Here is a 241,365-nt window from a genome sequence, read left to right on the forward strand (position 1 = left end):
GTATTGTTCAAAATAATAGCAGTACAATGTGACTAACCAGAATAATCAAGGTTTTTAGTATATTTTTTATTGCTACGTGGCAAACAAGTTACCAGTAGGTTCAGTAGATTGTCAGAAAACAAACAAGACCCAGCATTCATGATATGCACGCTCTTAAGGCTGTGCCATTGGGCAATTAGTTGAAAGGGGTGTGTTCAAAAAAATAGCAGTGTCTACCTTTGACTGTACAAACTCAAAACTATTTTGTACAAACATTTTTTTTTTCTGGGATTTAGCAATCCTGTGAATCACTAAACTAATATTTAGTTGTATGACCACAGTTTTTTAAAACTGCTTGACATCTGTGTGGCATGGAGTCAACCAACTTGTGGCACCTCTCAGCTGTTATTCCACTCCATGATTCTTTAACAACATTCCACAATTCATTCACATTTCTTGGTTTTGCTTCAGAAACAGCATTTTTGATATCACCCCACAAGTTCTCAATTGGATTAAGGTCTGGAGATTGGGCTGGCCACTCCATAACATTAATTTTGTTGGTTTGGAACCAAGACTTTGCCCGTTTACTAGTGTGTTTTGGGTCATTGTCTTGTTGAAACAACCATTTCAAGGGCATGTCCTCTTCAGCATAGGGCAACATGACCTCTTCAAGTATTTTAACATATGCAAACTGATCCATGATCCCTGGTATGCGATAAATAGGCCCAACACCATAGTAGGAGAAACATGCCCATATCATGATGCTTGCACCTCCATGCTTCACTGTCTTCACTGTGTACTGTGGCTTGAATTCAGAGTTTGGGGGTCGTCTCACAAACTGCCTGTGGCCCTTGCACCCAAAAAGAACAATTTTACTCTCATCAGTCCACAAAATGTTCCTCCATTTCTCTTTAGGCCAGTTGATGTGTTCTTTGGCAAATTGTAACCGCTTCTGCACATGCCTTTTTTTTAACAGAGGGACTTTGCGGGGGATTCTTGAAAATAGATTAGCTTCACACAGACGTCTTCTAACTGTCACAGTACTTACAGGTAACTCCAGACTGTCTTTGATCATCCTGGAGGTGATCATTGGCTGAGCCTTTGCCATTCTGGTTATTCTTCTATCCATTTTGATGGTTGTCTTCCGTTTTCTTCCACGTCTCTCTGGTTTTGCTCTCCATTTTAAGGCATTGGAGATCATTTTAGCTGAACAGCCTATTATTTTTTGCACCTCTTTATAGGTTTTCCCCTCTCTAATCAACTTTTTAATCAAAGTACGCTGTTCTTCTGAACAATGTCTTGAACGACCCATTTTCCTCAGCTTTCAAATGCATGTTCAACAAGTGTTGGCTTCATCCTTAAATAGGGGCCACCTGATTCACACCTGTTTCTTCACAAAATTGATGACCTCAGTGATTGAATGCCACACTGCTATTTTTTTGAACACACCCCTTTCAACTAATTCAACTAATTGCCCAATTGCACAGCCTTAAGAGCGTGCATATCATGAATGCTGGGTCTCATTTGTTTTCTGAAAATCTACTGAACCAACTGGTAACTTGTTTGCCACGTAGCAATAAAAAAATATACGAAAAACCTTGATTATTCTGGTTAGTCACATTGTACTGCTATTATTTTGAACAATACTGTATGTTATCATGCTAAGGAGCTGACTGAAAGCTCCAAAAAATATGAGTTCACATATCACACCTAAACGCCTGGAAAACCCCAAACTGACTCAAATGTATCGCGAACCCGCTTTGAACTCCCAAACTGACTCAAATGATTTGCGATCCCACTCCGAACTCCCGAACTGACTCAAATGATTCGCGAACCTGCTACGAGCTCTCGAACTAATTTAATTGATCCGCAAAGTCGCTCCGAACTCCCGAACTGACTCAAATGATTCACGCTCTGAACTGCCAAACTGACTCAAATGATACGCAAATCCGCTTTGAACTCCCGAACTGACTCAAATGATTCGCGAACCCGCTAAGAATTCCCGAACTGACTCAAATGATTCACAAACCCGCTACGAACTCTCGAACTGATTCAAATGATCCACGAACCAGTGATGCGCAGGCTGATCCAAAATGAGAGGGTGCCTGTGGTCACCCAAGGTTGCGAGTCATCCCAAAAATTTTTTTATGATATTCCGATTGCAGTCAGTCTGGTCGTTTGAAATAAAGATGCCAATTAAACCTTTGTAATAATATATTACTAGACACAATTTTGAAATACATAGGCCTAAACTTTATTGGCTGAATAACTGGCTCAAAGATGATGCATGAGCTCAGTCTGCAGGTGGAGGCGGCAAGAGAAAAGGTGAAGACGCTGTTTTTGGTAAAACATGATTTTGACAACTTCATTAAGTTTTGTTTTATAGAAAACTTTTTTTTAACCCTCTGGAGTCGCTTAACGCATATACGCCTTATGAGTGATTTTCTCCTGATAACCCCGAAAATAACTTAAATTACACTTTCAGTTTTGAGCAATACATCAATCGAATCTGTAAAGGGTCTGCTTTTTTTTAATACAGACATAATAACAACAGAACTTTGTGCACTTATAAAATAAAGATGACAAAAAGGTGTGCTGTCTGCAGCCGTTGTCTGCACTGATCTTCATTTACAAACACGTCATTAAAATGAACTGTAACTCCGTGAATACTCAACAAAGAGACATGAGAGAGATATCTATAGAAAGCTTGACATGTCTGCTTTTAAACTAAACAAGTACCACCGAAATATCCTGTAATAATTTATAAAGTAATCCATATGAAAACAATGCAATGTCTGTTTTTCACGTCTCCCTTCATTATATCTAATGTGACCACGCCCCCGTGCTGAACGCTCTATTCAGATTCAAACTGAAGAGCGCGACTTGAATACGCCCATAACAGAATAAAACGCAGCCAGACTGTTCTTCAAGTTCTTTTATTTTACTGTTTGCTTCGCAATGAGAGGAATAAGACATAATTAATCCCGAGAAGATGTGTGGTTGAGGATTTGAGATTTGGATTTCCTCAGAAAAAAAGGATGCTTTATTCAGCAGAGATCATAAACATGAGTAAGTCTCTTTTTATTTATGTATATTTGTACTAGTTTTCACATAATGTCTTGACATTTTACTAGTTAGACTTTTTCCAAAGACCTTTTTCAAAATATAATTCCTGACTAAATGTATAACCAAGTGAAACATTATGACGTTTCAGTAACAATATACAGTACAATACTATTCAAAAGCTTGATGTAAATAATATAAATGTAACAAATAAATGTAACTGTAACAAATGTAATAATGCTGTTCTTTCAATTTATCCCCCCAATAAACCTGAAAAAAATATTATCAGCTCTTTTCAACATTAATAATAATAATAATGATAATGATGATAATAATAACAATAAATGTTTTTTTTTTTTTTTTGTAGAAAATCTGATTAAGATAAAGATTTTCGTTTTGTATAAATTGTATCTTAATTTTGATCAATGTTTTATCAATCAATTGCCCGTATTTTATAAATTAGAAGTAAATATATAGCAGACAATGTAAAGAGGCCCCTGCACGATCACTTGCATGTGAACTGTTGCAGCAATACAGTAAACACCAGTTTATTACTAAACAATTAAATGTCTCCTTGCATATTTTCGAATCAGGCCATTCTGGTTTGAGCTTATTGCCGATTTTTTGTTATAATTATTGACACAATTTGAATATATTAAGGATTTTTTGTTTAAATTTTTTTCTCTTTTTTTTTTTTTCTTTTGCCTAGTTCTTATGTCTTTGGCCCAATGAATATGATGAGCATTTACTACATTTAAAAATTCGGGTCAGGAAGCAGGTCAGGTACAATATTTTCTTTTCCTTTTTTTGCGGTCTGAGTTGCGGTTGGGTTAGTTGACAATGTCGGTTGGGTGCGGGTTATTAGTACATTGAGTCACTGCAGCGAACCAGCATTGAACTCCCAAACTGATTCAAATTATTCATGCTCCGTACTCCTAGCTAACTTAAATGATTAAAATGATTAAATGAACTCCTGCACTGATTCAAATGATTCACGCTCCCAACTCCCGAACTGACTCAAATGATTCACGCTCCGAACTGCCAAACTGACTCAAATGATTCGCGAACCCACTCTGAACTCCCAAACTGACACAAATGATTCGCGATCCCCAAACTGACTCAAATGATTCGTGATCCCGCTCCGAGCTCCCGAACAGACTCAAATGATTCGCGAACCCGCTCCGAACTCCCAAACTGATTCAAATGATTCACGCTCCCAACTCCCGAACTGACTCAAATGATTCGCGAACCCGCTCCGAACTCCCGAACTGATTCAAATGATTCACGCTCCCAACTCCCGAACTGACTCAAATGATTCGCGATCCCGCTCCGAACTCCCAAACTGACTCAAATGATTCGCGATCCCCAAAACTGACTCAAATGATTCGCGATCCCGCTCCGAACTCCCGAGCCGATTCAAATGATTCACGCTCCCAACTCCCGAACTGACTCAAATGATTCGCGATCCTGCTCCGAACTCCCAAACTGACTCAAATGATTCGCGATCCCCAAACTGACTCAAATGATTCGCGATCCCACATCAAACACCCGAACTGATTCAAATGATTCACGCTCCCAACTTTGTGGTTAATCTTGCAGATCATGCAATCTTCCTCTCCCTCCAGTTTGGCAACATAAAGATTCCTCCTTTGAACTCCCACCTCTTCTGTGGGTTTTATTGTTCTGGGTCTGAATTTGGGCTCCTGGGGTCTCAAAAAATAAACATTTTCAATCTCCAAGGTGAACGTTATGACAACACCGGTGTTGTGCTAGTTATTAAGAAATAGTAACTAGTTACAGTTACTAGTTACTTAATTCAAAAAGTAACTCAGTTACTTTGTTGATTAGTTTTAGTTACTTTTTTAAAGAACTTTCTTTAATGTTCCCATTAATGCACTTTTATGCATTATGGTCTATACAAACACAAAGTAAAACAGAAAGTAATTTTTAAACACTGTTTTGATTAAGTCAGACCAGCACAAACTGAATATTGTATATCACAAGGATTTCTGAAATAAATAACAAAACACCTGAATAATATATAATCTAGTATATATAATAATATATATAATATAGTCAACATTTGACTAAAAAGTTTTTGTCTTTATGCTCAACTAAAGTGAAATAATGAGCATATTTCCATTTTGAGAAACTCGTGTTGCTCTCGCCTTGACTAGACATGACTGCTTGAATAAACGGAAACACGCCCACAGTGCGTCTTCGTGTTTACAGTGGTTGCTTCCACCAATCCTATATGGTAACAGTAACGGAGTTAATTTATTTAAAAAGTAATGCGTTACAGTATTAGTCACTGTCAAAAGTAACTTCATTACAGTAACGCGTTACTGCCCAACACTGCATTTCAGCAAACATTAATTCCTCTTATTTTTCAACTTTCTAGCAACTTTTAACCATTCAATATCCTGTTACAGCCAGAAATATGTCACAGTATGAAGTAAAATAGTTGAGAATGCATTTTCTGGTTGACCAGCTTTTCCAAACTTTATTCTTTAAGGTAATACTTATCTACAAACTGCAAAGTAACGTACCAGCAGTTGAAAAATATAATTTCTTCTGGCTTTTATTGTTAGTAACAGTGATGAAATGCTTTTACCTGGTGAACTTCAGTCATGTCTGGGTCAAATGTTTACCCACACGAGTGCATTTGGCCCGTCAGTAAGGATGTGCGTCTATGCGTAGGCTACAGCGTAGGTTCGACACAGAAGTATAAATCAGCCTTAAGGCTTCGGTCATGAATATGAAAGGATATTTTTTGTTGCAGGACTTTCAGAAGGAGAGATGATGCTTTTACGTGACCAAATGAGAAATCCGAGCCTGAACATTCTGTGTGCAAAGCCAAAGATGGATAGATGAATCTTTTCTTTATTGACACAGTGAGGGCACATTAATATTTTCCTAGCATCTTATTTGTGAAACTTTGTCATTCTTTTCTGGAGTTGCTCAGCCTCATGAAGCTTTTTCATTGGAATCTGGAGGATTGAAACTCCTAGATAAGTGGTTTTCAAAGGTGTCTGGTCCTGACGCAGAAATGCAACCTGGTTTATTTAAGAAATTAATGCAGTCATAAGCTCAGTGTTAATGTATAAATAAACCAGTGTAAATCTCTTCTTAACCACATGGCAGCACTCAGACTGAATTCTTTACATTGTGGGCCTTTAACAGATGCTTGTTTTCATAGATGAAAACAAGCTGGAAATAGACTAAACGCCTCTTTAATAAAAGATCCTTGAAGCTAAAATGGTATTCGCATCACATTGTACTTCAGTAATGTGACCTTTTTGAATGAAACAGATTATTCAATATGAATAACATGTAGGATGGCCTTTTTATTTTATTTCCTTATTTTATTTTATTGTTATATTTTATTGTTTTTATTTTTAAATTATTTAATTGTTTTAATTTTACATTTTATTAATGTCTTATTTGTTATTTTTTTTTATTTTGGAGTAATGTACTGATAAATCATTTACAGTAAGATAAGTAAATGCATGCCATGTTAGCTTAAAAATGGCAGTAAAAGTTGTTTTAAGATAAGGTGATTGTAGTTCCAGTCTTAAAAAGAACCCAGCCACCCCATGAAAAGAGCTTTCCTGGAGCATTTCAGCCCTTGGTAGTGCAACTGAAGCAAACAATCATCTATGGGTGGTAAGGCAATTCAATTGAATTCAATTCAAGTTTATTTGTATAGCGCTTTTTACAATACAAATCGTTTCAAAGCAACTTTACAGAAAATTATGTTTCTACAATATTTAGTAGTAGCTTATGGTGGTGACTGTCAGATTGTGCACGTTTGACAGGATTTTTAGAAAAAAATTAATACAAGACATAGTCAGCTAGACGATGAACATTATTAATATTATTCATTAATAATTATTATATGATGCAGTCACACATGTAGCAATAATTACTGTCAAAAGATCTCTGTGATAAAGATGTGTACAGGCACAAGTCAGGAGATGGATACAAAAAAAAAAAATTCAAAGGCTTTTATCAATGCCTAGAAGCACAGTGAAGTCTATTATTAAGAAGTGGAAGATATTTAGTACAACACAGACCCTCCCTGGATCAGGATGTCAGTCCAAACTGGATGAAAGAGCCGGAGGCAACTGGTCAGAGAGACGACCAAGAGGCAGACAGTTACTCTGAAACAGTTACAGGAATTTATGACAAAGAGTCATTGTGTGCATGTGACAACAATATCACACATTCACCATTAATATGGCTTGTTTGGGAGGGTTGCTAGAAAAAAGTCACTCCTCAAAGAGCACATGTAGTCATGACTGAGCTTTGCCAAAACGCACCTTGAAGATTCTGAGGCAGATGAGTCTGAAGCTGAATTATTTGGCCTCAACACAACAAACTATGTGTCTGGCAGAAATCCAATACAGTCACCATCCAAATAACAGCATTCCTGCAGTAAAGCATGGAGGAGGTAATGTCCTGTTATGAGGTGTTTCTCTGCAGCAGGGACTGGAGCACTTGTCAGGATAGATCTGCTGCCCTGTGCCAGGAAGTTGTCAATGGGACGAAGGTTTATTTTCCAACATGACAATGACCCAAAGCACACAGTAAAACTGACACACAGTGGTTGAAGGAGAAAAAGGTGAATGTCATTGCATGACCTAGTCAGAACACAGACTTAAACCCCACTGAAGATCTGTGTAATGATTTGGAGACTGTGGTCCACACACGATGACTAATCAAATTTAACTGAACTTGAGCCATTCTGAAAAATAGTGGGCAAATATTGATATTAATAGATATATTATACAAATATTATTAATACTAAGTCTAGATGTGCAGGTTTAGTAGAGACATATCCCAAAACACTAAAAACTGTAATTAAAGCAAAAGGTAGTTCAACAAAATACTGACACAAGGGTCTGATCCTTTTTTTTTTTTTTTTTTTTTACTCACTGATTTTTTTTTTCTGACATGTTAGTGTTATATCTTTCACTTGGATGTTATAAGTAGCACTAAGTAAATACAGCTGGATAAAACAAAAACTCTTTATGTCCGCATTTCAGGCTGCAAAGCAACAAAATTGTGATTTATTTTAAAGAGGGTGATTATTTTCTAAACACACTGTATATTATTGATTCTTCTGCTGTATGAAGGAGGAGATGCTGGGATGCTCCGATCCCACTGATGTAGCAACACAGTATCCAGCAGAGGCTGAACTCCAGACTGTTGTCTCACAGATCTTCAGTCTGTCCATGCTGACAATGGAGCCCTTCTTCAGCTTTGAAGACTTTGGCAGATGCTCCAAAAAAAAGGGGGAAAACATTCCTGTTCTTTTTTTTCTCTCTCCTCTCTCTTCTTATTTTGCAGATTTTATTTATCCTCATGGAATAGAGCAAAAGTTTGGAACACAAGGTATATTTTTGAAAAAGGTGTGTGTGTTTATACGTGAATATATTTTTTACATCTTGTGGCCTTAAGAAAGCAAGACACTACAGGCATAAATCAGACTCAATTTCTTCATTAGCATGTGCTTTATAACTCTAAAATTAAAAAAAAGGAAAATTAAAGAAACTTATATTTAGTATTTTTGTATGGCTGCATATATAAATTGCCTGTATTTAATCAAAATTATTTTCAGCCATTATTTTGGAACAGAAAACTCCTCTAAGAATGACATCAATTGTTTTTTATCAACAATTTTATTATACAATTTGTACATTCTGATATTAAATTATTTGTGTAAAAATTGGCAAACATCATGAAAAAAAAAAATCAATACTAACAATGAGAGTAACAATTTTAAAAACAAGAAGACGTTTTTTTGTATCTCTGAAAAGTCCAAATTTTCTCTTAAATTTACTTGAGGACATAAAACTGTCATTTACAACCTTATTAATTCACAAAAATCAAACATCCACATTAATAAATTGCTGAGTCCCAGGATGTTAAATGCACAGTAGAAAGAGAGCACAGGAACTGATTGGAGAAAGGAATCAGAGAATTTCTCTACACTGATTTTTCAGCATAAGCACCAAGGCCCAATGTGCTCTAACCTCTTGGCCACGTCTCTGACGTTAAAGATCAGTAAAGAGTACCAAAAGAGGCCAGCCAGATCTGATCCTCCTTGACCCCAATTTGCCGCACCTGCAGAAAGCCAAACGCTGGGAGTTTACGGCTGTTTAATTGGAGGGAAAACAACCCTGTGAACTGCTGGCAGCCGCCTACATTCAGATCTGTTACAAATTACCACTAAATAGAGGAACCTTTTTTTCATTTTCCCCACACATGTGCTTACAACCCCGCGATGACATCATGGTACTCTAGCCGTGCAGACGGTGGTGGAAGCGAAACCGCACCGAAATTGAGTTGCCTGAGCTAATTTGGAGAAAAGTAAAAGGCTGTTCTCTGGTTACTTTAAGCAGCACATTTGATATGAAACGGGAAGCTTTGAAGGAGAGGCCTGTCGGCGGCAGTCTCTTATTCTCTGGGCACATACACACAGACACACATAAGTGTGTGTTTGTCTCAGCAGAAGCAACAGGAGGCTTTCTCACCTACTCTGGCACGAGTCTGGCTGCTTTCCCGTGTGTGTCTGAGTTTGTTTTTCTGGGATTCTGAAGGGGGTTTGCTGATGTTTTTCAGTATGTGGTTGATGATGCTGTTTTGGGCATTTAAGAGCCTTGTCTAACCATATAATCTGAGACAGATATTAGCTGTCAGGCTAAACAAATGTTAGTGGTTTTCAAACCTGTGAAATTTGTTGACTAATTTTGTTGTAATACTATGTTCTTAAAGGGATAGTGTAATCAAAAATCATATACTCACCTGTATGACATTCCAAAGCTGTAATGCTTAATTTATTTCAAAACATGAATATGTGATTCTCTCAGCTGTCGATAGGAGTCACTTACAGGCTCAAAAAAGATGCAAAAGTGTCCTAAAAGTAGCCTAGTCCATATGCCTTGAATGAATTCGGGTGGAAGAAAATTTGTGCATGTAATATCGACTGTGACATTCATTAACGTTTTTGTTTTGGTGTTGCACAAAACAAGTTATTTGTAAAATGTCTGAGGTCCAAAAAACTAACTGGACCCATTGGAGATTCATTGAATAAACAACAACAACAAGAAAATAATCCTTCCACACAGTAGTATGAATAATTTACAGATTTGGAACAACATGAAGGTGAATAAATCATGAGAGAATTTTCATTTTAGGGTGAACTATTCCTTTAAGCAAGTATAATATTATGCGCTGTCTGTTGTGTAATATTGAAGTTCACTCTGGGAATTTGGGTTTCTCCACACAGGCCATCAACAGTAATTGAACATCATTAGTGTTTAGTCACATATTCAGCCCTGCGGTTCAGTTGCTGTACTGTTTTAAATACAGAAAGGTCATACGGTAGTTTAACACAATTTAGCAATAGCATTTGTGGCTCCGACCGAGATTACACGTAGCTATCCCATGATTCCTCATTAACGTTACTGAATTCTCTCTCAAACAGCGCTTGTGGGAGTTTCATGTGGAGGTTTAAGGATGTTGTATACAGATTTATAAATCCTTTTTTAGGTCGTACCTTAAACACTAAGCTCTGCCGTGCGGGTTTGTCAGGGATATGTTGAAGTATAAGCGAGCAGGCGATAAAAATGCCTCAGTGCCCACGTCCTGGCTTGTGTTGCCTTTTTTGGCACAAATTCTTCTGTAAATTGACATCGGCATCTCTCTGAAAACAGGATGTGGGGAGCGAGTTAAGCAGCAGACAGATGACCAGCACTGGCCCGGCTCCTGTTACCCTGTTTTCTCCTCTGTCACAGTGTTGCCAACTTCTTTCAATGGAAAGTACCTTAATCCTGACTGAAAAGTCGCTAAATGTCGCTAGATGACGTCACACGCTAATTAGCATATTCATGACGTAAGTGCGTCATATTATCTTGCCCTTTCTGTGCTCATGTAATGCATTTTAAGGCAGCTAAAATTTTCAATACAAGTTTTTAATTATTACATTTTAATGTTTCTGTTGTCCGACAACGGAATTAATATTATAATGAATGAAACGCGGTCCATTAAGACTACATAACCAGCTCTCAAATCCTATTTATGACAATGTCTAATGAAATCACATACACATAAGATTAAGATAATGATTGTACTGTGATTTCGGCTATACTTGTATGTAAAATAGAGTTAGAAGCAACAGAATATATTTTTTAACTGAAAGTGCTGCTCCTCTCTGCTCGCCGAACATAACAGATGCACAGAGAGAGAGGCGTGTGTGCACGCTGGGAGAGGGAGAGGGAGAGAGATAGAGAGAGAGCTCGTGCGGTAGTGTCGGAGAGTCTCAGAGACTAAATAAGGTCTGTCAAAAAAAAGTCGCTAGATTTGTCGCTAGTCGCTTTTTTGGAAAAAACTCGCTATGGGGGTCTGAAAAGTCGCTAAATCTAGCGACAAAGTCGCTAAGTTGGCAACACTGCTCTGTCAGCCTGCTGCTTCACTTATGACGCTCGGCCTCGGCCCGCCTGCAGGGACTGATCTGAAATCAGCGTGTCTGTCTGTAAGCCTCAGTTTTAAACTAAGCTTGATTGATTAAAAAGAGAATCGAAACAAACAAAACAATTAATCTGAATATTTGCGGGTAAAATATATATGATATTATTTTATCATTTAGCTTGATAAAAGTTGTCTTAATAAATGTGTCTGAATTCATCCCGTTGTCAGAAAGGAATGTGTTTGGTTTTAAATTAACTTCTGTGTGAGTTGTTTCATGCATCACTAGACAATAACCCTTCCAGTCCATTCCGTTCGCATAGATTCCAGTTTAAATGACTGGATTTCGCTTGCGACAATTCGCTGAACAGTTGTAAATGCCTTTAATAACCTATATGATGCACCAATAATCAAATGGAATATTTACCTATAAAAAGTTAATATGGCTATAGGGAAATATTGTTTATTTAGATCATTTAATTTAGCTTAAGTTTTTATATGCATCCTATTTACTTAGGCCTAGTAAAGTTTCACTTAATATTACAGTAGGTACATCTGGGTTTGGCATTTGAACAAATATTATGGCCTTTTCATGCTAAACATGAATCTTTGCACACAAAAAATATAACGTTTCAATTTTTCCTCAGATCCCTCTCTCCAAGATGATCAGCATTCTCCCATGCCTCCGTTCACCTCAAGTCATCTTCCGTTGTTGCGAGACCCCCTGATTTATTCCCCCCAAAACCTTCCTGCTCCGGCCCGGGGCTAATCCCCACCCCAGCTGTGGGGTCCCGCCTGGGTCATAAATCTGAGCCCCTAAATCCTTACCTGGACAGTGTTCAGAAAGTGCATTCCCTGCAGGAAGCTGGGGGTGTTTGTTGCTGAGATGAGGAGGACGGAGCAACGTGATCCTTAAGCTAGCCTAAGTGGTTTGCACCAGCGCAAATCCATGCATTTCTCCATTGCACACTACATCACTCGCATTCAGATGGGAAACATTAGGAAACTGTTCCTTAGCGCTCTTTTTTTTTTCATTTTCTGGGCTTCTTGATCAAGACAATGAAACAATATTATCATATAAAAATGCATGTGGGGAATTGGCCTTGTCCCACAGGGTTAAGCAGTATTCCTTCATCCTGCAAGGTTGTGATTATTAATGTACTATGTGATGTTTTCGGAAGCGTTTTTACATCTGTTTGTATGTTTTCCTGCTGTAGTTACTCAACAAATAGATTGCGGTCTACATGTAAAAAAAACAAAATTGTGTAGAAACAGTTTTCACTTGGTAATTGCTAGTTAATTTCATAATTACAAAGAAACAGCAAGTAACATTTAAACACATTTAAATGTGTTTATTTAATTTTTAAATAGAATAGAAAGAGTATTTTTCTAATAAAATGTAGTCTAATAACATTAAACAACTTGCACATAATTAAACACGTCCTATATCTTTTATTATTGGCGTCAAAAGTTATGCACCCAATGCCATTTTTATTCACGCAATGCCAAGGTTATGGGTTCGATTCCCAGCCAGACAATGCATAAACTGATGAACTCTGTACTTTGAGTGAAAGGAAAGTCTCTTTGGCTAATATGGCTGCCAAATGCATAAATTTAAAGTCAAAAACCATTAACAAAACTATACAAAGTTCAAGAAAATATGACCCAGACTACATTAAATACAACTTCACTTCCAATAAGGGTTCAAATGGTTTGTGTCGACCACATTGTGTTCTGTCTAGTGAATAATTGGCAGCTGAGAGCATGAAACTATTGAAATTCTAGAGACATTTTAAAACCAAAATGGTCTATTCAGTATGTCATGTTAATATTTTTGCATAATTTTGCATATTATTGTTGTTCATGCTAATATTAAAACATTAGTATTTGATTTTAAGGCATTTCATTTTTTTCATATGATTAATTAGTTAGCCTATACTGTTTTTGGACTCTATGCTGATCTGCGTCCTGAAAAAGATAGTTGGTGTCTCTTACAGGCGGAAAGACTGTTGCGTCAGTCACAGATTACAGCCTGAGGGAGCTGAGGCGGGCCGTTGAAAATGAACCATGGTGTTTGTTGGACCGCAGCTCTCTGGCCGGTAAGAAAATAAGTTAATGGGTGCTTTGAGCTTCGAAGCAGGGGATGGTCATACCCCCTACAGGCAGCAGCACTAGTCTGAGGAGAAGACGGTTGGCAAGGCTGTCTGTTGTACAGTAGGCTACAATAGCCACATTTAATTTCGGATGGTCTGTACAATTATTCGGTTTTTAGAGGGGGAGGAAGTGACTGCATTAAAAGCTACTGAATGTAGTCTTTTTTTTTTTTTTTTTTTTTTTTTTTTTTGCGACTTTGAAGCCCCCTACAGTTAAGAGAGTGGAATTCATTGTCGTAATTACAGCGGATAGCTGTACACGTGCATTTGAAGTAAAGCAATCCCTCTTGTCACGGAATTTCGTCCCTGCTACTTCCAAAACAAATGTTTGTGGAAAATTCAAGAAATAAATAGCACCCCTCTGCCTTAGAAGAAAGTTGTTGTACCATTGGAAGGATTTTGAAAGTGATATTTCAAGGTAAAAAAGAAACAATACGATTGCTTTAAATGGCGGGAAATAAATCAGCTACATTCCGAGTAAAGAATACATATAACGGTAATATTTGTCAGGAATTAAATGGTAACACTTTTCATTAACTAAAATTGGACAATATATTGGTTACAGTATTTATTCATCTTTATTAACGTTGGTTAATAAAAATTTAACCGTTCATGTTAGCTCAGGTACATTAAATACACCTTCTGATGTTAATTAGTAAATGTTATTATATTATAGCATGATTCACTGAAGAAGCCTTGCTCCTGAAATGTTTAATTGTTCTCTGCTACAAAATTAAAATAAAGTTGTGCAGTGAACTTTATTTTTTCATGATTTAGTATTAGGTCAATTAATATTAACTAAGATTGTTCATTGTTAACAAATTTTGACAAATGGAACCTTATAGTATAGTGTAACCCATTGGTGTTAGTAGCTTAAATTTTTTTTTTTTTTTTTTTTTTTTTTTTTTAAATTAGTTAAGCTAAACAGAAAACATTTAAAAACTAAACTATCTTAAAGACAAAAGCCCCTAAACTTATGCCGAAATGTAAATTAAAATGAAAAATATAAAAATTTCATAACATTATTAAATACTATAATAGTATATTAATAATATTAAAATAACACTTAATAGTTCAATAACATTTAATAGAAGTTAATAGGTTTTTAGTAGTTGTCACTCCTGAAAATAACAAAACTTAGTGTGTAGGCTGTCAATAAGTTTGCACATATAGCCAATGTTCTGAGTTCCACATCATCATCAACAACATCCTATTGCACAGTGAGGAAATAATAACCCAATTAGATCATGACTTGGAGTGTCTTCGGTGGATAGAACATCTGTGAAGTCCTTCTGCGACCGCACAGGATCTTTAGATTAGAGTTTATCCCTTCAGCTGAGTGGATATAACTGCGTAATAACAGGCCCTCCTTACTGCTTATTAGACAATTAGTCTAAAATTAGTCACAACTCGAGAATTCATCTGCAGACTTCTCCATTCATTCAGTTTATCCCTTCGTCATAGGTCATCATTGAATGTGTATGTTTTCCTTAGGAACAATGTGAGGTGCTTCCAGATTCCAGCCCCCATTTCTCCTAAAACAAACACAATACATGCGTTCTTCATTACAGATGTGCTGGTGATAAGTTCACTCATATCATTGTATAACAATGTCTGTATGAAACAACAATAAAAATAAAAAAATTGTGCAAATGCACTTGCAATGGAAATCCAAGATGAGTTTGTTTCTTAGGACTTGGAGAAATATAGCATTACATCACATGCTCACTACTGCAGTGAATGGGTGCCATCAGAATGAGAGTCCAAACAGCTGATAAAAACATCACAATAATCTACAAGTAATCCACATGACTCCAGTCGGTCAAAAGCTGCATGTTTGTAAGAAACAAGGTGTTTTTAATATTTAAGATGATTTAGAAGTAAACATGAATTTTACTAGAAAGACTGTAATGTTGTTTTTAACGTTTAAAGAAACCAGAAACACATTTTGCCATTTAAAATGCACAATAAATAAAACAAGTCACAATTAATAGCATGTTTCCCATCTTCTAGTGCAACTGAAGGAACAGCCAAACCTCACTCTCTCACACTCCTGCTCCCACAGCTCAAAAGCTGAGAACAATCAATTTGGAAAAAAAAAATGAGCCAGCAAAATCTTAACAATTATATCAATTTACTGCGGTTGTAAACTTTAGTGGAAATGTAAAACCTGATGTATGTCTGAACCAAATACAATTCATATTGAATGCAATCAATCTGACCACCTTAAGAGAGTCATGAGGCTTTGCTGAAATGAGTCGTGGCCTCCAGAGAGCTCTTAAAATCGAATATCACACTTAAGGTGGTCCGGTTCAAGGCAGCGTGCTAAATGGGAGGCAGATGCTTGTGCGTGAGCTCTGGCTCATTCCTGTTGAGTGCTTTTGGATACAAATATGAATTCAAATCTGTCAGTGTACATCAGTCACGGTGTACATCATCTCTTGCTGAAGCAGAAGATGTTGAGATGTTTGCAGATTCACTTCCTTCAGGCTCTTGAGGACTGCATATTTTGAAAAAAATAATAAATAGTGAATGTCACAAATAAAAAATAAAAATAAATAAATCATACTTCACCCCAAAATAAATAAAATAAAATAGATTTTAGGACTGTTAAGGTTTTTTTTTTTTTTTTTTTTTGCATTGTGACATTTAATTGACCATTTAGCTTATTTAACCTTCTAATTTGAATTACTGTAATGCATCTATTTTAAAACGATTTTAGATTAAAACAATCATGCTGAACAAATACTTTTCTATTTAATCATCTGTGTAATATATTATATCTGAATTATACATTTTTGCATTAATATTGTATATATATATATATATATATATATATATATATATATATATATATATATATATATATATATATATATATATAAACAAAACCTATTATTTTAAAAAAAATATATATTTTATATTAAATTATATTCTTATCTTAATATTATTATTATTTAAACTGCATGAAAAGGGTCTAATCTGGTCATATCTTGCAATCGTAAACAGCTGTGTGATTTCAGGTTTTCTGGATATAAGTAGAAAATTCCTGAGCCAAGTTACACAACCGTAAACGTATATCATTTTAAATTTACATAATTATGAATTATATATAATTATATATATCATATGTTGTTAAACTTAATATATTACTATGGTTTCAATATAACAGTAGGCCTATATTGTTATTAATGTTTATTAATTAATAATGTGTTTTGATTGACCGAATGATTGATATTTGCATAAGAAATTGAGTGGGAATGAAAAAAAAAAGTGTTCAGATATTTATATATCAAATAGGAGTTTACATGTTTGTTTTGTTTAAGTTTTCACCTTAAATATACTTTTTTCAAAAAAAAAATAATAATAAATTAAAAAACGTGAAAGTTCACCGAGGTCAGACGCGATGTGACTGACCAGTCATTCTTGGCCGGTCCCGCTTTTGACTGACTGCATTCGAATGTGGTATGTTCCGAGACTGAAAGGAATACCGGGCTGACGGCGGCCTCTCGATCCCGCTGAAGGATCAGGTACCGTTTAACAGCAGAAGCGCGAAAGCCACAGATTCCACAACGCCACTCAGCGTGTCACGGCGAGAGCGCGTGGAGGTCGGCAACGGCACTTCTGGGCTCCATCATTGAATTTCTCTCATGTTTGCCCCCTGCTGACACTCCCAGTGCTGCTGACGCCCCTCGATCCATCTTCATCGGCCGGCGGAGCGCCGTGACCCTCCGATGGGGCGGCCCAGGTAGCGCAACATCACAGGTCTTTAAAAAGCAATTCGTGGGAAAAATGGGCAAAAACTTTCACATTGACAACGCGCTATACTGTGATGTGCACTAATGCACATGTGGTTTTGATTTCTCTGTCCCACGTTAATAGCAAAGGTCAACCTGAAGTAATAACTTTAGTCTATGTGATCAAATGAAAACGGTCAAATTTATGACATTTTTTCTTGAACAGTGAAATTCACCTCCAAACTAGTTATTTTTAATATATTTATATTACAATATTTTATATTATCACAAAAGAATTAAGTATTCTAAAGTATTCTAATCTAAATATTTAAAATATTTTAAATGCTATTATGAAAAATATACAGTACTGTTCACAAATGTGATATGTTCTTTAATATTTTTGTCTCTTATGCTCAATAAAGCTGCATTTATTTGATCAACAACAATTTAAAATAACTGTTTTCTTTATGAATATATTTTCAATTGTAATTTATTCCTGTGATGCAAAGCTGAATGTTCAGCAGCCATTACGCCATTCTTCAGTGTCACGTGATCCTTCAATAATTAGAGCCTATTAATATACTGATTTGCATGTGGAGAAACATTTCAGTAGTGCTGAATCTTTAGTAATTATTATAAATGTCACTTTTGATAATTTAAATGCATCCTTGCTAAATAAAAGTACTAACTTCTTTCAAAAACTTTTGAATGGTAGTGCAGAGTAATCAACATCATGTCACAAAAGCTGTTGATACAGACTTCTTCTGAACCCGACATGTTCCTTAAAGAGACGAGCAAAAATGAATGACCTTTTGGACTTTTAACTGCGGTATTCAAGGTTGCAATGAAAATATTATTGTTCTGTAATTGACAGAAGTATGAAGGCCAAACAAAAGGAGAACTTGACTGTGCAGGAAAGACTGTGGTTTATACCACTGTACTAAACATTTCACAATCAAATTTGATTTACACACTGGCCCGTTTTGATGAGATGATTGGGGACAAGAGGAAGTGTGCATACACCTCTTTTTCCCTCAAAGTGTTCACTGCACTCCTGAGATACTCAATTGTGGTTTACAGCTGTTTAAACACAAAGATATTCTCACTGTGGTCAGTGTATGGAACCCAATTAGGCAGTAAAGTTGAACTGTATAGGGGAATAAAAACTAGAGGAGGATCCAAGTCAGTGAACTGAGGAGCCTGCTGCAGTTGCCAGATGTCACCATGAAGTGGAGCCATTTGGCATTGAATGTTATTCTGGTGGGATACAGGAGCTTAATTTCCCGCTCCAAACACTGGTGTTACCCTGATTTATAGGCAACAGTGTTTATGAAATGAAACGTGTCAGTTTTAGGTTAAAACTCATGAGAAGGTGAGGGAGAATTCGCAAATAAATCACCCGTCACCATGTATGGAACATGCAATGAATTTGGAAATCTTTTTTTGTCCAATAACAAATTCTGCTTCTTGGGTGAACCAGCTTCATTGAGCTTTACTGGAAGACTAGAGAATATTGTTTGTATTGACTTCAAGCAAACAATTGTTTGCATTCTGGTTTCAACCATAGACTGTATAAAAACATTACTTTAAGATATAAATTTAAAAATGTCCCTTTATAGGCAAAGTGTTGGGGTTATGTCAAGATAAAACTTTTTTTTTATTTTACTTTTTTTATTTTTTTATAAAACAGAATGCAGTATTGGAAAATCTAATTCATTTTACTGAATCAGTTCATTGTATAGTTAATCTTAATGTTTTTTTTGTTTGTTTGTTTGTTTTTTCGCACTAGAAAAAATATGGCTTTGATTGGTTTAGTTATACTAAATATCATTAATAAATATAATAAGTATTAAAAAATATATTGCCGTATTGCATAAGACAGTTAGCGGACGTTAGAGATTGTGGTTTATAAAGTTTTTAAATATGGATATTTTTTCTAACACAAATGCATCGCTTCACTTCAGAAGGCCATTATTAACCCGCCGGAGCCATGTGGAGTAATTTTTATGATGGATGGATGTATTTTTGGGGCTTTAAAATCTCGACCCCCCCATTCACTGTGATTATAAAGCTTGGAAGAGCCAGGACATTTTTTAATATAATTATTAATATATATTTTATATGCCTGAGAGAAAAAAAGTTCTACACACCTAAGATGGCTTGAGGGTGAGTAAATCATGGGGTAAATTTTGTGGTGAACTATCCCTTTAAATTACTAGTAGCTTGGTGAACCAGTTTAAAAGATCTTGAATGTGGTTTTTCAAACTTTAAATGACTAGTATCCACTATCTTGTGATCTATAGCATCTCCAACACAGCTTATAACTCATGTAATCAGGGCAAAGTGTGTCACCTTTTCTCAGTTGCTTGCATTCACACCATTTATGGACCACAACCTCATGGCTTTAAAGCAGTTGAGTCTGGTCTAAAGCATGGTTTGACCTCAAATTGCTGTTCTCTTTCATATTTTTGTGGTTTTAAGATATAAAATTTGAACTGTTCTGTTGAAGTTGGAAAGAACCATCTCAAAATGTGGACCACAGTGATGTGATGATAACCCCAGTGGACATTTATTTAAGCGCTAGTGTTATTTTGACTGATTTTCAGTAATTTGTTATTCTTCCTGGTTTGCGCTGGCCTGCTGTAGAATCTGTTTTCAGTGGCGTACACCCATCTGCTTTCTCTGGGCTTCCTGGTTAATTCTTTTACCACCTGCTCAACATCTCACTTTAATACCGCCAGCCTACATGGGGCTCAGCAGAGGGCCTCATCAAACCTGGATCTCCATTTAAAAACTCACCAGCCTGTCAGAAGAATTAATATTGCCTCGGCCACCTGTGGGTTTACAGATAAATGACTTTTAATAACACTCTGCCAGTGATGTAGATTATTTTCATTCATATTCTTATGCCATTTCTCATCTTTAATATATATATATATATATATATATATATATATATATATATATATATATATATATATATATATATATATATATATATATATTAAATGTTTCTCATTAAAAACATTTATTTTCATTCAGAAATGTAATAACAAACTTTATTTTATTTAGTAAGTGCAACAATTACCTTACTTCCGGCTGAAAGGACTCTTCTGCATCAAAAATAGAGAATACTAACGCTAACTGACTCGAACGATTTTTGTGCGTCATATTTCTCAAAGTCAAGTACATTTTATTTGTATAAAACCTTTCACAACATCTTGTTAAAGCAGCTCTACAGAATATATGACCTTGACACCGGAGACTAGGAAATCCAACGTACGACGGAAGGTTTTTCTCCATTTAAAAGTCAGTTAAGACTTTTAAAGACTGTATTTTATCCACATGGAGGCAGCAAATTACAGTTTTAAACAGATATGTCCAAAACCGCCTCATCTGTTATTACAGCCTTTTACATTAACTTAAAGTAACATTCTATATTGTAAAACTTGTAAACACAATTTAAGATGCTGGGTTCTTTGTTTTGGAGCTGGTTTGTAGCTGCTTCCTGATTTAAGGTGGTTGAAAATCCAAACTAGACCAGCAACAAACCACTTCAGGTTTGTATGGTTTGTATGTATACATGGTCTCTTATCCAAGATGAGTTACCAGGTCTCCACCTGCTAGTGATATGTGCAACTACATAAACCAGCTTGAACCAGATAGAAACCAACTATATTTTTCCATAATAACCATGTTTGTGCATTTAGAATCTAATATTTTCTGTGCATCATGATCCTCAGGGATTCGTTCTCATCCAGAGCCTTTTATTCAGTGATGCTAGACATTTAACTTGACAAAGTCTCTGTTTGTGGAAGTAACGTTTTGTTTATTGGCTTTGATTCTTGTTTCTCTCTCCAGACCCTCTTGAGATTCATTTTCCTTCTTTTCAGATTCTTGTTTGTCCTTTTCCATTTGTTCCTGCTCTTTGGCATTCAGTTCCTTCAGTTTTTCCTCCACGTCTTTGGGAATCTCCACCTCCCATCAAATTCTCCATTCCTTCCTCCGGCTCGTCTCCAATCAAAACCTTAATCAAAGACACACAAAATTGCACATGAAACCCTAATGGACCTCAGTATGTTCCGTCAGAGTCGCATATTGAGAGAAAAGTGGTAATGACACAGGATGGGAACTAATGAGATGCCAGACAGCACTTCACTTTTACTGTCATTCCCAAGTAGCAATTTCGGGAACCAGACAACATGGAAAAATTTCAGTAACTTGAGTTGTAGCTGTTAAAGTCGTGTTAGTCAAAACTGCTGCATTATGAAAATCGCCCATTAATCTTGGATAAATATTAGCCTCGTTCTGTGCTTGGCATATTAGCTGTTTTATTGATGCTAATTAAAATGGTTGGGTTGAGGCAAACAGCCGAATCGCTGCTTTCGGCCTGGAGTTCAAAAGGGATCTCCCAGACGTTATGGAGAATATCATGCTGTAATAGGAGACCCTGTGACATCTTTTCCACGGGGCTGTACCCAAATATACTCCTGCCACGCTGCAAGGAACAGGCCTTTTCCACCAAATTAGTGTCTCTTGCTTTTTTTTTTTGACCAAACTCATAAATCCTGGTTTTGGAGAACTGGAACTGATCTGCCCACTGTCTGGGGTCTTCCAAAGCACAACAATCCACATCTACAGAAAACGATGCATGTGACGATCTTGCAAAAGTGATGCAGTAGAGATGCAATCATATACTGTAATTGGACAGAACTGCATTTATTTGAATTGGAACCTAATAAGTTAATAATGTGATATACTAAGCATAAACAACACACAGTAGCAAAAAATACTGGATAAAATAGTCTTGTAATATGAATATGTCTGTTATCTTGAATTAGTTTTCTTCACTAAGCTCACTGCAGTGTTTTCTGGGACTGCTTTATACATGGGATACATGCATTGCTGCCTTAAATATTCTCAGAGGAATTTTGACTATACCTGGATGAGTTTCTCACAGGCTTAAATCACAAGTGGATCTTTCACTCATTTGTGAAACTCTCTAATGATGGGATACACTTTCTTGTTTTTTATAATCTGTTAGCCCATTTAAGTAGATGTAAGTTGAAAATGAACAGATCATTAAAGGGGGGGGGTGAAATGCTCGTTTTCACTCAATATCCTGTTAATCTTGAGTACCTATAGAGTAGTACTGCATCCTTCATAACTCCAAAAAGTCTTTATTTTTATTATATTTATAAGAGAAAGATAGTCTGTACCGATTTTTCCCAGAAAAACACGACCGGCTGGAGGCGTGACGTGTGGGCGGAGCTAAAGAATCACGAGCGCCAGTAGGCTTTTGAGTTGAGAGCATGTGGAAGCTGTGACACAGATCCAGAGGCTGAAATTTAACAAGAGCAGCATCAGCAAAGGGCGTCTCTAAATGGTATGTACTGAAACTGTATATATTTGCTTAGCGGTTTTGGAAAATGACTAAGTTCCACTTTATGTCGTCTTTTTTTTTTTTAAGCTGTACATGTGGAAAGTGCAGTTTGATGACAACATCGCATGTTGTTTACTTGATGTGCTTACGCACCGATAGCTAAGTTAACAACACAGAGATATTTGAAGCAGTTTTACTCACCGCCTGCGGTTCCAACACACGATTGTGACCCTTTTTCGTTGGGACTGCATTATCATTAAGAAATAAACGATGTGCAAATCCGGCGTCAAACTGGGCCTTGTTTGTAAAACAAGCATCTTCGAAATGCAGGGAACAAACACAAACACTTGCACAACTCCGTTGATGCTCTGTAAAAATAAACTCCATCCAGTGGTCCCTTAATGCTGTTTCTCTTTCGGTAATCTGTGCAGGGTTGTCTTGCCCTGGCAACCAAAAACACACTCCTTTTGTGACTTTTCGCGAAGCTCTCGCTCTGATCAGTGAATTGCTCTGCTATACGGGAGCGCGCGCTCTTCCGGCAGAAGTGCCTTAGGACCCATATAAGGAAATTCCGCTCCATCTAACGTCACACAGAGCCATACTCGAAAAAAACTTTCCGAAACTTGTGACAAACCTGAAGAGGTTTTTTTGGAACAGAAATACTCCTTCAAACGTACAACTTAATTTTTGAAACTTTGTCCATGTTTAGCATGGGAATCCAACTCTTTAACAGTGTAAAAAACTCAGTATGCATGAAATAGCATTTCACCCCCCCTTTAAGAAAATAGCCAAGCCAACATAAAGGATGAAAAATATATAATGTTTAAAAAAATGTTGTTGTTTTTTTAAAGAAATTAAAGTGCCTTAAGTTAATTTAATGCAGCAGTAACAACATTTATAATGTTGCATACGATTTATATTTCAAATAAATGCTGCTTTCTATTAATAAAAGTATCCTGAAAAAAGTATCACAGTTTCCACAGAAATATTAAGTAGTATTTAACATTGATAATAGCAAGAAATATTTATTGACTAGCAGATCAGCATATTAGAATGATTTCTGAAGGAACATGTGACACTGAAAATTCAGCTTGGCTTCACAGGAATAAATTACATTTAAAAGAAATTCACATAGAAAACTGTTAACTGAAATTGTAATAATATTTTACAATAGAACCATTTTTAGTTGCTTTTTTAATCAAATAAATGCAGCTTTGATGAGCAAAGGAGGCATCTTTTAAAGCATTTAAAAATCTTACAGCCCCAAACATTTGAATGGCTGTCAATTACTTCTGTACAGGAAAATTATAGATTTAATAGATAAAATATTTGAAATGTTGTTCTTATGAGCATTAAGGTTTCTAAGAGCATCTTGCCGATATAAGGATCATCTTCTCTATTTTTATCTTCTGGCAAGTATTGCAAGTCCACTGGCAAACCTGTAAATGTAAATAAAAATCAGTAATAGTTACATGAATGCTTATGTAAAAGATGAAGTATGTAATTGTTTACTTTTAAAATAATGGCTTTTAAAACATTTTCAGAAGGAAACGTGGTGCTTGCTGTCAATCCTATCACTTAGAAATATCTGTCATTCGGGGTTTGTTCAAATCTCAAACCTTTTAGTAAAAGAAATAGTAAATATCATGCTTGCCAAATATACTCTTATTAAAATAGAATGGAGTTTGTTTGGGCTATAGTTATACAGACTATGAAAGGATTTCAGAAAGATCTTATAAGGTCATTTGTTAACTAGGAAGTTTTCTCTCCTTTTTTGGTCAGAAAGGTATGAGGAATACGTGGAAAATATGGTGTAGCCTATATAAACTTTTCAAACAGCTTTTATGAAACTGCATACTTAAACAAAGATTCTAGCTTTGCAAATTCACAACTTCCTGCTGTAATGATGGTATTTCCATTTTGCACATTCCATTTCCTTATCCTTACACGTTGTGGCAAATACAATAAACATTCAACCTGTGTATCATCAAAATGAGTAAACAGCGCCACCTGCTGGACAAAAGATAGAAAAGTAATGTTTTTTTTGTTTCTACATTACAAACAAAAATCATTTGGAGCTCTGGGATCTGGAGAGCATAAAACCTCAAGATGATTGAAAAAGCATCACCCACATTCTCTTCCTCTGAGAGCTCTTCTGGTCCAGCCAATGGTAATAAAGGGTATGATAAAATAAAATATCCACCACATTACAGAGTAAACACTCATGATGAGCTACATGGACAAAATGAGAATTAAGAGCATTTTTAATTTGTCTTTGACTGATTTTTGCATTGGCTGTAGTCATTTATCAGATATTATTACCATAGATCACTGATGAATAACTCTTACTATAGTCAAAGCAGCAGTTTTGGAGTGTTCCCACCACCCCTCCTGAACTATTGTAATAATGTGGAGTTTTTTGACCCGTACAATAATAATACCTTTTTTTACACATGTACTATAGTAATATTATATAATTATTATACCCACATAATACTTATGATAATACCTTATTTTTGGAGGTGTACCATGGTTATATATATATATATATATTTTTTACTAGTACCATAATATCACGTTTTGTTTTGTTTTGTTTTTACCCATATGCTAATAATACCATGTTTTTTGTGACCTGTAACATTATAATACCATATTGAATATTTACTATGGTAGTATCATGATTATTTATTTATTTTTATCCATAAAAAAAATAATATCATCTTTTTGAAGCTATGGTATCCATGTTTTGTTAAAGGATGTTAATAATGCTTATGAGGTCTTTCTGAATATATTTGTAACCCTTTATAATAAAAATTGTCCTTTAAAGTAAAGTAAATAAGTTTGATTAAAAAAAAAAAACATGAATAACCAGTGGGTTACAGAAGGCCTGTAAAAAGAAAAGGAAACTATACCGTGATTTTATTAAATACAAGTCTAGTAACCATGAAATTAAATATAAAAGATATAAGAATAAGTTAATAACTATAATGCAAAAGGCCAAAAAAGATTATTATGAAAACAAATTATTTGAATATAAGACTAATATTAAAGAAACTTGGAAAAAATTAAATAAGGTTATGAAGCCAAATTCTCAGAGTAAACATTTACCTGAGTATTTTGAGCACAAAGGAAAGGTTATTAATAATGGAAAAGATATTGCAAATGAGTTTCCTTTCTTTGTCAATGTTGGACCTAATATTGCAAATATACTTGAAAACTCCAAGCATGTAGATTGGTGTAATGGTGCGACAGGAGGTGGTAGAATCTTACAGTCAATGTTAATGAATTCACTGAAACTGAAATCTTAGATATTGTGGGAAAGTACAAAGCTAAAACTTCTTGTGATGGTGATGGAATAGACATGAGTATTGTAAAAAAAAAAAAAAAAAACATAGATTGCATACTTCAACCTCTAACTTATATTTTCAATCTTTCTTTTAGTTCTGGGCCCGTATTAATAAAGATTCTTAATGCAAAAGCAACATTCAAACCGCCACTTAAATAGGACAGCAATCACTGTAATTAGAAAGAGTGGAACAATTTTTATCATTCTAAGCCAATCAAATACCTTATAGGAAATTACAAGCATGGTCAATAAAAAAAGGATTTATATACACACATATAATGTGTGTGTGTGTGTGTGTGTGAGAGAGAAGGGTCAAATAGGATAAATTACGAATGTAAATTCAAAGTGAGAATTAGAATAGAGCCTATACTTAAAATCAACCCTCCATCCTAGTACATCCCTGCATCTTATTCAATCCTATTCCATTATCATTTATAGCACAATTGTTTATACACTTATGTTTTTGCCTACAATATTTTTTTGTTTTTTTTGTTGTTGTTGTCTGTGTGTTGGTGTCTCTGTGTACTGGAAGCTTATGTCACTAAAACAAATTCCTTGTATGTGCAAGCATACTTGGCAATAAAGCTCTTTCTGATTCTGATTTTTTTCCTTTTTGGACAACCAACCAATCACAGTCTTTAAAAGATTGTGTCATACATAGCAACGGGGTCAACCCCGCCTCCTCACTAAGATGAAAGTTTTTGTCTTTTCCTTACTCAGAGTTGCTCTCAGTTCGGTCCCGAATCGCCTTTAAGCTAAGACTCCTACGTAAAAGTTTTTAAGCTAAATTAAGAGTTTTCTGAGAGGATTCTTAGAATCTTTAGGAATTCGGGCCCGGACCTCGAAATGTAAAACTGCTGTATGTGGAATTCTCCAAGGTTCTGTAGTTGGCCCTAAACTTTTTATATTATTTATTAATGATATATTTGAGGCTTCCAAAGACATGCATTTTTGGAAGAACTGAAATTATATGATTTTTGGAAATAAGGGAAAACATGAATGTACTAATTTAGTTGTTCAGGATGTAAATATTGAATGTGTTTCAGAAATTAAATTTTGGGGGGTTATCCTACACAGCAAACTTAGCTGGAAGCCATTGAGTCCGAGAGCTCTCAGTCCCTCCATTGAAGCTGTGTGTACGGTCTACTGTCCATGTCCAGAAAGGTAAGAAAAACATCATCAAAGTAGTCCATGTGACATCAGAGGGTCGGTTAGAATAGTTTGAAGCATCGAAAATATGTTTTGGACCAAAAATAGCAAAAACTATGACTTTATTCATCAATGTCTTCTCTATAGCAAGAACTACTTGCACAGAATCCATATGAATATTAATTGTCATTCTAGATTTCCGAACAATATGTCTTAGTAAGATTTATTTAAAATATATATATTTAGAGAGATATAGAGAGAGAGAATTAAGTTCTTTCAGTCCAGTAAGTGTTCATCTTGAAATGTTATTAGAAATATACAAATTATTCTTGTTTACTTTGATTTCACAGCAAAAATACGTTTTTACAATTATACTAAAAGGCCTTTTACTTGCTAAAAAGTATAAATGATCAATCAGACAACAGAAGACTTGTAGTAGTTCTTAGTTTTGATCATGTTGGTATTTTAGAGGCCTTAGAAATGTTTGTGAATTAAATATGATTCATTAGGCTTTACATGGTTAAACTTTGGCGTTTTATTAGAGAATTCATTCAGCTTGTAATGTTTATACAGTATATCAGAACAGACGATCTGCGTCTGACTAGTTGAACAAGTATAATTTTAAGTTTTTCACATTTTCATATGAAACCAGGTGTTTTTCATTTGTGTAATGGTTGTCTCCTGCTCAGGAGTTTATATTCACCGATATCGTGTGGTCCTGTTATAGGCTGGTAAGCGTGTGAGAAAGACTCTTCATGTGCCTCTCATAGAGCTGCTGTAGAAAGAAGAAAGTCTTGGCAAGAAACGACAGAAAGTAGGATTCCTCAGATAGCTTCCTTGTTGTTTTTGGACCTTTTTTGTTTCTTTTTTTAAATAAATGAGCAACAATTTAACACACCTCTTAATACACCTCTAAAGTTGTTTTTCACGTCCTGCTTTCATTTCAACTATCCCGTCTAATGTGAGGTTATGTAACATTGCTGTTTTTGTTTTCATTTTTCCAGCTGTCGTTTTAATGACAGAACTCAGACTAGCTTTCAAACTGGTGTGTTTAACAGATGACTGAATGATAATTCTGCTCTCAATTTAGATGTTTTACTGTAAACCTTTTGAGCAGTTTGAGAGAACTTTTAGCATTTAAAGGTTTTTTTAATACCTGAATTTTATAGATGAATAGAACAGAATACTCAGAATAAAGGAAGTTATATAAAGGAATACATATCCATAATCCATAAAGGAATACTTCACAAATGTATTTTTTTAAATATATATATATATATATATATATATATATATATATATATATATATATATATATATATATATATATATATATATATATATTTATATTTATATTTATATGTAGTAAATATCAAGCTGTATATATATATATATACTGTATATAGCTTGATATTTACTCACCCTCAGGTCGTTCTAAAGTTAAAGTGACATGACATACAGCCAAGTATGGTGACCCATACTCAGAATTTGTGCTCTGCATTTAACCCATCCAAAGTGCACACACACACACAGAGCAGTGGGCAGCCATTTATGCTGCGGCACCAAGGGAGCAGTTGTGGGTTCAGTGCCTTGCTCAAGGTTGTGGTATTGCCAGCCCGAGACTCAAACCCACGACCCTAGAGTTAGGAGCCAAACTCTACCACTAGGCCACAACTTCCCTAAGAGTGTAGTTTGGAGAAATGTAGATTAAATTCCATCACTTGCTCACCAGCGGATCCTCTGGAGTGAATGGGTGCTCAGAGTGAGCGTCCAAACAGCTGATAAAAACATCACAATAATCCACAAGTACACATCTACACCTCTAAAGTCCATCAATTAATGCATTTTGAAGCAAAAGGCTGTATGTTTGTAATACATTAATCCATCTTTAAGATGTTTGAACTTAAAGCTGTTGCATCCAGCTAAGATAGAAGTCTGTAATATTCCTTTCTCCAGGGAAAAAGACCATTCTCTGTTGTCATCTCACATCACATCAAAATCCAAAATCCAAAACATGGATTGTATTGCTTGTAAAATTTATTGAGGTGTCTTTTTTTTAATGGAGAAAGCTTTCATAGATATACAGTAGGACTAATTTTAGCAACAGTCTGGAGTTAAAAATGTCTTTATGGATTTATTTCTTACAAACACGCAGCTTTTCGCTTCACAAGATGTTAATTGATAGAGTTGTGTGGATTACATGTGTATTATTGTGATGTTGGTTCTTATCAGCAGTTTGGACTTTCATTCTCATGGCACCCATTCACTGCAGAAGATCCATTGGTGAGAAAGTGATGTAATGCTTAATTTCTCCAAATCTGTTCAGATGAAAAAACTACATCTACATCTTGAATGACCTGAGGATGAGTACATTTTCAGCAAATTTTAGTTTTTGGGTTAACTATTCCTTTAAAAGTTGTTGCGTGTTGGTGAATTCTTTTGATTTCTTTATTTTGTCCTATAAGGACATTTGATTTAATAACACAGATTAGTTAAAACAATATGTGGGGTACATTTTTGAATATTGATAGACTTGTGTAAGTTCATGTGCTGTATATGCTGTGATTTTTTTCCTGGGATGGTGTTGTGCTCACACTAGTGTCCAGCAGGACGTCTCGTCTGCCACGTGTCGTCTGAAGAAGATCCAGCTGCTGTGAGCCAAATGGATTTATTCCATCCCATAATAGCTTTGCTTCTTCCTGTGGCATGTTGAATCCAAAACAAACAGTTGCTATCATTGCGCAGATAACAATATCATACACGAGAAGAATGCATAATGGGAAATGTGTCCTGAGGAGACCCTACATTTTCCAGGACTCTTAATGTGCAATGAGCAATTTGAAAATCTACTCTCCAGTTTGAGTTAGTAAATTAATTCTAAATGTGCATCCAGGTTTATAATCTGCTATATAAATCATAGGAGCTTTTAAAGGGATAGTCCACCCAAAAATGAACGTTGTTGGTAACCAAAGCTTCGGTTCCCATTGACTTCCATTTAATTCACAAACAATACAGTGAAAGTTAACGATTAACGGTTTGGTTACCAGTATTCTTCAATTTATCTTCTTTTATGTTCCACAGAAGAAAGTCAGACATACAGGTTTGAAATGATATGCGCATGAGTAAATAATGACAGAAATTGTTTTTTTTTTTTGGGGGGGGGGTGAACTATTCCTTGTAAATTCCTTTTTTTAAGATGTAATTCATATTTTGGAATTATAAAAAAAGAAAAAAAAAGAACAAATTGTCCAGATATAAATTTGACAACATGCCATAATCTGATATTCACATCTTGAGAACATTATTAAACTTTTTAGTTAAATTCTACTTTTATTACACAGTAGTTGAGTCTTGTTTTAATGTATGTTATTGTGGTTTCATTGTGTTCACATTTTAAAGCCATTACAATAATTTGATATTTGAATTTGCAAAATGTATTCTGTGTGAAACCAGCTCATGGTCTGTATGTTATGTAACATTTCTAGCCGAGAGCTTTAAGCATGAGGATTGTTGAGGCAAGTGTGTGTGTGTGTGTGAGGTGTATGAGGACGTCACTCCTCCGCTCTGCTCAGGATGAAAAACGAACGCAGCAGGTTCTTATTACAGCAGTTTTCCTCTGTGAGCTGAGCTGAGAAGCAGAGATCTCTCCTCGTTCTCCAGACGTCACCATGAGACTCAGAGACGGCTGTCTTCTGCTGGGAGTCCTGCTGCTCCTCACACACACCTCACACCAGCAGAACAATCCCAGAAAGAAACCCAGCGCTAAAAAAGGTGAGGCAGGATGGTTTTTGTCTTGAGTTTCATCATTTATTTAAGTTCAAAGCAGCTTTGTGTGAATTCTAGAATTCTAGTTGAGAAAGTTCAGTTGCAGAGCATCATTGTTGATGTTTGTAGAATAGTAAACTCAGTTTACTCAGTAAGCAGTCATATGTTTAATACTTTTTTTACATTTTAAACTAATTTTCAATTTCAATCAATTTAATACAATTTATTCTCAACCTGCACGTTATATAATAATCAAAAATGAATGTATACACTGTAAAATATTTCTGCCAGGACTTTTTATTTTTTGGTAATATTTCTGTTAACCATAAAACACAAGGCAATTAAGTAAATACAGGTAAATTGACTGTATATAATAATGACCATAATAATAAATATGGAAATGATTTAATATTAATACAGTACATTGTGCCGTTTTTACAGATATATTGCATTAACAAAACAAATGAGTTATTGTAATGCATCCATATTTTATTATTTTATCATTCTCAGTAAACAGTGTTCTCAAGTGATTCTCATTACAAGTAATATTTTAATCAGTATAAATTACAACATCTGAAAACGTCTCATTTACTTCATCCTAAGATCTATTCTCTACATGTGTGACTCAGATACTCAAGCCAGCGCTGCTTTGGAGGACCTACAACAGCAGATCAAAGACATTGTGGTGGAACTGAATCTTCTAAAGGAGCAGCAGGCCCTGCAGACTGGTGAGAACTTCACTCATCACGCCTTAAATCCACCTGACCATCCAAAGACATGCTCTGCATTAGTCAAGCTTTGAACAATATATATTCTAGTTTATTTGACTCCAGATTTTGTATGGCCCTTGTTTGGAATAGAGTTTCTTCCTTACATAAGACACATGGCCTCCATGTGTCGCTTTTGACGCTTTTTACAGCTTTTGTTTTCCCTGGAGAACATTGAGTCAGATGTTGTCCAGTGTTTTATGTATGAGGAAATATTAAGACAATATGTGTAATATTTCATACGACTTCAATATTCTAATCAAACACAGGCCGAACATTACTCTAAGTTCTTCACATTTTCACTTTTTTATTATGTATAATTTTTCCCTTAAATAAAAATAAAAGATTTCTTGCTCCAAAAACAATCATAATAAAGTTTTGATGATCATTTTCAAACTACTTTCTGACTTTCTTAAAATTAAACTATTGTACTATTTTGCTATTGTACTATACTATACTGTACTGTACTATACCATATTGTGAGAATATATGTAAATGTCCTCTGTTGTGATTGGCTGCTTTGTGCATATGGGCAGGGCCGAACACGTTGTACAAATTATGTACAGTAATGAGTTTATTATTTTCTAAGAAAGGTCTGGGAAAAAAAAACGTTTTCCAAAAATATTCTGACTAACAATTTAACTAAAACTAAAACCATAAAAAAATGGTATTGAAATAAAATAAAATATAAAAAAATGTACATTTTATTTCAGCATTTTGATGCAATTTAATGCTTTGATTAAATCATTTAGTTTAATGTTCACTAACATAACTAAAACTGAAACAAAATTACATTTTACTTCAAGAAAGCTAAACAAGCGTCTTTATTCTCCACTAGTCTGTCTGAGGGGCACGAAAATCCCTGGTAAGTGTTTTCTGGTGGACTCTGTGAAGAAGGGCTACCACGCGGCCAGTGAAGACTGCATCGCCAAGGGAGGAATCCTCAGCACTCCGCTGTCTTCTGATGAAAACGCGCAACTCTACGATTACGTGCGCCAGAGCATCGGGCCAGACGCTGAAATCTGGCTGGGTATCAATGACATGCAGACAGAGGGCGTGTGGTTGGACCAGGCCGGCTCAAATATTCGCTACAAGAACTGGAAGCTCCCGCAGCCCGACGGCAGCAGCGCGGAGAACTGCGCCGTACTCTCCGGCGCTTCCGGCGGGAAGTGGCTGGACGAGAAATGTCGCGAGGAGAGAGCGTCCGTCTGCGAGTTCAACATCGTCTGAGATCATCGCGTTGGCTTGACCTTAGCTGTCCTTTTCATTGCACAATGCTGCTTGCATTCTCTTTGCTCCGCAATTGTATATTTTTCTTTTGAGGAGAACAAAGATTGTCATTTAACTCAATTAAAATATTCAGATGCCATAATCAAAAACTAAAAGCTGTAATAAAAGTCAAAGTCTAGTTCATTTCTGGACAGTTTTCATAAGATCTAGCCAAAAACACAAACTAAACAAACCCATTAAAGATGCAGTTCACACAAAAATGAACATTTACTGACCCTCAGGCCATCCAAACATCACAACAATGCACAAACAATCCACACTGGACTCCAATCCATCAATTAAAGTGTTGTGAAGGGAAAAGCTGCGTGTTTGTAAGAAGCAAATCCATCATTAAGGTGTTTTAACTTCACACTGTTGCTTCTGGCTAAAATATATAATCCATAATAATGCCTCCTATTTTGAAAAAGTCAAACAACATATTTGTTTAGAGCTGTTTTCGACTGTTTACACTTAAAAATAACATAAAATGCTGCTTAATCTGTTTTTATTTCTCTCCTGATTCAGACAAGATTACTTTTTCACTAAAGAAAGCAATATTATGGATAAATTACTCTTTATCCATTTTATTATTATTATTTTTATTTTATTTTTTTTACTTTCCAATAGATTTATTGATGGACTGGATAGATGTATATTACTTATTATGTAATGGATCATTGTGATGTTTTTATCAGCTGTTTGGACTCTCATTCTGACGGCACCCATTCACTGCAGAGGATCCATTGATGAGCAAGTGATGCTACATTTCTCCAAATCTTTTCTGATGAAGAAGCAAACTCATCTTTATCTTGGATGGCTTGAGGGTGAATAAATGTTATGCAGTTTATAATTTTTATAATTACATTGTAACAAGGACACCTTAAAACCCTGAATTTTTTTTTTTTTTTTTACAAAGAAGTCTGATAAGTCCAGATAACATCCAGTTGAATGATAATTATCTCAGATTGCTAGTTTAGTTACTTGTTTATTTTCTAAAAACTAAATGTCTAGCCTGATATAACCTGAACATATATTTATATCTCAATAAAGTGTTTATCAAAAATATGCTTTGTATTTATATGTATTGATTTCTGCAGAATTGAAATGCTCATTATTTATTTTATTTATTTATTTATTTCAGGTTTATTTAACAGGGACAATGCACACTAATAATACATAATTAAATGTACAGTGTGCCAGAATTAGCCCAAAGGCTACTTTACATCTGCTGTCCCTGGACAGACCTTAAGATGTCACACCTAAAAAAAAAAATTAAACAGAAAATGTAAATATTACATACATGATAGAGCCAGCCAACCTCATCGGCATAGCACAAGAAACAAACACAAACAAACAGACAGGACAGAGAAGACAGGATAGCAGCAAGACTTCATGTCAAATATAATGTTGACAGTCCTGATTACCTGTTAGACACTTCTTTAAGTTGATTTTAAAAGAAGCGTACATTTAAAATTCCTAATGTGAATTGGAATAAGGTTCCATTCACGACCTGCCCTGACTGAGAAAGCTGTTTGACCAAGTGCACTCTAGATTTACTTTTAGATTTACTAAAAAACATACATACAGTTTTTGATACATTTAGTTGAAGGGAGTTGTGATTTAACCATTCTGTAATCTTTTGCATTGAGTTTGATAGCAGATCAGCAGCTTGTGCTGCACTGTTAGCATGTACAAAGATTACTGTGTCATCTGCATAAATTAGGATGTTGGCATTAGGACAAATAATTTGGCAAGTCATTTACATACAAAGAAAATAAAAGTGGACCCAAAATAGAGCCCTGTGGGACACCTGCAGACAAGGCAATAACATATGATTGATGATTCCTAACTCTGACAAACTGTGTCCGATGTGTTAAATAAGATTCTACCCATTTAATAGTGCATATATTGAAATTACTTCATGATTAATTACATGTTCATCTATGTTTGTCCAATTTGCTCTGTGATCAAAGCGGAATCATGTCTCATCACTTTGTGCCAAATTTCATGAGAGAAGTGTGAAACAAATTAAAAATCATATTTCTCATGGCAAAATTGCAAAGAATTAGGTCTTTCACCTGTATTTTACTCCATTAAATAAAGGTAAATATAATTAACAAGTTTTGATAACGTTAATAATGATGAACACAATGTTAACGTAGCCTACTGTGATGATATGCCGACTGCACACATACACACTCTTGGGATTCCACAACTTCCCTTGATCATCCTCACAACTTATTGCTTGTAGCAATTTTGTAATCATTTCCGGCTCTGTATGTTTATTAGGAAGGATGTAGAACTCCAATTCATAATTTGTTAGTTTATTGGAGGTACAGAAAATGACACAGCAACTCTTCGGCGTGATTGTTCCGTGTATTTCAATTGGCGCCAAGGTAATGTTTTCCCCCACGGGCTAAATTCACATCATCTGATGGGGCGTTCTCAGACCAACCGTCTATATGTATTTTACAAAACTTTTCTGGAATTAGGGTTGTACTTTACCTAAGGATGCACAATATAAGTTATCGGCTAATATGAAAGGTTCATCATTATCAGTCACTCTCATGTCTGTCTATTTTTACATTTAGATGGCATCTGCTATCATCTATCACTGACTTATGGGCATAAAACAGTTGTAGTAATATCAAAATGAATTTCCATTCTTCAAACAGTACATTATAATGCTGCGATGCTTAGCTTTAGTTTTAGACTTTAATGGTTGATTTATAGTTTTTAATTTTTTATGTAGACAAGACAGAATACTTAATCTCAAAAATTTATTGACTATGAAATAAAAAATATATATTTATTAGTATCAAACCATTGGAGAAAATGTGAAAAAACTACATCTGGTTATCTTCATTCCTAATATATTCTGAACAGAGAGGAACATCTATTAAAATGCTTGAGAATTTATTTTAGGAATACATGAAGTAAATGTACAGAATTTATTAACAAACACATATGAAACATGTAGCCTGGAGAAAATCACTGTTAAAACACACAAAAAAAATCCAACAGAGAAAGTCACAGAACACTTGCACCAAGGGATTCGGCTCTCAAACAGCTCCAACAAGAGCATTATTTCTGTACATTCAGAATAAAAGCCTATAAAAAAAAAAAACCTTTCAAACCCAATTTTTAATCAAATATACATGCAAGATACATACGACCACTAGAGCAGTGAGAGAGAGCATGTCCTTTATGCATTAGTTCAAAGCTTTAGAAAAAAACAAAAAAACACATCGTCTTTGTGTGCACACATGCACAGGCTAGCAGCCAATGGCTTTTCTGCTCTCTCTCAATAAAATCTGACACAATTTTTAGCAATCAGCAATTTAATTAGATCCTCATTCTCACATGGCTTCATCATATTCTTGCTCAGGATATGAATCCGAGTCTGAATCCATTTGCGGTTGTAGTCTGGATTCATCAGCAGACAGACGAATGGCATTTATATCCCCGGCACCCTTGAAAGTGTTCAGCGTATTATCCATCATCCTACGATCTTCGAATCTTAAGCTTCCCTGCGATATGAGCGGCGTGCGAGGCCTTGGGAGGTTAAAGGTGGTGGCTGGGTCTAGGAAAGGCTGAAATACATCTCCTTCTCTTCTGTCCAGCGAATATTCAGCAGATGAGTCCGTAGCTGCTGGGATGGAGTCCGTGGGGCCGGTGAACGAACGGTACCCATCCACCTGATGTCCATTGCTCCAGGCTCCACTGTCAACCTCTGCAGGCTGGTTCTTATCCAGATGTCCGTACATGGTGGAGTCGTCGATAGAGGCATATACATGGGATTCATTGTCTGCTCTGGATTTCGGGAAGGTGGCATTTCCTGGGAGGACATTTTTCCCTCGGGGTATAAAGATGGAGGATCTGTTGGCATTTGATTTGTTTTTCCGTCTGAAAAAGAAGAAAATGGTTTTACTGTGCTATCTATGTGTATGATGCAGTTTACATTTTAAAGCTGTAGTAGGTAACTTTTGTAAAAATATATTTTTTACATATTTGTTAAACCTGTCATTATGTCCTGACAGTAGAATATGAGAAAGATAATATGTGAAAAAATCAAGCTCCTCTGGCTCCTCCCAGTGGTCCTATTGCCATTTGCAGAAATACATCGCTCCCGTTAAGAAACAACCAATCAGAGCTGCGGTCCGTAACTTTGTTTGTGTTCAAAATGTAGAAAAATTTATATAATAAGCGAGTACACCATGAATCCATTTTCCAAACCGTGTTTTTAGCTTGTCCTGAATCACTAGGGTGCACCTATAATAAGTGTTTATTTTCGGACTATTTTAGATTGCTTCGGGGGTACCGCGGCGGAGTAACCCCGTACCTTTGTGATTCTTCAAAGACATAAACAGAGAGAAGTAGTTCCGGCTACGATGTTCTTCCGCAAGACGCAAGCAGTTCTGTTTATTAACCGCTAGAGCGTCAAAAGTTACCTACTTTAAATATGTTATATTTTACATTTTATTTTATTGCTATTTTATTGCCTGATTTAGGGCTGCTGCTACTTGGAACAGCCACAATTATCCATTTGTTGCAGATAAAAAACATTTATGCCCAACATTATTCACACATTATTCAGGATGATGCATAAAAGTTTGACAACAAATACCAAAGAAAATTCAGACTTACTTTCGAATGACGCACACAACTATAAGTGCGATGATTATCAACAACAACAGCACCCCGAATACAGCCAAGATAATGCCCAGGAACTTCTCTGTACAGAGATCAAAACAGTAGGAATGATCATCTTTTATTTTTAATACTCGTAAACTAACACAACAATGTAGACTGTGAGCAATAAAATAGTGAAAGACAAAATCTGAAATGAAAGCCTTTTTCTTACTGGATTCCTTCTGCAGACTGATCTTTGAGAGCACAGCGAAGCGGCCGCTCTTGGGCTCGCAGTTGGACATGTTCAGGTAGAAGCTCTGCTGCTGGATGATGGGGCTGGGGAAGCTCTGATCTTCTCTCCAGGTCTGTGTTTGGCCTTGAGAGTCCAGTGGTCCGACTGTGACCTCGGTGTGACCCGAGTCACATGTGGGTTTGACAATATTGGAGAACATCAGCTCGGCCGTGTACTCTTGGGGAATGTAGATGATCCATGAAACAGATGAGGAAGAATTCATGCCGTCGGGCCAGTTTGGTGTCGCAAGGTATGCGGGTCCCGAAATGAGAGGATATACAGTGTAGATTACATTTTCTGTGAAGAAAACAGAAAAAGCCACTGAAATGAAGCTGTCAGCTCTCAGTTGGGTAAAAACGTTGTTCAGAACTTTCTATTCATCAAAAGCATCTTGAATAATATAAAATGTCTCATTGTTTTCAAAATAATAATAAGAAAAGATTTCTGAAGGATCGTCTGACACTGAAAACTGGAGTATTGACCCTGGAAATTCAGCTTTACATCAGATAAATAAATTACATTTTAAAATATATTCAAACAGAAAGCCAGTATTTGAAATTATAATAATATTGTAAAATTTTACTGTTTTTACTGTATTTTTTTATCAGATAAATGTAGCCTTGGTGAGCATAAGATACTTTCTAAAACCTCAACAATAAATAAAACAATCATATTTATTCCAAACTTTTAACTAATATTGTAATTACCTGTGATCTCTGGACTAGTGCCGAATTTTAAGAAAGGCTCTTTCTCTTGGCTCAGGTCTTTTGTATTATTAGGGGTTACAGTAATGGAAACATTCCCTTTGATTTGGATTTTTTGGACAGCGCCTTCAGCTGCAGAGCAAAACAGGCCAATGTTGGAGCCCTCGGTCTCAGAGATGACCAGCGAGACTCTCTCATTACACTGCTTGTCTGGTACAGACTGGTGCAGGCTTCCTTTTGGAGACATGAGATCCACAGTGCCTTGATCCTGCACACGGAGCAGCCAGGTGAACTGATGGAGGGGGACAGGAAGACTAGAGTCCAGAGCGGGAATAGTGAGGAGCGTCCCACTGATGTCACGGGCAGACACACTCGGACAGTCTAGAATTAAAACGAGGAAAGCAAAGAAAGATGAACAAATCAAAATAACGTGGTGAATGAATCTCAAAATTGTTCTTTCAAGATTGTTATTTAAAGACTATATAAATCACATCTGCAAAAGCATCAAAGGCTGCCGTGCATGAACACTGATAGTTTCACTACTTTTACTTTTAAGCTGAAGTGCTAAAATGACTAAAACTAAAATATATATATATAAAAAACTAGTGACATTTCACATTTCTTTTAAACTTTTTCTTTTAAAATGAAAATGGAAAATAGAAAAATAAAACGGATTCAAAATATTCATTATTATTAAACTATATATAGTTTACTAATTACATTAAAATAACACTGGTGACATCCCACTAATATCTTCAAAAGGGAATTTATAGAATATGATCAAATATACAAACTAAAACACTTATAACATTTGAAACTTCATCTAACTTCAAGGCTTTGTATATGTATATATATATATATAATATTCACATTCAAATTGCAATTCTACATCCTGTTTGATATCGAATGAAATATGAAACACAAGTCACATTGCAGTACATAAAAATACAAAAATAGTCAGAAGAGCTGTCAGCACAACAGTTTCAATGTCTTAGGGCCGTTTCATAGTCAACGCATCTGTACGCATACGCGTCCCTGAGGCTACGCATCGTTACGCTTCGGCCGCCATTATGCGTACTGGCGTAGCCAAATGTGTCGTCCTAGTTTTTGATAAGCGACGCGCCGATTCACGCAATACTATGCGTTGTCGGTGGGGGCGACATTGCAAGTATTGTACATTAATTCAAGTATATTGTGTTTACAGAAGAAGAAGGTTTGAATACAATGGCGGGGGAAGAGGAAAAATTATGCGAACTTATACGTATTCATCCACATTCATACGATAGTTCATCAGCAACAGAATACACTCCTCTTCAGTTGCCATTGTGATCTGGATATCACTTGACCCGACTCTACTACCCCCTGTTGCGTGAGTGGTGTATTGCATACACGCATCACCCGTGACGCTTGCGTTCACTGTTTAGACTATGAAAGGGAGGGCGTCGCTCGCGTTGCTTGCTCGCGTTTCTCGCGTTGACTATGAAACGGCCCTAAGAAAGAGAATAGAGAAGTCTGTCTGATTTAATCAATCTGATGAGTCAAAGCCTGATTTAACAAGTATTTTTCCATGTCTAAGGGCCGTTTCATAGTCAACGCATCTGTACGCATACGCGTCCCCGAGGCTACGCATCGTTATGCTTCGGCCGCCATTATGCGTCGGTGCGTAGCCAAATGTGTCGTCCTAGTTTTTGATTCGCGACGCGCCGATGCACGCAATACTATGCGTTGTCAGCTGGGGCGACATTGCAAGTATTGTACATTAATTCAAGTATATTGTGTTTACAGAAGAAGAAGGTTTGAATACAATGGCGGGCGAAGAGGAAAAATTCTGCGAACTTATACGTATTCATCCACATTTATCTTTGCGTTGCCTTTGTTGCCGCCGATGTAAAATCAGAAACAGAATACACTCCTCTTAAGTTGCCATTGTGATCTGAATATCACGCGAACCGACTCTACTTATATCACCCGACTCTACTACCCCCTGTTGCGTGAGCGGTGTATTGCATACACGCATCGCCGGTGATGCTTGCGTCCACTGTTTAGATTATGAAAGGGAGTGCGTCGCTCGCGTTGCTTGCTCGCGTTTCTCGCGTTGACTATGAAACGGCCCCTAAAGCATTTCATTTTCATTGTTATAGTTACCTATGACTTTGGTGGCTGTCAGCTGCAGATCCTGGACGGGGCAGTCGAGGAAGGACAGGTCAGCTTTGGTGCCTGCAGGAACCACTATTTTCTCCTGCATCACAGAGTTCAGGCTCATTTCACAGTACGACTCTGGGTTTTTATTTTCTATTTGCAGGCTCAATCCCTCCTCATTCCGGAGATCCACAGTGCAAACATCTGAATGGTAAAGGAAGATTAACAGCCTGTTATTTATCAGCAACTCGGGTACAAAGCTCTAAAACAATATGATTTCAGACACAAAATCTATAGTAAATGCTTAATTTCTCCTTACATGGAGTTCCACTCCTGAACACCTCCACATTGAAGTTCAAGGAAAGCCCAGGAACTTTCTCCCCTCTCTTTGCATCACAATTGGTCAAAGTCAGGCTGAAATCTCCCTGTTTATTAGTCGGCTGAATGTCAGTTGGAGCCATTGTGAATGAAGTCTTGTCTCCCAGTGCATAATCACACATAACGGTGTTCTTTTGGCATTCTGGTGCAGTGTATTGTCGAAAGTAAACAGTAAAATTGTTCATAGGCTGAACAGCAAAGTTCCACTTAATTTTGTCTACATTGTAGTAGCCTGTGGGGTAATTTGGTGTGAAGAAATCAGCAGATGACGGTCCTCTGGACAGCTTGACGTCCACCTCAACTAGTGCTGGAGATGCAAAGATCGAGAAATAAAATTAGATAAGAAACTAAACACTTCTTGTTTCAAATCACTACTGCTAACCTGTTGCTGCTGGTCCCATGGACACTTTGAAGTTAGATGGGTTCAGGTCTGTCCCTTTGGGAACCTCCAGAGTCACTCGACCTCTGTACAAGACCTGGATACGGCTGATGGTACCGTTCCCACAGAACGAGCCGATGGTGGCTGGTCCTGCGCGCTGGTATGTGATGATGGTGTAGGTGTGTTTGTCTGGACAGGATTCTGAAGGCTTGATCTGTCTCATTCCTGGAGATGGGAATTCCAGCTGAAACATCCTTCCTGCCTGAACCTTCAGATCCCAGGTGAAGGTTCTGCTGAACTCCAGGAATCTTGTCGAATCCGGATGCACTGCAATGATGCTACAGCCTGATGTTGAGCAATCTGTGTAGAGATTTAAGTGTTTTAGAATGTGATTTGTATCAAATGGACAGTTCAGACTCTGCATGTTGTTACTGACCGATCTGTTGGTTGACCTCCACGGTAAAAATGTCCCCCGGCTGAGAGCAGTTGAAAGTCACGTTGGTGGGCCGAGCTTCAGTAAGTTTGAGGATGGAGTTACAGGTTTGAGAAAGATCTTCATCCTTACATGCACTACAGTCCAGACCCTGTCCTTCCTTCTTGCTGAAAGTTACGATGGTGCCAGAGTCAGGAGTCACCTCCATTTTATAACACTCTGCAAAAAAAGGGAATAAATAAACAGAATTAATTAATTGGTAGAAAAAAATATATGTATGTATATTAGTGGTGGGCCGTTATCGCCGTTAACGTGCTGCGTTAACGCGAGACTCTTATCGGGCGATAAAAAAATATCGCCGTTAATCTATTCTCAAAGTTGGGTTGAGAGCTGGGTCTATACTAAGCAAGCTATGATGACTTTCACCTTGATATTTTATATAACCGACTGGATGAGGCCAGCCTAACGGACAGCGACACTGAACCGAGCTCTCTTCTGCGAAGTTCTCCTCAAAGTCCCTCTTGCACCGGAACGAACAAATACAAATCGCAGTTTGAAACAAACAAAAAGATGTGAAACAGCCCGATTCAGTACTCGCGGTGTTCTGGTGTTCAGGGCTCACGCAGAGAAAGGCGTCTCGAGACGCTAAAAATAACATTTTAAAATATGTCAAAATATCAACCTTGGAAATTAAGCTCGAAAAAACTGTCAGTTATTTCTTAAGTGAAAGTAAACAGTTGAGGAAAAATGGGATGTGTATTATATTGGATGCGTTCATGGTCTCTTAAAGTGACCGCGCCTAATTTAGCTACTGGCTGCTGTAATGTTAATCCAAGAAAATGAAAATGAAAATCACTCACTGCTCTTGACTACTTTGTAGTTTTAACAGTCAAACCAAAAATTATTCAGACACCAGATATATTTTTTATATATATAGCAAAACTGTAATAATGTGAGAAATGTTGAAGGTGTCTGAATAAATGTAGGTGTATATTTCATTTTTACATTGAAGACACCTACAAACTTGAAAAAACCTTAAACATTGTGTAAATAGCACAAATAAATAAAAATAAACGAACATACAAATTATACAATTTCAAACAGGGCCCACTGGTACAACTTTCACTGGGTCCCCACTTGTGCAATGTGGAATTAGTTTACAGCTTTTTCAAGCAGTTTGTGATGCATTTTGGAAACAGGAGATGTACATTTCTAATGCACCATCTAGCTTGATAAACCCCTTCTCAAAGATTTACTGTTTGTCAATTTTATTTGGGTAACACATATTCTGAATGCCATCGGCACAATTCGAATGAGCCATTTTAATCTAAATTAATCTAGATTAATTTCAAGATCACAGTGAGATTAATCTAGATTAAAAAAAATAATCTATGCCCACCTCTAATGTACATACATATACATATATATATATATATATATATATATATATATATTTTTATATATTTATATTTTTTTATATAATTATTGTAATTAAAATTCACTATTTTAATGTATGATTTAAATGCAATGGAGATGAACACTTTATTTTTTTTTCAGAAATAATGTAATCTTTATCTTTCAAACTTTGAAGGAATTTTAGTTGTGGCTATACATGCTAGTAGAACGGTATTTTACAAAATAACCAAGGCACTTCAAAACCACTTTATTTTGTGGAAAACACGAATGATCAAAAATTAGTTGATAAAAAATGAACAGCAATGATTGTGGCAAGAAAAAAAGATTACAACTCAAATTTCTGAAGGTTACAGCAGTCAAAAATGATTCGGAAGTGTAGATGCCTCTGCTTTGAATGACTTCAGCACATCTGTGGCACTAGTCTCTCACACTGCTCTGGTGTGATCTTGGTCCACTCTTCCACAGTTCGGGGATTTTGGTAGTTTTGTTAGCCATAACTTGGTCAGCAAGGATTTTCCAGAGATTTTCAGTTGGGTTTAGATCAGGACTCTGGGCTGGCCGTTTCATTATTTCAGTGTTTTCAGCTTCATGGAACTGCTTTACCTGTTTTGCTGTGTGACAGGGGGGCATTGTCTTGCATGAAAATATCTGACTGACTGGGTGATGAACACAGGGAAAAAAATGTATGTAGGAGGTTCTGATCAACATTTGCATTAAATTTGAACCAGTTCTCCTCTCTCTGTACAACATACTGTACAAGCAATTCCAGCTGCAGTGCTGAACCCATTCCCCATTGAGGGTCATCCCTTTGGCCTTCATCTGGACAACCTGCTGTCAAAGAGTTTCATTAACTTTCGAATGGCTCACCATCTTGCAAAGTCAGTGAAAACTGGAAAGTTAGTTGTCAGAGAATTATCACCAGGTGCCAGATTAACACCAATAACTGGGAGTTATCTGAAAGTGTTATTTAATTTTGATCGGAGTTCTTCTTCAAATATCTCATTTAGGTTTTTTATATGATGCTTCAGAATAGAAATTTTGTTATTAATAAATGTGCTATATTATAATGAATTCTATAAATTATAATAAATGCTTAAGTTAATATAATTAAAATGATATTGAAATGCATTAAATATATATTAAATGTAATAAAGTGTTACAACATAATTTAAATTAAAAATGAAATCTAAAAATAATATTTTCTTTTTATATATTTTATTATAAATTCATATATATACATATACATATGTGTGTGTGTTTTGCTATTGCTTTTTTTTTTTTTTTTTTTTTTGCTATTTTGCTATGACCTTCCATTCATTTTCTTGTTGTTGTTTTTCTCTCTCGTTCTCATTTATATTTACTTTTTGTTTATTGGATTCATTTTTGCTTTTTATGAACAGGCCCTTATTTGGACTTATTCTATAGACCCCTTAAAAGTGGGGTGGGCGGGGCTTAGCTGGAGGCAAAAAGAGGTGCGGACGCAATGTTGACAAGCGTAAACTAGCACGTTTTAGGAGAGATTTATTAAACATGGATATATACAGTCACTGACTCTGCGGGACCGTGACAGCTATTTTTGTAAATTAACTCTCACGGATGGAAGCAGGCTACCTGACCCGTATGCCATACGGCCATATGAATTACTTTTGGGTGGTTTGGGGAATTTTGTCAAGGCTTATTTTCTAATGTAACCTATCGCTGGGCTAACTAAGATTACCAATGTGTATTATTTTAAGAGACCATTCCAAGGACGGCACACACATCTATCGCTATATGTTTGTTTAACATAGTGCGCTGAAGGTTGGCGACTTTTCACCTATAAAACAGAAACTTGCTGATTTACTAGATAAAACCAACACACCAGTTCATATGCATAGATTATTTTTCCTGATATGAAGTGTGCACTGCAAACACGAGCATTATTTATGATCATCTCCGTCCAGTCTGTACGCCGTATTGCATTCAACCACAATTGTCTTCTTGATTTCTGTGAAGGAATGTCTGCCGGGATCCGGTAAAACCTTAGTTTTGAAACAAAAGTGCTGTTCCTTCTATTCTGGCAGCCAAAAACACAATGAAAAGACATTTTAAAGTCAAAACCTCAAACTTTTAGCACACCTGCTATGAGTTATACCTTATGTTTTGCCTCCAGCTAGAGCGGTGACATCACAGTGACGTAGGCGATTAAGGGGTCTATTAGAAAAATTATGCAATAAAATTTACAATCAAGCATTTAACTCTGTTCTTGGACACAGACTTGCCCTAGGAAATAAGAGGAGCCAAAGGAACAGCTTGGATGAAGCAGAGAGCTGTCACCCACATGAAACCAGAAAAAAACAAACACAAAGAAATGATTCACCCAAGGTAAAAGATTGAACAGGAAGAGTCCATGAGTGAACATATCCACACATTACACTACACGTCAAGCATTCTGGGATCCTCCCTGATTTCATTAACAACAAAAAAAAAAGAGCACCTTAATAACTGAAAGAATTGCTGACATTGCAGAAGGTTTGGCACATGATAGAATGTAAATATGCATCACACTACCTATTAGAAATTAGGCTTAAAAGATGTTGGTTGTTCCACTCAATAAATAGCTTGTTGGCCTAACTTAACAAAATGATGCCATGTATTTCCACACAGTTGAACTGATTTATTAGAATGCAAATTAGGTTAATTGTCCTGATGAGTAAAATTCATGCTAATTTAAAGAGATCACACCAATTGAATTTGACATTTTCTGTGAATGTTCCCTAAACATAATTCACTCTTGTTGATCCAACTAGTGCTGTTGCTGCTGTGTGGGTTTTCTACATTTTCAGTTGTGTTGCATATGCTTATGTAAACTGAGCAAACTAAAATCATTTTTTGAGTACTTCATTCAAACACAGGTCAAATGCTTCAAGATCTCTAACCTTGATCACAAGACACTCACAAGTTTAGACATGCAACCACGCAGAAGAGAAACGTAGGCACGGTCTCATATTACTGCAAAAGAATTGCTACAACATCCGCAAATATTTACTCGTGTTTGTGACGACAACACACCTCTGTCTCCAGCATCTAGCCTGAACACAGGTCAAACTGAATCCATCAATCAAATTAACATCTTGTAAACCAAACAAAGCTTGTGAGCAAGTGATATTATGCTACATTTCTCCATATCCGATTCTGATGATGAAAAACTCACCTTTTTCTTGGATGACTGAGACTAAGTCAATTTTGAGCAAACGAGGAAACTATTCCTTTAACCAAGTTACTTGTTTAACTTAACTGTTAAAGTTTGATGTACATTTTTCAGATTTAGCCATCTGTGTGACATAGAATAAACACAACTTCATCATGATCTGATACTTTTAATCAAATAAAATGCACAATATGTTTAAGAAACACTTTAGAAAGAGGCCAAATCTGTTGCCTAAACTTTCAAATAACCCATTAAACTAGACTCCAGAATGCAGTGGAATTTATAATTTCATTAAATGTGTAATTCTCTCCAATATCTGCTCAGGACAAATCAACAAATCACACTCTTGGCTCATTTTAATAATTAAAAAATTGCAGCTTTTAAATGCAACACTCTGAAGGTCACTTTAAAAGCTGTGAAAATGAAAGTCAATGTCAATAGAAAAGCAAACACTGACATTTCTCACACATGCATTTCACTATAGAGAAAACAGTGAAAGTCTTTAGTTTTTTCCTCCTTGCCCAAGAGCATGTTACAGTAAACCGCCCTCCATTTGTACAGTAACAGATTGTTAGTCAATAATTAACAAGTTGTTTTTCACACCATCTGTCAGATATGCAAATGACAGTGCTCATTTTTATACTAGGCCATGAGGGAGGCCAGATTCAGATCTGCTGGGAAGAACTACACAAATATTACTCATTTATATGCATTAGTATAAACAACTTGTAATAAATACCCATCATGCATTTCCCTGGTTCAATTAAATGAAATGTCTCGATATAAAATTAATTTAAAACAAACTCTCAGTAGCTCAAACGGTCAAATCATTATACCTGATCACTTTTAAACTTTTAATGTCATATATATATATATATATATATATATATATATATATATATATATATATATATATGAATGAAAAATGTCAGTAGCGAGTTAAAAATGGGGTGGTGCTGCTTTATAGACTCACCTGAGATCTTCTGAATCTGCAGTAAAATCAATCCAATGAACACTGGAAACACACACGAGCCCATCGTTCTCCTTCAGAGGTTCCTGAACTTTCCAAAATAATATGTGTGTGTGTGTGTGTGTGTTTTAAAAATCGTTGTTTGATTTAAATCCGTGATTCGTGCATGGTGGATTGTGTTTTTTTTTTTGACGGCACAAGCGCTTCCTGATTCTGATACCTGTGCTCACAGAAGGGCGTGTGCGCGCGCAAGCTACCTGTCCGAACTTGCTTTCAGGATCTGGAAAAATGCGATTGCATTATTCAAGAAAAAAAATCGAACTGACATTAAGCGAAGAGATTCGGACAGATCCGCCAAAAAGTTTACTTAACCTTAAAAATACGCACAAATCAGGAAATAATAAATTAACAATTTATTTTCAGTTTTTCAGACACCAAATTCAGTCGATTTAACGTCTGTGATAGTTCACGTTTACAAGATAAACTAACATGAGTTTATTTTTTTTCAGTCAAGGATGATTCAGCCCTTCATGAGGACAACGCGTAATATTCATGAGCCAAGAGGTCCCCTCTATTGGAAGGTTATCGACAGAACGTCATCACAACTATTAATATGCATGAGGCATTCCTTCACTGTGGTAGGATGTCATTTCGCTTTCTAGATGTAGTTTAAGTGTTTATAAACAAAAATTGTCATTTGACTGTTGTTAAACCAAACTTTAAGTAAGAATGCATTATTTTATTATTATTTATAACTGTTTTAAACACCTTTTGTTGTCTTAAAACGTGTTTTTTTTTTCTGAAAAGATTATAATTATGTGTCTGAGAAATATTTTTGTTTTTTATGTTGTTATATTTATTAATAATAATTTTAATGCAATTATTATTAATAATGCAATGCATTATATTGTGTAAATATGTCCAGGAAAAATGTCTAAAATAAATTTGACCTAATAGTCATGCAAATGTTTCTCACATATTGTGCTTTCAAATAATGAGTCCACACTTGTCTGAAGACAACAGCATTCCAATTATTTCAAAACAGCCCAGAGGCATACACAGCACTTAAATAAGGCAAAAGGCACCAGGCATGAACAGATATCTAAACCATCCAACAGGTATCACAAGAGACAACACTTTAATAATATTTCTTGTTTTGTTTTCCCATTTCTGATTTAATGCATCTCCATTGACATTCCATTAAAATATGTGACTGTTGGAAATGAATTATTGAAATGCATTTATTTTAAATAGTGTGTAGTGTGTCATCTATGATTGATCATCAAAGTATTCAAACAGAAAATCGTCCCATTAAATGACCCCTGTGGTTACAGATTTTAAGGAGCCTGTAAATTAGTTTCTCACACAATAAAATCTTTTCAAAAAGCAAAACACTATGCGCCATTATGTCATTTTCTAAAAGGAAGATATGTTTCTGAAAGGCATAAATAATTAATTAACAATCTGTTTAATGCTGTTTTGCACCATAGACAAAACTGCATTCAGTAGCCATCACTCCATCAATCAGCAGAAACCAGTGGAGAAATTCGACTTCAGGCAGTGGATGTTGTAATGCAGATTTTCTGGCCTGTTTGAAATCAGAGAAAAATTGCAAAAGATAACATAAGTGTCATTGCACTTTTTTTTAAATTTTTTAATTTTTTTGCATCATGGAGTTTGAGCCCAGTGGAAATATTTAATATCCTTTTTCCAAATCGAAATCAGTTTTTTTGTTGTTGTTGTCTCAGAAGAGTATGATTATCCCATAAAAGTTGTATTTTTGGGCTTGTAGTTTTTTCAAAATGTGTCTTTAGTTTTAAGATAAAACTAATAAACTAATGATAATACTAATAATTTATAATATTTTATGATATATATAGTTGAGACTTATTTCAATTGTTGAAATAATTTAGCAAAAATATGTTGTAAGAGTATATATGAGTATATATGAGTATATATATACCCTGGACCACAAAACCAGTCTTAAGTCGCTGGGGTATATTTGTAGCAATAGCCAAAAATACACTGTATGGGTCAAAATTATATCGATTTTTCTTTTATGCCAAAAATCATTAGGATATTGAGTAAAGATCATGTTTCATGAAGATATTTTGTAAATTTCCTAAATATAAATATATCAAAACTAAATTTTTTTTATTAGTAATATGCATTGCTTAGAATTCAATTAGACAAGGCGATTTTCTCAGTATTTAGATTTTTTTTGCACCCTCAGATTCCAAATATTTAAATAGCTGTATCTCGGCCAAATAATGTCCTATCATAACAAACCATTCATAAATGGGAAGTTTATTTATTCATCTTTAAGATGATGTATTAATCTCAATTTCAAAAAAATGGATCTTTATGACTGGTTTTGTGGTCAATGTGTATTCTGCATTAGATGTAAGTTAATTATAGATAGAAATTTCTCTCTCTCTCTATAAATATATATACTATATATATAGTTTTAAAGAAAGTGCTGTGCTGTCACTGTCACTAAATATTATAATCAAGACTTGATATATCATCATCATCAGCAGCAGCAGTTTATCAAACTGAACAATTGTTTATAATAGAATATGAGATGTTTGCATGCTTAAAATTTGCTGTAATGTCTCTTAAAAAGCGTATGTAAAAAGTCTAATAAGTACTGAATAAATATTTTAATATGTAATTTCTTTATAACCAGTCAGATGAACTAAAGAATCAGAGAATTTAAATCTGATATAGACCCTTTTTGAAGGAAAAGGCAGCATTTAATCAGTTTATTTCTTTTCGACATTTATTGTACTAAAAGTTTCCTGTGAAAACTTCCACTAGAGGGAACTCTCTACCACAAACCAAACGAACATTTCCAGAGACTGGCCTCTTATGAAATTTACCGCTGTAAAATGAATAGAACCATTAAAGCCATAAACATTTGCTGATTGTGTTAATATCGCCAGATGGTTTTAATCATTACAAGTGATCATGTTTTTGAACATTCAATATAAGATCTTTGAAAAACCTGCTTGTACTATTTTCGTTTGTGTCTCTGGACCAGTTGGACTACTTTCTGTGTAGGTTCAGGTTTCATTACAATCAAACATGTAGTTCTAAATGTGCATATTTCTAACATCTGTCAATCATCAGGCTGGACCCCTGCCCCATGACACTGATTGGTCACTTCTTTAGAGTTGCATCGTCCGCAATGTACTTTTAAGTCAAGGCAGAGGTGAGACAGGACAAAGCTGAAGTGTGGAGCATGATAATTTTTCATTGTGCATGTGCGTCCATATTCCCCTTTATATTTTCTTAATTTAAATACCTCTTTCATCACAAGATTAAAAATGTGAATACTTTTCACAAAAAAAATGTATATGGACTTCAAATTTCTAATGGGCTTTTTACAGAAGCCACGTTTAGTTTCTTTTAAGTTTGTTTTCCATAATGGTGAAAATAAAACTGCAGACTATGGTTTTGTGTCTTTGTCATTGTAACAATAAACAGATCATTCTAAACATTTTGTAAAAATAGAAAAGACGAAAACGGGTCTTATGGACTATGACCTATGTGCTGACAAAGGAGTTTGGCTAAATTATGCTCACATTCAGAGAAAACTAAATGTGGAAATTAATAAACAATCAATCTTTGATAAAAAATAAAAATAAAGAATTCAGTTCAAGTGGTGGCATATTAGCCTAAAGGTTTTGACCTTCGTAAGCAAGCATTGTTCATCTGGTTTCCAAAATTCTTCCAGATTAAAGGAATAGTCCAGCTTTATGAAAATTCACTCACCCTCAACCATTCAAGACATGGATTTTTTTTTTTTTTTTATCGGAACAGATAAGGAGAAATGTTGCATTACATCAGTTGCCCACAAACTCCTCTGCACTGAATGGGTGCCGTCAGAATAACAGTCCAAACAGATTATTAAAACATCACAATAATCCACAAGTAAACCACCTGACTCCAGTCCATCTATTCATGTCTTGTGAAGTAAAAAGTGGACATCATGAACACATTTTAACCTTAAACCTTCACTTCCATTATCTATAATAACTTTTCCACAATTGAAAAAGTTCATCCCCTGTTGTCCTCTCATGTCAAAAAAATGGATTTGATTCTTACAATTTACATTTTTGTGTGAATAATTATTTTTAAGGTGTAGTCATTGTAGTTCAATGAAATTTTGTGGGCAAAAAAAAAAGTCTATCAATACACCGATGCATGAAGCACTACTCACACAGAAGTCACTTTCCAACCAAGCAGCTTTCTATTGGTCAGTGAGATGAGTTTGCATGGGTTCCTAATAAAAATGGATTTTGCATGCAGAATTTTAATGTGCAAGGTGCAACAGTGTGACCATATTTGAAGGCAAAATTTTGACAAAATTGTGCAGGAAAAATTGTTTATTGTCAATACTGTAGCAATGCACAAAGCACCACTCACACAGACGTCACCTTCAAGCCAAGCAGCTTTCTCTTGGCCAATGTGATGAATTCAAGAGAGCATTTGGAGCCCGATGTGAAATCGACACAAAATTCTCAATTGCATGGATGCCCAATGAAACTGGATTTTGCATGCAAAATTTGGCTGAGCATCTATAAATGTGACTGCACCTTTACCTTCTGTCTCTTTCACAAAACCACCAGAACACCATTATTAGTACATACATTTATTGTGATTAATATATTGATACATAATCTCTCAGGGATCTTCAAGGGGATTAATATTTCATTGAGCTTGCACACGGGCATCAAACACTTGGAAGACCAGGAATGTGCAGTTGGCCCCAGAAGGTGTCCAAGTCCTTCGGCTCCACGATCCCACAGTTTGCAGAGAGCATAAGACCTTCACAGCAAGATGCCTGCTCTGACAACAGACGCGCACAGTCGGGTCAAATGTTCGGGCATGTTTTCAGCTGGCCAAAATAGGAAACTGCTTAAACTTCAAGTCAGAATACTGCTAAAAAGGGCAATCAATTTTCAGTTTTTCCAACAACTTATGAGTTGATGTGCCTCTTTTGAGGCTCTTTGTGAATATTGCAGTAACAGGCGTTCTCATGATCACTGACTGCTGTCATCCTAAAGCCCTTGAGACTGGCTCTGGTTGCACTAGTCATTTCACCACCCTCGAATGCCCAGGTCACCTTATATACAGTTCCTAGGTTATCGCTGATGAGAAGAGCCAGTCTCAAGAGACCGGTTACCTGACGAAAACTTCACATTCACATAAGATTAGAGTTAATGTTGTGTACATATAGAAATGTATTTATTGGAACACATTTACATGGATAATGTACAATTGAGATAATACTTCAAGGAAAGAAGTGCAAACCATTTTACTGTCACAAGTAACAGCAATAGGGGAACTAGTTATGTACACGGTACACTAACAAAGGTATAAATATATAATTGCTGTATGTATTTATATATGTATATATACTCCTTCAGATGGCTTCCTAAAAGACAAACACTTTTCTCCTGGCATAACTACAGCACTTCAAGACCGAACGAAGGACTTGCAGGAAAGCATATTGATGTAAAAGGGCACCCCACGTGAATTTGCATGTTACTCCACCTTTGTACAGCAACACGGTACTGAATATTATATTAAGTAGTGGCATTTGATTACATAGAGCCTGTGTGAGCGCACAGACAGAGATACATAATGGGGGTTTTGAGGTTTGATATGTAAAATGCTTGAAATAGATGCAATGCTACAGGTGAAGAAGGTACAAGGACTGAAAATTCATGGGAAGGTCTGGACCTGTATTTTTCTTGGAAAGTTCTACAACATTATGGAAAAGCCATTAGCACCCCTCCTTATCCTCAATACTTGAGGAGCTCAGGCTGCAAATGGGTAAAGAAACTCTCACTGGGACACCAGCGAAGAGCACCCACCCATGCTGACCATTTCCAGAAATGAAGGACAGTGCCTCTATCAGGGCTTCTTAGGAGCCAAGTGGAGAGTGTTAAACCAGTTATGGGGGTCTAGTGATGTGGCCTCATATTCCCGCCTTACTGTGCACAGAGTCCGTGAGGTGGGGATCGGGGGTGTTATTCAAAGGCCCATATTTCAATGTCCTGCACATAGAAGTCCTCCGTTTTCGAGAGCATCGGATTTCCAAAGGTCTTACACGAGTGAGTTCTGCCATGATAGAGGTCGCCATCCAACCACAGCCCGAATTCACCCCTAAAAGTAGAAAAATAAAAATGAAGTTATACACTATATGTCACTGATAAATTAAGCAGCCAACTTATTATCTTACATACCCTCCACCGCCAAAAGCTAAGGAGTCCATATCTCCTTTGACGAAGAACATATTGTCACCAGTCCATTTGAAGACCTAGAAATGTTCAAGTGTTAACATATATATTCACACAAACACACAAAAATATATTTTTAATTAAATATAATATACAAAATCCATATTATATTTAAAATATATAGTGTATTGCTCCATCTACGACCTATATGTGTACTTAATCAATTCAAATATTCCCCACCTCAAATTCTGGACAGAAGGTGAAAACGAACGTCTCTCCGGTACCATAGAAGCTGTCACTGACTTTCAATGGCTCTGAAGCGAGGGCTCCAAACAGCTTCAGAAAATAAGCCAAAGATTGTTTGAATATTTGATGAATTTCATGCTTTTAAACTGCTTTAGAAGTCGATGCAATCTTCACAATTGACGTGTGCACATTTTGAAAACAATCTGTGTAAAACCACACACTTCAGCTAAAGCCCAGAAGCTCAAGCTCATACCTGTCCATCACTGTCCTTGATCACCATCAGGACCGGAGACTCCTGGCCCTGCATGGCACGGTACAGGCTCTTGATGCTCATGCCGTGTTTGGATGTGCTGAATGCCAGAGACCAGGGATAGCCGATCGTCCTAGGGGGGAGGTGTTTGGCCAGCTGAGGATTGGGGTTACAGGCCAGAAGTGAGTAAGGAAAGGCCCCAAAAGATCAGGACAGTACAGAAAGGGCACTTGGAAGTAACTTCAAGCAAATGTATAATAAAAACAAAGACCTCTGGGAGTCAATTATACAATTGAAATGCCACAGGTAGATAATGAAAATGCCACGAGAGTCCCATGAGAGCTAGCCAAAAGATGAAGTGCATCAGAGTTAAATATGATAAGGTCAACATATAGATATGGACCCAAAATAAACTATAACTTGCCTTCTCGATCTGATCAGGTTGCAGCAGGACACTGGGCTCGTTCAGACTGGGCCTGAATGATTCGGGTTCTGGGTCACTCTTCAGCATGTGTTTGGAGTTCACCTCTTCCTTGGTTGTGATCTGATTGAAAAAAGAAAGAAGAGCTGATAAACATGATCTTACCATTTAATTCTCCCTAAATAAATGTAACATTCTCTTACATTGAGAGCACAAATATCTGGATGAGTTGTTCTATCAATCTTATCATAATTGTTTGTTCTATCGTTCGTTCATTTATTGTTCTATTGTTTATCATATCAGATAACATAATCGGAGCCTTCTAAATATATGCCATGTATACAGTACTCTCAAAGTAAGAGAACATCAGCAAAACTCTGAAATAGTCTCATGCCCCTCCACAGAGAACTGCTCAATACCGGAGAAAGCCACAATACAGGACGTGAGGAGTGAAGCTTACAGAGACACACATTTATCAGTCAGACAAATCAGGCTTTAAATCTGGTAATGTGTGCTTCTACATCGGTACAACCCAACTGATGTAGACAGAGAAAGATGGATGGATGGATGGATGGAGGCCAGGGAGGTTTGGCTGGCAGGAAAATGTACTAAGGGGTTTTATTTCAGGAACTTATCTCTCAAGTTAAGGAATAAAAAGTATAACCGTAGTTAAGTACAGGAATAAAGGTTAGCAAGAAAACAGGGTAGTTTGCCAACGGCAATGCAAACCAAGGCAAATATCCAAGGATCACACGTTAAGAATTCAACATCCACAAACATCAGATTTAGAGCGGTTAACTTATTTATTTATTTATTTATGCTCAGAAAAGCCTAACACTCTTGGATGTTTGCACTGTGTTCATGTTTGCAGGGAATAGGGTTAGTGAGACCTCACCAACACACTTTCAGGAACGTTTTTTCCTTTAAAGTCAACATGAAATTACATTCATAAACCATTTCACTTATGCAGTATAAAGCATTTCAGACTAAAACATGATATTTGACAAGGGAAAAATGCATAAAAGTTTGAAACAAGTATTAAATAAGTTCAATAACAATTAGACTGCAGTACCTACAATAGGTACCATCTAACAATGCCTACATAATTTACATTAACACTCTCTGCCTTGTTAACATCAGGCAAAAAGAACATATTCTTACTCTTATAATATATGTATGTATCTATATATGTATATATATATATATATATGTATTTATATATATATATATATATATATATATATATATATATATATATATATATATATATATATATATATATATATAACCACAAATAACAATAAAAACAGCGAGCAAAAACTATGTAATATATTTATTACATTATACTTATTTCTAATATAAATTATAGTAAATAATTAGAAAATTAAATTAATAAAAAAAAAACTAATTGGAATAACTTGCAGCTGTCAATATAGAATGATTTATTAATCCAAAAGCAAGCAATAAAAACTAAAATGTATAACTACTATAATATAGCATAATATATAGCAAATTATTAAAAAATATTAAATTTTTATTAAAATGTTAAAAACAAAACAAATAGTTGGAACTACATGCAGTGTAGATTCATGCACAGTAAAATCAGGTAAGTGTATTAATAAAGCAAACAGGTTTAATATTAATTTCATGTTGACTTTAAGAGTGTGATGATTGCTGTCTGAAGAGTACGAGTACCTAAATGTTCTCTAGGGGACAGCTTGAGACTAATTACTATGATAATTGCTTCATTCACTGCTTCCTCTTATTCAAGCCTTCTAAAACCCATCCTATCATCCAGATGGAAGTGCCAGTTAACATATATCCAGTTTCAGTATCATTGAGGAAATTCTATCAGCCTTTAAGTGTCATTTCCTATAAAAAATGGCTGTATGTCAACTCAGGGCCAGTTATATTATTCCACACTCCACATAAAGACCAGTGCAATCTGCTGTTCAAGAGGAACAAATGATGTAAAACAGCCTGTAATGCATTCAGATCAAATAGTTGAACATATTTGGTCGGATTAATATGTTGACACTCTGATTCTTTTATACAGTATCCTAATTGTTGGGTTTAATATTAAAGTTAATGCTCCTTGATCAACAGACTTGTCGTGGGCTTTGTGATGGTTTCCGTGTGGAGTTGAGCATGTGGCACCTGAAGACGTTTGCAGAGCGAGCGCAGGTCCTCACTGTTTAGCGCATCTATCCGCCGGTAGTACTCAGTCACAGAAACTACCTAATGCACAGACAGAATAGTGATGTTGCATGAGAAACTGCCTGGCATACAAAAATTAGTATGTGAGGGGAGAGAAGTTATCTGGTGTGCTCCTCTGCAGCTTAAACCGATCAACTTGGAGATGGAGAAAGGAACAAGTTAGTAAGTTCAAGTCATTTATTAATTTTTTGCGCAACCTAAAATAAAAACTGTAATAAATAAAAACTAATTGACTAATTGAAATACCACTTGACCCATGTGTTTCCACAGACAGCTGCATCTGAAGTGCGGTCAGCTTAATCGAACAAGATCAAACAGCACTGTCTCAGAGACAGATCACATGCATCTGCAACAACCTCCCAAGACCAATATGTCATGTCTCCAAACAACATAAAACAGCATTTTCAATATTGAAGCACTGAACAGTTGGGACTGTGGGTCAGCTGTCCTGTCTCCCTAATGCATATCTAAATCAGGGAGTAATATAAAAAAAGTTGAGTTTTGTATACAGTATTCAACTGTATTATTAATATAAATATGCTAGGCTACTATAAAATAGGCTAAAATAAAAATAAAACTGACTGCAGAATTTACTCTCATGTCTAAATTACATCAACTTCCAAGCCTATAAAGCAACAGCTGCTTGCAGTGACTGCACTATTCAGTGTGCATGCCAAGCTCACTCAAGCACAACTTGTCACATACAGACATTATTTTTTTTCTTCACCAGGCCAAAGCTGTATTTAGGTGTCAGCTGACATCCCTCCTTAATTCTTCTGGAGAAAAACATTACTTCTGCAGAAAGCCCCAAGACAATAACTATCTGGAAGACATTATAAATAAAAATGAACATTTATATAGCATAGAAGAAATTTTCTTGAGAGCCAGCAATTTTTTTTATTTATTATTAAAAAATAAGAATAAACTATTAAAATAAAAAGGTTAAAATAACAGTAGAAATGTTACAAATATCCAAAAAAGCAAGCAAAAAAAAAAAAAAAATTATAAGGTTTTACATTTTTTATTAAATATGTAAATTCCTGCCAAATAAGAAACATATTGTTAAAGATAATACAAATATATTAATATATCTTACCTTAATAGTATTTCATTGTTATATAACATTAATATTGTCATTATGATATTGGTCACCGGTGTCTTCTACCAGTAGACAAACCAAATACACAAAAATGTATTTCTGGATCCCAAGAAGATATAAATAATTCTAAACTATTGGGCAATTAACTATAATGTTTTTTATCTTCTTCATTGAGTGTTTACAGTAATTATCCTTGACTATTAAACAATAAAAAGCATAATTTACATTTATCAGTCTTGCTCACTGGAGTCTTTTAGTGGTTTATGAGGGATGATGAAATGATTGGGTCCATTTGCAGATGAACACTCAATTCTGTAGCAGCCAAGTCAAACACACATTACAATGAAGGACATTACATACCAGTTCATCACGTCCTTTGAAGGAAAAAGATCTCATTATGAAAATAAGACACTGCAACAAGACATTCCATGGACATTGACAATGACTGGCAACAGGAACAAGCATGCATTCATATTAAAATGTTAGTTTGTGCATAAACATGGTTGAAGCTGCTGAAGTAGACATGAAATCTGAAAGAAACAGACACACATATGCTCCAGAGCTGCTGTGAATAACAAGCTCATGGGTTCAGGAGAGAACATAAACATCACGTAAGCATATTCATGATCACATGTCTATGACAACACAATCGCAAACGAGACATCAGCATAATTATCAAAGCAAACAATACATGCATTTCAATTAAAAACATGCATGAGTTGACCTAAGTATTACTATTCATGACAATCAAATAAATCACATTATAAATCATTAAAATAATTTAAATATCAAAATGCATTAATGCATTATATATATTGTAGGCTTTATGTTTTTAGTTTTTGGTTAGCAGGTTAAGGCTTGTTATCTTACATTGGTTGTTGTTCATACCTCCCAGTCTTTGAATGTGATATCAGGTACTGGTTTGTCATGCTCCCCGCTTTCAGCATCCTGGCTCTTTTTAACCACTACAAACCTAGGCTCTCGCGTTAGTCCACCCAACCCTTCTCCATACACTTCAGGGGTCCACTGGACAAAGAACGCATACAAGTGGTCTGATCTAAAGGAAACAAACATAAAAAAACAGCCAAGATTCACTCTTAAGAAATAACTGGAGCTCCACAAGTCCAGCTTTTCATGTACATAGGCATCCTACTACTGTTTATAATCACAATTAATAAAAAGGGTTCCCATACTTATGATCAATGAATTTCCTTAAATTTTCCAATAATTTGCAATTACTAGATAAGGATTTTTAGACTGATTTATTGAAAGAGAATAGCCCTCACAAAGAACTTATATTTTGGGGTTATGCTTGGTTCCAAAATATCCCAAGTCACTACAGAGACATTTCTATGATTTGTTAAAATGTTTAATAGATTTCCATAGCCTTCTCGGGTTTGGAAATACAGTACTAATTACAATTTTAATTACATTATCATTTTAGTTTAATTTGAAAATATTTTTTTAAATACAGTTTTATTTTAAATTAAATGTTCAAAGGTTTTCCATTAACTCTGAAATTAACACCTGAAATGTTCAAATAATAAAAAAAGTAATTAAATAAATAAATAAATAAATGGTTGGGGGAAATATTATAATCTTAATAATTGCCATCTCATTCAGTTCATTTAAATCCTGTTATTTCTTCTAAATATTCTTTAGCATTAAAGACTGTGATAATATTAGATGTTAAAATGCAAATATCTTAAATCCAAAAAGCATTTATAGAAAAGTCATAGAAATTTCTATTCTATTATTTCTAAATTTGTAGTTTTGCTTTTGATTTTATTTGTCTGAAAATACACTGTAAAAAAAAAGTAGAAATAAACTATTACTCAGAAATTGGTAGTAAACTTCACAAATAATTTTAAAGAAACAGCAAGTGACACAATGAATAAAACTTTTGAAGCAGAAAAACTGAAATGTTATTTTCTTGCAGAAAATACTCCAGTTATATTTGTTGTTTTTATTTTACCTTGTATAAGAACCCGGCGTATGGCATACATTATAATACAAATGTTTAGTATAAAAAATTAAATACATAAAACAGGGTCCATTTTTATACTGACATCTAAATCATCCACAATGTCCGTCGTCATATATACAACTTCAAAGATTGCTCTGTTCAATTTATATTGGTCTATGTCAACAGCAATTTGTAGGTGATTACAGCATGTTGACAGTGTCCTGTAGGTTTGCTGGCAAATGGCACTGAAGTTGAGAGCTCATTACAAAGAAGTGCAACCATAAACACACACATACAGACAGGCACAATCTAGGACTATATACACACAATGACCTGGTCATGGAGAGATTTGGATGCGATCCAGGCAACATCTTACAGGCTATGAGAAGCACGCATGTAGGCAAGCACAAACTAACATGGTTGATGTTCTTTTGTGGTTCAGAAATGACAAAGTAGACCATTGTCGTAGCTCAAAATGATCATGCAACTGGCCACCAAACTGGGTCAGACAACAGTAGAGCAGTTATCTGTGCTGCCCTTCCCATAACCATCTCTCTTAATCTGACTGTGTTCAATAGAGAAGTAACAGATTCTGTGACAGATTACCAGTGTTGGAGAGTAGCTAGCTACAAGAAGTGACGCAACTAGCTTAACAACATTTTTCAGTAGCTTTACAGTAGCGACGCTACCTTTAAAACAGTGTAGCTTTTCCTGAGCTCCCTGCCCGGGCCACAAAGACCATTTATGGAAACCCCAGCTGCAAAAATTGCTCGCTCATGGTTGAGGTCAAACGTATACACTATACAGCCAATCAGAAAAGAGGTCAGTTACATGGGTGTCTTACAAATAAAGCGCCAAAAAATAAAAACTATTTAATTATTAGGATCAGAGAGAAGGTGAAAAAATATCAATTCAAAACTAAATACAAAATATATATATATAATAATGAATAAATACATTTGATAAAAAATATATATAAAAATAAACATTTATTGACACTTTTTGTAGTATTTTCTAAAAATAAAAATATTACACTTTTGTTTCAAAGTTTAGGTTTGTTAAGTTATTTATTTGAATGTTTTTGAAAGTCTCTTATGCTTTATTTGATCAAAAAATCTTTACAAGTCAGTAATATTGTGAAATTTTATTACAATTTAAAATAACATTTCATACCTTAAAATTTTATTTATTCCTGTTATGATAAAAGCTGAATTTTCAGCATCATTACTCCAGTCTTCAATGTCACATGATCCTTCAGAAATCATTCATATATGGTGATTTGCTGCTCAAGAAGCATCTATTATTATTATTCAAGTTGAAAACAGTTGTGTTGCTTAATATTTTTGTAGAATCATTGATATGTTTGTTTTTTTCAGGATTCTTTGATGAATTGAACGTGAAAAGGAACAGCATTTATTTGAAATTACTTTAAAAGTCTTTACTGTAACTTTTGATCAATATAAACTATACTTGCTGATCAAAAGTATCAATTTCTTAAAATAAAAAAATTAAATCATACTGAAACCAAATTTTCAACAGTAGTGTAAAAATACATAAATTATTATATATTTAAAATAAATGTGATTATAGATTGCCATTCTTAGCAGAGAAAATATTTTAGTAATTTTTAAACCTAAGATCAAACAATGTTCAATCCAGTCAAATTAAAACAGTATTTATTTATGTCCATAAAACAAACATGCAGGACACATTGCGCCAAAAGTATTTGTACAGATCCCTAAACTTGCATATAAGAAATAATCTTGGCAAGCATCAAAGGAAGTAAAAATTAGCAGTACAGGAAACAGACATTTAAAGCGTAGCACTGACCTCTCAGAAGGAACGGCGAACCAGTACTCGTGCTTCCTGTCTCTTTGGGCATACTGCTGCATGGAGGCACTGGCGTAGGAAAGAAAGGTCTTCCGCATGGCCCTTCCAACCCGCAGGCACAGGAACTTGTGTGAATTGGACTTCTGCTTGCCTTTGGGTCCTGGCACAACTGGGACAGGTAACAAACAAGACAAAGTCTGCACCTGTTTCTCATAGTAATCTCAGCATGTTAAATTAAAACACGAATCTTGCATCCTATTTCTACTAATCTATATTTTAGCATATGTATGTATGCTGGATGCAACACATGCTTAATAAGCTGATGAGCTCAGTGAGCTGGTGTTGTTAGTGTGCTGCAAAAAAAAAAAAAAATAAAGTAAAATAAATCTGTGGATCTACAGCCAATCCAACATGACTAACTGAAAATGTGGCTTTCAGTTTATTTTTAGGGCCACATCCTTATTAGATTGCATCAGTGATACAACAGGATCATATGTAGGCTGACACCTCAGTATATTTGTATGTTCTGTTAAGTCATCAAGGATTGGATATCTTTTATATAAGCAATACCCTTGGGAAATAAGCTTAAAGTCAACATGAAACATATTTCCAGTCCATTTGACTTGCATTTTTTATTTTCAGTTCCGAGTGAACCACAATATTACAAAGAAAAGATTGATGGATGGGATATTTTTTTTATTCTTTCGCCACCCAGTTCTGATGAGTTTTTTCACCATCAATAGCATCTTGATGCATCCACATGGTGATGCTACTTATTTATTTATTTAAATTGTAACATTCCACAATATTACTACTTTTATGAGTATGATCATTTTTTAGTTTTTCAACAAAGAAGGTAAAAAATTTAAAATAAAACTTACAGACCCTGAACTTTTTATTAACTATTGTATATTCAATGTTAAAATTAAGTTTTTTTTTTTATTACATTTTTATTAAGTGACTATATATATATATATATATTAGGGGTGTCACGATTCTCCAAATCCTCGATTCGATTGCATTTTCGATTCTAAGCTCACGGTTCGATTCGATTCTCGATTTTTACATTTATTCTTTTTAAAGCACAGATTGTCATTTTTCAAACTAGACTTTTATGCAATATAATATCTGACCTTTGTTTGCAATGTACCACACTACATTGTCAAATTTAAAACTTTTATTAACAACATAATGTAACAATAACTTATATCTTTAGTCAATTGAAAACTTAAAATAAACTGCCATCCAGTTTCTCTTTTGTAAGTGTAGTCTTCTTCACAAAAGATATTACGATGTATCTATTTAAAAGATTAAAGATAAAACACTTGTTAAACACTTCACTGTCATTCATTTAGATTTAGATTTATATATATGTATGTGTGTGTGTGTGTGTGTGTGTGTGTGTGCATCATTGCAGTCTGTGAAATATGTGTATCTCTTATTACTAAGACTGCAATCACTAGCAATCAGAAGAATTCCAGTTAATCAAGTATCTACAAAAGATATACTCTATAAACAGTGCATTAAATTACATTAAAGACAAAAATAAATTAAACAAGCAAAAGAAATGATTACTCGCATGTATCTGGTCCACTGATGAAGTCATGGGTCAAGTCAAGTGAATTATTACTCATTTTCTAACAGGCGTCGAATACTGACTTTAGGAAAAGGGGAATAACCAATGACATTTGAGATAACAACTAAAACAGCAAGCCCCGCCCCACGACTGACAAAAATAAAATTGTTCGCGCGAGCAGAGGTGAGATGATCGAGCGCGAGGATGTGGGGAATGAGCATGCGCGCGCGAGGGTTTGAAATGAGCTCGCGGGCTCCTGTTTCTTCGCATCCGATTCAGTTTTCCTCTCGCGGAAGCCATATAGCGTGCGCGCCAGCATCAGTTGTATGCTCGGTTATTTTTGTCATTGATTTGCCGTCATACAACATGGGGGCGTGGCAGCATCGACGATTCCATTTTTTAATTAGATTAAAAAAAACTTAATTTCGATCGATTTCGATTGACATCCCTAATATATATATATATATATATATATATATATATATATATATATATATATATATATATATATATATATATGCCCCTACAAAATTTGGACATGCATTTTTAGATGACAGAAATAACTTTGGGGAGGATAATATGAACTGATGAATCAGGTGAAATTTCATATTGATGTTATCAAGTGTGATAACAGTAGGTTACCTTCCTCTGTACTCTGTTCCTCATCTGCTCCAATCACTTTAGCTGGTGTGAAGTCATTGGCCATCCCTTGTTCTCCTTCCTTCATATCATTGGTTGTTTGCATAGTCTGAGCTTCCATGCTCTTTTGTTTCTCATGGGCTTTTGCAAAATCCTCAACAGCCACAGTGTCTGAACAAAGTGACTCAGATGTGGTGCGTGATTTGGCCTGATACGCAGGCTGGTCCAATTTTTTGCTCTCCAGAACGTTCTCAGACACCACCTTACTGGATAAATCTGTAGTATTAAGACTCTGTTCAATGCCACTATCCCTCCATCCTGTTCCCTCAGTTTCTGCATCGTGAACATCTTCTTTTACATCCTTTTTGTTGAGCAATGAAGGTTCTTCAGTGGCTGTTGTGGACTGGTTGATGGTTAGAACTGATTCCGAAGATGCACCAGAGGACTTTATCTGCTGCAGCTCGTCGGAAGATGTTGCAAGGGCATCATCACGGACTGGAGAGAGTTCGGACTCTGTAAAAACATCTTCGGACAGAGAAGCTTCTGTGCTGCGAGGGGCCGTACTGGTGCTGTCGTTGCCCGTCTCACGGATTCTGTGTGCTGCATTGGCTGCATTGAGACGTGGCGCCCGCTTCAGATGGCTGACCTCAGTAACAGAAGGCTCTAGCTCCAGATCTCTGGGATGACAAAACAACATATGGATAAGAATTATGTGCCATTATAAAATTCATGCATTTCCATGTTAAGATGATGACCCAAACAGTTTCTAGTCCGCATTGACTTCCACAGTATTTATTTTTTATACTGTGGGGGATCATCAACAGTTTGGTTACCAACATTCTAAAAAATAATCTATTCTTTCTGAACAACTAGGGTTTAGCTGTTTTTAGAACAACTTTAGGGTGAGCAAATGACAAAATGTTAATTTTTGTAATAGTTCATCCAAAAATGAAAATTATGTAATTAATAACTCACCCTCATGTCATTCCAAACCCGCAAGACCTCTGTTTTCATCTTCGGAACACAGTTTAAGATATTTTAGATTTAGTCCGAGAGCTCTCAGTCCCTCCATTGAAGCTGTGTGTACCGTATAATGTCCATGTCCAGAAAGGTAAGAAAAACATCTTCAAAGTAGTCCATGTGACATCAGACGTTCAGTTAGAATTTGTTGAAGCATCAAAAATACGTTTTGGTCCAAAAATTTTTGTTATGGACAGAAAGCTCTCGGACTAAATCTAAAATATCTTAAACTGTGTTCCGAAGATGAACGGAGGTGTTACGGGTTTGGAACGACATGAGGGTGAGTCATCAATTACATCATTTTCATTTTTGGATGAATGAACAATTTAAGTATTTCAGGTTATCAAGAAACTTACACTGGCACAAGCTCTCGGACCCTGATGTCGGTGATTTCCCTGCACATGGCAGCAGACTGCACCTCCTCCAGCGGGCACATGATCCCGTACTCCTCACATCCTCGCTCCTGCACCAGCCGGTCTGACTTATGAGGGTCAAACATGATGTTGTTTGGGGTGACCAACAGAACACCACTGACTACACCCTGAAAGAAAAAGAACAGACAAGGTAGATGGCATCGAAACATCAGTGGACTATACACTACTCGAACATAGTCAGACTTGATTAGCACAGCAAAGACAGAACATATTGTTCTTGTTATTGTACATTGATTATTCTGGCCACCAAACGCCCACTTAGGCAGGAAGAGATCGACATGAACTGCAACCAGCTTTTGTTTTTGTTTTTCTTGAACACTACAATAAAAGATCAGCATGGAAATGTGGTTTATATGAGAAACTGCTCAGAAAAGACTGTCCTAATTTGTGAAAATGTGTTTAGACTTTGTGATCATAATTTTCATCCATCCAAATGTAACAATATATTCCACAAAGATAAATCTGAAAATTAGGTAAAATATTTACATTTAATCATTTAGCAATGTTAATGTTCTTTTTTTACACAGAAATTTCTCTCCCTTGAAACTTACCTTGCCATCCGAGATGTATTTGCAGTTCATTTTAATGAACTTTTCTGTAAGCGCCTCTTCCTCCTCGGAGGTGGATGAAACCACTCTGGCTGGCCGAGGGGGGCCATGGCCTGGGCCGGAGGTGCTGTGCCTCCGACGGACATCACCTGAAACCTGTTGGGATGAAGCCTGAGTGAGAAACTGCTCAATCAGTGGTAGCCCTCGCCACATGACACTGAATGCAGCCCAACCCTGGGCTTATGATACATCCTCTAACACTCACACCCACACACAAACATGGTCACACACACACACACACAGTCATCATAACAAGGAGGCTTAGAAATAACAACCCATTAAGGCATAAGGTAGATCCCTTGAGGGCTCTCTGCTGTAAGAAAGCTTACAGGCGGAAACCAAGGAGACCGAGGCAGGTTTCCTAACATGATGCAGCACAGGTTGATATACTGTCAGCAATTGTGTGTGTAAGAGCTCATTATAGGACAAGGAAAAGGAAAGTCACTGCTCTTGACACTAAAACTTGGTGCTGACACGCCAATACAAATCTAATGATTATAAAAAGTTGCTTTCAGCTTTACAAAATGCATGGCAGCAGAATCCTGAGCTGAAATGTGAACAAGCTGGAACTCCTGGATTTGAGTTACAGCAAAATCACATTTCCAGATACTGAGCACATGGTTGACTCCTCACTCGATGCATTCCAACTTCTCACACAAAGATACACTGAGACCACTTATACTTGACAGACAAACATCACATGATCATTTAATACTAATCAAAGAAAACCAGGTTGTTTACTGGAAGTGATCAAGCAAGTGATGCTGAGAATAATTTTAGTCTACTATCTACAAATATAAAAAAAATAAAAGATGCTCACCCTGTATGTAAACGTCAACAGATGGGTGATGACTAGCATGTTTTGAATATTTTTTTTTTATTATGTCTCAAGTTATTTCTAACCTGTATGACTTTTTTATGATATGGAATGTGAAAGATATGTTTTAAAGTATAGTGTAAATATTTATTCACACTATTCATTATTTATTCACAATTTCATTTTCGGGTGAAATGTTACTGTAAGATTGAGCCAAATGTAGTTAAAATGTTTTGGATAAGTATTTTATTTAATTACTTTATGTATGTAAAAAAAAAAAAAAAAAATTAAGAAATGATACCATTATTCACCAAGGATCCATTCAAATAACCAAAATTGACAGTAAAGATGTCACAAAAGATTTCCATTTCAAATATTTAATTTGAACTTTCTATACAAAGGGTACAAAATTAAAATAAATAAATCATGGTTTACACAAAAATATTTAGTAACACAACAATTTCAACTTTGATGATTATAATAATAATAATATTAGAAATAATTCTTCTTGAGCACCAAATGGGCATTTTCGAATGATTTCTCAAAGATCATGTGATCATTTCAGCAATGATGCTGAAAAATTACATTGTAAAATATATTAAAATAGAAAAACTTTATTTTAAATTATAGTAATATTCCACTATTTTATTTATTTTATGAAAATGCAACCTTGGTGAGCATAAGAGACTTCGTCAAAAACATTACTCCAGACGTATGAACAGTAGTGTAATACTAAGGCAACAAGAATGTAGCAAGCTGTGTTTAACTGCATGACATGTTTTTCCCAGCACATTCAAATTACATGTCTACAGTCCGTAGACAGGTATATAAATGTATGGCTGCTGGGACTGACTGTACAGTTTAGATGCACTCCACTGTGTATGTATGTAATCAAAATGCTGAAATGAATAAGAGAAGCATGAATATTGCATGAACGTTTCTGGTTTCCATGTAATGTGATGGTACTGTAACAAAGTCAATACTCCAGCCTATTAAAATTACAGGGATATGTGTGTGCATTCTTATTCGTGAGATGAATGTTGATACCTGAATACATCTGAAGTTTGTACAAGTGTGTGCAAGGGTGCATGTGCATGCTTTATCCATTGATGACTCATAAAGAAATACAAGCGCGTACCCCTGAATCTCTGGCAATGGGCAGCATGACCAGTAAATCTATGACCATATGGAGCTGGAACTACACACAGGGGCACAGACTAATCCAACAGAGGTGACACAATCAATTTGGCAACCTCAAAATTGCAGTCCAGGAAACAAATAAGACCTTTAAAACACAAGGACTGATGAGCTCACAAGTAGCCATGGTGAGCTTTCACAGATTTCTTCTTATAAATTCTTTCTTTCTTATATATCAGCCACTATCACAAACTAGGGACAAACATAGATGAGAGTTTGCATGCATAAATGCAGTTTGTATGAATACAACAATTACTTGAATCTCTGGTCTGGCCTCATAAAGAGTAACAGCTGTACCCAAAAGGAAATCCATCACCACCCCATTGTGGACACAAAACAATTTGAAACTAAAGAAATAGTTCATCCAAAAATTTTAATTAAATTATAATTTACCCAACTTTATGACATTCCAAATAAGTAAAGGAGGACAAAAGGAGAAATGTTGAAGAATTTGACTTTTAATTTAATTTTTTTTTTTATTCATTTATAATTAATGGGGACTAAAGCTTCAGACAAACACAAATATATATAGTAAACTTGTGCATTACAATATTCTATACGAAGAGCAAAAAAGAGGAAAAAGAAATAAGCCTAACACAAAAATTAAAATAAGGCAAAATAAAACAAAATGAGAGCAAATAAAACAAAGACAAAACAATACAAAAAAATAAGGCAAAATAAAACAAAATGAGACAAAAAAAAAACAAACAAGATACAAAACTAAAATAAATAAATAAATAACGCAAGACAAAATAAGAACTAAAATAAAAAAGACAAACCAACAAATGAGGCAAAAAGAGACAGAAAAAAAACATTATTCTAAAATAAGACAAAAGGGGATATAATGATTTTATAATATTTATAACATTGTGTAAAAAAATCCAAGCAGGTCTGGATGCATAGGTATTTGGACACTGATTAGAATCTTTTGACCAATTTAATGGGACAAGTTCAGCTCAGCGACTACAAATTAAAAAGCTGGTTAAAATAAATGGAAAATAAGTGAATACATGTAAAAATGCAAGCTATGCAAAGAGAACCACTCTTGCACTTCACATGGTCTACTGAATAAATGAAGACATAGATTGAATTATTGTGAAATCTCGTTCCGAGCCGTTTAACTTAATGACTTGCTGTTTTTTGAGCTGAATAAGTCTTCATATTACTCAACGGCCCTTAATGAAACCCAACTTATTACATGGATTATTGAAATTTTCCATCCCTGTTCCACAACTTGTAAAAATATGCTTACACATCACAATGAGCTAAAAGATTACAGAACTTTTTGGACTTCACAATGAAAAGCTTAATGAAAATTATGCATGCTCAGTAGTCAAAAAGCATATGCTGTACACATTATACCACAGTTCTTCTGGCTTGAGTAACAACAGGAAATGATCAGACTTTGGCATCCAAAACCCATATTTTAATTTAAAACAATGATAAAGGACAAGAATAACCCTGTTCTCTTGCTATATATGATCCCCCTGGAAGCTTTGGATGAAGATTGAGATAACACTTACTGTGGTGGCCTTCTCCAGATCAGCCTCTGAAGAGGTGGGAGAGAGGGGGCTGATGGGACTGAGTGAGGGAGAGCTCTCCGCACTGGAGATGTATTCCGGATCAGGGACATACAGCACCTAAAGAGCAAGACACACAGGCGAAAAAAAATTCCATTTATATTTCTGGGAAATATTTCAGTGATTCCCAGCTGCATATTTAACATTTACATTGATAAATTCTACATGGTTAAAATTTTTACAATTTTCATGTAAGATCTAGTTAATATAATTAATAGAACTACATTTCTTTAAGATAAAATCTCATCACTTCTAAACTCCCAAGGGAAACATTTCATAAATGGGCTGACTGACTGACAGATCTGTAGTTTTTGGATCAATTGAATTAAATAATATATTGGGATGATAAAGAAGTAAAGACTAAGCAGAATGAAACAGTCTCTATGCAAGATTTTCCTTTGAGCAGAAAAACATCATTCGATTTTTACACGTTTTAATTCTCAAAAAAGGATAAACACTGACCTATGATAAATATTGCTGCTATAAACACAACAGTTTAATATATTTGTAATGCCTCATTAAAAAGTTTATGCAAAAGACTGGCTTGCTTTTTATAGCACCTACTTTGGCCTAAGCTTGGTTATATTTCTCTGCTTTCCTCACACATCTTAACGAACAACTGTTGTGCACTGTAGGAATAAAATAGCTCTAAATGAATTGCTCAAACACACATCCTGAAAAGCATAAACCAAGCCGTATAACGTGTTTGATGTCCAACAAAACAAAATGACAAATGAAAGCAGAGAGTGTGAACTGGAGCTATTTACTGAGCAAACGGAACTTATATTCTTCTACAAAAGCTTTTCCAGAGGACTTTTTCCTTATTATAATGGACCCAGTTCTTACCCTGAGGATCACGGTATCTCTGCTCACTAATGTTAAACTGTGGAGGCACCATCATGAATTGGCTACTTATGAATGCATTTAACAATTCAGAGGGGCCATATTTTTTGTCACCTTATCCTTTATTACACTAAACTCTGGGAAAAGCAATTGACTGGAAGGGAGTTCAGCTGGACATAAAGACCATCTGCTCTGAAGATTAAAACACCATACAGTACCTTGCCAGGGACCACAGCGCGAGAGAAGAGTTTGTTGAGTTGGACGAGCTCATTGGGAGTCGTGTCAAACTTCAACGCGATGCTGTTGAGTGTGTCCCGGGACTCCACCTAGAGTTGAGGCACACAAAAGAAAAGTTAGATAATGTTTCGCTAGCTAAAAACAAAAAGTTCTAAAATGAAGACATCAGCTTTTAAGTAACAGGGCTGACAAAGTCTTTGAATCTGTTGAAACAGCAAAACAAGGCCCTTGTGTAAACCAACCAATGCATTTTTATGAGCTGTTCACCTGTAACAGAAGGCATCATCTAAAATTACGTAACCATATACAATACTGTGAAAAGCTGCAAAGATTGCACGTTAAAATTGCAAAATTTACTGTAAAAGACAATATAAACACAAACCTCTTCAGTAAATGTTTTAAATTTGAGATGTTTAGTAATCTTTGGCTTTTGACCTCCAAAGATGTTTTAGTGGATGAAACACATTATATAAATGTCTCTACTGGATGATAAAGAAAAGAAAAGAAAAGAAAAGAAAAGAAAAGAAAAGAAAAGAAAAGAAAAGAAAAGAAATCATTTTTCATTTGTAATAAATTAAATAAAACATAATACAATTTTGTAAAAAAAAAAAAATGTAAATGACATTTTAAAATCTAAATTGGTGTGTTGAAAAAAAATAAAGCAGAATAAAATAACCAATAGTCTCTGAATATAGGAAAACAAGGCCCTGAAAACCAACCAATATATTTTCACAGATGTCCACCTGTACCATAAAATGACAATATAATGAAAATATAGTGCTTTTGTTTTTATAATTGCTACATTCATCCAGTGTTTCATAATAATATGTAATCATATGTATCATATAGAAAAAACAATACAATAAAAATGTAACTGTCAAGTCCAAACCCATGCTAAATCCCCCTTTTGTGTGATTTTGTCCAATTAAGCCTAAACTAAACAGTGTTTATATAATCAAGAACTCTCTTGGTGTTAAAGCCAATATCTTTCAAACATCACATTGTTTGATTGTGTGGAGCCAGATCAGCCTAAAAAATAATTCATTTACAAAACAAAATTCATAAATGCACAGCACAATTTACATTTACCAAATACGATTCGTAAATTCAGAACATAAGTAAAAGCATAAATATTTCCCCAAATGAATCTTACCTAAACAAATTGAATGTATATATCAAGTTCTAGAATTAATTTCCACCACACATTTATGAATGATGTTACATGTATTTATGGATCGTTGTATCTGCATTTGCCAATCGCCACACGTGCTAAAACTGCTTTGAATCTGTGTGATGTGTTTTTGAGACCTTCCTGACAGGTTAAGATTCATAAATATCTTTTTCTGGAGGATGTTCCGTTCAGCCAATCATGGTGAGCTTTTAATCCAATCAAAATGCTCCTTACTGAACAGACTCAAGAAGCTCAACGCTACACTTGTACTGTGTTTTGCTCCATGACTCGGTCCTTGATGTACAGAAATTTAATAGGTACTCTTTTTTTTTCACCACCCGGTGCTTGCTGTCTTACACAAGGTTGCACATACCCTGTTTATTCAGATCAATCTTTACAATTTGTAATGTTATTAAATAAGTGTTAAATGTCCAGATATTTCATTTAATAACAACAATTATTTAATGGGTTTTGTTGTTGTAGTTAATAGTAGTAGTATCAGGTTCGCAGTAACTTTCGATCAGGCATTAAAAACAGCTATTTTTTTAACAGCTACATTTATTTAGGTAAGATGCATTTGTGTGAAAATTTACTTGTGTATTTATCAATTGTGTTTGGAATTTACGAATCAGATTTTGTAAATTGTGCTGTGCATTTATGAATTTTGTTTTGTAAATGTATCATTTATCATATACAATATCTGATGACTGTCAACTTCACAAATTGCATTGAGGTATTTCTAAATCTAAAGCACACAGAGAGATGTATTGAGCCACCAGAAAATCTTTAAATACACCAAAAACCAACCACATTAAATAAAAACAAATCCATCTTTAAGCCGCAAAGGATGTTTGGCACATAATTTGATGAAACATTATGTAAACATTTATAGAAATTTAACCGTGAACACTGCATTCAGTGAAATGAGTCATTATTTTGAGACAAATTACAATTACATTTACATTTAGACATTTAGCACCCGCATTCATCCAATGCGACTAACAAATGAGGACAATGGAAGCACATTCAGAATGCATGACGCATACATGTGTTTACTGCAATGGTGACAAAGAGGATTTCATCTTCTTGTGGCTTGTTGCAGTTGCAAGATGTGACATGCATACATTTTGATAAATCCCCGGGTGGCAGGATCTCAGTTCACCAGATCACTCTGTCACCTGATCCAAATCATTGATTCTCATTGGGTATCGCTTACAGTCCAACAGCCGGCCATGAATAATTGAGGGTCATCTCACTGTCTGCATTCAATTTATCCTTCAGAGGGACCCTTCACTGACTTTACTGACTCAGCCTCACACATGTCTGCATATTATTATATAAATATAATTATACTTACGGTATACATTTAAATAATAAAATATAAATAAATACATTATCATGTAAGTTAGGAATAATTAGATTTTTTATGCCTTTGAACCTACAACTAAAAAAAATTTAAGCCAGTTTTTTCTATCTTCTGCTGTAATGTGTAGGAAATATCCTATACTAAATACATTTTTTATTTTATGAATTTTTTGGTGAAAATAAGACTTTGCGACCGACTGACCGACTGACCGACAGACAGACAGACAAACAGACGGCAGACAGACAGATGGATCCCACTTCCAATATTGGTTATGGAATAGTACATGGATCTCATCACAACCTTGGCAATGAAGTACAGTTGTTGTGTAGCTGTAAGAGCATTGATTGATTAAGCCCATCAATCTCTGTGATCACAGGGCCACAAATCACTTTGATTGGTTAGTGCGGATATTAGGGTGTGGAATTACAGAGGGGAAAGTGTATGGTTTCACAACACTGACAATAAGAAAGAGAAATGTGGGAGCTTGGTTACAAAGCACCAACAACACTAACTACAAAAAACCTTTGGGAAATTCTTTTTAATGCCTTCGTGGCAAACACACTCAACTCCTCTTAAAACTTTAATAGTATTTAATAGTATTTAATAGTATTTAAATAACACTAAAATAACATTGTCCTGATATTATCTAATTCTAATATTAGATTAATGCTATAATAAAGAGAAAAAATATATATTAAATTTATGCATTTAGCAGAACAAATATATATAAACTACATGTACAAATGAAAGTACAAAATGAAAAAATAACAAATAAAAAACAAAATGTATTAAAAAAATAAAATAACAAATATGCTGTATATATACACACAGACTTTCTAAACAAAGCTCTATTCCACACAGTTAAAGATTTAGCTAAAAGGTAGCCAGCTGACAGAAGCACAGCTCAGCCACCACCTCGTCCCCGTCTCCCTCTCCCAGCATCTCCACTGTTACCATGGAGAAAATCACTACCTGATTTGAGGTCATCTCAAGAGCATATAAAGCTCTCTCTCTCTTTCTTTCCCTCTTTCTCAAATCGATTAAGTCATTTTATTACACATTTACATATTTTCCTTTCAAAATACCTTGCTTCACTCCTGCAGAAAGACAGCAGGTACACTACCACTTATAACAGCAATTAAAGTCATTCTGGCAGCAGATAATAAAAGCCATGCTGCGTGAATGAATCACACCTGATGTGCATGCTCACATTTCCATTCCTAACATAATTACATACATGCGGCTGTGTGTACACACATTCATCCTTAGTCAAGCACACATTCACACGCTGGTGCATTATGTAAACAGAGCCACCTGGATCAGGCTAACAACATTTACTACTCACCACATACTCCATGGTGCCTTTGGGCCTCTGGAAGGATATCCTCCGCACATCTTTCCTCTCCAGCGCACACTTTTTCTGCCCGGTGTCTGAAAGTATACAAGGGAGAGCACGGGTTAAGCTAGTCATGGTCCTCCTCTCTCTTCTCATCTTCTCTGCACTCCGCTCAGTCAGTTCCCCCCCACCCTTGTGTTTGTTCGTCCGTTAGCACCAGCAGCGGAGCGAGAGAGAGAGGGCGCTTGATAGTCGCCTGCCTGCCCTGCACACAGGGGAGTGGCTCTCGCTGACGCAGCCATGGAGGTCACTGTGTGCATGGATACACCACTCCAGCGAGCTCTACTGGGACTTCAAACTCGGCCTGTTGGTCTAAGTATCCTAGTGACAACAAAATGCTATTAAGCAGTGGATATGTTTTGTGTTAATGGGTGATAAATGTAATTTTTATCAGCATACTTAGTGGGGATCTATGCAGTGTGCCAGCTGATGCTATATTTGAACGTCAGTGAGTTTAATAGTACAGCAGATTTGATTCTGATATTTGGACATAGCAAACAAAATAAGCTACATTTGGGTGATTTATGTTTGGATGATTCAAATCTGCACTTAACAATAAAAAAAAATAATGTGGGGATATTTTTTAAACTTCTTAAAATCACAACATTGTAGTTCCTCATTATTTCTCAATATAATGTATTAAAATGTAAAATAATTAAATATGCAAATGTAATCAAATAAAATATGGACATCCCTAGTCCAAATATAACTTTCAACTAAAAATCAATAAATTATTATTTAAAAAAAAACATGAATTATTACATTTCATATTGTTTTAATATATTAAACTCTAACAAATGACAATTTTGTATTGTAAATAAATTTCAATCCAGCTGTAATTTGATAATATCTTTTAAGAGAGTTCATTTTCTAAAACTCCACAGGGCTGAAAGTGGCCAGTGTTGAAGAAATACTACACAAAAGAAGGCTCATTAATGGACCCTTTTCACATTTCCAGGTTTCTCAGCAGCAGAGGTCGTTAAAGTTTGGTTAACTTGAAGAGCAGTGAATGGGAGAGAACCACAAATATATTTTTTGTATTCCCATTTGCTCAAATAGAAAAAGGGAAAAAAATTTAGAGAGACTGATAACGGCAATCAGAAGAGAAAACAATGTCAAGTTTACCATCCCACCGATGCTGCATTAGAAACACCAACTGTTTTTTTAATAATTTGATGCAAAGATGATATAATACAAAGAATAGTGTTATAAATGTATGCATAAAAAACTTTTTTTGAATTACGATGCTGGTGACCATTAAACGCGTCATCACAGTCTTCAAAAGAACAGCTTTTTTACATTATAAATGTACTCACTGTCACTTTTAATTAATTTATTGCATCCTTACAGAAAAAAAAAACTTTTTTAAATGACCCAATAATACCAAAACTGTAATTACAGCCGACACAAACAGCCCACAACCACTGGCCTAAAGGACAACTGACAGCAAATCAGTCCAGACATCCACCGTACTATCTCAGGACAACATATCACTGCTCTCAGCCTCTCATCATCTTGGCACCTCCGGCCATGAAAGGATATTTTTAGAAGCAGGAACCCACCGGTGGCGGAAATGGCTCCCTGACTGATACCCATGAGCAGATGCCTTCACAGACGCTCAAAGATGGGGTGAGTGGTCTTTGGGTGAGAATGTTTAGTTTAAGTTCCATTTTTTTAAGTGTATAAACTCAATCTCATTAAAAGTCTTTCCAAGGGATGATATACTTTCTGACTGGTCAGCCTCAACTGGTTCTTCATTATTTAAAGATTAAAGGAAGCCGGAGTGCCAATTAAAGTCATTTTCCCTGTGTAAGTGTATGCCTGATGTAAAGACAGCTTACCAGGAGTGTTTGAAATGAAGTGTCTGCACACTTCGACACAAATAAGACTCCAGGGAATCCTCTGTCAAAGTACCTGAGGCTGGGAGGTGCTGAGGATACAGCTTTTGCATTAAGCACGACACATGCAGGCCAATTTATTCTGTGGTGTCCCTTTTGTCCCATAAATGTCCCATCATAATTAAACTGCAAGAGTCAGCAGTTTAAGCCGAGCTTTAAAGGGACAAGATATTTAAAAATGGGATTTTACTTGTTCTTTTGAAATAAATGAGTTCAATGCACCATTTGGACACTAAACTTCCTTTCAAGACCTCCTAGATGAATACTAAAAGCTGTGGCAAAGTTATTTTTCATTCTTTGCTTAGAACGAAAAGGGGTAAAAAGTATTTTGAAATACCAATGCAGCTTTGTTTGTGAACACCCATTCATTTTGATTGATATGTAAATATGTGCTGGGCACTTTCCACTCAATAACTAAACAAAACCAACAAAAATGACAAAGGTGAGAAAGCAGCACTTAAGAAAGCATTTGATAATAGCAATGCATGCATGAGCTCTGCAATTCACAATCTATTCAGGTCTGACACAACGTGCCGAGGAGCAGCGAACTGAGTGAGTGAAGCTGATAGCACATTGAATGAGATAACTAATGCTGTAATCTAACATTAGATTAAACTTGCGCAAATGTGTAAAGTCATAAAACAACAAATTATAAAAAATGTAATTGATTTAAATTTAAATAATTCAATTCAAGCCTATAATAATGAATTATAATAATTATTAAAATTATAAAATAAGCCTACAGCCTAATGGTGTGCTAATATAATGTCTATAGTCTAGCATGGCAAACATCTATATTAAGATATCAACTGGCTCGTCCATATGTTTGCATATAGGCTATCATGCACTCCAGACTGCTTCCATCTAGTCAAACATGTCCATCATCATCGCATTTATTGATAGGCTAGAAAATAAACATGAATGTTGTTGAGCAATCACACAAATTTTGTTGTCAAAATGTAGGCCTAGTGTAGATCATAATCAGACATTCAAATAATATATGCAGCCCATTGAAACGTGTTATCTATAAATATAGTATTTTTTGCTTATGTGACCTGCTATATTTAAGCTACATTATTGACATACATTATAAGAGACATTTTATTATTTCACCTAGGTGATTCCCCAAGAGCAGTGGATATTACTCTGAAGCTTACCAAAATGATAGCAAAGGAATTGCAACCTCTATAGTTGAGGATGAGGGTTTTAGGGATTTTGTTCATACCCTCGATCCATGCTACAAGATTACAAGTAGGAAAAGTTTAACGGTGGGGAACATATCAGCATTGTATGAAGAGTGCCGCTCAAAAGTGAAACAATCTCTGGATGGTACAAACAGTGCTGTAATTACAACAGACATGTGGACATCAAGAACCACAGAGGCTTACTTAACTGTCTCATGCCATATTATTGATGAAAACTGGCAAATGCAAGCATATGTCTTGGAGACCTGTAGTTTTTCAGGACAACACACCACTGACAACATTTGTTCTGAATTGAAAACTGACATTAATAAAAAAATATTGCCTAAAGAATTGATCATTCATTCACCTAAGAAATAATGACATACTGCTCTCCCCTACACATAAGTATTTTTTTAAGGTAAAAAGTATCGTAAGGTAAAAAGAAATGAACCAAAGAAGAATTCCATCTCAAAGAATTCCATCTCAAAGAAGGCGGAGCCTCAGACCACACCTAGCTATTCCATTAATTGCTATGGACCAATGGTAATTTCAAGGTGTTTACCAGCTAAAGTGAACTTCTACAGAATTTCACACTGCAATTTGATAAATTCTATATAAAAAAAAATGTACTTGAATGAATTTAACTATTAGGCCTACTCATAGGAAAGTAATTGGTCTCACTATAATAAGATAATTAATGGCTTTTATTTTACCAATATAAATCACTTCAGGCTGACAAATGTTTATCTAGAGGGAGGATATGGTCATCTTAATAAAAATTCTTACTCTTTAAGGCAGAGTAAAATAAAAATTCTGAAAACAGATTTATGTCTGCATATGCACTCAGGATTGCAGCATTTGTTCTCTTGCAGTGTGATTTGCCAGAGACGAAAGCAGAGAGAGAGAGAGGGCTTGAAAAGTGTTTAGGTCAGCTGTGAGAAACACCAGCTCAGCAGTCTACCGTCTCCTCCCATCACCTGTCACATTACAGAGAGCCAGAGCAGGACTCCCAAGTCATTACATGGATTTATAATCTGCTGTCAATCAGAGTGCCTGTCACTCCCTTCACTCCCCGGCCATGGGGTTGCACGAGTTACCCAAATCAGCTCGTTCTTGAGTGGCTATACAACTTTGAATTGCTTTAGTAGTACAGATTAATTATTTCTAAAAAGTAATAGAGATAAATCATGAAAAAGCTTAATATTAGTCAAATCATCCTTGCAGCCTCACTTTGCTTCCACAATAAATCTGTGATATATGCCATATAATCTGTCTGAGCTTTGTTTTTGTTTTTTGCTTTTTTATATATATTATTTTATATTTTTTAATAATAATAAAAATGTAAATAATAATAACACATTAAAACAATATAATTAATACTTATTATGGGGAACATTATTTTAATTTACAACATCTTAATTATTTTGCATTGTTTAAATTTCTGTAATTTGTTACCTATAGTGTATATAATGCAAGTTTAAAACACCCTCTGCTGGCTGATGTCAGTAATAATATATATATATATATATATATATATATATATATATATATATATTTTTTTTTTTTTTTTTTTTTTTTTTGACCCATTATTTTTGTTTAATGTTGACTTACAGGCACTGGTCAAGCTTTCACAATATCATCCAGAAAGAAAACAAATGCAATATTTTATGTGACATTTACTGCAGATTGAGTATGGTGAAGTAACACTTGACATTTCCATCCAGTCTAGTTTTGTTTTTCTACAAGAGTTCTGGATCTATTTATCACTTGAGAAGATTAGTTTTTGAGTGCGTGTATGTGTGCGTGTTTGTGAGGGAGCCACATACGAGGCAATTCTGAGTGGTGTGGTTCAATCTCCAATACACGCACACAGCTATAAAAGGCTTTAAAAGCCAAGAATGCCACACTGTGCTTTTTTTTCTTTAACCCCTGATGGTTCTGAAAAACACAGATAGCTTCCAGGACATCAAATATACTTCATGTTTACTGAACAACCAGATCCATTAGATGCAGGACCAACATTTAAGAACATGTACACATTTGTAAAGTTTCTGTGACCCATATATAAGTTACACTGATAAAACGTTTATAAAAAGCAGTTATATACACTTAGATTTGATACTGCTTTGGATGGCGAACAAATCACCATGATTAACAGCCTAATTAGTTTGACTTAGGGCATCTTGTTAACTAGACCGGCAGAGATCTGATCAAAGGGCTTTGATTAAAACCTTTCTCAACAGAGAGTTAACTGGGAGAGACACCAGACAGCAGAACTGCATCATCAGTCCCACGAGACTGAACAGAAACCTCGGGCTGGTGTCGACCCTGCACTGCAGCTAACAATGAGAAACATTAGCCGTAACGGAAGCAATGCTGGGATCTCACAAAATACCTCCAGTATCTGTCCTTTGGGAAAAATCTTGCTGAAGTAATTACTGCATGCTCACAAGATTAACCAAGCTTATGGTGGGGCTGTCTGGGTATAAAACAACACAAAATGAACATTTACATGCTCACCTGAGGGTAAGAGTGCATTTATTCACTTAAAATGCTTCTAAAATGGGCTTTTTGAGGAGGTTTGTTGCATCATGGCTCTTTGTAGTGGTGCTCAAGAGATCAGAAGCTGTTTGAAAAGAGCAAGACTAATGGAAATTCACTACTGTAAATGTTCGTGGTATTTCGGTGCATTATTTATGGTGAGCAACCTTGCAAAAACATTGTTCTGCTAACAACTTTCAAACTGTTTAGTCTAGAGTGTCTTCTAAGCTTAACATGACCCAGGAAACCAAAAGCATGGTGGTTTTAATTTGGAGCCCAACTAGATTGTCCACCATTTTGGAAATTAGACAGAAATAATGCCAAACAACTACCCAAATTTACACTTCTCCTCAAAAGTTTTGGGGTCAGTAAGACTGCAGAAATAACACTTATTCAGCAAAAATACATTAATTTGATCAAAAGGGTCAGTAAAGGTATTTATAATGTTACAAACAGCTATGATTTCACATAAATTCTATTATTTTGACCTTTTTATTTATCGAAGAATCTTAAAAAAAAAAGATTGTATTATGGTTTCCACAAAATAAATGTTTTTCAGCAAATCAGCATATTAGAATGATTTCTGAAGATGTGACACTGAAGACTGGAATAACGATGCTGAAAATTCAGCTTTGCATCACAGGAATAAATTACAATTTAAATTATATTAATATAGAAAACATTTTTTATTGTAATATTTCACAATATTACTGTTTTTGCTGTATTTTGAACAAACAGTTAAAAAAATGAAGACCTAGTATAAGAAACAACAATATTAAAGAATCTGACTGACCCCAAACTTTTGAATGGTAGGTTATATATTTGGTTATATCATTAAGATGCTTCAGTCAGGGTAAAAGTGTGTTCATTATGGTTTCAGCAAGAATTCTCTGTCTGAGACTACAGCAATTCCTGCAACTTAAGATTAATTACTGTGTGTGTGTGTGTGGAGGTCCACAGAGTGATGAGATCCTCTTTTCTCCTCCGATTACACAGTATCAAAGGTATCAGTTTTCCTCTTGCCAGAGAGCCAGTTCCTGTACCAACACTAGATTAAGCATAACTAATAAGTCTCACTGGACTATTCCTTTCTGTGGTAAAGCAAGTTACAGTTGTATAGATGGGGATCTTCCTCTAATATGCTTTCTAATGCAGCATTGCAAGTTCAGTAAGTATTTCTACAGCCTAAAATCATTAAGTATTTATAAGTACCGTAGATGAAAACAATAAACAAATAGATTGTGTGATTAATACTGAAATAATAAAAATACAAAAGAAATACTGAAATAATAACCTAAGATAGGCTGTTTTGCTCAGGAAGCCACAGGAACAGACTGAAACACAGCTAAACTGGCAGAAAGGTTAGTGAAGAAGAACTCACGCACCTATGGTATACCCTCGCTTGAGCTCTCCACGACGCGGACTACGAGTCTTTTGGATGAAAGCGGTATTGATTCCCTTTTCTTCACTTATGGCTGTTCTGGCCACATTCTGTATGAGGGGTGATGCCAGCAGGTCTTTGACGAGAGAACCAGCATAACCCTCGTTAGGGATGTCCACTGACTGGGACTTTTTCTTCAACCTAGAACAAAGGAAGGGAAAAAATAAAGACAATAAATCTTTTTATTCAAATTTTATGAATACATTTTAAAAGAAATCAAATCTGATTGATTGACTGATCACAAACACTACCATTGAAAACTTTAGCTAGGATGCATCACATTGATCAAAAGTGACAGTAAAGAGACAGTAAAAAATGCAGTAAAGGACGAAGCCTACCACAACTGGCTACAGACAGCATAAGTGATGCAGACAGACAGGCAGCCCTGTCCAAATGAACTGACCTAGATCCAGAACTCACTCATTCACCCCAGCAATGAGCTCAAGACACACAACTCCAGGACAACAGAAAGCAAAATACTGCGAAGACCATTTCATAGGTCTTTTTAGGAATTAACAAATCATGCCTAGTGTCTCCTGCTTATGTCTATAGCTCAGCACACTCAGACATCGATATTGAAAGCATCATGGTAATGTCAGTATAGACACTGACAAACTAAAGCAGGTCGCTAAAGGATATTGCTGTTGTCACTGGTAAATGGGGGTTTCATTATCATGGTTAGATCAGGCTTCATTCTCACGTCTAGATCACCTGATTTATTGTCACATAGGGAGTCATTAAGACGCCATAAATCTGGGCTGAACTTATCAGCTAATGGACTCACTCTCATTTACAACAGGCAATTGTCACGGTAGATGTGAAACTGCTCACCAGAAGCCTTCTACATGTCAACAGCATGCTTTGTGTAAGAGTTTATCAACAACACCATCTGCAGAACTGCTTACTATAACTGGCTATGGTTGGAGAACTTCCAAAACTAACAAAAGAAACCTTACCTTACTTAAAAAAAAACTAAAAAAAAATTATTGGCTTTAAACTAAAAGGATACTTTCAGGATTTCCACCATTGGATTTCCATGACTTTTTTAGAATAAAATTAGATTTTTCACCATTTTATGTCAATTGCATCCACTAAAAACTTGTGAGGTGAAGTCACAATTTTTTACATTTCCTAAAATTTCCCAGCTAATGCATGATCATAAGAATGCTGTTACTTGTGAAATTAATGCAATTTTCTTTATTATTATTATTATTATTATTATTATTATTATTATTTTAGTTCACTATTTATCACAAAACAAGAAGTAAACGCAATCATGCACAATGAAAGAACTGGTGTAAAAACTCAGAAATTGCTAGTAAATTAACTATGATCTATGTTTAGGGTCTCATTCATGAAACAAATCTGAGCAAAATCCTTGAAAAACACTTATTGTATGTAAACTGTTGCACTGTTGCTTTTGACACTAGGTTAATAAGAACATCTCTAAATAAATCATAAAACACATATTAAGCTCATTGAATAAAACAGTGTAGGTTGTAAGTGATAAAAGTTTGAGTGTTTGGTTCACTGGACAATTCCTCCTCAAGTATTTGAAACTGCTTCAACAACGAAACGAGTCAAAGAAGAAAAGAAAAAAGAAACAAAAGAAAAGAAAAAAGAACGCTGTTAAGAGACAAAAAGATGAATGCATTAAAACTAGCAGTTATCATTCATAATACTTCTGCATCAGCATGGAACGTTTAGCAAGGGGAAAGAGAGTATTAACTGAGATTATGACATATTTTAAGCTGCTCAAACTCCTGCTGACAAAAACTCCTTAAATATTACATAACAGCAGCAGGTGGTAGATCGATGCCCTGTGGGCACTGATCTTATTAGGAAGTAAAATATTAACTAACCTTTATCTGAGCATTACTGTTCTGATTTATATATTACCTAAATGTCTTGTTATATTTTCAGCCAAATGCAAGTCGAAGTTGAGAGCCTATCAAGGCATTTCAAGATTTTTCAATTTTTCAATTTTCCCCATTCAAAAAAATTTAAGAGACTTACATGCAAACATATAAAAGCAAGGTCTCTGTATTGAATTGGTTATGTTGCTATGCAACATGTCAACAAAAATGGTTAAACCCAGCAGTGAGCTTGTTATTGCATGTGTCTGATCATAATATGAACAATATTAAATATTCACATTCTGTCCCTTTGTCGAACAGATTTTCTGACATCAAAGTCTGGAACTGGGTCATTGTTGAATATGTTGTACAAAAACAAACACTAACAAGAAAAAAGCAGAGGTGGAAATCCACAAATAAAGTCTAAAATAGCAGAAGAAATAAAGATTTCTGGAACAAACTGTTTATGCAGCAAATTAATTTGCATGACTTGACTGGACTTGGCTTTTTTTAGATATACTTTATCATGACTTAGCTTTAGCCATCAATTTAGCAATTTAGCAATTAAACGGGGCTGTAACACTGCTGTAGTAAACCAGTATTTGTTTCTTAAAGTGGTTACAGATTACACTTATGCTTTTGACAGCATCACACTGCAGGGGAAAAACATAACTAACTGCCAAAAATAAAATAAAATAAAATACTTCAAGAACTTCAAGAGGGGGAAAGAAATTCAGTGAGGATAATTTTTATAGTTCCTACATCTTTTCCTACATCTCATCTGAGATTGAAACTGGATTTTAATTTTTAATAGCATAAAATAAAAAATGAAATGCTATTTGACAACCAAAACAAATGTAAAAATACTAATTAAAAGGATTTCTATTTTAGTTTTATTTCTGGTTTGGCCCACAATTTGTATCAGTCACTCGTAATAAAATCTCATCCTAATGCTAAAACAATTATCTGATTATTCAATCATATTTACATACCAGAAAGCAGAGCTCAAAATATGCACAATTTAACAAGGCAACCAGAACGACATTCGGGATTTTCTATTAAAAGCCAGCAGAGACACTGTTAGACAGAAACCAATCAATTTTGCTGAGAGGTTGTTCTGTTCAACTGGTCAAACAGAATTCAGATTACTATAAATTTGCCTTTCAGTTAAAATAAATTATTTATTATTCAATGAGTGGTATTTCTCTGGAGATTTGGATGCAATATTAAATCATTTCATATGCTGCAATCAAATACATATTCTTTGCATAAGTTTCTCAGCAATGCCAAGCTAATTTCAATATGACTATAAACTGCAGTTTCATCTGATGCCCCCCCCCCCATCCCTCTCAAAACATCATCCAAGGTCTCCAATCTTATTACGCAAGCACTTGAGTTTCTAGTACAGGCTGCATAATCCACTCTAAGAAAAGTACTCTGTGTTCCTTCATGCTCTCATAAACACTCTTGTTATTGCAAAGTTTCCTGCCTTTCTGCAAAAGACAGACAAGTCAAACTAAATTAAGGTGGGAGATAGTTTAACTCTACAGATGATCTTAAAGGACGAATCAGTACAGAAATAAAAAGATTTGTTAACAATTAAGGAAGGCCTAAAGGCAAGTTCTCAGTTACAGTAATTTTTCATAGTTACACTGGTATGTAAGTTACCAATACAGGCATTTCAATGCAATATTTTCTTCTTCCACTTTCTTCTACTGATCTTTTGCTCAAGGAAAGCATGTCTTCCTCTTTCAGGAGATCTTTTAAACTTTTTCTAGGAAGTGCAGTGAGTGAGTTAAAGCGCATTTACAGAACAGTCACTCTGAATTAGCAGAGTGCTCATTGTTTGTGCGGTTTAAGCTCTGTGGTTAGGGGCCTCTGCACAGCCACAAACTGCATGCATGGGTGATTATGTTTATAGGATATGCACTATATAGGGCTATACATCAAAAACATGCTCTATACTATTGCCTTTAAAAAAAAAATGTGTCCTCTTGCATAATTCAGATGGGACTGCATGTTTCATTTATCCCACAAGAAGTGCTTTTCACCTTAAAACACTATCTGTGGAGAACGCATAGCATCACACACTTCTGGTAAAAGTCTTTTCTATAAAACTTACTGTTCAAGCCTCTACAGAGCCTTTTATGCTCATTAATAATGTACGATAATATCCAAAATACAATAAAAAAAAAATATTGTGAAATATTTTTTTCAAATTAAATATAATTTTAAAAAGTAATTTATTCTTGTGACGGTGAAGCTGAATTTTTAGTAGCCATTACTCCAGACTTCAGTGCCTTATGATCCCTTCAGAAACATTTCTTTGAATGATGGTGTATCTAATTCTGTACTTCTGTTTTTTTTAACTGTACTTTTTTACCTTAGTATTAAGAGAGAGATACTGACGAGGAAACAACCAGTGTTTTTAGTATCACTGGGATACTATGAATGAATGAATATGAATTTGTCTTCATGTATTTTCTGTTTCCATTTTAAATGAGTTTTATTAATTTTGTTGTGCATTTTTGTCATTTTTATTAGTTCTTATTTTAAATATATATGTCCAAAACACATGTGCTCTTTAATATTAAATTATTAAATTAAATAATCAATCTTCAGCATGTTTTCTGTTTCACAGTTGCTTTTCCCCCTGAACTAAACACCTGTAACCAAATACAGTAGTAACAGATGGTTTTGTTCTGTTCTAAAGCAGTGTTTCAGGATGTTTGGAGGTCCTTTGAGGTTTTGTGTTATTTTTACCTGCAGCAGTACTGCATGACAGTATGTCTTCAGTAAATCAGGTAAAGCTGAAACATCTCTCAGCTTTATTTAGATTAGTGATTAGTTAACCCTGCTGCCACTGCGATCCTGGTTCACCTTAAAGCTGTTAACCAATACCTTTCTTTTCTAGCCTCACGTGTAGTTACTCCGTTAGCCGGGACAAATCCAGAGATGAACCATTTGAAGAATTCTCCCATTAGGAGAACCATTCAAAATGAACATTTCTATTTTTATCTCCATCTCATGTCTATTCTCATCAAATCACCATTTTGAGTCTTTAATATAATCAACTGGAAGCTATAAAAGTGAACTAGATTTTTTTTCTCCAAGCAATTCATCACAGTTTTTTGCAGAGATAACAGATACTGCTGCAGGTAAAAATAACTCTAAACCTCAAAAGACCTTCCAAACATCCTGAAACACTGCTGAAAAAGGCATAAATGCATTCTGACTGGCACAAAGGAAGAAATATCTAACATTATATAAAGAGAAAACAGGCTATTTAACAATCCCATTAGAGCAGGTCTGGAAGCCTTGAGAAGAATATTTCATCCTCAGAATACTGGAATGGAAAGTACATATGCAGGAATCCAGATTACGGCATCCATCAAGTGGGGTGACAGCTGTGTGGTGGGGTGGGGTGTGGAGGAAGAGGTTTGTAAGAGTGATTAAAGAGGATTATGTAATCCTCTTGAGATTTTTACGCTTGAACCTCCTAATGATGCATTACAGGGCTAAAGCAAAAATTCAAGTGCCTTACTTGTGCTTCAACAATACCTCATGATCAGCCTGCATTTATTTAAATCCAAATAGATTATCATCATAAAATACACTTTAAGAAAACTCACCAAACTGCTCTGCCTCGCACTCCATCTCTTAACACAGCACAATCTACTTTCAAGTGTGCTTTCATCTACAATTCTTAAACTTAAAATCACGCAGTCACATTGATTTATGTTCAGTCAATAATTTTATGATGAAAATGTTTTGAATGGAGGTTAAACAAATATTTATATTGTTATTTTTGGTCCATACATCAAAGAGAAAGACTGTAAAACAAATAAATGTGTGCAAACAAGTTTAACAAAATTATCTTTATTTTTGTATGTCATTTCAACCACATTAGACTGTGTCCACCAGAGCATTTTTAGCCAGCTGAAAACGCCCAGCCATGGGCTCTTGAGAGTGCTTTAAATGTGCAGTGTTTAGCAAGACCCACCAAGAATTAATTAAATGTCCCAATATTTTTCATATTAATGACATCATCTGGTACAGAAGACCAGCAATATTTGGCTCTCCATTGTTGTTCAGTAATTGTATAAGTAGAATGTGAAAGTTGGTGATATTTGTCCTTCCTTTACTGTGTAAAAAGTGGCATTGATGAGCACTGCTCATTAAGAGACCAGAAAAAAATAGCAAGCTCTCTGGCAAGTCACATGGCTAGCTAGCATATTTAAATAAGTGGCGCTCCCATTGAAAATAAGTAAAAAAAAATGCTAGCAGAAGGGGGAAAAAATTTTGGGGGACACACTGCATTATTCCTCTTTGGCATTTGTATTCAAAATAACCTGCAAATGCATGATGCTTCTTTTTACCCAATAATCAGAAAGCTAGTTTTCTCAAGAAAACAAATGGTTGGCAAGTTGTTGCTATGCAACTGTTAATGTGTTCTGGACATTTTTAGAATGTTGCTATGTAGTTGCTAGGGTGCTTACCAGTATTTTGGCATCTAGTTCTGGTACCTTATTCATCCAAATCAATTGGCTCTTTGCCCATTTTAGGCAAAACTCATAAATCCAATTGCATCAAAGTAATAGTACACTTCGCAATATACATTATGTGAGGTTTCATTCATGCACATAGTCACACACTAATGTGGTACTTAGGTTTAAGGCTCGTTCACACAAAGAATGATTACTATACAGACAACTATTACATTGACTTTTAATCACTGAGCAGACCCTTTTCTCTAAATCGACTCTAAATCGACGAATGAGAACAATAGAAGAGATCATACAATCAAGAGGGCAACAGTATACAAGTGATAGTCTCAGTTAGTCTAGCACAGTACACATAGCAAGGTTTTTCTTTTTTTCTACAATAGCTATTAGTTCTATTACAATAAATATTTGCACAATAATTTTCTGTTTATTTAAAGGGGGGGGGGTGAAATGCTCGTTTTCACTCAATATCCTGTTAATCTTGAGTACCTATAGAGTAGTACAGCATCCTTCATAACTCCAAAAAGTCTTTAGTTTTATTATATTCATAAGAGAAAGATAGTCTGAACCGATTTTTCCCGGAAAAACACGACCGGCTGGAGGCGTGACGTGTGGGCGGAGCTAAAGAATCACGAGCGCCAGTAGGCTTTTACGTTGAGAGCGTCTGGAAGCTGTGACACCATGAGGACAAAACCAACCAAAACAAACCACGGCTAACAGTCAGATTCAGCGTATATTTATGATCCAGAATCAGATCCAGAGGCTGAAATTTAACAAGAGCAGCATCAGCAATGACATCTCTATGTGGTATGTACTGAAACTTTATATATTTGCTTAGTGGTTTTGGAAAATGACTAAGTTCCACTTTGTCGTCTTTTTTTTTTTAAGCTGTACATGTGGAAAGTGCAGTTTGATGACAACATCGCATGTTGTTTACTTGATGTGCTTACACGCCAATAGCTAAGTTAATAACACAGAGATATTTTAAGCAGTTTTATTCACCGCATGCGGTTCCAACACACGATCGTGACCCTTTTTCATTGTGACTGCATTATCCTTAAGAAATAAACGATGTGCAAATCCGGCGTCAAACTGGGCCTTGTTTGTAAAAAAAATTTTTTGGTAATCTGTGCAGGGTTGTCTTGCCCTGGCAACCAAAAACACACTCCTTTTGTGACATTTCGCGACGCTCTCACTCTGATCAGCGAATGTCTGTTGTGCTCTCAGTGCTCTGCTATACGGGAGCGCGCGCTCTTCCGGCAGAAGTGCCCTAAGGACCCATATAAGAAAACGTCACACAGAGCCATACTCGAAAAAAACTTTCCGAAACTTGTGACTAACCGGAAGGAGTATTTTTGGAACAGAAGTACTCCTTCAAACGTACAACTTAATTTTTGAAACTTTGTCCATGTTTAGCATGGAAATCCAACTCTTTAACAGTGTAAAAAACTCAGTATGCATGAAATAGCATTTCACCCACTTTAAATGCTTAGGACTTTAGTGTTTTGAAGATATATTTAGCCCTGTACATACATATACATAATAGTCATGTATGCTTGTTCCAAAAACCAGCACTGATAACAGAGATAAACAAAAATATGCATGTAAAAACACTGTAAACCACTGACCTCTTTGTGCTGAACATTCTGGGTCCTTGTTATCCTGTGTTGGATATATGACACAATGACAGCGATAGGCCAGCTCTATGGAGTGGACCTGTAGGTGGAGAGTAAGGTTACAGGGTTAGGTTCAATCACCATCTTATGGTATCAGTTTTAAAAAAAAATCCAAGAAAAAATAACCTCATCTCTGTAAGGAGTGTGACCTGTATGGCTGAGAAAATTACAGCTGACCATCAACAGACTTGAGCAAAATCTGAGGCAGCTCTGTACTTTCAACAGACAAGGTTTGTTTTCTGCCCACTATAATTACCAACCAGATGGTGTTTACCAAGGAATTAGCTTATAGATTTCTTGTCTACAATCTAAGGTTACGTTATTTAACCAAAGTGCAGAAGAAGACATGTAAATTAATATTCACTCTTATAAAAACCGTTCCAAAAGGGGGGTTTTGCAGAAATGCCATAGAAGAACCATTTTTGGTTCGCCAATAAACCTTTACATGAACGGTTCTTAAAAGAACCATATTTGTCTTGTAAATAACATTTTACATTGTAAAAAACATTTTCCACTATAAATAAACTTTTGTGCAGTGGAAAGTTTCCATGGATGTTAAACGTTCTTATTAAAACCATTGATACACAACCTTTATTTTGAGAGTGTTGTCCACTTTGGCTGATAACACTAGAGCTAACTTTGTCCTAACTCAATTATATTTTCAATAAGAAACCAAGAATCAGCTTTAATAGACCTGCCCTGAAGGGTATTAAAATGCTAATTTCTATAAATCCTGTTTTTAATCTCTCTCTCTCTCTCTCTCTCTCTCTCTCCATTTAAATGCATAACAATGAATATATTAATATTCTTAAAATATTTGCAGGCAGCTGCTATAGCACAGGTCTAATTTCAAGACCAGCAAAGACGGGCACTAGCTAGGGTCACAAAACTAATTGTGATTGTCAAAATCTTTGTTAGCTAATGAGATCAGTGGTGAGATAAGACATATGTCAACCAGGCAGAGTGTATCAATAATGTACGAATACAACCTGTGTAAGACGTAGACTGGTAAACCCTCTGCTTTTCTATTAGCCTAAACGTCAACCTTCCTCAACTACAAAGCATAGGTAAAAATCATTGATATATCCAAGATTTTAATACATCAACCTGAAAGAGAAGCGTTCAATATCTGGGATGGGATTAGATTGGGAGAGCATGAAAGCAGCGGCCTGTACACAATGAACAGCAGGATAAGAATGGCTTCTGGTCTTTATATTGATAAAATAAAATAAAATGGGTATTGGGGACATTAACTGAGGATAATAATGGTTAACTTTATGAATGGAGATGGATTTTCCTTAATTAGTGATGACCTTCTGGCCATTTGGTTTCATTACAGTAAGACGCTGCACCGAAATGACAACGGTAATCGTTGCGCCTGGGATAAAAACAGAACCAGTGCACTGTAATCAAATTGTCCATAACCATGACTAAACACTTAGGATCTCAGGCTAATGCATATAAAATGAATTCACTGTATTACCCTGTATGCCTGAAGTCCATTATGGTTTGATTTCTGTCGAGATGGTTTATAGGGGAGTCAAATTTTTGGAAAATGTATGAACTTTGTGACACTGAAAAATCATTATTGAACTGAACTGTATCAGCATTGGACCTAAATGTGATTTGACAATGTATACAAAAAGTACACACCTTTGCATTGGACTAATCTCTAGTCACTAATGAGCATCATTAATAAGAATCTGGTCCATATAGCACACAACTTCAGGGACATACCAAAGTGCGGCACGCTAGATTGGAGGGGACGTGGCCTCTTGGAGAAAATAACAAACAGGCATTACTTAAAGAGTTGAAACCAATCACTCCATTAATGGCAATCATTATTTTTCTTCTTATCCACAGTACTGTTTAGACAAAGGTGGATTAAAAACAAAGCTCTCTCTTTGGTCATTTAAGACCGTATGCTGGGTTTCTTCTAGGAGAGTAGAAGTACTCAATACTTATTATAGAAACATAAGCAAACTCACAGCATATGGATTATTTGCTAGCAGACCAAGTCTTTTTGCTGCACCAATATAATATAGGGAAGAGTGGGATAAACTGTGCCACTTTAACTTCTCTAGGTATGAAGAAATGATATTGAGGTAAACTAACATGCTAACTGAAATGAATCACATTTCATATGCAGTCTTATTTTGCCACACAAATTCATATCAAATTCAATATCACTTGTGACAATAATTGATGATAACATTTCTAGCAACCACATTAACTTAACCTCTGACACAACAATAAATACTTAGTGTAATCATTTAAATATTAAAGAATTTACATGGTTTTGTTTTGACAGACTAATAATTCACCAACATGTATGAAAAATATTTGAATATATCTGAATACTTAAGAGGTGACAAAATGAATGTAGAAATGTTATTTTGACATGTTAAAAATGTTTTTAATCATAAAAATGCTTTATAACTTTCCTAATGTGCATGTATCAAATCACACGCAGGTGTATATGATGGCCACTTTCTAAATACAAATGGTGAAAATAAAACAATAATGAGTTTGCTAGATTAAATGGACAAAACTCTTACTTTTCTGATTATATAGGTTATGTTTTTAATTTTATTTTAATTCTATGGATAATTCTATGGAATATTTCCACAAATTTCCAGTCTAAATTGACAACTGATTTCAGCACTGGACAGCGACAATGATCCACAACACACAGACATTTACCAAGACTACAATTATATCCATCCACAAATCACATGATTTTCTTTCTCAGTCTTTTACAGATGCTTTTAACAGATGTTTAGATAATCTAAACCATCTGGTCTACATTAAAATCTACTATGGCATCCTAAGAGACAAACATGAGTCACTAAAAGCTCTTGTTGGAATACATGATGGCATTATTGAAGTGCAGCAGCCATGACCATGGAAGCACAATAAGCATCTTTATGTAATAAGGCGTATTTACAGCAAAACATGCACCCAGAACTCATCCACAGCTCTGTGCAAACTGCTCTTCGGTCATTTCAGTGGATCTTTAAAGCGTGTGTCTGAGCCAGGCAAACAGGCCGTCATCCCTTTGGTAATTTATAGACAGCAGCTATCCATAGATATAATTCACTGGGTTTTTCCATGGCAGCTTTCCATGAGTGTCCACCTGGATGTGAAAGCCCTGCTACTCTGAGATCAATCAGTGAGAACATACCAACAGTGATACAGCATCCACAAACTGCTGCTTAATTAAATAATATAATTCTGAGCCACTTTAACTAAAACAGAAAGCATTGTGATGATGTCAGACGATAAAACTAGTACTTTGAGATATATATATATATATATATATATATATATATATATATATAGATATATATATATATATATATATATATATATACACACACCATGGTATTAAGATGATAAAATGGCTTTATATACATTCCATGCAAGATTCAAGGTCATATTGTGTTTAGAACTGCAGAAAGAAAAAGCTTGCATGTTTTCTTCTTATTAAAAAATGACAGTTTTTTGGTTTGTTTGTTTTGTTTTAACACAGTGATCTTTATCTGGAAACTGAATAATCAGTGTTAATATCACATCGAGTCTTCCACAAAGACACAAACAATCAATAAATAAATAACGGATGTGAACTACGTTACTTTCTGGGTTCCTTATTAACTCGACAATAAATACTCGCATAATAAACAAAACATTAATATAAAACGACATAGTAAAATAAAAAACTTAGTCACTATTGTCACAATTTTCCTCAGAATGTCCTTCCAAAAGTCCGTTATCTTTTTAGACGGTTTGAGCTGTCATTAGAAAAAAGTCAAGTTCAAGTTAAATTTCCTTTTATGGGAATCCGGTTGTTTAAAATCCAGACACAACAGCTTATTCGTATACTAAATAACAAAACAGTCGTTTGAAATTAATTCGCGCTTACCTTAAGACAGTTAACGCGTCAGCATATCCAGGTAACTTAATGTTAAATTCATGTAGCGTTTATGACTATCATACACTCTATCCCAGCATTAGCGTTCTGAGCGCGCTATTAATCACCCGGAACATACCATCACGACCTGAGAAATAGGGGTGTGGGTGCAACCAAAAAGAGACCTGGCATGAGCACAGGGATGTGAAGGCTAAATACGTCACGGATATTTTCCAAGAATCGACAGACAATATGGAAACATTACATATACATGATATTCAAGAATAAATTAACAGAAAAGGCCAGGAATTATTTCAAAAGGTCCCAGATTTTCAAGCATATGTGCAACAACAACAACAACAACAATTATTATTATTATTTACATTTTATTTCATTTGATTTCAATTTGATTCTGACCAAATCATTTTTAACAAAACTACATAGAATTCAGACTGTTATTATGAAAAGCGACTCAAGTTCAATAACCAGGCTATTGTTTATTTACTGTTTTCAGCAGCAGAAGGCTGCAAATATCCTAACTATTTAAACTACTTCTGCATGGTTGTGTCCTTTAATCCTGTAAATATTGTTTTTTCCTCTGTTTTTATTATGGTGGCGGTGTCATGAGCATTTCTTGGTGTTAACGAATGCTACTTAAGCTGTTTGACCTCAATATAGACACACTTTCTAACAGATTACTGAATGCTTCTGCCGTTTTTTATATTTCTATAAGTGACTCTTCCAGTAATAGTTTTATGACCCGATTATTGCATGTTATACTGTTCTAATATATTATTTCTTATGATTAAGCTGTTTTTGAGTTATGCATTAGTTAAGCATATGTTATATGTATATTGTATATATATTAGCCTACAAATTAATATCATGACTATTTCTATTATTTTCATTATAGTATCACTCTTTAAGCAAAAAAAAAAAACCTCTCTCTAACATTATTAGCACTGTTGCATGTCAATCATGATTTGTCAGTGGTAAAGTTAGTCCATAATATGATCAAACATTACTGTTTCGAATGTCAGAAATTGTCTCTCTGCCATTTGAGTTTTTCTTAAAAGGTTATTGTTCTTATGGTGGACAAGATCTTAGCTCTAAAGCAGTGTTATTTTAGTGTCATTGTGGTACTATTTTTAATTCGTTTTTATATATCCTTTTGAATTTTAGTTCAAGTTTAAGTAATCGTGTTGTGTTTTTGTCATTTAAAAAAAAAGTATACATATATTTTAGTTAACTATAGTAACCCTTCATTGAAGATGCATTATGTTGCATTGTTTTCCATTAAAATTTGATTTAAAAAATGTACTCACCCTCAGGCCATCCAAGATTGTTGAATGAGATTGAGAATGAGATTGTTCCTACATCAAAACAGATTTTGGGAAATTTAGCATTACATCTCTTCTCACCAATGGATCCACTGCAGTGAATGGGTGCCATCAGAATGAGAGTCCAAACAGCTGATAAAAAACATCACAATAATCTACAAGTAATCCACACCACTCCAGTCCATCAATTAACATATTGTATGTTTGTGAGACACAAATCTTCAAAACTTCACACTTTTCCAGTAAAAAGTCCTTTTGTCCTCTCACATCAAAATCCACAAACCTATTTGTTTAGAACTGTTTTGGACTGTTTGATCTGTGCATACTTCTCTCCTGATTCAGACAAGATGCCTTTTCCAATGGAGAAAGTAATATTATGGATAGAGGACTTTTATTTTCGCCAGAAAGAAAAAGATTGAAGTTAAAAATCTCTTAATGATGAATCTGTTTCTTATAAACACACAGCTTTTTGCTTCATAAGACGTTCATTGATGGACTAGAGCGGTGTGGATCACTTGTTGGATCATTGTGATGGTTTTTGTGGACTCTTGATCTGACGGCACCCATTCACCGCAGAGGATCCATTGGTGAGCAAGTGATGTAATGCTGAATTTTCCAAATCTTGGATGATCTGAGGGTGCATATATTTTCAACAAATTTTGATGTTTGGGTGAACTATCCCTCCTTTTAAGTGATGTGTGTATTCCCTTAGTTCCTGGCACAAACATAACCATGAATGTTTGTATTTAATTAAGGCAAGAAGAGACATTGATGAGGAGCTGTTAAATGAGTACAGCTTCAGTGTGGATCAGTTGATGGAGCTGGCCGGTCTGAGCTGTGCCACAGCTGTGTCAAAGGTACATCTGATACTCCATTACCATGCAGAAAGAACCAAATACAGCTATATGGTGCATTATACACATTAAAATCAGTTGTTTGCTCCATAGGGCTATCCTCTGCAATCACTGCTCAAGAGTCCACCTAGGGTTCTGGTGATCTGTGGACCAGGAAACAATGGTGAAGATGGGTCGGTTTGTGCTAGACATCTCAAACTGTTTGTGAGTTCATTTTATAGCTGAAAATAACCTTGCTGCACATATTTAAAATCTCTCCTTCATTAAACCTAATATTTTATGAAGGTTCATTGACTTTATTTATATTGCATGTGAATCTCCCAGGGATATGAACCTTTTGTATTGTACCCAAAGCACCCTTACAAACTGCTGTTCCAGAAACCTACCATCCAGTGTGAGAAGATGGATATATCCTTCCTGACAGAGATGCCTGAGGTACAACACAAACCCCAGAAATCAATACCACATCTTTTACACTGTAGGGGGGCCAGATATTGTATCCCTCATAACGAAGGTTTCTTCTTTTCATTAATATATGATTAAATAATGTGCAAAATGCCCTCCGTGTACTAGCTGTTCATAGTTGCACACCCATCTGACAGCTTAATATTATGTATTTTTTATATTTATATTTATATTTTTGTATATGTACACCATGGTTCAACAGTTTGGGGTCAATAGAAGTTTTATTTTTTTTAAGAAATCAACTTTCTTATCCAACATGGATGCGTTAAATTGCTCAAGTGTGACTTTAAAGATTTACCCACAGAAATATGAAGCACCACAACTGTTTTCAACGTTGATAATAATAAGAAATGTTTCTTGAGCACCAAATCAGCATATTATAATGATTTCTGAAGGATCTTGTGACACTGAAGATTGGAGAAATGATGCTGAACACTTAGGCTTTGCATCACAGGAATAAGTTACATTTTAAAATATATTAAAATAGAAAACATTTATTTGAAATTGTTATATTTCACAATATTGTTTTTGACTTTCAGAAACATTAAAGTGCCCCTATTATGGGTAATGAAAGGTTCATATTTTAGTTTTGGGTGTCACAAACAACAGGTTGACATGCATGTAAGGTCAAAAAAACATTATCATTGTATTATAATATGCATTTATTTTTACCTTACTTGCTCAATGACTCCAAAACGATTCACTCATCGGTTCATTTTTCCAAACCCCTCATTTGCATGACCCTAATCTGCAGTGATTGGTCCAATTGGTCTTGTGAGTGTGTTGTTGTGTTTACAGCATTACCAGAGAAACCGCTGATTCTGCTCCTCATGCTGTCTTTAGGTTGATGTGATTGATGAAGAGTATAATTTGGTTGTGGACGCCATCTTTGGATTCAGCTTTAAGGGTTCACTGCGAGAGCCATTTGGCGACATCCTCTCCCAACTAAAGAAAATCACTGTGCCCATTGCTAGCATTGACATACCTTAAGAACACACACACATCACAATGTGCAAGAAAGAATCTCTTATTGAATTGCAATATAAGCATTCAGTAGAAAATAATGTTTTAGGAGTTATGCATTAGCATTTATGAGCCAAGAGCATTTTTGTATTGTTTAAAATGCATGGTAACAGTAAGTCAACTAGTTTATCTTGTGACAAAGTATGTGTCATTTCTTCCACTCTTTAGGTTGGGATGTGGAGAACGGCTGTCCTGATGGGATTCAGCCTGACATGCTCATCTCCCTCACAGCCCCTGAGAAAGCAGCCAATCACTTCACAGGACGCTACCACTTCCTGGGAGGACGATTCGTTGCTCCTGCACTTGAGAAGTTCCAGCTGAATCTGCCTCTATACCCAGACACTGACTGTGTGTATCAGCTGAACTGAGCATTAGGCCCTTTATGACTTTTTTGCGTCACTAATCAACAAAACAAAAAAACACCATGTGTTATAAATGATTTACTACTCTGAATACTTCTTCCACTTTCATGTAATGAGCAGATATAGAATTGTATCAGCATCATCAGCATCAGTTACAAATTCAGAAACTCCTTATTGCAAAGCATTGTTACAAATGTTTCAAAGGAATCACTCTAATTAGTTAGGTATAAATTTATATTAAAAAAAAAATTTGTAACAATATTAAACTATATTTAAATTTATATTAAAAATGGTAATTAAAATAAATAAATAAAATATATATTTTATTAAAGTTTTTGATGGTTATGGATTTAATGATTAAGCCTGAATAATTACTGCATTATTGGTTAGTGTTTAAATATATTAATGTTGGAAATGGAAATGTATAACCTTTTTAGATGGCATAAAATTAAATAAATAAATAAATAAAGCTATAGTTGTATGTGAATTAATATTTTTATAGACCAACAAGTCGGCACACACTTGGGCAGATGTGTAGAGCAAAGAACTGAAGTCCCACACGTTGATGTAGCTTTCATAAAATTCCCTATATTTATTAAAACAGCACCTTTTTGTGCCCGAATAAGGTCTTAAGACTAAATATTGCTGTTTCAGTTAATATACTGAATTTTGCAAGTGGCATTTTGCAAGTTTCTATAATGAATATTAAATTATTTGCTTGCATGAAAGAACTAAGATCTCACCCTTTTGGAAAATAAATGAAGAAAATTTTTATGCAAATATATAAACAATCCATAAACCATAGATTCCTTCCATGAGAAATCTTGTGAGTCTTGTAAAGAGTGAGGAGTTTATATTTTTATCTATAATTTATAGAACCGAAGTCTGTACTGAAATAGAAATTTTGTTAATTTCACACCATATAAATAGCTTTATAATACAGCACAACCGTTTGTGTTTCATCCAAAGTAATTTACATTCATGTCATAATTATCTTAATCTTACATTTTCAGTTCCAATTGTTTACATCTTTTAAAAGTAAAAAACAAGCAACAAAACAATAATGCTAAAAAACGCTGGTCCCCTCTTTATTTTGCTCACTGATAAGACTTCCAGTGAGGGTCAAGAATGAAGAAATGCCTCCGTGCAGGGTACGATGGGATCCATGGCACAGGTAAATGTCTTTGTTTTGCTCTTGATGCCTTTGTCTGGATGTTTATTCATCTGTTCAGGAGCTTTTACAGCAGGACCGTCTCTCCTCATTAAACTCTCTGGAGGGGCCCAGAGCTTGACCCAGAGTCACTGCGCTGATCGAACCTCTGGTGACCTCTTTACTAGCAACCTTCTTGTGTATTTCTGATGGAGGAAACATAAATGAACATTGTCTTCATGCTTTTAAAGTCAGATAAAGTCAAGAATATTTACTTGTCCTATCTACTAGTGGCCAAAATTTTGGAATAATTAGTATTTTTTTTAATGATTTTGAAAGACGTCTCTTATGCTCAATAGGGCTCCATTTATTTGATAATGTTGTGAGATATTATAACTATTTCTATTTGAATATATTTTAAAATGTAATTTATTCCTGTAAATTCAGCAATCATTACTCCAGTCTTCAGAGTCACATGATCCGTCAGAAATCATTCTAATATGCCGATTTGCTTCTCAAATATTTATGATGCTTACTAAATATCATAAGCCATCTTAATTAATCCAAACTTTTGGCTGCCAGTGTAAATCTCAAAAAATGATGTTATATAATCAGTAACTAGAAGTGAAAAGAAAACTCACCTGTTAGAACTTCAAGAAAGGCAGATTCAACATTAGTTGACTCTAATGTGGAGGTCTCCATAAAAAGCAAACCTTTGGACTCTGTTTTATCATAAATAAAAAAACAATACTTTTAAAAATTAATGGTTAATCATTTAACATAACATATAACATGAGTATGTCTTAAAGGCAAAGCTAATTCAAAAACGAAAATTCTTACACTCATGTTGTTCTAATCTAAACCTTTCTGTTTTCTGCAAACAAAAAAGGAAATATATTGAAGAATCTAAACAATATTAGATCCCACTGACTTTAATTGTATATATATGTATATATATATATATTGTTTTTTGTGTTCTGCAGAAAGAAGAAAGTCACAAAGGTTTGGAACAACATAAGGGTGAGTAAATGATGACACAATTTTGGATAACTTTCTCTTTAAGGGTTAAAATGTCTGAAACAAAGAGTTATGAAATGCATTGACACCTGCAAAGACCTTAGCCTCCTCTGTTGGCACAGTGCGTACATTTCCCAGGTCACTTTTATTTCCCACAAGCATGACTACTATATGAGGATCAGCGTGGTCATACAGTTCCTTCAGCCATCGCTCGACGTTCTCATACGTCAGGTGTTTGGTGATGTCATAAACCAGCAGCGCACCCACGGCTCCCCTGTAATACCTACAAGAGACAAAAACCACTCATTACATATGCAGAAACGGGGTGGATATTGGCTCAAATCGTGCTTTGTGATCTAATATTTTGTTTAGAGTGATGAGAAAGGTCCTTTTTTAATAATCATAACCTATCATTACTCATTACTTTTCACAGGTATTCAATTACAATAACATTTAAAAGGTTGGGGTCAGTACATTTTTAAGAAGTTAATACTTTTATTCAGCAAGAATGTATTAAACTGATTAAAAGTGACAGTAAAGAAATGTACAATATAATAAAAATGTAATTTCAAATAAATTTTGAACTTTCTATTCAGACATATACTTATAACTGTTTTTACTTTTGTACTGTTATATTTTTAATTATTGCCCAGGTAAAATAAAAAGGAGTGGTTCTGGGTGTGATGCTAAATCAGTCACTACAAATTCCACAGCCAGCATTATCTTAAATAAGGATTCATACATAGAACATACATAGATCAGATATATCCTTGTGGACAAATATTTGGAGCTAAGGAAATGAGTGACTTACGCTGAGGTAATCGCCCTGTAGCGCTCTAGACCTGCAGTGTCCCAGATCTGGGCCTTGATGGTAATGCTATCCACTTGAATGGAGCGAGTGCTGAATTCCACCCCAATGGTTGTACGGCTGTCATGATTGAACTCGTTTTTGGTAAATCTTGACAGTAGGTTGCTCTTTCCAACCCCTGATTCCCCAATTAAAACCACTGAAAGACAACAAAAACCTTGTAGCTCACATTCATTAACTGACTTTTTCTTCTAATTCACAAAATTAATCAAATGCATGCCTCTAATAGAAACATAGGAAAAGAGGGTGACAAGACAAAATGACATGCTAAAGATTATTATCATCATCAACCAGACCGTAAAAACTGTCTGGGATAAAAATGCTCTCCAGTCGAATGACTAAAACTTACCTTTGAAGACAAAGTTGTAGGCTAAATCTGTCCCCATGTTCAACCCTAGCAGTTATGTCTCAGTCTGTATTTAGTGCTTACGTGTTACTAGATCAAAATCCACTGGGAGGAGAAAAGCAGATGGTCAAGTTTCTGAAAAGGTTTATCGATCCATTCTTATGCAGGTCTTAAGGCAGATTCTACACGGCTAGACTCTTCTTTGAGACAGTTTGGGCGGAGGAGCAGGTGAAACAGGTAGAACCACTGACACACACTGGGAGTGACTTCACACTCTTGCACAAAACTGTTAAATCACAATTCTTTTTGTCAATACAACAGTACATGCATCCAGTTTGACATACAGCTGAGTCATAAAACTAGCTGTCCTGCATCAACAAACCTGTCACATTCACAACTGACAGGTGCAGTTACTGTAAACATAAAATAAAGAGGGTTCACTTAATATGCCATGACATATAAGCAAGGATGTCCTATCTGAATACGAAAGCTTTGAATGAAAATGCAGATTTACTTTATTTTGATGAAAATGTACCTGTGTGGGCTCATGTTAGACTGGTACATCACACCTCTGCTGTCCATGCAGCATTTGCATGTCAGTATTTTTGCATATTGTTGGGTATCTACAACTCATTTTTATAATAAACTGCATGTTTGATTTTAAGGACTGTTTCGTTACTTTTGTATGATAAACAACGTGTCACTGTGTGTATTGGGTTGACACAGACGTCCTGTCAGTGTACAAACTAGGTTCTGAAACACTGTTTTACCACTGCTCTAATTCATTGCTTTAGCAATATTAAGAGAAAAGTAATTTCACTACACAAAAAAAGAGCAAAGAACTAAACAGCCACAAACCGTGACGGTTCATCCTCCTGTCCTGCGAGCGGCAGCACTGCGCCCATGAGGCGCTGACGTGTTGTATTGAATCGCGAATCTCTACAGAAGAAAACGAATCACTTCCGTTAGCACGCGCCGGGTTCAACATGGCGGCGGGCCCGATTTCAGAACGAAATCAAGGTAAATTTGATAAAAATAAATTCGTATGAATACTTTAATGCATTGTATTTAAGACAATTAACGTATCGTAACGTAACGTAACGTATAACTATGGAAAGATTTAAGATTTTCATATATATTCTCGATTAGCCTTCCATTCTTTCAAAAATGCTTGCTAAAACCAAATAACAAAGACCAGTTTTGGGTTTTATTTAGATTGAGTGTGTCAAAGTAATATAATATATGTGTATACACATAAAGCAAAATGTGTATTTTATTTTATACTTGCCTTATCTTTGTGTCCATTATCTCCATTGCAGTAGTTTTCATGTTTATTTCTTTATGATTTCAGATGCCACTGTATATGTGGGAGGTCTTGATGAGAAGGTCTCTGAACCTTTGTTATGGGAGCTTTTCCTGCAAGCTGGTCCTGTTGTAAACACACACATGCCTAAAGACAGGGTGACAGGACAGCATCAGGGTGAGTTCACTTATTTCTGAGCCTTTAGAGATAGAGAAAAAAACATTTTTCTTGATTTTCAGTTTATATCTCTCTCTATTCTGCAGGTTATGGCTTTGTGGAGTTCCTCAGCGAAGAGGATGCAGACTACGCTATAAAGATCATGAATATGATCAAGCTTTACGGCAAACCCATCCGAGTCAACAAGGCTTCAGCACACAACAAGAACCTCGACGTCGGCGCCAACATTTTCATCGGCAACTTAGACCCTGAAATCGACGAGAAACTGCTTTATGACACTTTCAGCGCTTTTGGCGTGATCCTTCAGACGCCAAAGATCATGCGAGATCCGGACACTGGTAACTCAAAGGGTTACGCTTTCATCAACTATGCCAGTTTTGATGCCTCCGACGCAGCTATCGAGGCCATGAACGGCCAGTATCTCTGCAACCGGCCCATCACTGTTTCATACGCCTTTAAGAAAGACTCAAAAGGCGAGAGGCACGGCTCGGCTGCAGAGCGCCTCCTGGCCGCCCAGAATCCACTTTCACAGGCCGATCGTCCCCATCAGCTTTTCGCAGACGCTCCACCAGCTCCCACCCTTTCTACACCGGTCCTGACCGCCCTCGGAGCAGGGATTCCTATTCCAGGTTAGTTGAAGGGATAGTAGACCAAAAATGAAAATTGTTTCATTTAATTATTCTCATGTTGTTCCAAACCCATAAGACTTTGGTTCGTCTGTGAAACACACAGTTTTTATGAAACCTGAGAGGTTTTGGCCTGTCACTGAAAGTCAAGTCACCTTTATTTATATAGTGCTTGATACAATACAGATTGTTTCAAAGCAGCTTCACGATACAACCCTCTATGCACACCTTGGCAATATAATCGCCATTGGCTAGTAAACATTTTAGTTTATTCGCCAGACTGATATACTATTTTACACACACACACATATGATTCCAGTTAGCTTATATTTGTAAAATGGCACAACTTCTTAAATCTTAGCTTCTTAACCAGTCAGTCAAGCATTATATAATGGTATTAAGAACTATTTAATGATAGAGCAACTTTAGTGATTAGAACAAAACTTGATAACCATGTATGAATGCATATTTGCCATTTTAACTGAACTTAAGACTGGTGGTGATGCTTAAGATATTTTTGGTCATTGAGGGTTTCTGTAAAAATAAAAAAAAGTAATACAAAATATTAATTATTATTAAAAGATAATACTACTACTAACTTTGCACTATGGATTGATGAGCTGCTGGATTTGTGAATAGTAATCATGTTGTCTGCGTTTGGTCGAACTGATTTGCTAAAAATCAAAACAGGGATGGTAATAGATCAGCGCCAGCCAATGAAATTGCCATTTGCGCATTAGCTCCGCGCGCTACCGGAGAAACCGGCATATCTTCTGCTTGTTCGAAAAAGTTGAATAATTCCAAATGAACTCCATTTTGACAGGAGAAGACAACAAAGAATATAGTTTACATGTAGCGTGGTACTCTCGCTCTCTCTCTTTTCATGTGTGAGAGAGAGCACTATCAACAAAACGACAGCGAGTAGTGCGCCTTCACACAGAGTTTACAGTTCATCAAATACAGATACATTGAGATGAACTGAAAAGTTCAGATCGCTTGATGGTTGCGGTATTGAACAGAAAAAGGACAATCAATGATGCACAATACTTCAAATGAGACCAGTTATTCTGTAAAAGAGCTCTAAAAAGACAATAGTGTCAATAGTGTTGCTTCAGTTCAATAACAGTCTAATGTTAGTAGAAAAGAAGCTTTACACAAGGCAGTTTTGAGCCAATTTAATGTTGATTCAGTTTAGTGCTGTAACGCCGTCGATGCTGAAACATTTGTCAGTTATGAAACAAATTTGTTTCATCTGTAAATTAGCTATGATTGAATGATTGTTTCGATCATTGTTTAGCTTCAAAGCCTAATTCAAATCTGGTCATAATATAAAGTGATCATAGCTTTTGTGAAGACTTGGAATAAACAGCTTGATTCCTTTTATGAAGCATTTAAATAAACGTTTTGGGTCTTTTATGTTTTGATTAACCTTTCAATGGAGGGACAGAAACCTCACAGGTTTTATGAAAAATATCTTAATATCTTCAGTCTTGTGGGTTTGGAATGACATGAGGGTGATTAAACAATAACAGAATTTTCATTTTTTGTTTAAACTAGCCCTTTAATGTAAGTATCTTGGAACAAATATGTTTCCTCTTATTACAGCTACAATAATAATAAAAATAAATATGTGTGTGATTTATTGCTCTTGCAGGAATGCCACCTCCTGGTGCTTTTCCACCTGTTCCTCCTCCTGGCACAATGCCTCATGGGATGCCACCCAATATGCCCATGCTTCCTGCACCAGGTACTCCTGCATCACAGGCTGGCGGCGGAGGACACCCGCCGGGACCACCGCCCTTCCATCACGCAGGAATGAATCCACCAGGAATGCCTCCCATGCCGATGCCTCCATCAGGACCTCCAGGAATGGGGCATCCTCCACCTGGCCCGCCTGGATCTTCACAACCAAGAGCGCCACCTCCACCCGGCATGCCTCCTCCACCCATGGGTGTCCCTCCCAGAGGACCGTTCGGTCCCCCAATGGGTACGTGTGTGAAAAAGTGCCTCGTATCGCTTTTAAATGTAATCTCTTAAGCAATAATTCTTGTCCTTTTTTACAGGTCCACCAATGCATCCAGGTATGAGGGGACCTCCTCCGCCAATGCCACCTCCAGGTTATGGCGCTGGCCCACCCAGACCCCCGCCCTTCGGCTTTCAGAGAGGGCCTCCCTTGCCGCCACATCCTCCTGCACCACTGAGGGGTCCAGTGAGAGCACCAATGCCTCCCTAAACCCTAATGTGAAGACCTTTTTGAAAGCTTTGTCATTTTTAATTTACATCCTGTACTTTGATAGATGGATCTCCTATTTCTTTGAATACTGATTTCTTAATTTTGGTCAATGTATCTATTCAGAATAAACATTTTTATATAACTGTGTCATTTTATTTCTTTTTTTAGATTTGAAGTACTGTTTTAAGTACAGTGAAAGTGGCATGACATACAGCCAAGTATGGTAACCCATACTCGGAGTTCATGCTCTGCATTTAACCCATCCAAAGTGCACACACACAGCAGTGAACACACACACACACACACACACACACACACACTGTGAATACACACCCGGAGCAGTGGACAGCCATTTATGCTGCAGGACCCGGGGAACAGTTGGGGGTTCAGTGCCTTGCTCAAGGGCATCTCAGTCGTGGTATTGCCTGCCTGAGCAACCTTTGGATTATGAGTCCAAATCTCCAACCATTACGCCATGACTTCTGAACTTTCTATTAAACAATGAATCCTGAAACTGTGTCAGGGTTTCCACAAAAATGTTAAGCAGCACAACTGTTTTCAGAAAACAGCACAAAATCAGAAAGGTTTCTGAAGGACCATGTGTCAGTGAAGATGGGAGTAATGATGCTGAAAATTCAGCTCTGCGTCACAGAAATAAATGACTTTTTTAAATATATTAACTTGGAAAGATTTACTTTAAATTGTATTATTACACAAAGTCACAGTTTTATTGTATTTGATCAAATAAACAAAACCTTGGTGAGCAGAAGAGACTTCAGATCAACATTAACATGAAAAGAAATCGGATTCTGTCTTGAGAAATCACACTCATTTAATGTCATGATGTGCACAATTTTCTTTTACTGGGTTGTTTGTAACCTGAGCAACAGAAAATGTGCACAGAAGCCACAAATTGATCATTATAATATTTTTAATCAAAAATAAGTCAAAAGCTTTATACATCACTTAAGCACATAACACAAGTGGGGGGAAACACTAAGCTCAAGATTTTGCATTTACACCACTGTAGCTCCATAAACTGTAGTGCCAGTATATTACTGTGTGAGGATGGTTTTGTCTAAAAAGAGAAACATTCATCATTTTATGAATGGTTAAAAAGGGCAAATAATTACATAATTCCTTTGCGAGAAGTTTATGCATCTCAGCTGCTTAAAACTGACCATTTCTGCTGAAGTTACTACATTTACATCCTTGACAAACATCACTTACTACCACTATATTCTGTTTTATAGACAACATTGGATTACATTAAAATCTTGACATCTATTGAAGATATCAGTAGGTCAGATACTCATGCACCTCAGAAACCACTCAGTTTTTCATAACTCAGGGAGGGCACAATTATGCATTTTAACATACGAAACCCTGACACTGAATTTAACTTTTTACATTTGTGAAAGATTTTTTCTCTGTCACTTTGCACAAGGGCTCTCAACTTAAAATTCAAAGTAATTAAACTTACACAGGCAGAGATAGAGAAAAAAACGAAAAGAAAATATGATACACAAGGAATGTGAGTTAAATGTTAAATGAATGGGAATTATGCTTTATACCCACTGAAACAAATACCATATATGCAATAATTAATGTAGAATCGTTAATGAGTGAAACTAAACATGTCCAAAGGCACTTTTAATTAACCTATAGACTTTTAAATCACCCTACAGGGGAAAAAAAATAAATAATTGACTACAAATTCATGAAATTGTTGCATTATTTTACATCCAATGCATAGAACACGACACTGCTGCATTCTGAGATGAAGTTTCATGGTTTAATTTCAGAAGCAATGAAACTAATAGTCTGAATAAGGCAGCTACATTTCTAGGGGATCTCAAAAAACATACAGTTTGCAAAGTTTCATCCTGAGTGATACTGTTTTGAAGAACCCCATCTAGGACAAATCAGGGGTGACCACTTTTAAGGACACTACAGATACAGACTCCCAGACACAATCATTTTCCCTGGTCGCGCGCGCGTGTGTGAGTGTGTGCATATGATGCACATTGTGGTTGTTTCTTTGTGAACTTTCATTTGAAGCAAGAAACATTAACCTGAACCGAACAAGGAAATAAATTACAAAAAGGACTTAACTGCAAAAAAATCTAAACGAACCAAAGCAAAACCGTGCTGATGCACTCTTTGGTTGCTTGAGCACTGAGTCCACGCTCTTTTATGAAATGACCTCCGTGTGACCTGCCGTGGCTTCCACTAAAGTGATCTGCTCATCCGCAGAGTCGATCTCTTCTGTTTTGATGACTACGCCACCATCTGAAAACATGACTACTTCCTCTTCTGCCTCCGTTGTTTCTTCAAAACTAACCTCTTCCTGCACAAACACGACTTGCTCCTGGTCCAGGGCTGTTGTGCCGTTGGTCTGTCCGTTTTCCATGGCTTCCAGTTTCATGCGGTACCCCTCTGCTTCCTGCTCTTTGCAGAGCAACTGCTGACGATAGGACTGCGCTTTTCTGTTGGCTTCCTGTAACTGCCACTGGAGATGCTCCTGGAGATTAAAGAAAGATGATGAAGATCAAGATGGAGTGGGGTGATTTTGTTTTCTACATCTGGAGGTTTTGCTCTAAGGGTGTTTTTTTACATTTAGTTACACTCACTGTTTCACTGGTCTCTGCATTATTGGATGAAACTTCGATTTTCCTTTTACGGGCCGGAGGTTCAGAGTCATCTACCACTTCCTCTGTGATTTGATTGGCTGGAACTGCCAATACTAATAAAAATAAAAAAAAGAGGAACACCTTTAATTAAAGGAAGTACAAGACTACAGTGAATATATACTGCATCTGAAAAAAAGGTAAGAAAAAATTAACACATTAAAAATAAAGAAATGAATACCTTTATTTAGCATGGATGCATTTATTTGATCAAAAGTGACTGCAAATTACTTTTATATTGTTACAAAAAAAAGGGTTTCAAATGCTGTTCTTTTATACTTTATAATAATGAAGGAATCCTTAAAAAATGATTTATTTTTTTATTTTGAATAATAATAAATATGTATTTGATACATTGTGTATAGACTGGAGTAAGGGCAGCTTTACCATCACAGGAATTAATTACATTTGAAAATATATTCAAATAAAAAATAGTTATTTGAAATAAATTAATGCAGCTTTGAAGAGTATACAATGTCATTTTAGACATTGTATACTCACAATAAAAAAAAGAAAATCTAATATTGTATTTTTTTTCCTCTGTAAATATTAACTTTATTCTTAAAATATGAAGACTTTATTCTTGTATTGTTATGACTTTATTCTGGTAATTTTGACTATTTAAAAAAAAAAAAAAAAAAAAAAAAGAGTTTAATCTCACATTGCTATTACTTTATTCTCAGAAATTGTATTTTATTCTAAAATTATTTTGACTTTATTCTCGTAATCTTGATTTAGATAGATAGATAGCACTAAATTGCTGTCATAAGATGACATTTTTAATTTAGGAAACATTTACAGACCCCAAATTAGAATCTAAAACTGTAACATTGAGAAGTTCTCTCCAAAATCTAAAATAAGAAAAGTTAGTCATACCTTGTCGTCCATCCTGCATTGTGACAAAGAACGGCTGGCCGAGTCCATTTGTCTGCAGATTTCCATGTTGGTCTGTTAATATGGTTATGACCCTCTGACCTGATTCATTCACCACTTGCTGGATACTCGAGTCCAACGCACTGACAGCAATGGCCTCCTCTGTGTCACCTAACCATAAAGGGAAAAACAGAAACCAAAAAGCAACTGTTGGTTTAATGACTATTTAAGAACAGAAAATACTCATCAGTGTTCATACTGCTTCATTCCATTCTGTACTTATTTTCAAGTCAACTTATCATACCCGAGTTGGTTTTGATCAAGTCACTGAGGTTGACGACTCCCCCTTGGATGTTTGGGACGCCCTGAATGATGAACTGTGGGGTGGAGCTGCCGTTCATGATTGACGCTTCGGCATTCCTGTTCACCTGATTCTGCATTCCCTCCTGAAACACACAAAGAGGATCAGTCATCTTTAACATTTCCTAAACCATTCTCTAATATTTTTCAGTTTTCCATGAACATGACAAACCTGTAGCAGTTGCACAAGTTCAGCGTGCTGTATGTCGACAGCGATATCAAAAGCTGATTTGTCAAACTTGCTGAGGGCATGTACGTCAGCGCCATGTTTGACCAACAGCTCTGCGACGTTGTGATGGCCGTGCTGGGCTGCCCAGTGAAGAGCCGTCATCTTCAACATGTCTTTGGCATTGATATCGGCACCACTCTGAAACATTTAAGAGACTTGTATCAGTCTCCTCAGTGGACAAACTGAGATTATTTTCAGCACATTATAAAAAGCATTACAAAAGACGAGCATTGTCTTACCCTGATTAATAAATCCACAATGACCTCATGGCCCTCTGTGGCTGCCATGTGCAGAGGGGTCCTGTCTACTTTGGTTCGGGCATCTCTGCTGACACCCGCCCTCAGGAGCACTTCCGCAGTAGAGTAATGACCATGCTGGGCTGCTAAATGTAATGGAGATGTTCCAAGCTGCAAAAAAAAAAAAAAAAAGTTAAGAGTCAACCAAATGAAAACACCCCAAATTAATTAGTAGGCTTGTGTATGTGTACACAGGGATTGCAACTGCACATAATTCTACTGATTCCTGCCGCAAACATTTCAGCGTGAACAGATAACGGAACGTATCATTTGCACATGCTTTTGAGTCTCAATTCAAGTGCTCAATTCAGTACTCTGTGAGACCTTTTTCTGCGAGCTCACACCCAAAGCGTGCGCACATAGAGCCGCATTTGAGAGCACGTGAATACAGAATGAAGATGTGTTGCACCTTATTGCACATAAATGGCCAAATGCATACAAAATCGTGTCAAAGTAGCCGTCTTGATGAGTATTCACCTATAACAGGCAATTTATACTAAACATTGTTGGTATACTGATACTAAGTGAATGTAAACAGTTGAGAAACAGAACTTACAGTTAGATCTGTCTTAAAGAGACAGCAACCCAAATAAACCTGCGGTTGTCTGTCATTAATGTTCATTTATACATTGAATACTAAGCAGTGTTATTTTAAAGTTAAACAGATTATGCAGTTTCTTTGGTATTTCTGTACCTTAATATTACTGTTATATCTGAAAAACTTAAAGCACAGTTAATTTTAGTTGTATCTTATTATTGTATTCGTTTTGTGCCATTGCTAGTCATTTAGTCATTATTATTACTGACTGTTTACTTTTCAGAGAAATTCAATTCAGAGTTTGAAATCAAAATTATTTTACGTATCTTCCTCACAATATAAATATGAATCAACATCATTATAAATTGTAAAACACAAATACACTGGGTAACGAAATATTTAGGTTGGATGACTGTAGTAAAAAAATACCCTAACTCTCCCCTAAAATTTAAAAAATCACCCCCGTAAAAGCCACCTAAAGGGGGAATTCCTCCAATTTTCCAAAACAAAGTTCAGGCACCGAGTATGTATCTTTGCAGCTAAATTTTAGCTGGGAATATGACTTTTCCAGGCTTGAAAAAACAAAAAAAACGAACAACAACTCAGATATTTCAAAGTTTTCTAAATATCATATGCATTAATGGAGGCCATAAAAATGTAGCAAATGTAATAGGATCGGTCTACATTGTACAAGCACAGAATTTGGATGGGGAGGGGAGAGATCGATTTTCATTAAAGGACATTCTATTATCTGTACAATGTCAATGCAACAAATATGGTATAATTCCCTTCATATTCTACATGAAGGTTTTATGAAGGTAAATAAGATTTTTTAAATATGTTGATTTGTTCTCTAAATGTAAGTGTCTAGTAGCAACACTTCAACATTTGAAAATACAACTTCTAATAGATCTCAGTTACAACTACCTGCAGGTAGTTTTTGTAGTAATGCCTTGTAAAGCACTGCCATTGTAAACTGCCACATGCAAACAATGTCAACAACCATTTTCTCTTGTCTCTTGTGAAGTCTTAAGCCTATAGGTATATTAACTCATAAAATTATTAATAACATGACCCACCCAGTCTGTAGTGAACGGAGCTCCGTTGGCCATCAGCGTCCTGACCTCATCATCATGACCGTTCCGAGCTGCTTCTAGAAGACGCTTTCCCAAATCCACCAACGACATCTAGGCAAAGACAGACATTATTATACATGTGTATATATTTACATTTAATCATTTAGCAGGTGCTTTTATCCAAAGCGACTTACAAATGAGAACAACAGAAGCAACCCGACCAACAAGATAACAACAACAGTATACAAGTGCCATGACAAGTCTCAGTTAGTCTAGTATAGAACAGGTAGCCAGGGTTTTTTTCCCCAAGAATATGATAGACAAGATAAGAAAAGGTGTTAGTATTAGATGGTTATATGTGTGTGTGTGTGTATGCCACAATGGGATTATTATATGAAGATGATGTCTGTGCATTAATTTAAGACTGGGTTAAATTGATCTGCCATTGACCAATAATATGCGTAAAGCCACAACTTCATTTCAAATTATGTAGATTGACCAAATATAAATTTGACTTGTAATGTGAGATGTGTAGCAAATTAATAGAGTACAGTTATCAAAAAATAATAATAGTGACCTATATTTTCAGAGACAGATTTCATTCACATTTCAAAATCTAACAATGTCGTCTTTAAAAACTCCCAACTCCGACTAACCTATTTGCAATCGGTCCAGAATCTATCGTGCACAGATTTCGACGTGCCGTTTGCGTTTATTTTTCACAGGATGTTTAAAAACACATAAACTAGAGCAGTAAACAGCAGAGCAATGTATTTGTAAGTAAACAAGCTGATATTCAAAAAAAGTGACTAAATGAACAACAGCTTTCCTGCCCATATCATTAGAAAATTAGTTAAGGAAACCGACAGAAATAACAGAGAGCGTATGAATCTTATCAAAACAAATCCTTAAGAACTCATACATAAAAACACATGAAATGCATCAGTGGGTGGACATCTAACGGTGGTTTTAAAGCTCGTATTTTACATGTTAAACTCGTGTGCCATGTGGAGTCAAATCTAGAGCCGAGCTGATACGCACATCCTCCATCTGCGCCACAAACAAACTGATGAGATCTGGGTATAGTGAACTTACCTTTATACCCTGTCTGTTGGACATATATTGGGTGATATTAAAGCACTATATAGTTCTCTCCGCTGTATTTCTAAACTGGCTGAACAACATAAACATGTCTGTGCGTTTAAAGCGCATTCAGATATGGCGGCTGCTTTAACCCCGGAAATAAAAGCGAGCCGTTCAGACCCAGTGGAGGTGTCTCAAAACCTAGTATGCTGCCTAAACAAACAGCATGCTTTGGCCTACTAGATGCGGTTTAACCGCATAAATCTAGCACGAGCCTATGATGCTCAAGATCCTGACTATAGTCCGCTCACTTGGTTTTGAGACACAACCTACTATTCAACTGTACTATAGATTAAAAAATAATAAAAATATATATTGTTCGTGTATATAATACATGGGTTTTATGTTTAGGTCTACTTTTTCCGCCATTGCTTATATATAAGTTACATATTAGCCTTCCATAAAATATGAAGTTGAGATTAAGAAGTGTATAATTGTATAATTTGCACTGTGTAATATAATTGTACAAATAAGAGATGTATAATGTGCTGGTAATAATTTTTTTGCTGTTTCTGACTATTAATGTATAGAAATTTAAATAGAAGTCTTTATCTTGACTTTGATGCAAATGGATAGCTTTCCTTGACATAATTATTACTGCAAACTCTTTTCTGCAGTTTTCTGGTTTCTTACGCTGCTATATCTTACAGTTGTGTTCCAAAACACCTGTGCTAACACGCAAAACCACAGGAAAAACTAAAAAAGAAGAAAAAATATATAGATATCTTGCTCAAAATCTACTTCAAGTTTGAGTTGCAAAGTTAGTACTAAAAAAAAAGCATTTGCACAGTTTGCAAAGAAGAAAAGAAAAGTGTTTGAATATGCGTCTCAATGTAAGTCTCTCAATTCCTCTCATTGGTCAACGTTCAAAAATGTTCTCTTTTTTTAGTTATAAAATGATAAATGAAACATGAATACAGATGCATTTTTATTCATTTAGCAGCAAGCTCACTTTAATTGGCGTATGACATTTGTCATCAAACATTACGGGGGGGTGGGGGGGGGGCAGTGCATTTAAACATGGACAAATCGATTCAATACTTTTAAGTGAGACTCCAGTTTAAACTACCGTAAAAATTACTGTATGAATTAATATTACAAATAATGTGACAATAATATTATACAGTTTTAGATTTCTTATTTGTTTTGAATCCCCTTGCCTTGAAGTGAATTTGGTGGATTAGAATCTGGAAATCTTATTTGATGGCCAACTGAGCAGTCACATTTATAGTTTACAGGGCAATAATATACCAACACATCCATATTCAGTAATGCCCTACTGATTAATCAAACAAGAACTCTGTTATCACAGTTTACTGACATGGTTTAACAAGAAAGGCAGGATATATGACTCTTGTATTCATTAATATCAGATCGAAGTAGATAATCGGTGTAACCACTGTAGCTTTAAACACAGATTTTGATTGGGAACTGAGAATTGTGTCGCAGAGTCTTATAACAGCAGGCAGAAATCCAAGGTATCGATACTAGGGATGGGCTCTTTCCAGTAGTTGAAGGAGGAGTACTTTAATAGCTCTAAATCCTCTTCTTCCTCCTGTCCCAGGGGTTTTTGGGAGCTCTTGGTTGACTTCCATTCTTTGGACTTGGCATTAGAAATGCCAATGTCTTCCAGCTCTGACAGGTCCAGCAATGGGATGGGCTGCCTCCAAAACAGGAAGGAGTTGAACTGGCTGCTGGTTGTGTCTAGCATTTTGATCTGTACATTAAGAAGAGTTTTGAAAGATCAGCACTGCACCGTTGACAAGCAGATATCTATTTGAATCATAAATTAAATAATAAAGGTGATATCTGAACTAACTTGTTTCACAGAATACATTGCTTTCTATTTAGAAACCCAAGTGATCCCACTCCTGATGAGCTATTTTCAGTCACCTGCTATTTTCAGGGAAACTTGAGCAATTTGTGAGCAATCTGTAAAACAACTTTCATATGCAGGCCAAAGGCGAAAATATAATATAAAATAATAAATAGAATGACTATATTAAGTATAAACTAATATTTCAATTATATAATGTATTACTTGTTATTATAAAATGTATTATTATTTAAAAAAATAATAAGTTATAACAATTTAATGCAAACAATTTACATGTAAAAATAAGTTTCACACCTACACGTCAAAGGAGAAATATAGTATAAATGTACTACTGGTAAAAACAACAACTTATCAAAATGATGAAGAAATAATAAAACAGTGATAACAAAAAACTTAAATATCATGTTCAAAAATGTCTATATGATCATCTAATTATATTAATATACTACAATGAGATGAATGATTTAAGATCTTACAGGTGCAAGATTTATGACCTGACAATAGAATGTAAGCAGCTCACATGTGCAAATAACTTTAATATCCGTGTTAAAGGAAGGCTGTAATAATAATAATATATAATGTAATAATAAAACTGTTGTGGCAACAAAAACAGTAAATATGCAGAAGAATGAACGACATGATGGTGTCCACACTTCTGCCATCTAATTATATATTAATATATTATAATTAGATGCGAGATTTAATACCTTAGGAATAAGAACAAAGCAGCATAATCTTTTCGCTACAAAGAAGAGATCATTTGGAAGCTGCAGTTTTAAAAACACATGAAAGCTAATGATTAGGATGAAGCCACTTTAATTGTACACGATCCCGTCGCGTCGTTAGGTGATTTAGATGTGATCACACATTACACAATGCAGCGGCTGTACACGCCCAAATTTGAGAGACAATCGGTGGATGAGGTCCTTAAATTAAATGACCATCAGAAATAACATGCAAGGTTTTTCTTTTTCGTTTTTCTTTTCAGTAGGAGCAGTAGCATCTCACGTGCACATCTATTAAAAGAGAGCCCCAAAAATAGTGATGGCGCATCTCATGACAAAGCATTTCAGGGATGCTTCAGTACAGTAGTAAGAAGAGAGAGCGCAAGAGCAAATCAGGGTAAGAACGGATTACAAGCAACTAACCTTAATAAATAGGGCTGAAGCAAAAACATTTACTTGTAAAAGATGTTATCTTATTTTTAGCTGACAAATGAGATCATATTAATTTAGTCAGACTGGACATCATGCATATGTGATGGAACACCAAAATAATTTGTAATGCAAGGAATTAAAACAAAAATATTGCTCAAACAAGTGGGGGACAAAAAGAAAAGAAAAAAAAATCATACCCTTAGTATGTAATCAGGTTCTCTCTCTTTGAATTCCAAGCTGGTTTGCAGTAAGAATAGAAGATGCTCTCTATTTGGTCTCGATCTTATCGCCGGCTGCTCAGCATGGACCAGCCGCACCCAACATCACCAGAGATTTATATTAGTCCCGCCCACCTTCTGTGCGTGACTGAAGGGGATCAGGTGCATAATTAGCGTAAAGTGGGCGTGGCTGATCTGCTGTTCTAATAAAAAGCAAAAACTAGTTACTGCATTTATGGGTGTATGTTAGTAGTTTTGTGGTCCGCGTTTGCATTTGTTAACGACCAATTGTTTTTGCATGTGGAGTCGTCTGTTGTGTGATGTTAGTGCTGCTTGTTGATTGGCTGAGTTTACCGTCCATCAGGTAGATTGACCCATCTTTCCAATGCACGCAATACGGAAATTTATTGATAATTTCAGCATAATAAAAAGCACAGTTTTAGAATGTGAATATTTACTTTCATTTAGTGAACACCAGAGACGCAGACTGTAAATCTTTCAATATATTAATATTAAAATCACGATAGACATTTACAGTGTGCAAACAGATATTTACAGTAATACAAAAACATAATCAATGCAGTTTAAGAGGTAGAGTTAAACATTTACTAAATGTAGTACATCGTTGTACCCTACAGTGTGCTAGCTGCAAAGCAGTCAGTGAAATAAAAAATAAGGGTATTATGGTACTTCTGAAATCTAAAAGGTTATGGAATAAAGTGTGTTTATTGGTGTGTTTTACAAGATTACTCAATTGCATTGCAGGTATCGTTATATATCGGGAAAGAAAAAAAAGATCTTTTATTATTTACTCACCACTCGAACATGCACTTCCATCCTCCCACCACGAGATGCCACTAGATAACTGATAATAATTAAAATCCCATACATTTATGGCTTTAATATATTAAAAAATATTTTACCGCAACATTGTTGTCATTATGACCTAACATGACACTTTGCCAAGTATAAAAAATATCGTAGTGATATAGTTATAAAGAGTAAATGAGCTTCCGACTTGACGTCACTGTTTACAAACACAGGCACCGGAAGTGAGACAGGCAAAAACAAGATTACGGAAAGAGTCTGGAGTGACGTGCGCTGTACATAGACAGTAAAAGAAAGGCGCTGTATCAGCCGGACGGGTAGAGAGAAGAAACTGTAGATTTCAGTCAGACGCCTTCACTGGATTACTGTATTTTACAATCTATGTTTTAGAGGTAAAGAAGAAGGTTTTTAAAGACCCGGAGAAAGGACGAGATGGTAAATTTGTGCTGCTGCTGTTGTAAGTAATGTGGAGTAAACTACTTAAGTTACTCTTATCAAGATTGTAAGCATGCATTAATATGTTAATGAGTTCTCAGACTGTACTAAGTTGAAGTTGTTGTTTTTTTTGCTAATAGATTGGGAAATAAATACCTTGTTGTTCTGAAAACACACAATCCTTGTGTAGACAGTTTTTTATTAACAAACTCATCTGCAGTGTTTTTTGTTAAAAAAAATAACAATCGCTCAATTTCACTTTTCAGTTTAGTAAGTGAATCTTATCTAAATTTCTTTCTGTTTGTTTTAGAGTTTGGGAAATTCTAAATATGAGGTCATAAAAACCTTCTTAACCTTCAGAGCATCACCCTTCAGTGATCAGGTGAAAACGAACCCTAAGGGTTTTCCAGCATTTCTAATTATTATGCATGAAATAGTTTTGCCGAACAAATTATTGTAACTCTGAAGCTCGTATTTTTGCACATGTAGAGTTTGTGAATGCTGACATGCTTTATGTGCATCCACAGAAAGCCTCCCTGTGACTCAGCGGTTCCCAGTTTTAGGCAACTCAAAAACAACACGACTAGGCAGAGGTGTGCTGAAAAACGTCCACTTTAACCGTTTCCTCCTCTGCATACCGGTGATGGATGTGGCGTGAAAGCAAGAAAGTACCAAGGTTTTAACTTAAGAAGAAATCGATGTAATTATCTAGCTTTTGGTGTAAGCGATTGCTTTTAAAAGACTGACACGGACAGAAACGTGGGTCCAAAAACTAAAACAAAGAAATATGAAGTAAGCAAAAATAACATTCTGGAGAAAAGAACAGTCACTACCAGATTTTTTTAATTCATTTTTTTATCGGCTTTCCACCCAAGTTTAATTGGCTCTGTTAATTATAAGCACTTAATCTCACCTGTCAAGTCATGGCAGATTCCTGCCCAGACACCGTTGATGGTGAGATTATAGGCATTTCTGAGGGACAGCAGTTAAACACAACCAAAAAAGAGGACTTTGATGCTGCTAAACCACAGGATAAAAAAGTCAGCCAAAAAGAGGGTGTCAGCAACGCTGAGGAACCCTCCAGGAGTAGTTCACACCTTATAAAAGATGACATTAACACATGCAAAAATCCTCTAACAACCACAGCTTCTCTTGAAGATGGAGTTAACGCAACTCTGTCTTCTACCAGTAAAAGCCAAGACAAAACCGCTGAATCTGAGATCATCAATAGCCAATCCTACACGCCCAGCCAATCAGAGGTGACGCCCAGTTTCTCTGTGGCCAGTCTGGAGTTCTCCGAGGAGACTAATGGGATTCCTCCTGATAGACCTTTGATTTCATCCAAATCTGCTGAGGATGGCAACCAAGTCCCCTCTCAAGGGAGCAGAGGGGCCTGTGAAGGGGCTACAAGGGCATCAGAGCCTAGCATGCCGGCATATTATTTTGTCAAGTGGATTACCTGGAAAGAGAAGAAGACTGCTATTATCACACAGAGCGAGAACGGGCCCTGCCCCCTGATTGCCATCATGAACATCCTGTTGTTGCGGTGGAAGGTAAGCCTTGCAGCATTACCTGCTTGTCATAGTACAAACACATGGTTAAAAACAAGTACATCATGTGTGGTGTTTACTAATGCAAGCACACATCACTTAAACTGTTTGAACAAACCCAAATAAATATTAAACTTCTGCTTATAACTTGCACACTGTTTGCTTTAATGATGTGAAAGAAACTTTTTTAAAGTCATCTGACAAAATTACTGAACAAAAAACAAGACAAGCAACCCTGAAGACTGGAATAACCATGTTGAAAATTCAGCTACATTTTGATTTTAAAATATATTAAAATATAAAGTAGTTATTTTAAATTGTAATAATATTTCACAATAATACTGTTTTGTTGTATTTTTTATAAAATGGCCTTGGTGAGGCTTACTTAAAAACATTACAAAATCTTACCGACCCCAGACTTTTGAACTGTAGTGCATATACAAATATAGAAAATCCATTGTAATCAATAATGGCAGTATTTAGCTGAATAAACTGACTTTTCAGTGACCTAGTAATAGACTCGTGACTCTTCTTATCTGTTCCTGTGTGTTACTGTATAAACACGATTTCAGCTTTTGGTAAAACACTGATAACACATTCAGGAAAATAGAAGACAAAAAATGTAGAGGAGGGTGTGCCATGACTAAAAGCAGTTTGTGAATTTCATGTGGGTGTACTTTAGGTAATTACATGTGTGTAAAATACGAATCGTATGAACTCTTATGTCTATTCTTCAGGTGAAGTTACCGGCTCAGACGGAAGTGATCACCACTGAAGAGCTGATGGCTCACCTTGGTACGATGTTTTCCAGCACTGGACATGCTGTATCTGTTTCAATATGTTATATCAAATTATATTAAAACACAAAGAGTCACAGCACATCTTTCCTGGTAATGGACTCTGATAAGTTAAGGAGCTCTAGTGATGTACCACAGTCAACTTTATGGTTGGAAACAGATGGCTAGTGTGACTTGAGAAGAAGTTGTAGTTTCAGTGTCACTAATGGCACCCCAATCACAGATTATACCTATGTCCCTGCTCTTTGTTTAAGTAGTAAATTAGAAGATGCTTTTAGGGTTAAGGTTAAGCACCTTGCTCAAGGACACAATGGCAATACTTTCGGACACCTCGATGGGTTTGAATCATTACTAGTCCAGATGTTTAAAGTAATAGTTCACCCAAAGATGAGAATTCACTTAAAGTGCTTAAGTCTGATTCTATTCTTGTTCCAGGTGAATGTGTGCTGTCCATCAAACCGCGGGAGAGAGCAGAGGGGATGGAGCTCAATTTCCAGCAGGTAGATTGTGTGGGAGAACAAGTGTAACAGGCTCAGCTCTGCACAGATCTTCAGCATGTGTCTAGTAAATATTATTAAGATGTTAAGCAGAGAGCTGTTTTGGAAACCTCTGAACTAAAAGACATATACAATCAGATATTGTGAATGGGCATTCAATCTATGAATGAAAGCTTGTGAGCCCCAACAATTCCAACAATTAACGTGTGTTTGTGCTTATGGTTGCACAAATGAAAGCCTCCTTTTGTTCATGTGCTGTTGCTGTTTGTTTTTGCTCATGATTGAAAATTAGATGGATTCAATAGAAGAACAAAAGCTCATGCAAGATATATTTACATTTTTATATAATTATCATTTTTATTATTTAAATGGCTTGTGTGTACGCAGATAATATAAATGAAATATGTATACATGATTTATTTTGGAATATTTTAGATTATATATTTTTTCTGAACATAGACATAGACATGGCTTGTGTTGAGAACTGGAAATAGATATAATCAAGGATTATTAAAACATAAAAAAATAAGAAATTAGTTACTTTTATTCAGCAAGGATGTCATTAATTTGTCAACAGTGATAAATGCATTAATATTTCTACAAAATATTTCAAATAAAAGCTTTTCTTTTGAAATATCTATTCATCAAATAATCCATAAAAATTATGATAGTTTCCACAAAAGTTGTAAGCAGCACAACTGTTTTGTATATTAACAATAGAAAATGTTTCTTGACCACCAAATCAGCATGTTATAATGGTTTCTGAAGAAACTGACCCCAAAAATATAAACTGTAACGCATTTATTAATTTATGGCATTTTTAAAATGCAGTCTACATGATTTCAGCTTAATAGGTTAGCTTTGTTTTGTGGTAAATATTGCTCCACTTGACCCAGAAATCTCAAGATCTCACATGCCGAGGTCAGTAACATAACCGTGATAATTGACCCTGAAAGAGCACCATGTACTGGTGTGCTGTTTACCTCAGAAGCCTTTATATTATGCAGTATTTTTCATTCCCTTCACAGAACATGAGCGACGCGATGGCTGTGCTGCCGAAGTTTTCCACGGGCCTCGACGTTAATGTGCGTTTCACAGGTGTGTCCGATTTCGAGTACACGCCTGAATGCATCGTCTTTGATCTGCTTGACATCCCGCTCTACCACGGCTGGCTTGTTGACCCACAGGTACGTCAGCAGAAAATGGCTCTAATGTATGAATTCGGTAAATCCAAACAACGGTATAAGTGCTCTATTCTTCTCCAGAGTCCTGAGGTGGTGTCTGCAGTGGGCAAACTCAGCTACAACCAACTGGTGGAGAAGATCATAGAGTTCAAGCACTCGACAGATAGCAGTCAAGTCAGCGAAGGTACATTTGATGTTATTTCTTATACATGAATGGCTCAGATATTGTGTGGGCTCCATTGTATTAAAGCTGAAGGTAAGTCTTAATGTCTGTTTGTTGACAGGTTTGATAGCAGAGCAGTTTTTGGAGTCCACAGCAACCCAGCTGTCGTATCACGGCCTGTGTGAGCTCAACACGACAGCCAAGGAGGGCGAACTGTCTGGGTTTTTCAGGAACAACCACTTCAGCACTATGATAAAGCACAAGGTGTTTATCAGTCTTCCCACACCAACACTCTCCATAGCAGCTAAGCTGATTATAACAACCCCAGCGACGTCAAGAGGCTTTAAACCCACCAAAAAACGATTTTAACATTTTATGCCTCAAAAATATTTAAAAAATATTTTTTTCTGTCCGTTGCTGATTTATAGAGCCCCTCTATTCAAAACTTTGAGTCTAATATACTAACAAAATCAGGGCCGGCCCTGACCAATTTGCTGCCCTAGGCAAGATTTTACTTGGCGCCCCATGCATCACAGCCCATTTCACCCTGTCATTGTGTTCATGATTTAGCATATATACACACACACACACATTACAGCAGGACTGTTTCCAACACTCATAATAAATCATCATATTAGAATGATTTCTAAATGATCATGTGATAGACTGGATGTCACATGTGACACTGAAGAATGGAGTAATGATGCTGAAAAAAATTTGCATCACAGAAATAAATGATAATTTAAAGTATAATAAATTGAAAACAAATTATTTTAAATTGAAATAATATATCACAATATTACATTTTTTCTGTATTTTTGATCAAATAAATGCAGGCTTGATGAGCAGAAGAAACTTCTTTCAAAAACATTAAAAATAGCAATGTTTCCAAACTTTTGGCCTGTACTGTATCCCCCCAAAACTGCACAACTGTAGAGTAAAACATTAATAAAAAAAAGTGATCTTAAAAGAAAAGAAAAGAAAAATGCGTCTTAAAACTGACATGATTGTACAAAATCACAGTCTGGGGACTCAGAACTCAGAACAACTGCTAACATTAAGTTTAAGGTAAAAATAACTGCCATGAAATTATAGTATCTTACTCCTATGCAATAAATTGTTCTTTCACTACATCTCTTTACCTCTGTCTTTATCCTCTTCTCTTCTTTTTGGCACTGTATCTATCGCAGACTATGCTCATTTATAATGTGTCATGTATATTCGGCCTTCCGTCACAATCAGGAAACTTTCACCGTGTCTAGAACTGGCGCGAGCTGCCAGGCCCGTTTCTACGAGCTGTGTGTTAACAAAAGCAGTGCTGTGTACATTGGATGCGGCGTCAGGCACGCTACACAACAAATTACCAACAACTGATCGTCGCGCGCTCTGTTTCTGACGCACTTCAAGCACTCGATGGGCGGGGGAAGATCGAAGAGCCGGACTTTTTTTTTTTTTTGCTTTATTTGGTAGTATTTCGAATTAATGGTTTTTAAATAGTAGCCTATTATAAAAAAAAATATGTAAAAAAAAAAATAATAATAATTCACTCGTTCACTCATTCTGTTGCCCCTATGAGTGGCGCCCTTAGCATTTGCCTCCGCCTATGCCGCGGGCCGGCCCTGAACAAAATGAATCTTCTGATATTTGTACTGGACAATTTTTAAGTGCATATTTAATTAGATAATGCCTTATTTGCATATTTAAACATAACATGTTAGAAAACTGTTACTATATGGATTTCTTTCAGCTGCGGGACACAAAAGAAGATATTTTGGACAATGCTGGCAACTAAACTGCAACAATTGACTTTCATAGTGCAAAAAAATAAACAAAATAAGTTGGAAGTCAATGGCTACCGTCAACTGTTACCAACATTCTTCAACATCTTATTTCAGGGTCACCTTTACCTGCTGGTCACAGATCAGGGTTTCCTGCAGGAGGAGAGCGTAGTGTGGGAGAGTCTCCATAATGTGGAGGGCGATGGGAATTTCTGTGACTCGGACTTCAGATTGTGTCACCCTTCCCAGAAACCCACAGGAGCCAGCCAGCCCTCTGCACAACAGCAGCAAATGCAGATCGACCAGGTGATTAAGATTTGCCTTTCTTTTTGCTATCATGTAGGTATAAAAGTACCCAATAATATCAAAGCCTAACATGTAGCACCTCCTTGAGATCCCAGTGCAAAAAAGAATGCTACATTATTTCACTCAGAAGTAGAATTGCATTGAGAATTAGTTTTATGTTGACATACACACCAACACTGGCTTGAGATTGACTCAGTGAATGTTTGAATGTGTTATCCAGGACTACCTGGTGGCGATGTCTCTGCAGCAGCGGCAGGGTGACGCTCCTGGACCCATGAGTGATCTTGAGCTGGCCAGACAGCTACAGCAGGAGGAGTACCAGCAGCCACAAACACAACAGCACCAGGTACTTCCTGTCTGCCCTTCAGAAGGGAATTCTTTTGCATGAAACTTTAGGGAAGCATTCTTTGATATTAAACTGGCCTTATTCATGAAACCCTGGCAGAATGAGTGTCTGAGTGAGTGTAAATTGTTGCATTCAGTGCAGTGGTTTACATAAGAGTAGATTCATGAATGATTTAAACATACTTGTCTCAAAGTACACTCCTGTTCAAAGATTGTTTAAATAAGTCTCTTATGTTTACCAAGGCTGCATTTATTTGATCAATACATGGAAAAATAAATGTGAAATAAATGTTTTTTAATATTTTAAAATGCCATTAATTCCTGTGATGGCTTCAGAGTCAGATGATTCTTCAGAAATTGTTCTTATATTATAAAAAATCTTATGAAAGCTTATGAAGCCTAAAACCCATTCACCCCCCCCCCCCCCCAAAAAAAAAGATTCTGTCGTCATTTACTCATCTTCATGTTGTTACAAACTTGTATTAGTTTTTATGACATTTTAAAGGATTTTCTATGAACTATCATGATGTGGTAACTTAAGTTGACTTAAAACTTAAATGAATTTTTATTTTATGATTCAGACTTTTTTTCTCACAAGTTTATATCTTATTTTGTCTTTTGTTCCTGCAATTATGAGAAAAGATATAGAGAAAAAACTATTAAAAAATAATTGTGAGATAAAAAGTTGCCCTGTGGCAGAAACGTAAAACGAATTAGATGTAAACTCAGAATTCTTAAAAAAAAAAAAAAAAAGGCAAATTAATAGAATATAATTAATAGAATATAATAGAATATATTGCATATGCCCTTTTTTAAACTTTTACCCGCTCTGTTAAAGGTTTCTGCAGTAGTGAAATTGATCTCTAAATGTGTACTTTCTTCATATCCCTGCAGATGCGAGGTCAGGCCGCGTCTCAGCACGGAGGACAGAGGCGCCGGGAAAAGAAGGACGACTCAGATTGCTGTATTCTTTAAGCCAGACTCTCAAAGCCAGTTCAGCTTCAGTTACCATTACTGAAACAAAAGACTTCCTGTGGTCCCAATGCCAAGCCTGCCTTTACAGTACAGTTGATCCCCTTGTTCTTGCCTTTCCTTTATCCTTGTGGTTGGAACTGTTGCTCATCGTTTGTGTACTGGATCAAATAAATGTAGCAGTTGTTTCTAAGCATTAATGAGAATTTGTTTGAGTGCTACTGTGGAGCTCCTAACTATGCCATTAAAGATTGAAGACTGTAATGGTAAGTTATCAGGTATTGTAATAAGAATTTAATATTACACTGAAATACTACTGTCTCAAGTTGATCTGTACATAGTTACTGGTCATTGGCTTTTCATTCAGTGATGCACAGTATACTATTTACACAGGACTGTGCTTTGATTGCCTCAGCACACTGTGGAGCTCCCTGGACCCTGTAAGCTGAGCTAATAAAAGCCACCTATGTGTTAACAGGAAATGCGTGACCATTGATTTATGAAATGTCTGGAATAAAGAGACTTAAGTGCAGCATTTTTTGGAGCGGTTGTTAAAATCATTTGGCAAACATACATGGTTTAGTATTACACATAGCCTACAGTGGGCTCCAAAAGTCTGAAAGCACTTGTGAAAATCTTTTCTAAAGGGAACATTTAAAAAAGTTTGGGTCATTAAAAAAAAAAAAAAAAAGAAAGAAATGAATACTTCTATTTAACAAGGATGCATTAAAATTCATTAGTGGGAATGGAGACATTCGTTACAAAGGATTGTTTTTAAATAATTCAATTCAAATAATCCTACAAAAATGGTTTCTACAAAAAAAAACAATACTATTGAAAAATGCAAGTTAGATTTAAGTCCCTTTCAGCCACTTAAATACATGTATAATTGAATAAATGTGAACATGGAGGAAGTGGTTACAACACTTGATATAAAGAAACATCATATTGTTTATTAGTGCTGATTTATGAAGATGTGCTCACAGTCAGAGATCATTTCTTTTTATATATATATATATATATATATATATATGGAAGATGTCCAATTGTACAGTTTTAACATGAAATACAAAAAGCATACATTTTCAAAAAGAGGATTGTAAGTACAAAAACAAATAACATACGAGGTGCTCCATTTCATCTTTTTCTCCCCTGTGTGCTTTCCGTTAAGAAAATTAAAGTGCAAGACAAACACCAGGGTTCAGATGTTTTTGAAAGAAACGGCGCAACTCCAAACGAATATCAGATGCTTTGTAACAACTCTTTAAAACATATTCAATACACAAACCATGCATGGACTGACTAAAAAAAGGTGATAATCAGATCATAACATTAGACGTGTTAGATGTCTAGGATAAAAATGGCATAGTACTGACACGCACAACCAATGAACACTTAAGCAAATTCCAACAATTCTACATGACTCAGTGAGAAGTGAATGTGCTAGACATGTTTGCGCTAGGTTTATTTGGAGTTTGTCACAATGAAACATGAGAATTACCAACACTGATGGGTAATTATTACAACACACGCTCGGCATCTCGAGGCACTCGTGAGATCAGCGTGTCATTTTGGTTTTTTCTTTTTTTGAGAAACTTTACCAAAGAGTTTAAACAAATAATCCACTCAATGCTTCAGAACAAAATAACAACCTCATAAATAATGCAAAGAAATTGGATATTTACAGAGCACAGTGGTTTGTATGAGGCACTATGTAGTACTGAACATGTTACATTTCTATTTCTGTGGTGTGAAATTGTACTTGCAACAACAAAAACAACATTGTCAGTGGACAGAGGATATGAATAATATATCCATAAACAGATATAAATGATCATATGTCATTGTCCATGTTTATTTCCCATGAAATAAGCTGCTTTCAATCACTTTACAAGTACTCTGCTGTCCCAGATCTGTCAAATCTGATCATTCACTGCTTTATAATTACACAGTTTGTTAGATTCATATTAATCTAACGTCCCACTGTTCAGTCATTCTTTAAAATATTGCAAACTAGAACACTCTAAACAAATTACTTCGTAAACTATTTGCTGTTCATTAATGTAAATTACAAGTTTTCTTGTTAACGTGTTTTTTTTAAATTGGAAGTCTGATATTTTATTTCACAGGATACTAAATTGCTGTTGTCTGGATATTAGGATATAATATTAGTATTCAAATCTCAAGACTGCAAATGAGGCAGAATATTAGACTAGTGCACTGCCTTCATAGGAAATGTTCAGTCAGGAATGAAAATTTGCTGAAAATGTACTCACTCTGAGGCCATTCAGTATGTTTCCAAGTTTGTTTTTTCTTCAGATTTGGAGATATTTACCCCAACATCACTTGCTCAGCAACGGATCCTCTGTAGTGAATGGGTGCCGTCAGAATGAGAGTACAAACAGCTGAGAGAAACATCGCAATAATCCACACCCCTCCAATACTAAATTTCTCCAAAAATGTTCAGATGAAAAACAAACTGATCAACATCTTGGGTGGCCGGAGGATGAATACATTTTTATATTTCAATTAACTATTCCTTTAAGAGGGAAAAAATATATAATATACAAAAATGATCAAAAAGCAACATCACACTGTACAAAATAAAAGCTCCTGTAATTCAAAGAAAAAACAAATCCATTCGTTTTGGTTAGAATCAAACTTTAAACCTTGAGTAAATTAAGCAGCCATGTTAATTCAGAATTAAACATGACATATACAGCACATTCATTACACAAACCTAAATGCAATTTATGCTAATGCTAGCAGGTTGTCTGATTTGCAACCTTTGTACCAGAATGCAAAGCTGCATTAAGTGCAGTCAGATTGCTGATTGGTGAAATCACTGCGATGTGAATCACAATCATTTGTGTAGTCAGTTAAACCCGTTCAGCTTTTTTAAAGCACCATTATCCATAGTAAAATTATCACTAGTCATTTCCCATCTCACATATATTACTACAATATCTGAATAAATAGTAACATCTGCCTCCAAATCTTTTATTCATAATTGGAGTGGCTTTGTTTTACATTAAGTGCCTATTAAACCTCTATTAACCACAAACAGCCTTCATTGAGCTTGAACCTTAAAGGAGATATTTTTTCTCCCAATTCATAGCCTTTCAATACCTTCAAATGTAATAAAGCGCATTAAATAATATTCATAAAACTGCTACAGTAGAAATTTTTCGAATTAAACTAAATTTCCCCCCTCACATTTATGGCTAAGATCAAGTGTAATATCTGAAAACAACTAGTAAAAAAATACAGCAATCCAAGGCTATAAAAATAGAGTAAAATTCTCCTTTAAGATATGATAATCTAGACAAAAAGATGCTGTTGTGGCTCAAGATTTGTACAATTTGAATAAATAAATAATTAGTCCATATTTCAGTTTAAATTTAAATAATATAATCAAATTTCAGAAATTTTAATATCTTCTATTTTTTTTTACATGCCTTTAGGGTGACAGAGCACACTTTACTAGTAACTAATAATAATAATATTCCATAGTATCAATATAGTGACGATGGCTATACATTTGGAAAATAAAACGTTTTAAATTAGTTCTGGTACACTTTACCTATGAAGATATCCTTCTGGGCTCACAGATCAACTATTTACATCTGTTAAGTGCTAAATTACGTTGTTGTAAGAGAACGACTGGACAGAGCTGAACGCAGGGGGCGGGGCTTTGAGAAGAATCCCGAAATCACAGCCTCATTTGCATACTTTGTTTTTGCATTCACCTACGCTATGCACCATCTGAACCAGTAGTGTCTTCTCGACCTTCACAAAAGCAACTGGATGTAGTAATTTTGAAGTTTTGTTAATTGTGACGTTTAAAGAAAACTGAACTATTAACCCAATCAATGGGTGAGGGAGGGACTTTTTTTTAGAACCCTGAAGTCGCAAACCCGTAAAACCACTCTTTGTCATCTGAACAGCTAGAAAACACACTCAAATGTCTCAATTCATATTTACACACACAAACATGCAAAGATGGTTAGAGCAAAAAAGACCAACTGCCCTCTTATGTCACAGAGTATGGCAATAAACACCGACAGATGGTAAGCAGTTCATTGGTAACTATGGTGATTTCTCTTCTTTTTTCTTTTTTTTTTTTTAGAAGTCCTTTTGTTTTATGACTGAGCTGGACCAGACTGGACTGTTATTAGTGAGTATATCTGTTTTTCAATTTCAAATGCTCTTAAAGTTCACTCTTTCTTGTTAAAACTTTTGTTTTAGGCCACTTTAATTTATAATCTCTTCAAAAGCACTCCTGAAATCTTCAGGAATTTTTCGTATTAATAATATGAAAATATGAGTGTAGTTGCTGTTTGAAGGCAACAATGACAGGTCGTCATTTCTTCTAGTTCTATCTTTTTACACAGAAAGCAGACAAACCCAATCAAGCTCAGCCAAGATGGTACACCTCAGTTTGACTACAAACTAGTATGCCATTCACAGAAGCACTGGAAAAGCATTGCGCATTTAGAAGTCTCGGAGAAAGGAGACAGTTGCTGTGCTGCTGTTACGGGGCATCTGGTTTTGGAGTTTCTCCAAACAAGGAGCCGAAGGAGCTGGGAATACCTGCTGAGTTTGGCATGGAATCGACCTGTGGCTCCACAGGAGTCAGGGTAATTTCCACTTCTCCTCTGTCCTCTAATAACGTTGCCGGTGGGAGGTATGGAAGAGTGGACTGTGGCACTTCTTGGGGAGCCGGCCTTCCTTCTCTGGATAACGGCGCACGCTGGATGACCATCCTGCGGCTCAGCTCGTAACCCGGTTGGTTTGGCCCTTGCATGAGCAGGATGGACTGCTGCTTCTCAGGTTCTGCTGCAGGTTGACATTGCACCACTACACCTCTATGCTCAGCATCTGTCACTTCCTGGATGGTGGGAAGTTGGCTTAGCATCAATCCTTGCTGGTCCTGGAACACAATTTCCACCAACTGTGAAGGAGCGGCTGGCGCACAGGAAGGCAGGGCTTTTTGGATTACTCCTCTCGTGAGCAAAGCTGGATTTGAGGTTGGGGCTGACAGTACCTGCTGTGCCATGTCTTCAGGTCTTTGCTTTCTGGGTCGTCCTCTTTTGCGTTTCTGAGTAACACCAGCAGCTGACACTGCGGTGGAGGGGTCAGGGCCCCTCTTAGGAGCTGCCGGTCGTGCTCTCTGGACGACTGGAGTTGGAGCAGCAGAAGTGTTGACCGTGACTGATGTTTTCTCATGCTCTGGGTAAGAGAGACTCATACCCGATGGTAATATCATAACGGGGACTGTGCCGCCTGGTTGAGAAGGTATCGTTGTGACTGTAATAGGCAAAGTGACTTGAACGCTGCCCGAATCGGCTGGTGGGGAGGTTTTCTCTGGAACAGTGCCTCTGGGAAGGAGCTGAGGCAGTTTCTTCATATACGCCTCCACTCGAGCAGACTCAACCTTATTGGTTGGTTTATCGCTGACCTGCTGCTTATTGGATGGAAGCTGTTCCACACCATCTTTCTCTTTTTGCTGCCAAAAACATCACAAAGGAACTATATTTACCATTTATAATATGTAATACTGCTAATTAGCACATAATTAGCTGATCAGATTTAGGATGCCATTATTGGGTTTATTTTTTGTGAAAATGATTGGCTGACTGTACAATATCTCACTTATGACATGGCTACTTAAAAAAAGAAAAGAAAAAAAAAAGGCCATTAAATCATATTTTTAGTCGTGAAATATAAAAGTAGAAATCAGTCGACTGGGACAATTATACGGTATTGCATTTATACAGTCATTATACAAAAATATTTGATGATACTTTATTCCAGAGATTAGTGCACAAGTTATTGACTTATGAATCTTAATGATTCTGGGAGAAGTTTGATTGAAGAAACATTAATATAAAATCGAAGATGTTCAAATTTCAGACCAGTAATACCTTATTTTCTGCACTGACATTATCTTCTTCTGCTCCACCTGCTCTGGAAGCTGCTGCAATCTTTTTGATTACCTTATGAGGTTTGGAAGGTCCGCCTATGAAAAACAAAAAACAAATCATAAATGTAGCTTACCTCTAAAAAAGAAATGTAGCAAAATCAGAGTTATTAAATTTCAATTATTAACTTAATTTTTTTTTTTTAAATGTATTAGTACATGTCGAAATTACCACTCTAACAAGGAACATTACTTCTACAGATTTCATTAATATTAATGTTACAAATGCACTCTTGTTGTAAAGTGTTACCAAATTAAACTAATACTTAATATAAACTATATAGACACTTTTAAAGCACACAAAATTACTGAAACTTTCATTTAAATTGAATTGAAAACGGAAAATACAATCCAATTCAAAATATGAACAATAACTACAATAGTACATCAATGACACCACAACAATGCTGAGCAAAACTTAACATGAAATCTTGCTATTTATTTGCACGTACCTGCCAGAGCAGCTGAAGTGACGAGCTCAGCTTGACTGCAGCGTGGGTTAACGATGTGCTCCTGTACGAGGAAGCGTGCGATTTCTACCACCGTGTCAAAAGAGCGCTTCAGGATCTTCTGGGCCCAGTCACAGATGAGTTCACAGGCTGCTTCGGTGACCTCTTGCTTGTAGGTTTGCACCAGTTCTGTCAGTTCAGACTGCAGGTGGCACATCACATAGGTACATTAACAGAACATTTAAGCAAAAACATATGTTTTTCTTATAGCCAAAATATAACTGACAACCTATATCAGTGGCTTTCAACCCTTTTTCTGGACCACCATGCAAAATGTGTGTGTGGAGAAGGGAAAAAGGGTTGACAGCCACTGACATGATTTTGATGCTGAAAACAGATTATGAGACATGTCAGTAGTAAGACGTAGGGCTGCCCCCAAATAGAAGACGAGAAGAGGCTTAGTCAACCAAAATGTTATTAGTTGCAGAAACAGGACAGATCGTTAACAGCTGTATTTTTCTTTTTCTTTTTTTGTAATACAGTACATCTAAATGCTTGCCTATCAATCATTGACCGCAAATATGGTTTATCATCTGAATTATGCAAGTAGTAGCAACTTTACATGGCCACTCAATCTAATGTTAACCTAGAAAAATGTGCACTATTCTAGTGTCTGATCAGTAGCACGCTCACAGCTTGACAGATGGAGGCGTCGGTGAGGACACTAGATCTTAAAATACTTCATTTTGGTCACACAGATAGGAGTAATACATCTTTCAAATCTGTAAAGCCTCTATGTTTATTTGTGTGCACTCACAATAAAAACAAAACATTGCGCTTTTGTAAAATAATGAAAGCAAACAGGATGTGCGTTCTGCCATCATTGTCTCTGTGAACTTGAGTGCAAAACTTTCTCTATAGTTGCCTTATAGACATGAAAAATGTATCTATAGAGAGTGAAATGTCTACTTTGAAATAAAACATTTAAAATCGGAAAATATATATATATTCTCAGATTAATTAATCTGTCTGAAACCTAAATGCAGATGCATCTACTACTGTGGAGATGACGAGTCAGTGTCGCCGAATTCGCCACTTAAAGGTGCTGTAGGGAACTTTTGTAAAAAAATTATTTTTTACATATTTATTAAACCTGTCATTATGTCCTGACAGTAGAATATGCGACAGATAATCTGTGAAAAAAAAATCAAGCTCCTCTGGCTCCTCCCAGTGGTCCTATTGCCATTTGCAGAAACTCCATCGCTCCCGGTAAAAAATAACCAATCAGAGGTGCGGTCCGTAACTTTGTTTGTGTTCAAAATGCAGAAAAATGTATATAATAAGCGAGTACACCATGAATCCATTTTCCAAACCGTGTTTTTAGCTTGTCCTGAATCACTAGGGTGCAACTATAATAAGTGTTTATATTCAGACTATTTTAGATTGCTTCGGGGGTACCGCGGCGGAGTAACCCAGTACCTTTGTGATTCTTCATAGACATAAACAGAGAGAAGTAGTTCCGGCTACGATGTTCTTCCGCAAGACGCAAGCAGTTCTGTTTATTAACCGCTAGAGCGTCAAAAGTTCCCTACCGCAGCTTTAAGCCGAAAACACTAGTTTATTAAAATGTTAATGCAGTTTAATCTTACTGTTTTTCCCTGACATATTCAAAATCATTACTTCTACCGCTGTGCTATGGCAAGCTTTATGCAAGTGCTTGAGCAGTTATTAGTCTACGTAGGCAATTAAATGGTTTAATAATAAACGTGTGATTAGTCAACTAATGCTTAAAATGAACAACTACTAGTCAACCAAAAACATTTTTAGTCGAGGGCAGCCCATTGTCAAGAAGACAATCATACCGGGTCATTTTTGAGGTCCAGGTTAGGGAGTAATGGCATGTTTAACACTGTCTTTCGACGTATCCCACTATAGCAGTATGTGCTGGCAATTATGTTAAGGGACACTGAAAATATACATTAGGTTTCATTAAATAAAACAATAAAACAGACTTTTAGTTTGAATTTAGTTAAATAATTTGAATGAATTTAAGGAATGAGATAATTTATATATGTCAAGACATCTTAAAAACCAAACTATAACAGATAAAACCTGCATCAAGGGTGTTAATGATGTGCAGAAAGCCATCTAAATATCTCAAACAGTGTGTGAGTGTATGCGTTTTCATGAAATTGGTGAATCCAAATTCACTCTGATGTTATGGTGTCTGCTCTAGATATGGTTTTATGTTTTATACAAATTAAATGAAATTAGGGACAAAGGATATTTGGACTGTCCTCTTCCACCCAGTCTTCTTGCTTTAATGTTTGGGAAGATGTCTCGGATGATTTTGCCAAAATTTGCTGCACTTAGAGGCCGATGCTGTAAGTTGTCACAGTGCTTCCTGTTTAGATATAAAAGCCAGTAAGTAATCACAATTTTTTGCTACAAATTGCAAACATGGACAGAACAAAACAGATAATGGAGCCTTAAAAGTCTAGGGAAAATGTTTACTTTGAAATAACTCAGCATAAGAGACTTGTGAATATTCTACACCCCAGTCCTCACCGGTATGTCTCGTAAACATCTTGTTTAGGCAGGCAGGTGTCAGGATGTTCTTCCAAGTGGCTACGGATCCAGTTGCAGGTGTGAAGCTGGTCTGCCGTGTTGACTGAGTTTGAATCACCACTGGTGCACACAGAGAAGCAGTTTGCAAACATGTGTCGCATATAACATGTCTGGTCACATCGGTGTTATTTTTAGCTACCCTGATCGCTGGGATTTAAGAAAACTGACTTGAGGGACATGGAATATTTTAATTTAATATTCAGTATTTATCAACTAAAAACATACAGACTTAAAAAATGGCTGAGTGAAGTATATTTGTGTGATTTTATGTACCTCTTCTCTCCTGCTCCTGGACCTGAGGGTAGCTGTAAGTAAAGGTAGAGCTTGTCGTTGTCAGAGAAACGCTGTACATCTTCCTGAGAGGAGACATGTCACAAGGAGAAAGACAGAATAAGGGCAAGACAATGTGATCAAAACACTGTAAATGTACAAATAAGATGAAAGACTGTGAAGTAAAACATAAAAAAAATTAAGTCAAGATCAGGTTCCATGAAGAAATTTAGTACATTTCCTAGTGTAAATATAACAAAACGTAATTTTTGATTAGTAATATCCATTGCTAAGAACTTCATTTAGACATATTTAAAGTCACCTTTTCTCAATATTTATCCTCAGATTCCAGATTTTCAAAAAGTTGCCAAATATTGTTTATTCAGCTTTCAGATGATGATTAAATCTCAGTTTAAAAAAAATGACACTTAAGACTGGTTTAATGGTCCAGGGTCACATATAAACATGAGTGGTTTTATATTGATAAGAGATCTTAACTGCTAATGTAATAGTTGTGGGTTCAAACGTATATAAAAGAGATTGTATAAACTTCTACTATTGTGTTCATGCTATAGCTTATAAAAAAAGTGACACCCTGATATATTCTTGTTTCAAATAAGATTGAAATACACTTGATTTAAATTATAACATTTCAGAGGACTAACATTTCATTTTATTTTATCCTCTAAGAAACTTACCAAAATTTTGTCCACTTTAACCTGCACATTTTTACTGTGAAAAGATAGAAGAAAAAAAATCAGATATTTGCATTTACATTAACATTCATGTATGTTGACCCAAAAAACATGCTGTTAAGTAACTAACTATCAAGTCATCCAAGCTGCTGATGTGATGGTTTCTTCATCAGAACAGATTTGAAGAAATTAAGCATTACATAATTTGCTCACCAATGGATCCTCTGCAGTGAATGCCTTAATGATGGATTTGTTTCTTACATACAACAAACATGCAGCTTTTTGATTCATAATGATGGACTGGAGTCCAGTGTGGATTATTGTGATGTTTTTATCAGCTGTTTGGACTCTCATTCTGACGGCACCCATTCACTGCAGAGGATCCATTGGTGAGCAAATGATGTGATGCTAAATTGCTCCAAATCTGTTCTGATGAAGAAACAAACTCATCTGCATCTTGAATGGTCTGAAATTTTTTCATTTTTGAGTGAACTATTCCCTTAATGGTACAGGTCTACCAACAAACCTTCTGCTTAACTTTAACCATGACACACCATTTCAACAGAAAAAAAGACTTAAGATTCTATCTGAACCGCAATGAAGAAAGAGTACAAATGAACAGCTCTTACGCAATGTTGCTTTTGAGCTTCTGCAGCAGCATACTGGGCTCCGTCTCCCCCTCCCCAGCCGAGGCGTCTGCCTTTAACTGATCTTCTGCCATGTCTCAACCACACTGGACCGACAAACTGCATTCAGAACCCTCCTGGACCTGAAGCTCTAGAACATGAGGCAGATGTTAGTATGTGTCTGCATAAGGTTTTGGCCAACTTTTAATTCTGAGTGTCTAATATGCAACAGTGCATTTTAAAAAGTAAATTAATTATAGGTTGATCGAGAGATTATTCTGCAAGCAACCAGAACTTTACACACTAGATCAATGCAATTAAACATCAACAGTAAAAGTTGTAGGGTGTCGCAGTTTTAGACCTTATCTGTAGTAACTGTTTTATAGTATTTCTTTAACTGCCACTCACATTTTTGATCATAGACTTGAAAGTGCATGATCCAAACCTAAATTTTTATAATTCATGACTAAAAACATTTTCTAACATGATTTTGATGATGCAATATTTGAATCTAAAATGGGTTTCGAAGGATGAATTTGGAGATTTTATGTTTTCAAGTGATATATAATTTCTGTTGATTTCTAAAGTGAGATAGAGAAAAAGGCAACACAGAATACTTTTCTTTTTTTGACAAAGTTCAGAACTCCTGTTATGATGCAGGATTTTGAGGTGCACTCTTGCCATAAATTAATCTATTACTTTTCCTACATAATTTTAAACAAAAAAAGATTGGAAAAATATATATTTTTGAGTCTTAGACCTTGTCAACGATATATAGTTTGTTATGATTAGATTAGGACTTAATTGTAATATAGTGAAGTAAACGTAGGGGGCCCACCAAGGGGCGGGTTACAGTTATCAGGTTAATATGCACAACAACTTAAAGTCTGCAGACAATATATTAAAATGTTCTTAGAACAATCTATAAACTGGTATTTAATTCATCACATTTACGCAAATGATGATCAGCTTCACCACAAACTGACATATTTAGGCCATGTTTACACTTACAGCCACAGACTGTAAACACGAAATGAAACCACGCAAGCGCCTACTTCTCCCACGTCTAAACGCTCAAGATCTTTTCCCCCCATTTCGAAAATACAGCCACTCATGAAACTGTTGTCAGGTCAATCGGATAGCGACCATGCCCAAATACTGCAGGGCTGTTTTTCCTGCCCAAGTTCAGACATTTCCAGCACAAACGCGCCCAATGAAGAACTCAACATAAGAAACTGATGCTTTCAGCCGGTGTATGCATGATACCAGGATCTAATCCGATCACTTCTAATCATTTGAATGCATTATTTAATCTAATATACGACTAGCATATATGAACCATGCACAGGTTTGGTTGATTACACCCATGTGTGTCTCTTTGTGGGCGTATTGAAAGGCCAACCAACCAGAAACTAGACCAAGCCATTGGTTATTTATGACCAAAAGCTCATTTTAGCTAAACTTAACCATATTCTCAAACTCAAATGCTTACTGATCACTAAAGAATAAACCTCACAACAGCCTAGTTGAAATGAGCATGACATAGCAGCTAACAGGCTAACATGAGTTCAAACAGGCCGAAGAGACGTCGACTAAACGAAACCGACATAAATGAACACTTCCTTATTGTATTTCATAACTTAATGACATTGTTTGTAAATAAATAAATAAAAAATAATTGTTTTTTAGTATATGTATAAACAAGCTAACTATCGTTAATATCATTACCAATGACTCTTGCTATAGAGCTAGCTAGCCACACTTGTACGCTTCGAAAACCATCGATTATTACGTTAAAATACCTGTCCTTTCTAATAAAATAAACCTATAATCGTTGTTCAAAGTTTACCTACTGCAATATCACATTCAAATACAAAATAATGGTACCGTTTATTTTATAAACGAAAAAGAAACTACCTGAGACAAATATTGAGCAAAAATCCCCTTTCGGCTTATTTTGTGATTGGACGACTGTGTTATGTCTGCCTGACTACAAAGCAAAGCTCGACGCTGGTTGGCTGGTCTGAGTCATCCTACTTGGATACAGAATGAAAAGACGATTTGATTGGTTGATGGATTTATGAAAGTAAAAAAGACAGTCCTTTTAATATTCTGTCAGGCAACTATATCTTTTTTTACATTTCCATGAAACATAAACAACAAAAAATGTCATACTATGGTTTTGTATGGTGAAATTGATACATTAAACGGTAATAATAAATACTACTGTATACATATTTAATATTCATTGCCCAAGTTTTTACCTGTGATTTATTTTTATCCTGGAACAGTAAACACCTAATTTATTAACTTAGCTGCGATTCATTAATACAGGCCACACTTTAATGTCAAGTTTAACTCAAAAAGCTTTTTACACTCCTTTGACTTATTTAATTCCAATAATTTTTTGTAGTTTAAAAAAAAATGTAAAAGTCAAATAAAAAATAAATCCAGAATTTGCTGACAAATGACACATTTATGTGAAATTGTAAATTTTGTAAATATCACTGAGAAATTGAGAGCAATGTGTTTGTGCTTTCATATTCCCCCAAAAGCAATTCTAAAATCTTTAATAACCCTTAACACCCCCCCCCCCCCCCCCCCCCACACACACACACACACACACACACACACACACATATATATATATATATATATATATATATATATATATATATATATATATATATATATATATATATATATATATATATATCCTTATAACTTCTGGATAGGATAGGAAAACCAAACCTTTATATCTATAAAGTGCCAATAAAACCACTGTTCAATTAAAAAGCAATTTACTAGCAGACCCTGACTGTCATTTATTTTAATATATTATTTCCTTTTCTTTTCTTCGTCTCTGTTATTTGTTTATTTATTTAGAATCGAGACTTTTATTTTGACATCTACGTCGCTTGGCTCTAAAGGAAAAGGAAGTAGCACATGTTCAACACAAGTTTGACCCCTTGTGGATGTACAATTTATGATAACCACAAAATAAATGAGGTTATTTGAGTTAAATGTGCATCTAAAAGCCGCAAATCAGGTAAGTGGTATTTCGCCATATTACGTGGGTGCCGCTACAGAAACCCTATACATGATCATAATTTTGAATTGTTTGCATTTTATTAACTGGTTCTTTGTTTTGGTCGTCCACAGCAGCATGAGACTGACAGCGTTGCTTTCTATGGCAGCAAAAGCTGCATTTCCACGCGATTATCGTTATGGCACAAACAGACCGTGGACGATCGCAGCCCAGCGGCTCAATCCACCCGGCAAGACAAGAAGAAAGGTGTTTGTTGAACCTATTGCAAATGAGGACTGGCATGTTCTGAAAGGTGATACAGTAAGCGATCCTCTCTTTCTTTTATATCTTGAAAGTTTTTAATGCACATTGGAGGTTTTTATTTTTCCCCTCAACAGACTGTTGTAGATCATAGGCACCTTTTAGTCGACTGAAATGTAAATAGTATGGACATTGTTTAAACCAGGGGTTTTCAATCTGGGGTCTAGGGACCCGGACTGTGAGGGAGTGGATCCATGGAAAGGTTTACAGAAATACACATAAATGTATGAAATAAATAAAATGGGATTAAACAAAATATGCAAAATGCAAATAAATAATACATTTAACTGTTCATTACAGTCATTTGTCACACTATAACTTGTCTTAATAGGAAAAAATATACTTGTATATTCAGAATAGGAAAAATAATAGAGCAAGCTAGTGTTAGAGGTCTTTTTAATGATTGTATAATAAATGAAAAGAAAATAGATAGAATGCAAAAAGATTATAAAGGTAGTTATATTTTTTTCTTTTTAAGAATAGAATTAGAGTAGTTAGTGCTAAAGTTAGAGGTTCAAATAAAGATGAAAGAGATTATATTATATAGATAAATTATATTAAATTAAATTAGATAAAATTATATGGGTTATTTTATATCTGTATTATTTCATATCTCTATCTATATAACATACCATAATTCAAACCAGGTGGAGATTTTGTCTGGAAAGGACAAAGGAAAGCAGGGCAAAGTAGCTCAGGTGTTTCGGCGGCGTTCCTGGGTCATACTCGAGGGCCTCAACACGGTAGGAGTAAAACTTACATAAAACTAGTACGATTCTTACAATTATAATTGCATTGCAAAACAATCACTTTTAATTGTTTCAAACACTTTTTTTTCTAGCATTATAGGTATATTGGCAGATCTGGAGATTACAGGGGTACCTATATCGCCAGTGAAGCCCCTCTGCTGCTGAAGGATGTTACATTAGTTGACCCTACGGACAGGTGAGCATTAAACATGAAATAGAGTAATAAATATAGTAGAACACAATGTACCCAGCTCTTAATGTATGTATCTGTGTCTAATGTTTCTTAGGAAGCCCACAGATATCGAGTGGAGATACACTGAAGAGGGCGAGCGCGTACGTGTTTCTGTCAGGACAGGACGGATTATTCCCAAACCAGTCTTTCAGAGAAGAGATGGCATTATTCCCCAGCAGTGGAAAGGTGGGGTTTCCAAAAGTTTAAAAACAATGCATTTCTACCTAGAGCAATAGACATGCCAAATTTTGCTCAGTTATCAGAAATCTGAGAGCTTTTATGTACCTTGCAGATGGAACCAAAGACACATCACCTGAAGACACGCTTCAGAAAACATACACCACATCTTTGAAAACCCTGGAGGAAGAAGTTATGGAGAAAATGAACATTTGGGAAGATAAAAGTCCACGTAATAGCTACTGGTACTGAGTTACCACAGAGACTGTGTATTATGTTTTAGCATAACAACATTAGCAAGATTATTTATCATGGAGAAATTTTTTATGTGTTCTGCAAACTTTATCAATAAACCCAACCAAATGCTTCCTTGCTTTCATGCCACAAACACATGCTACCAGCTGATATGCATGGCTTATTTTCTGTACAAATGTACATTACCATTCAAAAGGTTAGGGTCAATTAATACTTTCAGAAAGCATGTGTTAAATTGATCAAAAAAGACATTTGTAATGATACAAATTATTTCCTGTGATTTCCTAAAATGCCTTTTATTTAAACTCTCTATTCATCAAAGAATCCTGAAGAAATGAGTTAAGGTTCTCACACAAATATTAAGCAGCACAACTGTTTTCAACAATGATATTAAATATTTATTGAGCAGCAAGGATCATGTGACACTACTGAAGACTGGAGTAATGATGCTGAAAATTCAACTGTTTTCTATTAAAAAAAAAATATTTTTACTGTATTTCTAAGCTAATTAATGTAGCCCATATGTCCAGTATTCATCTGTCCATCTCTAACAATTCCCAATGTCTTTATGGAGAAAAAGCATAAAAATGCATAATAAGGATACAGAGCTTCACGAGTAGAGCCATGGGTCAGTTATGTTTTTGCAAGTCTATCGCATATAATAACATTTTTTTTTTATAATAACAATTCAGATTGTTGATCGATTTAGTCACGTTTGGTCATGTTTATTGATGACACTCCTCTCCAGTCCAGTTGGTGTCAGTGTCGCTGAATCCTCTGAAGCGGTGCAGCGGATGTACTTCACGATGGTGGAAGAAAAACTGTTTACGGTTTGTTACTGAGAGGAACGATTTATAATTATAAACAATTATCACTTGTTTGTTCAGACTAATACATCCATATGTTGTTCGCGTTTTGCAGGGAAAATATTAATATAAAAAGCAAGCACAGCTCCTACCGCAAGCGTTGAATTATCTGGAGTCGAATTTGGCATCGAAGTTGTAATCGTACATTTATATTTACAGACGGTATTTGTCCATATAAACCTGGAATAACGGGAGGATATGAGATCACGTGGAGCTGCTTTGATGCAAAAGCAGCAAGTCCGCGATTCTTGTGTCTGATAACACTCGTATGAACTGATCTGTTTACTGGAGATGTCTCTGGTAGCGTACGACAGCAGCGGCGACAGTGATCGCGATGAATCGCCGGCTTCGCCCGCTCGACCTGCGGCCAAGATCGGCGGACTCTTCTCAGCTCTGCCCGCGCCGAGAACCGCGGAGATCCGCTCGAGCGCAGAACAGACATCAGCTCCTCTAACCAAGAGGATGACTATGGATCTGCCCAAACCTAAAAAACGCACAGAACCCGTTAAAATCACTGTTCCTGAAATAAAACCAGCAGACGTGAGTTTTACTGATCCGTTAATGCCAATCGTGTTACTGAAGCTGTTTCTGATTGATGGTGTGTTTCTGTTCCAGTCTGACTCTGATGATGACGAGCCCGTCCGAAAGAAATCAGCTCCTCAGGTATTTTTATTTTCATCAAAACAGCGGTAATTTAATTTAAATTGAACCTTAGGATTAAACAAGCTGTTTTCATATTTAACAAAAAAAAAAAAAAAATATATATATATATATATATATATATATATATATATATATAAAAATCTTCAATATGCAATATCTATATTTAGATAAAAAAGATATTTATTAGACATAAATTATTTATAATTAGCTGTCTGACCCTTAGGATAAAGCAAACCATTTTATATTTAAATATATAAAACTATATGTTAAATATCTGTAATTAGATCATTTTAATTAGACTATTAAGTATTTTTATTTATGTTCCTTTATAGGGTGCAAGAGTCAGGTTTCAGAAGTAAAAGTCTCATTGATTTATTTTCATAGGGGATTTTTCTTTTTAACACTAACTTATAAGCCATTAAAAATAAACCTACTGTGAGCTAATTGATAGTATATGCTTTTGCTAGAGTCACCAGTCCACGTTATTTAAAATTATTTTTATTTATTTTATTTATTTTTGTAATCATGTACAACTGCAGAATTGCAGATGAAAAAACTCCATTACCCATGATTCTGCAGAAATCTCCATCAGGGAATCACAACAAACAAATACTTCCGCTCTCAAACTGCTTAAATATTTCCGTGCATATTTTGCAGTAAACATAAAATATATTGTTTCAATGCATGCACACAATCAATGTTTTATCAATAAATCCATAGTTTTATACGAGTAATTTTTAAGTCAGTTATGCCATTCATAATGCTTCATAGGATTGTAGTAGAAAGATCACGGTGGGTGGGCATATGTTAATGAGCTGTTGGTTGTGTTATCATTACCACAGCATTCTCTCGATGGCCCATTCTTCATTATAATTTTCAGAAAACTGAATGTATAAATGGTCTGGGTGGATTAACCATCATAGTAAATAAGAATATTTTCCTCCATGTTCTTCCAGGGAGGTGGTGGTCTGTCCTCTCTGCTGCCTCAGCCTAAGAATCTGGTGGTAAAGGCGACCGAGCGGCCCCTGTTGCCACACACTCTAACCAAACGCCCCGGATCAAATAAGCCAAAGGCAACCCCGGCGAAGTCCCAGGGTCTTTCTGGAACCAGCCCGTCCCCATCCGCCATCAAAGCTGCTGCAAAGTCAGCGGCGCTGCAGCTAGCCAAACAAATGGCCGCGGATGAAGAGGGAAGTGACGATGAACTCGCTCCAGAGAACTACTTTTCCCTTCCGGAAAGCCCATCACAGCCTGTGATGTCTCAAAACCTGCATTCTCAACAGTTTGTTCCCTCTCTACACCCTCCAGCCGGTGTGGAGGACGCTCCACTGGACTTTATCTCTAAAACAGACAGTTACAGTAGATCAGCCGAAGCCATGCAAGACCAGGAGAGCGGAGAATATCAACATCAGTATCCCGCAAATCCACTGCCAGAGGTAAAACATGTCATACGTTTCATTAGCCGATGTGTTCCTTGTCATTTCAGCAGCTGATGTTTTGTGCATATGTTTGGCAGGATTACTATGGTGAGGGATATTACCAAGACCCAAACCCTGCAGCTGATGAGCAAGAAGATTCAGGGTCCTCTTCATTGTTCAATGATGAAGCAGTGAGTTGTTTGTAGCATCTCTGGTCCTCAGGGATGTGTTCGTTCTTTATTTATATGGATTTCCATATTTTCCAAGCTGAAGTATGACTGAAGTATAAGTATCAATTGTAGACATAAATATTATGTAAAAGTATTGTAATTTTAATATTATTCTTTGAAATAAAATAATGATGATCATTTATTTTTATTTTTAAATATAAAAAACAAAACAAAAAAATTCCACAAAATTAACATCCTATAGTAACATTGTATTTTAAATAATAATGAAATAAAATATAATATGAATTATTATTATTATTATTATTATTAGATTATTTTTATTGTACAGTGGCAATAACAATATATTTCTTTATTAAAAAATGCATTTTATTTGTAAACAATTCATCAATTTTATTTAGAATTAATTCTAATTAACACTGAATTAATTAATTTTATTTGTATTATTATTATTATTAAATTCTTATTGTTATTGTACAGTTTAATAGTATTATTGCTGTGGTAATATATTTCTTATATAGTACGTTTCTTTTTAATATATTAATTTCTTTCTTTGTATTTTTTTTATTATTGTACATTTATAATAGTATTATTGCAATGGTAATTTATTTTATATATTATACTTTTTTAGTAATATAAATTTTTTTGTAATTTATGTGATAAAACATTATTATGATTATTATTAAATTTGAATTTTTGTGTCTTGCAGTACGGTATCTTTTTAACGATTATAGTCTTGTAATTTAAATAATAAAAATATTTAATAATAATAATAATAATAACTATTATTATTATTATTATTATTATTATTATTGCTTAGTCATATTAAATGGGAAAATGTTGTCCTTAGCTGATTACATTTGTAACTCCGTAACTCTTAAGTATTATTTTAAGGTTTGTATTAATTTCACTTCTTTGAAACAATGCTTCATATCAGACATCTAGTTGAAATTGTATGAAGAATTTTGCCTGGTGGATGCAAAACGGGTGTAAAATTTTTATAGCAGTTCGATCTTTCTTTTGACTTGGACCGGTAAATCATGACTTGGGAACCATTAAGAAAGTTCTAATAACTATCTAGTGCATCCCAGAGAATCACGACAGCAAGTTTCAGCATGACTGTTATATATATGTATTTTATTTTCTCAGTTTCGACGGCTACAGGGCAAACAGAATCGTGGAAGAGAGGAAATCAAGTTCTTGGAGATAAAAGGAGACGATCAGTTGAGCGGCAATAAGCAATGGATGACAAAGAACATGACAGCAGAGGCAGAGCCCCGCAAGTCCTTCAGCAAGGTGAGCACCTCAAGTGTCCATGTTTTGATGGTTATTTGTTTGAAAGAGATAAACGAAAGAAAAGTTCTGACTTCACGTCTCTTTTTATTTTTTTAGAAAAAAGGAGATCAGCCAACAGGACAACAGAGACGCAAGCACCAAATCACGTATCTGATTCATCAGGCCAAGGAACGCGAGCTGGAGCTCAAGAACAACTGGGCTGACAACAAGTTGACTCGCCGGCAAACGCAAGCCAAGTACGGATTCTAATGGACTGGATGTCGAGATGTTGCGCACACCTCTACCTAACATGGAGCAGATTTTGTCCGAGACTGCAGCTGATACACAAATGTGATATTTTTGCCAGCTTTTAGAGATGTGATACCAGTTCGTACCGCTAAGGACTTTTAAAGCACTATTGGCTGCTAATAAAATGTTTAAGATGGCTCCCAATGGTCTACCTAATATTATCTTTCCATTTGAACTACATCGGGTTTTGTCATGAGGTTTTGCGTCACCTGTAACATAATAGTAGCTGTATAGGTTCACGTGATTTATTTGTTTATTTAATGATTGGGATGTCATGACTTGTTTTTCTGGAAGGGTTTTGTCTTCCATACTGCCATCGTGAGCAGTGGCATATAGAAAATAAATGATTGAAAATGTGAAAGAAACTGGTAACACTTTACAATAAGGATCTCTATATTAACATTAGTTAATGTGTCACATTGATTATTATTATTATTATTTTTTTGCAGCGTTTATTAATTTCAGTGTTATGTATATGGTTATGTATTAACTAATGTTAATGTATAGCTTCAAATTAATATAAAAAATGTTTAAATGTTAATGTATACAATCTTATGGTAAAGCGTTTCCTTGTAAAAAGTGTTTGATTAAATCTTTCCATCCTTTTAACTGCTTTTTTATTCATATGAGTGTTGATTCTTTTAATCGTACAACCATCTAGTATAGAATATATACTAACATTTTCATTTTGTGTGTAAAAACATTTTTTATGTGTGAAATCGTTCCTATAATCACTGCCAAAAAATACAAATGCACAAACCTGTCAAAAATAAAGTTTCTTCACAATATAATTTGAGAATTACAAGATTTTTACAGAGTTTAAGATTAAAAGTATTTCAATGCTAATTGCATAAAAATGTTTCAAATTGTAGGAATGATCTCAAGAACATTATATCGAACAATGACAATGTTATCTAAATTTGGGCGTTTTACTCAACTTTATCGTCAATTACTTGAATGAGAATGTTTTAAGAGTTAGACTAGTAATAATTAAACCCAGTCGTTCCTGGAGGATGGAACATTGTGAAGGTATAACTCTTTGAAGATAATTATTTAGGTCAAAAGTTGTCATCACTAGTGTGTTGGTAAGACCAGGATGCATCATGTGCAGTAGTGTAAAAATATAATCAATGTGAAGAGACATAAATGATAAGATCATATATTACAATATGCCCAAAGACTGAAAGAAAAAAAAACACACACACAAAAGTAATGCAGCAGACAGATTAAACGTAATTTAGGTTATTTAAAATAGGAATAATAATGTTATTTAAAATAAATAACGTATGTGTCTAATAAATTGAATGTGTAATAAACAATCAATCATAATTAACATTAAGATTTTTTCCTCCACAATTATTCATTTTGATGTTAAAGGGAAAAGAGTTTATAAAAATGTATACAGAATATTTATTTTATTATTTTGATTTTTTTTAAAATATATAAAATAAATGCATGCCATTTTAATTTTATGTTGTTATAAGTAAATAAACGCAAAAACTATTTTTCAGGACAGACAGAAATGAGCCTGAAAAACTGACCTGAGGAACGGGTAGGTTTATAATTGCTTTATTAATTTGTAAAGAATATAAATCAATAACAACAAAAATGGGCTACGCATCAAAATCTTATAAAACATGTAAAATGGCAGATTACTCGTACAAAACAACTAGAGAATGTATAAACTGCATTCACATGCACTGAGTCAATTTCACTACCTTAAGTATTATTTGAAAAATATTTTTGGTAAACAAGAGTGTAAAAAAACAGCAGGGAAAAGATCCAACAAATTGTATAAAAGTATGTATATGCAATGCAGTTTACATGTCAATACACTTCATTTGCAAAGGATACGAATACAAACAAATACAAACAATAAAGGTCTTGTAAAAATTACATTGAGAGAACACTCAGAAATTGTTTTCATAAATGTGATAATTACACTGAAATTTAAACTACATATCGTACTGTTAAAATGGAAGTCTTTAAAAAAAATTAATTGTCATTTCACAAAATATATGTCTCAAATGAATAAATAATATTTTGTAGTAATCTTGCTTATTATGAAAGTGTAAAGAAAGGGGGCTTTAGATTATCAGTGACATCTCTATTTTGACTATCCCTGTGGCTTTATACTAGTTTAGTGAAATAAACTTCCTTATTTCTTTTGTAATGTACTGAGCTGTAATACAGTCTGTCTATATTACTATGTTTTTTTTTATATAATACCAGACTATTAACTACCAGGCCTTTAACTGAATTATTAAGACAGTTCTGCAGGTAAACTATGATGTTAAAGACCACAACTGCACCAAAACAATGGAAAACAAGAGTTTACCATTAACCCTTAAATGTACATTTTCAGATCTATCTGGCTAATGGCAATCATTGATGTTTCTCACCATGTACATCCTACTTTAATAAGCACTGTGATAAACTAGCATCACGTTTTAGCAGCTAGTCCTAATTCAGTTCAATGAGAAAGCAGAGATACTTCGGCATTTCTGTTGATCTAAAATTATCTGAAAGGTAACTGACATGATGTCATAGCCCCTAATACTGAAACATGTGACCGGGATAAATATTAACACTCAAGTTTACAACATCTCTACACACAGTAACGCATTATGATCAGTTATAATGCAGTAATTTATAATGATGGAATAAGAATGTGATTACATTTTAAAATATTGTATATTTATGACAAATGTACAGGCTATAAGGACCATTTTGAATTGGGAAAGCAACAAGTGTGTCTATAAGACGCAATATATGTGTTTTTCCTGTGGCACTGAATCAAGCATCCTATTGGAAAGCATTGCTTATCTTGAAGTACTAGTTCTCTCAAAAATGCTAATTTGCTGAGAATTTATTCTCGCCCAGGACGTCCATGATATTTATGAACTTATTTCTTCAACAGAACAGATTTAGAGAAGATTAACATTGCATCACTTGCTCACTAATGCAGTGAATGGGTGCCTTCAGAATGGGAGTCCGAACAGCTGCTAAAAACATCACAATAATCCACAGTTAATTCAGTCCATTAGTTAACGTCTTGTGAAGTGACAAACTGCATGTTTGTAAGAAACAAAACCATCATTACAGTGTTTTAACTTTAAATTGTTGCTTTCGACCAAAATACGGTTCCATAATCAAGTTTCCTCAGAAAAAAAAAATTCCATCTCCTGTTGTCTCTGACACATTTGTTTAGAGCTGTTTTGGACTGTTATTACTTGTAAACTGTGCTTGATTTGTGCATATTTATCTTCTGATTCAGACAAGATTCATTTCACTGGAGAAGCCGATATTATGGACATTGTGGATTATTTGTGGTTTACTGTGATGTTTTCATCAGCTCTTTTGACTCTCAATCTGACGGCACCCATACACTGCAGAGCATCCATTGGTGAACAAGTGATGTATTGTTTAATTTCTCCAAAACTGTTTTGATGAAGAGAAAAAAACTCTCTGATTTTTTTTGTGGACTATTCCTCGAACACAAATCCCATCCGCACTTGTATGCATATAAATGTTCACAAAAGCTTTCAGAGAGGAGGTAGACATTAAATGTTGCTGTGAATGAGCATGATTGCTCTACAATCACAAAAGTAACAGAAGGCATTATAATGAGTGCACAGATTCAGTTTTTCTATGTCAGAAGGCTGGAGGAAATGGCCTTGCTATGTTTCCTGTGCTGGGATTTCTCGCCAATGACAGTGTGTGAGAAAATCTGACCTTGGTACTATGCAAATATTTTGTGGTTGTTCCCTTAGCAAACATCTATGCTAATGCCACTGGCTCTTGTGGAAAAGTTGAGTTAAACATACTTAAGATTACCATTACAAAGCAAAGGTTTGTGTATTCCCCAAAAGCACATGTGTAGCAAATAAATGAGCAAGGCTATTATGTGAATGTAAATGCAGAATATTGATACAATATTGCTGTGATCAACCTGTACTGTAAAAAGCACAACATAAATAAAGGTGACTTGACCACATAACTGTATCTCCTAGGAAAAGTAAATAGGCAGTGATTTGGCGAATTAGCAAAGGAAATAAGTGCCCATGTGTAATAGGATTCATGAGTAGTACAATGCAAACAAGGCCTCAAAATGTGATTTCCCCGACATATTAGGTCCATGTGCCAGTACAGTCAACCGATAACACTGGAGGATAATACTGGTATAGTAATGATAGCAATATAGCGCTTAATTCTGTTCAAGTTTAAAATGCCTTACATGTTCAGATCAAAAAGACAGAAACGTATAAAACATTCACCATTTTTGTCTGTGAAATTATTCAAAATGCTGATTCTTTGACTACTCCTCCCACACAAACACACATACACAAGTTAAAAAAGACCGTTTTGAGTTTTGGAGTGCTATCTGGTACAATCATACGCCACGTCTGACACGTCTTCATGCTCTTCAGCATGTGCAGGGCAGAGTTGTAGTGTTTGACCCACCTAGCTGCCCCACTGCCATTAGCAGAATGTCTTTCCTTTCCTTATAAAAGCGCAGCTCCCGTCCTGCCAGACGAGCCTCTTCCAGCTCGCGCTCGGTGGCTGCCATCTCTCGATTGATGGTACCAGATAAAGTGTGTTCTCGACTGACCCAGTCGGCAGCCATTTGTGTACGCATGTCATCATCTAGCGCTCGGTGGGAGTAATGAGCCAGCACTTCCTGTTTACAAAAAATTTGATTGTTATACACACCATAGACAGCTCAGCGAAACATATTTATGGGCCAAATAAATATTTAAAAGAAATGAACGAGGTAATAATAAATATAGAAAAATAAATATGTATATTAAATGACTTTTTTTGTCATAATGCAATCATATTTTAGTTTTTATTAACATTTTAATTTTAAAGTTTCATATTTTTGTCATTTGTATTATTTTTATGTCTATATTGTTTTTTATTTGTATTATTAGTACCATTAATAATGGTATTTTTGTATTTAGCATGTATTACACAGTGCAGAAAACTAATTTATTTTAAAAAATGAAGGTACATACGACTCCTCATGATATGACTCCTTTAAGTACTACCGAAAATGTAATATTTGTCTTCACCTGACGAGAGCATTGCCTTTCTCTCATGGCTTTGAGACTTCCATTCCAATGGAGAAGCTGGAAAACTGTCATCAGTTCCTAAGAAAAAAAATTGACAATTAAAATCCACATTTAAAGTTACCCACAACTTTTCATATGGTCCAATAATGATCTCACTTACCTGGAACTCTAGCATAGATTTCCCCTTGTTAGACTCTAACATGAACCGAAAAGCACCGATGCCTGTACTAGGATTATCAGCTTCTTCTCGGTTTCCCTTCAGTAAATAAAGATGAATAAAGGTCAACAATGTCAACAATACACTTCTGTCCAAAGGTTCTGGGTTATATTTGAAAGAAACTAGTACTTTTATTCAGCAGGGATGCATTAAATTGATCAAAAAAAGACAACAAAGCATTTATAATGTTTCAAAATTCTGTTCTTTTAAAGAATCCTGAAAAGAATTTATTGAGCAGCAAATCAGCATATTAGAATGATTTCTGGAGGATCATGTGACACTGAAGACTGGAGTAATGAAGCTGAATTTCAGCTTTGCTGAATTTATACGTTTAAAATATATTATTATTGTAATAACATTTCACAATATTATTGTTTTTGTATTTTGAGCAAATAAATGCAACCTTGTTTTTATATTTTAACCTTCCCCACCCCAAACTTTTGAACGTTAGTGTAGGTCAAATTATTAAAATAAAATTTTGATTTAATTAATTAGTTCACATAAAAAAAACTAATTCTGTTATCTTTTACTCATTCATGTTTGTTACTCATTCATCTTGATTTAATTTGGAATTGATTTAAATTTCAATTATACATTTTTTCAATTATACATTTTTTATAAAGCTTGAAAACTCCAGAAACCTTTGATTGTAACTGCATGCAAAACCGAAATCAGCATTTTGTGTTCCACAGAAGAAAAAAAGTGTAAATGAAGCTAAACTTTAATTTTTGGGTGAACTTATCCCTTTGACTGAAAATAATCCCCTCAAAATCTGAGATAACTGTGAGAACTCACATTAAAAGAGGATAGAGCCTCACACACACTCTTCTCTATGAACTCATCTGTGATGCGTCGAGATGGATGCTCATTGAAAACAGAATTCATTAGGGCAATTTTGGCCGCACTCCGTCTTGCTTCAGCTTTGGTCGGGCAGAACTGAGAAGATCAAAGATGCTACTTAACCACACTGTAATCGAATCCTGAAGATGCTCACAGAATTCATTTCCAAGAGATCCTCAAGAGAAAACATTAGGCAGAAAATATGCAGACACAGATGGCAACCAAAACGCAATTATTTATTTTCCTGAAGATCTGAAGTTCCAAGACAAATGCGTTGGAAAATGTAAAGAGAATACTGCTTGCCTGAAAACTCCCGAAGCAACTTCCCCCGGGGAGACTGACGTAGCAGACGTAAGGGGGGTTATTGGATGGGACCATCTCATAGACCACAAGAGCCCCGTTCCTCAGGTCAGCACCTCGAGACTGCTTCATCTGCCAGAACTCCTGCAAGGCCTCCACGACATTCACTGTGGGAACAAGACCACCACATCAGTTCACAACACTATCCTAGTATATTTGAAGACTCATGAGCTCAAATTTGTTATATTCAAGTTGAAGTAACTCGAGTAACTTGTGGTACATATCTGTTTGTTTGTTTTTATATGCCTTTTATAAGGCACAGTTCACCCAAAACTTCTGCCATCATTTACTCACCCCTGTATGAGTTTCTTTCTTCTCTTTGAACACAAAAGAAGATATTTTTAAGAATGTTGTTAACCAAACACTTGCTGCTTGCCATTGACTTCTATAGTATTTTGCCCCCATACTATGGAAATCAATGGCTAGCGACAACTGTTTGGCAAAATATACATATATATTTTTTTGTGTGTAACGCAGATGAAAGCAGCTCATACAGGTTTTAAACAATTTGAGTAAATGGCAGAATTTTTTGTTTCTGGTGAATTATCTCTTTAAACCATCTGCAAATTCGTCAGTCAACACCACTGCTGAGCTTTTTTTTCTAAAAACTATACCCAACACAGTCTCCAAAACGCAGTTTATAACAGCCATTCCCAACCGTCAAAAACATGTAACCAATCCTGTCAAGTTGGGGGTGGGGCTTTACATATCATTAGCTAGATAGATGGTGATTTTTAGAAAGTATGGTGAATAAAATCAGGGTTTGTAAGATTATAAATACATGATTAGCTGTTTGATATCAAGTGAAGGCTAATGATATCGATTACAATGTGGAGAGCGATACATAAAATGCATTACAATTCTGAAACATTGACTTGTAGACGTCCCTGAATAATTCATAATCAGTTTCTGGTTCAAACATACATGGCTGAATTAAACCAAAAGTGCAACTTGTCATTGTGGAGCGTTTACTACTTCAGTTAAATGAGTTAAAGTAAAGCAGGTGGTCTGAGCTTGTGCCTTTAAGTATAGGTGGAACTAATTTGCTTATTCAGGAGTCCACATATAGCTACTACATGAGTTAAGAGTGCTGAGTTATATTTAAGCTATTATTTTAATGGAAAATATCTAATTCTCTTTGATATCAAAAATGAGTTTTAAAGGATAACATTTGTGACTAAACTTTAATATTACTGAATAAACCCAAATACATTAAACAATACTTTTACAAAACAAGTTCATAAATTCATATTTAACTATGGCTGTCTTAATACACAATGGGAAGCACATGCTCATTAAAAGGCCGATATAAAGGAAGCTTGTTGTTGTGGAATTGCTTAGACAATAGTTTCTAACAGGAAATAAGGGTGGTGTATTTGGATGGGAGTAATGTGAAAATCATCACATGATACTCAAGCTCAAATAAATAAAGGTCTTTCTTCTTCAAATGAGAGCTAAGCTTCTTGGAGGTTGTTTTCAGATGGTCTGAGGAGTCTCGGAGGTAGATTAAAACACTTAACCTCCCTCTAAAGAACACTGGCAACAGTCTATCCAACGATAATCCCTTTAATGTAATTAGGTCAGCATGTCAGGGGGCTCAATCTGACCACTCAAATTAAATGATTAAACACATCTATGGTGCTGCAAAATACTGTGTAGTTAGGGAGCTGAATGAATGCATCTCATGGAGAACATGTCTGGGTAGTACTTCATATACATTTGTAATATATCTGGGTAATAAATAGACAAGAAAATATTTTGCACGAAAATTAAGCCTTTTTTTTCGTGATTGTTATTTTCATAATTCAGCACACTGCCTTTCTTGTGACTATATTGTTCTCCATAACTCTCAACTTAATTTAAATAAATTATATTACATATAATAAATGCAAACACCATAATGGTTCTATATATATATATATATATATATATATATATATATATATATATATATATATATATATATATATATATTAGAGTCTTATTCTTTCTGAATGCGTTTGCTTCAAATATCTTGCATGTGGGTCAGTTAAGTGGCACATTTTTTTTGTCCAGAGCTAGCCTATTAAATAATTCAAAAGTACATTAAAATGTAATTCATGCAGAGAATAAAGAGAATCTCTCTGATGAAGATCATGTTTTTAATGTCTGAATTAAAGTCTGAGTCATATATGAATAATATGTAAACTTTAATACCTAAATAATAATAGTATAGCCTAAACATTAATATAAGAACCAATATGAATACAAATGTTTACATTTTTAAGCCCTTTACATTTACATTTTAACTATGTTTTCAACAGATTTCTCATTGACACTTTCATGCTCTCATGTGGAAAACATCTCGTTCACCCCACATACCCCTGCCGTATCCTTGCGTGTGTTTGGCAAAGCTCCGGACCACCGCGTCCACTGCCTCTCTCAGAACCGCGGGGTTGGTGGGGTTGGACAGACCCAGACCCGCGGACATGTCCACCGAACCGAACCCGCTGCCCATGATACCGGACCCGAGGCTGTGGAGCTGGAGGGGCGGCGGTGGTGGCGGCGGCCCCGGGGACGCAGACACCGAGACGCGGGAACCCTGTGCCGAGGAAAGAGTCCCAGTTACACCGGGCCGCAGGGACCGGAGAGTCCCGGTCGCGCTCGCTCCGTATCCGATACCGGGCTGTAAGCGCTGATGACGGAGAGACTCCATTGTCTCGAAAAGTGATGCAAAAGAAACAAACACAAAGGGAACGACTGCTAGAAACGATTGCAAAGCCTTTAAAGATGCATATGACAAACATAAAAGTGTTTCTCGAAGGTATAAGCTTAGTTAAGATGATCAGGCAAAATATTATCTACAGTTTGAGGCGTAAAACTGCCATCGGGAAGAAAAAGGAGCAGCATATGCTTGTGTTTGACCAATGGATGGATACACGCTGAATGACGTGGCACGTCCGGCCAACCCTTCTTAACTACACACATCTCCTCTCTTGTTTCATCTCTTAGACTTACAAAGAACAAAAAGAGTAGCAAGTTTTTGATGTATTATGACAACTTTTCCAAAAGAATGTAAGTTTATTTTTGCACTTTTATGTATCAATAATACTATAATTTTATATGCAAATCCAGAATGTCTATTTTATTTTATGTTTGCTTCTAATTGGAGTGTATTTATATCTCGCTTCCCTGTGTTTTTGTATATTTGTACAAAAATTTTTTCTTGCAATAAAAAAAAAAACTACACACATCTCTGTAACCAAATATTTGCTAAACATGTATATTTGTGTAAACAATTTCCTCTTTACAAACTTCAATCGAGCAAAGATAGGTCTACTTAAATATAAATCTACGTAGAGCCACCTGATCGATCACAGTAGCTTACATAAAGATCATTTTCGTTGGCCTATTACATGCTTTGTGAAATGTTGTTTAAATATGCAAATGCATTATCAAATTAAAAATGCACTAATTTGCAGAACTTTATTTTGATGGTGTCTGATAAAGGCCTTGAAATGTCATTGCTTTTTAGAAATAGAAATCTGAGAATTGGATAAAGCCAGTTGCTTCATTTTAAGATGACAGAGGGGATTTTGGATGTGAATTTCAAGTTCCTTGAATCAGAAAATACTGTCAACCGCCCCTACAAAAAAAAGTGAAATAAATGTTCACCTTTTGAGAAAACTATACCTTAAAGATACAATAAAATGACAATATGTAACTGAAATGTACAAATGCAAATAGATGCAGATGTATAATAAAATAAACCCTTGAATGTGTATATTGGATGTTTTCTTTGTAAAGAAGCGATGTTATGAAAGCAAAATCAAAAAAAAAAAAAAGCCCAGTGCTACTAAATAATTAAAGAAATAAATAAAAAGTGAAGAAAATTTGTTTTTGCCTATATTCAGCTGCTAAGTCTGGATACAGTAACAAACATGCATGATTCTTATTGTTTTGTCAAGTATTTTAAAATGCCATTGGATTTGGAGGAGTGACCTTTGAATTAATAATTTGCTTTCGATTGTTATGGTTGCTAAAATGACAGCTCTGGCATCATCTAAATCAGCAGGTTCTCTCTCTTTTTCATTTGATGTATATTATACATGTATAACAACCTCTGCGACAATAGCTCTCTTTGTACTTGATGTAAATGTGCACTGACCACATGTTTATGTGATCCATAAAAAATAAGTCAGTTGTTTCCTTCCGCAATCGTTTATGTTTTTCTGTTTAAGCCTGTGAGTGTGTTGCCATTTTTTCTTTCATTCCCCTTGGAGCACTACTGATGAAAATTAGTGTTGAGCTGAAGTCTCAAGGGTGATCATATGTCTACCGTCTCCTTCTGCATGGTTTATAACAAGCTGGGCTTTGCTGTCAAACGAGTAAGATTGAAATATAAAACTGGCAAGAGCTCTGGAAAGTTCACTGATAGTATGCACCAAAAAAATGGCACAAAGCACTTTAAATGAGCTGCAGTGATTACTCATCGCTCTGTGGTTCCTCAATGAACCAGCTGCATTCATTGAAAAAGTTCCCTCTATAATGGCAGCAGAACAATCTGGAAGTCTTATGGTCACCATATGCTAAACAGGAGCAGTAGCCTACTTTCTGAGGAGGCTTGGCTTAATGTTGCTGTTATGAATAGAATATCAAAATACAAAATGGCCTAAATAATACAATATCAAATGTTTTTGACCATATACAGTGACTCCAAAAAGTATTTGGACACTTAAGCCAAACCCAAAATGTTTATTATAAATTACATTAATTTGCAAACAACGGCATTTGTTCTGAAAATTAATTATGCTACCCCTTGCTGATAAATATAACTTCATGTATAATTTTGCATTGAAGTTAGATATTTACTAATATTCGCCATCATTCGCATACTTGTTATATTTTAATATTTATGCATGGATAATTCAAAATGGATTATTATATTAGTTGCTTTTAACTGAGTTTGCCAAGCCCTGCCTAATAACACATACAACAGACCCTACACCTTAACAAAAGAACGCAGATTATATAGAACCTTTATATTTCATGATATTGCATTATTTGTAGAGTAATTTTAATAAAGCCTATTACAATTTCACTAAAGCATTTGTTTGTGAAAGGGGTATTTAGATTTTTTTGCATTTGCATATTTTTGACCAACAGGTGTCGCTAGCCGGTGGTATTTCCCTATGGGTATTTCCCATTTCCCATTTATTTCCTTATTTCGTACGCTTGGAAAAAGATAAATATTTATTTATTTATTTATTTATTTATATTTTAGCTCCACCACATAAAAGGCAATGTTGTACAATTTAAAGCATGTAAAACAGAAAATCAACAACAACAAAAATAAATAAATGAAAAAAATAAATAAACAAACATTAAAAAATCTTATTTTGTGATCTCTATGAACTAATAGAAATAGTTTCAAAATATATTTTAAGATCAGTGTTAGAAAATTTAATAGACGATGCTTTCTTTTAATTATTTTTGACTTATGAATATAAAACAGATTAATGATGTAATTTCGACGTTTTTCAGAAAAATGTGGGTTTGAAAACAAAGTTAAATATTACGAAGCAATTTGTTCAAGATTCATGTGGCGTTATTGGTATGGAAAAAAATGCGTTATATTGCCAAAACATAGTTAACATAAAAAATATATATATATTTAGAAAATCAATCAATCAATCAATCAATCAATCAATGATAAGTAAAAGGTTCAAAAATAAAATCCATTTACAATCCGGCCATCGCTAATAATGTAATTATTTTAATGATTGTTTCATGTTGTTTCATATATTAAAAACGCAACTGATTTTAGGGGGTGGTGGGGAGGGGGTCTTTAAAAGACTGGAATGTTAAAATAGGGGTCCCCTGGAAAATATGCTTGGGAACCATGAAGTATGTTGTTTGATGCTTCCTTTAATACAACATAGCAATGTTTCATAACTATCTATTTGCTTCAGCAATGCTTTAATTACTAAAGAACATGTTGTAACACCAGAGCAATGTTTATTTAGGCTAGCCCAGCTGTAGCAGACAGGCATTTGGGAAGTCCCAACAGATTTAGCTCTTGTTGTGTGGACGTGTCATTAGACTGCTGGAGGAGAACATGTCTTGTCTCTCTATATAGGGAGTAAATGCATGCTGTCGGGATCTTTACTTCCCCTCAAGTCAACGATACGCCCGCACTTCACGTTCAGATTGTCACTTTCACCTGTCTTTGTCAGTCACAGCTGAAATGCGCTGTCTGTGTGCGCGACACGACTCTTTATTCCCATTGGCTGTTTAGTGTTTGAGCGGAGTCCCTTTGGAGAGTAACGCAAACTCTGAATGCGCGAAGTTGCCAAGTTCAAGAGTGGTGAAATTAAACTGACGGAATAACGCCTGCGCAACGAGTCTGAGACCGTTTTAAGCACGGTAAGCGTTTTCTATCACAGCATCCGTGTATGTGATCTGGAATGAGTAGGTAAGGATCCTCGTTTCGTGCGGAAGAGGGTTGTGTTCATTCTGAATGGCGCGTGGTGCTGCTGAACGCTGCACAATGTAAATACGCAGCCTACGCAGTGCGTGCATCACCATTATGACAGCGCCTTACCGAATTAAAAATGTCCATTTAAACGCGATAAACAATAGGCCAGGAATGCAACGAGGCCATTCGACCATGTTTGGTCACGTTTTGAGTGTGGCTTTATAGACTGCAGCGGTCTCTTGTGTATTGTTCGTGGCTTGTGTGTGTTTGACTATTATGTAATAGCTGTAATCGTTATCTTGTTGATTACATCTAAAGGAATAAGTAAGATAAACAGTGCGCCAGTGTGGATTTTATAAAAGTGTGGCTAGAGTGACAGATTGTTGAGGAATGCGGCAACAAAACCTGGAAATATTATCTTTATGCATTGTGAAGCATTGTTGTTTTGTAAGCCTATTAATTTCAAGCGGTATAATCTACGACGTGTGGGTTCAAGGTTCCTCCATTTTCTCACAAAATCTGTTTCCTTGCCTGTCAGTCATTATGTGTCATCTCTGTCCGATACAAACACAATGTGTCAAATATGTAATATAAATATTAACAAATCTCTGTCATTGGCTTGAATGAATGAGACTAGAGGGTTCAGATCGTCAACCTGTCTATGGGCCGTCACCAGTCTTTTTGGAAATCTTTCACGTTGGCTAAATGAAATTGTGCACATCACATGTATTAAAATAACCATTTTGTGTTTCAAATGTTGCTTGCAACTAATAGGACTTAATGAGGGTAGTGACAAAGTTGTCAAAAAGTAGAGGCAGTTTTGAAATCTTGGACGATTAACATCTTATTGTTAGGATATAGTAGTAATGTTTCATTGAAAGACACATTTTTTTAGTTTTTTCTTAAATTCAGTATATGATATAATCAATAAATTATTGAGTTATGCTCTGAAGACCAGTGGTTTAGGGGTTATTGATAATGCATTGCCTTTAGATGTTACAAAAAGATGATCTAATAAAATTGCATATTTGTGTTAAGTGATCATCTATAATGAATTTCAAAGTGTAAATATAGCTATTTTTAAAGTTAATGGCAAATGTTGAAGTTATAGGGTTATTGCGGTAACATCAAAATCAGTATTTTCAATCTTTTTTCAGAGTGTTAATTATGAAAGCAATATTAATGTATGCTATAGCTTATTTTACTGAATCTGATGGCCTGGGCAGAACATACTAGTAGTAAACTAATCTTTCTGAATGTTATCTTCATTATGTAGGTGCTGTGCAGAGCCACAAGAGGGCCATGTCTGATAACAGCACCGGCAGCACCGGCTCGTCCAGTAATAGCTGGACTCTGCTCTCTCCAGAGGTTTGCAAAACATATTATCAAAATGCTTGTGTTAGTGATATTGTCTCATTTGTAGGAATGAATCAGATGTAGTGATGTGCACTTTTGAATTTTAGGAGGCTGCTGTGGACCCTGCAGCCTCAGTGGATGATGGGACAGAGAGTATTGGAGATGCACCCAGTCTTTCAGAGGAAGTAGCAGGTTAGAAACCTAAGTGCTCCCCAATGCTATTAAATTATTTATTTAGTATCTGTATTATTTGGGGGAATTGGAAAGAAAAGTAAAATCTATTTGTTTGTTCAAAAGTTTGGGGTTATAATATTTTTTTTTTAATCCAGTAAGGAGACATTCAATTGTTCAAAACTGACTGCAAAGATTGTTGTTAAAAAAAAAAAAAAAAAAAAACAATTTAAAATAAATACCATTCCTTTAAACTTAATCAAATAATTCTGAAAAAAAGATGTCAGGATTTCCACAAAAATAATAAGCAGCACAATTGTTTCAGCTTTGGTTATATAATTGGAATTGTTTCTTGAACACCAAGACAACATATTCAAATTATTTCTGAAGGAACATGTATTGTATTGTATGCATTTAGGAGACGCTTTTGTCCAAAGAAACTTACAGTGCATTCAGGCTAACATTTTTTTACCTAACATGTGTTCCCTGGGACTCGAACCCACAACCTTTTGCGCTGCTAACACAATGCTCTACCACTGAGCCACGGGAAAACTGTGACATGTGACACTGAAGACTGGAGTAATGACTGCTGAAAAATTTAATAATAATAAAAATATTAACAATAAATAAATTATGATATATTAATTTAATATTTTATACAATTAAAATTGTTATTTCAAGTATTACTGTTTTTACTGTATTTTAATCAAAGAAATACAGCCTTGGAGAACATAAAAAAACATTAAAAAATTGTACCAATCCAAACTTTTGATCTGTGTTGTATATTAATGTGCTGCTTATATGAACTGCTGAATGAATGTGCATCATTTGAAGACTTTAGTTGTAACACCAATTTTTAGGTTCTGTAACGGGACACTGTATTTATTTCAGGAAGCTCTTTGGAGGTGAGGTCACATGACCCTGAAACTCCAATGGTGGAGACCATTTTGTCAGAGGAGGGTCACCAGGTCAGTGCATCAGTGCCGGTATGTACAGCGCATGACGTTCAGTTGTCATACTCTATCACAGTATTTGTTTTGCACGCTTTAACACTGTGCACAAGTATGACTTGGTCATGAAATTCAACCTGAATCTGAATTTTGCCATTGTGCAAGTGATTGAGTCTGTTTAATTTGTTGTGATTTCCAATCATGCATGTGAAAAAAAAAGAACTTAAAACACTACTTAAATTGAATCGGACTTTAACTACAATATCTATGTAAATATTTTAATCTGATATTAAGCCCATTTTTCTCTGTTTTTCTACTTATCCTACTAAAAGTGGTGCCTGTCATTTAAATTTGCAGTGCAGATTGACTTTTTCTTAATACTCAATACCAAACTGTCTCCTTCCTAAAAAACTAACAGTTGTGTGTTATCCGATATCCAGATTTGCCAGGAAACATCCCCAGATTTTTTTGAGGAAATGGCAGCATCTGGTCATACAGATACTGAGCTTGATCCTGAGATCCATGCTCCTGTCATCCATGACACAATCACCAGTTCTCCCCCTGACAGTGACCTTCTGGGCGCTGTTCCCTTCAGCATTGCTACAGAATCGGCCTTCCAGTTTTCAGAGGAGTCAGTCCTTGACGAACCCACTGAAGAGGACGTTGCCGATATCTTCCCCGGCCAGCATGTTCCAGTCCAAGAAAGCCCCGCCCCTGAACCAGAGTCCGAAATCACTTCCACTCCTAAACCATTCAGAGAAATAAGCTCTTCTCCAGATGTCCCTGTTGTTATGGCAGACTTAAGCCCAATCCCTGAAATCAGTGATTCTTCTGCTGCCCATGTGCTAGATATTCATGCTGATGTACATCCTGCACCTGAAACCCTGCCTCTGGCCCCGCCCTCTGAGACGGATACAGGATTTGGTTCCACAGTAGAAAGCCCCGCCCCTGACAGCCCTTATCCAGAAACCATTGGCTCAATTGAGACTGAGGAGGAGCCAAGTTTTGAGAAAGAAGACATAGAGCTGCCAGAGAAATTCCCAGATGTGATCAGAGAACCAGGTATGAGGTTCAGAAAAAGTCATACATGTGAATTAAAATTTTTTTTTCCCTCAGCTGTGTGTGTGTGCTCTTGTTTTTGTGACATATCAGGATACAACTCTGTATAATGACATGGGTATGACACAGGTATTACAAGGAGAGGGTGACTTATGAGGACATAACCCATGTCCCCATTTTTCAAAACACTTATAAATCATACAAAATGAGTTTTTTGATAAAGTAAAAATGCACAGTTTCCTCTGAGGGTTAGGTGTCGGGTTGGTGAAGGGCCACAGAATACAGTTTCTACAGTATAAAAACCATTACGCCTATGGGATGTCCCCACTTATATATATATATATATATATATATATATATATATATATATATATATATATATATATATATATAAAATTAATATTTTAGGAGTGTAACGGTTCTCTGTAAGAAAAAAAAAAGGAACCGTATCATTCAGTAAGTATAGATGCTTTTACCATATTTCTGCTTGCCTAATTTCTCCTGGTTTGTTTTTTTATTTTTTATTTTTTATACAATGTTCAGAATCTCTTGGTGCTGAACTTCCAGCAGGTCCCTCAGCAGAAGATGATGGTCTGAGGCTCAGACATGTGCAACCAACCATACTGCTGAAGCGAAGCTCAGACGAGGAAGAAGAGGAAGAGGAGGAGTTCAACCTGCCAGCAAGGAAAGAGGAGAAACCAGGTTTCTCTTTGAATCAGCTGATAATAGGAGCATTGGTCCTGCTCTGTGTTGGATCCTTCTTTTTCTCCAGTGAGTATAAAAAAAAGTCACAAATGTAAATCACATTCTAGAATTGTTCCTATGAAACCGATGTTGCATGCATCAGTTGTGCAATTGAATAATTCATATTTAGGCAATGGTAATGAATACACACCTCATTTTACGTTAAAGACCATTAATTTCCCATTTTTAGTGGTCATGTTGTTCATGTTGTTATGCCTCCAGGTTCTGTGGTTGACCTGTCTGATGGTAGGTTCATAGTTTGAGCTAGGTGGCAGTATATGCTTGTTTGAGCTGTGGATAGGAGTTGTCCTCCAGGGCTAACTGTAGAATTGTTCCCAACGCATATTCAAATCTTCACAAATGAGTGAAGAAAAAGGTGCATTTACCTGAGGGCAGCCTCTATCATAACCGCAGATGCACTGCTTAACTGCTGGTTGCTTCTACACCTCCCTTTTAAAGTTGAAGTGTGTCATTTCTGTGCCTCGTTTTGTCAAACACTTTTCCAGTGCTCAGACATACAGGGTGTTTCCCAAACTTACACTTTTGTTCAGGCCCCTCAAACAATCAGATTGCAGTTTGGTGTCACTTGGGGCAAGGAATGGCACACTTCACCTTTGTATTTGTTTAGTTTCAGTAGTGGCTGCATCACCCTGCTGAGATTCTGCTGACATGTTGCTGTAGTGGATGCCAGGGTTACTAAATCAAAAGGCAACTTGATTAGGTTTTTGAGTAAAACTGGTGTATTAAAAGGTTGTGTCAGTAAGATTTTTTTTCATGTTTTTAAAAAATGTCACTTATGCTTACCAATAGTGATTTTACTTGATGGAAAATACAGTAGAAACTGTAATATTGTAAAATATTATTATACTGTGATGGTAAAGCTGAACCAACCTGGTCTTCAGTGTCACATGATCCTTTACAAATCAGGATCATGATATGCTAATTTCGTGCTCAAGTAACATTTCGTATTATTGTTAAACAGTTCAAAAGATTGGCATTTATTTTAAAATAGAAAGCCTTTGTAATATTATAAATACCTTTAATTGTCACTTTTTATTAATTAATGCACCCTTGCTCATTAAAAGTAATATATTCAATCAAAAAACAATGAAAGTCTTACTTTCCCCAAACTTTTGAGTGTGTTACAGAGAGACCAGACACAAAATGCATGTAATAAAACAATCTAACTCCAGAACTGTGTGACTGCTGTTGCATAAACTACACTGAGTTTTACTTGGAGCATTGATTTTTTTTGACACTAACAGTCTTGTCTGTGGAATCTCAAAGAACAGTACAAATCTATTTTCTCTCACACAGATGATTTTGACGGTACAGAATTAAGTGACCAGGTTCGTGCATTACTTCATTTTTCGTCTTTGCTCTGTTGATTTCACCTGTGGCATTCTCTACTGACTTGTGTCTCTGTTTCCAGGAACTTCTTGATAAACTTGCTCAAGAGAATAAACAAATGAATATATTAGAGGCTCAGATTGAGGTTAGTCCTCTAAGTTCCTCAACTTAACCTTATGACATTAAGTAAATCTCATGACATTAAAAGGGAACACTTCATATACAACGCTCCTTGGTTCTTTTTCTAAGTGAATGCAATGTTCCACTAAATGTCCTTTGCATTGTCTATAGGGTGTCCTGGGAGATTATTTTCAGATGTTGAACACTTATGGTCTTTCTTTGTCATTGATCAGTCACAGAAAGAGGAGTTGGACCAGGCTCTGAAAATGGTGGCAGATAAACACAACATTGAGAAGGGAGCACTGGAAAACGAGAACACTAAGATGAAAGAACAACTGTCTGAACTGCCTGGTTTACAAGAAGAACTCCAGACACTGAGAGCAAGAGTTGCTGAGCTCACAAAGCTTACCGGTATGATAAGAGAGAGAGGAAATGAATAATATCTGGATTTTTAAAACTCAACATTTAAATTTGGAAGAAGTGGATGGCGTTTGTAAATGTAACAGCCAAAAGACATCTTTTGGTTTAACAAGATGAGAAATAACACAATTTTTATTTAGCAAGGACAAATTAAATTGTTCAAAAGTGGCACTAAAGACATTTATAATGTTACAAAATATTTATATCAAATAAATGCTGTTATTTTGAACTTTATTCATTGAAAATGTATTCATCAAAGAATCTGTAAATAATAAAAAAATAATAATAATAATGATTTCACAAAAATATGAAGCTGTCTCCAACATTGCTAATGATAAAAAAAACTTTTCCTAAACACCATCAAATCAAATCAAATCAAAGTATATTAGAATCATTTCTGAAGGATCATGTGAAGCTGAAGACTGGAGTAATGACTGCAGAAAATTCACAGGAACAAATTATAATAAATTACAATATATTACCGCTTATACTCTGTTATTGATCTAATAAATGCGGCCTTGGTGAGCAGGAGAGACTTTTTCGAAAACATTTTAAAAATCTCACCAACCTCAAAATATTTGTATTGTATATTGGTAATCACCTGATATAAGAGATTATCTAATTTATTGGTATCTATCAATGCTAGATTTTTTTTAATTGTGCATGCTCATGTCTTTTATTTTTAGATTACCTTTCCTGCCGTCTAACCCTGTTAACACTAAAAACACTAAGCATTTAATAACACTGTTAAACGTAATCTTTAGCGGATATCAAAATAAGTATCTTTTTCATACTTTCCATATTGTTTTACTGCACATTATACTTTTATGATACCCAACTTCACTTGTGGTTAAAATGTCTAATATTAGTTTTAGTGTTTATAATTTTTTTCTTTTTACAACCCTACATCAAGATGAAATGTGGGAAAAATATATATATATTTGGCTGCATGGCTTTCTACTATTTTTATTCATTTGTTTTATTTTCTACTTCAGCTGAAGAAGATCTTCCACAGCATCTCAAAGACTCTGGCCCACCTTCCACTGCTGAGTCTAGTCTAGAAGGAACTGAGAAACACTGGGATAAGAAAGAAGAACTCAAGCGGCAGAAAACTCTTTTGGAGGAGAGCCGGAAGAGACTGGAGGGAATGAACAAGCAGGGTTTGAGGGAGAGCTTGATGGAAATGCAGAAGAGACTGTCGAAGCAGGTGGATCAGCTGGGCAAGCGGGAAGAGTGGAAGAGGAAACACCAAGAGCACAAAGGAGAGAAGAAGGAATGGGGCAGAAAGAAAGACGAGGCAGAAAGAGGAAAAGGGTGGAAGCATGGCAAGGACAAAAGGAGAGACAATCTCAAGAAGTACAAAGAAGAGTGGGACCACAAGAAGGATGACAGAAGGCAAGAGAGGGAAAGGAGACAGAAGGAAAGACCTTGGGAGGCCAAACCTTCCAAGCAGCATCATCATCACCACCACCATGAGCAGATGAACTTCTGGAAACACCAAGAAGAGAAGCTCAGGAGGAACCGACATCCTGCCGAAGGCTGCCATGGCATATCCAACTGCGCTGATGCAGAGGGGCTTGTTCCTGTGAAGCTTCAAGAGTTTCAGGACCTTCTTGAGATCTACCTAAGCAAACTAGATGGTGTTCCACAGGACAGCAAGGAGTCTCTCAGCCGGCTCACTGCCCAGTTCTTCAGCGGCGGAGTTTTCGCCCACGACAGGATGCTCTTCAGCGAGTTCGCAGAGGACGTTGCAGATATCCTTGAAGATCTGGCAGATGGTTTAGAAGGCAAACAACATGACAGTGATTCCCTCGAGGAAGAGATGGAGGAGTTCGAGAAAGAGGCTCTGCTACAGTTCGCCGCCCCTTTGGCGTAATTGGTGCTGCCCACCCCAGAAACTCGGTTGACCGGATGAAAGAATACACCACGTAAAGGAGAGCAAACGAAACAATCTTACCCATTACTTTCCCCGTTCTTTATGGAATGTAGATGTAGCTTGATGCCTTGTGTGTGAGGAGTTTTCTTGTCATTAGTGAAATCCCACATGTGCGTTGGGTGTTTAGCTGTAAGCTACCTCCATTAGTCCTGTTCTTCAACGCCAAACCCTTTGACTCTTGCTTGCTGTGTAAAGTGTCAGTTACCTTAAGCTTTAAGTGTTGCCACATGAATGAAACCACTTCACTTGCAGATGGATTGGTCACAGTGAACAAGATTAACACTACACTGGGTGAATGCAATGAGATCGTTAGAGAATGCTCCTTTATAAGTTGTCTGAACAACCAAAATTGACTTAAAAATTATGGAGAATGTCAGGACTTTTATTTTAGCTGATTTATTTATTTATATTTTATTATTAAAATCCTGGTTTCTTTGCATCTACCCCATGCTTTGCTTACTAAGCTGCTGTCAGACTGGTTTCTTTTTGAGTTTTGTTATTGCCAGAGGTTTTAGAGGTCATTGTAAGCTTTCTGTTTTCGGTTTCGACCCCAACTCGAGTTCTGCTCACACTTACCGTAAATTAAAGTACAATCTTTGAATTCTTTTTTCCTCTCTTTTCTAGGAATTTGATATGTTAGTTTATGTACCTTTACTTGTGAGCACAGAATTATGGTACTGAAATCAACATTGAAAGAAAATAGAGAAAGCTTCAATAATGGTTTTGTTTGCACTGTGGTGATGGGATATTTATTCACATCCTCTTTCAATCTTAGGAAAACATGCATTGTAGTGAATCCTCAAGATCATTTGATTTATAGCTGTGTTATTGTTTTGTCTGTACTCTTCTGAGATGGAAACCATTGAATTGCGCCCTTTTCTTGTCTAATTTGTAAATACGAAGAAACGTTTATTTAATGGAACTCATAATTTAAGTTATAATATGGCAGAATAATATTTAATGTGAAAGAAAATTCAATACCGTTTTAAAAAAAAAAGGGTATACAAGACCAAATGGCACAATGTATCAATATGAATTTTTTTGATTATTATTAAAATGATCTACCATTGCCATGAGAATTATTGAGATTTATTTCACAACTAACAAATCAGAATGGATGTCTGGTCTAATTTATTTTACCTTTACATAAAATCTCTTGTTTTGTATTGTGTATTAAAGCCCATTCAGTTCTGACCTCTAAAACTGATCTGTAGGAGTGAGGTCTTTGTATTTGTACCAGCATGTCAGTTGATGCTGAGTAAGTCTTGACAGAGTTATCTGATGAAGTTTCCCTGATGACAGATGTTTGGATTGCACACATTTAGGAAACCTGATAGGTGTAGAGTAATCATCCTTCACGTGTTAGGTTATGCTTTTGAAATAATCACAAACAAACATAAATAGTACTTTTTCTCAGTACCACAAACAACAATGCGGGTTGTATGCTATTAATCTGTCGGATATACTCTATATTTTGTCATCTGGATTACTATAAATGCATCGTGTGTGAGTGTGTGTGTTAAAGAGAGCCTAAACTACGTTGCTAAGGAAACACTGAAGCAAGAGATAAGAACCTCCTGACATGTGAGCATTGGGTGTGATTTTGGTTTTCCGCTGAGTTTGCTGGTCGGATGAAGAGAATATAAGGTGAGATGTGGTCATTTACTCACCACTTCAGTCCGAACATCAATCCTTGGTTCAGGTAAGCCTATCATATTTTTCTGGTTTCTACTGAATCCCATTTTTGGGTTGCATTGCATTCACTTTTTGCTCTTACAAGGGTTAGTTCAGCAAAAAATGAACATTCTCAGTTTTTACTTATCCTCTTGCTCACCTTTCTGGCATCTAAAAAGAATTACTAGAGCATCCTCTGTTTTTTTTTTTTTTTCATACAATGACAGTAAATGGTGACCATGTGTTCTTGGTCCTCATCCACTTTCACTGTATGGAAAAAGAAGCTTGGACAGTCTGCTGAATATCTCCAAGTTATATGGAGTTAAAGCATGATGATTATGAGTAAATGGTTCTGAGTCTTCATTTCTGAGTGAAATATTTGGGGTGTTTGACAACTGAAAATGACTAACCTGTCAATAACTTTTTTGTTTTCTAGCCACCTAACTATCCTACTCCTAAAATCATGGAATCTGCCATTAACGTGCTCGTCTCCCAGTTCAAGACTTACGCAGGGAAGGATGGCTCTGTAAACACTCTGAGCAAAGACGAGTTTCAGAACTTGGTCACATCCCAGTTACCAAACTTTGTAAAGGTATGCCTTTTGAGTTATTACACTATATCCTAGAATTTGTCCGCTTCATATCTACAGTATTCCTCATTTCAGGTCTACATACTGAAATATAAAGGTTTCCATTTAAAACCCATTTGGTTGTTTAGAAAATCTGATTCTTTAAAAAAAATGTCCCATATACGGGACGCCTACATTTACTTCACTATATTACAATTAAATCTATCTAATCTTGACAAACTATATATCGTTGGAAAGGTCTAAGACTCCCAAATATATATTTTACCAATGTTTTGTGTTAAAGATTATGTAGGAAAAGTAATAGATTAATTTATGACAAGCGTGCACCCTCAAAAATCTACATAATAACAGGAGTTTTGACCTTTGTTTAAAAAAAAAATTCTTCGTTGCCTTTTTCTCTATCACATTTTAGAAATCATCAGAAATTATATATCAACTGAAAACTTAAAATCTCAAATATAATCCTTTGATACCCATTTTAAAATCAGACATTGCATTACCATGTTAATGGTACATCAATATCATGTTACAAAATGTTTTCAGTCATGAATTATAAAAGTTTAAGTTTGAATCGTGCACTATAAAGTCTATGTATGTCAAAAACGTGAGTGACAGAACTATAACATAATGTTAAGAACTTTTTTTTTTATTGTTTTTTTTAAATCTTCACAATACCATAAAACCAACTCAAAATGGTTCTTAATAAGGAGAGGCATGTCTGCTGAATCTCAGGTGCTGCAAAGAGTCTATTATTAAGAGCAAAAGATACATTGTTGTCTTATACAGCATGCTAAATTTTATCCTAGAATTTTTCTTGACACGTGAGCTATATTAACGATATTTAGAAAATTTAATTGAAGACTGTTTAAATAAAGAAATAATAGTTTTATTTACAGTGCTTAACTGGTATTATGTGTTAACCAAAATGGATTAAAAAAAGCCAATTTTTAATATAGAATTATCTTATATATTTTATTTCTCAATTTAATGAACTTGTTTGCAGTATTGGATTGGTACTAATGCTGAATCTGACAATTTTTTTTTATAAACGATGTCCTTATTTAGTGTTTTTAGACTTCTGTGTTCTGAGAAGAATTACCCCAAAGGTCTGGTGCGAGTTATTAGTTAACCACATCCCAGTCCTCTAAAGGATTCCTTGTGAGTCACGTGTTTGTGATTTTGTAGAGGAAATTACACCTCCTTCCTACGCCAAAAAAACTCTAAAGTCAGAGACAGACCTTATACTGCTAGCTAGTGTGGAAAAACTGTCTGCTTTCAGCATGTTTACATCCTAACCAGATCACTACGGCTGGATACAATAGAAAAATGCCACATCAGAGCATTTTCTTTTCGACCCATCCAGAACAGGAACTCCCCCTAAACTAATAGGTCAGCGGAAAAGAATGCGCAGTACCAGTGACAAACACTAGATGGAGACGCTTTCATTGCAAGTTCGTATAAATGTCTGTCCATCTTGTCTTCTCCCACAGAATGCCTCTGACCCAGCCACCATTGATCAGCTGATGAAGTCATTGGATACTAATAACGATGGAGAACTGACGTTCCTGGAGTTCTGGAAGCTGATTGGCAGCGTGGCGAACCAGCATGGCGGCTTTTAGCCAATAAAGAGACCTGAAATATTAGTCTCCTCAAGAAAATCACTTTAATTTTACCTTGTGACTTTCTGATGTAATTATAACACTGCGCAGTTAATGATTGTCCCAAGCAGGTGACAGCAAATAAAAGAAAGCGTTGTATTATTCTCCTAGTATTCTTGCCTTGCCTCTTTATTGACCATGTCATATAAGATTCTCTGCACACCCTCCAGTCTCTCCCATTCTTTTGTGTAGACAATATAACACATCTGATTTAATAGCATCATTTTATGGTAACCTGACACCACCCTGGGGGCCTTTAACTATCCAATTGCACAGCGGCTTAGATTTAGATCTTAATTTCAGCTCGGAACAGCAGTCAGTTAAGAGACATCCTTATTGACATATTCAATCGCTCACACAATGTAAAGTCGGTTCCGTAAGTTGCCCTGCAATACAGGTGTGGCTTGGGGGAAGGGTGTTGGCTTCTTTTGGATTGTAAAGCAAATGCAAATATATTAAACTGAATACAACATTTCTGAAAAATGATCTGAAGGGCATTGGTTATCAATGATAACTCACTTGAAAAGATGCATTGAGATTTTAATATTTAACCCATGGTACTGGTTTGATAAGGTGGCAACAGGGGTCACAGTTCCTTTTGGGGTGCCTAAAAACATTTTATGCAACAAAACTAGAATATTTAAGATTAAGTCATAAGTGAACCTAATCAGAGCTGTGAGGCGTGACCATAGTCCACACAAAGCGACGCCAGTCAGTACAAACCACTTTGCATAGGAGGTGCCTCTTGTAAACACCGATAATCATAGTAAAGCGCGGGCATTGGGATATGATTTATTAGTCTATTTGTCTCCCCTGAGGCCTGCTAAAGGCTGTCTGATGATTTATCACAATATGATGCATTCCTGTTACAAAGAATTCAGACTAAATTAATTCCTGGGGCATTTAAAAAAGAAAGAAAGAAATAACTGAATCTCAATATTGCATGTGTAGTGCTAGTGTCAGAAGTTTACTTTTTTTTTTATTATTATAGGGGCCATTATTTGCCCCCACTTGAATATAATTAATTAAAAAGCAATATCACAACAATCAGTGCTGTTTATTTAGAAAACTAAAGAAATAATTGGTATCTCTATGTTTAGATTAAAAGGCTATTTAAACATTATGGAAGATTTTTTTTTTTATGCAGCTAACCATATGTTTGTGTTTGTTTATTTAATATTTTAGCTACCAGCTGGAAACCACCTTCCATGTTTTAGTGACCAAATAAGACTAGTATAATTTAAAATACATCAAATATTGTTATTTGGTAAAGGAATTGGGGATTTCGCTGCATGGTTAATTTCTGACACTCATGCAAACATTGTACAGGTAAGGGTTAAAGTTTTCGTACTTCCCAGTTCTCACTAAAGCTCCAGACAAATCTTTCCGTCCACTCAAATGATTCCCAGCAGGATTTCTATTGTGAAACGACCAGAAATCATACTGCTGATTTTCCAGCAGTAGAAAACATTAGAAATATGACATCTGTGAATCCTCTCAAAACTCAAATGTCCTGTTTGAAGTAGTTCCCCTCCTCCAGGTGCACGCCCTTTCATTTGTCAGAGTCAGGGTCAAAAAAAAAAAAAAAAAAACGTTAACGAAAAAAAAAAAACATTCACGGAAGAGAATCGGCAGCGGTTCGAGTCTGACAAGTTTTTTTTTTTTTTTTTTTTTTTGAGGTAGGCGAGGGAAGGGAAAAGGAAAAAAAGAGGCTTTACTGCAGCTACTGCGAACTGTCAGTCCGTGCTGTCCCCTTTTTAGGGTAAGTGCTCTTAAATCCGTTTCTTTCACCTTACAGGCTTATTTGAACACAAAACTTTGCAGTTTTGAAAGTGTGAGAGTTTTCGCAGAGTGTCAACGCCACGTTTTAGGAAAACCCTGCGACCATCCTCAGCCAGCTGGAGCTGAACACATCTGCCGTTTTCACACACAGCTAAAGCGTCTTTATTATGGATCTACGACTATACTGATAAAAAAAACACTTCTGTGCTTTGACGCGTCGTTTATGGCGACTATTCATTAAGAGTGCACGCGCGAACAATGAAAGTGTCCTTGATGGAAATCTTTTGCGGCTGTTTGTATTGCATTGACATTTTAAAGTTATTTAACTTATGGATATTATGACTAAACTTATTTAATTTATGATTATAATCTTTTTTAATATTATTTTGAAGTTATCTTTATTTTAAACGTATCTTAATTTGAATAAAATCTGCTGACGTTATTATAAATATATATATATATATATATATATATATATATATATATATATATATATATATAAACAAATTATACAAAAATCCCAAAGGTTATATATATATATATATATATATATATACATTTTTGTAAACTTAAGTGTATATAATTGAAGATCATCACATTTTCAGTCTGCTCTGCCAATGGCAAATCAATTCCGAGTAAAAATAACACTTGTCAGAAAAGAGAGGCGTAATTTCAAGGTGAAGAAAATAAGAACTAGCTCGAGATTGTTCTCCACGAGTTTTTATGCACTGGCAAAGTTGTTCCTGTGTGAATTTTTAATGGCGCACACGAGCGGCGCGTATCACATTCGCCAGTTTGGAAACAATCTCTTGTGCGCATTGGAGAGAGGTGGACGCTGTTAAACTGCGTATGTCTGTGTCCCATTTCTCTTTTTTTAGAGTTTGTGCGCACGGATTTATTTATTCATTTCGCCCAGGAACAGTACAAGGTCATGTCTGTTTTGGAGAGAGTCATTTAAGTAATGGAAGATCTCTCTTCATTACTTATTATTAACCCATCCACGTGATGTCTGTCTAAGGGAGTTTGGGGTTAAAGCTCGAGACTGTCTAGGGTGGCAAGCGCAGAACTGCCAGGTCAGGGGCCAAAGTCGTCAATAATTGATATGAATTCACGTCTGGCACTGGATAGGGTTGAGAAGCAGGGTTGAAAGAGTCAACCTGATCAATGAGCGGTGCCTTCACTGGAAATATGATTGTGGAGACAAGGTGTGTAAGACTTGTTGGAACAACACAGCAGAGACTTCAACAGAGCAGCGGCCCTTTGATCTAGGGCACATGTAGACATAGTTTGTACTGTGGATAACGGCTGACTGTATCCGGACTGTACAGTAGGGGCTGTGTCCCAAACCTACACAGTGTTGTTAGGATGCTGTTTTCTGTGTACACAGGTGCTGGTGCAGTAAACTCTGAGTCTAGGTCATAAAAGAGATCGTTTTATGATAATGCCGTCTAGGTAGGCAGCTCACTAAGGCACAGTCTAGAGAAAGTCACTGATATCATAAAACTAGGCTAATCTTTTTACGACTTAAAAGTGTGTTTCAGGCATCTTTACTAGTTAGAAATATTATTTGTTTAGGTTACAACAACAACGGTAATTTTTAAGGGTCAAATCAGGTAAAATAGCACCTAAAGGTAACAACCGTCGTTTACATTTTCTCTCTGGTTGCATGAACCTTATTTTTCACGTTTAAAACTTGTAGATTATTTAAAAAAATGTTTCAAACAGTAACTTTTTCAGTCAAAAACCATCTTCAGGTATATATATATATATATATATATATATATATATATATATATATATATATATGTGTGTGTGTGTGTGTGTGTGTGTGTGTGTGTGTGTGTGTGTGTTATCATAGAAAGCATTTTTGGCATCAGACACTCTTCAAAATAAAGGTTCTTTATTGGCCTCTATGGTTCCATGAATAAACTTTAACATTTTACTACAAGTTTAAGTTTCATTTTTAGGTTTTTTATAATGGGGAAAAAAAGATTTTCAGCTGATTAAAATGCTCTTCACAATAAGAAAAAAAAAAAGGTTTTTGATAATACGAGGTATATTGAGAAACTAAATGTTTTTTTAAACTATTTATTTTTATGAGTTTTTATGTGCAAAATAAGTTAAAACATATCTGTGATGCTCAAATGAGGTCTTGAAAAGTGGTCTGCTGGTTTTGAGACATAGTCATTAAGTATGTAGCATTCATATTTGGCAGCCTATAGGAAGTATAGTTTATTTCTGCATTGTGACATCATTAGCTGAGTGTCTGTGTGCCATAGAAGTAGAAACTATTTCCTGCATCATTCCACCTGACAGTAAAGTGTAAAAGACTCCTTCTCACTTTCAAACACCCTATGAAACCAGAAACTTTAATATACGTACTGCGTCATCTCTGTATCTCCTTCTCTCTCATTAAATTAGGCTAATGGTCATGTTTCTTAATTGCTTATTACCTGTCGATTTGGTTATTACTGCTGATAAGAGGAAACCGTGTGTGTATTTACGTCAGCTAATTTGGCAGCATCAGAAACCGTCTCGGATGACAAACATACCTACACAGATTTTGACCTGCAGTATCAGCTCAGATCCTTCTTTGCTGACCGCTGGACGTCACAGTTTTTTTTTTGTACGTCTTTGTTAGTACAGCTATGCAAATTCGAAGGTTTCAGTCCTCATCTAACCAGCAAGCCGTAAATTTCTGGTTAAGTCTGAATGACTTTCGTAAAGAGCAATGATTGGAATTCAAAGGATGACAAAGCCTCAGAGACGCGTCTCTCTGACACTCTTGTGTCTGTTGATTTTATCATGTAGCTTTTGTTGAATGCACATTAGAAAAAACACTGGTTCTGTTCCTAGATAAAACAGGACAGATTTATATGTTTGCCTTCTTTTTTTATTTTGAGGTACTTGAATACCTACCTACTTACTTTTTATAGTATTTATTAATATTTTGAATTAGCCTTTATTTTTATATTTCCAGTTTTAATTTACATTTTAGGTTTTATAAAAAAAAATGTATATATATATATATATATATATATATATATATATATATATATATATATATATATATATATATATATATATATATATATAATATATATTATTAAGTTCCCATGGCAACATTTCAGCAAATATTTATTAATATAGTATTTAGAATATATTGAATTAGGTTTTACTTTTTTTCAGTTTTCAATTAAATTTTATTAGAACTTTTTGTATTTTTCTAGTTTTATATTTCTATATGGCATTAATTTGATTAGATTTTTAGTCTACTTTACTACTTCAACTTCAATGTATTTAATTTAGTTGCAAAGGCAACAATTTTAATTGTAACGTTTTTGAACGTTCTTTTTTGATCAAATATTTATAGTATTTATTAACAATTTGAATTCGCTTTTTAGATGTATTTTAACATTTACGTTTTCATTTTAATTATATTTCAAGTTTTAAAAAATCTTTATATTTTGCTTTAAATGTTATTTCTGCTTTATTTTAATTACCAAAAATTATATTTTTAATAGTTTAGTTAACAACAACAAAACCGCTTCTGATATCTTAACTTATTGTTGATGCCGCATATATTAAACACACATTTTTATGCACAGTTTCGGAATTTTTTTTTGGAAATCTGATTTGTTGCATCTTCATACCGAAAATAGCTGAGTGATGAACTTTCACACATCATCTAAGAATCTGAGAAATGCCATTCATTAATGAGGCAAGGTGACTGGCTATTGGCATGTCCTTTGAAACTTTGACCAATTGGTAAAAAAAATGTGTAGTGGAATGCATGAGTGAACGTGTACCTGCATGGGTGAAATCTTACACGTGACAAAGGAGAAAGAAAGGGAAAAGCACGACTTCTTTACGCTGAAAGAGGCGTGAAGAGCACGAGGAACAAACTACAGAACCAAAAAAAGAATGAGTGAGGAAAGAAGGGATGTTTGAGCTGTTGGTAATCCCTTGAGAAACATGAAGCCGCTCTGCGGTTTGCTCATCGGTAGATCAGATGACCTATCAAAGATCAGGACAGCCACTGGCGTCTTGCCTCTTTCTTCTCTCTTCCCTTATCTGCGATTGACTGTCAGTTCTAACCCCCAAGATTTCCATTCTCCACACCCTAGTAGACTTTCAGGTACTGAACTGAACTGAACTTGACACTCAAGACTGGAGTAATGATGCTGAAAATTCAGCCTTGCCATCACAGGAATAAACTTCTAAATTTTTTAAAAACAAAGCCTATTTTAAATTCCAAAAATACGTGCATTATTCCTGTTTTAATATACTGTTTTAATCAAGCCTTGGTGAGCATGAGAGACTAAAAATAAATAAAACAATCCTACTGACCTTTTGAATGCGTGTGTCATTTTACTTGAATACTTCTCATTTTTCATGATGTACATCATAATTTCGTGATGCCTAGATTTACCTTACCTTTAAAATGATTGATGGTTTTCAGTATTTTAAACAAAATAGTGTATAATTTTAAAATTGGTCAGTTATCATCCATCAGTTATAGTTTTAATATCCATGCAACCCAAATGTCAATAGTACAGTAAATGTTTTCATCTTGTTGTAGAGTGAAAGCAAAGATGGAGGCAGCGATTAAAACCATGGTGAGTGCCTTCCTGAAGTCATCCAAGGGCAAGGAAAACCTCGGAGGGAAGGAGTTCCAGAGCCTCGTGAAGAACCAGCTGAAGAACGTTCTGGCGGTTAGAAGCTGCATTCACTTTTGTTAAATCTAGCAACACCTTGTTTGATATTCATTCATCATTCAGTTACCATATTTGTCGAAGATCTTTCAGGAGACTTTTTCTCATGGCTTCAGGTTGGCCCTGGTCTATTTCTTTTTCAAGTAGTTTCTTATTATCTGGACTTTGATGAGCTGAGCAGAAACCACAAACTTGTGTCCAAATAGTCATTTGCCATGAAGAGTGCTGCTGTATTATTTGCTCCAGTGCCACATTAAATTACACGTTTGTGCTTCGGACATGAATGATAACTCAAATCGTGCAATTTCTTGCGGAGAAGTGTGTTATTAATCTTCTGAACAACCAGTTACCCGACAGACCATAAACGGGTCTGTAAACCTGCCATAAAAAGCTGAATCATAGAGGCTTTTATCCACATAGCAACATGCTAAAAACCACCCTTGACGTAATAACGGCAGGTTATTCATGAGCAAAAACCATGTATTTTTATTTCAGAAAGTTGTTAGAATCTAGTTTATATTGGATATTGTATGGGTTAATGCAGTTTATTCTATTAAAATGCAAACGTGCTTCATCAGTGATTAACTGATGGAACTTTGTGTTTAGGGCTCAGAGGACAAAGAGGCAGTTAAAAACATGTGTGATGAGCTAGACATCGACCAGGATGGGAAGGTCGGCTTCAAGGAGTATATGAATCTGATTGGCTATCTGGCGCAGTCTGTCAGTGAACAGCATTGCTTGGAAAACAAAACACAAGCAGAGAGTTCAACCCAAGAGACGAAGGCTGAGGCAGCAGCCAGTGCACAGGCAGAGCCGCCGAAGACAGAGACACAGAAGACAGAGCCACCGAAGACAGAGACACCGAAGGCAGAGCCTGCGAAGGCAGAGACACCGAAGACAGAGACGCAGAAGACAGAGACACCGAAGGCAGAGACACCGAAGACAGAGCCGCAGAAGACAGAGCCGCCGAAGACAGAGCCACAGGCGACTAAGGAGCTGGAGAAGGAAGACAAGCCAGTGACCGAGGAGGCAGCAGCCAAAGAGAAGAAGCCAGAGGAAGAGAAAAAAACAGATGTGGAACAGGAAGGGGTGAAAGTTGAAGAGAATAAAGCTGAAAAGGAGAATAAAACAGAGGAAGCATCGTAGGAGCTCGAGGAAGTCGAGATATCACATCTCAAATGCTTCTGTTTGTTTTGTTCGTCATTTTCATTATTGTGTTATTTTAATACATATAAAACCTGGCCAATATACTAAAACTGCCATAGCCCCCTTATTAAAGGTTTTTTTAATGAGCTAGGACACATTTCTCAGTACTTTTCAAAACTTTTTTCACAGTTCTCCTTACAAACTTTCAGCCTGGCACAGCAGTAAATTTCACATCCAAAATGCACTCAATACACTAGTAAAGTTTTTTGGCCAGCACACACCCTTGAGGGCATTTCGTACTTGAAATAGTTAACCCTGAATCATTCTGAACCCAGCGTCAGTGTCATTGAATGTGTCACCTGTTCACATAACAGCTCTGGCATTAGACGCCCTCGTATTATTGCAGCTAGGGTGGACTATACCAGGTTAAAAATGCTGTTAATCCCCTTCTACATTTCAAGTGTAAAACTTACCATTGCCCAGGGTTAAAAACCAGGTTTAAAACAATGACAACCCAAAGTTAAGCTCTGAGTGGAAAAACCCTTTGTCACTCATAAAACAACCACCTAAAAACATATATAATAATATATATAACATTTCTTTACAAAACAAGAATGACGCCTCTCCACTGTTTAGAATTCACGGCAGTATATGTTTCATGGTCCATGTTTACATTACAGCACAAAATGCTAAGTTTTGTAGTCAGTAATGAAATGAAAGACTTAGACCTGTGTAGGTGTACAGCAACATGGAATTGTTTTGATTGTGTCATTTAGATTAGGAATATTTTTAAATCTAGCATTATTACTGTAGAAGTGAAGCAAATTGCTGTCTTTGTTTTTGTTTTTCATCATGTTAAGTTTTGAAATCGATTTTAAAATTTTGAATAAAGCGTGCCAACTGATCTATAGCTAGATTGAATTTTGATGGTGATTGTGTTTGCGTGAGAAAACAATTAACATGATTTGAGAAATGTTTAGTCGTTAAATGCATTGTGTGCCAAAGCAATGGAAAATGTGTAGGAGTGTAGGAGACTGCTGTTGTTTAGTACGTGAAGAGTTTTGAAAAAGTGACCTAATATTGAGAAATGGGTCCTAGTGATTGTAAAAAATTGTAATACTAATTCATGCCTGTGATTCAATCATTTTGTACTAATAGTGTATCATAGAAATTGGCAATAGCCGCAAAATGTGACAAATGGCCAAAGAGGTGCAATAACTAATCACTATGTCCTTTTGTTTGAGCCAGATTTGTTGTAAGGGTACTGCAACCACTGTGTCCCCTCGCCAATATCTCTACAAAACATCCGTGAATGAAGAATAGACACAGTTTTTATTGCATTAATGTTGAAAAAGACAGATATCCTTTTTAAGTGTCCATTATGTCTTTTGTTTGTGCCACCTTCTAAGGACAGGGTTACTATTTGACTATGATGCTGATCGTAAATGTATTATGTATTTTCCAGTGTTGCGGAAGCATAAAAAGAGCAAGTTTTCCACCTCGCTTATTTTTTGATGAAATGCCATTCTGCTGGAATTTAACATAATGCATCACCATTTAAATGTGGATTTGCATTTGTGGCGCACATGGGAACACTATGCAGTCCATATACTATGTTGTTCATATTTCTGGGCCTTGTTTGCATGAGAATAAACAAATTTGCTTTTGAATAATCCAGTTCTATGGCATGCTTTCTGTCTTGTGTATTCGGCTCTAACTCTCTCTGACATGCTCTATTAGCTGGTCTTTCGTTTAAACTTCCACATGCTCTCCATCTTAGCACTTGTCTAAGGAGCTGGAATATCAGATGCTTAGTCTTCTTATGATAGCTGATGCTTAATAATTAAATGACTTTGGGAGGGAATCCACACCAGGGGACCCTTGTGGGCCCGCGGGAGCCCCAAGTCATCCCAAAGTATCGGTTCACTAAAGCAGTTAGGGCCCAAAGACCTTTACATTCACATTGCATTCATTCTTTCAAACTTTATTTGAACTATATTAGCCAGCATATATTTAGGTGTATTTCGTTTTTGTGTAATGTCTTGGTCTCTAAAGTCTAGGTCTCTTAAGAGTGTGAGTAGAGTGTTTTAATAGCTTTGCAAAGTTCTAAAGTTCTTCTTCTTCTTTGCAAATGTCTTAAAGTCTGTTAAAGATCATATTCACAGCAGGACTGACCGGTTTCACTTATATGTTGTGCTTTTAAACATATTTAATATGTTCATGTTAATATGCATTTGTTTAGCGCATAAACAGACAGACAGATAGAGAGAGAGATGATAGATTTGAATGTATTATGCTTAAAACTAGCTAGAAATATCTGATTAGTAATATTATTATTCCATCATGTATTGACTGTTGCATAAGATTTGTGCTAGAAAATCCTGTAAGTCTGTTGAGGAACCTTATTATAATGTTTCTTAATTTAATTTTGTTTTACTAATTCAATGATACTAATTTTGATAGCAGCTGTAGGGTAAATATGCAACTTGTTCCAGTTTGTTATGAAAAGTTTATGAAACCCAAAACATGCGTAACAAGAAGAAGAGACAAATGCACAGGTACCTTCACTTTAGCCATTATCTAGCAGTTTACATAATACATTAAAGTATACATTATACATACTACATTATGCATTATACAGATATGAATAGCCTACATTAGTGTGAAATCCTACGCCGCCTAAAAAGGCCTCATTTAGATCATGCTAATGAGCTCTCGTTTAGCTCATGCTGTCATGTATATCTTGGCTAAATCTAAAACCTCTGTTTACTTTGGTGTGTCCGACTCTGTGTGTCCGTCTGGTGTTACTAGGCCCCACTACATTAGCATTATAGCATCAAAAAATCATGAAGTTTGGCAAACATTCTTTAACCGCATTTTGTTTGTATAGTGTGGAAAATGGTTTCGATATATATTTGAAAAGCCACTAGCATGAACAAGTTTGATGTTATTCAAGTTTGTCAGTCAAATAGAAGTAGATAGCAGCTCTGCCTTGGTAGGTGATTGCAAGGCCCCACTACATTAGCATTATAACATCATCGCATCTTATGCAGTTTTGCTAAACATTCAAGTTTTGGCCACATGTTGTATGTATATTATGAAAAACAGTATTGAAATCTATTAGAGAAGCCATGCACTAGCATGAACATGTTGCCTTTTGACTTTGATGTTAATCCTGTTTTGTCATCCACATAACAGTTAATAAGAGCTCTTCATAGTTACATAAAACCTGTTCTGCCTTTTAAAAAAATGCATGAGCATTTCATAAAGTGTACAAAACACAATGTACCCAACTGACCACATATGCAGCCTTCATTTTCTATGCTGTATGACTGACCATCTCCGTCTACTCAACAATAAAGGACTGTAATGCAAACTCCATTGGCCTGTAGAGTCTTCTTGTGTAGAGTCAACTGGCATGACGGGGTCAAATAGCCCTTATATTGGCAAGTGAACTAAAGGAGGAAAGTACGGGAGGGGTGCCGAAACTGAAGATGCAGGAGATGTTCTTGAGAAAGGAGGGGGCAGAGTGAGTGATATTTAAACCCCAGAGGTTCTCTCTCTCTCCTCATCTGTTCCTCAGCTCGCCGGCTGTCTATCACTATCTCCTGCACTTCATTACAGACAAAGGAAGCACTCCATAGACAATCAGGTAAGACAGACAACTTAGACGAGAGAAAGGACTCCTTTCTCTCGAAGCAGAAAGCTAATGAATGCTCTTCTGGCTTGGATTATATACTGATAAGTTTTCTTGCAATATTATTCAAATATCGGTCCATAGGCCAGTGTTCTCTTTACTTTTGTGTGAAGTTCTCATGGTGTATAGATTTAACCTATAACTTATATGAATGTTTTAGTTTTCGAAGTTAAACTAACTCAAATTGAAACATATGTTTCAAACAGATTTTTAAACCTTTAAATATGCATATTTGGTGAATTCAGGTAAATTGGGACATGTTTTGCCATTGTGACTAACATATATATACAATTTAGTGTGAAATCATAAAGAAGATGTTGTTTAAAGTATACGACTAGTCTTGGACCAGCGCCATTAAGTCGAATACAGATAAAGTGATTTTTTTTTACCTTATTTTAAAATCTATCCATATAAAAATATAATCCATATGGTTTCAAAATAATTTGAATACACATCTCTGAACTACTCAATACAGAATAATACAAACACTGAAGTGTCCCACTTTACCATGTATTTACCGAACAACATCCCTGTCCTAAATAATGGGTTTGTTTTTGATTAGACTTTTATGTAATACATCAATGAATGAGTTCGATTTATACTCGACAGGTTTTGTTTTTATGTAAATAAATCTCTCCTCCTTCACATGTCAAAGAACGGTCAGTTTCCTTCGTGTCACTGGGTCACTCGGTGTTATATTTCCATTCTCATCTTGGTTGCCATCGCGTCACAGTGTCCATTCTGATACTGCTAATGAGAAGGTGTTTCTGTATCTTATATCCTACAAAAACATGTGCCATAATTTCACCTTTCAGCCAAATTTTTTTCAAAAGATCTTGCAATTGGAATAGATTATTGCTGTACTTTGATCTTCTGCTGCCTTATAGCCACTTTGTCGTAAAATGCTTCCAGTTGAACTTTTTTAATGGCTTTGCGGAATATTAAACCATTCTGACCTTTGTAGTTGGTGTCCATTTCATGACTAATGGTTCTTGTTTTTAGTACTCGACTGCTGTAGTTAAGTTTTTTTTGTCTCAAATCCACGTCAACATTTGAGTTTCCTAATTAGGCACTCTCTTAAGTTAACTAATTAGATGGTGTAGTACTTCAAATAAAGAGCGGAGCATGGAGGCCTCATTAGAGTAACCCTGTCCGAAGTTCAATTATATATATATATATATATATATATATATATATATATATATAGTATAGAAATTTACGAAAAAGGACAAACGTTAATTTTACTATTTAATTGAACATATTCCATTACATTTACCTTTATAATTGATTGAAGGAGTTGTTTTATGCTCCATCTGTTTTTCTTTTCTATTAATATTACAATTTTCACAATGACACAGTCAACAGGACTCTTTGTTTTTCCACTTAACTTTGGCCTGTATCTTCAAAATTAACTAATGGATTTGCTTTAGGATCATTTCAGGTGTGTATTGTGTGTGCGAGTCTTCACAAGAGCCTCGGATTACTTGGATGAAGGTTCCCTTGGGAACTTGCCCATAGTTTTATCTTCATTTTTGACAGTTTTATATTTCACTTGCGGTTTCCATTAAAGAAATGCGGCCCCTGTTACATGAGCAACAGATGATTTAGATGCGAGCAGGGAAGCATTCACACACAACTAATTAGCGTTCGAAGAAAACTCAAGTGTTGTGTAGCACTCAAAGGTTTTATAAGCATGCATTGTGTGAGAATGACTCATATGCATGAATCAAGTGCCAAACCTGCTGCACCACAATACTTAGAAGTCTAACAGTACCTCTCCAAGTATCTTTGACATCAAAATGAACTAGTTGGTTTAACTCTATTAAAGCTATAAAACCCCTGCAGCAAATGGTTCAGCTTTCCAGCAGTGTTTCTGTTCAAGGCCAAATTCTGTTGATGCTCCAGTCTTTCTCGTCTTTTGTTGTACCTCATCAATGACTGTGTCTGTTTCTACTTGCGCAGTAGCTCGCTGAACCTGGAGAGAGAAGATCCAAGATGCCTCGCTCAAAGTGTGATGTGTAAGAACGTTGCTTTTTGAGTGACAAACCCCTAATCAGAATTTTCCTCTAAATCAAATAACCCCCTCCAAACAGTAAGGTTATTATCTCAAAGAAATGATTGAGAGAACATTTCACATTTTGTTTTCACCCATAGTCTAAAACATGAGTTTGTGCCAGAATTAACTGAGCCAAAGCTCCGCCCATGCTAGTCATGTGATCATACATGCAGCAGGGCCTAGCGAGGGGCGCGCCGTGTCATTGTATCTAACCTTTGACCTTTTTCACCACCTTACAGCATGTCCAAAGAACCAAGCTCCAACTTGGAAAGTGCCATGCAGATGCTTATCAAGACATTTCATAAGTATTCTGGGAAGGAAGGCGATAAATACACACTCAGCCGAGGAGAACTAAGGGAACTTCTGACGGAGGAGCTGGGAAATTATCTTGGGGTGAGAAGAGAACATCTGCACAATTACACATTTTTGCAACCTACTTTGGTTACAAGAGAGCTGGGCTTGATTTTATCCAATGGGAATTGACTGGACAGTGCAAAGTGGGTGTTCCAAACTGAAACGGAGCCATGAGTTTGGAAGGGATTAATAAATAGGGATTTGTAATGTCAGCCAAAACTGACAAAGACAAACATATTTTATTTGGATTAATAAGCACCAATAGTTTGTGCACAATTAGACCTGGAATATAGATTAAGAAAGTAAAGTTTAAATAAATGAAAAAGTGACTTGATAAAATCAGTCAATAAAATAAATTATGTAAATTTAATGAGACAAAGTCATCTTAAAAATATATTTTAGATTTTTTTTCACATCCCCTCCCATGTTTGGTTAAAATCTTTCCAATTAAATTCTTCAGAATTTCTGCAATAAAAAGATTTAAATACCTGCCATTTGCCATACATACATTTCAGCCAAAACAAATATGACACACCCTGTAACGCAAGCTCAGGTTTGCATCTTCTGTAAATTACAGAAATACCCATGTGATAAAGCTTCTTACAGATGCAGTGACCCTGTAATTATGTCTCATGCAAATATGGCTTTTTGAACACACACATTCCATTTCATTATCATTCCCAGAACTCCTCATGCTAGACTCTTTTCAAAATGACATTATCACTATTGAATTTATTTTTATGCCTACATTCTTGGTTGTCACAGCAATGCCACAGAAGAACCCTCTTGTGTTCCTCATAGAACCTTTTTTTCTTTGTGTGAAGAACATTTTAATGATCTTTTTCCATTATATGATCCTTACACCTTTAAAAAATTAAGGTTCCAAAAGGAGGTTTTCACAGCAATCCCAATACATTTTTTTTCTTAATTTGAAGAACATTAAAAAATTCTAAAGAACTTTTTTCTAGAAAATTCTAGAACTTTTCTTCATGGAACGATATACCAATAAAGAACCCTGTTCCACTGTGAAGAATCTTTTTTGCAATAGAAAGTTTCCATGGATGATTAAGGTTCTTCAAGGAGTGTAAGTGTATTTTATTTCATATTGATACACCGTTTTACCTCTCCATCTTTTCCTTTTTGTCTTCGTGCAGAGTGCTCAAGATAAAGACGCGGTGGAACGCGTGATGAACGACCTGGATTCCAATAATGATGGCGAGGTGGACTTCACCGAGTTCATCATCCTAATGGGGGCACTGACCGTAGCCTGCAATGATTTCTTCCTGGACAGCCCAGCACCCAAAAAGCCTGAGAGCAAGGGCGATGCAGCCACAACAGAGGAAAAGAAAGAATAATGAGCAAATGCTGCAAGAACAGAGGGAGAAAATGGAGAGAAGTATTAGTAGGTTGCATGGTTGAGAACAAGAGAGTGTGTTTCATCCATTTCTTTTATCAGAACCGACAAACCTAGTTCCTGGGGGAGATTTCTATGCTTTTATAATTCAACTGAAGCTGTTAATATACTTTCGAAGCAAAACTAACAAACCCTGAAGGCAAAGACTCAGGGGTTTCACAGGAACACACATCAGTTCAGTGCCAGGAGCTGGTTTGTCTAATGCTGAACTATTTTATTTTTTCTAGTTATTAAGAAGTTCCGTCAGGATGGGTGCCTTCTGTTTCATGTGACCACAGACATTATATACAGCTATATATAGTGTTTTTGAATGAAGCAGCAAAGTATGTTTTGAGTGCAATCAGTGGCTACTAAGTGTATGTCAAAGCCTTTATAGGGAGAATGGGATAGGAAGTAGTGAATTATGGACAGTTATGACTGAGAATTAATAATTCTCAACTGTGACTTGAAAACAGATGTTGAGGTATTTACATTTATATCTTTCACAATGATGTAATTATAAATACCTGTTATTGTTGACAGCACTATTTCATGGTTACCATAAATTCTGAACAGTGTTCATAATCTATTATAATTCAGTGTTGAAGATGTAGTCTTGGTTTGTCTCTTTCTTTACATCTATTTTTTAGCCTATTTTTATTTAACAATCAGTATGTATCTTCTTAATTATAATAAATGTGCAACTGACCTCCATACATTTGTCTGATATTTTTTGTACTGTGAATGCAATTTTAAGATATTGAACATTTATTTATACATATTTAAATGGTTTTCGATTATGTCTCTGATTAAGGTTTAGTTTACTAAACTGGGGTTTACAAACTGGGGTCCAGAAACACCCAGGGGGCTACTATTTATTTATTTATTTGAGATACTAATTAACTATGCTTACTTTTTTTTTCTTTACATTCACAATACCAAATTTTTTATAATATTATATCATCCTGCTTCCGAAAGATGGTCTGAAGTAATGGAATTAATTGTGATATGTTAAATAATTGTAAAATTATATATGTTAAAAACTAGTATTTTAAAATAATAAAATAGACATATTTTATATTTTAAGTAAATCTGACTAAAAAGTAAATATTTCCAAGAATTTATTTTGACATTTGCTTTTGTGCAATGACAATATAATGACAGTTATATGAAAGAATTATTATTTTTTGCTTGTCCTCACAATATCAGTAAAAAATTTAATCTCAAACAGAAAATCATAAAATTTGAAAGTGACTGAACCAGGGTTATTATTATTAATTAAAACTAAAATAAAAAAATAACTAAATAAAATAAACATTAACTGAAAAAAAAATAGTCTACTGTCTAAAAAAAATTATTTTGTTCCAGCAAACATACATGTTTCTATCAAACAGCACAATCTCTTCATGCTAGAAACAATGTAAAATGTAAAAGTCTTTGCATAACTTTCAGCCTTTGGGTCTTTTTCGAGCAGAACTGTTGAAGTCAGCAGCAGTGCAGTAGACAAAACTTTGTTTAACGGTTGACTGAAGTGTGTGAGAGTTACCATAAATCCAGTGGGGATTCCCATAGATGTTGGTGTGTAAATACTATAAAGGTGCTTGTTTGAGCAGATCCTGGACTTGTTGCTCATTTCCGGCTCAACCTGTTTGACCTGATCTACTGCTGCTAGCTATGTTTACCTTGGCCTGTAAAGGAGAAACAATAAGCAGCCACAAACAGTTGTGTTACAACAAAACAGAAAGAGCTTTGAAATGTCTGTAGTGATCCTGCATTCATATTTCCAGAAACACATTTGTGTTCAGCTCAGAGCCAATTACTTCAGTCCAGACAATCATGTTGAATCAATTATGAATGGTATCTTTAATTTCAGTGATATAAGCTTTTACTGGTTCATGTTACATAGCAACTGATTGCATGTTGTGTATTCATTTTGCTCTAGTGAAACAAATCTTCATTGGGTCAGAGCTATGTATATGCCTGGATTATGATCATGAACAAAGTTAACACTATATAAGCTCATGTCATTCACTGAGATGTAAATCACACATACCTGCACATGCAAGGCAGTGACATCATCAGAAAGGCTGTCATAAACCTGTTGTGTTATATGGGTTGCATCAGCTGAAGCATGTTGTGCATGTTTATAGAAATGTAAAAAAAAAAAAGAAAAATCACCATTGTTGCAGTGTACTTTACCCAATACTAACTTACATTTTGCATTCATTAAAAATTTAAAATGTAAAAAAACAGTAAAATACTAATCTTTTGTAGCATTAAAAATATATTTACTGTTACTTATGATCAGTTTGATGTGTTCTTGCCTATAACTATATTAACCTCTTTAATAAATATAGTCTCCAAATAAATTGATTGATTTTTAATAAATTAACTTATTTAATTAAAATGTACTTATTTATTTTTACAGTTTAACTTTTAGTTTGTTCATCATTTAATCCCTTTCCCCCTTTTTTATATTGAATTATGCTATCAAATGCGGTTTCCATATTTTACTATCAGTGAAGTCCTGTTTTTATTTATTTCATTTGTCAGACACTTTTAACCAAAGCAAGTTAAAAAAGAAGACAACAAGCAATTTATCACGAGACAATACCGTAAAGAACATGCCTTATTCACAAGATTGTGATCATGACACGTTTCAACGGTCATCTTAAATCCTTCTACGTTTTTGTAATATTTTCATTTTATTTTTAAATGTATATGTCAATTTCTAACACTATACTTTTTATTAATTGCCTTAAAAACTTAAAAACGAGTCAACGCTAATGCTAATTCAGCGTCTATTGGACTGACGGTAAATTTGACATCATGAGAAACCACTGCTAATAGAAAAAACAGAGATGTTTTTTCTTATTCCTTTATCGCCACATTACCTATGCAGAATACAAATTATGCGTTCACATAAACAATTATATATAAACCTAATATGTAAACATGTATGAACACTTTATCTACAAATACGTCGTCGTCCTCCAGTCCAGACCACAGACAGTGTTTGTGACGGTCTTTTGGCCAGGGCTGAGGCTGACTGTTGTGGCAGCTTTGACGTGCTAGTGTCACCTGACCGGGTCCGGCTGGTAACTGTAGTCCAGCGTGTCACCGTTATCTGTGACCAGGCTGTCTGGACCAGCCCTGACAGACACTTTAACTGTCCTCACGTGCTGAACGTCTCCACAGCAGTCTCCAGCTCTGCTTCTGACCCTCCCGCGTCAGACGTCAGCTGCTGATGATCTGTACTCACGATAACAACAACGTCAACAACAGTGTCCATATCAGTGTTCATACATGCAGACAAACACGTGAGCTGACAAGCAATGATTTAGGCTACTCATGTATATGAACGTGCATTTGTAAGGCCTTTATGAAAAGCATGTTTGACATTCTAGAGCTTAATGTTACACAGACAAACGTGAGCGCTCGTGGGAGCCACAGAAGAGAATGAAATAGATGACAAACATCTGTATTTATCCCAACTGTATCAAATATTTCCTCATACTTTTTGATACTGGATAGTAGAACACTGTAAAAAGGCACTAATACTACTAGTACTACTACTACTACAAAAAAGTAAGTAAATAAAATAAAAATACACACACACACACACACACACATACATAATTAAATAAATTATTAGGCTAATTTTATTCAGGAAGGATGCATTAAACTGATCAAAAATGACAAAGACATTTGTAATGTTACAAAAACATATTTTAAATGCCATTCTTTTTCACTTTGCATTAAGAATCCTGAATAAATTGTATAATGGTTTCCACAAAAATATTAAGCAGCACATGTTTTTAACACTGACAATAATAACGTTTCTTAAGCATTAAATCAGCACATTAGAATGATTTCTGAAGGATCATGTGAAACTGAAGTCTGATGCTGAAAATTCAGCTTTGCGTCAAAGGTATTTTAAATTGTAATAATATTTCCACAAATTTAGAGTTTTTACTGTATGTTTTATCAAGAAAATGCAGTCTTGGTGAGCATAAGATACTTTTTTTTTTCGGAAACATTAAAACATGTTTCCAGCCCCAAACCTCTGAATGGTATGCAAACTGAACATTATAATGTTCCCACAACCAAAATGTAATTTGGAAAAAGTTATTTGTTGTCTGGTGGTTCTTCATGTTGAAAACTGTAGTTTGAGGTTAAAACCAACTACAGTTGTTCTCACTCTTGGTCTGAACACATGGTCTGTTCTTTAATTAACTTTATGTCTCACAATTGCTTTGTTTCTCATATTTGCAGTGTGTTTAGACCACAATTACAAGCCACTTGGCAAGCTACATTTGTAAAACATACAGTTTGACTAACAAGCTAATTGCTACAAGCTAAACCTCATACTGTAATACTTTATCAGGCCTATAAAGTTTTACATTTTAAACTAAAGTTTTGTAATATCAAAATGACTAATTTCCATATTTTTTACATGTCATATTGCAGGTCGATGGTTATCTACTGTAAAACCAAAGAGGTTTTCTTGAGGCCTCATTGTTTTTGGGGAAAGCTTTGATTGACACGTTTTTGCACGTTTGGTGTATCTTTTAACTGCTGGTTTGTCTCTCTGTCCCATATAATATGCTCGTGGAGGATTGGCTCTTAAATTGGATCACAGCAAGCGTCACAAGAGACTGCTTATCGGACTCTACTATCATGATGATGAAGTAAGAAAGGTAAAAAGAGAGGGATCGTAGCGTACCTACTCAAAGGAAAGGGGGAGGGCCTGTACGTTAAGTGTCTTTAATACTGGTGAAACGACACCGAGGCAACACTTTGCCCATTTTTAGCAGTGTAAATTCCTTCGGCTATCACGTATTGCTGCTATTCTACCCTAAACCTCGGAGGCCACACAGACTTCTGTACATCTGATCTGCAAACAGTCATTAACCCTGTCACCTCAGTCACCCCGTCACCTAACCTTCACTGCGATCCTACTCTGCCCATGACAGCAGTCCTGGATTAACAATTCATCTCAATTTAAGGCAATGCAAACGGTAACTCAATCCAGAGGCTAAAAATGAACACTAATGGGTCTCGAAGAGGACCTGAGAATGCTGAAATCATTCATGAGGAGCGATTGGGAAAGACTTATCAATAAAATGATTCATAACTAATGACAAAGGGTGGACCATGGCAAGGGGAATTAATGTCAGGGAGACTGTGCACCTGTGATATGGACTGGGACTTCATTTTGCATTGTGGGATTTATGGCGACCCACATCTCTGAGTAATTTCCAGGGTTATTAATTAAAACTAAATTAGAACCATAAAAACATAGATAGATAGATAGATAGATAGTTTTACAAGACATGCTAAATTCATTTAAAATGCATTGCTTATATTGTATTACAAGGGGTGTACCTAACTAGTAGGCTATTTTAAGGGCTTTTATGCTATTCAAAGCAGAAATGGTTTCAGATAATCACAGTAAATTAAGTGACAATAACAAATGTGAACTTGTTTTAAGTGCTGGCATGATCGTCCTGTTACTTTGACAATTTATGTCCCAGTGAGTTATTTGCAGTCTTGGTTCTTTGTACAACCAATAAAGGCCGCCATACTCTATTTTTTAGTAAGATGAGTACAGTTATATTACTGTAATTCCTTTGTTATTATGTGAAGAAACGAGTTCAGGGGTGCAGTGCAGGCATGTACTGTGTTAATTCGACAACAAGAGGGCAGCAGAGTCTGTGGAATAATACATTATAGCTGTCTCTTGAGATCCAAAGCAGTGAAGGTTACGTAACAGTTTTAGCCACTGTCTATGGTTTTAGCATCTGTGCTGAAAATGTTTGATTTATGATTTGAGTTTAGGGGACTGATCCTAAATCAGTATAGTCAGTGCAAAGAGAAAACCTCCACTGGTGCACTGAATTGAGTTGTTCTAACTCGTGACCTCTCAAAATCCAGCACGTTTTCATATATTATTCTAAATTAATTCAATTGTAATTTTTTTATTATTCGATTTTTGACATCAGTGTTCAGATGCAGTTGATTAATAATATGCTTTCAAATCTGCTTTTGACATAAAGACTAATGTAATTACATAAATGTGTATTTTTAAAGGATTTTTATTTTCAGAACAATAATATATATATTTTTATAAGGAGCGAGAGGGAACAAATAAAACTAAATCACGTTCAATTAAACTCATTTCATGTAACGGCAGTCTTAAAACTACAACTCCACTCATGCATTGGAACCATACAAGCGTTAAGACGCGCTTACAACGAACACGGGGGTAAACATTTTGTTTTTATAAATAGGATCAGAGTACGGTCCCCCCAAAACTGCAAAAAATCATGAATAAATTGGAATTGTTACAATTTACAACAATACCGATTGCAGTGAACTGTTTGCAAAATGCACAACACAGAATTTCTTTCTGCCTCATTTGAAAAATTGGTCTGGTCTCGATTAGTCCACATGATTGATAAACGGGGGACGGCGAGAACAATATTGAACAGTTACTGAAACAGTGAAAGACATTCATTAGGTTTACCTTGCCTAAATGCCACCCATATCAATGCAGGTATAAAATAATTCTATAATATCACTAGTAATCTAAACAATTTGTAAAAAACACGTACTTGTTTTAGCCCGACCACCCCTATTTTGCACACATGCCCTGCGCGAGTCGACTCCGGCTGTCCCTCTTTGTCCGGCAACGAGCAGGCCGTAATTAACATGGCCAATTTCGCGTTTGGGGATAAATATTAAATCGTAAGTCTATTTGACATTGATTGTTTGTCATATGCGGGTTGACATCCATGTCTTGAAGCATAAGTCAGGTGTATATGAATGAGCTGTGTGAGCAACGTTTACTGTCTTTACCTTGCTTGCTGATGGCTAAACCGCTAACTAATGGTAGCTAGATCGCGAATTCAAATCACGTTTGAATTAAATTCAAACGCTTATCGCGTTATTTACTGTCGCACGTCACTTTCGAATCGAACGCAGTTTAAAATTGGGAGAAGAGCTCAGCGTGCTTGCATCTAAATGTCATTTACACGGCCGTCCAGGTAGAAACACATCTGTATTTGATCACATTGCAGGCAGGCAGATGTGTAACGTTATTCATATTCAGTCAATCACTTAGAAATCACGGCTGGTCTGTGTGCTTGCAAATATCTTTTTATCAATAACTCAATATTTTCGGACATTTCTGCGATGCTGATCCAGATCGCGTTATTATTTGGGGGTGCATGCGTATAGACGTACAGAAAATGATAAATCTGACTCAAAACATTAATGCATCCTTCAGTCATGTTGCCGAGTAGGTGCATGATCTCATTGGCCCATTGGTACAGTTAAAATTAAGCATTTCACGCGTAATTTCACACGCAATTCCTGGGGCTGCGGGGTGATACTCGTTGGACCCGTGGAGGTTTTTGTTAAATAAAGTAATTTCTTTAAATGAACGGTGTCATGACACCGCACCGACAGTCATTTTAATGGCGGGACAGCAGGCGGGACAGAGTCAAGGAAAACGAGGCAAAGGTAGGAAACTGTCAATCAGCGCATCTCTGTGCGCGAGCGGGAATCCACACAGCCCTGGCTGCAAATCTCCCTTTTCCCTGTCCGCACATGTCTGAATGTTCGGTGGCCTTGTCTACGTGGGGATCTGTCTTTTTGGGTAGCTTTATGTCAACTTCGCTCCACCTGTCTATTCACGCGTGTTCGTTTGGGGTTTGGTTTGTTTTTTGTTTTTACACGCATTGCATTCAACTCTTTTCCAACTTGTTATTTGCCCCTAAAAGCAAGCCTCTTGTCTAAATACTCCTTTAATACTTTTTTATTATTGTTGTTTCTGCTTTCTGACAAAATTAGACTACAATTAAATGACAGGTAAATTTAATATAATATTCTATATACATTTAAACAAATATTTATTATAAAATGATAATAATGCCCAACCCCCAGGTTTATTTTTTGATTTATATTGGCCTGTGTAGTTATAAATCAAAAATTTTGCCTCGAAAAAGAATTAATGTATTAATTGCTATTATTATTATTATTTTAAATATACCATTAAGTGACTAGTGACATTCTGTAAATAGTAGTTAGGTGTCTGTCTTTAGAGACTGGCCATATGGCACCATATATCAGCAGACCAAATATTACAGTACATTCATAAAAATATTGGTCAAACTGATTATTGGTCTATCTCTAGTCTTAAGTTTCTTGTCATAATGTTTAATAACGTGGGATACACTTTGATAATCTAGGTTTTATTGTTTTTTAATTATTATTATGATTTGATTTAACTGGTTCTAAAGAAGCATGTAGGTTATTTATTGGATGTACTGAGATGTTTGATTGTAAAATTGAGTTGTTTCCACACAGAAAAAAAAGAAGTGATCTAGACAAAAGCTATCGACACTTACATATGTTTAACAAAATAGTCAATTACCAAACTGATTTATTACCAGTGCTCTGCTTCGTCTCAAATGCCAGTCAGGTTTACAGTTGATGTTAGCAGTGTGACACAGTGAGAATGTAAATTACCATTTCCACCTAATACCACTTGGCAAATTACAATGATAAATGTTCTTGTGCACATTTTTGCATCAAAAAAAGTTGCATATAAATGTGCTTTTGTTCTAACTGCTACCCCTCCCCCCCATTCTTGTTCCATTATTCCCCCTTTCCGTTTCTGCTTCTATAGGTTCCCAGATGAAGAGCCCAGAGAAAAAGAAGAGGAAATCCAACGCTCAGGTTAGTTTTTGAATATTTTAAATTGTATATGTGGCTTGACTTTGTTTTAATGTTTGCAATGGTATTTGTATCTTAGTAGACTTGTTTCCTACCTTAAGCTAAATGCTGACAAAAATGGATCTAAAGACAAATTCAATGCATTAAAATTGTTTGTATTTAGTAAAACATTGGGAACAGTGTTACCAACTCATTTCTCACCCTTTGTATTTCTGTTAGGGGGCAGCGTTCTCCCACCTCTCTGAGTTTGCACCCCCTCCTACTCCAATGGTTGATCACCTGGTGGCCTCTAACCCTTTTGATGATGACTTTGGTCCGCCATCGCGATCTGGTGGAGGGGGTGGTCCAGGTGGTGCCTCTTTTCTGCCTAGCCCAGGGGGTGGTGGAGGTGGCTATGGCGGTCCTGGTCGAATGGGAGGAGGTATGGGATTCATGGGTGGCCCAGGTGGACCTGGAGGCGGACAGCCAGGTCGACGAGCCCCTTTTGGTCCGCCAACACCAAATGCTGGACCACACCACCCACTTGGATTTGGGGGAATGCCAGGGTTTGGAGGTGGTGGAGGTGGAGGAGGTGGTGGAGGAGGATTTCCAGCAGGAGGCCCATCCCAGTTTAACATGCCACCCAATTTCAGCCCACCCATGCACCCTGGGCAGGGCTTCAATCCAATGTTGTCACCTGGAGGAATGGGTGGCGGTCCAGGAGGCGGAGGAGGTCCACCTCATCCAAGGTTTGGGATGCCTCAGCAACAGCCTCCACATGGACAAGGTGGCCATCCCTTCAACAGCCCACCTTTACCTGGTCCTCGTGGGCCTCTGCACGGCCCGATGAACCCTATGGGGGGTATGGGAGGAGGAATGAACATGATGGGCATGGGTGGTGTAGGTGGTGGTGGCAATATGGTGGGTGGTCACCCAGGTATGCCTCCGCAAGGACAGTTCCCTCCTCCACAAGATGGCCCGTACCCTGGATCAAGTCCTCCAGTTGGTGAAGAGGGAAAGAACTTTGGTGGTCCAGGTGGTGGTGGTCCACCTGTTCCCTCTCAACAGCAACCACCTAACCTTAATCCCTCTGGTCCTCCATCCAACAATGCCACTCCTGGTCCGTCCCCAGCCCCTGGACCTCCACAGCCTGGAGTAGGTTTCCAAGGTCATCCAGATGTCCCACAACCCAACCCTAACACTCCAGGTCAACCCCAGTCAGCTCCTCAGCCTCCCAATCCCAACTCGTCCCCCACAGGCCCACATAATGGTCCCCAGCCTCAACAAGCACCAACCAATCAGCATCCTCCACCCAACTCCACTGGTGGCCCTTGCTCCAACACCCCATCCAACCAGCAACAACCAACGCCACCAAACTCCGCTCCAGGTTCGGCGCCCTACAACCAGCAGAACAATGCTACTGGAGGTCCAATGCCAAATCAGCCACCCAACTCCAACCAGAACAACCTTAACAACAGCAGTGGTGGCAACACTCCAGGTAGTAACCCCAATCCTCCATCCAACTCCAACTCTACTCCCAACACCCAGTCCCCACTTCCCAGTGGGCCTGCTCCACCAGCTGCTGGCCCAGGCTCTGGTCCCCCAAAGCTAGGTGGAGGCATGGTGTTCCCTTGTGGTCTCTGCCTGTCAGAAGTGCACGATGACCAAGAAGCCATCTTGTGTGAGGCCTCCTGCCAACGATGGTTTCATAGAGATTGCACAGGCCTAACTGAGCCAGCATATGGGCTGCTGACCAGAGAGAGCGCTGCGGTGTGGGCTTGCGACTTCTGCCTCAAGACAAAGGAGATTCAAGCTGTTTACGTGCGCCAGGGACTCGGACAGCTGGTTGCTGCAAATGATGGCTAAAGGATAGAAGAAGATTGGGGAAGAGGGATGTATGATTTATTTCTTGGTGCTTCATGTCTTGTGTTTCATGGTGAGAAAAGTGAAATGGAAGTGAAGAATTAATCCAACCGAAGAGAGCGAAACATACAGATCAAACTGAACTTCTTAATCTGTTGTTACATCTTGCATTTGTTTCTTCACCGACCACATAAGCACTTTTAGGGCCCATGTCTCTGATTAAAAAGCATTGTACCAGATGTTGGGAATGTTTGTGTATAGAATATCATGACACATTTTCAAAAATTCAGCTGTTTTTGATCGATGTTGCACTCACAGGTCTTCATTTCTCCTTGGTGACAAATTTGGAGAAGCAGCTTCATTCTGGCCACAGTACAAAGCAAAATGAAATGCATTTGTACGGAAATGTAACCTTTTGTGTGATTATACCCTAGATCAGCCTCCAAAGAGCTGTCCAAAATATCCAACTTCTTGATCTGCAAAGCACTGATGCTAACTTGCTACCTCAAAATTTTGACATGTCTGGCTAAGAATGCTTTAAGTCAAGAGTGTATAGTCACCACACAACCTTTCCTCTCCTCTGTGATCTCCATTTTAGTATATCCAAAGGAATATGGCAGCGTTCTGGAAAGGGATATAATACATGTAGATTATCACCATTTTACTGTGTGGGTTGTTGAATACATGAGCGATCTGACAGAAATTGGAGTCCTGCAATTCTTGTTTCTCTTCATGTTCAGCTACTCACTGTTCTTGAAACAAAGTGGACAATGATGGCTGGTGGCAGCGACGATACTGGTAATCTATTACCATATCAGTGTATGAATGTAGTCTTTGGGATTGCATGTGAACCAATGCAGTACTTTGTCAGAACTGAATTGTTACATTTACTGTTCCAGCTAGGCCTCATCCTGGGCTATGAAGTAGACCAAATAACAGAACGAAATCAAATTTTTTCACAGAGTGAGATGTTTGCAGTTTCTTCCTTTTTTATTTCTACATTTCTGTCCAAGTTGCCTTTTTTCTTATGCTACTTTTTATGTACCTGTGTGTATGCTGTTCAATGTGCTTGCTCTGGTGCCCTCCATTCGCCAGCATTGTGCAGTAATATGAGGGGATGTTCTGTCCTCTGGCACTGTACTGAAAGAAGTAAACTGAATTGTTTTTTTTAAAGTCTTTTTGGTGAAATTATTATTGCATTAAATATGGGTTTTAAAAAATAAAATAAAAAAATAATTAAAAATAATTAGTAATTTTTTATAAACATGTTTTTTTTTTCCAGTTCAGCAGTGAACTGTAATATAAAAAAGTTTCTTAATATATATATTAAAAAGCTGGCGTTTTGGTGCTCCTGTCAGTTAAGGTTTTTTGAACAAATTCAAATTTCATGACTATATTTGTAATGTCTATAATTCATAAATTTGTAGGGCAACACAGAAGACTAATTCAGCATGCTTTCCCTCTGTAATTTCCTATGGGTTTTCAGATTTGAGTAAAATTAAGTCTGTGGTTGACAGTATTTTGCTACTTATTATTTACAATTTAAATTACAATTTAAATCTCGGTCTTGCATTTTGAAGCTTCTCTGTTTCAAGTTACTATGCAAAGACTGCTAGAGTTTATACATTAGTGTGAATTCTTGTGGTAGTTGTCTTTTTAGCAACTTTTTTAAAGGGGAATGGATAGAGAGTTGGACTGAATGTCTGTATTCATGAAATGAGCAGCAGAACAAATGTCTGAATCATTCAGATCAATGATTATGAAAATGATTAAGACAAATTTGTTCTAGTTTTGCAGTTCTAGTGTTTTTGTATGAAAAAGAAAAATAATATTTCAATTTTTGACACGGAATTATATTCTACTAATCCGACAAATCTGTCAACTAAACCCTTAAAAGGACAGAACGTTAAAAATAAAACTTATAACTTTATGATAAACGTTTAGCTATTTTGATAGTTTATTTTTACAATGTGATTATAGTTTTCTTTTTTTAAGTTGTTAAATTTTAAGTTGTTTTAAAACATTCAATTTTAACGGTGATAAACATTGGCATCAAGTTTCTTAAATTGGTTAATGGACGGGCCCTGAATTATTTGTATTTGATTGACATTGGATCTCAGCCAATCACGTGCTCGAAACGGCCGGCCTTGGGACCACTCTCCAGCCAATAAGCGCTCGGGAGGGGCGGATCGATGATGCAAAGTCAACAGGTTGTTCGGAAAAAACGCACTGACAGTTTTGCATGGACTGTCCATCCTCGGTCTCAACGAGGAGTTTTTAATTGAAACTAAACTTAAAAGGAGCTTCTTTATTATTTTGTGCCTTGTGAAGGTCAATGTTGAAGGTTTCGGAAAACAGGTAAGCAGAAGGAATGTCATTGTTTACACAGTGGTGTATATTTGCCTTGGGCTTTTTGTTTTTGTTGCTGTTCATGGCTGCGGGTTTGTGTCTTTCACTTGTTATAATCCATATTCACATGGATTCACAATTACGATGGAGTTATGCTGAGCGAAGCAAAGAAACACCTGTTGCTTTGTGTCTAAAGCTGCAGGCTGGATCACAGAAGATGTGCGGATCCAGGTTGGCGTCTCTCCTCTATAAAACAATAAAGTCGGTATGACTTTGACCTGCGTTGATCTCAGTAGGACCGATCAACATAATTGTTGTATATTATATATAGACAAAGATGCGAATTTTAAATATGATTTAAACATGATTTAAAGGGGGTTTTGATCGCATAGGTGATGGTGTACCTTGTTGTCTATATCTTTTACAAAGTCAAAGAACAACACAGCTATACAGTCAGTCAAAATCGTAGCAATAAACACTTCAATGTATAAGTAATGAATTTTTAACCTTGTATATTAAAATAACATGCTGGTTTCGATCCCACCGATACTGACTGACTTGCTGGGTGGGTGTTACGAAATTGGCAAAAAAAAGAAAAAAAAAGGAAAACATTCATTCATTCTGCACCTTTGCTTGTGCTTCCTCATCTCTCTCTAGTCTTATCTGTGAATAGAGAAACTTATGGACAAAAACAGCTCCTCTAAAAATCTCCTGTCTCGGTGTAATTTAATATTTAGCTCTTGGTTATTTCCAACACTGCAACATAGTGGAGTGTAATTGGCACAGTAAACCATAGCCTCAAACCCAAATTCTATCCTGTCCTTTATAGTATAGTAAACTGGCACATAAAATATAGATAATTAATCAATGAAATATTGCCAATGAATAAGTACACAAAAAATGTGATCCTTATTGGCATATGCATATTCATATTGATTGAATTGTACTTAAGAATACTTAAAAAAAAAAAAAAAAAGGTTATTTAAAGTGTTGATTTCGAAATGAATGTTGTTTTGTTTATATGCTTGTATAGCAGTTAATCAAACTACTGTATTCTGTCAACAAGAACTAGCCAAAATCTATCATATTGCTTTATGATAGTAAGGAAAGTGCTTCAATTATTGTGATTGTCTGTTTAAGGTAACAAGAAAAACTATTGATATAACACTCTAAAATGAGTGTAATTGCATTAAATTACAAAACATCAAAGTAGAATATTAAATATTAAAGAGCACATTACACTTTTTTTTAAATCACAAAAAGTATTATTTATTGCTATTCAAATTCATATTTTTGAAAAGCAGTTTGTGGAATATGTTCATGTTTATTCTGCTCTGACACCTGTGTGAACTTGAGGACAATTTGTCTCAGATATCCAACTAAAAATAATCACAGGACAAATTGGGGGAATGTAATTAAAACATAAAAAAAAATTAGAAGTTGGTTTGCAAAATGGTCTAGCATGATTCTCACATACAGTAGCCACTTGGTTAAGAGTCTACTTTTTGGGGCCCATGTAAATAAAATGAAATAATATATAATTAGACAACATCTGGTGACAATTTGGAAGTGAAGAAAAAGGCCTAGATGTCTAGGCCTATATTTGGGCTAAAGACTGTTGACACTATTGACATAAATTGCATCTTCCCCAAAGAAGCACCAGCCAAGTAAACAATTAATGGTTTAAAGTCAATATATTTCAGAAACGAGGACCCTCAGGGTACTAATTATTTCAAAGAGAGTGGAAACCTTAAATAAAACCATAACCAATCTGTTTAGTTGGTTTTTATCAAGAGTTGTTTTCTCAATATGTAGAGTTAAGTCAATGATAGTTTTTCATTTCCATGTGAAATATGCAGCTGAGATGAGTCATGTTACTGTATGTGTTATTATAAACCTGGATTTGATGGATCTCATGATCTGTAGCAATGCATGCAGTGTTTGTGTGTACACATTAACATGAGTGGTTGACATAATGTAATGCTTTTTATGTAAGTCATGCATTCAGAACTGAAAGTCGATTTCTTGAAGCTTGGTTTGAGTGTAAAGTTCCTCTCCATGGTATAAACTGTTTCAGGGAATTGACGGAAAACCAAAGTGAATCCGAATCATTTGATTTTAAAGTCGACAGGAAATAAATCTATTTTCATATTTGATCATCGGTTAAATTCGAATGGAAGTTAAAGAAAAAAAATCTGTCACTACTTCAAATTAAACGCAATTTTAAATATACATTATGTTTGATAAATGTAGGGTTGCAAAGGAGTGGAAAATTTCTTAAGGTTTCCGGAATTTTATGCTATTTAATTTAAATATGGTGTTATTATTACTGTTTACAGTAAAACTGAGTATCAATAAAAAGATAAGCATGTGCACTAATTAACATGCTAAATCAAAGGCTTAATTTTAGTAGACTAATTATTAGAAATTATCTGATTGGATTTATGTGTATGTTAATGTTGCATAAAATAGGTCAGAAATGGGGTGGTGATTTGGTTTATTACAAAGAAATCAATCATCACATACTCTTCTAAGTAGTCAAGTTTATGTGCAACCTTTTGTGTTGTTAATTTTACTGCATGAATGGAAGATGGCACAGAGAACTGGTGATTTAGTCTAGTAACATTCCTCCATTCTGATGCCAGGTGGGAACCAGTGCCTTGTGGAGGTTGAGAATCCCTTCCAAAGAACTATCCAGACCTGTTTTTACAAATTTGTACCTTTAAAAAAAATGGTTTTCTTTCTAAGAAGTATGTCACTTGTATGTTATAAAATGTACAGTTTTTACATAATTAATCTGCTCCTTAAACCAATGAGAAATCACATGGTGGGTTCCATTTCGCAGGAATGCTTGGAATCCTGCCTATTTGAGGAAGACAATGGCTGACTTTGAGTAGCTAATCACACCTATTGGCTCAACAGAGGCACTGACAGTTATAATGTAACCAAATCCCCCGTTTCAATAAGTTGTTCATTGATAGACCCGAGTTTGTGGCCTGTTATTTTAGTTCTCAATGTCTTCACAGTTTTTACAGTTTATGCCGGTACTTCCGTTTGTGTTAAACACATGGTGCAATGTACTACTTCATGCACATAGCAAGTGTAGTATAATGGTTGACTTTTATAAAGATTGTAGGAAGAACAAGACTTCTAGCAGCACACACAGTATAATGAGGTGGTAAAATGAAGGATTTAGATGATGCCCTGCATAACTCGGGATGTTTTCTGCATCACTTGCTTTGTAGAATAGAGCACATATGCATCTGTTTAAACACCAGTAACTCAGTTAATCAGCAGATTAGAGTCAAAATCGTTGATCGTTCACGCAAACATGCTATCTGGCGCTTTGATATAATTCAAGGAATGTTCCAGTCACAGTGATGAGCTGTTTTTGGAGATAATGTTAGCTCTCCTGTGTAATGAAACTGTGTTCTAGGAAAACGGGAAGACAGGAAGCAGTGTGGAATGTGCTAGAACCTGCTCTTACCGCACACCTGTTTGCTACAGACAAACAATATCTTTCTCTTTTCTAATGTGAGAAGACTCTCAATGCCTGTGCTGATACCTGATACCTGTGGCATGTACAAAACTGCTTCTCTAGGGAAATTTGTAGTATTAATAGTCCAAAACATGTTTGAAAGATGAGCCCAGATGGAATCTGCAAAACAGAATCAAGTCTGATAGGTCTTAAGTATGCACAAACATATAAAATATTTGCAGGCCAATGCTGAATTTTTCATCTTTTTCTGAAAAAGCTAAGATGCTTGAATTAATTGGTTGCCATTGTGGCTGCAAAAAATCTACCACATTACAAAACTATATTAGTAGTATTCAATATGTTTTTTGTGTTCACTGTGTTAATTTTAGTAGATTTAGTTGATTAATTTTGGTACTAGCTTATTTTATTTAGTTGCCAAGCCGACATTTCAGCGATTTCAGTAATTTTTGTTTATTTCTTTAATCTAGTATTTCTATTATGTTTAATTTCAGTTTTATGTCAATTAACGGAAACTATTTTAATAGATTTAGTTCAGTTAAGAATAACAACTTTGAGATGTTTTTTGTTTTATTTCTTGTGAATGTTTTGTGGGCACTAAACTCCATGCCATGAATCACAAGTACGTTCAATGGGTTGTAAAGCTTTAGAACCAAAGGCAGGTTGTCCAGCTGACTTAGCATTGAAAAAAAAAGTGTCTTTGCAAGGAATTTCCAGTAGACAAAAAAAAAAATGCAGAGAATGTTGGTTATGAAAATGAAGTGTGACTTCCTGCATAACCTAAAAGTGATGGAATCTCTTGATCAGACAGTAAATCTATCCCTTGTTTTACTTTGAAAATGTAAATATGGAGTCTACCCTGATTTAGTTCAATTCATGTTGGGGCTTCTTTATCTATCTGTCCCCTCTTTGGGCTCTTCAAATAGTCCACCAAACAGTTTAGCCTTTTAGTTTAGTCTCTAAATGGGCTAGTGCAATGATTTATTAAATTCTTTGTCTTGTTACCTCAGCGGGTCACAATGAGCTCCCTCTCAGCAGACAGGAAGCCCCCTCTGGACTATGGTGTCCAGATTCGCTTCATCAAAGATTTGGATGACGGGGTGTTCCCAGACAGGAGTCGACTGGCTGGTGGAGTTGGTGGCGTCAACAATGGGACTTCTTCACCGTCTAAGTATGGAGTAGCTGTGCGGGTGCAAGGCATTTCAGGACAGCCGTATGTGGTGCTCAAGGATGGAGAAAAGGGGGACTCTTATGGGGTACAGCTGAAGACTCAACCACAAATCCAGAGCTCAGCCCCAATTGTCTCTCAAACTTCCCCTTACAACACCCTGCTTCTGGGACAAAGGGAAGGGGCTCAGACTCCCCAGGGGTCTTATATCCTGGCTGACCAACCTAGCTGTCCAGATGAGGATTTTGGGAGCCCCTTAAGGAGGCCACCTGGTGACGGACAGGCAGGGACTCAAAGAGAAGCCGAGGCCAGGTCTACAGAACACCTCACCCCTTCTGCTTCGGCTCCCAAGTTGGACAAAAAGGATGATGATAGTTTTAACGAAGCAGGTCTTAGGAAGGTCAGGCAGAATGGTATTGGGAGTAGTATAAATGGGACAGGGCTAAAAGAAGCCTCATTGAATGATGACCAAGCCCCAGCTATAGACACAAAGTCACTGGCTCCCATTAATAAACTCATTAGCCGGTTTGGTGGTGGTAGTACTGGTGATATTTCAAACTCAGAACCCCGAACTCGGCTTCGTCTTGATAGCCAGGTTAGATCTCACAGTGTGGATGCCCTCAACAAACCTACATTTGAGCCCCCTCCAACTTCACCAACGATAAACCCCTATGCTCCTATCACTCCAGCTACATTGCCCAAACTCAGCTCACCGAAACCATCAACTGGCAGTCTAGGACGAGACTCCCCCTCTGTGGCTAAAGTGGCTGCTATCTCCAATTCCCAACCCCTCACCTTCAGCCAATCACCAAAGCTCTTTGTACCCAAAGAGACACCACCTGCTGTACCAAAGAAACCAGTGAGTCCTCAAGATATTGTTCTTCTTCTTGCTTGTCTTTTTCAGTGTAACCATAAAGGTGATTTTTTTTTAAAAATAGCATATGCTTAAAAAGTCTGTAAACGTTTTCCCAGCTAATCATAAAGTTTATCTAGTTAAAAAATGCTCTCTGCTTGTTAATCATTTTGTACATATGGGATTGCTGTGCCACTGAGATGACAAACATGCTTTTGGAAGGTGTTTTTTTTTTTGAGAGGATGTAGTCCTCTATACACCTTTGGTCAACATTTTTTTTATCGGCTAACATATATATTTTTTGATCGCCTTACTTCTCTGAACACCTATTTCAGTAATGTTGTTTAATTAGAAGGGACAGTTTTATGTATGGTATTTCAAAAATAATGCTCCTGTCTTTTTCCAGGTGACCCCTGACCTCATAAAGAGCCAGACCACGAGTTCAGAGGACGGAAATGGAGAGGATGCCCAGACCAAACAAGCTATTTACAACATACTTAAAGAAGGGTATGATAATGCTCTTATTTTACGGACACTCACAGTTGACTATAAATGTATTTCACAATATATCCAGTTGGTGAAGTGCAAGACAAACATTATACTACTTTTTAACAGGCTGATATTACTGATAACAGCTGTAATATTGGAAGAGTGAGTCGAGAGATAAATCATATTTTTTTTTGTAAGCTTATACTCCACAGATAGTAACCATGCACTGTTATAATGCACAAGCATCCAACCAGAATACCATGTAAACATGATTTAAAACCACTCAAAACACCCTAGTAGCCATACACCTCTTATATTTTCTTAAGAACATGCCATAATCTAGTCTGTCTCTGGCTCATTCTAACACTAGGTCTATTGAGAGTGAGTCAGCTATCAAGCACAAAGCCAGCCTCATTCATGAAGGGTTCTGTGGGGTGAAGGTAAGCACGCTTGTATTCAATAAATCAGTTTGCATTTCCCAGCAGTGAATGGCGCTCAGCAGTGTCTGCTGAATGAGGAAACTAGTGAGTGTGTGTGTGTGTGTGTGTGTGCCCATAGTTTGCGTATCGGTCCCTGTTTTGCATGATTGTGAGCGTGCATGTGTTTTGAAAGAGATTGTTACCGAGAAAGATATTTTGAGATAACAGCGAAAGACAAAGACTGTATCTTTGTGAAGAAATGAGCGTGCTTGTTTAAAATGGACAATAATCATTATGGTCATGTATTTTAAAGAGAGTAGGTCAGCTAATATGAGGGTTTATTTAGAGGGGCAGTATTCCAAAAATGTTATTCTGTTTTTCATTTATTCATCCTCATGTTGTTACAATCCCATATACATTTATTTGTTTTACGGAACACAATATTCATTGTTTTGAGGAAAATCCTGGCCTAAGTAATAATTTATTCAGTTTAAATATTAACTCGGCCTGTCAAGCTCCAAAATGATAATAAAAAAGCACCATGAAAGCGGTCCATATATGCTATATTTCAGTTGGCTGAAATCATTTGATAGGCTATTCAGCTGTTTTTTCTCGAAAATGTCGATTGTCTAATTTATTGAATCATGCTTTTGAATTTGATCTTATCTGTGAACATTGATCCAGGCCACAAAATCAATTTGTTCGTTCGTGGATTGGACAGATCCATTTGTCATAGTAACACCAGAATATATGGACTGAAAAAAATGCACCTTTTGTGTTTTCATGAGAAAAATGAAAATCATTCAGCTTTAGAAAAAAAATGCAAGTATGTAAATCCTTTTCATTTTTTGGGCGAATATCTCTTTAAATATGGAGTATCTGTATCATCTTGTAAGTAAACGCATGCACGGCCGTGCGTGTCTGTATAACATTGTTAGCCTACGTGTTTGCATAAGCTTCCTGCATGTGAAATATCCTCCTGCGGTCTCTTGGCAACCGTCGTCTCAACAAGGAAAGCTGATTAAGGCCGCGTGGTTCCATCAATAATTAAGTTACACTGGAAATGGAAGCCTGTGAGGGAGGGTTTCCCCTCAACCTGGGGACCCTCACTATGTCTGTTTGGGTTAATGGTTTTAATGGACACTTGTTGTACTGCCTCTTCCGCTGTCATATCCCACTGAGTGCTCGTCCATGCATGATAAACTCTGTTGTTGTTGTTGTGGTGGGCAGTATCTCCGGGAGACGTTGTAACTGTTGTTAATTAAGCTCATTAGCATGGAGTAAACCCTGTCAGACACTTGGAGATCTATGACAGTGTTTAGACGGTGATTATACACTGCTGTTAAAATGTTTGGACAGTAAAGACATTATTAATGTTATCATATTACAATTTTTTATGTCATAAAAGTTTTCTATCTCAAACAAATGCTCAAAATTAGTCCTGAAAAAGAAATGTATCCCGATTTCCACAAAAAATATTCAAATTGATGGTAATAAAAAAAATTCATGAGCACCAAATAAGCATAATAAAATGATTTCGGAAGGGTCATGTGACACTGAAGACTGGAGTAATGATGCAGGAAATTCAGCTTTGCTATCACAAGATTATATTTTATATATATGTGTTATTTGTTTATTCAAGAAGACTAGATCCTGCAACACAAGAGGTCAGTTCAAATGACCTGCTGGTAGCCATGTGTGGTCATTTATAATGATGACAACAGCAGTTGAATGGTCTGATGGGATATCCTAGAGGACTGGGTTATTTGAGCAGCAGATAGCTGCCTGCTGGCAGTGTGTGTATGTTTCAGATCTAATAATTAGCTTTATGTTTCCTCATTAAATTAAGATCAGCCATGTGCACTTATAAGATAATTAATTTAAAGCGTATCTGTATCAGGACAGGAGTCATTCAGAAACGAATCATTTGATTGACAGTAAGAATGACTAGTGTAGAGTAGATACGATGGCTAAGACAGGATGTAGTGATTCTGGAGGGGATATCTGAAGCTAAATTGCTGCTGTGAGATGAATGTATAGCTCCAAGATAACACCGATCATCCTCCTTGTAGAAATATGCATGTTTGTTTTGGGGCTGCAACTTGTATGAACTAAGCTTCATGTGTTCTGGTTGTATAAGGCTCAATGGTGGCATATTGAAAGACTTTTGTTTAATAGTTTAATTAATAAAATAGAAACCAATCCTTATATGGTTCTAGCACAGTAGTTCAACTTTTATTTTTTCAGGTCCTCTTCATATCCCCCAGTTTGTGAAAACTTGCAAAATCATTTTATTTTACTTGACGCTTACCATATAAGTTGGATAATCGCTTAGTTCTGGTGGTTTCCAGTTGACTACGTGTTGACATGACACTGTGTGATAAAATCACTTACAAATCTTGTCTGTGGAAAGTTATTCAGTCTTTTAATTCCTGACATAACCATGTTAAGTCAGGAAACCCTGTAACTTTCAAATAATCCACGTAAGATACCAGGAAGGAGTTTTTACGGGATTTACGTCAGGTATGTAAAGCCTGTTTAGCTGCCTTGAACAGTAGCCCTGCCGCCACTACAAGGATGATTTAAATAACTTAAAAGATCATAAGACACACATTTTGACACAAGTGCTTTGATGAAAATATGAACTTCTGCTTCCGTTTCTGCTTTTAAACCCATAGACTTCTATTGTAAATGCATTAGTGTAAGTGAATTTTCTTTGCTAATCAACAGAATGCTATCAATAAAGCTTTATTTGTTTCAAAGCCGGATCACTACATTAACTGTTAAAACTCATTGGGGTTTTGTGCTTCACACGGCCCGCAGATCTTAGTGACTGACAGCAATATGAAGACTGAACTTGAGCAGGTGTTCAACAAAAACACACAATTACAGCAACTCCTGGACAAGGCCAAGAGAGAACTGCAGGAAAACCAGGACCAGTGAGTCTCTGTTTGCATTATTAACATCAAAACATAAAGCAAATGTGCATTTCCAACAGAATATATAACCTTGTCTAATACGTTCCTTCTGTGTTCAGAATGGTGGAGCTGCGTATGGATCGAGAGGCAGCGGAGTCTCGCTTACGGCAGCAGGAGGATCAGCTAGCTCAGCTCCAGGAGGAGCTCCGGCGAACGCTGGAAAACTCACATCAGTCCGACACAATGCCACTAGTATGCACACAAACAAACAACATACAAAATCATTGTGGTGTCTGCCATTATTGACCCTTACTCAGCCTTCTTAATGCTTTAAATACCTAACAACATATTGCACCAAGATGTGTGAATTACTAAGTGTATTATTCATTGTTTAAAGTGTAAATAAACACAAACTCCAGGTAATCAAATTACCAAGGTATGCAATGTTAGATACACTGTATCTACACACATTGGTGGTGTCTAAAGTATCGATGTCGGTACTGAAAGTTAAAAAATGTGACGATACCAGCATTTCCTCCTAGCATTTTAAACACTGTTGTGTGGATTCTCTAAGACCTCTAACATGCACTCAACAGATATGTTTGTAATGGTGTACAATGATCATCGCGTCACACTCTTTAGCATGTGCTTACACAGATGCACACTACAATTATGAAGTGACCAAATATTCGCCACTCTGCCACCCAAAGTTGCTCCAACTTATCCATTTAGAAAAAACATTTAACATTTTAGTTGAGTACATTTATGTTGCATACATATTTCCCTTAAACACTGTTTTTCTCTGCAGGACTTGATGACGGTGCAGGCAGAGCTGTCAGAGTCTCTGATGCTGAAGCAGAAACTGGAGGACACACTGAGGCAGAGAGAGCGAGAGCTCACAGCTCTGAAAGGAGCCCTGAAGGATGAGGTGGAGTCCCACGATAAAGAGATAGAGGCCCTGAGAGAGCAGTACAGTCAAGACATGGATGCCCTGCGTCACAGCATGGAGACTGTCTCACAGGTGAACATGAACATGTCTGTGTCTCTCACGTTCCATTAACATGTAAGAGAAATGTCACTTCTCACATCATGCCTGATGCCTAGGCTGGATCGATTCAAGATGTGTAATCCGTTTTGTTGTCCAAACATCTTGCATCTTGAATGGGTGCAAAGTACAGAATTGAAATTTTCATTGATGCCTTTTTTTCTCGGGTCTTCTCCGCAGTCTCAGCTGGAGATCGAGGAGGAGCGTCAGAAGGTGAACGCCTCCATCCTGGCTCTGGAGGAGGAGCTGGAGGGGTACAAAGAGCAGAGCGACCAATGGAAGAAGCAGCTTAACTCCACCAACCAAGAGTAAGCTGTGTCACATAAAACATCAAGTTTTTAAATATTTATGTGGCCAAAATTTTGCTGAATCCCAATAAAATGGGTGACCGTGGCCATTGTTGATGTGATGTGGATGGGTCCGATGTCAAAGTTTGGAAGTGTTTAATTTTATGTAGATGAGCAGTGAAGCCCACCAATAACGTTCGGGCATCCAGCATTAGGAACAGCCACTATGGGTAATAACCACCAGAGTTGTTAAATTACAGTATTCTAGCAACATATGTTCATATCTAAGCCACCTTAATCGTTGTTCCAATGTTGAAGTCCATATTTGTCTAAGGAGTTAAGAGACTCATCTGTGATCATATCCAAACAACCTTGTGACCAACACCCTGTGTTAACTTTCAGTGTTATCTTGAGGACTTCAGTAAGTATGATGAATGTTTGGCTAGAATTTTGTAGGCTAAAGGGTCCTTTAGACATTTAAATGGCCTGATGTGCTACTTCAAACTTTGTGCTACTTGTTATTTTCATGCATCCAGTTCACACACACATTTGAGACTGCACTTTTATTTTTAATGATATTCAGTGCAATATTCAGTGCAAACCACAGTCTTCAGTGTCACATGATCAATCAGAAATCATTCTAACATGCTGATTTGATGCTCAAGAAAACTTTCTTATTAGCACTTTTGAAAACCACATGACTTTGAATAGAAAGTTCAAAAGAACAGTATTTTTTATTTTATTTTTATAATGGACTTCACAGTCATTTGACTTGACTTTTGCTGAATATAAAGTGTACATTTCTTTAAAAAAATGTTTTTTTTAAAACATACTTCTGAGTGGTATTGGATGATGAGAACAGGGATGTTTTAAAGGACTTTTGAGTTTTTTAGAGCAGATTTTGACTCAAATTAAATCTCATAATCTTGTCCCACAGGTTTTATTATCCGTTTTATGGATATTTTTTTTATTTAGTCTGCATTTCATGTGTACATGTCTGTTGTGTTTGTTCAGTGTTTATGTCGTCTTTCTGTTGCATGTGTTCACTTCTGGTTCTTGTCTGCCAGACCGGGGCAGTGCAGCGCATTTCAAAAGTGAGACAGAGTCCTGTAGATGCACGACTACTGACACCTCTGGCAGAAAAATTATTTATTAGTTAACCATGATTGATGCAGTGTTTTAGTGTAAAATCTGGCACCCTAAACTAGAATCTATTATCCTGGTTTCAATTTGGCTGCAAGTTAGGGTTAGAAAAACAAAAATCAGAAATTAATTAAATCCTTTAATCTTACTGTCTGAGCTGATGCATCAAATACAGTAACATAGTACTTCTATTAATATGTCGAATGTTCTTGTGCAGTAGATCCAAATTAACGACAAATGAATCTTGATCAAATCGTTTCAGTTCTGTTCCTGATCCTGAAATAACACAGATCTTTCTATCGGATGTTGATTCTTCTACTGGATGAAATCATTGTAGTGGATAGCTGCACTAACTTTGAATGTGATATTGTGTGTCGGTGTGTTTTAATTAGTGTTTGTCTCGCTGGACAGGCTTCTGCAGGCTCAGCAGGAGAAGGAGGAACTGGAAGAGAAGCTGCTCGCAGTTAAGAAACAGACTGATGAAACTGATTCAAACTGTTTAATGAAGGTAAGATACAAATAGAAGTCGTTTTTGGTTCAAAAAGATTTACTGTGCACCTAACTGTGCACTGTGAATGCTGAATTTTAAGACATGGATATGTTTTTTAACCTGGTATTAAAGTTACTTTGCATTTTGCAGCAGTGCCAGGATGATTTGAAGAAAGCTCTTTCAGAAGTGGAAAAACAGAAAGCAGAGGCAGCAAAAAGGGAAGAGGAGCTTAAATCAGTATCAAGAGCCAATGAGAATCGAGAGATGGAGCTGAAGGCAGAGATTGACAGACTCCTAGACCAGTCTAAGAAAGACAAAGAGGAACTTGCAAAACTACTGGAGAAATCACAACAGGTAATTCTAGAAACGATGATAATTAAAACCTAACAGGGTGCATCCATATCTGTTTTTGTCTTAACCCGACATATTTAGGAAACGCCACCCACGCTAAATCTCATTGATCTCGCTTGATATGCTGAATTTTAAAGAGGAAATCTGTTCTGATGTATTGGATTTTTTTTCACTTTACTGAGGAGAAGAAAAAGTACTGTAAATGCGATATTTGTTCCCTTATTCTATTTACTTCCTGTTTGTGTAGCCCTCCACATCAGAGCAATCTCAAGAAAGCAAACTAGAACTTCAAGAGGCCAATGCTCGCTTAAGAGAGAGAATAGCACGCATGGTAAAACATCCCTAAAAATCCAAACTAGCCTTTTGCATTTAAGCATTTTGCTTTAAAATGATTGGCATAACCATTTATCTCTTCTGCTTTAGTTTAGTCTTCTATGTACATTTTAGTGCATTTTCTTTTAACCCTCTTTTCCTCTTCATTTCCAGACAAGCCTGCAATCCAGTGTTTCTGACAGCTTCTCAGATGTTCTGGAGGACGAGAACCGGAGCCTGAGGAACCAGCTGGAGGAGTCCCGGCGTGCAGCTTCACGACTGGGTCAGGAGAAAGAGGAGCTCAGCAGACGGTTGGAGGAGAGGGAGAGAGAGAGAGAAGCGCTGAGACGTGGCAAGAGCGATCTGGAGGAGCAGAAGAGGCTGCTGGACCGAGCACTGGAGAAGATCAATAAGGAGGTGAATGTGTGGTTTTTGCTCCGTTGAAAAAATGCTTCTATTTATTATGTTTATTATTTTTCTTTTATGTATACATGCACTACTGTCCAAAAGTTTGGGGTTTGTACAAAATACTTGTATGTCCACCAAGGTTGCATTTATTTGATCATAAATACAGTAAAAACAGCAATATTGTGAAATCATTACAAATGATAATAGCTGTTTTCTACACACACACACACACACACACACACACACACACACACACACACATGTTTGTTTTTGTGAAAAGTGGGGACATCCCATAGGTGTAATGGTTTTTATACTGTAGAAACTGTATATTCTATCGCCCTTCACCAACCATACCCCTACACCTAACCCTCACAGGAAACTTTGTGCATTTTTACTTTCTCAAAAAATCCTCATTCTGTATGATTTATAAGCGTTTTGAAAAATGGGGACATGGGTTATGTCCTCATAAGTCACCCTCTCCTTGTAATACCTGTGTCAGATGAGCATTGAGAATAGCTGGATGGCTGAAGCGTCTGCTCTTGCTCTAAATAAATGATTGATTATTTTTGTCAAAGACTTTGTCTAGTCTTTCAGAGTGCGAACCATCTACAGTCTCTTCTACATTTTACTGGTTTTCACGCACCTGGACTTACAACTAGCTTTCATCTGAGCGCAACAATATTCCCTTGTCCTCTTAATACCTGTGTCATACCCATGTCATTATACAAAGTTGTGTCCTGATATGTCACAAAAACATGCCCCCCCCCCACACACACATATATATGTATGTATGTATATGTAGTTTATTCCTGTGATGCGTCATTACTCAAGTATTCGGTGTCAAATCATTTTAATGTGCTGATTTGCTGAGCAGAAACATTTCCCATTCTTATGTTGAAAATACTTGTGCTGCTTAATATTTTTTGTGGAAACTGTGATAGATTTTTTTCAGGATTTTTTTTTGAATAGAAGCTTTAACAGAATTTATTTGAAATATAAATATTGTAATAGTTTCGTATGTTCTTCATTTCTTGCTGTCAGGTGGAGACTATGATGGGAGATTCCCGTCAGTCGGTGCAGGTTCTTCAGTCTCAGTTGGATGAATTCCGAGATCGTTCTCGTAGAGAGCTGCAGGATGCTCAGAGACTCAGTAAGGACAGGCTGGTTGAGCAACAGAGAGCACAGGCCCTCTTAAAGACCACCCAGGAGGAGGTGAGACCGTGCAACATGGTGTTTATAATGCAAAAAGCAGTAATTCTAGTTACATCCTACATGAAAATTAAGACACTGTCTGTGAGAATATTCCCATTGCTCCTATCCATCAGCACATTTACATCTATTGTTATTGACTGGACATTTGTGTCCACTGGTCCTTTGATCTGCCTCTGGTTTGAACTTACAACCTTTCAGTTCAGAACTCAATCACATCATAGATAAGATACTCAGTGCTTTGTTCTGTGTTTCTCAGGTGTCCCGTCTGAAGAAAGAACTGCTGTCATGCTCAGAGGAGAGGGACAGCGCTCAGCTGGATAAAGAGCTGCTGAGCAGCCGTCTCAAACACCTGGAGAATGAGCTGGAGACGGAGAGAAGCTCACAGACGGACCGCAACAGAGAGATCCGTCTCATAGAGGTAACTGTGTATGTTTGGCACCTGGACTTTTGAGTGAAACCAAATGTCTCTTTTTAGGGGCTTTACTGAATGTCAATGTGATCAAGAGTAAGGGGAAAGAAGAACAGGGAGATGGTCATAGGCTCGTTTCAGTGATGTTTGTTAATGTATTTTTTAACTTCATAAAAATGTGACAGGACAAAGTGAAGACATTAGAGATCGAGTTGGATGAGGAGAAGACTGGTGCAGAACTACTAAATGAACGCGCCACTCGCAGTCGAGAGCAGGTACACAGACGCACAGTAGTTAAAGGCTGCTTTTTATTTGTCATATTTATATTTATGTCTGCAAGCACAAGCTATACACAAGCAAGGATATTGATTTAAAAAAATTTCTAGGTGGATCAGCTCCGTTCTGAACTGATGCAGGAACGTTCAGCCAGGCATGATCTTGAGATGGATAAGAGCGCACTAGAGAGACAGGTACACACAGATACCTTTCTAATAGACTTGGTTCTAAAATAAGATCATTTATAATTGCTTTAGCAAACATTGATTTATCTATCTATCTATCTATACACACACACACTCACACACACATTTATATGTATGTATGTATATTTAAATCCTTCATTCTGTCTCTATATTTCATCTTTTATCTCTCTTGGTCGCTCAGGTGAAGGAGTTAAAGTCTCGTATTGCTGATATGGGCTCTCAGACTCGTCCCTCTGCTGGAGTCACTATGCTAGAAAACAAGATTCAGGAGCTAGAGGACCGTTTGCGTAGTGAAGAGAAGTACAGAATTGGACAAGCACAAACACAATCAGCACATAACTGGATATTAATAGATAAAGCATCCATGTATCCATTGTGTTTTGTGCATTTAGAGAGAAAAACACCATTGTAGCAGCTCAGAGGAGACTGGACAGGAAACTTAAGGATGTGACGGCCACCCTGGACCAGGAGCGAAGTCAACATGCTGAACAGAGAGACCAGGCAAGCGCACACACATTTAAAGATGCATGTACTTTTCATGTAGGGTATGTACTACAAACTAGAAAGATAATTTTTTTTATTGATGTTAATTACCATTCCTGTAAATGTATAGACGTAGCTGTGTGTGTTTGTGTCTCTCCAGCTGTCTCTGCGAGTGAAGGCTCTGAAGCGGCAGCTGGATGAGAGCGAGGGGGAGGTGGAGCGTCTGGAGGGCGTCAGGAGGAAGGTTCTGCGGGATCTTGAGGAACAGCGGCAGCTGCAGGAGGCACTGCAGGTCAAAGTCAACTCACTGGAGAACGAGCTCAAGTGAGTTTTCTATCAAATATCCATATCAGATCATTAAGAATACTGTATAAATATATTATATTTATTTTTAGAAGATATACAAACCGATTTCAAAAAAGTTAGGACACTTTAAAAATTGTGAGTAAAAAAAGGAATGTAATAATTTAAAAAACAAATCTCATAAATTTATATTTTATTCACAATAGAATATAGATAACGTATCAAATGTTGAAAGTGAGACATTTTGAAATGTCATGCCAAATATTGGCTCATTTTGGATTTCATGAGAGCTACACATTCCGAAAAAGCTGGGACAGGTAGCAATAAGAGGCCGGAAAAGTTAAATGTACAGATAAGGAACAGCTGGAGGACCAATTTGCAACTTATTAGGTATAATTGGGTATAAAAAGAGCCTCTCAGAGTGGCAGGGTCTCGCAGAAGTCAAGATAGGCAGAGGATCACCAATTCTCCAAATGCTGCAGTGAAAAATAGTGGAGCAATATCAGAAAGGAGTTTCACAGAGAATAGTTGCAAAGAGTTTGAAGTTCTCATCATCTACAGTGCATAATATCATCCAAAGATTCAGAGAATCTGGAACAGTCTCTGTGTGTAAGGGTCATGGCCGGAAAACCATACTGGATGCCCGTGATCTTCTGGCCCTTAGACGGCACTGCATTACATACAGGAATGCTACTGTAATGGAAATCACAATACCATTGCTGGCTGAAACTCTATAGGTCAAAAAAGAAGCCATATCTAAACATGATGCAGAAATGCAGGGGTTTTCTCTGGGCCAAGGCTAATTTAAAATGGACTGTGGCAAAGTGAAAAACTGTTCTGTGGTCAGACGAATCAAAATTTTAAGTCCTTTTTGGAAAACTGGGACGCCATGTCATCCGGACTAAAGAGGACAAGGACAACCCAAGCTGTTATCAGCGCTCAGTTCAGAAGCCTGTATCTCTGATGGTATGGGGTTGCATGAGTGTGTGTGGCATGGACAGCTTACACATCTGGAAAGGCACCATCAATGCTGAAATATATATCCAAGTTCTAGAACAACAAGTGCTCCCATCCAGACATCGTCTCTTTCAGGGAAGACCTTGCATTTTCCAACATGACAATGCCAGACCACATGCTGCATCAATTACAACATCATGGCTGCGTAGAAGGAGGATGCGGGTACTAAAATTATCAGCCTGCAGTCCAGATTTTTAACCCATAGGAAACATTTGGCGCATCATAAAGAGGATGTTGCAACAAGACAGTCGAGCAATTAAAAGCCTGTATTAGACAAGAATGGGACAACATTCCTATTCCTAAACTTGAGCAACTTGTCTCCTCAGTTCCCAGACGATTGCAGACTGTTATAAAAAGAAGAGGGGATGACACAGAGTGGTAAACATGGCCTTGTCATTTTTTGAGACGTGTTGATGCCATGAAATTTAAAATCAACTTATTTTTCCCTTAAAATGATAAATTTTCTGAGTTTAAACATTTGATATGTCATCTATGTTGTATTCTGAATAAAATATCATTGCATTCTGTTTTTAGTCACAATTTGTACAGTGTCCCAACTTTTTTGGAATCAGGTTTATGTCATAAGTGCATGATGTGAAAAAGCTTGAAAACGTCTGAGCTAATGTAAATGTAGTGTGCTACTTTTAGCAAGATATGTCACCATTGATATCAAGTGTATTTAGGACTCAGTTTATTTGAATGAACATTTTTAATAGTTGTTTTTTATTAACATTCTGGCCACTAGAGGCTGCACTTACAGTCCTAAACTGCTGAGACTGGTCTGTCTACTATAATGTGTGTGATGGTTTGATAGGAGGAAGGTTCAACAGTCACGACGCCCAGCTCTGGGAAGCACCTTGAGTTCTGAAGAAGAGGAGAGTTTCTTAGACCCAAAAAGCATCACGTCTATTCTAACTGAAACCCCACTTCAGACCACCAACTGTTAAAGCCTGTTAAAGAACGACTGTGGGGGAAAATGTGGTTTTGCATACACTCGATTAGAATTTTGGTGGTTTGGACATGAAGGATACAAATGGTGTGAGTGCTGCTGTTTTCAACAAAAAGTGATGTCAGGTGTGTTTTTGCATTGGTTGATGAGATATACAGGGTTGAAAGTCTAATAAAGCAGTCCGTGTAAAGATTTTTCAACCAAAAGTTCCTTTAGTATTGTTGTGCTAAAACTGGTTCATTCTGAAAAATTGTTTGTTCTTACTGTTTATTAGTGTCATGTTGTTTGTTTTAGGAAGACTCGCAGTAAATTTTATTTGTATAAAATGTTACGGTTTTTGACATCCTTAGTCATATTACTGAAATTCCCTGTGGTAATTGGAAACCAAAATAATGAAGGATTTTATCTTTATACATGATGAAATGTATAAATCATAATGTCAAGTGTTCTCTTTATTATCTTTAATGTTACGCACTAGTGCAAATTATATTGAAGGATATTTAGAAGGCTTCTTTTTGTGTTGCTTTAATTTGATAATTAAACTTGCACTATTAATGACACCTTTTGTGCCAAGACAGATAAAAGAAAAAATCTTTTGATGTGATGGCATTGAAATATTTGCCTTCACTTTTCATACATTTAGAAAGCTAATAAAAAATTAAGCTGCTTTTTTGATCATATTACCAGAGACCTATATGTTCTATACTGTATATTCAGATTTATCACAATGTATTTACCTCTCATATAATAATTTCTAACTATTAAAGATGTGATTTGAAACACAATTTCATAATACACTGTACAATATTAGGTATGTATATACTGTCCCATGTTTAAAGTTCATTCTTCCTCTACACAGTAAAAGTAACTTTTATTACATTACTTTAATGTGTTTTCATTTTACTGCTAAATTTTCTAGTAATACTGCATCTCCCCTTTGTTTTTACCATAAACTGCAAACATTTTTGTTCATCATGCTGCTATAAGGGTTTAGCCTTAAAGTAAACCATTTTATATTATATAGATTTGCAGTTATTGGTGTAGAGAAATGTTTTGCCCATTAATGCTTCAAAAAAAAAAAAACTGTAAACTGTTTGTAATAGTGTATGGATAAGTGCTATATAAAGTGCTTATAAAGAAAAAGGCCAGTGTTTTCAAGTCAAAAATATTAGGCTGCAGAGACCAAATGGTATTTTTGATGATATTCTAATTATATGACCAACACCTGTATATGTGTTTTGTTTTTGTTTTTTTGCAAATATGATTTATTTTTAAGCAATATTCTTATCAGTTTTCTATCAGCTGTGACATAAATCTATGTGTTTTTAATATTTTATTCAAGGGCATTTTTTTTTGCCTTTATAGAGGGCATTCTCCCACTAATCTCATTTCAAATGCTTACACTTGATCTATAAATTCAAACATAATAATGCGATTATCTTTATTATACATTATCAAATTAAACCATTAACACTGAAAAATATTTTTGAATATACAAACAAGAAATGATGGTGGAAATTATACTTTTCAACGAAACGCCAGTAGGTGCCAGTAGTGAGCGTTAATGAGTGAGTCATTGAGGCGTTCAATTCAAACCAACAGCAGATTCATCAGATGTTATTGCATGGGATAATAAAACTTTTGACTCAGCCGATTCGTTCAAAACACGGAAACAATCAGCAATGAATCGGCAGGTTGCTGTGAGATGCGCTGTGTTTCCGCCTAAAGTGTAAGTGACTTAATATTATTGTATTTGCTTTAGCCTACAATTTACCATGTGCATTGCATACCAAAGTCATGACCAATGCTATTTACATGACTATAAAGACATTCTTGTTCTTCACCTCCCCAAGTACCACTGTGGTGATTTCCATGGGGCTTCGCTTTACTATATTATTTTTTAATAAGCTATTTACATTGCTAGACAGACATTTTAAAAACTCAAAAAAAGATTAAATCAAATTGTTTTCTACAGTCAGAGAACAAACAACATGAAAGTGAAGTGACATTCAGCCAAGTATGGTGACCCATACTCAGAATTTGTGCTCTGCATTTAACCCATCCGAAATGCACACACACAGAGCAGTGAACACACACACACACACTGTGAGCACCCCCCAGAGCAGTGGGCAGCCATTTATGCTGCGGCGCCCGGGGAGTAGTTGGGGGTTCGATGCTTTGGGCACCTAAGTCGTGGTATTGAAGGTGGAGAGAGAACTGTTCATGCACTACCCCCACCCACAATTCCATCCGGCCTGAAACTAGAACTCACAACCCTTCGATTGGGAGTCCAACCCTCTAACCATTAGGCCACGACTTCCCCTCATGCCATAACTTACAGCTGAAGGTTTACAAATATTTATATGCTAATTCGAATAAACATTTGTTTAGCCTATTTCAATATAATATTTCCAGATACAACTTTCAGTGTTTTGATGTACTGTAAAATGTCCATATAACTGTACATTCCTTTCAAAAGGTTCTATGGTATCATTCTCATTCCAGAAGGATTTTCTTTATATTTTACAGTGCGGATGTATTGAATATTAACCTCTTATGACATTACCAAATTAATGAAAGTTTTAAAACTTGAATGTGGAACTGAATGTGGCAGGATTTTTGAGCTGCACAAGCAAGGCTTCTCGTGATATGTTATGGGACAAAAAGTAAAGTGGAAATATATACATAAGAGCATACAGAAGAACCAGTACAAATATATACTATATATATATATATATATATATATATATATAGATATATAGATATATGTCTACAGTGTAGACAGAGAAGGCATATTCTGTTCCCGGTTCTAAATTTAAAATATTTGCTTCTCTTTCCCTTGTAAAAAGTGAATCTGTTGTATTGGCTTCATTACTGCAGATCACCCTGAAACTGTTTGATCTTGTCATCAGCAATGGGATCAGTCCATTTCAGACGAACGGAAGTTGCACCATTTTTGATCTGCAGGTTTTCAGGTGGGAGTGGCTCTGTAGAAGGTAATAAAGAAATACTGTTTTGTGTATAATATTTGAATTTGTACTATGAAAATATATTATTAGATGTATTGGCTGTAACTGAGAAGGGTCCTGAAGCAGTCACTTACTTGCGTGGACCATTAAAACAGCTGGTTCACTCTTTTTGTCATCATTCAGTATTCGGTTTATTGTAGCTTTGTACTCAGTAGCAGGAATCTTCCATTAAAAAATCTGTTACATCTGATTCCACATCCAGTGATTGTGTTTCCTCTTCATTTCTATACAGTATCACTTTGAATTTGTAATGACTGGGATCCATTTTCTGAGGTGATGTCCAACGTAATAATACAGATTGTCGAATTCTCTTGAGACGTATTCAAAATTCTAAGCTGCAGGGATTGCTTTAGGGTAAAATAATAATTCAGCTCAACATAACTTATTGTCTTAAAGAACTTTTCCAAAAACTCTAAGAAAAGTTGAAAATCAAAAGTATGACAAATATATATATATATATATATATATATATATATATATATATATATATATATATATATATATATATATATATATATAAGTATGACAAAAATATATATAAAAATATAGTTTTTGCCTCTTGCGTTTTTATTCTGAAATACCGCATTTGCTTAATAACCATAAATTACATGAATTATATATTTTGGTAGCATCCTGACATGCTGGAACAGGCTCCAGCTGTGCCGTGACTATCATTATATATGTATATATAGATATAGTTTGGAAAATGGATGAATGTTTTATTCAGTTTTATAATGAAGTCCTGGCAACAATTAAATTTGGGTTTTTCATGGACAAGGCAGTACTCACATTTACTTTAGGAAATATAAACATCTAGTTTGAGAAATTAGTCACTTTGATCTTTCAGTAAGTTTTAAAGCTGTCAAGCTTAAAATATACAAATATGTGTACAGGCTTTAAGTGGAAGTTGAGCAGTAAAGTTTTTGGTCCTAGATTACAGCAGGTGGCAGTAAAGCACTGTTCAAGTTTGCATTCATAAAGATATTTAAAGAATGAAGAAACACAAGCCATTGTAGGTCTCTTCATCATGTTGGTTTAGCTATTATGCTAATTTAATTATGTTTACTTCAACATTTAGATACGTTGCTTTTAATAATGTTTTTAGAGAAGAAGAGAGAAGTGATTCCCACACCTCAAATCCTCCTTTGATTATTATTATTTTTTTTTTATTGTACTATGATTTATCGTAAATGACAAGTAGCAGTATGTTAACCTGTACACACAGATGCAAGGAAACACTTGTTGTACTCAGTTGCCACAACTGTGATAATATTTGTTGTGCCAGGTGACAGTCATATCTCAGATCTATCTCATAATGATTTGCAGTCTGATTTTGAATGGTTGTGGTCCATTTGTAGTCACACCTGGATCTCTCCATTCAAAACACACAGAATATGGGCCGATATGAGTCAAACTAATGCCCCCTGAGGGAGAAGTATTTGGAGAAAAGGGTTTTTGCATGAGTGTAATGTCTGCTTAATGAGCTGGATTGTTTTTTGTTAAAGCTGTGTGTGTGTAATTTCTCCACCACTTACTTGAAACGATTACTAAACAACTAATAAATAGATTAAGCTAATAATCTAAGACATAGATCCATTGCCTCAGAGTGGATTTTCACTAGTGACACTAGTGCCTTTTGAAGAAAAATGACATCTTTAAAGTATATGTAAATTCCATAAATGATAATATTTACGTACCTTTAGTTTCTTCTTCATGTTTAGGAACACATCTGGTTTCCCTGTTATTTTTACACAACACACACTTTCAAATCTTGTCTTTCACGCTAAATTATAAAAGATTTACTTTATAGTATTTTAAAAGAATACTATATAAAATCTTGAAAAGAAATGTATAAAAAGATTATTTCTCCAAGAGAGAGAATTTGATTCTAGTTTACCTTTGAATACTTTCATCAGAGACATCCATCTCTTTCTTCAGAGCCTGCAGTGTGTTTTAGGGTGATAATATTATTTTTTAAGACATTTATGCTCTATGAAAATCATAAAAAGTTTTAATTCTCATTCATTTTGTTAACATAGTGAAAATCTTCTTTCAAAACCAATTTTTGCTTTTGGTCTACTTAAGTAAGATGAATCGACATTAGATGTAGGGAGCATGGTCAGAATTTGCATATATAGTTTTTCATATTATTCAAAGTATTCATATCAGTTTACAAAAGAGTCTGTTAAAACTAAATATTTAGATAAAAACAAACATGATTACATTTTGAATGTAAAAAAATAGAACATACATGCAAAACATTTTTTAAAACTGATAAATGAACTTAAATTATAATAAATTATATACTTAAAGGCTGATTAATGTATTGCAGTTTAAGAGATACATCTACCTAGAGACTTAAAAGACAAAATGATTGTGTGTACTGTATGTCTGTATCTAAAAGACATTCCCATGCACTAAACAATACTTTCACTTATGGTAATAATAATTCCTGTCATGGGTGGTGATCGAAATGACTGCTGTTGTTTTGTTTAAAGACTGTTTTGAAAAACATGTTTAAAATACACAATTAATGCGTTCTCAGAGGGATTTTTTTTTTTTTTAAATAATTATCACGATCATAAGCTGGAGTGCCCATGAGCTTCAGTAGAAGGCACTCCACTCAGGACTCATTCTGAACTCCATTTCCCATCCTGCCTCATTTTTGGTACTGATTGCGCACACACACACACCTGCATCTGATTTCACACCTGCATCTGATTAGACACCTGCAGCTAATACACACACACACCCATATAAGCTGCACACTCACTCTGCCACATTGTGAAGTCTTGTTTAGCCTGTCTGATATTTCCAAGCGGTTTTCTATTGTTTGTTCTTCCCATGTATGATCTTGGATTGTTTAAACCGACTCTGATTCTCTGCTGCCTGCCTGATCTCTGCTTGTTGCCGTTAATGATTCTGGATATCCCTAACATACCTGACACCATTCCTGATTTCTGCCTGTATGACCATTCTCTTAATAAAGTTCTGCACATGGATCTGAACGCCTCTGACTCCTCATAACAATAATACACAGCAAGTTGTGTTGAATGAATGTGCTTTTACAACAGCTTATTGGGGATGTTATTACCTGTTGGATACATCTGGATTGTTTACTATAAGAATGGTGTTAATGTAATGTATTTTACTGCGTAATCAAGTAGCCTATATCAGATTCATTTGATAGGTTATATTTAATGTTTTGTTTTGGAAAAGATGAAAAGCACAGAGATACTGCCCACTAGGCTTTGGACTTTTTAAGGACACTTAAAAGTTGTGTAAGGTTTTGTCTGTATCAGGAACATCTTAGTATCTAAAAAGGTACTGCTCAGGTGACAACTTTTGTACCCATTTTTTTCTGAGAGTTTAGATAATGATTCATTAGTTTTGATTTAACAAGGAAATGAATTCTCAGCATGGTTCACATTCTTGAAATGACGTTGAATGTTTGATGAGTTTTGAAAAAAAGAAAAAATTCTGGCATAAAATATGTCATTTAAGCTGTCATTAAAACCCTTTTTGTTTCATTTTGAATGTTATGAGCTATGAGTCCACATGCTGGAAAAAGAGCATACGATTAACATTAATCAAGAAACAAACGAACAAAACAGCCATGCAAGAGCATTTTCAGCTGATGCAGGGAAGTTAAAGTAAAACGTATAATTTCATGTAACTTACTTAGCTGTAAAGAAGGTTTAGATGCTTCTCATGACCGAACAGACACTGACATTTCTCCTTGTGGGGTTATTACAGTATTGGCCAAAATACCCTGATGTGTCCTTACATAGATCCAGCTTTAGGTCTGTGTAAGTCCACTTGTGGTGCATATGCACCCTTTGCTTTTGTAGTACTGAATTGTCAGGCTTCAGTACCTGAAAACATCTGTAATACATGACACATTTCTTCTCAAATAGAAATAATGTTACAAATAAATGAGAATCTTAATCACAGAACTAACAGAAAAATCTCGCTTCTAAAACAAGAATGAAGAAAAGGAAGGGCTTAGATTCATGGTGCCCTCGTCTGGCAAACAGAGAGCAGCAGACCTCTTCTGTCGTACTGGGGCAATTCTGACCCACATTCAGCTTTCAAACTGATCAAAATACTGGTTAAATATATAATTTGTCTTGAAATTTTGTCAAACTTGAAATTTTCTCATTTAGGGCCATGAATGAGCATGCAAAGTTTATACCCCAGAGAATCATGTCAAACACTAAAATTTGAAATACATTAGAAATTTAAGACTTCAAAATCTAGTTCCACAGTCAAAAATCGATCAAATGCGAGAGTAATGTGAACAAGCTACAAAAAGCTTGTTTGTGTGTGTTTATTTTTTTTTAAGCTTAATGTCTTATTGATTAATTGAGGAAGATTTGTCTAATTTTAAATTTTAGTTTGGGTGTACAAGATGTTGCTTATATTGTGTATCCAAATGTCTGTCAATGAGGTTTTCAGTGACCTCAGCGAAAAATCATCATAATTTACGTAATACATGCATATTGTCTCCATAAGTTCGTTAAAATCTGTTCATACATGTACATTTTGAGAAATCAGCTTCTACTAATGCGTTAGTGAACATACCCATTTCAGATGACAAAGTTCTCTAAGTTGCAAATACTTTAAAAACAGTATTTCATGCTACTGTCATAATGGATGTTTCATTTCCTGGTAGATCTTTATCGCAATCCCCATGGCGCTTTAACTCATCATTACTTTCATTACATTACAGCCATTGACAGCCGCATTGATCTTTTCATCTGCACCAGTGTTACTCCAGACGTGTCAGCGTCTACAGTTTGGGAGCTTATCTACACTGAGAGATAATATCTCATTCTGCTTTTCATGAGAAGTCCACTGTTGATAGGAGCATCTCTATTTCTGAGGAACTGGCAGATATACACTCCAGATGTGTTGACGCAAATTTCCCTGAACTTATAAAAGAATTGCTTATGAAAAAGGCTGAATTTGATATTTTGACTGGTGATGGGGTAACTGAAGCATTATTAAAGTCTTGCTACAAGTAGTATGCGTTTGGAGATAAACTTAGCAAAATTTTGGCCCTCCAGATTTGACAATCTGCTTCAGCGCAACACAAATTAGTACTGTTGATGGCACAACTATTGATGCTCAAAATATCAATGACCAATTTAGGAATTTTTATGCCTGATTTTATACAGGTATGAGTGTTCATCTGATGAAGCTCAATTGATTATTCTCAATGCAGAATGGGATGGCCTTCCCACTGAATTTAAGATGTTTGCTGACAAACTCTCCCCATTAATGTTTAATATATTCAATGAATCTTTAGTATCCAACATACTTGCCACTACTTTAAGACAGGCCACTATTTCTCTCATTTTAAAGAAGGATAAAGACCTTCTTTTCTTTAGTAATTCAATGTATGCAGAGAAGGCATTTGACCGGTTGGAGTATCCTTATTTGTTTTATTCATTAAAAAGATTTGGATTTGGCAGTAAATTTATCTCATAGATTAAACTTCTTCAAGCCTCGCCCTTTGCCCATGTCCACAACAATAATGATTATTCTGATCATTGGATGTGGTACTCGGCAGGGCTTTCTGCTTTACTATTACTGACTTGTTTAATTGTAATTTCTCTCCTCTCCTCTTTTGGATTGATTTTCATTGTTGGTTTGTGTTGCCTCTTTCTCTTGCAGGTAGGATAAATTGTATTAAAATGAACATACATCCCAAATTCCTTAATTTTTTTCAGTGTTTCCCAGTTTTTATTTCAAAGCATTTATTTAATTATCTGGATAGTTCTATTTCTCGATCTGTATGGAACGGGGAAAACTCCCAGAATTCATAAAGGCATATTGCAAAAAGCGTAGGAATTGGGTGGATTAGCTCTTAATTTTTAATTTGCTCAAGCTTTACTCAAGTTTTTTTTTTTTTAATCTGGGAGTCTGTCTGATAACTTCTCCCTTTGTACTTTACAGTGCAACAAAATCAGCTCTTTTATTAACCATTGCTTGCTTAGAAATCATTTTAATTGAACAGAGTTTATTTCAATTTGGCTGAACTGGGTTCAGTTTCATCATCCAAAGTATTAATTAACAGTAATTAGTTATGATTCATCACCATTACTGGCAAAAGAATGCAGGTCAATGACAAGGAATTTTGTTTGCATCATTTGCATCATCAAGTTATTTGTAAGTTTAAAATAAAAAAAAGAAAACACAATACAAGTAATACATTTAAGAGCAATACCTGTGTATTGAAGTGAGGACATTTCCTTAATTTTTCAAAAACTTTTGTCTACAAGAATACACACATATAGTTCACAGTGCTCTAAATTTGACTGTATTCTTTGAAATGTAACACCTTTTTTTGTTTTTTAGCTTGTCACATTAAGTAAATACATTTATTTAATTTATTTGTTCTTGTTTTAGTGACCCAATACAGATGAACTTTATGACTAATAGAAGCCGCAAATATATATTTTTAATATATATTTTATATTTTATTTAAATATATTTTAAATATACGCATTTTTTGGTATCATTCAGGCCCTCGAAGTCACATAATGTATTTTAATCAAACAATTAATTTTCTGTAGATGATAGAACACCTCCAAATGGATGACAAACTGAGAGAAAGAAAGGAATCAAAGGACCATCTCTCTAACATCTAACTCAATACTAATGAGTATATATGTAAATTCAGACACAAAGTGAATTATGAGTCTTAGATCAGTAATGATTTAACCAAACACACAAAATTAATTGGATGCAAGGGATTCAGTCTCAATCTCTAGTTCTGATTATATATATTTTAAATCTACCACTTCAGCAGAAATCTGCAAACCATACACACTGTATTTATACCACACAGTCTCTCTCACTTGACTCATAACAATGTTAGTTCTGCAAACACCTGACTCTCATAATACACACTAGTTGACTTAAGGCAGAAATTCTTCATTCAGATCATTGCTGTTATGTAACTTGACACTGTTCTTTTATAACCACTGTAGCATGCAAATGTTCTGCCATGATACGTATTTTAGCGTGAAGCAGTTAAGTTGTGTTATTGTTGTGAAGCTGTGCTGGCAGTTTGCTCAAATTACAAAAAACCAAAGATACAATCAAGTGTACATTAATTGCATGTAAAGTTGTGTTTCCGCTCTGTTTGAACATAACATTCTGTTCCATAACCCATACTGAGCTACACAGCATTCACGCAGAACGTTGTTTTTACAGCATTCCAAGCATGAGCTTTCAGAAGCTCTGAATCACCTGAACCATTTGCTGCATAAAATGATTTTCAGTTTCAATGTTTCTCTTTTTTGTATTATACACACACAAAGATTTTAATTTGTTGAATTCATTCAAAATGAACCTACATACAGCGGCGAACCTTCAGGATTTTGAAATGTTTCGATGCTCAAGCACCCATCAAAACGAGATGGTGGACGAACCTAGTGAAAACTTAAACAGGCCTATAGGCTATCTAAAACTATTTCAATATGGAAAACATTAATATTTGTATTATGTACAGAGCTTCTGCCTGTATGTTGTTTAAAAGCTTTCAAACACTTGTGAGGATTCACTTCCAGCCTGTACTTGTAAAATAAATTTATTCTGCTCATAACTGCTGCAACATGTTAATGTAGGCCTATGTGAAAGTTAGGCCTACAATTCACATATTTATTATTTACAATACTGAGGAAAAGTACTGCATTAATTTGTTACTTTATTTGCATTACTGTTTTTAACTGTCCTGATAGTTAGCCAATTTACTAACATTGTTTCATGATGCATTTGCCGTTTCAATGGTGCAGAGGCTGAAGGAGTTCTGTAGGGAGCGCTGTGGAGTGAAGGCTGAGGGAGGATCAGGGCTGGACCGCTGGAGACTCACCCCTGCCTTCTATGACAAAACCCAGCCTTCTCATGAAATGAGTCACCAGAACTACACATGCAGTGAGTACAGGGCACAGAGTCTGCATGTGTCTTCAGCAAGGTAAGCTGGAACGCCTTTTGTTCGCTGCCTATTTATCTGTACTGTAGATCAGTATTTATGATAAACTACATATGTGGAGATTTTAAGAATTTAATTAAGTTAAGATTGTTTTACTTTCTTTTTCAATTGGGAATTTCCCATATTTGTTACTGAGGGTAGAAGAGGTATGTGACAGTTTGTCTGCTTTTGGCTTTTTTTTTAATTACAAAGTAATTTTCTTTGTTTTAAGAGTATCAAAAATATTTTGAGTTTTTTTTTTTTTTTTTAGCATTCAACATTGGCGAATGTAACAAAAATGTTTGTGGCTCCTGCGCGTTCTGTCCTAATCAATAAGGACAAAACAAAAAAACATATGTTCCCCAATATTCTTAACATGTGTTGACATTTGGGTTCAGCTCAGACAGACCGCATATGTCTGCAAGATGTCTGTTAAAGATAATTTCATCTGGAAAGCATCTGCTGTGTACAAACCTTTCAGACGTCAGTTTTACATGCATTTAATCATAAACATCTTAAAGACACCTATTGACATCTGATAGGAAATGTCCCATAGAGGAATTGCAGATGACCAAACACTATAAAATATGTCTTGCAGATGTAGATGTCAAATAGATGTATGCAAATAGTATGTGTGCTATCAAGGAAACATACACTACCCTAATAGCACACGTACATCACAGACGTTCGCATTTACATCTGCAAGATGTATTTTTTAGGGTGTTTGCTCATCTGCATTACATGCCTGAAACGTTTCCTATCAGATGTCAAATAGATGTTTAGAAGATGTCTTTAAGAGGTTTATGATTTAGAATGTATGTAAAACTGACTTCTGAAAGATGTTGTTCAGATGTTTGTACACAGCAGATGCTTCGCGATCTTTAACAGACATCTTGCAGATGTGCGTGTGTTATCTCTGATTATGTTTGTGTGATTTTAAGTGGACCAACTACTTAGCACTTAAACTTTGACTGATCATGTGACATGGTTTGGTGGTTTCTAAGATTATATATCATAACAGATGCCATCTGTTTGCTCATCCCCTCTGTGTGGAAAATGTAATGCTGACTCATTAGTTTATCTCTCTTTATGTCCATTATCTGGCGTTGGTGTAGATTTTATTTCATTCCACTGAAAACTGTAGAAATATCAAATCTCAATGGCAGCCATTTCAAACACATTGAGTGTTAACGTCATACAGCAATTTATGATTATGATATAATCAAGTATTTGCTTAAAGGTTTAAGAACAAGTAGCCTTTAAGCAAAATATATTTAAAAAATGTAAATATCACAAGCAGATTTGCTTCTAGCTAATTCTGCAGGTTGTTGCCTGGAACGCCAATATTTATGCATCATATCCAAACAATAAGATGGCTGATTTGAACTGTAAACTTGACCCATTCTGCAGTATTATCTAATTCATTTGCTGACACGTTGAGCTTTGTTAGCTCATGTCTTGGTTCAAACAATGCACAGTGGTTCTTGGGGGCAAGATGAGGTCATTTCCTTCAATAAAAAGGATAAATGAGGCAGCTGGCAAGCTCACCTATGGATTTAAAAACCTTTTTATGCCTTTGATGCATGTCAGTTAGCCTTTAAGAATAAGAAATGTGTGTGAAATCTAGCAGTCACCTTTATGTCAATATATCACATATGTGGAAGTTTTGCAGGATTCTGTTAAGGGCACGATGCCGAGACATTTGCCAACCTTACAATGAACCCATTGGCTCTGGGGTGCTATTCAAGTGAAGTGAAATGGGCGGTTTTAAGAATGCTTAAAAACATAGTTGACCAAAAACCAAAAACAGTGTCATAGTAGTATTATACTAGAAAAAAGCTTCTATAGTATAACATTGACAATTTTAATTTGCCTTTTTTTAGCATCTCTTCTCCATACTGATATGCAAAACATTCAAAACTTTGGAAATATGCAAATCATAAAAAAAATGAATTTTTCTTAGTTGTTTGCATAGCCGCATGCACTGAAAGAAACCTCCGAGGAATATTTACACAATCATTTGTGTTTCCACTTAAATGATTAGCTTTTGTTGTTTTTGGATTAATGCCATTTGATACGAGTTTTCTTATTACCAGCAGTAAAGTTGCGCAAAATCACTTTGAAGAACCTACAGTAATACATCAGCATTTTACTGAACAAAGGCTAAACAAGTTTTACATAAGAAATTGTAATAACATTGCATGAGAAGAGGTTGCACATCAGCACGAGATGACGCAGTAGTGTGGATTTCATTGTGTTGACTGCATTTTTACTTAATTAGAGAAGATTGCTGCTGGGTTTCCACTGAGAGCAGCACATATCACTGATTTTTACAATATGGATGAGCATCAAGCACCCTCTGAAAACTCCTGAATATAGGCTGTCAGTACGTATTTACCAAGTAAAAAAAAAGTTTAACTTTGGATGTTAAATCTTTCATTATTCCTATCACTTCTGTTCACTTATTCATGTTTCTCTTTAAACAGTGGGGTTCCAAAGGTTTAAATCTTTAATTTAGCATTAATTTATTAAATTCTAATAAAAAACAAACAAACAAATCATTACAAATTAATTACTCAGATGTAACAATTTGAGGGAAAATTGAAGCATGCAACATTAACATGCATTTCAGAATGTCTTAGTATTTGGTCTGTTTCCAATGTCACAAATTACCTATCTAATTAGAGATCTAGAAATAGTGCAGAATCCTTTTTTTAATGCACAACTTTTTTTTTTTCTTCTCACATTCTTAGTTTAGATTCCCAGATTCAGTTCTGCAGACTTTTTGGAACCCACTGTATTTAGTAACATCTGTCTGTTTCTGCTCTGTTAACTCTTTACTTGCTCAAGCAGATGTGCCAGAAATGCTTGTAAAACAATGAAAAGCAAGTGCATGTATGCTTCTTGCAAATTCTGCAGGATCAAAACTTGAAACAAAACATAAGACAAAAATTTTATTTTTATTTTTTAAAAAAATTGAATTAAGTGACCTCGTATTCAATCACTTCAATTCTTTGCTGTGGTCATAACAGTTTCAGACAAACACACATTATACTCAGTTGAATATTTTGTAATGCATACTCGGCCTTCTGTTCACATCAGTTGTTTATAGTTCTTTATATAGTTCTTTAAGTGTCTAGGCATTTACAGTAAACAAACTTTTTATAGTCCATCCTGGTCAGAACTTGTCTGTGTTTTTGCCGTATCAGGTTTTCCAAAGCAAACTGCAGGCTTTTCTCCCACATTTCTCATCTCCATGTCCTGGCTTATATAATGAGACACCTCCAGACTGATTTAATGCATACCGTACAGACTGTGAAATGAAGCCTGCAGGTTGGACTCAATACAAAGAATCTGTTTGAAAGTTCATGCTGTTCTCTTCACCATTCAGAACAGTTAATGTGTGATTTAGTGGAGTAGTCCGTGAATGTAGAGATACAGGCCAATTCAGCATTGCAACAATTCCTGTTCAAATGCTTGAAACTACTTATATATGCAAATAGGAGCTTGGTATGTCTTCGTGTGAAGACCATTCCTTCCTTATTCATAAAAGCCTGACATCAAAGGCAGAATTGAATGTGTTTATTTGTAACTGCATGCTCATGTTTTGCTTTGAGGGTAAATGTAACCAAGGACTGGGCCAGCGATCAAATGGTGCCAGGAATAAACCATTAGGCTACACACTATTAACCAGATTCAGAATCAATGATGACGGCAAATGCAAAGTGATGCATGACAGATGTACAAGTTAATGAGAGGGTGTGTACACTCAAAAAAGAACATGAAGTTTTGTTTACGAGGTGCACAGGGTTTCTCTAAAGTATGTGCTGTGTGAGTGTCAGTTTGCAGATTCACCCCGAGGCTGTTGTTCTTTCTCTGATCTTGCACATGTCCCCTCCACTCTGCCTGAGACGATAAAACATGACAGGGCTGATGATTTTTTAAGCTCTTACAATTATGCAAATGATGTGCTGTTTTTCATGTGGGTCTAAATACAGATTCAAAAAGCTGATGAATACAGGTTAATTTACATAGGAATGAAAGTCCTGGAAAATCAAGGCATGGTCTTCTTTAAAATTAATCATAATTCATTATAAAAGAAAAAAAACAGCAAACTGGAAGACTTATATAGACATAAGTGGTCAGTAAATTATAGTAAGGTATATTAAATTGCATGGGATAATGTTTTGCATCATGTTAGCTATTATTTTATAACTAATTAATTGCCCTTAGATATCAAAATAAAAAAAAACTTATTTTTAATGAATGTAAAATATAAAACAATAAAATTAATGTATTTAAATATTTAATTTAATATTATACATTTTATATGTAAATTAATAGACTTTAAATATAATTTTGAAATGCCCTTTGTAAAGTTTGAACCTCTAATCTTTCACTTACCAGCCCAAGTCTTTAAAAAAAGGAACAAATACATTGTTTTCTACACATCAAATAAATTTTTTGTTGCTTATTTTATGTATAACATTGGGCAGCAACATATCCAGCAAATTGGCAGATTTGTATCGAATTCAATGAAATAATATAGTATCTAAAAAAAAAAATAGTAACAAAAATATATATCGGAAATAAACATATTATGCATAATATGCTGATGTGCTATTCAATAAACATTTCTTATTATTATCTTTTTTTTTATTTATTTTTTTATTTTATTTTATTTTTTTACATTTTTTCAGGATTCTTTAAAGATATTTTAAAGAACATTTAATCTAATATAATTAATATTCAAATCCACAGCCACATTACAGCAGTTGAATCAAAAAGCCAGTCATTGTATCAGTTATGGCTTTAATTAACCTGCTCAACAGATCATTTAGTTGACCTGTAGTGTGTTAATACACAAGTGCTGTGTGTTTTAACATTTCTGGTATTTCACACACAGCAGTGACCCAGACGGCGGTGACACACTAGCATAAGCATTGCACTTTGATGCTAATCACCAAAAGGTGTTCTTATCTCTTGGATCATAAAGTTCACAGAGGCATACTTAAGCCACACACAGCCACCTACCTCCTTTCATAATTCACTACCATACAAGGCTTGCCATCTGTTTACACAGACGCTCTCCAGCGCGCCTCCACCCTTCACTGGTATCTGGTATAGCTTGAAGTGGAGTGAATCAACCGTCTGCGCGAGTGATCTCACATTTATCCAGTATCTCCTTCTGTAGTCTGTGGTCACATCCCAGAGGATCAAACCATTTCTTGTCTGCTTTTCCTGCATGGACATGTCGACTCGGTTAGATGTAATCACTTCCTCTCAAATGTACAGAGGTATGTTTCCCGTACAACGATGTAACCTGCTGATTAAGCACCATACGATGCATTTTTGTTGAAACAAACTAGCCAGTTACTACTGTTTCCTGAAAACGGTCGCATCTCTGTCATTTGAACCACATTAGTTCAACAACACAGGGCCATTGTTAATGATATCACACAAAGGTGGTGGAGGAATAACTTCTGCTAAATAGCTTTTAGCCACAACTCAAGAGTTGTAGTTCCAACCACGTAAGTTTGCGACACTGTTTGCGAATGTTCGTGTAAACTATGGTTTCAGGAAACATTGACTCATTGAACTATGTTGGTAATGACTTACAATCCATAGCTGGCTAATGATGCTTTTGGGAAACGCACCCCAGAATGGATGTTACTTGATTGTCTGCAGAAACAAGTTTATTTGTAGTAAACAACAGATTAAGTATATTTATAGACCTTTGTTTGCAATTGTAAATGCTTTGTCATGACTCATAAATCGTTTTTGACATTTTGAAAGCATTTTAAGCTTTTTAAAAATAATGATGGTTTCCAAACAGGTTTCCCAAACACTACCTCTGTTTACCATTGGTTGGACAAGCAGATAGTCTTGTCTCCAAACTAATGTCATTGTCATTGGCATTGTCGATGTTGAGGGGTGGTTGTAAAGATCAGGCAAAAACAAATTTTCAAAAATCAAGTTTTCATCAGCGTCATAGTTTTTACGCTTTTTCTGGGAAATCAACCTACTAATATTGTACTCATATTTGTCTTTGCGTATTAAGCCAGGATATCAGAAAGCTATTTAGCATGGAAAAGATTACATCACCTTTAAATCTCCGGATTATATACTCAATTACGTAATATGAAGTTTTTCCCCAAATCTTTTTTTTTTTTTTTAGATTTCACTTCTCCATCTTTCTTTTGCACAGTCTCATGGCCTTAAAGTAGGATTTCGGCTGCCATAGAAATAAAGGTGTACATATGTTCACATTATGCTCATTCCATAGGACTGTTTGCTGTGGAGATTACGTCATTATAATTGGGCTTTTATTTTGTCTAATCGCTTGTTTCTTCTGGTCTCTTTTGGAAACTTGTCTCCCTCATTTAATTTTCTTTAATTATCCGTTTTTCACACCCTGTTCTTGGATCTCATTCTTTTCTCTTTTTTTTTCCCACTTAGAAATATCATAGCACAAACCGAAAGATCACAGGAGTCACTCTACAACTACAGAATCTGATCGTCAAGACTTCATAGAAAATCTTACAGGTATACACTTTTTTTTTCATAAACAGACAGTTTATAAACATTTTTTCTGACTTTGGAACTATGAAAATCTGTCATTAAAATATTATTTGTAAAAATGTACTATATCTAATTTTAAACCATTAGAATATTTAATGTTTAATCTTACAACATTAAAAAAGGTTTGGGGCCAGTAAGAAGTATTTTTTAAGCAATTCATATTATTCAAAAAGCATGCAAACATATTTTTTTATTTAAAATAAAATGCTGTTCTTTTAAAATTCCATCAAAGAATCTTGCATATATATATATATATATATATATATATATATATATATCAGAATGATTTATGAATGACCATGTTACAGTTAAAGCTAATTCAGCTTTGCCATTACAAGAATAAATTAGATTTTTATGTATATTCAAATAGAAAATAGCTATTTAAATTGTAATAATATTTCACAATATTTTTTTACTGTATTTTAATCAAGTAAAAATATGCTTGGTGAGCTTTTTCTTTAAAAAAAAAATCTCATCAACCCCAAACTTTATTGGTAGTGAGTACTTGCTTGTATGACAAAACAGACAAATCAAGGTTAATATCAAGAGTAAACAAAACATTTATCGTGAATTATTTCCAATAAAGCTGTATCTTTTTTCTAAATTATGCAGGTCTTTACACAGAGCGACAGTTTACAAATGAATGTTATAATGCTTTTATTTATTTTTTACCAGCTATTGTAAGTGAAGTACGTAATTCAGAGCAGAGGATCGACTGTTGTAGACGACTGCAAAGAGAGAAAGCAGAATCGTGTCAAGATGTTGACTAATGATGAGGCAGCGGTGCAGGAGGTCAGTTTTGCCACCACCCACTCAATAACCTTGAAAAATGAGTTTGTAATCTCTGTGTTGTGTTTCTCTTCAGGTGAGATACTGTCTGAAGACTCTGAGAGAGCAAATGGCAGCCAGAAAATACAATAACAACAACAAGGTACTATATTGACATTTTACCTGCTCAGATCAATTTCTCAAAATCAATATACGTTAATATACATAGCGATTAATCGCATCCAAAATGAAAGTTATATTTATTATGTATAAATAAATACACTCACACGCATGTATATATTTAAGAAAATACTGTATGTGTGTGTATTTATATATACATAATAGATATACACATACACATACAGTATATTATGTAAAAAAAAAAAAGATTATTTGCATATTTCTTCAAATTATTACTCTAAGCTGTTTCATTTGTAAACAATCTATCTTGTGCTCCAGATTCCATCCAATGGCTTTAAAGTTGACGTACTTGTCAGCAAAGCCAATGGATCCAATGGATTTGTGAACGGCTCTTACTCCACATGTCTGGTAAACTATTTGTCATATAAAGATTCTTAATTTGCACCATCATAAACCAAGATACCTACCTATATAGCAAGAATGCATAGGCTGCTCACAAACACCAACAACAGAGACACTCCCATAGAAAGAAAGCGATAGCATTCCGTCCACTCGCTGTATCACATTTCATTTGTTTCCGACAGAATTAAAAGTTGTATTGTGAGTAAAAATAGCCCCTTTCCTCCATAAAGGTTATTTCATGGGCTGAAAATGGGAAGTTCTGTTCTCCTGTACAGACTCCCAAATAATCATGATAATGGACACAAAGAGACACAAAGTAGCAGATATAATTCAGACTCTTTAATGAAAATATGATGACGTCTATAGATAAATAATTTGGCCAAAAACATTACCAGAGATTTGTTCATTCTTGTTTTCATGGCAATGTGCTGAGATTTGGGGCGTATGCACATTAAACTTTTGCTTCTGCCTGTGAAAAGTCACACCCATGACATTATTTCCAAAATTGTGACCCTGGACCACAAAATTTATATTTTTAGCAATAGCCAAAAATGCATTGTATTAGTCAAAATGATTGATATTTCTTTTATGCCAAAAATCACTAGGATATTATGTAAAGATCATGTTCCATGAGGATATTTTGTAAATTTCCTACCGTAAATATATCAAAACAAAAATTATTGATTAGTAATATGCATTGCTAAGAATTTATTTGGACAACTTGTAAAGCGATTTTCTCAGTATTTAGATTTTTTTACACCCTCAGATTCCAGATTTTCAAATAGTTGTATCTCGAACATAATATTGTCCTATCCTTACAAACCATAAATCAATGGAAAACGTATTTATTCCGCTTTCAGATTATGTATAAATCTCAATTTTGAAAAATCAACACTTAAGACTAGTTTTGTGGTCCAGGGTCAGAATTGTGGCTCAGTAAACGACACGAAATAACAGTAATAATAACTGCTCAGTGAACGAAATATCAATAATTTAACTTTTTTTCTTAAAGCTAGAGTAAGAATTGAAAGAATATACTATAAAAATCTACTATATAAAAAAAGACCATATATCAAACATTTTAAAAGAGAATATGTACTAAATATATGTACTAAATTATGATTAACATGCTTTTTACTGTAATAGCATGGCACATTTTTAAGGTTAAGAATGAAAAATGAATATATATAAAAATAGGAGCAATTTTAAAGTTTTTTTTATGTTCGCACAGGGTCAGGAGGAAGATGAAAACTCTTTAGCCTTGAGAGAAGTCACTAAACATCTTTACAGTCGTCTGCATGAGATGGAGAAAAAACACCAGGAGGAGAAAGAGAGACTACAGGTTTGTAACTAAATAAAAAAAACTCCAGGAAAATTAATAGAATTGTGATATAATGTGTCTTGCCTTTTCTAAACTGAGAAAGTATTTTTTTTTTTACTTTCATCAGGCGGAAAACATTGAATATCAGCGGATGTTTCTAGAGGAGCATACCTCTCGCATACAGAAGGCAGAAACCAAGGCAGAGGAACAGGGCAAAAAGGTGGAAGAGATGCAGAAGGTTATGCATGGCTTGGAGCTGGAAAATGCCACGTTACGAGAAAAATTGGCCGCTAGCGAGGCTGAACTTGAGAAACTGCGAGGACTGAAGAAAACAGATAGTGAGGACAGGTGGGGCCTTTTTTTTTTATATATATTGGCTGACCCAAATTGCTGCTGTTCATTTATACATAATGCATTGTTCTTATATGCTTAACTGTCTTCCACCTGCAATTTAGCAATTAAATATTTTCCACCTGCAATTTAGTAAGCTATACACAATGCATTGCTTTCATGTTTAATGTTTCCTTGGCAATAAGTTGGCCTATTTACAGCTGTATTAAGTTGCATTGTGCTGCCATAGAAACCCATCGTTCAATGTCACGCCTCGTGACGCCTTCGACTTTGACTCATTCTCATACATTAAAAGTAGACTGACCGTCTATGTTGCTAATTGTTTCTGTGTTGCATGCAAGTGTCATTTGTGAGTGTGTACACGTGTAACATACAGGTTTTCTGCACTGCAGGTCTGAACAGCTGAAAAAGGAGCTGGCAACTCTGAAGAATAAGAACCACAACTTAGATGACATGCTCAAAAGTCAACAAAGGAAAGTCAGGAACATGATCCAACAGGTAATAATTACTGTGGAAAGGATATTTGGAGAAACACCCAGTCACAGAGACAAATCATTAAATGACATTTGCAAACCATTTTATATATATGTAATGTAATTTTTATTTATATTCAACAATAAAAAGAATTAGGGTGTGATCATGAAAAATTTAGTGGGAGGAGAGAGGCTATGTATATCAGTCATAATTTAAACAGTACTTTTTTTTAATGTATTAATACAATTAGATAATTTATTAATGTAATTTAAAAGGAAAATTAAATTACATTTTAAATTAATTTGACATTTTTTATTTATTAAATGTAGGTATATACATATTTTTAAATATTTACATTAGATAGATAGATAGATAGATAGATAGATAGATAGATAGATAGATAGATAGATAGATAGATAGATAGATAGATAGATAGATAGAATACTCATGCTGACTTAAGGAAATATGCTTATAAAGAACAAAAAAGAAGGAGAGAGGACCAGGTAAAATCAAAAAGAAACGTTAGGAAGATTTTTGATATTCTCGAAAATAAACAGATGCATTATATAGAGTTCTTGCTCAGAGATGAGAAGTGAAACTCTGCCTCAGTCATAAATAAAAGATTTGGTCATTTCTCTTCTGCTCAACCTCAGTGCACTTGAGATCTCATGTTACACATAATGGCTTCATCCATGAACACTTAAATCACAAATGCAAACCAAGCATTATGCTTCAGTAATCCAGCTATATATATATATTTTTTTTTTGTAGAATACTCAAGTTTTATTTAAAATTTGTTTCAAACCTTAAAATCAATTTGAGTGTGATAAGTGCTTGCATTAATTCATTCATATGTCCAAATATGTTTACAGGTGCAAAATTCCCGAACCATAATGGAGCAAAGAGACCGGGTAATCGGTGACCTCAAAGAGAGGGTGGCTTTCCTCGAAGCTGAGGTCAGTGCCTGAGTTATTTCAAAGAGCCACTTTATTTTTTCTGCTTTTCCCTGTGTGACTGTAACATATCAAATGTGTCCTACAGAATAGAGAGATTCATGACCGGATGGAGTTTTATTTGGACAACCAAGTGTCTAAACCATATAACTCAGACATGGGGTCCAAGGTTGTCTACAGGTATTTCTTTCTTACAATAAATACTTACAACATATCTCCTTATTTATAAAACAAAATAAAACCATGTTGTTTTGACCATGTCTGTCAAGCTCTAATAGCACCAAGTATGACAAATATTGCAAAAAACATTGCATAAAAACATTTTTGACAAGGCATTTGGTTATTTAAAAAAAAAAAGTTTGTAATTTTGTATTATAGCAAACCTCTGACGCCAACAAGTCCTGGAAACAAGTCTATGCCATTCATTAAAGTGGTTGAGATCAAGTCCTGAACAACAGATGAAGACAGCTGATGAAGAGAGAGAGACAGGTTGAGTGAGAGACACATTGTAACAACGTAACAGAAGTAACAACGTTTATGCAACATCCCTCTGTTTATCACATGAGTAGCACTTGAGGTATATATATATATATATATATATGGAAATATAATTGATTTGCAGAACACATACTGCATTTTTATACATTAATCAATTGTATTCGTATTTGTAGATGTAAGTGTTGATATTCATATTTCCTACAGATCTGTCAATATATCTGTTTCATGTATATAATCTAATAATGCAGCCATTTTTAGATTGGCATCGCAACTGTTGCCTGGCTACCAGTTTCTCCATATCTGGTTAAGCAGAAGTGCGCTATTTGACTATTTGATTCGCTGCGTTCAGTATAAAAACGTATGGTCTGTAGAGGAAACATTTGCGCTTATTGCACTTGGAATTGTGTCCTTTTTTCTGTTATTTAACTCAGTAAATATAAGATTAAAAAAGGAGTCCCAAAAACTGAAATATGTGATCATAGTCTAAATAGCTGTTTACATCACACCTGCGTTACCAAAGCAATGACTGATGCATATGTATTACATCCCAAAGAGCTCCGTTATCAACACTACAGTGGAAAATGAAACCATATCCGTGCTGACTGGCATGGAAAGGAACGGTTAAGCAAAGAGAACCGTTCGGCCCGATGGTGGAAAAGCCACTGTTTGTGATCAACAGCCAATTTGAGTAATCTGATAAAGCCACAACAATATTTCTGTGCTTCTTATGAATCTGTGTATGTACATATACTCTAATGTACAGTTCTGAATTTACTGTACCTTGCAAAGCTGTCTTTTCCCTTTGGGAACTGTAATTATATTGTGTTTTTAATAACTTTTTTTCTGTTACTGTGTTCAGTGCTCAACTACCTTTCCATCCATCTCTTATTAAATGTGAAAAAAATGTGTTACTGTAGATGGAATTGTAGTGCTATGCACATTTCTTTGGTATCGTGTTTTACCTGGTTTATGTATTTATCTTTTAAGGGCCAAACAATAAAAAGTATTTAAGTTTGCTCACAATATTTGCAAGACAATGTCATTTTTTTTTCTTATAAGCGTGAAGAGATTCTGATAAATGGTCAATTTATTTATTTACTTGCCAAGTAAAGACATTTTAGTGCATTATAATTTTCACCAGTTTTCCCTACAACATTCACTACATGTCCAGAAATATGTGTGGACAGTATATGGTGGACACCTGAATTCCACGCTCATCTTTATCAAACATTTATATTTTTAAATACTGGATATTGGAATATGGATAAAAGAATATCATTATGCTGTAGTATTAAGAGTAATGTTGCCATTACACTAATTCTTTCAAAAGCTGATCTGAACACAGATGTGTAAGTGGCTTGCCCACCTACATCCGTCTGATCCCCATATAAATTATATTCGTATAATTAAAAAAAAAAATCTTATGAACTTATGTGACTTCTTTTGAAAAAATATTTCATTAAATATTATGATATGGTTAAGAGTGAAATTATAGCTAGGTACTATTAGTTTCAAGCTACACATGACAATTAATACAACACTTTTAAAGTCACTATCAATCATAATTGAATGTTTGTAAAAACGTCTGACTGCGATCCAGTGTAGATTTTGGTCAAATGTTGAGGCAGAAATATATTGATAGTAACATTTTAGAATATTTTTTTGAGGAAAATACTACCTATTTACAACTTCTGTGCGCCGTGAAGGGCAAGTTATGTAACTAGTAGTGTAACTAATTACTGTTGCCAGATAGTAATAAGTTCAGTAATAATATTACTTATGAAAAGAGTAACTAGTAACGAGACCAACACTTGTAGTGTAAAACATAGCCATCCCATTATTCTCGGTCTGTTTCCGGTGCTCGGAAGAATTCAGCGCAGACCACCGGCGACATCTAGTGATGTAACTCTGCACTTAAACAAAGGATTCTGTCTCTCAAAATTCGAACAGATAGCTGAAAGTACAGGTGCTGGTCATATAATTAGAATATCATCAAAAAGTTTATTTTGTTCACTAATTCCATTCAAAAAGATAAACTTGTATATTATATTCATTCATTACACACAGACTGATATATTTTCAAATATTTCCTTAATAAATATTAAGGAAAATCCCAAGTTCAGTATCTCAGAAAATTAGAAAGAAAGAAAGGATTTTTAGAAATCTTGGCCAACTAAAAAGTATGAACATGAAAAGTATGAGCATGTACAGCACTCAATTCTTAGTTGGGGCTCCTTTTGCCTGAATTACTGCAGCAAGGCGGCGAGGCATGGAGTTGATCTGTGGCACTGCTCAGGTGTTATGAGAGCCCAGGTTACTCTGATAGTGGCCTTCAGCTCTTCTGTATTGCTGGGTCTGACATATCGTATCTTCCTCTTCACAATTCATCATAGATTTTCTATGGGGTTAAGGTCAGGCGAGTTTGCTGGCCAATTAAGAACAGGGATACCATGGCCTTTAAACCAGGTACTGGTAGGTTTGGCACAGTCTGCATCTCCATAAAGTTGGTCAGCAGCAGGAAGCATGAAGTGCTCTAAAGCTTCCTGGTACAGCTGTGTTGACCTTGGACCTCAGAGAACACAGTGGACCAACACCAGCAGATGACATGTCACCCCAAACC

At 35.8% G+C, this 241,365-nt stretch overlaps 20 protein-coding genes across 36 annotated transcripts; 13 read left to right on the plus strand and 7 right to left on the minus strand.

Moving 5' to 3' along the window:
* The first annotated feature begins 30,833 nt into the window (after positions 1-30,833).
* On the plus strand, positions 30,834-34,148 carry LOC113062190 (tetranectin-like). Its single transcript, XM_026231840.1, has 3 exons — positions 30,834-31,053; positions 31,677-31,775; positions 32,653-34,148. The coding sequence occupies exons 1-3, from the start codon at positions 30,951-30,953 to the stop codon at positions 33,042-33,044; spliced, it is 594 nt and encodes a 197-aa protein (XP_026087625.1). The 5' UTR covers positions 30,834-30,950; the 3' UTR covers positions 33,045-34,148.
* A 1,834-nt stretch (positions 34,149-35,982) lies between these two features.
* On the minus strand, positions 35,983-48,088 carry LOC113062191 (CUB domain-containing protein 1-like). The gene is made up of 9 exons (XM_026231841.1): positions 47,620-48,088; positions 42,044-42,259; positions 41,611-41,967; positions 41,170-41,535; positions 40,857-41,054; positions 38,715-39,092; positions 37,948-38,304; positions 37,731-37,818; positions 35,983-36,989 (listed from the first exon to the last, which is right to left on the minus strand). Exons 1-9 carry the CDS (start codon positions 47,681-47,683, stop codon positions 36,443-36,445), a joined length of 2,571 nt encoding a protein of 856 aa, XP_026087626.1. The 5' UTR covers positions 47,684-48,088; the 3' UTR covers positions 35,983-36,442.
* Positions 48,089-52,257: 4,169 nt separating this feature from the next.
* On the minus strand, positions 52,258-93,877 carry LOC113062192 (oxidation resistance protein 1-like). 2 transcript variants are annotated; one of them, XM_026231842.1, is made up of 17 exons: positions 93,804-93,877; positions 89,834-89,921; positions 81,789-81,985; positions 74,730-74,815; positions 70,829-70,936; positions 69,711-69,827; positions 66,117-66,269; positions 65,488-65,672; positions 64,115-64,788; positions 61,897-62,065; positions 58,989-59,157; positions 56,942-57,022; positions 54,788-54,907; positions 54,367-54,519; positions 54,108-54,203; positions 53,874-53,947; positions 52,258-53,793 (listed from the first exon to the last, which is right to left on the minus strand). In XM_026231842.1, exons 2-17 carry the CDS (start codon positions 89,848-89,850, stop codon positions 53,658-53,660), a joined length of 2,535 nt encoding a protein of 844 aa, XP_026087627.1. In that variant the 5' UTR covers positions 89,851-89,921; positions 93,804-93,877; the 3' UTR covers positions 52,258-53,657. The 2 variants fall into 2 exon arrangements, with proteins under 2 accessions (XP_026087627.1, XP_026087628.1); XM_026231843.1 differs by lacking the exon at positions 56,942-57,022.
* LOC113061933 (NAD(P)H-hydrate epimerase-like) lies at positions 89,889-97,841 on the plus strand. The gene is made up of 7 exons (XM_026231446.1): positions 89,889-89,923; positions 92,831-92,942; positions 95,887-95,988; positions 96,079-96,189; positions 96,310-96,420; positions 97,294-97,435; positions 97,636-97,841. Exons 1-7 carry the CDS (start codon positions 89,889-89,891, stop codon positions 97,839-97,841), a joined length of 819 nt encoding a protein of 272 aa, XP_026087231.1.
* A 739-nt stretch (positions 97,842-98,580) lies between these two features.
* LOC113062195 (ras-related protein Rab-25-like) lies at positions 98,581-101,437 on the minus strand. The gene is made up of 5 exons (XM_026231847.1): positions 101,220-101,437; positions 100,814-101,009; positions 100,092-100,285; positions 99,627-99,707; positions 98,581-99,191 (listed from the first exon to the last, which is right to left on the minus strand). The coding sequence occupies exons 1-5, from the start codon at positions 101,254-101,256 to the stop codon at positions 99,064-99,066; spliced, it is 636 nt and encodes a 211-aa protein (XP_026087632.1). The 5' UTR covers positions 101,257-101,437; the 3' UTR covers positions 98,581-99,063.
* A 693-nt stretch (positions 101,438-102,130) lies between these two features.
* LOC113062194 (splicing factor 3B subunit 4-like) lies at positions 102,131-105,701 on the plus strand. Its single transcript, XM_026231846.1, has 5 exons — positions 102,131-102,236; positions 102,568-102,696; positions 102,783-103,325; positions 104,977-105,309; positions 105,386-105,701. The coding sequence occupies exons 1-5, from the start codon at positions 102,203-102,205 to the stop codon at positions 105,553-105,555; spliced, it is 1,209 nt and encodes a 402-aa protein (XP_026087631.1). The 5' UTR covers positions 102,131-102,202; the 3' UTR covers positions 105,556-105,701.
* A 767-nt stretch (positions 105,702-106,468) lies between these two features.
* On the minus strand, positions 106,469-112,868 carry LOC113062193 (GA-binding protein subunit beta-1). The gene is made up of 8 exons (XM_026231845.1): positions 112,713-112,868; positions 111,621-111,728; positions 109,947-110,114; positions 109,651-109,845; positions 109,423-109,564; positions 109,122-109,289; positions 108,189-108,301; positions 106,469-108,079 (listed from the first exon to the last, which is right to left on the minus strand). Exons 1-8 carry the CDS (start codon positions 112,734-112,736, stop codon positions 107,750-107,752), a joined length of 1,248 nt encoding a protein of 415 aa, XP_026087630.1. The 5' UTR covers positions 112,737-112,868; the 3' UTR covers positions 106,469-107,749.
* An 807-nt stretch (positions 112,869-113,675) lies between these two features.
* Positions 113,676-116,287, minus strand: LOC113062197 (protein AF1q-like). Of its 2 annotated transcripts, XM_026231851.1 has the most exons (3): positions 115,952-116,287; positions 114,580-114,653; positions 113,676-114,477 (listed from the first exon to the last, which is right to left on the minus strand). In XM_026231851.1, exons 2-3 carry the CDS (start codon positions 114,595-114,597, stop codon positions 114,214-114,216), a joined length of 282 nt encoding a protein of 93 aa, XP_026087636.1. In that variant the 5' UTR covers positions 114,598-114,653; positions 115,952-116,287; the 3' UTR covers positions 113,676-114,213. The 2 variants fall into 2 exon arrangements, with proteins under 2 accessions (XP_026087636.1, XP_026087637.1); XM_026231852.1 differs by lacking the exon at positions 114,580-114,653 and having other exon boundaries at positions 115,952-116,101.
* A 746-nt stretch (positions 116,288-117,033) lies between these two features.
* LOC113062196 (ubiquitin carboxyl-terminal hydrolase MINDY-1-like) lies at positions 117,034-125,361 on the plus strand. Of its 3 annotated transcripts, none has more exons than XM_026231848.1 (11): positions 117,034-117,257; positions 117,546-117,617; positions 117,763-118,788; positions 119,523-119,580; positions 120,018-120,082; positions 121,108-121,266; positions 121,345-121,447; positions 121,548-121,690; positions 123,322-123,510; positions 123,731-123,856; positions 124,750-125,361. In XM_026231848.1, exons 3-11 carry the CDS (start codon positions 118,159-118,161, stop codon positions 124,828-124,830), a joined length of 1,554 nt encoding a protein of 517 aa, XP_026087633.1. In that variant the 5' UTR covers positions 117,034-117,257; positions 117,546-117,617; positions 117,763-118,158; the 3' UTR covers positions 124,831-125,361. The 3 variants fall into 3 exon arrangements, with proteins under 3 accessions (XP_026087633.1, XP_026087634.1, XP_026087635.1); XM_026231849.1 differs by having other exon boundaries at positions 117,034-117,235; XM_026231850.1 differs by lacking the exon at positions 117,546-117,617.
* Positions 125,362-127,424: 2,063 nt separating this feature from the next.
* LOC113062198 (DNA-binding protein RFX5-like) lies at positions 127,425-137,454 on the minus strand. Of its 3 annotated transcripts, none has more exons than XM_026231854.1 (10): positions 137,396-137,454; positions 135,482-135,629; positions 134,856-134,889; positions 134,161-134,243; positions 133,828-133,947; positions 133,547-133,663; positions 133,122-133,200; positions 131,263-131,461; positions 130,755-130,849; positions 127,425-130,336 (listed from the first exon to the last, which is right to left on the minus strand). In XM_026231854.1, exons 2-10 carry the CDS (start codon positions 135,571-135,573, stop codon positions 129,362-129,364), a joined length of 1,794 nt encoding a protein of 597 aa, XP_026087639.1. In that variant the 5' UTR covers positions 135,574-135,629; positions 137,396-137,454; the 3' UTR covers positions 127,425-129,361. The 3 variants fall into 3 exon arrangements, with proteins under 3 accessions (XP_026087639.1, XP_026087640.1, XP_026087641.1); XM_026231855.1 differs by lacking the exon at positions 137,396-137,454 and adding an exon at positions 137,332-137,360; XM_026231856.1 differs by lacking the exon at positions 137,396-137,454 and adding an exon at positions 137,207-137,313.
* Positions 137,455-138,407: 953 nt separating this feature from the next.
* LOC113062200 (probable 39S ribosomal protein L24, mitochondrial) lies at positions 138,408-140,352 on the plus strand. Its single transcript, XM_026231858.1, has 6 exons — positions 138,408-138,527; positions 138,641-138,827; positions 139,475-139,570; positions 139,669-139,772; positions 139,864-139,994; positions 140,101-140,352. Exons 2-6 carry the CDS (start codon positions 138,645-138,647, stop codon positions 140,235-140,237), a joined length of 651 nt encoding a protein of 216 aa, XP_026087643.1. The 5' UTR covers positions 138,408-138,527; positions 138,641-138,644; the 3' UTR covers positions 140,238-140,352.
* Positions 140,353-140,999: 647 nt separating this feature from the next.
* On the plus strand, positions 141,000-145,568 carry LOC113062199 (proline-rich protein PRCC-like). The gene is made up of 6 exons (XM_026231857.1): positions 141,000-141,646; positions 141,722-141,769; positions 142,726-143,205; positions 143,286-143,378; positions 144,525-144,671; positions 144,768-145,568. The coding sequence occupies exons 1-6, from the start codon at positions 141,398-141,400 to the stop codon at positions 144,918-144,920; spliced, it is 1,170 nt and encodes a 389-aa protein (XP_026087642.1). The 5' UTR covers positions 141,000-141,397; the 3' UTR covers positions 144,921-145,568.
* Positions 145,569-146,749: 1,181 nt separating this feature from the next.
* On the minus strand, positions 146,750-154,597 carry LOC113062201 (LIX1-like protein). Its single transcript, XM_026231859.1, has 6 exons — positions 153,813-154,597; positions 151,395-151,558; positions 151,047-151,187; positions 150,195-150,290; positions 150,035-150,112; positions 146,750-149,640 (listed from the first exon to the last, which is right to left on the minus strand). The coding sequence occupies exons 1-6, from the start codon at positions 154,144-154,146 to the stop codon at positions 149,386-149,388; spliced, it is 1,068 nt and encodes a 355-aa protein (XP_026087644.1). The 5' UTR covers positions 154,147-154,597; the 3' UTR covers positions 146,750-149,385.
* A 2,886-nt stretch (positions 154,598-157,483) lies between these two features.
* LOC113062202 (pre-B-cell leukemia transcription factor-interacting protein 1-like) lies at positions 157,484-167,091 on the plus strand. 6 transcript variants are annotated; one of them, XM_026231865.1, is made up of 11 exons: positions 157,484-157,856; positions 159,185-159,276; positions 159,372-159,456; positions 160,327-160,421; positions 160,826-161,447; positions 162,012-162,215; positions 162,411-162,434; positions 163,506-163,537; positions 163,621-163,683; positions 163,892-164,069; positions 165,074-167,091. In XM_026231865.1, exons 2-11 carry the CDS (start codon positions 159,211-159,213, stop codon positions 165,952-165,954), a joined length of 2,250 nt encoding a protein of 749 aa, XP_026087650.1. In that variant the 5' UTR covers positions 157,484-157,856; positions 159,185-159,210; the 3' UTR covers positions 165,955-167,091. The 6 variants fall into 6 exon arrangements, with proteins under 6 accessions (XP_026087650.1, XP_026087648.1, XP_026087651.1 ...); XM_026231863.1 differs by having other exon boundaries at positions 157,486-157,856; positions 160,327-160,403; positions 161,988-162,215; XM_026231860.1 differs by having other exon boundaries at positions 157,488-157,856; positions 161,988-162,215.
* A 505-nt stretch (positions 167,092-167,596) lies between these two features.
* Positions 167,597-170,045, plus strand: LOC113062203 (protein S100-A11). The gene is made up of 3 exons (XM_026231867.1): positions 167,597-167,716; positions 168,125-168,280; positions 169,768-170,045. Exons 2-3 carry the CDS (start codon positions 168,152-168,154, stop codon positions 169,894-169,896), a joined length of 258 nt encoding a protein of 85 aa, XP_026087652.1. The 5' UTR covers positions 167,597-167,716; positions 168,125-168,151; the 3' UTR covers positions 169,897-170,045.
* Positions 170,046-171,555: 1,510 nt separating this feature from the next.
* On the plus strand, positions 171,556-179,251 carry LOC113062204 (FK506-binding protein 4-like). The gene is made up of 3 exons (XM_026231868.1): positions 171,556-171,697; positions 176,300-176,432; positions 177,039-179,251. The coding sequence occupies exons 2-3, from the start codon at positions 176,313-176,315 to the stop codon at positions 177,576-177,578; spliced, it is 660 nt and encodes a 219-aa protein (XP_026087653.1). The 5' UTR covers positions 171,556-171,697; positions 176,300-176,312; the 3' UTR covers positions 177,579-179,251.
* A 1,792-nt stretch (positions 179,252-181,043) lies between these two features.
* LOC113062205 (protein S100-A1-like) lies at positions 181,044-185,781 on the plus strand. Of its 2 annotated transcripts, XM_026231869.1 has the most exons (4): positions 181,044-181,230; positions 183,238-183,293; positions 183,571-183,724; positions 184,840-185,781. In XM_026231869.1, exons 2-4 carry the CDS (start codon positions 183,271-183,273, stop codon positions 185,038-185,040), a joined length of 378 nt encoding a protein of 125 aa, XP_026087654.1. In that variant the 5' UTR covers positions 181,044-181,230; positions 183,238-183,270; the 3' UTR covers positions 185,041-185,781. The 2 variants fall into 2 exon arrangements, with proteins under 2 accessions (XP_026087654.1, XP_026087655.1); XM_026231870.1 differs by lacking the exon at positions 183,238-183,293 and having other exon boundaries at positions 181,049-181,230.
* A 5,951-nt stretch (positions 185,782-191,732) lies between these two features.
* On the plus strand, positions 191,733-196,835 carry LOC113062206 (pygopus homolog 2-like). Of its 2 annotated transcripts, none has more exons than XM_026231873.1 (3): positions 191,733-191,828; positions 193,774-193,823; positions 194,040-196,835. In XM_026231873.1, exons 2-3 carry the CDS (start codon positions 193,782-193,784, stop codon positions 195,663-195,665), a joined length of 1,668 nt encoding a protein of 555 aa, XP_026087658.1. In that variant the 5' UTR covers positions 191,733-191,828; positions 193,774-193,781; the 3' UTR covers positions 195,666-196,835. The 2 variants fall into 2 exon arrangements, with proteins under 2 accessions (XP_026087658.1, XP_026087657.1); XM_026231872.1 differs by having other exon boundaries at positions 191,761-192,605.
* A 1,016-nt stretch (positions 196,836-197,851) lies between these two features.
* LOC113062207 (cingulin-like) lies at positions 197,852-217,127 on the plus strand. Of its 4 annotated transcripts, XM_026231876.1 has the most exons (21): positions 197,852-198,020; positions 202,518-203,425; positions 203,468-203,534; positions 203,935-204,035; positions 204,388-204,457; positions 207,260-207,375; positions 207,474-207,606; positions 208,163-208,375; positions 208,580-208,707; positions 210,241-210,337; positions 210,470-210,673; positions 210,918-211,001; positions 211,157-211,399; positions 212,432-212,602; positions 212,859-213,020; positions 213,197-213,286; positions 213,398-213,481; positions 213,675-213,793; positions 213,886-213,994; positions 214,137-214,300; positions 216,111-217,127. In XM_026231876.1, exons 2-21 carry the CDS (start codon positions 202,527-202,529, stop codon positions 216,241-216,243), a joined length of 3,387 nt encoding a protein of 1,128 aa, XP_026087661.1. In that variant the 5' UTR covers positions 197,852-198,020; positions 202,518-202,526; the 3' UTR covers positions 216,244-217,127. The 4 variants fall into 4 exon arrangements, with proteins under 4 accessions (XP_026087661.1, XP_026087659.1, XP_026087660.1 ...); XM_026231874.1 differs by having other exon boundaries at positions 202,518-203,534; XM_026231875.1 differs by having other exon boundaries at positions 202,518-203,534; positions 210,473-210,673.
* Positions 217,128-227,153: 10,026 nt separating this feature from the next.
* LOC113062208 (tuftelin-like) lies at positions 227,154-239,760 on the plus strand. The gene is made up of 11 exons (XM_026231878.1): positions 227,154-227,258; positions 233,715-233,801; positions 234,513-234,629; positions 234,703-234,768; positions 235,065-235,154; positions 236,380-236,490; positions 236,597-236,817; positions 237,213-237,318; positions 238,167-238,250; positions 238,336-238,427; positions 238,626-239,760. Exons 3-11 carry the CDS (start codon positions 234,597-234,599, stop codon positions 238,696-238,698), a joined length of 876 nt encoding a protein of 291 aa, XP_026087663.1. The 5' UTR covers positions 227,154-227,258; positions 233,715-233,801; positions 234,513-234,596; the 3' UTR covers positions 238,699-239,760.
* Positions 239,761-241,365: the final 1,605 nt, after the last annotated feature.

This window comes from Carassius auratus, chromosome 44, assembly GCF_003368295.1.
Source record: "Carassius auratus strain Wakin chromosome 44, ASM336829v1, whole genome shotgun sequence".
NCBI classification, from domain to species: domain Eukaryota; kingdom Metazoa; phylum Chordata; class Actinopteri; order Cypriniformes; family Cyprinidae; genus Carassius; species Carassius auratus.

Excerpts from the sequence above, each read along its gene's own strand:
- LOC113062190 (XM_026231840.1), top strand. The coding sequence starts at position 30,951 with ATGAGACTCAGAGACGGCTGTCTTCTGCTGGGAGTCCTGCTGCTCCTC. Across the intron at positions 31,054-31,676 it reads GAAACCCAGCGCTAAAAAAG|ATACTCAAGCCAGCGCTGCT; the intron begins GTGAGGCAGGAT and ends TGTGTGACTCAG. Across the intron at positions 31,776-32,652 it reads GCAGCAGGCCCTGCAGACTG|TCTGTCTGAGGGGCACGAAA; the intron begins GTGAGAACTTCA and ends ATTCTCCACTAG.
- LOC113062191 (XM_026231841.1), bottom strand. The coding sequence starts at position 47,683 with ATGGGCTCGTGTGTGTTTCCAGTGTTCATTGGATTGATTTTACTGCAG. Across the intron at positions 41,055-41,169 it reads GTTCAGGAGTGGAACTCCAT|ATGTTTGCACTGTGGATCTC; the intron begins GTAAGGAGAAAT and ends TTTACCATTCAG. Across the intron at positions 36,990-37,730 it reads GTTGTGTGCGTCATTCGAAA|ACGGAAAAACAAATCAAATG; the intron begins GTAAGTCTGAAT and ends CTTCTTTTTCAG.
- LOC113062192 (XM_026231842.1), bottom strand. Across the intron at positions 70,937-74,729 it reads AAGGCACCATGGAGTATGTG|GTGGAGTCCCGGGACACACT; the intron begins GTGAGTAGTAAA and ends CCTCAACTCTAG. Across the intron at positions 53,794-53,873 it reads TTAGCTTTTGGCGGTGGAGG|GGGTGAATTCGGGCTGTGGT; the intron begins GTATGTAAGATA and ends TTCTACTTTTAG.
- LOC113061933 (XM_026231446.1), top strand. The coding sequence starts at position 89,889 with ATGACAGCGATAGGCCAGCTCTATGGAGTGGACCT. Across the intron at positions 92,943-95,886 it reads AACAGGCCGTCATCCCTTTG|GCAAGAAGAGACATTGATGA; the intron begins GTAATTTATAGA and ends TATTTAATTAAG. Across the intron at positions 95,989-96,078 it reads GTGCCACAGCTGTGTCAAAG|GGCTATCCTCTGCAATCACT; the intron begins GTACATCTGATA and ends TTTGCTCCATAG.
- LOC113062195 (XM_026231847.1), bottom strand. The coding sequence starts at position 101,256 with ATGGGGACAGATTTAGCCTACAACTTTGTCTTCAAAG. Across the intron at positions 101,010-101,219 it reads CTACAACTTTGTCTTCAAAG|TGGTTTTAATTGGGGAATCA; the intron begins GTAAGTTTTAGT and ends GTTGTCTTTCAG. Across the intron at positions 99,192-99,626 it reads CTTTCTTGAAGTTCTAACAG|AAATACACAAGAAGGTTGCT; the intron begins GTGAGTTTTCTT and ends TTCCTCCATCAG.
- LOC113062194 (XM_026231846.1), top strand. The coding sequence starts at position 102,203 with ATGGCGGCGGGCCCGATTTCAGAACGAAATCAAG. Across the intron at positions 103,326-104,976 it reads AGCAGGGATTCCTATTCCAG|GAATGCCACCTCCTGGTGCT; the intron begins GTTAGTTGAAGG and ends TTGCTCTTGCAG. Across the intron at positions 105,310-105,385 it reads ACCGTTCGGTCCCCCAATGG|GTCCACCAATGCATCCAGGT; the intron begins GTACGTGTGTGA and ends CCTTTTTTACAG.
- LOC113062193 (XM_026231845.1), bottom strand. The coding sequence starts at position 112,736 with ATGTCCAACAGACAGGGTATAAAG. Across the intron at positions 110,115-111,620 it reads CTCCGTTCACTACAGACTGG|CTTGGAACATCTCCATTACA; the intron begins GTGGGTCATGTT and ends TTTTTTTTGCAG. Across the intron at positions 108,302-109,121 it reads AATGCAGGATGGACGACAAG|TATTGGCAGTTCCAGCCAAT; the intron begins GTATGACTAACT and ends TATTTTTATTAG.
- LOC113062196 (XM_026231848.1), top strand. The coding sequence starts at position 118,159 with ATGGCAGATTCCTGCCCAGACACCGTTGATGGTGAGATTATAGGCATT. Across the intron at positions 121,448-121,547 it reads TAGCAGTCAAGTCAGCGAAG|GTTTGATAGCAGAGCAGTTT; the intron begins GTACATTTGATG and ends GTTTGTTGACAG. Across the intron at positions 123,857-124,749 it reads CACAAACACAACAGCACCAG|ATGCGAGGTCAGGCCGCGTC; the intron begins GTACTTCCTGTC and ends ATATCCCTGCAG.
- LOC113062198 (XM_026231854.1), bottom strand. The coding sequence starts at position 135,573 with ATGGCAGAAGATCAGTTAAAGGCAGACGCCTCGGCTGGGGAGGGGGAG. Across the intron at positions 133,948-134,160 it reads CCAGGAGCAGGAGAGAAGAG|TGGTGATTCAAACTCAGTCA; the intron begins GTACATAAAATC and ends TGTGTGCACCAG. Across the intron at positions 133,201-133,546 it reads GGTGGAAGAGGACAGTCCAA|ATACTGCTATAGTGGGATAC; the intron begins ATATCCTTTGTC and ends AATTGCCAGCAC.
- LOC113062200 (XM_026231858.1), top strand. The coding sequence starts at position 138,645 with ATGAGACTGACAGCGTTGCTTTCTATGGCAGCAAAAGCTGCATTTCCA. Across the intron at positions 139,773-139,863 it reads TTAGTTGACCCTACGGACAG|GAAGCCCACAGATATCGAGT; the intron begins GTGAGCATTAAA and ends AATGTTTCTTAG. Across the intron at positions 139,995-140,100 it reads TATTCCCCAGCAGTGGAAAG|ATGGAACCAAAGACACATCA; the intron begins GTGGGGTTTCCA and ends TGTACCTTGCAG.
- LOC113062199 (XM_026231857.1), top strand. The coding sequence starts at position 141,398 with ATGTCTCTGGTAGCGTACGACAGCAGCGGCGACAGTGATCGCGATGAA. Across the intron at positions 143,206-143,285 it reads CCGCAAATCCACTGCCAGAG|GATTACTATGGTGAGGGATA; the intron begins GTAAAACATGTC and ends TATGTTTGGCAG. Across the intron at positions 144,672-144,767 it reads CCCGCAAGTCCTTCAGCAAG|AAAAAAGGAGATCAGCCAAC; the intron begins GTGAGCACCTCA and ends TTATTTTTTTAG.
- LOC113062201 (XM_026231859.1), bottom strand. The coding sequence starts at position 154,146 with ATGGAGTCTCTCCGTCATCAGCGCTTACAGCCCGGTATCGGATACGGA. Across the intron at positions 151,188-151,394 it reads GTTGCTTCGGGAGTTTTCAG|TTCTGCCCGACCAAAGCTGA; the intron begins GCAAGCAGTATT and ends TGATCTTCTCAG. Across the intron at positions 149,641-150,034 it reads AAAGGCAATGCTCTCGTCAG|GAAGTGCTGGCTCATTACTC; the intron begins GTGAAGACAAAT and ends TTTTGTAAACAG.
- LOC113062202 (XM_026231860.1), top strand. The coding sequence starts at position 159,211 with ATGTCTGATAACAGCACCGGCAGCACCGGCTCGTCCAGTAATAGCTGG. Across the intron at positions 159,277-159,371 it reads GGACTCTGCTCTCTCCAGAG|GAGGCTGCTGTGGACCCTGC; the intron begins GTTTGCAAAACA and ends TTTGAATTTTAG. Across the intron at positions 163,538-163,620 it reads GTACAGAATTAAGTGACCAG|GAACTTCTTGATAAACTTGC; the intron begins GTTCGTGCATTA and ends CTCTGTTTCCAG.
- LOC113062203 (XM_026231867.1), top strand. The coding sequence starts at position 168,152 with ATGGAATCTGCCATTAACGTGCTCGTCTCCCAGTTCAAGACTTACGCA. Across the intron at positions 168,281-169,767 it reads AGTTACCAAACTTTGTAAAG|AATGCCTCTGACCCAGCCAC; the intron begins GTATGCCTTTTG and ends CTTCTCCCACAG.
- LOC113062204 (XM_026231868.1), top strand. The coding sequence starts at position 176,313 with ATGGAGGCAGCGATTAAAACCATGGTGAGTGCCTTCCTGAAGTCATCC. Across the intron at positions 176,433-177,038 it reads AGCTGAAGAACGTTCTGGCG|GGCTCAGAGGACAAAGAGGC; the intron begins GTTAGAAGCTGC and ends CTTTGTGTTTAG.
- LOC113062205 (XM_026231869.1), top strand. The coding sequence starts at position 183,271 with ATGCCTCGCTCAAAGTGTGATGT. Across the intron at positions 183,294-183,570 it reads CCTCGCTCAAAGTGTGATGT|CATGTCCAAAGAACCAAGCT; the intron begins GTAAGAACGTTG and ends ACCACCTTACAG. Across the intron at positions 183,725-184,839 it reads AGCTGGGAAATTATCTTGGG|AGTGCTCAAGATAAAGACGC; the intron begins GTGAGAAGAGAA and ends GTCTTCGTGCAG.
- LOC113062206 (XM_026231872.1), top strand. The coding sequence starts at position 192,560 with ATGGCGGGACAGCAGGCGGGACAGAGTCAAGGAAAACGAGGCAAAG. Across the intron at positions 192,606-193,773 it reads TCAAGGAAAACGAGGCAAAG|GTTCCCAGATGAAGAGCCCA; the intron begins GTAGGAAACTGT and ends CTGCTTCTATAG. Across the intron at positions 193,824-194,039 it reads AGAGGAAATCCAACGCTCAG|GGGGCAGCGTTCTCCCACCT; the intron begins GTTAGTTTTTGA and ends TATTTCTGTTAG.
- LOC113062207 (XM_026231874.1), top strand. The coding sequence starts at position 202,527 with ATGAGCTCCCTCTCAGCAGACAGGAAGCCCCCTCTGGACTATGGTGTC. Across the intron at positions 207,376-207,473 it reads CTGCAGGAAAACCAGGACCA|AATGGTGGAGCTGCGTATGG; the intron begins GTGAGTCTCTGT and ends TTCTGTGTTCAG. Across the intron at positions 213,995-214,136 it reads ATGCTGAACAGAGAGACCAG|CTGTCTCTGCGAGTGAAGGC; the intron begins GCAAGCGCACAC and ends GTGTCTCTCCAG.
- LOC113062208 (XM_026231878.1), top strand. The coding sequence starts at position 234,597 with ATGTTGACTAATGATGAGGCAGCGGTGCAGGAG. Across the intron at positions 234,630-234,702 it reads ATGAGGCAGCGGTGCAGGAG|GTGAGATACTGTCTGAAGAC; the intron begins GTCAGTTTTGCC and ends GTTTCTCTTCAG. Across the intron at positions 234,769-235,064 it reads AATACAATAACAACAACAAG|ATTCCATCCAATGGCTTTAA; the intron begins GTACTATATTGA and ends CTTGTGCTCCAG.